Source organism: Pleurodeles waltl, chromosome 2_1 (assembly GCF_031143425.1).
Source record: "Pleurodeles waltl isolate 20211129_DDA chromosome 2_1, aPleWal1.hap1.20221129, whole genome shotgun sequence".
NCBI classification, from domain to species: domain Eukaryota; kingdom Metazoa; phylum Chordata; class Amphibia; order Caudata; family Salamandridae; genus Pleurodeles; species Pleurodeles waltl.
In genome coordinates this window covers 183,587,488-183,875,845 of record NC_090438.1, presented here as the reverse complement: position 1 = coordinate 183,875,845, position 288,358 = coordinate 183,587,488, and the positions used below count along the sequence as shown (strand labels likewise).

The 288,358-nt window shown below is 45.0% G+C and overlaps 1 protein-coding gene across 1 annotated transcript; it reads left to right on the top strand.

The window, feature by feature from the left end:
* Positions 1-53,919: 53,919 nt before the first annotated feature.
* Positions 53,920-286,073, top strand: LOC138262410 (uncharacterized). Its single transcript, XM_069212312.1, has 16 exons — positions 53,920-54,412; positions 78,378-78,459; positions 107,631-107,853; positions 107,938-108,080; positions 123,814-123,985; positions 128,121-128,164; positions 155,537-155,727; positions 168,118-168,234; positions 174,422-174,547; positions 184,482-184,583; positions 199,579-199,695; positions 211,385-211,580; positions 236,178-236,202; positions 245,567-245,754; positions 268,921-269,015; positions 282,862-286,073. Exons 1-16 carry the CDS (start codon positions 54,230-54,232, stop codon positions 282,955-282,957), a joined length of 2,100 nt encoding a protein of 699 aa, XP_069068413.1. The 5' UTR covers positions 53,920-54,229; the 3' UTR covers positions 282,958-286,073.
* Positions 286,074-288,358: the final 2,285 nt, after the last annotated feature.

Below are 288,358 nucleotides of genomic sequence, written 5' to 3'. Positions count from 1 at the left end.
AATTAAGTGAAGAGTAGTCTGGCTTGAGGCTACAGGCTCATGCCTCCACCCAGAATGGCTGACAGCACAAGAAGGTCCAAGGCATAAACATGAAGGGCAGCCACATTTCCCCTGCATGAATGGAGAAGCTCCCAGTCTCCCTTGCTGCAGCGGAGGTAGCGGATGCAGAGAAAAGCCGAGATTACTCAGGAGAAGACCATGAGGTCCCAGATGGCCACCTGCCTTTACTGCAGCACTGAAGAAGTGATGTGCTTCATGATACACCTGCTGTCCTCTGCCCTCAGCGATTGAAGAGCAAGACATACCTTGCGGAACAGCCTGCACTTGTGTCTGAATGGCAAGGCCAGGAGAAGAGAGACTGTGAATCTCCACAAAGAGCCCCAAGAAACCCAAAAACTGCCCCAGCCAAGAAAGCTGCCAAGAATACATCAAAAACCAAGAAGAGTCCTGCCAAGGTAGTAAAACTGAAAAATCCACCCGAGGTAATGGAACGAAAGGCAACCAAGCCCCAAGCAGCAAAGCCGAAGCCAACAAGCTCTGCTAGACAGCTCACAAGCCACGACGAGCACTGTGTGCTGTGCGCATGCACCCCCTAGTGGCTGTCTGCCACCATCCCAATCAGGCAGGGAGCGCCACACGCCCCTGGTGGTGAACAGCCACCCCTGCAGGAAAGAAGAGCAAGCGTGCAAGGCACCAGCAGATTGTACCCCTGAAGAGACTGTTTAGCGGACCAGAGAGCCCTCAGAGGGTGAAAAGTGAAAAGACATGTTACACAAAAGAGACCATGGCAGCCAGCCACCCCAACACCTAATGGCCACAGTTGGCCTGTCAATGAAGCTGTCACATGTAGTGACCAAGCCTGCAAAAACCAAAGCAGGACGAGGTGCTGCGACAGTGCAACCTCGAAGTGCATACACTACTCCCTTAAGTGAAGGTGGAAGGAGGTGATCCAGCAAGCGGAGCACCAAGAAGATCTCCGAGGAAGGGACAAGACCTGCAAGAGGTCCACAAGTAGAAAGTCAAGTCCTACCGACAGGACTGGGCCTGAGAGAGGCCCATGGCGGAAGAAGAGGCACCGCCCTACGTAGAGGATGCAACCAGCGAGAGGTCCATGTGAAGTAAACATATTACCTCTGGCAGGATGCCACAACAGGGAGAAAACGAGAAAAGGATAAGAGAGTAGTGCCCCTGGTCAGAAGCAGCGGCGAGTGTGGCACAATGCCACATCAACGGAGACCCGAGAATGCACCTATCAACAGAAGCCAGCCACCGGGGTGCAGTGACGTAACTGGAGACAGCCCAGCGCGAGTATCAAAAATAAGCTGCCTGCATGCACAAACTGCATATCTCCCCCATGGCTAAATAGTGCAACCATCCAGCCACCTGTCACTGGTTTCTTGAAGCAGATGACATCCCTACTACCAACTGCCCATGCCAAAGGAGAAGAACTGCACCCGCTACACAATGGCTACGTGGCTGCAAAGTCCCTCCAGTCACCCCCACTACAGCAAGACATTACTGTTGTCAAGGTTGTCTAATGGCAAACACACCATCATTGCCATGTGCATCACCTGACCCAACAAAGGAGCATCACATCACCAGAGTGAAGCCTTATGCCTGGGAGACCTCAACACCAGGGGACTGATAAGGCAATACTGGGGCCATGGAGACCAGTCACCCAGAGACTATCTGTTAGGCTTCACGTGCACCGGAGACCTGCTGACAAGAGCACCCATCCTTTGTGTTTGCATGAGTGACTTGACCGTGGCCCTGTTGGCGGTTCCACAGCGACCCCTTTGCACGGTCTATGAGAGGCCCTGCATAGTTCACGTGGTCCCGTGGCAACCCAGTGAAAAAGGACCTCCAGGAAATTCTGGTGTGAGGGATTCTGGCGTGAGAGATGAGTCTGAAGCTGCTCCACTGACAGGTACCACGAGGCACCAAGGCCTCAGAGGAAGACGTCCAAACATCAGACTGTCGTCTCATTCTCTGTGGGTTTGCCATCCACAGAGCCAGGACACCGGCAAAGAAACCTCTGCAGCGGTCTCCACCAATGCTTCTGATGCACCAAGTTTGAACTGTTTGACACCAACTGCATCACCACAAGAGCACACAGGACTGACCAACAGTGCATGAGCGGACATTGACCCAATTGACCAGCTGTCAAAGAATCCGAACTCCATCTACACAGTGTTCATGCCCAGTAGTAGCTGGTTAAATCACGGTTGCAATCAGAGATGGCTGGGTGCACCCAGCTGCACCTGTCCAAAGGCATCTTGCGGACTGCCTCTAGAGGCTGAGAAACTATGTGGGTGCCCTGTGTTTTCGTTTTTCTTTCAGGTTCGACTTGTTTTTATTTTTAATAACGTTTGGAACAAATGTAGTGTCCTGCTGGACACATTCTAGTGTTTGTTACAGATCCACTCCTCGAGGGCTGTACTTACACCCACTCGACACCCATCCAACACAGGCATCACCGGTCAGGTGACCCTGCCTCTAAAAGAGCCATAGTGGGCGTGCTCGTGGAGAGTTACTAGTGCCACCAACGATGGGTCTGCTTGCCTTATTTTGATAGCATGTGGTCCCAGGGCCAACAACATCACAGGCTCCTCACCAGGTGACTGTGTGATAGGAGCCGATATCGTGTGTCACACTGTGGTGCCATGTGACTTGGCAGGTCTGCTAACCATTTGATGGTGGGGATTTGGCAAAGGTATGGTTGACAGTCACCTTTCCCAGTGGGAAAAAACCTGCCATATGCTTCCATTTTAAGACTCTGCATAGGCCTCAACATGCTACGAATTTTACCTAAAATCTCCTGCATTCATTTTCAGCATGTCTTTCTTGCCCTTTGTCAGCTTCCTCAGTCAGAGATTATTAAAACGGTGCTAGAACATATTTCAAACTGCTTTCTTCTAATCTTTACTGTTTGAACTGTGTACTGATAAAAAGAAAAAAATATAAACTTTTGCCAATTTTTGTGCTAATTTTAAAAACGAACAGGTGGCAACCCTATAGCTGGTATTTGCCACTCAGTGTTCCAGCATCATACAATATTGGAAGTGTATTTATTGTGGAGATCCCACCAAACCTACCTAGGGTTACCTTCCCAGTAAAGTGAGTCAGCTCTTAGTTGCTGGAACGAGACCCAGTGTGGTGAGCCGGAAGTTAAACAGTCTTCTATCACCTTTGTTGTGATTCCTGACCTTCGTTATCAACTGGCGGCATTTGGTTAAAGTCATGCTGCAACTTAATTTCGAAGATTCGGCTTTATCGCATTCTGATCAGCAGATGGCGCCATCGTCCTGTTTTTCAGCTTGTCAGGTATTGTAGAATGCGGTTTATCTGTTTTTTGGGCCTGTTTCCCCAGGACCACCCAACGGTTATGCATTTTTTTTATTTTCATATAGCGCGACCTCGACCCAAAGGTTAGCGGAGAGTTTAACAGGAGCTCCTGTTAAATTAGACAAAGTCTATTTTTTTGTAGGCACACGCAGATTAACTCCTTTGCTGCTAGGCCTCTCTCCCCAAGCATTTTTTGGCTATTTGGGATAAGTTTTTTTTTACCAGGTTAGCAAGCCACGCCAAATGTGTGTCCTTTTTTCCAGTATCCTGGGGATTCCAAAGATACATAGGGTTTCTGGATTTCCATGGGGGGGCCGAAAAGTTAACCAAAATGCAGCAACATTTTGTTTTGTTTTTTAAATGGGAAAAACGTGCTGCAGAAGAAAGCACCTGGAATTTCCCCTGCAAATGGCATCGAGAAGGATTTGCAGTGCTAAAATCAGCATCAGAAACAGGCAGACTAGAATCTGAAAAACAAATATTTCAACACAGTTTTGGCGTTTTCCTGAGACATACACCATTTTTCCGATTTGTTGTGCTTTCAAACTCCTCCCGGGTAGTGACAGTAATGGGTGGGGAACTAATGGTGGATCCTGGAAAGCTATACATTTCTGAAAAGTAGACATTTTAAATTCAGAATTGGTTATTTGGGTACACCCTTTAAATTTTTTCTATAGAAAGTAACAGTTGAAATAAAACAAAATTGAAATGGAGTTGAAAAAAACAGCCATTTCTGCCTATGTTTTCACCTGTAATGTTTTCAAGCTATGGCAGATTTTCGAAAGCAATATACCGTTACGTCCGCTGGGCGCTTCTGGTTGTGGGGATCAATTGGCCTTGTAGGTTCCTCAAGAACCCAAGGTACCCAGAGCCAATAAATGAACTGCACCTTGCAATGGCTTTTTATTCTATACCCGGTATACAGCAAATCATTTGGTAAAATATAAAAAGTGAAAAATAGGTATCAAGGAAACCTTTGTATTTCCAAAATGGGCACAAGATATAGAGTTTAGAAGCAGTGTTTATTTGTATGTCTCTGAATTTTGCGTTACCAGTAATACCATTTGAATTAAAAGGCACTTTTCAAATTGACTTCTTTCTTACACACTGTCTTACATTTGGAAGACACAAATGCAGAGAAAGACATTTGGTAATAAAGGTTGTTCTGCTATTCTGTGTTCCCCCAAGGCACCCAATACAAATGGTACCTCCCTTGTGTGGGTAGGCCTAATGCCCGCAACAGGAAATGCCCCAAAACGCAATGTGGACACATCACATTTTTCCACTGAAAACTGACTGGCTTTTTGCAATGTGCCTAGCTGTGGATTTTGGGGTCTAGCTCAGCCAGCACCTAGGGAAACCTAGAAAACCTGTACATTTTTTAAAACTAGACACCTAGAGAAATCCAGGATGGGGTGACTGGTGTGGCTTTTGCCACATGTTTCTACCCAGAATCCCTTGCAAACTTCAAAAGTTGTCTAAAACAACATGTTTTCCTCACATTGCTGTGATGCAAAGTTCTGGAATCTGAGGGGAGCCACAAACTTTCTTCAATCCAGCTTTACCCCAAGTTTCCTGATAAAAATGATACCTCAGCTGCGTGGGTAGGCCTAGTGCCCGCAACAGGAAATGCCCCAAAATGGAATGTGGATACATCACATTTTTTAACTGAAAACTGACAGTTTTTTTTGTAATGTGCCTGGCTGTCGGTTTTGGCCCCTAGCTAAGATGGCACCTAGGGGAACCTAGCAAATTTGACAGTCATTTTGCGATAGATAGGGTTGCGTTTTTGGTCCTGGGCTTGGTGGCCATCTCAGGAAACCTACCAAACCCTGACATTTCTGAAAACTAGATACCCTGCAAATCTTAAATTTAGCGAATAAATTTAGCTAAAAAGGCACGCTTTCCTCACATTTCTGTTCGGAAAGGTTTCCGGATCACCACACCGGCACAAATTTCCTATCACCCAGCGCTCCCCTCAGTCGCCTGATAAAAATGATAACTCACTTGTGTGAGTGGGCCAAGTGCCTGTGACAAAAACTGGTCCAAAGGGCAGTTTTCTTTTCATGTGTTTTTAGGATGACTCTGCTTTGGGTACATACACCAGTGGAGCAGATTTTTTATCAGTACAGATTGGGCAATGCTGGTTGATAGGATTGTTGTGGATTCCTGCGTATTCCGAATGTTTCCATCACAGAAATGTAGGGAAAATGCATGATTTCAGGCAAAGTTGGAGGTTTGCAGGGCATTGTGGGTAAGAAAATGGTGTGGGTGCATGTGAAGCACACCGCTCAGGACTCCTCCAGATGTTTAATGTTCAGAAAATGGAGACCTTATGTGTGAATTTACTGGAAGTCAGGAGAAGAACAGAATGATGGGAACAGAGAAAGAAGAGGTGGCACAGATCAAGGTGGATAAAGATATAGGGAGAGAGCCCAAAGACACACCTTTTGGCCAAATTTTAAGCCCTCAGTTTTAGAACTGTGCCATCTGGGCAAATTTAACACCACGACCAAGGGTCCAGGTTTGGTTGGAGACCTCTTGATGATTCAGGACTCACTCAGGCTGGGTCCAAGTATGGGTTCAAGATGGTGGCAGCCTGTTATGTCCATGTGAGCCTGAACAGGAGGCTAGCAAGCTAGTCATTGAAGTCACTTCTGGAAGTCCTGGATGCAGGTGAAGATGCAGGGCTCAACAACAGGGCTGGCCTCTGAGGGTTTGAAGCAGGCTTCGGGCAGCAAAGCAGTCCTTCCATATACAGCAGCAGTCTGGCGAGTACCCAGCAGGTCACAGCAGCAGGCAGTTCTCTGAGAGTTCTTCCACAGATCAAGTAGCAAACTGAAGAATGGATCTGAGAGCCCTATTTAATACCCTGGGGCTCTGCTCCTAGAAGGTGGCAGAAGTTTCTGGAAAGGTTCTTCGAAGTTCTGGGAATTTCCTGCATCCCTTGTCCTGGCTCTTATCTGGCTGCACTGCCAATGCAGGGTCTTTAAACCTATTGTGAGGAGACAGGGCACAGCCTATTCAGGTGGAAGTGGGACTGTGCTCAGCTCCACCACCTTCCCCCCATCCTGCCAGCGGAAAGGCCATTCAGGCTGTGGTAATCCCACTAATGTGTGACTGTCTGGAGGGAATTCTTAAAGTCCTAATGGTCAGTTACACCCAATCATGTAATCTAAGGCAGACTGCAGGCACAGAGGGCTAAGGGCAGGAAAATGTCAGCTTTCTAAAAGTGGCATTTTTAAACTTGTAATGATAAGTTCAACTTTACCATTAAAGAGGGTTTATCATTACAAGTTCATAGGTACCAAACATTCCATGTCTACCTCCTCTCATGTAGACATTACAGCTTATTGAATGTAATAAGAAATTTCCAATGTTAAACTATGGGAGGGGTAGGCCTCACGGTAGTGAAAAACTAATCTGGGAGTTTTGCACTACTAGGACATGTAAAACTTAAAAGTATATTTGCTAGCTTTTAATTACACAGCACCCTGCCCTATAAGCTACCTAGGACGTACCTTAGGGGGGACATGTGTAATAAAAGGGGCATTTAAGGCTCAGCTAGAGGTTTTAAATGCCAAGTCGACAGCAATAGCAGGCCTGGGACATGTTTTAAAGTGCTACTTAAGTAGGGTGGCACAATAAGTGCTGCAGGCCCACTGGTAGCATTTAATTGACCAGTCCTGGGTATATGGTATGCTACTCTACAAGGGTTTTACACATAAATTAAATATGCCAATCAGGTATAGTCAATGAAACCATGTTTAGGGGATTGAGCACAAGCATTTTAGCCCTGGTTAACTGTGGTAATGTACCTAGGATTCTAAGGCCAACATAGGCAAAAGTCCAGAAAAATGGAAGCAAGCAGGCAAAATGTTTGGGGGAAGACCACCCTATGGCTGACAGTTCTAACACAACGTTTATAAGCCCACATGCCAGCTGAAGCCATGTTACTGGGCAATATGTTTTGTATGGAAGCACCTATGGTTATGAGCAACATTGTGAATCAGACAGTGCCAGCACTTTTGAGCAGGGTTGTTGATGTGACAGTGCCAGTGTTTCAATATATTGTCTATACTTTTAACAAGAGCGTGCCTGCACTTATGAGAGGGATGTTGAGTCGAAAAGTGCCAGTACTTCTGAGCAGGGAATGAGCGCCTATAATGTGACAGCATCAGCAGTTCTCAGCGGGGATGCTTCAGATCTAACAGTGCAGTACCTAGCTGTAATCTATCTTCAGATGAGACAGCCTTGCCTGGGGTATGCGCTTCTTCCTGGTACCTGCTCAGTGTTGGGCTTACCGGCGAGGATGGGTGGGGCTAGATTTCAGCCAAAATCTAGAGCGAGCATCCAGAGGGGTAGAGTAAGGGTCAGGGCTTTAATGTTTTGAATGGCTGGATGAGTGGTAACATCCATATGTTCACTGCTCAGATCGGTTAACTTCCAGGCATGGAACAATACAATGACATGTAGCCTTCATGTAGTTTGGAAGAACATTGGCTGCAGTTTATTAACATTGATTTACTACAATAACACTCTTCTAACTCTTTATTAGTGCCATAAATCATTTGCATCTGTCATAAATCACTTTGACATTTGCAAGACGTAAAGGGCCATAAATCATTGTTGACAGGCCTACCATAAATCATTCTGACATTTATCAATGTAACATGACCATAAATCACCTACCCATAAATCCGATGGTTTGTTTACATTGAGTCTTGGCACTGGCATTTCTCCTTTCCTGTGGGTGGGGTACTCCTTTTTACCTTTTTAGGCTTAACTCGCTACCTTAGGCTAATCGTTGTGTGGACCTGGGCTGCAAGCGCTGTGTTTCGTGTACCCCCTCCACCGACTGTCTTACCCTACCGTAAGGCATCCCAAGGTAAGTAGTCCTGCACCCCGAAATGTTGGATGTGACCTCCCCATCCTTCTTACACTCCTTTAGCCTCTGTCTCCCCAAGCCTGTGACTTCCTGGGTTTCTTTTTGGTGCAGATGTGTGGATTTCTTGCTGACTGCTGCCCAGCCGCCCTGATCAAAGAAGGGGTCCCGGCCATGGAAGCCCCTTTTTATGGCCCCCACGAACCCTGAGGGTGCCATCTACCCACTGTATTGATGTCTACAGCTGGCAAGCCATAGTGGGCCACCGAGGTTGCCGCCCTTATGTGGAATCAGTTTGTGCCAAAGCGGTGTGCTGCCGACTCTGCTTTGGTTAGCGCCATCTTCAGCACTGCTTTAAACTGGAAGATGCTCAAGCATTCTCTGTTGCTGTGCCTAAAAAGCACCCCGTCCCCTGTTGGTTGTAGCAATAAGTATCTCCTGACCCTGCACACCGGGCACAGATTATAATCGCCTAGGCACCTCAGATCCACTTTGACACCTTTACCCATCTGGTCCATCTTGGATCTCCTCAGTAGTACTTGCATTTGCCCTTTGCCTCTCTGTACATCCTGGCTCTGTAGGCATGCCTCATATCCCCCCTGCTTTTAGGGGGCCACCAGCTTGCTCACTCTAAAAGCCTCAAAGAACACTAGTGTGAATGCCGCTTTCAACAGTGCATTCGCAAAACTGTCTGTACACACCACAACCAGTACCCCCACCAGCAAGTTCAGTGTGTGAAATTCGATCAGCAGCCTTGTATCCCGAGGAGGCCCCTCTAGCCTCTGCCACCCTTTTATGGATGCCCTTATGTAATGTGAGCTGAGGGGTCTCACCTGTTGTGATCCTGCTAAAGTGTGCCACCGCTGTTATATGTGCCCGTGCCCAGAACTTTGGCTTCTTCTGGTTGAAAGCCCATTGAGTGAACCTCTCTGTTGCCTTGCTTGTTGCCTTGTGATCTCAAATGTTATTAGCCCTGTTACCCTCTGGACTGTTTGTGCATATGTCACATAGCGTTTGGCTAATGTGTGCTCTAGTAAGTGGGACACTTCACCTTTACCAGTTCCCACAAACTGTTCAGAATCAGCGACTGCACCCCCTTTGCTCGCAAACAGCAATGGCACAAATTACTGTAAGCTTTCTTGTACGATTGTGCAGATTTGCTCACCATTATTCGCCTTTGTCCGCTTGCTAGGTGTTGGTACCCCCATCTCTGTCGCTGCGTCTCCTTATTTTCCCATTTCCTGCCACTTCTGCTCCCATTTTGATGCTGTTTATTTGGTTCCTCTGAGGCATCTGTCTCTTATCTAGTTACCTCTGTGCTGGCCTGGTCGTTGTGCGCTTCATGCTGCGGTCGCTCCCTTGCTCATTCCCTCCTTAGGGGTCACTCCTTACTCTGTGTCGCTATTGCCTCCCTTGCTGCCTTCAGTATCTCTTCTAGATCAGACTGTTGGCTGGTACCTTGGCCCTCAATGCTCAAGCTGACGGGCACAGGTTCTGGTTGCACTGGCAGCTGGGTCGCATCGCCTCGGTGGTCTGTCCCCATTACTGAGTGCTCTCACAGCCGGGTTGCATCACCCATGCGGGCTGTGACAGACTGTGTTTTGCCTCCTTGTTTTATGAGCCTGTTTATTGTCAATTCAGGTCGCGTCACCTTCGCGGTTTGTCCCAGATTGCTTTTTTCATTGCTTCTGCAGCCAGGTCGCTAGTGAGCAGTTTGATATCAAACTCGACCCGGAGGTAATTGAGTGCTTTACAGGATCACCAGTTACAATAACCAAGGAAACATTAGTATTTTTGGTAAGCATGGGTTAAGTGATTTACCCAGGATAACAAGGTGTTATGCCAACGCTGAGTCTCAAACCTGGTTTACCCAATCCAACCCAGACATTTCTGGCCATTACTCCACACCCAACTTGCTGTGGGCACGTCTCACTCCGGTCTCTCTGGCTGGCTAGCATCTGGAGTGTGCTGGCTGGTTCCCGTGCTCCTGTGTTGACGAGTGGGCCCCTATAGCAGCACTTACTTCTTTCTTTGTTGCAGTAACTGATGAAGGGTTAATGCAGTGAGTTGGCGTGGCTGGGTGTTTCCATCTTCTGCGTTACTTCTTTCAGCTCCCTTGCCAACTGACCTGGCTCCATCTGGAACTGCCACTTTATTAGGGCCGCCCGTCATCCCCACACCTGCGATGGTGCTTCCATCATCCTGATTGCCCTGCTGTCCTCCTCCACTCAAACCTGGGTTATGGTGTTGTGTTCGCTCCTTCTATGACTGCAGGCTGCTTCTCCTGCGCTGTGGCGATGACTGCAGGCTGCTTCTCCTGCTTATCCTGGTTGCGGAATGGACAAGGGGCTCTCCTGTGTCCCTGGAAACTGACAGACGCTCCAAGATAAGGCTCCTCTTCTTCGATGGCGATTCCTGGGTCCGTGGTGCGATGTGCCCAGAGTGACGCCCTGGCTTCTTGGGCTGCTGGGCTGTTCACCTTTCTCTTTTCTAGCTGATTGCGGCCCGGCTGTCCCAATGAAAAAAGGGGTCCTGGCCATGGCAGCCTCTTTTTATGACCCTTATGAACCCTGTGGGTGCAGGGGTGAAAATTCACATCAATACAAAGCCTCCTATTGGCCCAGGGGTTTGCCCTTTTTCCTGTTTGTTTGGCACCCCTGTCCTCCCCAAGACCTTCTGCATGGCAACAAAGGGGGTGGGGGGCCGCTTCCTGTTGGCACCTTTCTGCGCACCCATTCTCCTTGTCTTGTAGCGGATTCTCTCAGGCCTTAGTGGGGTTTCTTCTGCGACTCCTCTACCCCCTGCGGGTGCGAGCTTTTACCCTGGGTACAGCCAGGTCAGGAATGCCACTTCTTATCCTGATGTCCCCACTTGACTACATTGTGTGATCTCAGACACATCACTTTAACTTGCTCTTTCCCGGGGTCCTTACCTGAAGAAATCAGGCACACTCAGAATTGGACACTTAAGAACTTTAAAGAAGTGGCAAATTATGTTCAGCAAGTACAAGGAAATGGCTTGTGGAAGCAACAGAAGGGTTAAGATTCACCCTCATCTTCTGTCCTGATTTTCGAGTGACAGTCCAAACTCACTTTCAGGAGAATGATGATATGTTCTGTTGGACTTTTTTCCTTATGCAGGGTCATCCCCAATCTTTTTGCCTCCTGCCTCCTATTTTATCTGACCTGTTTTTGTTGGCTTTAGAACTCTGAGCACTTTACCACTGCTAACCAGTGCTAAAGTGCATATGCTCTCTGTGTAAATTGTATTGTTGGTTGGATCTCCATGCTTGGCATATTTGATTTACTGGTACAGTACAGTGCACTGGAGGTGCCCAGGGCCTGTAAATCAAATGCTACTAGTGGGCCTGCAACACTGGTTGTGCCACCCACATTAGTAGCCCTGTAAACATGGCTCAGACCTGCCACTGCAGTGTCTGTGTGTGCAGATTTTAACTGCCAATTTGACTTGGGAAGTGTACCCACTTGCCAGTCCTAAACCTTCCCTTTTCTTACATGTAAGACACCCCTAAGGTAGGCCCTAGGTAGCCCCATGGGCAGGGTGTAGTGTATGTTTAAGGTAGGACGTATCCTAATGTGTTTTTTATGTCCTAACAGTGAAATACTGCCAAATTTGTTTTTCAGTGTTGCAAGGCCTATCCCTCTCATAGGTTAACATGGGGCTGCCTTTAAATTTGATTAAAGCTTTGATTCCCTTTGGGAGCGCATAGACATGTGGAGTTTTGGGTCTCTGAACTCACAATTTAAAAATACATATTTTAGTAAAGTTGGTTTTGAGATTGTGTGTTTGAAAATGCCACTTTTAGAAAGTGGGCATTTTCTTGCTTAAACCATTCTGTGACTCTGCCTGTTTGTGGATTCCCTGTCCGGGTCAGCTTGACAGTTGGGCTGGTTGCACCTCATACTAGACAGTGACACAAAGGGAGCTGGGGTGTAGCCTGCATATCCTGATGAGCCATCTGTGCTAGGAGGGAGGGGAGGAGTGGTCACTCACACCTGAAAGGGCTGTGCCTGGCCTCACACAATGCAGTCTCCAACCCCCTGGTGTGTGTCTGGCGCCTGGCCTAGGCAGGGCAGGATTTCACAAGCAAGAGGGACTTTCCTTTGAAGTAAGCCTACTTCAAAGGCCAAAATGGGTATAAGAAGGGCACCCAAAACCACAGACTTTAGATCACTTCTGGAGATCAAGAGGAACCTCCGCCTGGAGAAGAGCTGAAGAGCTGAGAAGTGCTGCCCCTGCCTGTGACTGTGCTTTGTGGAACTATCCTGCAGTTGCTGCTTCTGCCTGTGCAAGGGGACAAAAACTTGACTTTGTTGTGCATTCCTGCTTTTGAAGAAATCTCCAAGGGCTTGTCCTGAGCTTGCCTCCTGTTGTTGAAGTTTCAGGGCCATCAAAGACTTCTCCTGCCAGCACCTGGACTCTCTGCTGAGACTCCTGCCCTGCCAAGTGGTGCCCTGTCCAGTTCCTGGGGCCTTGACAGGTGAAGCTGGCAGACCAAGACTGAAAATCCAGGCACAGACCGCTGTGTGGGGAAAATATCGAAGCACCTTCTGAGACGCTGCTGAAAAACAGCACGCCGACGACTTCATGGCAGAAATCGATGCTCCCCCGACATCGCGGCTGGAAGATCGACGCATGCAGCCGGAGAAAATACATGCAACACTGCTGACGGAGGCTGATAACGTTGCAACCCACATTGCACGGTTTTGCTAATACCATGCAGCAGGATTTTCGATGCAAACCTTTCTGGGCGCAGAAAGACTATGCAACGCCTGCCCAGACCCAAGTGCTGCCTGGTTCGATGCATCGCTCTCCTGCAGAGAGGAAAAATGGAGCACTCTGACCCGACCGGAGAAGGAGAAACGATGCATGGTCTCGCTTGCGGGTGAGAAATCGATGCATCGCTAACCTTTTTTGACGCACACTCGCCCGTGCTTGTTATTTTGACACTACCCAGGTACTTTTCAATGCTAACAGTGTTTTTACTGTTCACTAAAGGATTTAAGACTCTTTTTGCTTTTTGATTAATAACTTGACTTCTGTATGTTAGATTTTTGTCGTTTTGGTCTTGTTTTGATTAGATAAATATTTCCTATTGTTCTAAACCTGTGCTGTGTCATTTTGTAGTGTTTTCACTGAGTTACTGTGTGTGTTGGTACAAATACTTTACACCTAGACTCTGAAGTTAAGCCTGTCTGGTTGTGCCAAGCTACCAAGGGGGCAAGCGGGGTTTAACTGAGGGTGATTCTCCCTTACCCTGACTCGAGTGAGGGTCCTTGCTTGGACGGGGTAACCTGACTGCCAATCAAAGACCCCATTTCTAACATGTTCCAAATGGGACATTGTGAGCTGAGGAACCTGGAGTCTCGAGTGCTATCCTCCAGCCTTCATCGCTTGAGCAAACGGTGATCTTTGGGCATGTCACGTTATTGCCATTTGCTCCAATTCCATAAATGCTAAAAATTAGAACACTCACAAATGTGGCAAATGCAGTTAAAACAACCTTCTTAAATGGGTTACCTTTTAATGTAGATTAATTTCTCTTAATTTGCAGATCATCCCATAAAATTCAACACCACGCACCTATACGCGTCCTTCAAAATGTGAGCTGTGACGAATCCTGGGGCTGAATTGTATACCGAGCTGAGAGGGGAGCAATAGGCCACAACAGCAGGCAGCAGTTCTAGGCTTTGTCCGACCGGACAGAGAGTCGCAGTCTACTCTCCTTGCTGTGCACGGGAGTGTTTCACTCTGGCGAGCCGCAGCAGCGCTAAATATAAGAAGGCTTTCTGTGTGAACAACACACACCAGATTATTTTTTGCGCTCTGTGCGGCCACCCGCACCAAACAGAAACTGGAAGAAACACCCACCAACCCTGCTAAGAACCACACATCAGGCGTTAGACTAACGCATTTTTGTGTGATGATCCGCATCACTACACTAAAATGCCCAAGTCACGCATTTATTGCGCTTCCTGACACTGCTGGCACTGAGGCCGACACAAGCGAGAGTGGCGCCCATAGAAGCACTGAAGGAAACAGCACAATGCGCTACACTCACTGCACCCACTGCACAGGGATGCCTGCTACAGTTGTTGAAGTTCACTCATAGCAGTGGGTGGTTGCACCGGCTCGGGGCTCAGCTATGCTAGCAGTGTTCATTATCTGCTGCTGCTGAGACTCACGCAGCCCGGGCCGGCCACGGCGTCATCACGTGACACGGCGTTACGAAACAATAATCACTTGTGTGTCCGTTTGCCGCACCACTGCCTGCGCCACCAGTGTGGCGCGTGTCATGCGCAACTAACAGCAGACCAGAGAGGTCGCACAGTCATCGTTCAGCGGGAGGGGTCCTGTTTAAAAATGATGCGCCTAAGTATGGTGCCCTGCAAGACTCGTTGGCCACTCAGCTCTGCGGAATTCATCACTGACGTTGATGCTGAATTTATATTAGGAACATGAATAAATTATAAATATATAACTTCATTTTAGCAGCAGTGAGCCTGCAAGTAGTGAGGCAGGAGATTATTAGCCCACCTGAGGTAGTGGACCCGGAGGTGGCAGGCGCGTTATAGAAAAGCCCCAGTGTAATCGGCACAAGGCGAATGATTACAGAAATTAGGACTCTGAATCTGTAGTTTGCTTTTTCATCAAAGAAACAGAAGCCGTGACCACGGAGAATAGCTGCCGAGGCCTTCTATAATGTATGTGATCTTTGTACAAAATGGGGGCACAACCCATCGGTGTACTTACCCGATAGTGTGAGCCCCAGGGGTCATCATTCACTGTCTGCTGGCGGCGCGCGCCCCTTCTACTCCTTCCCCGTTGTCCAACCCCTCTCTGTTGCTGCTTATCAGAGCCCCAGTGCTCTGAACAGAGGGTTACGCATGCCATGTGTATCAACTCGACTCATTTCTTCTTTTTAGGCACATTATGTTGTTAGGTTTGAAGTTTTGTTTTAAACAGTGTAATGGGCGATCCGAATGTGTGCAGAGCTCATTATTTATGACTCGCTTCGAGAATCATGATAATCTCAGGGGCACGGCTGGCAAGGTATGAGGTGAGGGTGGTGTTTGGGGACGGCGCAGAATCCCTCAGGCTTGCTCGCTCTGTACCATGCCTAAAAGGAGCCGTGATGGTGTGCAGCATAATGAGACTGATTGGAAGACTATTGAGTAGTCAGTGGGCACTTGGCGCATATAGGTCCATGACCTCATGTCATGTGACACTTTCATTTTAGGACAAAAACAAATTTATTAATCTGTGCTAGGTAGGGTGAGGCACATTTTCCAGCATGTAGTTGGTGAAATTTCAACGGGTTTTCTGCATTTTAAAGATTTTTTTTTAGTTTCTTATTGCTCAAAGTGGGTACTTTCGGATATTTATTTCTTCAGACTAACTTCATTACTTTGTTTTACTCCTGAAAAAGTGTCTCTCTAAGTGTCACACATTTAGCTGTAGAATGTCACTCATAAGTACCCTGAAGCCATGAAAATGTCACACAGAAGCAATCTGTGAACTTGGCAGCTATATATGTTTCCTCACCTTCATTGTTTGATTTTGCTCACTTCTAGTCGTTGAAATGTCATTCATAATGACACTGAAATTATGAAAGTTTTGCAGGCTGCCGCCCCATGTGCAGGATGATCCAGCAGCCACACATGTTTCTGAGAGATGCCGGGCGGTGCTGACAGACGGAGCACAATTGTTTTGCGGCATGGGGAAAAAAAAATGTATCGCACTGTGCTGGGTTTCCATAACAGTGTGTCCTCCAGGCCTGCCAACAGGCTAAATTCCTTCCCAAAGGAGGGAGGACCTGGCTTGGCAGTTCGGGCTGGACTGTTCCCATGTGGAACAGGGTCAAGACTGATTTGCATATGGCTGGGTCCACACTGGGGTGGCATGGTGAGCAAAAGAACGATGGATTAAACCCAGATCTGTGACTAGGGGTGAGTGTTTGCACTGTTCAGCACTCCGTCATCATCTTTTTGTGTTGCTAAAGTTGCCCTATGTGGGAAGGGTATGCCCAGACGTGGGTCCCTTGCTCACTGTGCCACTGGATTCAAGCTAGCCTGGCTGATGGAGGATGATTCCCTGAAACCGGTAATAACGTTCCTGGTGCCAAGCACCACAAAACCATTTGAAATGTTTGTTACCAACGAGGTTTTATACTTGAGATGTCATATTTTAAAATGGTTGACTATAATTCTTTGAACAGCTTATTTACAGACATATTGATGTAAATGTTTTCTTTCTAAAAGGAAAGATGCAGCCAAATATCTGCTGATACACTGTAATTAATTAGCGGTATATAAAAGTATTGCAACATTTGGTAATATTCTAAAGCCCAGCCTGTTGAAACTATATAGTGCTGTGAGCCTCGTAATTAAAGTGTTAATATTCAAAACATAAATTAATTCATGCATTTTTAAGGTTCTATTTTTATCCCAGGATGATTGTTTCCAGTCCAGGCAGGACCTGGCTTGGCAGTTTGGGCTGGACTGTTCCCATGAGGAACAGGGTCAAGACTGATTAGCATGTGGCTGGGTCTAAACTGGGGTGGCATGATGAGTAAAAGAATGATGGATTAAACCCTAATCTGTGGCTGGGGTGTGTGTTTGCATTGTTCAGCACTCCGTCCATTATCCTTTTGTGTTCCTTCCCAGGCAGAACGTCAGTGCAGTCATTACATGCTGAGTAGGCGGCCAACTTTTGGAGCGCATCACGATCTCCAATGCATGTCAGGGAGCTATGTATGTGTGACTAAACGTAATGTTGTTATGTGGACACCAGCTTTAACATGCGTTAGTCTAACCCCTAATGTATGGTACTTGGCAAGGCTGTATGTGAGGTCAGCTCAGAAGATGTGTACCACCATGGGTGCAGGTGGTGTAAAGGAGACAGCTCAAGCCAAACATGTACTCAGCTGTGGGCTGGGACTTGTGGGTGCAGAAATCCTTTATTTTTTCTCTTTTGCGTATACACGCTTGGCCATCAGGTGTGCGCAGTGTGAGATCAAGAAACTGCATCTTAACAACAAATGCCAACCTCAGAGCAGAATAGGACATCCATTTAAAAAGTGAAATACACATCTAATGCATTAAGGCATCAAAATGGAAGAAGGGGTTTAATATAAAATCAATAAAGTTCATAGTCTCCAAGTCTGTCATGCCATATCAACAAAAACACAGTCAGGACAACGCAATGGGCAACAGCACCCTCGGGACATGAGAGTGACTGTGTATATTAGTAATCACTTCCGGTGTAATGGATTGGACAGGAAATGAAAGGAGAAAAAGGGAGTAGTTGAACTCATGCTAGACTGTGAGCTACATAGGGCAGACAAGGTCTACCAGAAGTATAGGAATGAGTACTTGAGAAGGTTTAACATGAATAAAGGTAGCATAGGTCATCATCGATGAGTACGTGTCATCCTTTTAGCAATGCTGTGTTCCTGTCGCTGGTCGATGTAAGAAGATGGAATCTAGCAGGTGATGCAGAAGGTGCACAAGACATGAATGCGCGTTATGAGTAGCCTGCATTACAATTTCCCAGTGACCACCTGCCCGGAATTTAGCCTGCAAAATTACAGTCCGCCGAGCACCACGGGTCAGGGTAACCCAACTTATTACCGCACTGGCAACATATTGTCACGCAATTGTCGCTCTGGACCATTTTTTTGCTTTGTTCTGTTTAAAAAAAAAAAGTTATTAGGAGTTTCTGGTAGCTTTTTAGCCCGAATGGATAACCAGGGGTTATGGAAAGGGCAGAGTTGTTATGGTTAGCTGAAAAGCTGGTGATCTGCTCACGCTGAGAGATGGACTATCCGTGTCTTCTGCAGAATTCTTTAATGAACACCACTATGAGCATCACCTCCTCGGAAGTAGGACACACGCTTCCACTTGCCAGTCAGTGCTTAATTTGAGCCGGTGGTTTCCGGTGCGAGGGCACTGGCACTTATTTTTCTGCCCCATGCATTTACTGCGAGCAAAAGATATTTATGGGAAAAACGGAGGAAGAGAAACACGGAAAAGCGCCACAAAGGGAGAAAGCAGAAAGCTGCAAGAGTGAGCTGAAGGGGCAGGAAGTGGCTGTAAATGGATTAAAAGCCCCGAGATGGCTTCAGGATTACGCCGCCTCATTCTGTGCTCGCACATTTAATTGCAGCAGCCCCATGTTTCAGAGGACAGCATTTATTTACAAATGAAGCACTGCTGCTAGTGCTCACTTTAAAGTGATCGCTGAGGCAAGACCATGCCAGGCAGTGAGTGCACACAGCACTAACAGTACAGAATCCATTTTAGGACAACCTCATTCCTCACTCCTCATCCCTACTTCTCATCCCTGCTTCTCATCCATCATCCCTACTTCTCATCCATCATACATCATCCATACTTCTCATCCATCATCTCTACTTCTCATCCATCATCCCTACTTCTCATCCATCATCCCTACTTCTCTTCCACTTACGTCTCATCCCTGCTTCTCATCCATCATCTCTACGTCTCATCCCTGCTTCTCATCCATCAGCCCTTCTTCTCATCCATCATACATCATCCCTACTTATCACCCATCATCCCTACTTCTCTTCCATCATCCTTACTTCTCATCCCTGCATCTCATCCCTGCTTCTTATCCATCATCTCTACTTCTCATCCCTGCAGCTTATCCATCATCCCTACTTCTCATCCATCATCCATCATCTCTACTTCTCATCCATCATCCCTACTCCTCATCCATCATCCCTACTCCTCATCCATCAACCCTGCTTCTCATCCATCATACCTGCTTCTCATCCATCATACATCATCCCTACTCCTCATCCATCACCCCTACTTCGTATCCATCATCCCTGCTTCTCTTCCATCACCCCTACTTCTCATCCATCATCCCTGCTTCTCATCCATCATACATCATCCCTGCTTCTCATCCATCATCCCTACTTCTCATCCATCATCCCTGCTTCTCTTCCATCATCCCCACTCCTCATCCATCAACCCTGCTTCTCTTCCATCATCCCTACTTCTCATCCATCATACATTATCCCTACTTCTTATCCATCATCCCTGCTTCTCTTCCATCACCCCTACTTCTTATCCATTATCCTTGCTTCTCATCCATCATACATCATCCATGCTTCTCATCCATCATCCCTACTTTTCATCCATCACCCCTGCTTCTCTTCTATCATCCCTACTTCTTATCCATCATCCCTACTTCTTATCCATCATCCCTGCTTCTCTTCCATCATCCCTACTTCTCATCCATAATCCCTGCTTCTCATGCATCATACATCATCCCTACTTCCCATCCATCATCCCTGCTTCTCTTCCATCATCCCTGCTTCTCATCCATCATACATCATCCCTACTCCTCATCCGTCATCCCTGCTTCTCATCCATCATCCATCATCCCTACTTCCCATCCATCATCCCTACTTCTCATCCATCATCCCTGCTTTTCATCCATCATACATCATACATCATCCCTACTCCCTCATTCCTCATCCCTCAGTCATATCAACACATTTTCAGTTTTGTGAAACACACCTTCGGACTGATTGGTTGGTAACAGCCAATCAGAGTTATGAGAAAGAGCTGCTTCTATTTCACTGAAAAACAGCCTTCTCATTGCATGTGCTGGGTGAAGACGGAGGAGAGGAAATGCAAATCTGTGCTTGTTTCCAGTGAATTCAAGGCTGTACAACATTTCATTTTATTTAACTAAGTGTTTTTCTTTTTATACAGGCCTCTGCAGAAATCTCTGCTGGTTTGGGAAATACAAGGAGCCCCAGCTTGGGCCATAAATCAGCTCTTGGAGAAAGGGTTATAGAGGTCATCTACAGTTCAACCAAAAACCTCTCTGGCTTCAGTTTCATATCTATCAGTGTGAAGGTGTGTTTCATAAAACTGAAAATGTGCTGGTATGACTGAAGGATGAGGAATGAGGAATAGGGATGATGGATGAGGAGTAGGGATGATGGCTGAGGCATGAGAAGTAGGAATGATGGAATATGGATGAGAAGCAGGGATGAGGGATGAGAAGTAGGAATGATGGAAGAGAAGTAGGGATGAGAAGCAGAAATGAGGGATAAGAAGCAGGGATGATGGAAGAAAAGCAGGGATGATGGATGAGAAGAAGGGATGATGCATGATGGATAAGAAGCAGGGGTGAGGGATGCGAAGTAGGGAGGATGGAAGAGAAGCAGGGATGATGGATGAGAATTAGGGATGATGGATGAGAAGTAGGGTTGATGGAAGTGAATTAGGGATGACAGTGAGAAGTAGGGAGGATATATGACTGATGAGAAGTAAGGATGATGGATGAGAAGCAGGGATGATGGAGGAGAAGCAGGGATGATGTATGATGGATGAGAAGCAGGGATGATGGAAGAGAAGCAGGGATGATGGATGAGAAGTAGGGATGATGGATGAGAAGTAAGGATGATGGATGAGAAGCAGGGATGAGAAGTAGGGATGATGGATGAGAAGTAGGGATGAGAAGTAGGGATGATGGAGGAGAAGTAGGGATGATGGATGAGAAGTAGGGATGATGTATGATGGAAGAGAAATAGGGATGATGGAAGAGAAGCAGGGATGATGGATGAGAAGTAGGGATGGTGTTTGATGGATGAGAAGTAGAGATGATGGATGAGAAGCGGGATGAGAAGGATGATGGGTGAGAAGTAAGGATGATGGCTGAGGCATGAGAAGTAGGAATGATGGAATATGGATGAGAAGCAGGGATGAGAAGTAGGAATGATGGAAGAGAAGTAGGGATGAGAAGCAGAAATGAGGGATAAGAAGCAGGGATGATGGAAGAAAAGCAGGGATGATGGATGAGAAGAAGGGATGATGCATGATGGATAAGAAGCAGGGGTGAGGGATGCGAAGTGGGGAGGATGGAAGAGAAGCAGGGATGATGGATGAGAATTAGGGATGATGGATGAGAAGCAGGGTTGATGGAAGTGAATTAGGGATGACAGTGAGAAGTAGGGAGGATGTATGACGGATGAGAAGTAAGGATGATGGATGAGAAGCAGGGATGATGGAGGAGAAGCAGGGATGATGTATGATGGATGAGAAGCAGGGATGATGGAAGAGAAGCAGGGATGATGGATGAGAAGTAGGGATGATGGATGACAGATGAGAAGTAAGGATGATGGATGAGAAGCAGGGATGAGAAGTAGGGATGATGGATGAGAAGTAGGGATGAGACGCAGGGATGAGAAGTAGGGATGATGGAGGAGAAGTAGGGATGATGGAGGAGAAGTAGGGATGATGTATGATGGAAGAGAAATAGGGATGATGGAAGAGAAGCAGGGATGATGGATGAGAAGTAGGGATGATGTTTGATGGATGAGAAGTAGAGATGATGGATGAGAAGCGGGATGAGAAGGATGATGGGTGAGAAGTAAGGATGATGAATGAGAAGTAGGGATGATATATGATGGATGAGAAGTAGGGACGATAGATGAGAAGTTGGGATGATGTATGATGGATGAGAAGTAGGGATGATGGATGAGAAGCAGGGATGATGGATGAAAAGTAGGAATGATGGAAGAAAAGTAGGAATGATGGAAAAGAAGCAGGGATGATGGATGAGAAGTAGGGATGATGTATGATGTATGAAAAGTAGGGATGATGGATGAAAAGTAGGGATGATGGATGAGAAGCAGGGATAAGATGCAAGGATGAGAAGTAAGGATGATGGAAGAGAAGTTGGGATGATGGATGAGAAGCAGGGATAAGATGCAAGGATGAGAAGTAAGGATGATGGAAGAGAAGTAGGGATGATGGATGAGAAGTAGGGATGATGGGTGAGAAGCTGGGATGAGAAGTAGAGATGATGGATGAGAAGCAGGGATGAGACTCAGGGATGAGAAGTAGGGATGATATATGATGGATGAGAAGTAGGGATGATGGATGAGAAGCAGGGATGAGAAGAAGGAATGAGAAGTAGGGATGAGGAGTGAGGAATGAGGATGTCCTAAAATGGATGCTGTACACCAGGCTTCATGCAGAGGAGGAACAGAGGTGGGTCCGGCCCCAAAGGTTTGAAGTGTAAATTATGCAACAAACATCTGATAAACTCTCTTCTGAATTAAAAAAAAAAGTAGTTCTTTTAACATCCGGAAGTGCTTCGCCTTAGTACAAGTGATTAGATCACTACGCCGAGTCATTCACCTAGAGACAATCCTGCCCCAGCCTTGACAACAATATTATTAGAGAAATAAGAAAGAAGTCACATTTGAAGGTGCTCTCATATGTCACAAGGCGGAAAAGGAGACTGGAGACGCGAAGTATTTGCCTAGAATCACAACATTTGAAAAAGCTGAGTGGGTAGGTGGTATGTTGTGAGCTGGGATTGATCCAGCGTTTTCTGGTTTTACATTGTTTGGCATCAGGATCTGAGTAGGACACCTGCCTCACCTGCCACTCTTAGTCCCTCCGCAGCATATATCCTGGCAGCTTCTGTTTTGGCTGTTCTCAGCTGTCCCCGACTTCACTTGGTTCTAGACAGACTCTGCCCCGCTTCATAGCCCTAGTCATACGTTCCACATTGTTTGCACAGTACACTCTCAGCACTTGAACTGCTGCGTGTGTCCAGACAGTCAAGGCTGTCCTTCATTGAGCATGAAACAGACCACGCACCTCAGAGTTTAACAACCCCTGTGTTAGTACCCCAAACCCGAGGTTAGACTTTACCCATCTCGCCCAGATTTACTAATGCTTTGCTCCAGGTTTGCATTACTTTTTTAAGGACCGGCACAGACAAGGAAAGGGAAAGTGGAGGAGTCCAAAGGAGGAGAGAGGGAAGTCAGGTGCACACTCCCAGCCACGTTCCAGGAGGGACATGGCTGTCTAAGGTACGGTCCATATTAGGGGGAGGACGTCTGCTAGGTCGTACAGACACACCGTGAGGGAGAGAAAAGGGAGGGGGAAGGAAAGCGGACCAGGAAAGGGGCTGCAAATAAGGGAACCAAGGCAATACCTGCCTCCCTTTATGGATGTAAAAACTGGGGAGCACCAATAAGTCAGATGTCTACATGGGTGAACTCCCTCTGACTTCAATTCTCCCCTCATGAGCACTACACCCCTCCCTAAACCCCAACCCAAAGGAAACACTAACATGATTCTTTTCCTGTGCTGTTTGGCAGAGGTATGAAGGCATCCCACCAGCTGCACCACCTGGAGAGAAAGCAGACAAGTTGTTGAGAAGAAGGAGGAGAGCCTGAGGAGATCACCTACAACCAAAACAGTTATATACCTAACATCCCAAAAGAGCACCAAAGAAATGCAAGAGTAACCCTTCAAGTTTTTCATTTATTCATTTGCATTGCAAACGGATGGCCACCAACCGACTGTTCACAGTGGACTATAAGGGATATTTTTTTAACCTTGGCTCACAAGACAAATAGATCTTTCAAATCCAACGTCACATAAATGACAATATAAAGCCAGTAGTTCAGCACCACAAGTGCCATTCCATCTGTAACAAGGTGTGGAAGAAGAAATCCAAGACCTACTGATAGCTGACATCATCGAGAATTCAAAAGGAGCAACTCAGTGGGTGTGCCCCCCTGATTGTAGTCCCCAAAAGCAAATGTAGAAGGGCAAGGTAAAATTGTGTGTCACCATGTGACAATGAAATATCGCCATTGAGGCAGTGATGCCCGGGACTCCTCCCTTAAGCGAGATGATAATGCTTTTAAATGGTGCAAAAATATTCTGAAAATTAGATGTCAACAAAGGGTACCATCAGCTTGAAATCCAGAGAGTCTCTTCATACATTACAACATTCTACACACAACTAGGCCCATTGTTGCTACAGGAGACTCAGATTTGGGGTGTCTTTTAAGGGGCAGTAAGGAAATTGATCAGAATATTTGCCAGTGTCTGAAACTACTTTGATTACATTCTCTTCTTTGGCCTTAACATGGGTTGGCAGACCCTTACAGGAAACTGACGTAACACTAAAAGGCAACAAATATGAGCTCCACAAAAACCACTTCAGGCTTAGCATCTCAGATAACGGTATGCCCCCAGACCCTCGAAAAATCATGGGAATCAATAATATCCCAGCTCACTGCGACACCATTGGGGTTCTATGCTTTCTTCAGATGGCCATGTCAAGGACCACGCCTTAATCAGAACCCAACTGAGAGAGTAGATAAAGTAAGGCAGAGCTTTTTTACTGGTTGCCCACATGTGGCCAACCATTTGAGACACTCAAGAAAAGAGTCACTGGTGCACAAAACATGGTGTACTTCAATCCAAACCTCTGCACAGAAATCACAGTAGACTCCAGACTTGTAGGCCTCAGGTCATTCTAGCCCAGCATCAGGATGAAGATGAGAGACGTCAGATTGTGTCCTATCACATGAGAAGTCTAACAGATGTTGAAAGAGCACACTTAAAGCCCGAGAAAGAGAGCTTAAGAGTCATCTAGCCAAGCAAATACTACAATCAATTAATCCATAGTTAAAAACACTCTATAGTGAGTGGCCATATACCATTGCTGATAATCTTCAGTAATCGAAAATCTAAAGTGTCATAAGGATTCAACAATATGGGGAACACACTTTACAAGAATACATTTATGGCATTGCTCATAAGCCAGTGGATGAACATAATCCGCACATCTTCACAACATCATGTGGTACCAAGAAAACCACAATCGCCTCCTTCAGATGATTTTCTTTATTTTATGTGATGCAACAAGAGTCACCACTTCCTCTCCTTTTAACACTCCTCGCTGAAGCAGCACTGACTTATCTATCACTGAATGAAGTGAAGAAAATACTAACTCAACAGCAACAGAGACACATTGATGGTCACACCCTTTCTCCTGAATTCGATGTCAAGGAGCTACAGGCAATCAAAAATGTTAGGGAAGAAATGTCAATAGCTGTATGTCACATTTCCCCTGAGGAAGAAGACTCCTCCTTCCAAATAGTTTGTGCCTATAGCTCACTTTGTTGGCTCACCAAGGACACAGGGGCATAATAGCCACAAGAAGAGCTCTGAGGAAGAAGGTATGGTTTCCCATGTTTGACCAATGTGTAGAAGATACCCTGTGAAAAGGCCACAAAAGTGAAATAAACGAAGCAGACACACCTCCTCCATTTACAAATGTCGGTGTTGGTCATATCACAATATCACCATTGGTCTATTTGGCCGTGTAATCAGGAAAACACAGGATAGCTATGAAGGATTAGTAGACGAGGTTTATCTTGGTAAAACAACAGTCCTCAGTCAAAGCAGCTGCAGTGATCTCGACTTGAGAAGAAATGTTTGCATCCCACCGCATTCCTGCAATAGTAAAAACGGACAATGGACATTCATTGAATGGGTACGGAATTGCATACTTTGCAAAACACCTTAATTTCAAGAACCATAAAATAATTCAGGCCAACGAAATGGTGAAAAGGTGTGTGTCCCCGTTGAAGAATTGCATGCAACAAGCTGATCTAGACCATGTGCCATTCCAACGAACATTAAGTGGTGCACTCGGGGCACACCGAACACCCCACACAGCACCATGGGTTCTCCTCTTAGGATACGCGAAGAGAGTGCACCCCCAGTGCTTAATTTCTGAAAGAAAGAGTGCTGGTGCCAAAGCTCTGCTCAGAAGTTGGCAGCCGACGCACATAAAGGTTGGCACGCTGAGTACCAATGCCGGGAGTCTTTAAGCCCCCGCCAGACACTCCCTGCCTCTTTTTTTTCGGGCTTGCAGATTCCTGCTTTATGTTTGTCATGGTGGACTCTGTGCCGGTCAAACAACTACACAGCACAGTCATGGTCCAGAATACAGGCAAAGTATGTAGCAAGTAAACAAAAAGGCCTGTGGATATTTCACTCTGAAACACAATGGCTCTGAGTGTCAAGGTGTGGGATTGGGTAAACGTTTAAATGGTTTTGAATCCTGCTTTGATAAAGATATAGGGATTCCTTAGTTAGCTTTAAAGCTACCATTATATGAAAATTGTGTAATTATTATTATACAACTATCAATGCGCCCCTGAACTTTCCTCTTTAACGTCGAACTAGATGGAATACTTACTTTGACAACACTTTCTGTGTACATGAATTGTCAGTAGCCTAGGATGTGTCTTCGTGATCTATGTGAAGATGCAGCAGCTAAACAAGTCAGAAGCAGATTTAAGAAAAGTGGCGCTGCACTTATCTGCGCCTCTTAGCGCTCCCCTACCACCACCATGTGTGCACCATATTTAAACTAGAGCGCACCATGGCGCAGGGTAAAGGGCAATAGCGCAGTTTTTTTTTTTTACACTATTGTTGTACTCTGCAGGAGTAGCACTGAAATTGTGGCGCTCCTCCTGCAGAGTATATAGGGGCCGATAGTAGATAATGGCATGCCCCCTTTCAACGCCTGCTCCAAGCAGGCGTTAAAAGTGCCAAAAAAAATAACGCAAGGAAATCTTTTAGATTTCCTTGCAGCGTTTTTTCATCCTCCCCTAATGGAGAAAACCCCCCCATACATACATTATGGTTGTCATTACAACCTCAGTGGTCTTTTTGACAGACTGCTGAGGAACCGCCGTGTTGAAGACCGCCAGTGCAGGTGCTTTGCCGCTCGGCAAATTATGACTGCTGGAGCCACCAGCAGCCATACTGGTGGTCGGCGGGGAAGTGGAGGTTGCTCCATCTCCACTGCCCCGTCATCAGAACACCGCCCACCGAATCACGTTCTGTGATTCGGCGTGGCGGTGTTCTGGTGACGGGGTGCTGGCGGCGGAGTAGCCCCCATGGATCCCGTCCCCTCCCGGAAGATCAACAGACAAGGTAAGTTGATCGTCCGTTAGGGGAGGGGGTGGGGGAGTGTTGTGTGTTGTGTGCATGCATGGGTGTGTGTGTGAGTATGTAGAGGGGGTGTGTGAGTGCGTGTATGCATGCGGGGGTGCTGTGTGGTTGAAAATGTGCGCGTCTGTCTGTTTGTCTGTCAGTATGTGTGCATGCATGTCTGCATGTATGTGTGCGTGTATGACTGTGAGTGTGTATGTTGGTATGTGGATTAAATGGCATGTATGCCAGCTGGAGCTGCCAAAGTCCACGGAAGGAGCAGGGTGCCACTCGTGAGGGGGCCCAGTAAGCCTCAACCCGATCAAGAGGAGTGGCACACATTAAAAAAATTGTAAAAAAGCAACTAAAAACAGGAATCAAGGAGACTGGTCCTGGGTGCCAAAATACACCAATGCTTACAAGAAACATGCATTTGGAGAAAAGGAACTAGAAACGTAAGTGAACAGCATTTGCTGAGCCAGATAGAGAAGGGGAAGATTTAGAGTTGCGCCCACCGCTGCAGCAGACACTGTGTAGGCAGGAGACTACACATCACCACCAAGAGAATTACTTACGACAGATACAACCCTGTAACCACAGAAGCTCCAAGTTCAACAGACCATAAGTAACAGGTGCTTAGGGGACATTGACATCAGGACTGGTCCAGACCAGACTGGCATGAGAAGTGAAAAGGAGGGTGTTTCCAGGCATGGCATGTTGGAAGCTGGAGAAGACTGAAAGCAGATGAAGGTTGGAAAGGGGCAAGGAGAGACAGAGAGGAGCAGATGTCAAGGAGAGGGGGGAGTGAGAAAGAGACAGAGACACATGGAAGCAAAGGGGAGACTGAGCAGAGGGGAGACAGGGGCAGTGTGGAGGAGAAATAGAGTGGGGGAGACCGTAGAGATCAGTCAACTGCGCCCAGCTTAAACCATCAAGGGAATGGTGCAGACACAAAGGTGGGTTCAACACTCCAAAAGCCGTAGCATCCAGCCCCAGTAGGTACATGGAGCAGGGCCTGAGTCTGCCTTGCTCACGGTGCCAGAGAGGAACCATGCAAAAAGAACAGGTGATGGACAGAATGTGGAATATATCAAACATTCACCTCCAGTCACAGATCTGGGTTTAATCCATCAGTTCTTTTGCTTGCTATGCCCTTCCAGTTTGGACCCAGCCATATGCAAATCAGTCTTGAGCCTGTTCCCCATGGGAAGAGTCCAGCCCGAACTGCCAGGCCATGTTCTTCCAGGACCAGAAACAAGCATCATGGGACCGGTTTTGTGGTATCAGCCAGGGTAGCTTGAATATGATGGCAAATCAAGCACGGGACCCACGTCCGGGCATGCCCTTCTCACTCAGGGCAACTTTAGCAACACAAAAGGATGTTCGGGCTGGACTGTTGCTATGGGGAACAAGGTCAAGACTGATTTGCTTATGGCTGGGTCTAAACTGGGGTTGCATTGTGAGCAAAAGAACGATGAATTAAACCCAGATCTGTGACTGGGGGTGAGTGTTTGAAACGTTTCAGTACTCCGTCCATCATCCTTTTGTGTTACGGAGAAACCATGGACACAGGCAGGTTCTCAATGCTCTGTTACACCAAGCTGTATATAAAATTGATCAATACAATAACGGAGCACCTCACAATTGGGGTGCAACAAACACAATAATGTGGTGGGCATCAACAGGGTATAACATGAAGTGGGAAAAACAATGATGAATGGTAAACTCCTACCTGAGTGTGCAGTGAAGTTGACACCATTAAGAGGTGACAGGAAGTGGCAAAAGGAAAACAGCGGGCTCCTTCTTCCTGTTTGTTATCAAAGTGGCACAGCTATTAGGTGATGGACAACATCAAAACCTCATTAACAACCCAAGTAGTTTTCATACTGGCCTTGTTCCTTGAGGGGTAGCTTAACTAAAATCGCTCCATATGTACTGAGAATTGAGAGATTAAACTTATGAAGAAGAGAAACTACCCCTCAAGTTATCGTACATGTAACCTATTACCTATCCCGGTTTATGACAATACAAATCACTTTTACCATATGACTACCTTGTCCAAGACTTCCTACACTACTACAGTAGTGTCAGAAATAGGATTTGACAACCTCCAATCCTGGCCAACCTGGTGACATTAGAGAATATATTAAACCAATTAAAAGAAGGACAGGAGCTGTAGCATCCACCCCAGCTTGGGTACTCGTACAGGGCTACACCACACACGGAGTTTGGTCTTATACGTCTTTATTGCTCTGCGTGTAACTGCAAACTCAACATTTTAACATGAAATCTATTCACCACACCCAAACACTTATGTCAAAGTTCTATGGAGTCCATCAGGAACCAAAAGGCTCCCTTTATCGCTAACACACAAGATACTACAGGAGAATCTATAAATATTTTCAAGCGGGCACATCAGGCAAATGCATCATTCCAACAAGAAATCATAACCAGTAACCAGCAAACACAGGATATGGCCATCCTACGACTGAGTGATGTTATGGCCAATTGAAGGGGTTCACGTTGATATTTCCCATGTGGTCTAACAAACAACATCATATGAGGGAGGATACTGATTTTTTATTGACTAATTTTGGGTGGTAACTAATGCAGCAGGGCTGGGGGAGAGATGGAGCAAATATATCACCCCTCTCTTGTCTGGAGAACACCAAGCTAGGTATCAGGAAACCAATCCCTCTGAAATACATACGCCCTTTCTAGACAGAGTGAGGATGTGCTGTGAATTATGTAGTGTTTGCTTATGTAAAGAGAAATGCATCCCTGGAGGTAGCCTTAAAGTCCAATACTGTTGAACCGACAACAGCCAGTGTTGTGGAACAACTGTGGTTAATCCGGGGATGTCCGGGAACCAGAATATTTCATGAATAGAATCATGACATGTCATTGGACTCAATACAGCATCAACCTGCGTCCAGAGTTGAGGTGCCAGAGCTGTTGGAGATCATTGTCCTGTTTGGTGGTGGTGGTGGGCACTTGCAACCAATAAACCTATGCAAGCATGCAGTTGTGAAATACTTTATTTGTCAACTCAACTTCACATTGGCAACAAGAATCCCTTGCAGCGTGCAGTCTTTCACTACCACCCTGGAGATCTCCTCCGGAACAGCTGTTACATGACTGAATCTGTCGGCTAACTTTTACATTTACTCCTCAGCATTTGTGAGTAATTTCATTTGCCGACACTAGTGTCAAACTACAGTCTATGGAAGTTATGGGGCCAGATTTACAACCCTGTCACACAACTCAGCACAGCACCCAAAGCTTCTGCGCTGCATGACAAGGAGAGAGGAGGAAGGTGCCACATCTACAGAGATATGACACTCTCCGCCACTCTCCCTAGTGCCGGCACACAATCAGGCTAGTGAGCACCACACACCTTTGCACCATAGTGCCGAGGAGTCTATGTGAGTCTTGCATTACATTTAGGTAACTTTCCAGCACAAAACAAGTTTTTCACTGGAAGGTAAATGCAACAAAAATGATTTTGTTCAGGTTTGTGTCACTTTTGTGATGCACATTGAGTGTAAAAGGTTTATAAATCTGGCCCTCGGTGTACTGTCAATTCCTTTCAGTGAGCACACTTACCATTTTGTGCGTTGGACTGTTGATTATTTTTGACGTGCACTGGTGTTCATTGCATGAGAAGAGCTCTGGCATCTCTGAGTTCCTCTCTAACCAGTGTTTCATCCTGTGGTGGGCTGCACACGCATGTTAACATTGCACGCGTTGAGTCACACTGGCTGCCATTTTTGTACAGGGGTGTTCATTTCAACAATCCTTGAAGCATGTCTTCCAGCACAGCGTAAGAAGGACCTTTTCTTCCAGTGTTTACATATAGGTGCTGCTGACTGGAAAAGTAGGTACTTTTTTTTCATAATATCACTGTGGTATTCAATTTTGGATGTTAGTAAATTTGGTACTTTTGATGCAGCGATTTTAGATTTGCAACTCCAGAGTCCACGTCGATCTTTATAATATCGTTGGAGTTGTAAAGGAAGAGGATTTTTTCAACAAGATTAATGTTATTATAAGAACATTTTTTCATTGTGTTCGTTTATTATCTCCTGCAACAGCTTGCAAGACGTATTGTTTACAGTAAAGGGCTTGGAGCCTGCTCATTGCTTACCATTTGTTGGCTTCAGTGTCACACTGTTTTTGCTGCCTCCTAATTGGCCAGCGCAGCTTCACTTCTGTTCTTTTCAGTGCCAGATGGGCCAAGCACAGATGGGTTCATCTTAATTAGTGCCCTTCCGCTGCTTGCTTTGTGGTTGAGGTACTATTTATACTGCCCCATGTTTTTTAACTATGCAACATGCTTAAAAAATAAGTGCCATGACACAGCTAATGCTGGCCACATCATAGCGCTTTTTTGTCTTGTTTTTTAAGTTGTTCAGCCAGTTTTCTGCACGCAAGGTATTGCGGCTGTTCAGCGGGTACTGTGGTGTGGTGCTTCACAGGCCCTTCCCTTCTTGAAATTTGCTTCAGGCAACAGCATGCATATCTGGACAAAAGCACGAAGGGTACTCAGAAAATCCTGCTGTCAACATGCTGCACGGACAACAAATGATCGTGTTGCTTAAAAATATGAAATTGAGGTGCAGTAACCTGCCTTTCTTGTTTGACAGAGCGCACCTGTCCATATACCCTCCAGGATGCACGTTTCTTTCAGTTTTCCACTCATGCCAGAGCTCGTGTGTGAAAACCGAAAGTGGTTTGTAGTTCAAAACATCTGATTCTTCCTGGAAAAGATTAAAATATAAGTATGAGTTCTAGGAGCATTAGGTAAGAGTCCAAGGGAAGGCGTGACAAAATACCCGAAGTACATACTTATCTTTACTCTAGTATTTTTTTTTAAAGGACTGATGCTTAGCCCATGTAGTAGTCGATATACAGAAACAAATATTTATTTGGTCAATTGTGTGCAGCTTTTGAGCCTATTTCCTTGAAAATGCATACACATATGTTTATTTTTAACAACTCATTGCGATTCTGAAGAAAGTCCTTACGGTAAGTTTACATTTAATAAATTATCATTAACTGTCTACAGTAGTATAATTTATCAGGATATTTTCTCCATACTTTGCATTTTACTTCATTGTATGTGATTTCATAGAAAAACGACTTAATGGAATACCATTACTGAAAAACTATTTCATCTCAAAGGTTTAATGGGAATTTTCAGGTTCAATGGTATTTACCATTCCATAGAAATCAATTGATAGACTGCCTTTTTTTTTAAATTGCCTTCTGCATACTTATGTTTAAGGTATAAATTAAATGGTGGCAGATCTTACTTTTAGAAACATTTTTGTTGAAGGTATTTATTTCAGTTATTTACACCAGGGAATATTTCATATTTATATATTTTACATTGTCAAACAATTACTTTAGATTCCTTTAGTTTGCCAAGCCCTCACCACCCCTAAACACCACCAATTACTGCCCCCTTAAATGCCTCCCCATCCATAAGCTACACCCATTCCTGACCCCTCCACAGATCTCAGCTCTAAAAACCCTTTCTAGCCGTAAACCCCACCAATCTATGAACCCTAAAAAACCCTATCTACGTCTAAACTCCACCCATCTCTGACCCCTAAATTCCACCCACCCCTGATCTCTTAAAGCCCTTTCTTCTCCTAAACTCTACCAATCAATCATGGATTTGTAGAGCCCGGCTAATCACCCATAGGGTCTCAAGGCGGTTGCCTTAACCTAAAACCCCCTCACTATCCATACAATCAACCCATTCTTGAATCCTAAAATCTCCCTTTCCACTCCTAAACCTCCTGATCCCTTAAAATCTCACACCACCCCTAAACTCCACTCACCAATGAACCCTAAAAAACCCTCATCACCCACGAAAATCACCCATTCATGACTTCTAAATGCCCTTGCCACCTCTAAATTCCCCATCCCTGAACCCTAAAAATCATTGGTACATTTAAACTCCACCTATCCCTGAACCCTTCAAACTACCATACCACCCTAAACTCCACCCAGCCCCAAACACTAAAAAACCATTCCCCACCCAAAACCACTCCAAGACTCTAGCCATGACTGAATCTTAAAAACACTCACCAGCCTGAAACTCCACTTATCTTTAAACCTAAAAAACTGAACACCCATACACACTACCCATCCCTGAACCCTAAACACCATCACACCTCCAAAACTCCACTCATCCATTTGCCACAAAAACCCTCCCCAACCCAACACACACCTAAACTCAACCCATGCAGGATCCCTAAAAAGCTACCACCCCTAATCTCCACTAATTGCTGAACCCTAAAAACCCTTAGCCGCTCTAAAAAGCCCTCAATGCCCATAATTTTCACCCACGTGAGATTTTGAAGGTTTACGTAAAATTATCTTTTCAGTTAAAAGTTTCCAATGATTTTGTATTTATTATGTATTTCCTTAAATTTGTTTTCCCTTAAATTGATTTTCCATGATTTGGTTTTCTCTAATGTGGTTTCTCAGTTTTCGTTTTTCCACTAATTCACATGCATCAGTTTACTTTCTTTGAATAGTTTACAAACTGTTCTTAGTAGCTATGATAGCTATGCGTTAATACCACATCATTGAACAAGACAAGTGTTCCTGTCAGCTCTACCTTTACAGTCATGCTCTCCAACCACACCTGGCTGACAAAGCTAATAGCTCGCCTACAGGTGAGACGTATTGACTTTACCAAATATTGTTGTTTTAACTCTTTATTTTAATACGTTTTGCTATGCCTTATGATTGTGGCAGCATCTAGCATGTCTCAAACTCCCCAATTCTTACATGATGCTGGTGAACCCCTCTTTCCCTGGAAGAGGTGGAGAAAACCTTTTGATTCTCACTCGGTGGCCATTGAGGAGGAAAAAGTGTTGCGTTTCAAGGAATCACAGTGTCTTATTACATAATTTAGGGATAGAGGGAAGAAATGTATATCACATTTTTGAAGACATTCCTGTGGGATGCACAGATGGTGAACTCAGTTATATAACTGAGATGTTGATTAGTATGCTTGAATTGCATTTTGACAGAAACATTAATGTTGTTTTAGACATATATTTTCTCACCAGCAAGTCAAAACTGAGAGGACTGGGTACTATGTAGCATCCTTGATAAATGTGGCCACAGCTTATGGATTTGATGATTTGACTGACCAGTTTATTAGGGACTAGCTAGCACATTGCACAAACACCACAAGAGTGCAAGGGTAGTTACTTACTAGAAATCATGACTTGAAGGAAGCAATTGCTATAGTTGAAGAGATGGAACCTACCACTGCTTGGGTGAAGGAGATGAAGAGTGGTAGTAATGGTAAATCAGGCAAGTATAGAGTAAAAGACAATTCTGGGGAAAAACAAATCTGAGAAACCTTCTGGTGATTATGTTAAATTGAACCTTGGTAAGTTTAAATGTTACAAGTGTGGTAATAGTAATCATGGCTCGAATAGTATAACTTGTATGGCTAGAGATGCATCTTGCAGGGTATGTGGGAAGTGTGGTTACCACACAAGGGTTTGTAGAAGTAGTGATGAAACAGTGAAAAGTGAGAATGCTACAGTCCGTCAGGTAGACAATGTTTCTGATAATGAAAGGCAAAGGGTATCACATTCCACATATGACAGTCTGATGATGGGAGATGTTGTGTGTAATGCAGGTCGTATTTTAAAGTGCCAAGATGTAAGATAACTCTGGGTGACAAAAAGATTGAAGTGGTAGCTGTTTCAGATTCAACATTAACACTTACTGGCCATGAACCTTAGGAAACAGTTTTTTGACGAGACTAAGCACCATTGGATTTGGAGAATTCCCAGAAGTTTTGTGACAAGGTCGCAAGGCACTTTGAGAGTAAAATTCTCCAAATACATGCTACTTTTGTTCCCCATGTGGTTTCTAGGGAACTCCCCTTGGATTTGGTTTCTGATTCTAATGCAAATGGCACATTTTTATCAGAATTCTATGCCCCAACCCATGATAATATTAAAAAAATGATTTGAGAAATAAAGTCAGGTTCCCCTTTGGACCCATGCCCCCCCTCCATTTTCAGATTGGCCCTGACCTGATGGCTCGGGCTTTAGTCCCGATTTTTCAGGAGGTGCTAGACTCTGGTATGTATCCCCCCTCATGGAAGGAGACTATAGTTGTTCCCTTAAAGAAGAAGCCGGATGGAGATAGTCAGGACTTAAACAATTTACGGCCAATAGCCTTTCTGGCTAAAATTTTAGAGAAAGCTCTGAATAAGGAACTAGGGGAATTTTTAGTGGATGGGGGAGGCTTGGACTCCTCACAACACGGTTTCAAAAAGGCGCACAGCACTGAGACTGCCTTGATTTCATCTTCTGATGCGATTCGGAGATTGGTTGATGAAGGTCAAGGGGCCATCTTAGAACTATTGGATCTATCGGCGGCGTTCAATACGATCTCTCCTTACTTATTGACGTCTCGCCTTAGTCAAGCAGGGATTAGAGGACGAGCCCTTAAGCTTTTAGAATCTTTCCTGTCAAATAGATGGACTACTGTGAGTTGTGGCAATTTCACATCATCGTCTTATCTATTACCTTGCAGGATTCCTCAGGGCTCATCTTTAAGCCCTACTCTGTTTAATCTTTACGTTGCCCCATTGGCTGATATCATCCGATCGTTTGGGTTTATCGCAACCTCCTATGCTGATGATACTCAGCTTATTATCCCTATTAAAAAACCCTGGGAGGAGGTTGCGGATCGGTTCAGCAACTGCATGCAAGGTGTCAGCAATTGGATGAAGGCTAATTGGCTGAAAATTAATGCTACTAAGACTGAAATTCTCGGTTTTGGGCTGGCAAAAGAGTTATGGAATACACGTTGCGGCACTCTTCCTACCCCCACCACGGTCAGTAGGAACCTGGGCATTCTTTTTAATGATCACCTTTCTTTTAAAAATCATGTAAATCATACTTTAAAGAAATGCCTTTGGCTGATTAAAATGCTCGGAAAATGTTTCCCTACCTCAAGCAGGAATGGAGAGTCTCTGCTATCTTAGCACATGTTATGACCAAAGTTGACTATTGCAATGCCTTACTCCTTACCGGGGATAAGGCATTGATTAATAAGCTGCAATTGGTCCAAAATGCAGCTGCTAGAGCGATTTTAAATCTCTCACGGTGGACACCAGTCAGAGGGAGCCTTAAGAAACTACATTGGCTTCCGGTGACTCAGCGTATCATTTTTAAATCGCTCTTCCTGACCTACAAAGCAATTCATGGGATTGGCCCTTGTTATCTCAACACTAGGCTCTGCTGCTATGCTCCCAAGAGAAACCTGAGGCCTTCCAAAGCCCACAGAATTCAGGTCCCCCGTACATATAGAGCTAGAGGGGGGGATAAATCTTTCACTGTGGCTGCCGCTAAATGCTGGAATTCGCTTCCTTTGAACATCCGGCAAGAACCAGTTTACTTAAGGTTCAGGAAACTGGCCAAAACTTGGCTCTTTCCTCGATAGCCTTAGTCTTGCCTCTTGGCCTACCTTTTCTTTTTAGTAAGCGTTTCAGATGTGACTGTTTTGCGAGGGTGGGGGGTTTTGGTTTTTCATCTTTTCCCTCTCTTTTGCACCTTCTACCTTAGCGCTTCGATGCTCTTTGTGAGTCGGAATGCGCTTTATAAATACGACATACATACACCTGATTTAAATTTCTCGTGGATGGGTTACTGCGTTACAATGGTAACAGGTAGCCCGTCCGCCGAAATATAAATTCAATTATATCCTGTGGAATTTATATTTTGGCGGACGGGCTATCCGTCACTGTTGTGATGGAGTAACCCGTCAGCCAAAATATAAATCAGGCCCTAAGTCACTTTGAGGGCACCTAACATCAATCCTGTAGGGTACTGTGGTGAAACTCTGTACTTCAAATGAGAATCAATTTCAAGAGGAGAGAAATTTTTGACAAGGTTTATGTGGTTAAAAGAGGTAATAATTTACTTGGCTGGTGCCATCAGCGGGATTTTGGGATCATATTAAACTCAAATGCACCTGATCATGTTAGGATGGTAGCACACGTCTGCGAGGGTGATGATATTGTTGAGAAATGTGCTGATGTCTTTGGGGACAAAAATAGGGTTACTATGCAATTTTGAAGATAAAATTGTTCTTAAAAACAGCGCTAAGCCTGTGGTACATAAGGTTCAAAAAGTGCCTTTTTTATTTTGAAGCTTTTTATTTGTGTATTGGAGAGGCTGAAGCATTTTGGCATTGATGAAGAAATTGAATACTCAGAATGTTTGGCGCCAGTGATTTTAGCACTGAAGAATGGTGGCAAAAGCATCCAAATGTGTGTAGAACTGTGTGACCTGAACAAATGCATATAGGTTGACAGACAGACACTTCCCACAATTTCAGAAGAACGTTCTGTTTTGAATGGTGCACAGGTGTGTTCTGCATGATGGACCTGCTCTCTGCATACCACTAGGTTGCACGGAGCGAAGAGTTAAGGCCTTTCTTGTCATCTGTAACTCCATTAGGTGCTTATCACTTTGCCAGGGTGCCTTTTAGACTCACATCTGTAGCCCCTTGTTTACAGTGCTTTATGAAGATGCCTCACCTGGTGAAATGTCCTGAAGAGGCAGTAAATACTGGCAGTGTTTTCAACAAATATTCTTTTAGCAGTATCAGTGATTTTCAAGGTACTACCTACGTTACTGGTAGAAGGTCTGTCAAAACTAAGGAGACCTCTGGATGGATGAATGAATTTTCTGAATGAGTTTGTTTGATTAGCATTCTCATTTTGGATGGTTTAAGGAATTTGTTGATTTGATTTTTAGAACCCCCTGATCACACAACACCATCAAGTGTTCCTTAAAGAAGCCATTGGACTAGCCAGGTATAACCATAAGGCTTCTGATTTCAAGCCCCTAGACCAAACATCTGTGAATAGTTTTGGAGTACCTCCCCTATCGATAGGAACAGGACTGGCCTTTTCCTTGAGAGGACCGACCCCACTCCCTTTGGTAAGACTATTTTCTTCCTGAAATTCAGTTCCAGTACTGTGGTGCAACTATTGCAGCAGGTGAGGAAATATAGCTAGGCAATGCTCAAGAAAAGAAGGAGGAAGAGAACGCATTAATGATGGATTTGGCCAGAGCCATGTATATTTGTCAGGTAATAGTAGCCCTCCATTTTCACAATGGATTTTTACTAGACAGCAACCCTTGAAGTCTATCACACATATGGGTGTTGCAAGACTGGAATTGAAGGGGTATTTGGATAACACCTGTACATGGAGACAAAGTGTGTTAAGGAAACATAAGGAGGTTGTTGAAGGAAATTTAGGTGTCATATTACCTCTTGTTCTATATGCTCTGTGGTTTCATAAACAAGACCCCACTGGGTATTACTTGTTCAAACTACAGTTTGGTAGACAACCATGCACACATAGTGGCCAAGGAACACAAGGTAGAACCGAAAATGAGGAATGTTACCCACCACTAAGCCTAGAATCCAGGCTGAATTTAGAGAACCTTCACAGTCTGCGAGAAGGTAATTGTGGTTACTTATAGACTGGCTTTACCACAGTCACAGAGACATGAACACATATACCATGTAAATATTTTTGAAAAATGGGAGGAACCTCTTGAAGTTGAGAAACAAAGCAACAGAGTATCCATAATGGTCACTGCACTGTGTCAACAGCCCAATTTAGATGACTTTGTTTCTCCTGTAATCTCTAAAGACCTTCATACAAAATCTCAAAGAAGGGATTTACAGATGCTAGTAGAGAAATGGTCCACATTATTGTCAGAAAAATCAGGGCTTACTCATTGAAGAGAGGGATAAATATATATACCAAAGAGACTACCATACAGTGCCCCAGCACATACCTGGAGCTTGAAGACAATATGTCAAAAGAAAAGTATAAAAGATTTTATAGAAAGTCAAAATTGAATCTTCATGAACCCCTCAAATTCTCCCATAGTCTTAATCCCTAAACCAGATGGGTAGATACAATTTTCCATAGATTTTGTTTTAAATATGTTTGTTGAATTGTATGTATTTTGTGACATACATTTTTGATGATACAATCTAGGATCATAACCGAGTCTGAGCCCACATTATATTGTACTATTCATATTTAATATGTAGTTATATGACGGACACCAAATTGTATTCCAGTCCTTGACATCATATGTCATCACCTTGTTGGAAATAGCAAGTTGACACTTTCCAGATTCAATTTTACTTTAACAACTTAATTCATACAACAAGTTTATGGTTCGGTCTCTGTTGTCAGATAAGATATAGGTGGGCAGCTCTATTGCACTACCTTGTTTAGATCTTGAGTCGCATCCTCAGTGTTACTCTAATGTGGAAGGCATTTAATTCCCGAGACGCTTGATTGACCTCTCGCAAATTCCCTTTTTAAATTACCATGTACTCTGGTTCCTTGCCCATTTGCACACATACTTTCTTCATTATACAACCTGTGATGCTTCACCTGCCCTTCAATAAATTGCTATGCACCTTTTTGCCATGGCCAGTGTCAGGTCTATGAACCTGTTACCATCTTTATTTACCTTGAGTTTGGGAAACAAAACCTATAGGCATGTCTGCATAAGTAAATGTTTTAAATCTCTAGTGTCTTCTTTGGCTGCTCCGTATCTTCTCCAGTATACAGAAATAAGATCACAGCTCCACTCCAAATAGTAGAAATCAGCACTAAGGAGGCCACATCTTGGACAACTTATAGATTCTGCACCAAAGATTACGTTTATCCGTTTGGGGATCATATATATGTTATGTAGGAAAATGAAACTGAGTGTATTTCATGCTCACGTTTCTAGATACCCTCTAAGTGAATTCCAAGACTTTCTCCCATTCACATTGGCAAACTCTTTCCAATATTAACTACCCAATTAGTTATAATCTATTGTAGGTTATACTTGGTCATATGCAGTAATGACTTAAGGAACCAGAACAGTAGTTACATCCACCCCCATAGTAAAAAGCAATTGAAAAGCCTTCTGTGCCTGGACTTCTGACCTTCTCAATCTCTATTTTATCCTCAAAGTCCTCGCTATAGCCCTGTATGACAAGAACTGTGATGTGGCCAACCGATATTCTTCTACATTGTGGTCAGGGGCATCAATTCCCTGCCTAGTAGGACTCTCCTATCCTACTATTGTAATGCCAGCTTCACTTCAAGCCATCAGCTGGGCTGTATGCAGCAATCCATGTGATGTTAACAAGCTATCCAGTGAAATAATGGAGGCACACAGTGGTGCTTGGGCTGCCTTTTTCACACATCTGTAGAGCATCTCATCTTTATTCTCACCATCCTGAACTGTTCAGGTGTTCTTCCGTTCTTTTCTAGCAGCCATGCTATGAAGGCCCCTAGTTTGTCTGAAATTCCCAGTTGACCCGTTTATTGAGGTTGCATCTCATCTAACCATGAAACAATTCACTGTATCTGGGTTTCCAAATAGTAGGAGGTCACTCAATCCTCCTTCAGCGATTGGTAGTTTCACCATATTGAGTGTGACTCTGTGTCTACTGGTTCCCCATATAAAGTCTCAGAGCAGTGCTTCCAGGCCCCTAAACCACTTCGGTCGCACTCACAACTGTACGCTAAGGAAGAAGAACAACAGGCTGCCATTTTAGAAAGGGCTATCCTTCCACTCACAATATCTTGAAAGTCTTCCAAAACATTTTATTTCCACTAATGGGTCTTAATACTGCATGCAGATTCCCATCCTTGAGGTTCTCACCCACACAATACACGCTCACCCCCAGTTATTTACGGCAGTGCATGTTCTGGGACATGTAGGTTTGATTCTCCTAATATGACTATGTGCACGTAAGTGTCAACATGCAACGTCTTGTGGCTAAAAAGCTTAGACCTCTCATTCAACTTAGTTGCTTAGCAAGGATGCCATGGCCCCTGTGCAATTAGGGAAAATGACTGCTGCTGGGGTAGTATTATACAGCAATTGTTAGGGTTGAATGAGCCCTTCAGAGCAATAGGCCATATTTTCACAACAGTGACGACATTTATATCGCTCATTCAAACGTACTGGATTTAAACTCTTTGGCTTGACTTTTACTAATTTAATGGGGACTCTCCCACCCAAGCTGTGTGGGGCTCCAACGTACGTATATCCATAACCAGTGACCAGGTCTTTTCTATGCACAGCTCAAGGTGAATTCCCCAATACTAGGACAAGGCTCTTCATATTTTTCCATGTTTTTGAGGATAGCCCCTGGCCTTGAAGATAGGCCATTCCAAACTGAGGCAGCGGTCCAGCCCTCTCTTCCATCCCTCCAACAAAGGTTTTCAGAGTCTCTCCACGCTCAGCAATGTCCGGTTTGCCGATCATCATGTCCTTCTTCAAAATAGCTTTCATATACCTATTCCTATCAATGTATCAGTGTCATCAGAGATAGAAAGCAGTCCAAGCCTAGCATTTCTGGTGAGATTCCAACCCAAGACCTCCCCCGGGGTCATCAGCACTGAGCAACTCCAAACTGTTTGTAGAAAGTTGTCTATGTGTGCTGAACATCACAGGTAAAATTGTGATCATGTAACCCCCATCTTCAGCAGCATTGCCCTTATGAAGTAAGCCCGGTGGAAATACTTTAGTTGAATAGCTCAAACTGAGTAGCAATGGAGGCTTCTCTAGGAGATGCCAGGACGTTCCACCAGTCATCCTTATCGAGAGGACCCAGGTCTAAGGCCCAGGCCTCTCTCAGTTGGTTAAAGGAGTCTGGTTTGTTAACCACTAGTTATTTATATATAAGGGAAGTTTATGCTTTTTGAGCTTCACCATAAGCACCTTGGCCTCCAGAGGGCTGCATGCCCGAAGAGCGCCCAGGCTGGAGAAATGGGGAGGTAACTTCATGGTCTAATCTTCAGGTAGCGATGACACTGGCTGTGATGGAGATCATTCTCCTCCTGCAGTTCCAAACAGGACCTAAAAATAGCCTGATGGATAAGATCATCTAACTTGGAAATTCCAAATAGATCCCAGGGCCTAAAGCCCAACAGCTCTTCACCAGCTTTGTCCACAAGGAAGTCTCATATGTCAGGCAGCGGGACCAGTGAAGGGAACTGAGGGCATCATCCCAGACCTTAAACACCACTTGTGTGGCTGGAGCGAGTGTCTGTTGGACGATGCCTTTGAAAAGGTGTGAGTCATATTCCCTGCATTGCGCACCCTTCAGATCCATAGGCCAGAGCCCGGAACCCTCCAAACCATCATCCATTTAGGACCATCAAGTGAGAAGTGCTGTAACAGAACACAAACCAGGTAAACATCTCAAAAACACAACCGAAACCATCAAACACCATGGAATCGTCAATAACCATGAAACCCTACTTGGGGATAAATAGTTTAGTCAAGGAAATGGTTCTATACAAAACAAACTTCTGGTCTTCATGAAAAACATTAGAACGACAACAAATGCATTCATGATTTCCTCATAGTCCTTAAAGGGAACCATATTCCACATGGATGCAATTTCCACATCACTAGTTTTGAAAGCCCATATTGTGAACTCTGACTTCATATGACCACCTACAACAATGCCATCTTCATAATTCAGGTGTCTGATATCAACTTACTTAGTTCCTAAAGCATCTTCCAAAACCTGAAGAACTCTCACTAATCCAAGATCAAAAACAACCCACACTCTACAACTGCCCAACACACACTCACTGAATTCAATGCATGCTCTATTACCACAGCCTGGATTACCAACGCCCAGGGGCGTGGCTTGGTCAGCAAGATTGTGGGGGGGGGGCTGTGGGTGTGAGATTCAGATGTTCCAACAATCCCGGTGGGATATAATGTTAAAATACATTATACGACAAGCAGGGCACATGAGAGAGCCTTGAGAGACAGTGGAAAGGAATGCTTAGTGGGGGTAGTAAGTGATAGAAAACAATATTTTGTAAAACAACAAACATTTTTTAAAGATTTTTTTTTTTTTAAAACAGAAGCATGTGTGCGTGTCTTTGTCTGTGTGTATGTAAAAATCCGACAAACATCATACCAGACTGAAATCACCTGTACCCAATTATTTACCAGAATATACCTTTATTAGGGGGGTGTAACACCCCAAACACCCCGTGAAGCTATGCCCCTACTGAGACAATCAAACAGACATAGCACCAACTAGCATCCCTAAAATTAACACAGCAACAAAAGAGTCAGCACACACCACTACTGAGAGCAAGTCCCTGACACATATTACTGACACCTCCCCTCAATCATCTGACCCCACTTATGGCACACTCACTAAAAACCCACATTCCAGTGCCACAGTTATGCACACCGACCCCACCCCACCCGTCCCCCCAGCCCTTCCTATACTGAAGTTAACGAGGAAGTCAGAAGACGAATCTCACTTTACGCCTTCGAGCACCACCACTAGAACTGATAGCCTTCATGCATACTCGCACTCCGGCCCTCCCAACTGGCTTCTCAAAACTGTCCGACAGCTGAGCTATAAAAGCTTGCACCACTAAACTGGACACCACCCCGTATGTTGCCATCATCAAGAAATATTTTGGTATATTTGACTGACATCTAATGCTGAAATCTATCCTAGCAAACACACTACAAGTCTCAAACAGCTAGAGAATATCACAAAATAAAATGATTGGCGGAGTGTTGAAACTTTTCAAACACTCCCCCCAGTCACAGACCTGGGTTTAATCCATCATTATTTTGCTTATCATATCACCCCAGTTCAGACCCAGCTATGGGCAAATCAGTCTGGACTCTGCTCCCAATTGGAGCAGTCCAGCCCGAACTGCCAAGCCAGGTTCAAGCATCCTGGGACCGGTTTCAAAAATTGAAATGCATGCTACTGAACTGCAGGCCATCCTGAACGAAATCTCCAGGTATAGGGATGCAGCGCTCCACCAGGAACCATGCGATAATCATTCACCATTCAGGGAGGAACCAGATGACGTGTCCTCCCTGTCATGTTAAAGCAATGAATGCACAACAAGGAACATGCCTGGCATGTTATTTAAACAAATCACATGAAGAGCTTTAGAGACAGTTCAAAAGTGTAAAGGTGCTCCTGGTGACGGTACATGGTGATAATGATGAGGAAATAATACAGTGCACAGACTATATATATACACTTTGGGGCATATTTATACTCTGCACCAAATTAGTGTCATTTATTTTACTCTAATTCGGTGCAAAACTAACTCCATTTTTATACTTTGGCACTAGACCCGCCTAGCGCCAAATTTATGGAGTTAAAGTAATTTTTTAGAAGTGTAAACCTACCTTGCCTTAATGAGATGCAAGGTAGGCGTTCCCGTGCAAAAAAGACTCTATGGCCTTAACGCCATATTTATACTCCTGTGCAAAAATGGTGCACGGGAGGGGTCAAAAACTGGGGCAAAGCTTGCTTTGCCCCATTTTTTAACACCTGGGTCAGGGCAGGCGCTAGGGGACCTGTGGGCCTATTTCCAGGATGGAACACCATGGAATAAGCCCACAGGTGCCCTCCCCAGGCCCCTAAGGACACCCCCACCAGAGGGACTGCGTAGGATGGGGGACCCCATCCCAGGTAAGTACAGGTAAGTATTACATTTTATTTTTTGAAGTGCCATGGGGGGCCTGAAATGGGCCCCATACATGGCACAGGGTATAGTGGCCATGCCCAGGGGACCCTTGTCCCCTGTGCTGGACATTGGGGTGGTGGGCATGATTCCTGCCTTTTCTAAGGCAGGAGTCATGTGGCATGGTAGGTTTTGTGCCATAAAATGATGCTAATCTGGTTAGTCATTTTTTTTTACTCTAACCAGCCTAGCATAATTTTTTGGTGCTAAAACCCCACCTCTCATACCGCCACCCCCACCCGGATAGCTTCAAATTTTTTGACACTAGCCCACCCTTTGCACCGGCTTGCACCATTCCATAAATATGGTGCCAGGCTGGTGCACAGAAATGGGGCAAACCAGTGCTAACCTTTTTGGTGCAAAACTGCGTTAGTGCAGTTTTGCACCAAAAAGTATAAATCAGGGCCATAGTCCTAACCATGCACTCTGCGTCAGGGGTGCAGCAAAAAATGAAAATACCCACCACTTCAATTCATACCTTGAAAGTCATCGGTGAGTGAAGCGAATAACCTCTAACTGCTCTGGAGGAGGACCCTTGATCCCTCCTTTGCCGATCCATCTCTCCAGCCATTTAGCCCTTCATCCATCCATGTTTTCACACTTCCATCATTCATCATTCAATCCATCCACCCTTTCATCATTACACTGTTCATCCTTGCATCAATTCATCCATCCTTTTAACCATCTGTGCATACTTTTCCATCCATCCATTATTTCACTGTCCATTTATCAATCCATCCATCCATCCTTCCACCCTTCAATCCAGGTTTCCATCCATCCACCCACTCATCTCACATTTCATCAATTCTTTCTTTCACCCACCCATACACATTTTGTTTTACCATTCCATCTGTCAATCCCTTCATCCTTGCACCAATACTTCTATCCTTTTGGCTCTTCCTTCTTGTAACATTTTCTTCCTTCTTTTTATATGTCATTCCTTTCCTGACCTCGCTCTCTCTGTCTCTCTCACACTTTCCCTCTCTTTTGCAGACTTTGTTTCTTTAGGGGTGTTGGTCTGGGTTTCTTGTCAACATCATCCCCCATTTTATTTATTTGTGTTTCCCTGATGCACTTGCAGCAGGTAGGGTGACACTCCTCCGCTCCTAAGGAGGAACACCCCCTCTGAAACCAGATTGCCCGAGATGAACCTCCTAAAACTGCTAAAACAGGGGGTTCATGGCGCCACTGCTCAGCATCTCAGCAGCGCCTTAAACCTAGGACGAACGGTGTGTTTCTTTCTGCAGCGAACCCAGGACGTTTTCATTGGCATCCCGAGCTACACCATCCACAGGAAAGCTACACCCTGCCCTCATCCCAGGTGAAACACAAGGAGACAGAGGCAGGCCCGGCTCGGTCTCTCAAGGCCCCACTCTAAACACGGGAAGGAATTTATTCGGGTGTCGGGACACCTCAAAAACCCCCACTAAGCTATACCTCTGCTCATAAATATATACGTAATTTTGGTAAATCAGTCTTGGCAAATCTTGGCTAATTGACGACCTCAGCTACACAAAAGGATGATGGACGGAGTGCCGAAACCTTTCAAACACTTACCCCCAGTCACAGATCTGAGTTAAATCCATTGTTCTTTTGCTCACCATGCCACCCCAGGTTGATCCCTGCCACATGCAAATCAGTCTTGGACTGTTCCCATGGGGAGCAGGGTCAAGACTGATTTGAATACGGCTGGGTCCGAACTGGAAGAAAGGTGGATTCAACCTAGATCTGTGACTGGGGGTGTGTGTTTGAAAAGTTTCAGCACTCCGTCCATCATCTTTTTGTGTTGCTAATGAACAACCTCAACAGCCGCCCACCACCGGATAAGATTAATCGGATCAGTTAAGAGTTTCATCTGAAACAAGGACCTGAAAGAAGAGCTCTTTAAAACTCAATATGGTATATTCCTATTTTCCGGACTCCTAGTTATTAAGAAAGCCCCTCCAATAGCCTTTCGGAATGCAGTTACAGGTTTGGTGATGAACACCAAAAACATTGATGACATCCCACCTGTATTGATCCAACTAATTGGCTCCTACTGCAAGCCACAGGCACCGTTAGAACATATTCATGGTTCTGAAACAAAGCACACCCTGCCATAATAACCAAACATCCTAGGACTACTTGCAAACTTCTCTGCTCTCAACTGGGTCTGGCACCTTAGAAAGACTTTGGCACATACATTCATTCACAACCTTTCCTCTCCTGCAGGCTATCGGTCAGTAATGGGTTAAATGCCAGCATGTGTGCAGTCCAGTACATGCCATTTGATGAAGCCCTTAATACGTTACAAGCACTGGGTAAAGGGGCTCTTATGACCAAGTCTGACACCTAATCAACATTCAGGCTGTAACCAGTGCATCTGCAAGATTTTCACGATAGATTTCACATTTTAGGGGAAGTTCTACATCTACAAGTGCATGCCCTTGGACTGTGCAGTTTCGTTTGCACACTTTAAGCCTTTTAGTCACTTTCTGGAATGGGCAGTTTGAGATCTGGTTGTGTCAGAGGACATTTTTCATTATCTGAATGACTTCCTCTTCCTGGGTCCACCACGATCCCAAGCTTGCAAGTGTTTCCTGCAAAGTTTCCAAAAACTAAAGTGGTGCGGATCTGACTAGCAGTTGAAAAAACAGAGGACCACTTTACTAGGCTGACATTTCTAAGCATTCAGAGGAAGGAGTATGCAGGCTCCGACAAAGTAAAGTGAAGGAATTCCGAACAACTTTACAGTGGTGGCCTGCAGGACTAATATATGGTGGGGTGAGATGGCGCCATATTTGCAGCTTCCCCCCCAGTGCAGCAGCACTTCTCCCCCCGCGTCCAAAAGCAGGAATAGAAGGACTTCTTTCCTGCTCAGTGGAATGCAAATCCAACTTATCCTGGAGCTGCTCTCATGCTGTTTACAGCGTAAGAGCAGCCCAAGGATTGGTGGGAGACGGCTAACCCAGCACTCCTTTTGAATTTGGGGGGGGCAAGTGCTAGAAATCCCCTGGCTGTTTGACAGCCTGGGATTTCTGGGTCTACAGTGCACGTATGGGGCTGGTTGCAGCTGGAGAGCCGGCCAACCCGACATGCGCACTGAAAGGGGCAGCAGTCATCTTGCAATTGAATGATTCAGCTTGCCCTATGCCCTCACACTTGTGCTGTACACAGTTCGAGCTGGTAGCAAAATAAAATGGCATTTTTATGCCATTTTATTTATTTGTATTTGCCTGATGCACTCGCAGCAGGTTGGGAACACTCCTCCACTCTTAAGGAGGAACCACCCCTGCAACTTTATCAGATTGCCCGAGCTCTAACAAGGTGAATCTCCATCAATTACAGAGGTTGGTGGAGCGGCTTAACTTCCTCTTCCCCAGGATCATCCTCTTTGTGAGGGTCTTTTTCAGAAACATTGCCATTCAGCTTGGGTTATTCCCTGGTCTTCCTTGGAGCATTCAGAATTAGTAACTAGGTCACAGGCTGTCACACAAGCGAGAGGACATGATCATTGGTCTGTGCTCACTGAGCCTTTTAGTCAGGAGATCCAAAACTGATGCTGGGGGCAAGAATATATGAGTACAGCTAGGGGAGGCACCGCTTAGTCATGGCTGGCCACTTCCCCTGGCCAGAGTTTACCTGCGAGCCAGATGGTCAGAGAGACACCCCATTTTCCTGGTGCATGTACACGGACCCCCATGTCACAGAATACTTGGGTCAGCCAGAAGGCCCTTGCATGGTTGGGAGTGCTCACTGTAGAATTTACTTCACACCCATTTAGGATTTGTGCAACTACAACTGCAGCAGGTATCGGAATGTCACCACAAGGGATTAAGCCTATTGGAAGATGGAAATCCTGTTGCTTCGGATGTTACATCCGACCTGATTTGGCATATCGTCAGTGTTAGAAATGGGGTCTCTAGTTGGCAGTGGTTTGCACCCTGTACAAGTAGGGAGCCTCACTCCAATCAGGGTAAGGGTATCACACAGCTAAGATAACCCCTGCTCACCCCATTGGTAGCTTGGCACAAGCAGGTAGACTTATCTCAGAGGCAATGTGTAAAGCATTTGAATACACACACACAGTAACACACTGAAAACACTGCAAAATTACTCCCCACCAGTTTAGAACGATAGCCAATATTTATCTGAGTAAAACAAGACCAAAACGACAAAAATCCAACATACACAAGTGAAAATATCTCTTTTTAAAGGTTTAGGCAAGCAGTAATCCAAAGGAATCAATGGATGTACCTCTTCAGCACAAAATACCTGGGATGCATCAAAAACAAAGGAGTAGTGGGCCACAGGGGAGGTGAGACACTGGAAAAGCAAAGCGATGCATCAGTTCCTTACTGCGTAGGGGCGGTGATACGTTGATCCTTTCCTCACAGGTGAGACAATGCCTCAGTTCCTTACTGGCAGAGGAGGTGATGCATGGATTCTTTCTTCTCAGGAAAGCCAATTTGTCACTTTCTGGGCACACAGCCCTGGTTCTTTACTATGGTGCGGGGTTGATGAAAAATTGGCACCCAGGGACGATGCGCTGTGTTGATATTGCACTGGTGTATCAGGTGCTGTGTTGATTTTGCAGCCATGAGACAGGTGCTGCATTGATTTTTAAGCCGCGAGACAGGCGCTGCATTGATTCTTCCAACACTGCATATTGATGCATGGATTTTCCCCTTCAGATCACCAGCTTCAACTTCCAAGGGCCCAGGGACTGGAGTTGGTACTACTTGGCAAGTTAGGACTCTCAGCAGAAGAGCCCAGGCACTGGCAGATGATGTCTTTAATGTCACTGAGACTTCATAACAGGAGGCAAGCTCACTCCAAGCCCTTGTAGAATCTTTGGAAGCAGAATGTAGAAAGCCAAGTCCAGTCCTTTCACTCCCAGGATAGAAACAGCAAGCAGCAGGCCAGCACAACAAAGTAACAGGCAGAGTGCAAGTCCCTCCTACAGCATCCAGCTCTTCTTCCTGGCAGAATTTCCTCATAATGATTCTAAATATGTGGTGTCAGAGGTCCATTACTTATATCTATTTCTGTCTTTGAAGTAAGCAAACTTCAAAGAGAAGTATTTGTAGTGCACAAGACCCTGCCCTGTCCTCAGACACACTCCAGGGGGTTGAAGACTGCTTTGTATGAGACCAGGCACAGCTCCATTCAGGTACAAGTGTCAGACCCTCCCACCACTCTACCTCAGGAAGACCCATCAGTCTGTTGATGAGCCATCAGGATATTTAGGGCACACCTCAGCTCCCTTTGTGTGATTGTCTAGAGTGAATGCACAAGCAGCCCAACAGTAATCCTACCCAGCCGTGTAGTCAGCAGGCAGGCAGAGGCACCGAATGGTTAAGCAAGAAAATGCCCACTTTCTAAAAGTAGCATTTTCAAACTCACAACTAAAAAAACAACTTTGCCAAAAGATGTATTTTTAAATTGTGAGGTCAGATACCCCAAACTCCATATCTCTATCTGCTCCCAATCAGAAACTACACTTAAAATATAAATAGATTTCAAGGTAATTTCCCATGTTACCTAATGGGAGAGATAGTCCTTGCAATAGTGAAAAACAATTTCAGCAGTATTTCATTTTCTGAACATGTAAAACACACCAGTACATGTCCTACCTTTTAAATACACTGCGCCCTGTCCATAGGGCTGCGTTGGGCCTACTTTGGGGGTGACTTACATGTAGTAGAAGGGAAGGTTTGGGCCTGGCAAGTAGGTGCACTTGCCAAGTCGAAAGGGCAGTTTAAAACTGCACACACAGACACTGCAATGGCAGGCCTGAGACATGTTTGAAAGGCTACTCGTGGGTGGCACAATCAGTGCTGCGGGCCCACTGGTAGCATTTGATTTACAGGCCCTGGGCACACGTAGTGCACTTTATTAGGGAGTTACTAGTAAATTGAATATGCCAATCATGGATAAAGCAATCAGCAATACAATTTAGACAGGGAGTACTTGCACTTTAGCACTGGTCAGCAGCTGTAAAGTGCACAGAGTCCGAAAGCCAACAAAAACAGGTCAGGCAATATAGAAAGAAGGCGGCAAAACGTTTGGGGATAACCCTGCAAAAAGGGCCAGGTCCAAAAGTTAGAGTAGTCAGGGTCCCCCTCCTGACTTCCACCACCCTTTTCTTCGAAGGGCAGTGATTGGCAGCCTCAATTTGTATTTTACATTACAGGGAAAATTGTGAAGATGTGTTGGTTCCGGGATTCAGTAGTTGACAGGGCCGCCGAGAGATTCAATGACAGTGTCTGGGGTGGGAGGCTTCAAACAGAACATCATTGTTTGGGTATTGCTGAGCTTAAGCTACAACACTTGGCAGTACTTTTAAGTGAGGCTCTTGAGGTCGGCTTGCTTCCCAAGATGGCATTCTACTTCTTCATGTCAGGGGGATTGACATGATCCCAATGGGGAGGCGGAGAGTGCTGGAACGGCTCATATCTATGTTTGCCAAACAGTTCCATTTGCTACCAGGTGTTCTGGTATTGTGGTCCGAGGTCATCCCTCAGGGGCGAGGGCCTTGTCGATGCTAACCCTGAGCTTAATAACACGTCAGTGAAAATGCTAAACCATTTGGTGCAGGCTGTTCTGAAGATTGCAACCAGTAACACCATCATGCCTAGGCTACTACACCGGGATAGTTTTGAATTCTTTGATGAAGAGGGCATTCGCCAGTCGGAGGCTGGGATCGAGACTTGGGACAGTTGATCCAAAAAAAAAAAACTGCGCAGGAGAGTGGATTCACCAGTAAGCTCTCTGCCCTGTGGCTTATTGTAGCCAAATAATGGCACTGATCTGTGAGGGCACTAGGTTGTCCAGTTGGTCGCCTCCTTTAGGAGAAGCCTTTCAGGGCTGTGGCTGGTCGGAAGGGGGGCAGACGTGCTCGTGGTCCTACATTCTAGCTGTACATTGGGTATCCTGGAGATTAAGGAGGGCATAAACTAGAGTCACGGGATGCCCTGGCAGGGACCATTGCGCTATTCAGTCTCTAAAGGGGCAGGAATGCAGGCACGGCCCTGGATTTTTGATCTAGGAGTGCCATGAAAAAGCATGGGTGGGCTGCAAAACATGGCAAAAAACAATTTACAACGTTGAATAGTAGAGCTATTTGAATTTCGTTAATGTTTTATAGTGCTTATATCGATGTCATGGAGTTTTTTTTACGTTCAACCACGTTGAACATCAGCTGCGCTACTAAAAAACACAATGACAAACCCAAATAGTGTTGACCATATCATTACTCTTTTTTTTCAGCCGTGACAGCAGCTGGCTCCTTAAACCATGGCTAAAAAACACTGAGAAAAGCCATAGATCTTGCACAGATAGGATCTATTGGTTTTGCCAAACCATGTTAGATTTTGTGCCTTATGTGTTGTAACCCGCTGCAAATATGACTAACATCTTTGAAATCTTTGTTTTTTTTATCTTAAAATAAACATATAATCACTTGTTTTTTTTTATGTAGAACCTGTTTTTGCCCAATTTGCCATTTTGTATAACTGAAAGCAACAACTGTTCCTATTATTTGAGCAAGTGACACCTATTTTACCAGCTTCAGAAGGATGAAACCCTGGGATGGCCCTGCTGAGAATCAAACAGGTGCCCTGCAGGTTGCACATAGGTCCCTGCACCAAAGCACCATTCTATCACAAGGAACCATATACATGCATATGAAGGGTATGTCAATTAATGGAATGATGCATAGAAAGTTCTTTCTTTAATCTAATGATATGATGCAACAATGGGTTTGTTGGCTTTTTCAATAATTTATTTTGCATATTTTGCTCAAAGTTAAGAATAGCCTGCTGCAAGAAGAAAATAAACGTTTTAATTTTTCTTCACTAGGACAGACAACATCACTTGCAGAGAATTCCTTTCGTGTCACTGTTTGCCACTCTTAAGTACCTTGGCTTGGGGGCTGCAGCGACTTTTGTTAAAGTGTTCAGGCGATCAGCTCATTGGTGCAAGATTGCGAGGCTACCATGTCTGCTGACGTCAAACTTTACCTCAAACCTGTCCATACGCCTAAAAGTAGCCCAAGGCAATGATCTAAATAATTAAAATTAAACAGCTAGGCAGAGCTTGTGGAGCTACATCACCGTGAAACAATAGGAAATAAAGAAAAAAAGCTGATTTTCCAGTTCTGAATGGCCTTGAGTAGGCCAGACATTTTGCTTGGGTGGATCTGGCCCAACCTCTGTACCCGGGCCTGCAAGGATGTTTAATGTGTACCTTTATGTCATCTGGACTTTCTGTATTATGTTGCCCCCAAGAGGGATGTAAATAGGATACGTACAATTTTGTGTTCAGGTTTGCTATGTACTTGCTATATTGTGCAGGGTTAATGGTTGCAGTGGTTGTTATGCCACCTTGTTTGGCGGAAAGTAAATTTGCTACGTCCTAACCCAAGAAGTGGAGTCCCTTGCCTCTGTGGGGGAGGGCGGCCCGAGCACCTTGTGAGGATAGACCCCATCGACACTGCACAAGTGAGTGCACTATGCCACTTCATCGAACCACCTAAAAAGCACAGACTGAAACGCACAGGCCCATGGACCCAATGGCTTTATTTTGCCTGTCTCCTGTCTGAAATTATCTTTGCTTCAGTAGACGTCAATGGGGTAAATACTTTCATTCGATTTTTTTTTTTTTTTTTTTTTTTTAAATCTCCCATTTTCCTCTTCTAAAATTTTGCCACGTATGGTTAAAGTTTGAATTGTGCTTGCGACAGGCCAACAGACGGAATGTTAAACATGGCATGGATCCAGTCTTGGATAGAGTGAGTGCAATGTCCTGGTTTGGGTGACTTGGTAACTCAGTGCTGCTGAGAAGTAAGGATGTGCCAGGTTTCAGGAGTAGGATGCCACCTTTCCCAGAAAAAATGCTGGTCACCTGTTCAAGTTTGAAGATTCTGCAAAGACTCAGGCATGTTTCTTAAGTCTGTATTTATTTTTGACCAGGCTTGTCTGTCTTTGTTTATTTTTAGCTATCAGTCAGAGGTCATTAAGGCAGATGTAGAACGCATTTTAAAGTGTTCTCTTCCTACGTTTACTGTTTAAATGATATACTGATAAGGGAAAAAGATTGGCCTTTTAACATATATTTTTTTCTTTTTTTATACCGGTGCAGGCCATACCGGTCTGAAACCAGTCAGGAGGCTGCAGAACTCATGAGTGACACCTCGGCCAGCTCTCCCTTTTCTGTCCACGAAGCATTGCATGCTGGGACTTTTTTTGAACACCTTTGAAGTGTCAATAGTGAAACCGAGTTTGAGAAAACAGTGCAATGCTGGAGGAGAAGCCAGGAAAAGTCCCCAGATGATGTCGTGGCATGTATGACAGGAGCACGGACTGTTTTCTTGGAGACCGCCGCTTGAAGTGCGCCCGTCGTCCTGGTGCCGTCTCACTGGCAGTAACAGATGGTGGTTTGCGTGTCTTGTGCTGTCAGACTGCCTCTGGGCGGAAATAAAACTGTAACACCCCCCGAGCCGGGCTCTTCCACCTCCTCCTCACAGTACTCCGAAGCCAAGGGGCAGAGACCACTGGCAGCATGTCGTGGGGGCACGCTGCCTTCGCCCTTTTCATCCTGGGGCTTGTCTCCATCGGGTGGACCCCAGTCCTGCTGCTGGCCTGGGGCGTCGCGGCGGTGCTGCCTTGGAAGCTGAGAGGCGGGGGCCGGGAGCAGCCGCAGGAAAGCGCCGCGTCTGGACACTCGGTTACACACCTGGGCAGGGTAAGATCATGGACGGGTCAGGGAAGAGGGGGCGGGCAAACTGCACCACAGCGGCATGAAAATATATATAGGTCCTTGCATGGCCGGCCCCCTCGGATAGCGCCCAGGGCGGAAAGAGATTTGGCTCCCTCGCGAAGTTTCAGCTGGTGGATAAAATGAGACAGCAGGGGGGGTTCATTTTGTGTTCGCAGTTCAGTCATACACCAAAGCAGTGGCTGACCCCTGAGCACAAACTTCCCAGCACCGACCTCCCCCATCCCAATTCTCTGATTCACTCACAAGGTAGCTCTGTCATACAAGTGTCAAGTTGGTTGCGGTGTTGGCAGGGGTGAGAGATGCAGCCCTGTCTTGTTTCTCAGGTCCATCTGTGATGTGCTGCCCCAGCGAAGGTTTTTTGCTATTAATTCTGTGACTTGTAATCTTGTTTATTTCATTATAAAACAGGACTACAAGTCCCAGAATTCAAAGGAAAGAAAATCTGGACTGAAGCAGCACTTCACGCAAGGGACCCGGAAAACTTGGCGGCTGTGACAGATCCGTGTTTGCAAGAATGCAGCCCAGGGCGGCCACCCAGACGTCGTCTAACCTCTGCCCCTTAGCTAAGTCCTCAGGTTTCTCAGGCTCACGCGTAAATAGCTTATACAGTCCGGGTTTTTACTTTGCATTCATTTTTTATAATTGAAACTTCAAGTCCCAGAATGCTAAGTTGAAAGCTTTGAATGCATTAACGTCTGACGTACATGAGAGCTGTCAGCACACGCTGCACCCAGAGATATCGGGGTATTACAGGTCGGGTGTGTAGAGATCATCAAGTCAGTTTTTTCCTGTGGATACTGTTACACCTAGTTTTTATTGTGTTGGTGTCATAACAGGACTACAAGTACCAGAATGCAATGAAAACCAGGACTGAATGAGCGAATCGTGCTTCACACGGGCCACTTTCTGTTTTTCACAGAAGTTATTTATTCTTCCGGTCATGTGAATCTACTTTTCAACTTAGGACTCTAGGCTGAAAGGAGTGATCATCAACACCCACATGTTGGATAAATCTGAATTTTCCTTGGATTTTCAACCGCTCAGATTTTCCAGATCCGTACGTTACTAGCTCACCCAGTCCATGTTTTTTCTTTTTTTCTGATACGTGTGGTCCTGCGCTTAGAATGTCAAAAGGGCTATAGGTACCAGGATATAAAAGGGGAGGGGATGTCTGGTTCAGCTACTGAAGCACGGACTTAGAAAACTTCAGTGGCGGCCCGTCCTTTAGGGCGGAGGGGCCACGCCCCCCCCCACCCCATGAAGAGTGTCTGTCAGGCTGAACAAAGGTCAGCCTGACAGACACTCTTTATGTTCAGGTCAGGCAGCCAGGAGCAGACATGCGCGATTTGCGCAGACTCCTAGCTGCCTGAGCTGAACTTTGCTGGGCTGAGGAGATCACGACCCTTATGGGCGTGATCTCCTCGGCCCAGCAAAGGTGCCTCCAGGCCCTCCCCTGGGTGACGAGGAAAGCGTCACCCATTGACACTCTCCCTGGGCGCTTCAGGTTTAAGCCCTGAAGCGCCCAGGGCGAGTGTCAATCAGTGACACTTCGTCACAGAGTGAGGTGGGGTCAGCAGTCTCACTGACCCCATCCCACTCTGTGACGAGGCTGGGACTGCTGCCTTCCCTCATTGGCTGACCTAAGGTCAGCCAATGAAGGAAGGCAGCAGTCCCAACCCTCCTGGGACCTGGAGGCTGAAGGTAAGTGTGTGTGTGTGTGTGTGTATGTGTGTTATGTTTTCCTTTGAATGTTTGGTGCGCGCGTGCATGTTTGAGTGTTATGAGTGTTGTTCATGGATGTGCGTGCGTGTGTGTGTGTGAAAGAATGAATGTGTTTGATCTTGTAAAATGAATGTTTGGTGCGTGCGTGCATGTTTGAATGGAATGAGTGTTGTTACTGGATATGAGTGCGTGCGTGCGTGTGTGTAAGAATGAATGTGTGTGAATTTGTAAAATGAATGGTGCGTGCGTGCATGTTTGAATGGAATGAGTGTTGTTAATGGGTGAGCGTGCGTGCGTGCGTGTCTGGGTGTGAAAGAATGAGTCTGTGTGTGTGCCCCGCCCGCCCTCCTCCCAAAGCTGCCGGCCGCCACTGGAAAACTTTAAGAGCTGCGTCACTAGGGTGACCACCTGGCATTGAGGCAATTTCTGGACAGGACTGTAAAAAAATCAGGACAAAGGGTCAAAATTCATTACAAAAATTCAAGAACAAACGTCAGTTTTACAGACACATGCAAGAGAGGCCATGCCTCACTATATTGTCAGTGCATTTATTTACTCTTTTTTAACATCGCACTATTTATTCACTGTGGACCTTTTGTGATTGCCTCCTGGTGTGCTACATTCAGGTGTCACATTACGTCCTTGTTCAGTAGTAAATTAATGCCCTTCACGGCAAGGCCATCATCCCTACCCAAATTTACCCGATCTTTCCTGAAAAGAAAGTAACAGCAACATTTTGATTATGTTTCTGAACATTTCAAAACCCCTGGCAAACAGTTTGGGAAACATTAAGGTAATTAACCTTATGTTAGTTTAAACAAATTGAAGAAAAACATCTGGCTTACCCCAACCGCCCATGGACTTTCAACCTAATTTTTTTTAAAGAGGCAGGGCAGATGGTGTGGGCGACAGTCTCACACCTAATGACAGGATGTGATGTACCCATAACTTGTCTGTAGTCTCACTGCACTACAGTGTATGTTTGGGACTCTACATTTATCTCAGAAATGGGAGCCCAGACTACCAATCAAAGATAATAAAAGAGTAGGATGAAATCGAGATCAAATGGGAGATCCACGGCAAGTAATTCAAAGGGTTTTTGCTAACAACTGGATAAATAAAGAAGAGAAGAACAAGGTAGGACAATTCCTAAAATCAGACAAGATAGGTCCACCAAGACTATTTGAAGGTATTGGGTACCTGGGAAGTTGTCTGCACACAGAAGCGAAACAGAAGGGGCACTGTCAAGTGGTTGATCAATCAACTATCATCCACCTTGGCAAACTCTTCTGGTGCAATGGTTCGCTGTTAGTGCTTGTGAAGGGTGAGCAGGGGCCAGATCCCTTGCAAGGTTGTGCAAGGCAATTGCCCGCTTAGTCCATGTCTTTATATGGTTTTGAATTGAGCAAAAGCCAAACTAGAGATCTGGGTTATCCCTAAGTGTCAAGTACACATAGAATCTTCAAAATATTTGGGATGTAAATTGCACAAACAAAATTTACAAATTTAAAAATGTAGTTAGTGTTTCTTTAACATATGGCACTGTTTTCGCCTTCATACACAATTAGATCTCAGATTGAACTGGGAACCAGTTACCTTTTGATACCTAGTGATTAATATCTACCATTCTTATACTGATTTCCAGGATGAAAATCTTGGCGGACCGAACGGTCCCTCCAAGCCCAGTTTGCTTTTTGGTCTTCTCTTCTGCTTTCTGTAGAGGCCATGTGGCACTAGCGAAGATGGTGTGCTACCCCAATGATGGTATTATTTTGCAAACCTTCCCCTGCTCGTCCTTCATTCCTTCTTCAGACAGGCCACACATCTGATTTGGTCGCTGCAGCGCCATCGGGAGCTCTTTCCACTCTAAAGCTAACTGTGACTGCGGGTGGATTAGATCTTCTGGACTTAGAATGCTTTTATTCAGCTGCAGATGTCCAATGGGTGGCTCACTGGCTTTCTGCCCACCTCCCTGCATGAGATGGGGTTTACCAGTAAAAGCTTTTAAGGAAGGCTTAATGCACTGCTCATCGTTTCCTACTGACCATTCTATGGATCACCATCCGGGGTGATCATGCATGGCTTTCTCTTGCCTTGCCAGAACCTGTAAACACACTGACACGAAGAAACCCTATGCTCCTGCACTACCTTTGCTAAGCCTTCCCACTCGCACAGGATGGCTGTGCTCAGAGCAACTCCATCAGTGGCATGTTGCAGGTGTCTTACAATTGGGGACTTTGTTTCTGAACAGTGAGCTACTAAATTTCCAAACCCTTGTGGCAGACTACCACCTTCACCCCGGTCAACTCCTTACTTACAACCACCTTAAAAAATCATTAAATGCCCTATTTCAGGTCTGCTACCTAGCACTAACTCTACAAGAGGTGTGCTAGAAGCTCTGTACCATAGGAAATGGTGGCAAACGGATAGAATGGGTGTACAGACCTATCCTGCAACATGGAAACCACTCCAGGTCTTCTTGTCATACTACCTGGGGGATTGATGTAGCCAAACCTCTGCGAGATATGGACTAAAATACTGGACTTTCCTCACAAAGTATCCCACAGCTGTCACTTTAAGTAAATTCATAGTGCTTCCTTGTGAATGCATTCTGCCCATTGCTTGCCATAGCCCTTGTGGTTTGTAACTCACAATTTGTTGCTTTCAATTTGCTGGCTTTATTTGTTTTAGGCTATGCAGCTTGAATTCGTCCCTTCCCTTGCCAAAACCTTATTTACAGTATTCTCCCGAGTGCTCCCTTTCTGTAAACAGGCCTGTAAATCTTGTTCTTATCTTATCATATTTGCTGTGCATTCAAAGAACAAATTCAAATGTCAGGCTCTGTCTTCGGTGGGAACTTAGTGTTTACTTTCCTTTCTCTGACTTCAAAGTGAGAAGATTTATGCAACAATCTTGCTGGATACTGGGGTTAGCAAAGAGTTTTTTCTATCACATGACAACATTTAAATAGACTTCAGAATATATCAGAATTAGAAGTACAAATCGAGCACATTTTTGTTACTTCTGAACAGTGCTGGAAATAAATACCTTTACATGATTAAAACAAATCATTGCATTAGGTGATGCAATTTTCACAAATCATCGTCTGTGCACAATATAGTTTGATTTGAAAAACTGTATATCTGTTCAGATGTAATGGTCATTTCAATAAAAAATGTGTTGTCTGTAATGGCAGTGTCTGTAATGGCATGCTCAACTCCACTCCACTCTGCACCACTCCACTGCACCCTACTCTGTATCACTCCACTTTACGCCACTCCATGCCACTGTTCTCTTCTCCATTCAGAACCACTCCACATTATGCCACTGCTCTCTATGCTACTTCACACTATGCCTGTACTCTACTCTGTACTACTCTACTCTAAGCCACCGCACTTTGCGCCTCTCTACACCACTGCGCTCTGCTTGTCTGCACGCCATACCACTCCAGTCTAGGCAACACCAATCTAATCCGCACAACTCCACTCTCTGCCACTCTGCAACGCTGCACTGTACGCCACTGCACTATAAGCTAATACACTCTGTGCTAATGCACTTTACACTGTAACACTCCACTCTATGCCCCTGCACTCTACATCAATACACTGTACATCATTCTAATCTACTCTGCACCTCTGCACTCTATGCCATGGCATTCTACACTACTTTACTCTATGCCATCACACTCTATGCCACTTTATGCAACTCCACTCTAACCTGCACTTCTCTACTCTAAGCCACCTCACTCTACTGTGAAATAATCTACTTTATGCCACTGCACTCTGTGCCACTGCGTTCTATGCCACTGCACTCTACCCTGCACCTTTCCACTCTATGCAACTGCACTCTACTCTGATACAATCTATTCTACGCCACTGTACTCTATACCACTCTGACCACTGCACTCTAGTTCAATGCACTCTACACCACTGCAAACTGAAACTCTGCAACACTGCTCTGGCCACACTATACTCTACACCACTCTGCTCTGTACTACTGCATTTTGCACCAATATACTCTATTCCACTGCATTCTATGCCACTCTACTCTGCCCAATGCCACTCTATGCAACTGCACTCTACACCAGTGCACTCTAAACAACTGCTCTGCCCTTTACTCTGCACCACTGTACTCTATGCCACTGTTCTCTGTACCACTCTACACCACTGCACTGACACTCTACTCTGTAACTCTGCACCACTTTACTCTATGCCACTGCACTCTAGGAACTATACTCCACTCTGCACCACTCTACACCACTACACTCTATGCCACATGAGTCTACTCTGCACTCTGACACTGCACCACTCTGCATTACTGCACTCTCTGCTACTCTATTGTATGCCACTCTACTCCACTGCACTCTATGTAACTCTACCCCATGCCACTCAATGCCACTGCACTCTGCGCCAATGCACTCTAAACAACTGCACTGTACGCCACTGCCCTCTACTCTGTACCACTGTACTCTACGCCACTGCACTGTGCCACTCTACATCACTGCACTGACACTCTACTCTGCAGTGTTGCACTCTCCACCACCGTACTATACACCAATGTACTATGTACTACTGCATTCTATGCCACTGAACTCTATGCCACTCTGCTCTGCATCACTCCACTCTACAGCACTTTTCCCTGCTCTGCACCACTCTACACTACACCACTGCACTCCCTGCAACGTGAGGCTACTCTGCAATCTATGCCACTGCACCACTCTACACTACTGCTCTCTCTGCTACTCTATTGTATGCCACTCTACTCCACTGCACTCTATGCCACTCTACTCTGTCCCATGCCACTGCACTCTAAACCACTGCACTCTACGCTAACGCACTCTAAACAACTGCACTGTACCCCACTAGACTGTACTTTGCACCACTGGGCTCTACGCTACTGCTCCTATGCTACTCTACTCCACTTCACACCACTATGCCACTAACTTTAAGCCATGCTGAACAGCAGCTACTCTGGTGTATAACATGGCTAATGGCTAAAACACATTAGCAAAGCTAATAACTCTTTCGTAGATGAGACCTATTGGCTTTGCCAATGTTTGTTAGTACTATGAGGTACCGAGGTACCTGAAATAACTGTGAAAAATACAATTACATCATAATAAAGGCTGCTACAAAATGTGCAAATACATTTCGGTTAAATAAAAAAAAAGTGCTTCTCAAATACAGATTTGAATAATATACAGTTTATACCTAGTGATAAAAAATGTTATAACACTCCATTAAAACCACACACTCCACAGCTCACCTTGGAACACCATTACAATACCTCTCTGAAAGAAATATCTTTGCCACCAGAAAACTTCAAGTGACTCCTCTTAGTAAAGTCAATGCAGGTTTTCAAGCCCCTTTGTATTTGCAGATTTACCAGTTGCCCACATTTGCATGTCTTTAGGGAAGGAGACCCCCAGGCAAGAAGGCCTTTTCTTATCTGTCTGCCCCTCCCTCCCTCAGAGCACAGGAGACCCCCTGCCTTCCAGCCCAGCTGGGGAAACTCCTCTGCCCTTAATGTCGCCCTGCCTTCGTTGCCCTTTAGGTGAAAGGCTAAAATTACGGACAAATGCCGTCCGTTAAAGCTTTCATCACGGACAACGGACGGCAGGGCGAAATTACGGACAGTCCGTGAAATTTACGGACGGGTGGTCACCCTATGCGTCACCAGTGGCTTAGCAAGGCTGCCACGGGCACTAAGCCACGCAAGGACAACGGTCCCATCCTCTGGTTTGGCAAAAACAACAATTATATTTGGAGTGCACTGAGCCCCGGCACCACAGCACCTGCTGTACTATTGATAGTTACCTCCCTGGCCTCTACGTTTCCGGGTTTCTCCTGGAGGTGTATCAACCTGGCCTGTTGAAATTGTGTTGTATAATGCTCCAGGAGTAAGTCACATCTGAAAGCAGCTAGAAGGGTAAAATCAAGTGTGTATTTGTGATAACTTTACTCTGCGCCCATAACACCCTGTTTCTCTACCAAACGCATTACGCGTGGGTTACCGCTCCATTTCTTTACACGTTGCGGTAGCCACCGCCAGATATGCGAGCAACCCGAGCCAAATTTGAGCAATCACAAGTTGCGCTCAAGTTTAGGGGCGATGCTGGTGCTGAAGCAGGTACATATATGAGGGATCAGGTCTCAACGACCCCCTTACCAACCTCTTCTACCCAGGCACACTTACACTGAGAGCCTAGGGTGACCAGACGTCCCGGATTTCCCCGGACTGCCCCGGTGTCCCGACACTTCTCTTTATCTTAAATAAATGTCCCGTTTTTTTGCACAAAAGTCAGATTATTAAATAAATGTCCCGGTTTATGGGACAAATGTCAGATCATCTAGGGAAGCAAAAGTTAAAGACGCCTAAAAAGTATGCAATAATTAAAGTAATTTATCCGTTACTGTCAGGCAACACAGTCCCCTGTCTGCTCCCAGCAGAGAGACAAGTGGGGAGCAGAGAGCGGTGGGTGGGGCGGGCTGTGGGTGCAGAGTGGGAGGTCAAGCCATAGCTAATTTTATATGTAGTCTTATAAGTGTGTATGTGTGTGTGTGTGTGTATATATATATGTGTGTATATATATATATATATATATATATATATATATATATATATAATATACACACACACGTACAGGCACACATTCACAAAGCCACGCAGAAAACGGGACAGGCCAGATATAAAAGTGAGAGTAAAGTATTTAGTCCTTCTTTTATATCTGACTTGTCCCGGTTTTTACTCTACAAAATCTGGCCACCCTACCTCAATGCAAGTTGTTCAGTCGTAAAAAAAATGGTACCGCAGAATGTGGTATTGATTTGGTTTACAATCTGCGCATCACTTTGTGTTTTGCACTGCGGGGAAGCAGATGTTATAGCGCTATCATTCATGAATTAATCTCTTCCAATGTGCGCAGACTTTGAATCTGTATAGTTTGCAGCATGAATTGCAGGCAAACTCCGTGGAGTGTTCAACTATCGCTTGCGTTACAGGCCACACTCGGACGCAAATCGGCGTTTGCAGCCAAATCCAGGATTGCACGTTACTGCCATAAGGGTTGAAGTCATCTGCATACTTTCTGAAGTTACCTATGTGGTGTTTGTATAGCGCAAAGACAGCGTGGCTACATGTCGGCAGAATTTGTTAGGTGAGACCCTTGTCATTCTTATGGAAAGTTTTTTTACTTTCGTTTTCTTAATTGTCGTTCCTGTAAAGGGTGTTTTTGATTCTGCCAAGACGGAGACAAGCCGGGCTTAGTCTGTCAGCCACCCCAAACCCACACCCCGCCTGAACCCACAACTTCTGGAAACTAAATTTACTTCCTTAACTTGCTTCTTTAAAATTTTAAATGTTTTGAAATTCAGGATTTCTCCTGCTTTTTATTTTTAGAATGTGTTTTGTCCTTCCTCCTCCCGTGGTTTCGCCCCATTTCATAACAAACCCACAAATGCAGTAGTTTTCACACTGGCCACACCTGTCCCCAAAACATGAACATTGGCAAAGATGCACCTGTCCTACAACTTCAAGAAACTGTTGCTAACCTGATACATACAGCAGTGAAAAGTGTTCACTTTCACTGCCTCCCCACCCCCGTTTTTAGCCTCTAAACCGTAATGTATTCAGTATTATTTACATTTTGTATACTTGTATATTGAGCGCTATCCTACCGTGGCTGTCCACGTTGTACCAGGAATTAGCATCACTAGCCCGAGGCCAACATTGTCATAGGGTGGAAGCTATTGTGTCACGCGGGGGCGAACAATATAGCATGCGTGGGTGCCATGGATACCCACCTTATGTCAAGAAGTACGACCATACTGCCAGAATCACCAGGATGCCATGACTTCACGCAATCTTCCTGAATTACCACCACATTGAGGAGTTTGCCCTTGTTATGCACCATGGATACGCACAATTATCACCGTACTGCCAGGACCAGCAGTGCACCATTGTTGCACTGGACACCACTGTGCAATGGATCCTCACAATAAGTCACCAATGACTACCATTGTCTCAACCAGAATTATTCTAGAGATAGACACCCACATACAATGGATGTCCACCACAAGCCACGAACCACGATATTGCTCGGGCCAACATTTTCTGATGGTGGTGAAAAGTTAGCAAGAACTTCCACCATTATGCGAGGCCAGCATTCTAACATGGGTGGGCAGTGGGTATCCGACCTGCAGGGTCGCACCCACTGTTCTATTTTATTGTGGTGAGTCATTGGCGTGCTGTCTTTACCTCACGAGAGAAATGAAATGTTGAAGGGACTGCATACGTAGGTTCAGAATTTACGCACACAAAACCATAGAAATTCAGCAGTTGTAGTTGGAGTTATCTCAAGTAACTATACCTCGTACCCTAAGGCAACTTTAACTCACGCCCCGCCATGCAAGGCTTTCCCATTAATAATTTTACAGCAAATGTTGCAGTGATTTAATCAATGTTGGCACTGAAGATGTTTTGAGTGGTGTAATATTTGGGGTAATTAGCAGTTCCTGGCGAGTGTGTGAGCTACAATTACACATAAGGAAGGAGTTATAATTACTTGACATAACTCTAACTGCTGAATTTCTATAGTTTTGAGTATGTAAAATCTGAACCTAACTCTGTCTATTTAACCTTTGTTTTTTTGTGTGAATTTCTAAGATTTATTCAATTGTATTTCCTAACTATAACATCTCCGTAATCTTTATTTTTCATCCAATGAATTAGTATGTTTTTTAATGCTATTTCCTAACTATAATTAAGGCTCCCAGTGTTCCATTTTTACCGATTTTCCCAGACAAATACAGACAGAAAACAATGTGTTTTCTGTCTGCATTTATTTTTAGTAGTAGCAAAAATACAGATTCTTTTAAGTAGCTCTCCATGTTGTCTTTCCTGAAGTCCAGGAAAACAGATGAGCAGATAGACAGCACTGGGAGTTAAAAAAAGGATGAAATGTCATTAAATAGTCATTTGTCAACATATACCTGTAAAATAATGCTAATATTTAGCCTTGGGTGTATTGTTAAGTAATATTTGGCTGCTTAATTTGCTAAATACAATATGCATCAAATAGGAGTGTTTGTTTATCAGTTAACTAAACATAGAAATATACCATTTTACAACTTAATGTATCCATAAAACACAAAATAGATACAGAAAAATACTTGTAAGATGGCTAAAAAAATTAATCTGGATAAATACGGACGGAAATGTTAAAAAAAAAAAATACCGTAAAACCAGGAGCCTTAGCTATAATGCCCCTGCAACCTTTTTTTTTTCAGTGAAATTTCTACAGATTTTTAACATAAAGTAATGAAAAATGTCCTAGCTATCGTGAAGGAAACTTTCAATTCTATTAAGGACACGGGGCGAGGATTATGCAGTCCTTTCTTCACTTTATTGATAACAGCAAGTTCAAAGTTCAAACACATTAAACTACAACTCCCATGATGCCCACAAAAAAAACATGACAACGAGTAACCAATCCCAAGTCCATAACAGTGTATATATAAATAACTGGCGGGCGCAGTCCTTCCTCTTCTTCACTGAAGAAAGTTAAGGAACTCGCCTCTTCAATCTCCTTTAGAATCACCTCCTACAAGACAAGGAAGAGATTAGACATAGCAAGAGACCAAACTCAAAGTAGTAAAACTCCAAAGAGAGCTAACAAGTGTTAATTAAAATATATACATAAGTAAATATATATCTCCGAAGTATAGCCATAACAAAGCATAAGAAAATGCGTCCAATATTTAATCAACACCAAGAAAAAATACCATACACCTGCCAAGAGGACTCCTACATCATCAAGCCGGCAGTTCAATCCCGGGTGGGTAATACTAAGAAATAGTATATGGGTGGGATAATCCTCGCCACTGTGTCCTTAATAGAATTGAAAGTTTCCTTCACGATAGCTAGGAAATTTTTCATTCTATAGCAGGACCGGAGGCAAGGATTATGCAGGTTGAAAGCTTACTTACCACCAACGAGGCAGCCTCATGGAATGGTTTAAAATAAAATTTCTTGAAAACCGACTCCGAAGACCAATCAGCCGAACTCATAATATCCTCTAATCGCCCACGACCAAAATGGCCTTGGAAGCCATGGCCCCTCTAATAGAGTGAGCCCCAAAACGTCCAATGTCAATGCCGGATTCTGACATAATCCAACGAACCCACCTAGCAATGGTAGGCGAAGACACTGCCTTAAACGGTTTCTTGACAGCAATCAAAAGCTGCCTCTCCCCGGGAGGTCTAACCTCCTCCGTGACCACTTCATATGTCTGAAGACATCTCACCACGCATAACCTAGGATGAGAATCAAAACTGGGGTAAGATACAAACCTGGTACCTGTTTTCGTCCGTCAAGAAACAGTGCAAGTAACCCCGGTTGGGGTGAAGACCCTGGTGGACACATCCAAAGCCCGCACATCGGAAACACGCTTGCAAGAGACCAGGCACAAGAGCATCGCCAACTCTGGGGAAAGCTGTTTCCTGGATAAGAGACAATTATCCAGCCAAGCAGATAAAAAATTAAGAACTTGGTTCACGTCCCATAACCCCGAATTACGAGGTTCGGGAGGACGAGACAAATGAACCCCTTTCAAGAGTTTACTCACCCAGGGGTGCTCCCCCACTGGAACATCACTGATAGTAGTATGGCCCGCCGAAATCGCTGAACGAAAAGAATTAATAGTACAATAGGACAAACCAGAAGAAAAAAGTTCAGCCAAAAAATTGACTATAAACTCAATGGGGCCCCCCCACGGGATCCACTGCCCTCTCCATACACCAACTGGCCTATTTGTTCCAAGCCGATCTATATCGCTTTATGGTACCTGGGGCCCATGCCTGTCTAGTAAGGGCTGTAGCTTCCCTTGAAAGGCAGCCGTTTTCCCAACGTCCCCTGAAATCCTCCATGCCATGAGATCGATATGACCCTGAAGCACCAGAGGATAATGGTGATCCTGAGGGTCCTGGAAGACTCCCGGAACACAGGGGAGTATGATAGGAGCCATCCAACACAGCTCCAGAAGAGTGGGGAACCACGACTGAGCCCTCCAGATCGGAGAGATCAGTATCCGAGACGCTCGCTGGCGACGCACCTGGGCCACCACTCTGGGGATCAACAGGAACGTAGGGAACGCATAGCCCTGATCGTTCGACCAATCCTGTAAGAAGGCATCCACTGCTCTCTCGCCCCCGGATCGGGTTTCCAACTGAAGTAAGTCGGAAGTTGAGCATTCCATCGGGATGCAAACAAATCCACCGCACAAGGACCCCAACGGTCCATCAGGAATCGAAATATCTCCGGATCCAGACGCCAATCGCTGGAATCCTTGAGGTACCGGGAATTCCAATCCGCCACCTGATTTTGAGTTCCCGGAAGATATTCTGCCGTGACTGAAATCTGCCTCTGAAGACAATAATTCCAGAAATCCTTCGCCAAGTCCGCTAGAACCTTGGAGCGAGTGCCCCCCAGTCTGTTGATATACTGAACAGCTGATATATTCTCCATCCGAAGAAGGACACAACAGGAAACCCTGTCTCGAGTCAAAGAGCGGATCGCAAACGACCCCCCCAGAAGCTCCAAGCAATTGATGCAGAGGTTCAGCTCCTCCTATGGGAATCTGACCACATCTGGCTCCCCAGCCCAACCTGCTGGCATCCGACTCGATCACCAGGTTGGGGAGAGAGCGGAAAATGGCCTTGCCATTCCATGCCTCCATGTGGTCCAACCACCACTGCATCTCCAGACGAGCCCCCGAAGAGAGCTCTACTAGGGCTGAATAAGAATGCCCTTTCCGGCGATGAGAAGCCTTCAGCCGCTGCAGGGCCCTGTAATGAAGAGGACCCGGGAATATAGCCTGGATTGACGACGACAGGAGTCCCATAATCCTGGCGATCTGCCAGAGGGAAGTCCTGTCCCTGCAGAGCACCCTGGCGATCTCCTTTTTTATCTTGGAGATCTTGTGTCCCGGAAGGTGCAGCATTGCTGACGTTGTGTCCACCACAAACCCCAGAAACGTCGTGGATTGGGATTGGCACAGAGATGACTTCTCCGAATTGATCACGAAGTCCAGGTCTTGTAGTAAGGCAATAGTCATGTTCGTGTAAGACAGTAATTGTGCTTTGGACTGGTCCATCAGAAGGATGTCGTCCAAGTAAATAATCAGTCCTGCGCCGTGAGTCCGCAAGAACTCGACCAACGGTCTCAGCAGTTTCGTGAAGCACCAAGGTGCTGATGAAAGACTGAAGGGAAGACACATGAACTCGAAGACCTGACTCCGCTATTGATACTGCAGAAACCTGCGGTGAGGGTGGTAAATGGGGACCGTAAGATACGCGTCCTTGAGATCCAAACGTATCAACCAATCCCCTTGACATAAAAGGTCCCTGAGAAGATGGATACCCTCCATCTTGAAATGACGATAAACCACCCATTCGTTGAACGCTCTGAGATTTATCACTGGGCAAAACCCTTTGTCTTTCTTCTCAACCAGAAAAATATTGCTCAGAAACCCCCTTGGATGAAGAGAGGTCTGAACAATGGCTCCCTTGCCCAGAAGAAGGCAGACTTCCGCATCGATCAGCAGTGAATCCTGTACGCTGAATCGAATGGGAGGAGGACGAACCAGTTGAACAGGTGTCCCATAGAACTCTATGCGAAAACCTGTGACCGTCTGTAGAACCCAAGGGTCGGACGTAAGCCTGGCCCAATTGTTTGCAAAGAGCGCAATCCTGCCTCCCAGCTCTAGAGGGGAAGAAAGAGGGGTGCTCACCTGTACTTCCTCCTTGGGAACTGGAATTTTCCCATTGAAAACGCGAGGAGCGTCCTCGGCCGGAACCCTTGTTGAGGAAGAAGGTCCCCTGACGGCCATCACTCCAGCCGTTGTTGCGCCTGCCTTGGGACCTGGAGGGGCCTGACTGCTGAGAGCGGCCGGAGGAGCGACCCCTTCCTCTTCCGTCCCCGCTGAAAACTTTCCCGGGAAAAATCTTGCGCATCGAGGATTGCGCCTTATCCAAAGCGGAGAAAGTAGAGACGAATCGCCCAAGCTCCTTCACAAAGGGGTCCCCAAAGAGATTGCCCTGGGCTACTGCGCCAGCCTCCGATGTTGCCAGCTCCCCCAACTTAGGGTCGATTTTTATCAGGAGAGAGCATCGTCTCTCCGTGGAAATGGCACAATTGGCGTTGCCTAATAGACAAACAGCCCTTTGCGCCCATCTGGCCACTAGATCTGCCTGCAAGGGTTCCCCCGTAGTCTTGGCTGCATCCGCCAATTCAATAATCTTCGTTAGGGGGCCCAACACATCCAAGACTTTGTCTTGGCATGACCGCCAAGAACGATCTATCCCCTTTTTGGGATCGCGCATGTACTTCGAAAAGAAAGTACATCATTTTGGGTCTAACACAGGTGTCGCAGCCACCTTGTCCCCCAGCGCTGGCCGAGGACACTCCGCTTGTAAGCGGGTCCAGACCCCTTGCTCCAAGGGGTGTCGAATAGTTTTAGCCACATAGGCCGCCACTTTAGAACTGGGGACCCATTCAGAGGACCGAGGATGATAAATGTCCTCAGGGTCGAACATATCAGAATCGCAACCTTCTTCCTCCACACTAGAGGTCGCAGATGGGCGCCAAGTCCTCCCCACAATGCGAACCTCATCCGCTGAGCCCTCATCATCGGAGTCACCCCCCCCCCCCGAATGGGGTGATCCGACGAAGGGATCTAGTGCCAGAGCAGCAGCGCTGCCATGCTCTCCGGGTGGGTCATCCTCCCGGCAGGGTACAGGGTCTAGCGTTCGCGTACAGGGTCTAGCGTTCGCGCACTCTTGGCAAAGGCCTCCCGTAACCGGGCGAAACCCTCCAGGTGCCACGCGTCACGCTTCCTAGAGGAAGAAGGAACTTTAGATGTACTGGCCCTAGGGTCCGAATACCACAAAACGCTCACTGCGTGGGACACCTTCTGCATAAGCCTGTCCACCCTATCCTGCAGAGGCGCTAAGGCTTTCGCCACCGCTTGCGACACAAGTTTGTCCATCCCCTCATGAATGTTACTCTGAGGTGGCCAAATCTCCGACCCCAAAGATGGGGCGTAGGCGTGATCCAAAAAGGAATCCACTGAGGGGGAAGAATAATTCATCGCACACAACGAAACCAACTCAGCGCAAAAATACGGGAAGGACCCAGCGGAACCAGCAGCAAATCGCCACTTACCCCACCAAGGGGCGTCAATAAGAGGGGTGAGAGCACAATAAATAACACCCAACCTAAATACAATGGGTAGCCCCCTTGCCATGCTCCAAGAAAAAACTTGTGACACCACCAAGTAAAATGCGTGCACAAAAAAACAGAATAGTGAGGTCCCCAAAGGGAAATCCGAATGCAGGCTGGCCAGCTCTTACCGCTATGCGGTGTCGGCAAGGGTTGGGGGCCAAAGCGGCAAGCAACCCTGAGGGCGGGTGCTCGCCAGGCCCAGAAAGCAATTGGGGAATCAGCGCGCGAAGCACTGCCTTCCCTCGATCAGGAGCGCGAGGAACGCCCCTAGCGGTGACAGGCCGTCACCGCACCACGCGCTCGGGCAAAAGCCTGCCGCGCAAGATGACAGACCGGGAATGCGAGGAATGCAGCTACCTCGCACCCGGCGGGCAGACGACCAAGCGCTGCAAGTAAACAAAGTTGAACCAGCAAATCTGTCAGCAAAAAGCGCTAAGCACAAGGCAAATCCCCGAACCCCCGAAAGCGAGAAGGAGCGAGCACTTAACTGATGGGCAGCAGTGAAGAAAGAGGAAGGACTGTGCCCGCCAATTATTTATATATACACTGTTATGGACTTGGGATTGGTTACTCGTTGTCATGGTTTTTTGTGGGCATCATGGGAGTTGTAGTTTAATGTGTTTGAACTTTGAACTTGCTGTTATCATTAAAGTGAAGAAAGGACTGCACAATCCTCGCCTCCGGTCCTGCTATAGAATATTTAATTACCATATGCTAACCCAACTGCCGCCACACACTGTCTTTGGCCGTGCGTGGTGAGGGGAGGGCCGCATGCATCTAACCCAATGGCACTCACAGCATTCAGCCAAGCGAAGCAGGGGGGCAACCCCCCAAATGCAGCCAAACTGTAGGCCCCCTCCCAGGGCCTCTTATGGCCCTGGAGGCTCCACCCCTCAGGCCCTGGCACATTTTTTTAGGGGAGGTGGGCATTGGACCTCCAGGCCAGCGTTGGCCCTGGGGGCCCCATCCTCTGACTCCTGGCAACATATTGCAGGGGAAGGGATGCACTAGGCTCCCCTCCCCAGGCCAAATTTGGCTCCAGACACCCATCCTCCGAGGCCCAGCACTATAGTTAATTGGGAGGGAGGTATGCAGCCACCCTACCCAAGCCGATTTCGGCCCTGGGTACCTCCATCTCTGAGGACCTGGCACATTTTGTGGGGTAGGGGCATGCGTCCTTCTCCCTGGTCTGACTTTTGGCATCGGGGACCCCATCCCTGGTGTCTGGTGCATTTTTTAGGGAAGGAGGTGCATGGGCCCCTTCTCTGGGCCATTTTCGGCCCCAGGACCTCATTCCCCAGGGCTCAACACTATATTTATGGGGGATAGGGGAGTGCAGGATCCCTTACCGGGCCTGTTTTGGCCCTGGGGACCTCATCTCCCGGGTCCCAGTAAGATTGTAAAGTGGAAGGGGGCCACGCAGCCCCCCTCCCTGGGATGATTTTGGCACCAGGGACCCCGTTACTCTGGGACCCGCACCTTTTAAAATGGGGAGGTGGGACACAGCCCCCTTTCCCGGGCTGATACAGGCCCGGGGACCACACCACCCAGGGCCCAGCCAATTACTAAAAGGGGAGGTGGACAATGCAGCCTCCATCCCCGGGCTGATATCGGCCCCAGGGACCCCATCTTCTGGGGCCTGTCCAAATACTAAAAGGGAGGGGGGGCTGCGCCAACAAAGGGTGGGTGCCCTAGTGTCCATCCAGGGCACCCTCAATATCCTGGTTGGGGTCTGTGGAGGGAGCCATGATGCCCTAGGGGCCCCAGCTGGCTCCCCCCATCCAGCGGAGCTGGTATTGCTCCTGCTTGCAGAGAACAGCTAAAATGCTGTTTCCCTGCGGGATTAATATTCAGATCTGTTTCCCTGACCACATCGCTGTGGGCAGGGGAACAGATCTGAAGTTTGCTCCCAGCTGGAGGGAGCATTTTTAAAGCTCCCACCAGCTGGGAGCAGATTTAGTGTTTACTCTCGCTTGGTGAAGGCTTTGAAGTTGCTCCCGCCAAGCGAGAGCAAACACAGGTTTCTCTGCCCATGCCAGTGCAGAATTTTGCTGCAGAACCTCTGTTAATTCACAGCAAAATAAAAAAAAAAAAAAAAAAAATTGGGCCCCTTAGAGGGGTTCCACACTACAAGACCTATGGGGTCAGGGTATTCCTACCCTGCCCCCTTGTGTTTTTTAAAAAAAAATTTATGTATTTTTTTTAAATGTTTTTTTCTTGGGACTCGCCCAAGTCCTGAGGCCCAAAATGGCTGGTTGAAGTGGTGGTAACTAATCAGATACCAGTATGAGATGTGTCGGATTAGCAGACACTCTGCATCGCTAGATATACATAAATCTTTTTTTTAATTAGTTAAAAACTACTGAACAGATTTACACCAATTCACAAAAAGAGATCTTTCTGGACCAAGATCTAGGTTTCTGTCAAATTTAGTGTAATTCCATTCAGAAGTTTGGGCTATATTCGTTTCTAAAATCTCTATTGGAATCATATGAGGAAAACCCATTTTGGGACCCTCCTTTTTCTTGGTCCCTGCTTGACGAATTACCCCAAAACGTTCCAGACAGCAGCACACTACGTTTGAAAATGTCTTGAAAATCGTCAAACACCGCCAATGTTATTTACAAATCAAAAAACACTCTTCCTATGGAACAAGGTCCTAACTATACCTACCTACATGTGACTGCCAGTAAGTAATGTGTGTGTGTGTGTGTGTGTATGTATATATGTATAGCGAGGAGAATGGGGTCTTCCCCATAATAAAGGAAATAAAATAATTTAAAAAGACAGTGATCACAAAAAAGGGCGGGTTTTACCGTCTTAAAAGAAAAAATATGATAAAACAATTATATTTTAATAAATACATATGTTGGTTTAAAGGTGTGTGTGTGTGTGTGTGTGTGTGTACCTCTAGCAAAACATCCTAACACACATATGTATTCTGAGACCAATTTCTGCGTCAATTCTCTCACATAAACGGACTCTCAGCTGCCAGCACATGTACACCATACATTTAAAAGTATGTTTTACTTACCAGCTGCGACCCCTAGTGACCTCTAAATGACATCCCTGGAAATGCACTTCCATCATTACTCACCCGAGCCATAGTTGGGACGTCAGGCGACAGAGAAGGAAACCCAATCAATTTTCTTCCAAGTTCAGGTTGGACCAGTTTTTTTTTCTTTTTTTTCTTGCACCTGCGGTATTTGTTTCCTCGCCCTAGATTGTTGAACTTTCTAAGTCAGGTGGTAGATATCCAATCCGTATGTAACTAATTATTTTGGCGTGAGGTGGATAAGGAAATCGGTATGTGCTGGATTATGGGATATTCAATGTCTCTTCACTGTGTAGCAAATGCATGGTCTTTCAGTGAGGCATATCGCCTAAACCGGTCATATAATCTCAAAACAATCCAATGGGGTAAGCTTAGTTGGTTTTACCACTAGAATGCATAGTACTGTAACCCCTGCTGAAGCCCACCTGAACACATCAGCACTCCATCTGGCTGTTAATGGTAGCCTGGTAGATTTCCAAGGCATGGGTGTTATTAGTTTGCCAACAAAATGCTAGGTCAGTTAATTTACTTTTTGTTGGTTTCTGTGTGAGTAGCACCATAAAATACAGATAGCTGGGGCACGTTGTTATAGTTGCCTTTTAGTGTCTTATTAGTCTGGGTCTCTGCCTTTCTCCACTATGCAAATAGGAAAGGACAGCTACACACCTTGTGGACAAATTAGGCATCTGGTGGGGCAGTTGATGGTCCACAAATAGTCTATGGAGCTTGGCAGATGAGGGCTGGAGATCACTGAATTTGATTAGTTAGTTGGTTAGTCTATTGTTTCTTGATACTGGAGGCACTTATTCTGTTGCTTTTCCAATTCTTCATCTCCCAGTTCTCTGCCCACACTAGTCTCCAGTTTTTCATGTAGTTCATTCATAGGTTTGCCCAGGTTACTGTTCAATTGACTGTATATTTGTGATATGATGTTTCATCTGGAACCTCATGTTAGCACAGTCTGTTATCTCTTTGTCAGTGGATCAATATTACTCTAATTCCACAGTGGCCGTACTGTGTCTGTCAGTTTAGTGTATGCTAGTGCCCTACCTGGTGGCATCAGTAGCATAGTTAATGCTAGGCCCGGGAAGGAGGGCTAGGAAGTATGAACATGATAGAATCGGTGGGTTTGATGTAGTGGAGATACTAGTTTGAGAAAGGCGGAAGTGATCATAACTGTAGAACAAAAAAAACAACAACAAAAAACAATACAATACTCCAGGGGAAAAACTGTCTAACGTCTGATGTTGGAGTGCATTCAGGGATAACGCCTTGGTTCTTGATGGACGATATCGAATGTCCTACTAGCTTCTTCAACCATGCTGTGCTTGCATGGTTACCGGAAGTGCCATAGAGAATGCTAACAGCCTCCATAACCTTTAGAAACGGATGGGGGTTCAAATGCATATGGAACCACAACACAGCCTCATTTAAAGCACAAAGATCGGCAGGTTTTACATCTGTTTACATTAGTTTAGTAAATCTAAACATGTAGCCATCCTGCTATGGATGGGGTAGAGGTGAAGAAGATTGTTAGTGTCCAAATTGGGAGATTAATTTTTGTTGAAGGATGTAAAGATGTCATGAGTTCGTGCCTTTTTGTTTAATGTATATGGAATATTAAATATATCTGGACAGTAATAACGGGATTAGTGGCTGATTTAATTAATTTTCCACATTCATATACAATAGTAGGAAAGTTCAGTGTGAAACTAGATTGAATGTTATATCGTCAGCTCACAAATGATACTGGTCAAACGCTCAAGTCTGATATCGCAAACATATTTTAGAGTTAATTACTGTATTTAATTCACTTGATGTCTGGAAAGGATAATCCACAATTCAAGCAATTATCTTTTATTCTAATGTGCTTACAAAATATTAAACTATTGACTTTGTTAACATTGTATTTAAAGCAGGTACGTTACAACAATATGCACCCTCTTCTGGTCATGGCATGTGACGGTCCATCAAAAATTTGCTTTTCCTGTGGGAAAACTGAAAATTCCACAGTGATGTTTTGTAGGGCTTGGTTCCTCAATGTATAATTTAAGTAAAAATTGATGAATGGAGTTCAAGCTTACGATAAACTCAATGTGGGGAGTACCAACATTGCTGTAACCGGGATAACTTTAAATGGCAGTACTAGAAATTTGTGCATGATTAAATACTGGTTGGAGACAGGCAATTCAATTTAGAAAAAAATGAGCAGAGATACACTCTCAGCATTTATTAACTCGTAGGATATATATATGCCCAGATGAAGTGAGTTTCACGCATATTAGGACACGTTCATGGCTACTTTTAACTAGATCGTACAAGTAAAACATGAACTGAAGGATGATGGTGATTAGTGAACCAAGGAGTGAGACTGTGATTATAGATCTAAATCTTACTAAGTTAGCACATATGTAGGCAAACTATTACCTTTACAGAGAAAGGAGCTGTCTGCCTGCAATTACATGAAAACAATCAAAAGTGAATAGTTTCAACCAGAGAGTGTAGAGGTCAGTAATATATTTGGTAGATTCTTTAGAAATCTGTGTACTGGTGATTTTAAACCCTTACTGCAGAGATATGGCCAGATTTGAAACAATTTAAGTTAGCTAGAAGTTTGGAATCTCGACAACAAATTCTGATTTGATTTCTTACAAAGTGCAGTGAATACCACAAAGCTTTCTTGGCAGACTCTCATGCAAACCTTTCTAAGTGCAAGAATTAGAAAAGGTTATCAGTCTGTCACTGAATGACAACACCTGCAGAGAAAATGAGATTTTAGCTGAGTTCTTTAGAACGTTTGTTATCAAATTAGGGCAACTGTTTCTTAAAATAGTATCACATGGCTTTAGAATCTATAGCCTCATGAAATAGTGGTACTATTTTAAACTTTTTAAATATGGGCAATGACTCAAAGTTCTGCTCTTCATAGCAACTCATTGTGCAAGCTTCTGGCAAATAGAGAAACCCCAAAATTTCAATTCAGTAGTCACAAACCAGTTACGTGGATTTAGACCACACAGAAATACCACCCGCCACATTAACATGGTAGTCCCATTGCTTGCCAAGTGCCTAGACTAAACTATGGAGTGTTTGATAAAGTCTGTCCATCAGGTACCAGCTGTCAGACATTTTAAGGTAGCAGAATTATATGTTGTTATAATTTTCAGTGAAGATGTTCCAGTTCTAATGGAATACATAACTCATGCATTCAAAACCATCTATTTATGAACAGCTGAATTTGGAAACCTATGCTGGCTTAATTAAACATGAATAAAACTCAGGTGGTAGCAGTTAATCTGTTTAAATTCATGTCACCAGCCTGGTAAGTATCTGTCACGTATTTGGAGGTAGAACTGTGTCAAAATCCACAAGAGCTTGGCACATTAATTTTAAACCACTTTTGTAAAACAATATGTGCTAACTAAAGAAATATCATAACTACCTTCTTTCTAGCTTTATACACTGAAACAAATGAACAGACCTTCAACCTTAATGTATTTTGTTTCAGGCCATTCTGTGCTACACCCTCTATCCTTTTAAATAAATTACCTACTTTTCTTTCAGGATTCCTCTAAAACCAAAATTGCTAAATGGACACAAATAAATGGTTCAGTCTTCAATATTTACAGGGAAAAAAGATTTTTCAGATTGTACTACTGGGCATCATTTTGCTGATGTTTAGTAAACATTAAGAACTCCGATGCACAGACATATCCACCAAACAACATCACTCTATTTTTTATGACACTCCATTCAGTTATTACCATTTGCAAAATTCATTGAGCCGGCATAATAAAAGAAAGTTAGGTTTAAGACCAAACAAACATTTTTAGGAGTCTAGAGTGATTGTAGTAGATACTGAGACTATGGGCCTGATTTAGAACTTGGCGGATGGAATCCTCTGTCACAAATGTGACGGATATCCCGTCTGCCACATTACGATCCCCATAGGATAAAATGGGATCATAATACTGCAGAGAGGATATCCGTCACGTTTGTGACTAAGTATTCCATCCGCCAAGTTCTAAATCAGGCCCTATGTCTCACCAATTTGGAATGAAAATTACTTTCTGAAATGTATACAATTGCAAGAGACAGAGCATTGCAGCTAATAGATAATTTATTCAAAAAAGGCAATGTTTCCTGCTTTGAGAATATCCAACAGCAATATAATATTTCAAAGACAATGTTTTTAAAGTATCTAGTGATATGTTCATGTTTAAATTAACACTGACAAGATCATACGAGGTAAAGCATTAAGAAGGAATGTTCTTAAGTAAAATGTCCATTTTGGGTTACTATTTGCTGTTACAAGACAGCTCTTGAGGTATCATGCAGAATGCTACCACATAGCGCCAGACAGGAGCGAAATGACAGTTTTCATCGCTGTTCTTGGTTTAAGGAGTTGGCGTGGATTATGTTTAAGAAGCTCTATATATTAAACACACAAAAGGTGATGGGAGGAATGCTTTATCAGGCCGAAACGATTCTAGGTTGCTTGTCTTCTGTTTCGGTGAATACCTGGACTGTTCCCAAGAGGACGAGGATCAATGCTAATTTGCGTATGGCTGGGTCCAAGCTGAGTTTGCAGGGTGAGCAAAAGAACGATAGGTTGGGATTCTACCCCGAGTTGTTGCCAGTGATTAGTCAAATTGCAAGCACTCCTCCCATCACCTTTTGTGTGTAAGAACGTTTGTATATTCAATTGTGCCTTTCTAAAAGGAAGCCACTTTCAAGGGATTATGATGTTAACCTTGGTGCATCCTTCCTGTTCGAAATCATTAAGTACAGAAAGAATTAAGCTGTCGTAGGTTGTCCATGAATGCGACAAAGCGTGCTTCATTGCTTCATTGTGCTTGATCTTTCTTTTAGGTATCACAAAGGTACTTTGAAAATGAGCCTGATGGCCCTGAACATTGTGAGAAAACAGGAGTCCACAAAGCACTTGAAAAAGGTATTGCATTGAAAGAAGCATTACCTATATACTGCACAGCATTGTAGTAGGCTTTGGATGTCTTGTACCCCTTTTGAAGTATATGCATGTAGGTTTAGTGTTTTAATGCTAAAGTGATATCTGGAAGCAAGTCTAAAGTCAAGTATGGTCAAAGTTATTTGTGATAATGCTTAGGATAATGGGTATAGATGAGTTGAGTCTGACTGCAAGCGATCTCAAGTTTAGGGGCTCAGAGTGCAGGCATTTCTTCGTGTGCTTAAGGCAGTTGATTTGAGTGTATTGCAATCGAATGTACAGCTTTCATTGGGATAATGCCTGTGTTTGATTAAATGAACTGTGCACGAACGTAGGAACCTCTGATAAGAACATTTGGATTGAGGCTAGCTCAGTGACTTCAGAGAGTCAAGAAAAGCAAGAGAGCGGATGGTGTTGTGTTTGAAACGAGGATCATGGGGTGTCACATGGACTGCAATGGATGCGAATGGCAACAGAGCGACTCGGAGGACAGTGCTCCCCACCACTTATGCAAAACCTGTCTGACGTGACAGAGGAGAACCTAGAGAATCTTGCAGTGTTGGCTGACAAGTGGTTAGTTACCAAGGTTGACAAAAGCATGGACCAGAATAGTTCATAGTCAAGAGGGAACAAAGAACTCTCAACCAACTGGCTCCAAACTCGTGGGTAGGAGCCTTGACAAGTCCAATGCGTGTAAGGCTGAACACAGAACAAAAGGAAATTGGAATCATAGCCAGGAACAGTTGAACAAAGGAGAACTCCTCCATGACCTCGGTGGTCACTTGGTGCAGGTACCACAAGGAGGGACATTAAATAGAGATTATCAGGTCAATGATCCTATACCCTCTGTACTCATCATAGGCAGTCTGTTAAGTGTGTGTGAAGGGAACCAAAAGTGACCAATGAGACTCAGCCTAGTTGCCATAAACATTTGGGAAAGTGAACGATATGCAATGAACAACATTCATCCAAAATACCATCGAGTTTGTGTTGGAAGTAGGTATTCATAGCCTTTGGAAGCAAGTATTTCAGTTAATTAAAACCATACATTCCCAAACCAACAGATTACAAACATTCACAGAAATATAAAACAGTAACTTCTTTCAGGGGAGCAATATCACCCCATATCCCCTTGTTCCACATTGTCTCCCATCTTATGTTGCACTACCTCTTCCATGAAACCAGATATATAGTGCAAATGTGACAGTGCAAGGTATGCTTAGGGCTGGCTCTTGGGCGGTGCGAGTGGTGCGACTGCACCGGGCGCTGACCTCAGGGGGGCGCTGTGTTTAGCAATAACTTTCGAAACTTCCGACTTAAAAGCACCTGCTGAAAGGTTCCTTGTGCGTTTAGCCTCCAAGAAACAATTAAAATGTCAAGATACCTCTTGTGATTAATGTTCCTGCTCGAGAGAGAGAGAGAGAGAGAGGAGTTTTGCCTAGTGGCAGCTTTGACTCAACCTAAAGTAGCGTAGAGGGTTAATATGCCTGCTGCAAAAAACAGAACTATGGGACATATTTAAGAAACGTGGCGCTGCACACAGTGCGGCACCACTTTTCTTGCACCCCTTAGCGCCCCCCTCACGCCACCATGTGTGCGTCATATTTAAAATACGGCGCACCATGGTGGTAGTTAGCAAAGCACCCAGAGGCCTATTGTAACCAATGGAAGCCTCCTTTTAATGCCTGCTCTGAGCAGGCGTTAAAAGTGCAGGAAAAAAATTACACAAAGAAATCTGACCGCTTTCTTAGCGTAATTTTTTTGGCCCCTCTAACGGAGGGATGCCCCCTTTGCATACAATATGCCTGGCGCAGGCATAATGTAGTGCAAAGGGTTACAAAGTGGCACAATGCTTGCATTGCGCCTCTTTGTAAATATGGCGCAGCATTTTTGGCCTTCTAAAGCCACATTAGTGTAAAAAAATGACACTAATGTGGTGTTAGAATGGCACTAGGGGCTCTTAAATATGCCCCTACGGCAGTGTTTATTTTGTGCTTGTTGTTTCCGGTGCAGAGCACCAGCACTTATTTTTGAGGGCCAGCACTTATTTTTTTGCCTCAAGCATTTACTGGAAAAGACACATATGGGAAGAGAAAAACGAAAAAGCGTCACAATGGGAAAAGGTAGAAATCTGCAAGAGTGAGCTGAGATTTAATTGCAGCAGCCACTTGTTAAAAGGGAGGGATTTGGGCACTGGCACCTTTTTATTTACAAATTAAGCACTGTCCTATGAGGCATATTTGAAAAAAGTGGCACTGCACACAGTGCTGCGCCACTTTCCTTGCGCCCCTTAGCTCCCCCCCTAACGCCACCATTTGTGCGTCATATTTAAAATACGGCGCACCATGGCGGTAGTTAGGGACTAGCGTCAGAATTTTTTATGCTAGTCCGGTGCTTTGCAGGATTAGCATAAAAAATGTTGACGCTAATCCTGCATAGCACCCAGAGGCCCATTGTAACCAAAGGAAGCCTCCTTTTAATGCCTGCTCTGAGCAGGTGTTAAAAGTTCTGGAAAAAAATGACGCAAAGAAATCTGTCAGATTTCTTTGCGCCATTTTTTGCCCCCCCTAACGGGGGGATGCCCCTTTTGCATACATTATGCATGCTGCAGACATGTAGCGCAAAGGGTTACAAAGTGGCGCAATGCATGCATTGCGCCGCTTTGTAAATATGGCGCAATGTTTTTGGCCTTCTAACACCACATTAGTTAAAAAAAAATTACACTAATGTGGTGTTAGAATGGCACTAGGGGCTCTTAAATATGTCCTATGGGGCATATTTGAAAAAAGTGGCGCTGCTCACTGTGCTGCACTACTTTTCTTGTGCCCCTTAGCGCTCCCTAATGCCACCATGTGTGCGCTGTATTTAAAATACGGTGCAACATAGAGGTAGTTAGGGGACTAGTGTCAGAAGTTTTGACACTTGTCTGGCGCTTTGCAGGATTAGCATTAAAAAATTGGATGCTAATCCTGCAAAGCACCCAGAGGCCCATTGCAACCAACAGACGCCTCCTTTTAATGCCTACTCCGAGCAGGCGTTAAAAATGCCGGAAAAAAGTGGCACAAAGAAATCTGCGCCATGTTTTTGCCCCACCCCCCAACAGAGGAATGCCATCTTTGCATACAGTATGCCTGGCACAGGCATAATGTAGTGCAAAGGGATACAAAGTGGCGCAATGCACGCATTGCGCCACTTTGTTAATATGGCACAGCGTTTTTGGCCTTCTAACTTCACACTAGTGTAAAAAATGACGCTAATGTGGCGTTAGAATGGGGCTAGGGGGGTCTTAAATATGCCCCTATATTTTATGTGGCTAGCTGAGTGGATTAGTAAAGCTAGCCTTTACAAGTGCTTTAAAACAAATGAATGTGTGTGAATGGGGGGCTATGGAGAGATGAGGGGCACATTTGCTGGGTGGTAGTGAGGGAAACCGAGGAGGAGGTCATGTGGTGTGGGGTGCCAAAATAAACTGTCGCACAGGGCGCCACCAGTCCTAAAGCTGGCCCTGGGTATGCTAATAGTGCAAGGGTAGCATAAAGGAAAAACAAACACAACGTGAACTCCTTCATGGACAGCAGTTTCGCCCCATGTTCTCTTGTTCCACATTGACTCCCATGTCGTGCACTGCCTCGTCCAAAAAAACCAAATATAAAGTGTGGGTATGAGAAGGTAAAATTTACTAAAATAAGCAAAAATGGCATTAAACATCATTTAGTCAAACCTCCCTCATACGGCAACAGCTGCAATTGGGTTTTATCTAGCAGTGACCTGTCCACTTTTTCCAGTTAGTGCAAACTTCGCTATAAAGTGCAAAAGGTGATATTAAGTAGCATGAGACCGAAACATTTGCCTCATAATTTCTTCATTTTCCTTTCCTCCCTAAGGTTCCACATCATATCCTATAGTGCCGCTTCCACATCACCTAGTATAAAGTGCAGGAGTAAGGCACTATAAAGTGCAACGGTGACATTGAAACATGAAGGGCATCAGTCTAGAGCTTTACCTGTGCTTCCTTGGAATTACTGCATCCAAACTTTGTCTGACGACAACCTGTCCGCTTTTGAAATAAATGTTATGAAAGCCCCGACCACTTGGGGGCAGTCACCTTTTAGAGAAAAGTGTAAGGCATGACAGCGTCTTCTGATGCCGTTCTGATTAAAAGAAAAAAATGTTTTGCAGCAAAGCCTTACGTTCAGTCAAAAGCTTGGAGCAAATTGATACGGTGTGAGTTAAACTTTCCATATATTGATGACAGAGCCTGCACTGAGAACACAGAGGTTTTATTGGAGCGACTTCTGACCTGCCTTAGGTCTAGAGCTCGCCCCCCACGGCCACAGCACCACCCTGCTGTCTCCTGCCCCTGCCCCCGCCCACGCTGCTGTTAGCGTGTTCGAGGCCCTCCTCCACCCGCAGGCATCCTCCTGCGCCTCATCCCTGGTGTCTAGTGGGCTCTTGTAAGCTTCACTTGACCCGTGTGCCGCTTTTCGCCGTCCTGTAAGTTGTTTTTTCTAATTTCAGCGCCTTGCCCCCTTGCGCGTCTGCCCCCGTTGTGCCCCTTCTGATTGTGCCGCTTTTCGCCATCCTATAAGTGTTTTTTTCCAATTTTCAGCGCCTTGCCTCCTTGCGCTTCTGCCCCCGTTGTGCCCCTCTGATTGCTGTACCCCGATTGTAACTGGTGCCATAATTGTATTTTGTGCCTGTTTTAAAACTTTTTCCTTACTGTTTTGTGCCTTTTTCCCTGTTTTTTTTCGCCCCTTGGGCGCTCCCCCTTGCTGATCTCCCCTTGCCGCTGCCTCCCTGCGGCCCCGCCCCCCTCGCACCCCCATTCGCCGCTCCCTCCCGCCTCCCAGCTGCTCCTCCCTTCTTAATGGCTGGCGCTGCGCGTCCGCGCCGCTGGCGTGCCAGAGGCAAGCCCTTCTGCGCCCGTCCGCGCCTGGACCGCGCCCAGCGCCACCCCCCCTGGTCATCACGCCCCCCGCACACCCAGCCTCCGCTACTCGCCCAGCGAACTCCTCGCCCTCAACCCTGGCTCCTCCACAGAATGCTTCCAGGCCACTCCGAAGCACACCAAAGGACCTTTTTCCTGCCGCACCTGCAACTTCACCTGCAACAGAACAACGAAGCCAGCAACAACCAACTTAAACCACTTGCACTGCATCCTCCTCAACACACGCTCCGCACGAAAGCACGCCATTGAGCTCTGGGACCTGCTCGACAGCGCCACCCCAGACGTAGCCTTCCTAACCGAAACCTGGTGGAACGACTCCTCGGCCCCAGACATCGCCATCGCCATCCCTGACGGCTACAAGATCACCAGAAGAGATCGCACCAACGGAATCGGCGGAGGAATAGCTATCGCCCACAAATCTACCCTCAAGATCCACACCCACACGGACGACACCCTCAAGACAGCCGAACACCCTACTAAATCGCCTCCACGAAGCCGGCATCCAAGACAAAGCCCTCAACTGGATCTCCTCTTTTCTCTCCGGCAGAACCCAGAGAGTCCGACTCGCACCCTTCCGCTCCGAAGCCACCAACCTCATCTGCGGCGTCCCCCAAGGCTCCTCACTAAGCCCAACGCTGTTCAACGTCTACATGGCCCCCCTCGCACAACTGGCCCGCCAACACAACCTCAGCATCCTCTCCTATGCCGACGACACCCAGCTCGTCCTCTCCCTGACCAAAGATCCTCTCACCGCCAAAGCCAACCTCCACGAGGGACTGAAATCCATCGCCGAATGGATGAGCAACAGCCGCCTGAAACTTAACTCCGACAAGACGAAAGTCCTCATCCTCGGTCGCACCCCCTCGGCCTGGAACGACTCTTGGTGGCCCACCGCCCTGGGCCCCCCACCCACCCCAGCCTGCCACGCACGAAATCTCGGCTTCATCCTCGACTCTGCTCTCACCATGTCCAAACAGGTCAGAATCTATGAGGGTAGTCTGTTTAGCTCCACAAGCACCTAATGCACTTTTCAACAAAGTGGTGATTTTCTTCAAGTTCTGTTTAGCCCAATGGTTTATCCTCCTCCATTAATTTTCATTTGTAGTCCTCAGCTAATAGCACAACTGGGTACTTCTCCTCGGGCAAGAATGATATTGTTATTCCCCATTCAGAAAAAACTCTGTTTTGAGAGTACCAATTCTGCATTTGCAGCTGAAGACCAGGTGACCAACATGGCCTGATAGGGATCCACTGGTTTAAATTCGGCTGCCTCAATGCTCAAGGAGGAGCGATGCCTCATATCTTCCTGTGTGGCTAAAAGTCTCAAAATGTTACGTCAATATAAGATCTCACTGCTGCCCCGGGATTTGTATTGAGGTTGAAATACAGTCTTAGTTTTTCCACTTATGTTTTTTTACCTCATTTGGAATCTAGAGAGGCTTGTGTGAGATGGAGGTTTGTCTTCCTTGGACATGGATATTTGCGAACCCATTCAGGAGCCTGAGAGGATCCACTGAGTGAGAACACTTTTGGTATATTCATGGTGCAATTGTGGTCAAACCGTTTCTCATTTGGCGTCTGACTGTTTGCTGGTGACTTCTGATGATGCCAGCAGTTAATTCTTTACAATCCAGTCTGAACATCTGGTGACTCCCAGAGTTGGTTCGCCCCTTGAGCGTACTTTGCAAAGGAGGTTACAAGTTTGTAAATGTAGGTATAGGGCGTGTCAAACTTTCAGATGGATTAAATTTTAACCTTTTGTGATCTGGAGAAGCGGTTGTAGTAGTGATAGAGTGATTCCCGTCTTGTGATTGTTTGTGGCACTGATCAGTAGGTGCCCCCTCTTGTGCCCTTGAGATGTGTGTAGTTTCCTGAGCTTTGTTATTAGCAGCTGCTACTTTCATTTGTTAAAAAATTGAGAAATATTTGGCAGTAATTTCTCTTTGTTTCAGAGCTTTTGCGTTTTGTTATTTTCTTTTATTTTGTTTTCTTAATTGTTTCCGTTTACTCCTCGAGGCACAGGAATCTTTCATGGGAGAATTTGATGAAGGGTTCTTGTTACTAAAAGTTTCAGAAAACGATGAAGTTCTTGTGTCAGACGCAGGCTCCTTGGAGTTGGCAATTCGTATCCATTATTTTCCTCATGGTCCTGACTTTCGTGTATTTCTGTTCTCACACGCAATTTAGTTGGAGCCTAAAGGTCAATTAGAGATGGTTGAAGAGGGAGTTATTGTGCTAGTCCTGATGTTTCAAAACAATGAGACACCCCCAGATAGAGTAACCATTGTAGAGGGGTGAAAAGGTTTTCCCACAATGGGACTACGTGTGCATTTTGGAGTCAGTCTCTGATTAACAGTAGAGTGAGGATTACTAGACTCACTAAGCAGCTCTTTTACTGTCAAGTGCAAGTTCTCAAAGCATGATTCTCTAGCAGCAGTGTATTGTGCCAGAGTCGCCAGCAGAGAGAATTGTATATCAAATGTATTCGATTGAAACTCAATCGCTTTTGATGTAGCATCCAATGTTTGAAACAGACCAAACCAAACCTCTTGTTCCGAGACCCTGCTGTGCTCGCAGGATGGTTGCAAACCATCCGCTGAGTTTTGCGTGCAGTAACATGGTTCCAGCACTCCGTCATACTGTCATCTTTTAGCCGTTCATGTGAAGAACCTCCCAAAGATGATTCCTTTCCCTGGTTAAACCAAGCATGTGACGTACTAGGAGGCAGTAGCATGTCTAACAAGGACAGAGTGTTTGCTTGCAGCCTTTAAAAAAAAAGATAGAGGTCGTTCGTTTGCAGGCTTCGTTAATGAAGGAACAAGAGAAGATACACTCTTCATAGGGGATAGAGGAAGAATCAATTCTGCTGCCATCAAGGCCTCCTTATTGTTTGCAGACCAGGATCTGGTTTTTATTGAAGGGGATTTTAAAGGAAATGTGGGTCTGGGTGCCAAGGAATTGGTCTTTCCTTTTTTGTTTGCCTTATTGGTTTTGAAATCCATAGCTCCCCCCTCAAGGGGGACTTAGAAGACCGAGCTCTGGAGGGGTCTCAAATCCAAACTAGAAGTGGGATCAGGAGCTGTTGCTTCTTTACCTCTTTACCTGGGCAAAGCCGCTCAGTTCACCACAGTTCAGCAACTTCTTTGGCAATTCCTGAACCCTGTGTTTGCAATGGAGAGGGGGTGCAGAGTCGCAGGCACCACACCTGGATAGGGGGAAGCAAGACAAGATGGAGCAAGAAGAAAAGGGGGGAAAGGAGCTCCCCGGGTCCTCAAACCACACCCGGACTTAGCAGGTCCACCTCCGCAGGCACAGGGCTCAACTGCAAGATGAGAGTAACTAAACCACCGCTTCCCTATTTGTGATGCCTCCAATTGCTCACCGGGCACTCCGTGCACCTCTTTGCCCACTCCAGCCACTTCAGCAGAATGCCAATAATATGCCCGCAGCAGATCTTGCCTTGCCAACTTTTAAACAGTCCCAGAAACAAGGTTGATGCAGATGCTGGTGCGCTGATGCGCTGATGCGCTGATATAATTGATAGTGGTGATAATGCCTGTAATTGCAGCAATTGAGGCTTCTCGAGCCTGTAAATAAGACTAGTAAGGGCCAAGTGGGTGCAAAAGGTGCTCCTGCTCTTTGTTCCTGTGCTTCGTTTCTCTTTTCAGTTCTGGGCCACCGGGCCGCCCGTGCCTGCACCCACGGACTTCTGTCCGCCACAGAGAATGTGCAGATGTGTAATGATCCCCAGGCAAGGCAGGGCGAAAGCCTGAGGCCTGGGGCCAGGACTGAAGAAACCTGGAGGAGGCTGTGCAGGCGGGTAGCGCCACAGCGACGGGTATGTAATGGGGATGTGCTGAGGCTCTGCAGCGGCCAGCAGCCGGATAGCGAGGTGTGTGATGGCATCTTCTCTGAAACCAGAAACCGAACACCAGCTAGTATTACTGTAATGAAGGCTCCTGCCCTGAGAGGTACAGGTGCTTTCAGGAACATGGTTGAGAGGAAATATCTCAAACCTGAAGAGACTGTTCCTGGTGCCAGTGGCGTAGGCCTGGTACCCATTGGGGTCCATCTGAAAGTACATGATTGCCACAGTAGAGGCAGTAGTCACGGTAAGACAGCCATGATGAATGTAGGGGACGATCTTTTGGGTAATGATTTGATTGCACCTGATACCAGGGCCAGAAGCCTACATGGCTTTGATCATATCGGAAGTTTTGACCAGCACACAGATTCCAAGTCCATCTCGGAAGGAATCTGTGACTAGCCCAGATTTGCAGAGATTAGAAAAGGGTAGCATAAGAAATCAGGTTATTGGTTGAGGGGTGAAATGTAATAAGGTAACTCCAATGTTATTCTATGGGAGAGGCAGGCCCTGCAGTAGTGAAAAATGAACATAGGAGTTTTCACTACCATGACATGTAAAACTTGAAAGTATATGTCAACTTTTTAAATACACTGTATCCTGCCCTGTGGCCTGTTCAGGGCCTACCCTAGGGGCGACCTATATGTATTAAAAAAAAGAAGGTTTGGGCCTGGTAAGAGATTTATCTTGCCAGGTCAAAATTGTAATTTAACACTGCCCACACAGGCTACAGTCTCTGAGGCATGTTCAAAGGGCTGCTCTACGTGGGTAGCACAATCAGTGTTGCAGGTCCACTAGCAGCATTTAATTTACAGGCCCTGGGTACATGTAGCACCACTTTACTATGGACTTACAAGTAAATTAAAAAGTCAATTGGGTGTAAGCTAATTTTACCATGTTTAAAGGAGAGAGCACAATCATTTTGTCACTGGTTGGCAGTGGAGAGCCCTAAAGCCAGCAAAAGGAATTCAGCAAAACAGCAGGGCTGAAGAGCAAAAGGGGAGAAGCAAGCCAAAGATGCTAGGTAGTAAATGGGTCTGGGCAGACCCGGAGATGGCACAGGCTGTGGCAATTGTTGACCCTGCTTCAGATGGAGGGGAGGTTGAGGCACCAATCAATCAATCAATCAATCACTGCATTTGTAAAGCGCGCTACATACCCGCGAGGGTCTCAAGGCGCTGGGGAGGGGGGGTGCTACTGGTCGAAGAGCCAGGTCTTGAGGAGTCTTCTGAAGGCCAGCAGGTCCTGGGTCTGTCGTAGGATGGTGGGGAGAGTGTTCCAGGTCTTGGCGGCGAGGTAGGAGAAGGATCTGCCGCCGGCGGTGGTTTTTCGGATGTGGGGGACTGTGGCTAGGGCAAGGTTGGCTGAGCGGAGGCTTCGGGTGGGGGTGTGGAAGCTTGAGGTAGGTGGGTCCGGTGTTGTGCAGTGCTTTGTGTGCGTGGATCAGGAGCTTGAAGGTGATCCTTTTGTTGACGGGGAGCCAGTGCAGGCCTCTCAGGTGGAGTGTGATGTGGCTGCGGCGGGGGACATCGAGGATGAGTCGGGCCGAGGCGTTCTGGATGCGTTGGAGTTGTCTCAGGAGCTTGTTTGTAATTCCTGAGTAGAGGGCGTTCCCGTAGTCGAGTCTGTTGGTGATGAGGGCCTGGGTAACGTTTTTTCTCGTGTCAAGGGGGATCCATTTTAAGATCCTGCGGAGCATACAGAGGGTGTTGAAGCAGGACGCGGAGACGGCGTTGACTTGCCTGGTCATGGAGAGAGTGGAGTCGAGGATGACCCCCAGGTTGCGTGCGTGGTCTGTGGGTTCCGGGGCTGTGCCTAGTGACGTGGGCCACCAAGAGTCATCCCAGGCTGATGGGGTGGGTCCGAGAATGAGGACCTCCATCTTGTCTGAGTTCAGCTTCAGTCTGCTGTCCTTCATCCAGTCGGCTATGGCCTTTATTCCTCTGTGGAGGTTAGCTTTGGCGGTGTGGGGATCTTCGGTGAGGGATATGATCAGCTGGGTGTCGTCGGCGTAGGAGATGATGTTGAGGTTGTGTTGTCGTGCGACGTAGGCGAGGGGGGCCATGTAGATATTGAACAGTGTCGGGCTGAGGGAGGATCCCTGTGGGATGCCGCAGATGATCTCAGTGGTTTTGGAGCGGAAGGGTGGGAGGCGGACGCTCTGGGTTCTGCCGGAGAGGAAGGATGTGGTCCAGGCCAGGGCCTTCTCTTGGATACCGGCGTCATGGAGGCGTGCTGATAGGGTGCGGTGGCAGACCGTGTCAAAGGCTGCTGATAGGTCCAGGAGGATGAGGGCGGCTGTTTCTCCTTTGTCCATCAGGGTCCGGATGTCTTCAGTGGCGGCGATGAGGGCGGTCTCGGTGCTGTGGTTACTGCGAAAACCCGATTGGGAAGGGTCCAGGATGTTGTTGACTTCGAGGTAGCGGGTCAGCTGTTTGTTGACAATCTTCTCGGTCACTTTTGCCGGGAAAGGGAGCAGGGAGATGGGCCGGAAGTTCTTGAGGTCCTTGGGGACCGCCTTGGGCTTCTTCAGAAGGGCGTTGATCTCTGCATGCTTCCAGCTTTCTGGGAAGGTTGCTGTCTCGAAGGAACAGTTGATTGTTTTCCGGAGGTGGGGCGCGATGGCTGCGCTGGCTTTGTTGAAGACGTGGTGAGGGCAGGGGTCCGATGGGGATCTGGAGTGGATGGAGTTCATGGTTTTGATGGTGTCTTCGTCGCTGACGCTGGACCAGACGGTCAGGCGACTGGTGCGAGTGGTAGTCGCAGGGGTGGTGGACTCGGTGGTGGGTGGGGGGGTCGGGGTTGAAGCTGTCGTGGATGTCGGTGATCTTGTGGTGGAAGAAGGTGGCCAGGGAGTCGCACAGGTCTTGAGATGGCGGGATGTCGTTGGTGATGGAGCTGGGGTTGGAGAGTGCTTCACGATGCTGAAGAGCTCTTTGGTGTTGTGTGCGTTGTTGTCTAGGCGGTCCTTGAAGGCGGTCTTCTTGGCGGTCCTGATGAGTTGGTGATGTCTGCGGGTGGCGCTCTTGAGGGCTGTGTGGTTGTCTGGTGTTCGGTCGTGGAGCCATTTCTTCTCCAGCTTCCGACAGGTGTGCTTGGAGATCCGGAGGTCCTCGGTGAACCAGGCGGCTTTCTTGTTGGTGTGGTTGGTTGTAAAGGTCTTGAGAGGGGCGAGGGTGTTGGCGCAGTCGTTGATCCACTGTGTGAGGTTGGTCGCTGCGGTGTCTGGGTCGGTGGGGTTGGTGGGTGGTCTCAGGGCAAGGGCGGTAGTCAGTTGGTCCTCGGTGACCTTGCCCCAGCAGCGGCGTGGTAGCTGTTGGGTGCGGTTGTGTGTGGTGGGTTTTCTGAAGGTGAAGTGGACGCATCTGTGGTCGGTCCAGTGTGGTTCGGTGGTGTGGTTGAAGGAGACGTGGGGGCTTGCGGAGAAGATGGGGTCGAGCGTGTGTCCAGCGGCGTGAGTGGGTGTCGTTACGAGCTGTTTGAGTCCGAGGTTGTCGATCAGGGCGGTGGAGTTAGCGTCGTTGTTGTTCTCGAGGTGGAAGTTCAGGTCCCCGAGGAGGATGTAGTCCGTGGAAGCGAGGGCGTGGGTGCTGATGAGGTCGTCAATGGTGTCGCTGAACTGTGGGCGGGGTCCGGGAGGTCTGTAGATGAGAGTTCCTCTGAGGGCAGTGTTGGGGTCGGTGTGGATCTGGAAGTGCATGTGCTCGGCGGTGGTGAGGGTGTCTTCGGTGTTCGTTGAGATTTTGATGGAGTCTTTGTGGATGATGGCGATTCCTCCTCCCACTCCGTTGGTGCGGTCTCTGCGGGAGATCTTGTAGCCCTGTGGGATGGCTATGGCGATGTCTGGTGCTGAGGTGGCGTTCAGCCAGGTCTCCTTCAGGAAGGCGACGTCGGGGCGGTGGAGTCTAGGAGGTTCCAAAGTTCGATGGCGTGCTTACGAGCGGAGCGGGTGTTGAGGAGGATGCAGCGGAGGTGGTTGGGTTCTCTGGCTGGTGGTGCGGAGGGTTGGATGCTGGTGAATCTGCAGTTCCGGCAGGTGAAAGGCCCCTAGGTGCGTTTCGGGGTGGCCCGGTAGCAGGGGTGGTCTCGTCTGGTGTTGAGTGCGTGGAGGGTGCTTGCGTCGTAGTGCAGTCTGGCATTGCAGGGGGGGTGGGTTCCAGGGGTTCTGGTGCTGGGTGCGGTCCAGGCGCGGACGGGCGCAGACGGGCTTGCCTTAGGCGCGCCTTTGGCGCGCCAGCGGCGCGTGCATCCGCTGCGCGCCCACTTTGCGGCCTCCATATGAGGGCAGAGGGAGGGAGGAGCAGCTGGGAGGTGGGAGCGGGGCGGCCAATGGGAGTGAAGGGGGCGGGGCAGCAGGGGCTCAGCAGCAAGGGAAAAACCCGGGGGAAAACCCGGGGGAAAAACGGCGAGAAAAGACGGCGGGAGAGGGACAACAGAGCACAGGGGTACAGAAAGCAAAACACAGGGGCACAGAATGGAAAAACGAAGTGGCACAGAAGCCAAGCGCAGGGGTACAGAAATAGGGAGCGAGTAGTCAGGCGGCAAAAGCGGCAGCGGAGGTTCAACCCACAGGGGGCTGCGTGGCAGATGGGGGGAGCGACCTGCCTGGTGACCAAAGCAGACCATGTGTTGGCACGAGTCACTGCCAGAGCTGCAGGGTTTATTAGATGTTGGACGACATGCCTGGGAGGAATTCCACCAGGCACAAGGTGAGTGCCCAGCACTTGTGGGGCTTCAGAGCAAGCCCAGGGAATAGTCCATGAGGGAGTGGCTTAATCGCATCACACTGAATGGGAGGACGGACTACTTTAGAGTGAGCTTGTGAATCCTAAGCAAAGAGCTAAAAAAAAAGCTAATAGGAAGTTCCTGTGGGCTATGGAAACTATTATCACTGGTTCATGAGGTTCTGTTAGCAGGACACTTTGGGATTATAAAGACTCAGAATAAATTGAACTCTTTGCTTTACTGGCCAGAGATGTGCTTGGACACAGAGAGGTTCTGCAGGACCTGTCCTACATACTAACTGAATGCTAGGTCAGGAAGTAAGACTACAGATAGATTGGTGCTGCTGCTGATAGATGTGTCATTTACCTGTGTGGGCATTAATCTTGTTAGTCCATTTGATCCCTCTTCGGCATCAGACAAGAACATCTTGGTTGAGGTGGATCATGCCACTAAGTGCCCAGCGACAGGACCTCTGAGGAGCACAACCGCTGAGGTAGTTGCAGTCATAGGGACCTTTTTTAAGGGTTGGATTTCCTATGACAGTGATTTCCAACCAGAGAACAAACTTGATCCCATAAGAGCAAGCTGATGTCAGTTTAGTCAGAGAAGGTTTTGAAGGATCTATAGAGTTACCTTAATAGGTTGTGGGGGACTTTGTGATTAGCGTCAGAGTGTTGATAGAACACAATACATAAGTCAAATTATGAAAGACCTTGAGGCAAGCCAAGAAATGATGGCGTGGTATGACCAGAAAGCCACACTAACTGGGTATGGGGAGGGTCATGATGTGTTGGTGCTGAAGCCTATTTGTCTCAGAACTTTAGAGGATAAGCGGTGTGGGACATTCAAAGTGGTATAGAAGATATTAGATGTGAGCTACCTAGTGGACCCACAGTTGTCACACTGGAACACAGGAGGGCATTCACATGACGGGCTGAAGCCATGCCTCCACCTTTAGGTGAACATCCTGGCAGTGGCTGAGGAAGCTGGGAGAACAGTGAGACCCTTCCATACCTGCTGAACAGTGATGAGAAGAACGGCTGCATAGAAGGAGTACAACTTGACCCTGAGCTGACTCCTTAACAGGAAGGCTGTAGAGAGGTGCTGGAATGCTTTTCCTATCTCTTTCTACTAACCCCATGGTTGACAACAATCTGTGTACATGACATAGACACAGGGATATTGTGCTAGTAATGAAGAACATGTATAGTATATTGCACCTGGTCCAAGAGTGCATTAAGGTAGAGGTTGCTAAGAGGTTGGGCCTGGGTGTGATTAAGAACTCCTGTAGTCCCTGGGCTAGCCATTTGGTGTTCATTCCCAAGCAGAGATTCACTGACCTATGCTTTTGCATGATATTGGGCACTCAATAAAGTAAAAAAAACTGACACACACCTGGTTCTCTCAAGCTGATGGATCAGCTGAATGCTGCCTGCTACCTGAGTACCCGTGAGAACCAGAAGCAAACATGGTCTGTAGAACTTTTAGACCTTTATCAGTGTAGGGGTTTGCCACCTGGCAACAAGCCTCTGCCACTTTTCAGCTTATGATGAACCATGTTCTTTGAGGGCTTTACTAGTTCTGTGTGACCTACCTTGTCAGTATTGTCAACTTTAGCAATTCTTGGGGACCACCTGGAGCTCTTAGAATAGTTGTTCATCAAGATACAGAGAATAAAACTGACCTTCAAGGTAACCAAGTGCCAAGAGGCATGCCATGGGCATCCAGTGAGATATGGGAAAATGTACCTGTTGGATACCAAGATTAAGTCTTTGTTGAATTGGGAAAGCTCCACTATACAGCCCGAGGTGAGTGTTTTTTCTAGGATTCTCAAAATATTACAGAAACATTGTGGCCAAACATGGGTCCATAACACCCCTTAAAAACAACACCATAAGAGGGTGATCTGGCCTGAAGAGCATCATAAGACCTTCAAGAACCTGAATCCTGTGTAATGCTCTTGTATTGAGTGCAGCTGACTACTGTCAACCATTGTCCACACTGGTGTCTCAGGCAAGAGAGTTGGAGCAGTACTGGCTTTACTTGATGAGAAGAGTAGAGCGTGCCTGGGGGCATTTATCTGCCACAGACTGCTTACTAGGGAACAAAATTTGGTTGCCATTGAAAAGTAATGCTCCTGAGCAGAGTCCAGCCTTAGTTGTTTGGTATCAACCTTGTTGTCCTGACTTATCACAAACCACTCAAGTGGTTGATTGCAAGGAAGGGTGAGATTCCCAAGTTGTTAAGATGGTCTGTCTCATTACAAGGCCTACATTTAATTGTAAGACACACAGCCGAAATGCACATAGACTTTCCTGTTGGATTTGCTGATCCAAAAACTGGACTTCTCCAAAAGTGGAGTGAGTTTTCTAGTCTGATCTGGGAGGAGCATCTTTTAGAAAAGCAATATCCTCTGCATGGTAGACAAGCATGGACCCTTGCTCTGATAGCCTCAACCGCATGGATTTTGACAGAAAGTGGTGGTGGCAGCGTATGGGTTTTTGTGGATTAAACTACTGAACAGACCTTTTTCCTTACTCATGCAGAGTGTTGTGCCTGCCTGCCCCATTTATATAAAAGTCCACTCACATGTGACACCTAGGCCCGTGTGCTGCTATTCCATGTACATTTCCTGTATTTACAAATGTGTGTGTATGCGCTTGTGTGGATGTAAAGTCTAATTAGTGTCAAGAAACTTTGTTGTGGTGAGAGTATGGTTGCTTGGACCAGTATGATGCATTTTAGACTACCCCTGATTTGACAAGACACAAGGCAAAGGATGGAGTAAAGCTTCCTCATGAGGGAACTATATTTCCTGCATTCTGTTGAAGGTAGGAGCCCCAGACACTGAAGCGTAGGACAATGGATGCTGGGATACTCTAAGAAATTCCATGAGAAAGAAATGCCATGAGGGCTATTAAGAAGGGGATTACTGATTAGTTCTTCCTCAGCACTGCTATTTGGTTGATGTACGTGAATTGGGGTGAGTCAGCAGATTCTTTTCGGAGTGAGGTTTTAGGCAAGGCCTGCCTTTCTGTCCTGCATTGGTTACTGCTTCAAGTAAGCTAATGACAGCTAGGTTTCACATTTGTTTTGGATAATCCTGTTTGGAGCCAGCATTGTTGCCACCTGCAGTAACAGTAGTTTCCTTACACAAAGCCTCTGGGCCTGATTTATATCTCAGTAGATAGAATACTCCATCGCAAACGTGACAGATTTCTCGTCTGCTGTATTATGAGTCCCATAGGATATAATGGAATCGCAGTACAGTGGATGGGATATCCATCACTTTGTGATGGGGTATTCCCCTCTGCTGAGATCTAAATAAGGTCCTATGTCCGTACTGCATTCATAAAATGACATTTTAAAAATTAACCATTCCAAATTGATTCCTGGACTTTTGACAGAGGATCATTCCCCTGTCTGGATAAACAGTATAAAGATGGGGCCCAAAGCATCCCACTTTATTCCAGTTCTAAGTTCTTTTTGTCCAAGGAAGGGCATGCTAGCCAAAGTACCTGATGAGCAACTGCAATCCACGGTTGGTGTATAACTGACAGCCAGTCTCCCAGAGGTGAGACATTACCAAAAGTCTGCACAACTTGCTGGAGAGCTGGGAGTCTGACTAGTGTCTAAAAGCCTGTCTGTCTGCTCCGGGAATGAAGGAGTGTGCGTAGCCCTGCTGGAGGAGATTGTCCAGGCAGAGAAATCCAGCCATGGTCACAGAGTAGGGAGCACCCAGAAGCATGGCCATGTTGCAGGGTGTGTCACTGGTGCCAGCCCAAGCTCTGAGGGTTCACCTGACTTTCTTGTATGGTTCATGTCTCAAACTGCGGGCGAGAAATCATAAACTCCCAAGTGGAAGCATACTGTACTGCACCCCCACAAACTGTTCTGCCACTGCACTCATTTTCTGTGAGTCATGTGAGGCCTGACAATGCTGGCTTAGCAAAGCATCCACATAGCAGCCTGGAGGCATAGTAAATAGTCTACGTGTTAGCGAGCCTGTCGCCCCCATACTGAAAAAGCCACTATAATGGGAAAAAGCTCCAAGATGGTTATGTTTTTGGTTGTCCCATACTTCAGCCAGGTGGTAAGCCAGCAAGCCGCCGTCCTGGCCGTGCCCATGACTGCTCCAAACCTTTCATCCTCAGCTGCTTCGGTAAATAGCTCCAACTGTTCTGCTGATACCCAGGATTCACGCCATATGATTGTTCCATTGAAGTCGACCAGGAGGTTGAGCCAATGCCTTAGGTCCTCTCTGACCCCTTGTGTGATTTTCACCCTGTGGTGTTTCTCAGAAAGACCCCTGAATAACCATGCCAACCTCCTTGCGAATGGCCTGTCTGTCAGTATTACCCTTCCTGCAAGGCTGAGCTGGCCAAGGAGTTGCTGCAGTTCACCCAGCGTTGTCTTTTCTTTTAAAGCAGGGACTCAATGACCAGCTTCAGCTCGGAGACCTTGGTTTCTGGCAGCCTGCACACCCCATTTACCATGTCCAGTCCTATCCCTAGGAGCAACAGGCGTGTCGTTTGATCCTCAGTTTGTCCCCTTCTAATGGCACCCCCAGATCTTCTGCTAGTGCCCGGAAGCCTTGTAGTAAGGTCTGCGCACTCCGTGGTGCCCCGTGACCCAATGACCAGAAAGTCATCCAAGTAGTGAGTGACCCAGCTCCGCCTACAATGCTCACTCAATGCCCATTCCAAGAATGTATTAAAGGCTTTAAAGTACGCACAGGAGATGGCGCAATCCATTTACAGACATTTTTCGAAACAGAATGCCCCATCTAAATGAAAGACCACCAGTTTAGTAGCTGTCCGGGTGCACCGGTAGTAGGCGAAAAGTAGATTCTATGCCTGTTTTTTGCTAACAAAGCCCAGTTCCCCGCTGCCTTGATGCGATCCACTGCATCACAAATGCTCATGTAAGATACCCAGCAGCTGTCTTGTTCAGGGCCATTGATGACCGACACGCCAAAGGGGTATGATATGTGATGGATCAACCGAAACTTGTCTTCCTCCTTTTTGGGAACCACCCCCAAAAGGAGACACTAAAAATGTGTCCATTAGTGGTTGGGGAAAAGGACCTAGTGTGAGCTCCTCGCTACTTTATGCCTGGCAATTGCTTTATTGTCCCCTGCTGACTTTAGATTTTTGGACCTTTGGAACTCTCGGGGGCCTTCTTAAGGGATGTTGAAACCGTAACTGAATCCTTCTGCTATAACTGCTTTTCTTTCTTCTTGGGGTACCTAGCCAAGATGCTTAGTAGTCAACTTAATTTAGTAGGAGTGGAGAGGGCTGTGGTATGGGCCTGGATCTCTCCGATACTGACTTGACTTGCATGCACATCACTTTCTGTTGTTGTCATCTTTCCCCTGGAAAGCCACCTTAGCTTTCTTACATTTGATTGTCATGTGGGATTCCCCACAGTTGCCACAGCTATGCCTGAATTTGCAAGATTGCCCCCACTTGCGCTCGTCCTTGTCGTATTCCCAACATGCAGGAGTTCTGGGCTTGCCTTGTCTGCTCCCCACCTGTGCTTTTGACTTGTTGGCATGTGGGAACTCTTCAGCCTTTCGTTTCCCTCCTGGTGAACGAATGCTATAGTCTCATCCACCCACACCTTCTCTGGTGGCCACCATGTGATTGGTGAAGCCTTCGACATCCTGTTGATCCCACTCAATGACCTGCCGCCAGGTCAAGCATTACCCTGGTATTTTAGCTGTGTGGCGTGGACTCTTTGTAACAACAATGCCGCTGCGCTTTCTGGAAATTTCTCTACGAATACGCTGGCCAAAGTGTGAAATGCCTTGAGCCAGTTTTCTATGGACCTCTCCATCCTTGGCCGGAGCTAGTCTCTTCTATCCACATCTTTCTTATCTTGTGCGGTCAGGTCCAAACCTGCCTGTTGCACCTTGAGCAAGGAAAATATGTTGATAAATTCCTTTCGCTAAATTATTTCTTTAACTGCCAGAGGGATCAGGCTAGCGAGGCATGTTTCCCTTGCCATTATGGGGGGTGAAGAGGTCACCCGGCGATTGCCTGATAAACTCACTTGGTGTCGTGCCTACTCCTCCTTTCTGTGTTACCCCTCCTATCCAAACCTTTGTAGGATCAAGCCCTCCTTCCAGGGCACTGACGTTTGCCACTGCCTGCTCCTTTCCCCTGATGCCCCTTCTGGGGCATTGTCCTTCACCCCATCTTGCTCTCCTTCCTCAACACCATCTGCCTCATCCCTACCTACTGGCTGTCTCTGAGTCCTGACCTCTTTGGGTGGGTCCCACAGGTGTTTTGTCAACTTGTGCTCCCCTCACCACCGGAAAATGCCAAGGTGTCAAGCTAGGCCATGGAATTGGCGGGTAACCTGTGGCGAGGGGGTCACTGAGCTTGGCCACGACCTCCAGGGTTTAGCTGTAAATGAGGGTAAGGTGGGATGCTGGGTCCAGAAACCCCTCCCCCGAACCAGTGATGCCCTTGCTGTTGCTGTGATGGATTGGGCCCTCTCAATAACCCTGCGGTGTCCTGCTGTGTCGAGTTAACCACCCCCACCTGGTTCCCAAAGTTGGTAATGCTACCATTGGTGCCCCCCGTCGTGCAGCCCCCATCCCTCACGTGTACTTGTGTCTCACCCTCTTGCGCTGTAGCTTGTCTTTGGCTGGGGCCAGAGGTTGCTGCTGTGGTGGCTTCAGACACTCCTCAGGTTTGCTCCCACTGTCCTCTTTCATGGCCTTTTGACCAGGATTCCTCGTCCTGACTGCCAAACACCTTGCTCCCTATCACATAGCAATTTGGTGGCCTCCCTCCGTGCTGTGGAGGTATTTTTCCTTGCACTTTGCCCCCAGGCTCCCGGACCATTGGAGGGAGCTGCCTTTCTGGCCCCACATGCCCTTTGGTCGGGGCTCTGATGTAGGGTATTTGGCTGCATATTAGTTACAATACTTTTCACTGTTTTACCCCCTTGCAAGTTGTCCTTAGCTCCCAGCTTGCTCCCTAGTGCCAATCCTTGCACCTTTCTCTGTTGAGCAAGTAGTTCCCATGCCTTCGCTAGTAGCTCTTCCAAATCCACGTCCAGCTCGGGCCCTGAGTTGGTTGTGACCAATGCCTGCGTTCTTGGAAGTGGTGTGCATGCTACATCATCTCTGAAGCGGGCAGGGCGTTTCCTCTCCCTGCCATGCCCGCATAGCTCTTTTACTGCTCCATTCCATGCTGAGTGATGGATTCAGTTTTGTTTGCCGTCTTCAACTATTCCTTTTGGGCTGCTGAGAATCCTGCCAGATCTTGTTGAATCCTGAGCAAATGCACCCAAGTGCACAGTTAAGGCATGTGATTGAATCCGCAATACCAAATACCTCTGCAGCCCGATCATAGCTCCTTCCCTGCTTGGCCGCATCGCCCACGTCATAGGCAAGTGGCTAACTGCAGGAACTAGGCTGATGGCAGCTCGCTCGCGCTGAGCCTGCACAGCCTGCGCTGCCACTCACCTTGCTGGAGGGTTGTTCTGGGTCCTGCGGTGTCCCTTATCTGCCTGAGGCGGGCCTCCTGCCTTTTGCCTCTGTCTTCGGTATGGGTGTTGATTCCTCTGGTCCGCGTGATGACTCCAAGGGTGCTGCTTCTCCGATGAACAGCCTGAACCCTATGGGCACGACTCCAGGGGAGTGAGTCCTTCCAGGGGCAACAAAAAAAGCTGCAGACAAATGAGATGTGGGATCCCTGCAGCATACCCTCTTTTAATCCTGCAAGGTGCTCCCAGAATGGCCGGTTTAGAAGTCCCCACCCAATCCAGAGCGCACCTTTTTTAGGGTCGAGCCTGCGTTGCATGCGTTTGCGCATGCGTATCGCAGCAAGACTCTTTTGTATTTAGAAAAGGGCTCGGAGCCCTGTCAACTTCACGTCAGTGTTTTTTATTGGTTCGTGGGATTCCCTAATAAAATCTCCTTGCTTTCATTAGTTGAAGGCACATATACGTCATGCCTTTTCCGGTGGCTAGCCCTCCTCGAGCGCAGCGACCAAGTACAGAAAATATGCGAGGTTCGCTGTTTTCCATCGGGCTCGTGGACTTTTTTTTCTCTAATTTACGAGCGCGATCTCGCTTGGCAGAAGTCGAGTGCTTTACATACTTGATTTCACTTTTTTCGGGTTATGTACATAAATGCACTTTTGCCCGATAGGTGAAAAGTCGGGTTAAGAGTTTACAATGCAATCAGCTCTAACATGAGCAAACACGAGACCCGATGCATTGTAAATGCTTGTTGGGGGCTTGCTGCCCCCCCAAGGCTTCCGTCCCCACCTTAGGAAGGCATTGTGTGCAGGCCCCCATCTGGTCCGCCTTGCAGATCGACCTGCTCCTAGATAAGTGACTCCAGACAAGGTCTGTCTTTCTGTTTGTCCACCGCAGTGAGATGCGGGGCTCCTGCCCTTGATCCCACACCTGCTCGCTGACTGAGGCACTGACTGTGTGGCCATGAAGAGGGCAGCCCCAACCTCCACGCGAGCCGCATTACTTGCAAACAGATAATGGGGCCTGGAATAAAAGACTGGGAAACTGTGTCTTGAACTCCATAACGATAGCCCTGAATGTTAGGGAGAGTGCTAATTGCCAGAATGAACCGAAGTGGTGCAGTGAACATACGTGAACAAAACCAAACTTTGCAGTTGCTCACACAGCCAGATCTAAAGTCTCAACTGTGCCTGATCCTGCCTATCCTAAAGAAAATGTGGGTGGGGCCATGCAAAGTGGGAAATTAGACTGGACCACAATTACAATCTTTATAAACAATGGTGCATAACCTGCTATGCCTTTTAGTCACACAGCATGCAATATGTATCAAACTGTTAGATCCTGTAGAAAAATCAACAAGCAAATTTCATTATTTTGCAAATATTTAGCAATCATGACATTTGTACACGAGAGAGCACAGGTAATATTCACAGGCATGCATTTTATAAATGCGCAAAATTGTCATTAACAATGACCGTGTTTAGTGCTCCGAAAAGATACCCATGAGGTTTGTCTTAAGTGAGTAACTTCCCACATTTGCAAATAGGGAGTAAGAAAGAAAAAAAGGAATTAAGAGATACACAAAAGGTCCATAGGCCCATTAATTCATGTGTTAAATATACAAAGTCCTAATTACGGACAAAGGTGCACAATTACTTACCCAAGAGAAGGAAAAGGAGGGTATGCAGTTATTTAGAAACATCAGTTCTTGAAGTGGTGTGGGGAACTGTTTCCATATTATTGTACACCCTATTGTGAATGTCCTTCCACAAGGCGGTGGGTGCTGCTAGGTCTAAACCCTCCCTGGCTGGACCAATAAATGGCCTGGGTTTTCTCAGGGTATAAATGGTGGCACTTCCCTTGGTTTGTTTTGCTGATGCATTGCGACCGTCTGTATTTCTGAGGTCTCCTCAGGCTGCGGACTGGTGGCTAAAAGAGCAACATGTTTGTGGTCCTCAGCAAACTATGGTGGAATTTTATTCTAACTTACTCATTGTAATATTTTAAGTGTTCTGCATATAATGTTTTTGAACTTAATGTTTTTTAGAGGACCCTGCAGGAGGGTTCTAAACGAGGCAGAGTGCACGTTTAAGCGGTGTGAGGTTGTTTAGTCTGTCTCGAGGCACTGTATCCCGTCCCACCCTGGAGGCAATGTGTGTGGGCTTTAGAAGCAAGTGCACTGTATCACTTTTGTTTGCACACTCTGTGCCGCACTGTTGTTTGATAACAGCTCTTTAATAAAACAAAATGTAATATAAATGAAGCAATTAGGTGTAGTTACCTATTTGATTGCTGTCTGCTAGCGCCCATTGCCTTATCCCCAGTCAGTTGTGGCTGCTACCAAAAAGTGGTAGGTGGCAGGGGCAGGGCGCGGGGTGCAAGGGCAGTTGACTTAAAAAAAACAAAAAAACGTACCTGTCCTTCCGTGATGCGCCCCTCCGTTCCAGCCGCCTCGTCTTATCCGCTCAACCAATCACAGCACTTCTCTCATGCTGTTAAGTTAGGGGGAGAGTGGGGCACTGCGCTTGGTCTCCACCTGGCTGTAAAATACAGCAGAGTGGAGAGTTTCTAAGTGCACATGTCAGTTTGGCCGGCCTTGGACTGCCAGCCAAACTGACATGCGCACTTAGATCCATACATACCACTCCTCCTCCACTTGACATGGGGGAGGCTGGCTCCGCCCTAAGAAGGCGTAAAATAAAGTGATAAGAAAATACTTTTATTATCCCTTTATTTGTCTGCTTTTTGTCAGTGGGGCAATGCTCCTCTGCCATAGCGGAGGAGGTGCCCCTGTCCCCAATGCTGCTGTTCCTTTCAATAACCTGAGGACACTGGTGGTCAGCTGGCACATTACAGAGAAAACGCAAGAGGAAAATCACAACCCTCTAGTTCACTCTCTACATTGATAAAGTGATTTTCAGTCCTTTTACCTGATCTTTGCACAATATATGTCCTTAAAAAATGCACTTCCCTGGCACAGTTTGCTTGGGGAATAGATCGTTGCTTTACCAACCAGTGTTTGAAAGCGTTACCGCCTTATTCTGTGACTCCTTGAGTTCAGTTGTGGACCACGATAGACTCCAAATAGGCATGTTTCTGTTTGTCCTACTGCCTGTGATCCCACATCTGATGCATTATGCGTCTCATGTACTAAGCTTTTACTTCCTTTTCGTGGAACAGGGTATCCAGGTACGTGCCACACACAAATCTCAGTTCCCCACTACTTGCTATTTTCTGCCCTCATTTCAGCAAGGCCAGATAGGGAGGAGGAGCATTTACCATGCAAGGATTTGCTCCTCTAATTGAAGCTTAAACCTGATTTTAAAATTAAAAGGATGGTCTAAACTTGTCTGGCTGGTAAGGACAAATGTTTTGCATCTCCATCTTCTTTGCGCTATAGGGCCCAGGAATCTTTATGAGGGTGAATGTTGTCCTTGAGCAGATAGACAGAATGATAGATAGATACACAGACCCCTATGCCCAGATGGTGGCAAAGTCTGTAGGTTTCTAATCCTAGTTAACCAATGTCTGGATATATTTCTTTGGAAAAATGAATTTCTTTTCTTTTCTTTTTTTTTACGTCTGGCCTAGAGACCTCTTTAGCATTTTCACCTGCCTCAAGTTTTCCATAAAAACATAGATAAATAAAGGGACTTTCATTCAGCCCTCTTCATTCATGGGTCTGTTCCAGTGCCATTCACATTTTTCTTCAGCCTGCTACAGCATGCAGCATGGGGCGGCCCACTGCAGTCAGTAGCATTCTTCAGTGTGAGTAATAGCCACCTAAAAAGGATCTCACTTCCTTGCCAGAGCTAGTAGGCCAATTTCAGCTTTCTTTTCATGTTATTTAGATCTGGACTTTAAGATGTATAATATAGATGAATACTGGAGATTTTGGTCAGTGGGCTCATTTATTGTACACTTAAATTGTCCCTCACATTTTTAATTCCGCCCACTATAGCATAGGGCAGTGGATCAGCCCACTTTACTCATTGGCTCCCTTCACTTTGAGTGACTGCACAAAGTCTATCCAAGCTGTTCACATCTGGCTACCAGATATACTAAGACCCCTTTTGTTCACATCTGTATAACAGATATACTTAGACCCACCATGCATTTTAACATTCAGTTTTCCCATCTCAGCTGTTCAGGTGTCACAGATTAAATAATGCAGTGAAGCCAATTGGAATGATGTCCAGTAGTGTTCCATATGTGGTAATTTTAAGCTTCCACTATTCGTACTAGCATAGAGTTTGTGCATACTTAACCTAGGTTTTCTCCCCCCCCCACACTAATTGTTTCACCATCATGAATAATTCCAACAACAGTTCCTTAAGTATGCAAAGGGGCAACATTATATATATATATAGTTAGGGGTTCAGTTTGTCTTCTACATGCTTACAAGACCTGGATTCAAGCATAGTCCCAGATATTTAAGCTTGGATGGTGTCCAACGAAAAGAATTAGAGCCCAGAGAGGCCACCATAGTCCGTCTCATTAGGGGCATCACTTCACATTTTCCCCAATAGATACAATACTGAAAATACAGAGAACCTGGAAATAAAGTATGTGAGGTGTATGAGAGAAGTTTCTGGACTGGACAAAGTGAGAAGGATATAGAACAATGTCTACGATTCTCTGGCCCGGATGGGGGGCAACCAAACTATCTTTGTTTTACCCAGTGGCAATCACCAGGGTTCAAGGGCCATTCTAAAAAGCAATGGGGAAAGTTGGCACCCTGGTCTGGTTCCCCTACCAAAGGAGAAAAGGTGTGTCCATTGCAAGCCACTGCTGCCATTGGGTTTATATGCAGCCATTTGACTTTGGCTTGCATGGGTCTAAGTCGCAGTGCTAGATCCAAAGTTATAAATAGGTAGCCCCATTCCTCTCGGTCAAATGCTTTTCTGTGGACCACACAGAAAATATACTGCATGAGTTTGTCCTATTATGTTGAGCTGTGGAAATTTGAATTTGATGTTGTAAAGCTTTTTGGGTGGTGAGAGCATGCTGTTTTCAAAAAGCAGAATCCCACATCAACTCACCCCTCATGTATGCTTTCACCACTTCCCAGAGAATGTGATGTGTGTTGGAAAGTAGTCTTTATGCAGGTCCCCCCTCATTTTTTGTCCCCGTTTGGATTGCTAGCTGCTGGTTTATGATTCAGAAAGTGGATTGGAGCCTGCTAACCAGACCCCAATGCCAGTGCTCTCTCCCTGAATATGATGAATGTGTATTGGTATCCCTAATTGGCACGGACCTCCACCCACTTATAAGTGGTTCCAGTGGTAGCCAGGGCATGGGAGCTTGAGAGTGCACAGGGCCTGAAGCACTGATTGTGCCATTCTGAGTGACCCAAGTGAACAGATGACATCAGTCCTGCCATTGGAGACTACAGACACAGTGCTAACTGCTTCAGCTCGACTACTAAGCACTACTTTTTATATATCCAAGTCACTCCTAAGGTAGGACTTCTGAGCTCAAGAGGCAGGGTGTATTATATTAAAGGTGTGGACATAAAAGTGCAAGCTTATATGTCCCTATACTAGCCTCTTTCCATTAAGGGCTAATATAAATGTTCATGGGGCCACGGGCTGGCATCTGGGCATCCCGAGGTCGCCAACTCCATTATGACCCCACTGAAATCTTTCATGTTTGGTATCAAATGACTTGTGTCATTAAACCTGACTTTATTCCAAAGTCAGATTTAATGTGACATGCACCGAGGTGGCTACCTGAGAGGTTGCCCACCTAGTTGCCCCAGCCCTTCTTCTGCACTGGCTTTCAGCCTGCAGCTGATGTGGCCACAACAGGAATTCAACTCTCTGCCAAGAGGTGTCAACACTCCCCTGAGTCGGAAAAAAGGCCTGCCTGAGCTTGAGGGTGCTACGGTCCTCCCTGACAGAATGGCCAGTGAAGTGGCACATCAAGATGGTGATCTTCAAAGCCCACACCGCCTCTGATATACAATCAGGCTGACTCCCAAAGGAGGACAATGCCATCCCTACGCCCCCAGGCATATTTTCACCTGGGCATGTGGAAAACTAAGGTAGTTGGGAGTCATACTTCCCCAGAAGGCTTGACACACCGCTAGAGTGGGCTACCTGCTAAGTACAGCTGAGGATGGGTCCTGCCATTTTTAAAAGTATTAGAATAGAGAGTTCTGGATAGAAAAGGTGGCACCCACCCACGGATGCAGCCACCTCAGGGGGGTGATTAGCCACTCATGCTAGTTGCCCATTGGCTACTTGCACCCACACTCCAAACACTCCTAAATCTTGGGTTTAAGGGGCACCTCTGCACAAGAACCTCAGATCTGATTAGACTTGCAATGAAGGACAAAGACTAGCCCCGCATCGACAAATTCAGGAGCTGCACAAAGCAAAGGCATGATATTATGCACCTGTGGCAACCATCTTGCAACTTCATGACTGCAACTCGTCCTGGACTAGAGACCAGTTCTAAAAGCAAAAGGAACTTCTCTGAGCACCAAAGGCAACTCCAGAATTCCCTTGGACTAGAGTCCATTGCAGCCCCCAGGCACCGAAAGCTCCCAGAACCAAAGAGTCACCGGCCATTGGGCCCGCTAAGGTAGCTCAAAAGTAAATGGTCCAGTGCGTTGTGAGAAATGTAGTCCTGACCTCAAGCAAATTTCAGGTAGCTACCATTTTACCCAGACTCCAGGACATCAAAGTCACTCAAAGCTGAGCTCACTGCTGCCAAGGCTTGTTGGTGGCCAGTCTGGCTACCACTACCTTTGTTAGACACTGCACTTCAAGGGAACCCTGCATCACCTTCAGCTCCACTTCAGTGGCCCTGTTGTCAAGCTTTTGTATCCGTTTCCTCACCAGCACTGTCTAAGTGGTAAAATCAGCATGCCCGTGGGTCCCCCCTTCAGCACCAAGGTAAGCCAGGACAGCTCTACACCCGGGCCCCACGAGCCAGGTAAAACTGAACTGACTATCGAGGCTTGGTCCTGGGACCCACATCAGCTTAACCCCCAGTTGTGTTCACTGGACTCGACCTGCAAGTGACTGATTGTCACTAGCTGTTTTATCCAGTGACTACAACGTAAAGTTTGACAGCTGTGAATTACACTGATTTATTCTTCCTTCAAAAATCCATAACTCCAGTTATACTTATCTGATTATATTTATTTTGTTGTCTACATTTATATAAAACTCTACCCTATTTTTATAAATTGGTTTTGGATTTTTTTCGAGTTGTCATTTTCCATGTTGGTGCTCTGAAACGCTTACCACATTTTCCTCTAGTAAAGCCTGACTGCTCTGTGCCACGCTACCAGGATGAGCTAGGGATTTATTAGTGTGAACCCAAAGGACCTAACGTGGGTTAACCTAAGAGTATTGCATAATGAGACCTAACCAACCTCACTGCATAGTACTCCACTTTCCTACAATGAGGTAACTTATTCTGTTTTACTTTAAGTTAGAGGAGAGGAGCCACCCATAGCACGCACTCCCAAATATTCAACAACAATCATCGACAAGTACTCTAGGGCATAAAATAGTTAAAGGGGTATGTATATGTGTTGTATCCCTAAAGTATTGGATGAAAACAAAATTATCTTACAAACAACAAAAACTCCCACCCTCTCTCAGGGTGGCGTGCTTCATCATGGGCTCCTTCTCATACTCCTCACGTAGTGTACCAGTGTGGACTGCTACTCTGAATGAAGGGCAGCTCTTGATGTCCCTACGTTTGTATGACCCTGTTACAGGGTTGAAATATCCCCCTGTAAATTTTAACTCTACACAAAGGGGACATGACTAAAACTGTTTTGTCCCTCAGGATGTAGCTCACATATTTGCCCTCTCTGTTCCCTTCTACTATAGGACACCTTAACTGTAGGGAATACACAAAAAATAATAGTAAAATACATGCACAACTTGAAAAGCGTGTTGTCTAACATCACTAGTAAATCGGTTGCATTAGCAAATGTTTTTTAAATGTAAATCTTTTATTGAATAAGGGAACCATGTTTAGGTTGTGGCATATTTTTCTCCTTTTTATATTTGTATTTTATGCTTACAAATCAAATGTAAATAACCTTCCCATCAGCTTGCCAAGGTCAGACTTATTTGCTTGTTTTTTTGGTTCAAGTGTTTGCCTGCATTTATGACCAGTGCATTTTCGTGTGGATTGATGCCCCTGAGCCTGCACAGGAGCAGCCGCTCTACAAGGCCCTGCAGAAGAAACTATTTGAGGCCATTGAAGAAATAAAATTGAAAACTGTACATCTCAACAGAACCAAGATCATGGTTGGCCTTATCAACACTTTGACAAGTCACTTGCACAGATGTAAGAACAATAAGGAGATCCCGAGGTATGTACACTAAACAATAATTTTCCCACCATACCTGGTCTTTTTGTTAAAGTTTGATTATGTGTATCAATGTTCTGTTAACAGGAAGACAATACTGGAAACCAATGGGAAGAAAATAGCCTTTTTCAGGCGATACACAGAAGAGCTCATCACTCATCTGTTACCTCCATCACTGTCCCATTCGCAACACACAAAGATTCTTTTGAATGAGATCCTAGCTCTGAAAGGTAATTTATTTTATTATTCATTTTTAGGTTGTGTTTTTATATAGCAGAGCTCATATCTGTGAGGTTATCGACACACTTTATTTGAAATACAATTAGTTAACTGGAGTATACTTTGCAGACAAAGATATTAAGGCAAAGTTTGGGTAAACTACAGGGGTAGTTTGAGGGATACAGAAAGAGTACAGCTTTGTGGCACTCTTCAAATAGCGAAAGCCACTACAAATTTGAAACTATATGCTTAAAGCTTTAAATATTAATGAGAGAGGTTCTGACTGGGCAGACTTGAATGATATCTCTTTCAAAAGCAGTACTTGAAGACATATGGCCTGATTTAGAGTCTGGTTGACAAATGCTACTGTGGTGGACAAATGGTGGGCAAAAACGAAAGAGTGCCTTGAAAACCAAACCCTTGGGCCACTCTCCTGATCTAGTGTTGAGGAGACCACAAATATTCCCTTTACAGAGACACAGTGGGCTCCATCACTGGAATGCTTCCTCCCCCGGCCATCAGAGGAAGGAATTTGCACCTGTTTAGGGGCACGATGTAAGTTTTTTTTTTTTGTTTGTTTGTTTAACCTGTCTGCTGCTGCCAAGAAAAACCTGGTAGTAAGGGACCGGGGAACAATAACAACAATACCCCCCACACCTTGGGGACAAAGCTCCCAGGGTGCAGGTAAGGCATTTTTTTTTTCTATCAAAAACTAATTCCCACTTTGGGAGCTTGTTTATAAAAAAACAAAAATCTTCTAAAAAGTTTGCCAGCCAGCCATCCTGGCTGACCCTATCATCTGTCAAAATGTTCCTGTATTGTCCAGAACCTCTATGACCGCATTTCCTACCAATGTTGAGAGTTGTCTGCACGGCTGGTAGAGTTCTGTTAATTTGGCAGGCGGGGTTCCCACAGAATGGAAGTGGTATTGTCCTCTACATCCCAACCCACCCTCCAATCCATAAATGAGGCCCACTATGTTGTGACGAACCAGGCATCAAAGAAGAGGCCAGGGGGTGTGAAGCCTGCAAGACTCTGAGGTGAACACTGGTTTCCAAAGCTCTGGTGCAACTCCCTTTTAACAGCTGCATTTGATGCCTTGTCCCAAAGCCTGAGCTGTCACGACTTTGAAGAGGGTGTGGGAAGCAAACAAGTAACTCAGAAAGTCAGTAACTTTGGGCCATATGTACGAACACATTTTCCCATAGACACAGAATGGGCAAAACAGCTTGCTACATCTGGCCCTAAGTCCTCTAAGCAGTTTAGGAGAAACCATAGAAGTTGAGCCCTTTTTGAATATCGTTGAGACATCTATCAAATTGGTGCCCCCAACTGTTGATGGTGCAACAAGTGGGACTGACTGGTTTGGTGACTTTTGTACTCTGCCACTGACCTCCACTTTGTATACTGAGATTACCAAACTCCTGGAGCCGGACCACAAACACAAGCATTCACAACATTACTGGTACTCCATGTCGAGCAAGGCAAATGGCATGGTGTAGCATGGTTTACAGTGAGGTGTCCTGAAAGAGGAAATGAAGGGTGCATAAAAAGCTTGACAAATGGGATCCCTTTTTACAGTCTCTGATCCTGGAATGGAGGTGATGTAGAGCAGAATGCTGTAATAGGCTGTGTCACTCACCAGGAGATTTGTGAAGCCAAGAAACGTAGGAAGCAACAAAAGGCAAGAGAGTGGTTATTCACCACCAGAGATGAAGAACCACATGGTTTGAGGGGGCCTCTCCTTTCCACCCTTCACATGGATGGTGTGGGGCTGAGAGTACTGTGATACACTCCCATTTATCCTCAGTGGCGCAGTTCATGTTGGCGGGTGGTAGATATGGCATTATGAAGGCATATACTCGTGTCCTGGGGGCCCAGAGGTGGAGTCGGCAGACACTAATGGGCGTGTTGAGTGAAGGCCTGAAAAGGCACGGTGTACTTCCCCAACTCTGGCTAGCAGAATTACTGCTCTTATGCAGTCAATTACAAAAGAGTCAATCACTACTTGTCTACTACCCCAGACATCTGGGATGCTCTCATCACAGTAATTCCTGAGACTGACCATCCAGCAGATGAATGTGCCTTCAATAGGCAGATTTCATTGATTTGATGTGGCAGCAAAGATCTTTTCCAGAGCTCTGACCAATCCACTACTTGGGAGATTTGTCCTGTGATTCACACAGATTAGTGTTTTAAGCCAGGAAGATTAACTCACTATATATATTGATGGCTCATAACCCGGATAGCCCCCCCAAAATTAATTTTGGCCCAATATTTTTGACATATATGAAACTCCTATAAAAGAAACGCTAACACAGCGAAGGTGAACAGTGCCATTTTGGATCAATTCTCCATTGGTTGGATACACAGCAAGGGTGTCGATTATCATACTTCGTATTCACGGTACTAACAAAGCCAGTTGCTAGAAGATTTAAATAGGTACTTTTATGCAAGTTTTTGATGGGCCCCAGATGTGGATGTTCCAATATCCTTAAATTCAGATACTTTACTTAAATAATTATAACTGAGTCGCAGTCAGGAAGCGTATAGACGTTGCATGCCTCTGAGAGACGCGAAGAAATGCAGAGTCTGCAAGGACCCCTGACCCTGCTACCACTGCCGTTCAAGGCCGTTGGAGGCGGCCGAGCACTGGGGCAGGACAGGGTGCCCGCAGATCCCCTTTTGCGCGACATGCAATATTTTGCTGGGCAGCCCACCTGAGGCCCGCGGTTGCCAGGTGCGCGGTTGCCGGCAGCAATTAACGAGGCCTGTGACCAGCAGTGACAGGTGCACCAAGAGTGCAGTGAGAGAGGCAGGGAGAGTGGGAAGGGGGCAGGAAGGCAGGTTCAGGGACACAGACTCTGTCGGGAGAGGAGCAAAAGCGGTTGGCATTAGGCCAGTGCAACTTGCTCCCATGGCAGGCCAGCCCTACACACCGCCTCTCCCCTTGCCTCTTTTTTTCTTCAAGGCTTTCCTTCCTTGACCTCTAATTTTAGGCTCCTGTAGAAGCACCTGTTCCACCTCCACTCCTGCAGTTATTTCCCCCCCCCCCCTCCAGACGGTATCTGTGAGACATCTGCAAGACATCTGCACTGGTGTGGTGCACGTGTGTCGCGCACGGCATCATTGCTGCATCACTTCCTGGCTCAGGCAACATTCAACTGATATAGTCAACTGACTCTGGCAATCCTCAATTGACGCTTTGAGCCAGAAGACCTCAAAGATCCGAAATCCTGTTAAGAGCCTTAAAGGCTATTAAAAGCCCTCACACAAATCCACCTCTCCCAAGTCTTTGAGTCCTTAAGGGCCACCAAGCAGAGCGTGCTCGTGCTCCCCTAGACCAAAGGACTACAGGACGACACAAGGGGTGTGGCGGCACTCATTGAGCTCATATTGGAGTAATGCGAAGTAGTTCGGTGCCGCCATTCCTCCCACGGCTTCAAAAATCAGCTCAATAATCAGCTGGCCTGACTAGGGGGCCCACTAATCTACCAAGCAACAAGCAGTACAGAATGGACCAATAATCATCAGTACAGCAGACCTGGTGGCAGAGTGTAGGGTGGCTAGTAGTGTCCCCACATTGGGTCGTGCCCAGCAATACGGAGACAGACCAACTAGGCTGGGGTGCAGTTTGTATTGCTGGTACAAGCTCCCCCCATCTCTCTTCACCAACAGCACAAATAGCATTAACGTTAATTACCTCTTTACCTTTTGACGATGCCTCGTGAAGACGCAAGGGCAGGCATTGCTCGGTGAGGCGTTGAGGGACGTACAGTGAAATTAATGTTACTATTACTAAAACAAGCACAACTGAGAATAGAGTATAGGGAAAGCACAGGCTGAACCGAGAATCAAGGAAATGAGATCCAGTAGGATAAGGCAGTAGCCTGGACAGAAATGGACAAACGAGAAGAGGGATCCCAGAAAATTAAAAACGGGTAAATATGTCCCCTGATATCCACAATACTTAACTTTTTGGGAAATCCGAACCCTAGTGCTAAGTTCACATTCTTATAAGCCTAAGCCCCTGGATCCGCAGTATACTCAGTGCCTGGTAATCTAACTGACCTTTCTAACCCCTCAAAAAACAGATCCACTGGTAAAACAACCTGAACCATCAGTGAGTCAAGATCACAGAGAATATCTTGATCAAGACATGAAGGATATAGGGAATTACCCCCCTAAAAAACCCGGATGTCAAACCACTCCATGAAGGGAATAATTCAAATCTAATTACAACTTATGCACAGATTCATGCCATAGATCGCTCTTTTGAGTATGGAGATATCGAGGCTCCAGTGATGGAGGCGACAATTACCTCCCCCAAAACACACATCTCAGGTCAATCACCCTGACAAAATGCCAGAATTATTAGTTCTGACAACAAACACCCATTACCCCACCACAATTTACCCTCATTCAACCCCCAGACGTATCCTAAGCACAGAAGTCCTACAGGGGGTCAATAGCATCTTGAAGGAATACCTGGACACCCAGGACAACTCCTGGCTGAGATCCATTTCTATTTCAAGCAATGTAGACCTTATACAGGCCATGGAAGTAAAAACCTAGTAGATGTGGGCAGGGACCAAGGAAAAATAAAAGACCACATAATAGTAAATACAACCACACCCATAATACCCTACCCATCTGCACAGGATGATAGCCCTAAATACCTGCATCCAAGCCTTCGGAAACCTTGCAACAGCCCTATGAGGAAGTATCTGTGGCAAACCCTTCGTATAGTGGCCAAACAAATAGAAATAGTCCAGCATGTAGCTCGGCAGAAACAATGAATCGGCAGTATGATGACTTAGGCCCGTCGGGAATTTGTTTAATTGTTAAACACTTTACAAGCTTCAACTGAAGCGCTCAACATACAGTCGGACAAGTTAGACATCCACTTAGACCTAATGGATGTAATGGCCTCCCAAATCACAGGTATAAATATAAAATTGGAAAAATTAACCAATTTAATCACCAGAGTTCAAGCATTCCATTCACCCTTACGACCAACTTGTGCACGTGGTTCCATCATAGATAAATTAAGCACCTTGCCAATGGTTTTAGCAAGCATCATGGACATAAAAAAGCAAAACCTGGTCTACGAATTTCCTAATAACCATCAATTGTAAGATAATATCAAACATCATTCAAACCACTGAGGGGGAGTCAAGTGAGTCCTTACAACACACCAAGTTGCCAAAGGAGGCGCCTGAACATCCGACAAGCCAAGAGCCCAGGATGGCAACATCGCTAGATAAGCAGCAGTTACAAACTGATGGAGCAAGCTCGAATGAACTTAGTGCTGGTAAGCAAACAAAGAGGCAGAAAAAAATGATCCAGAAAAGGAAAGAACAAAATCATGCCAGCAACAACAGAGAAACCACCTAGTATACACCCAATGTTTAGAACAAAACAAGAGATATGGGGATATTGCTGAAGCAAAGGAAGAGCTACAGGCCATAGTGAATATAATGAAAGACAAATTTAATGCTTCACCTAATGAAACAGTACCTAATCCTTCAGAGGTATTTTTCACTTTCCCTAAAGTGTAATTGTAGGAGGCTGGCCAGGCTTGTAGTGGGTACCAAAGGTACTTACACCTTGTGCCAGGTCCAGTTATCCCTTATTAGTGTAGAAGAGGTGTTTCTAGCAGCTTAGGCTGATGGAAGGTAGCTATGGCAAAGCAGCCTAGGCTGAACTAGGAGACATGCAAAGCTCCTACTATACCACTTATATCATATGCACAATATCTTAAGAAAACACAATACACAGAGTTACTAAAAATAAAGGTACTTTATTTTTATGACAATATGCCACAAGTATCTCAGTGAGTACCCTCAGTAAGAAGGTAAGTACTATACACAAGTTATATGTACACAAACCACAATTGGGTAAGTAATAGCAAGAAAAGTAATGCAAACAGTGTAGAATTACAATAGGTTGCAATAGGAGCACATAGGTATAGGGGCAACACAAACCATATACTCCATAAGTGGAATGCGAACCACGAATGGACCCCAGACCTATGTGAGCTTGTAGAGGGTCACTGGGACTGTAAGAAAACAGTGAGGGTTAGAAAAATACCCCACCCCAAGACCCTGAAAAGTAGGAGTAAAGTGCACCTACTACCCCCAGAGAGCACAGAAGTCGTGATAGGGGGATTCTGCAGGAAGAACACACACCAGCAGTGCACTGACAATGGACTTCCAGACCTGAGTACCTGTAAGACAAGGGGACCAAGTCCAATAGTCGCGACAGATGAAGGTGCAAGGAAGCTGCCACCGGTTGGAAGAAGCTTGGAGTTCTGCAAGAAAGAAAAGGACTAGGAACTTCTCCTTTGGAAGACGGATGTCCCACGTCGCGATGAAGCTTGCAGAGGTGTTCCCACGCAGAAAGACCGCAAACAAGCCTTGCTAGCTGCAAGGGTTGCAGTAGAGGTTTTTGGGTGCTGCAGAGGACCAGGAAGGACCAGGGTGTCGCCTTTTGGAGGAGGAGACAGAGGGGGCACTCAGCAACTCAGAGAACCCTCACAGAAGCAGGCAGCACCCGCAGAAGTACCCCAACAGGCACTTAAATGAAAAGTGAACCGGAGTCTACGTGAAGTCACAAAAGGGAGTCCCATGACGCCGGAGGACAACTCAGAAGATTGTTCACTGCAGGACGGAGTGCTGGGGACCCAGGCTAGGCTGTGCATGAAGGAAATCCTGGATGAGTGCACAGAAGCCGGAGCAGCTGCAAATCGCGCGGTACCCAGCAATGCAGTCTAGCGTGGGGAGGCAAGGACTTACCTCCACCAAACTTGGACTGCAGAGTCACTGGACTGTGGGAGTCACTTGGACAGAGTTGCTGTGTTCCAGGGACCACACTCGTCAGGATGAGAGGGGACCCAGAGGACCAGTGATGCAGTCTGCTGGTGCCTGCGTTATCAGGGGGAAGATTCTGTCGACCCACAAGATATTTCTTCAGAGCTTCTGGTGCAGGGTGAAGGCAGGCTACCCCCAGAGCATGCACCACCTGGAAACAGTCGAGAAAGCCGGCAGGATTAGGCGCTACAATGTTGCTGGTAGTCGTCTTGCTACTTTGTTGCGGTTTTGCAGGCGTCCTGGAGCAGTCAGTGGTCGATCCTTTGGTAGAAGGTGAAGAGGGAGATGCAGAGGAACTCTGGTGAGCTCTTGCATTCGTTATCTAAAGAATTCCCCAAAGCAGAGACCCTAAATAGCCATAAAAGGAGGTTTGGCTACCAAGGAAGGAGGATTGGCTACCAAGAGAGGTAAGAGCCTATCAGAAGGAGCCTCTGACGTCACCTGCTGGCACTGGCCACTCAGAGCAGTCCAGTGTGCCCCCAACACCTCTGTTTCCAAGATGGCAGAGGTCTGGGACACACTGGAGGAGCTCTGGGCACCTCCCCTGGGAGGTACTGGTCAGGGGAGTGGTCACTCCCCTTTCCATTGTCCAGTTTCGCGCCAGAGCAGGGCTGGGGGATCCCTGAACCGGTGTAGACTGGCTTATGCAGAGATGGGCACCATCTGTGCCCATCAAAGCATTTCCAGAGGCTGGGGGAGGCTACTCTTCCCCAGCCCTTCACACCTATTTCCAAAGGGAGAGGGTGTAACACCCTCTCTCAGAGGAAATCCTTTGTTCTGCCTTCCTGGGCCAGGGCTGCCTGGACCCCAGGAGGGCAGAAACCTGTCTGAGGGGTTGGCAGCAGCTGCAGTGGAGACCCCGGAAAGGCAGTTTGGCAGTACCCAGGTTCTGTGCTAGAGACCCGGGGGATCATGGAATTGTCCCCCCAATACCAGAATGGTATTGGGGTGACAATTTCATGATCTTAGACATGTTACATGGCCATGTTCGGAGTTACCATTGTGACACTATACATAGGTAGTGACCTATGTATAGTGCACACGTGTAATGGTGTCCCCGCACTCACAAAGTCTGGGGAATTTGCCCTGAACGATGTGGGGGCACCTTGGCTAGTGCCAGGGTGCCACACACTAAGTAACTTTGCACCCAACCTTCACCAGGTGAAGGTTAGACATATAGGTGACTTATAAGTTACTTATGTGCAGTGGTAAATGGCTGTGAAATAACGTGGACGTTATTTCACGCAGGCTGCCGTATCAGGCTTGTGTAAGAATTGTCAGAGCTCCCTATGGGTGGCAAAAGAAATGCTGCAGCCCATAGGGATCTCCTGGAACCCCAATACCCTGGGTACCTCAGTACCATATACAAGGGAATTATATGGGTGTACCAGTATGCCAATATGAATTGGTAAATTTAGTCACTAGCCTGTAGTGACAAATTTGGAAAGCAGAGACAGCATAGCCACTGAGGTTCTGGTTAGCAGAGCCTCAGTGAGACAGTTAGGCACCACACAGGGAACACATATAGGCCACAAACTTATGAGCACTGGGGTCCTGGCTAGCAGGATCTCCATTGCAAATAACAAACACACTGACTACATAGGGTTTTCACTATGAGCACTGAGCCCTGGCTAGCAGGATCCCAGTGAGACAGTGAAAACACCCTGACACATACTCACAAACATGCCAAAAGTGGGGGTAACAAGGCTAGAAAGAGGCTACATTCCTACAGCAATACAAGTGGCAAAATATTCACACAAAAAGAAAAGGTGCTCCCTCCCTTACTTGTCACCATGGCCAAAAAGCACAAGCTTGCATACCCAACGATCAAGAAGCAATGACAATCTTTAATGGCCAGGAAAGTCATTTAAATCAAGCCACTAAGGAGATTATGAGACCTTTGGCTAACACTAACACAAGCACAGCTACCACCTCGTCTGAACACGGCCACCTTACACAATATGCAAATAATGTCAGGGGGTCCTTGCTGGACCAAATGATGCCATCAGCATTGGACACAAGGTCACACCAACCTGCAACATTGGTAAAGGCTCCCATTGCTTGGGTAGTAACAATACCTCTTAATGGTCAGGAACTTATAGTAAAACCACCTTTGTTGGCAGGAACGCAAATTGACCCTGCACAAGTAGATATGAAAGGTGGAAGTCTAACGGTGAACATAACAACGTACAGCACTACTTCACCACCAGGACAAGCAGATACTCAACAAGAACATAAGGAAAATTCACTGGAAAACTTCTGATGTTCCCAGTCACAGAAGACCACCACCCCTATGAAGGATAAAACAATCGTGCAAATCATTTTAACACCTGAATATGATTGACAAGGTCTGCACAACATCCTCAACAGAGGTAACATACTGAAATCCTCTGTGGAAATAACAGGCTTGAACGTTCAGAATCCTCACATCTCCTGTCAGTCGAGTTCATCCCTAAAGAATAACACAATTTGATGGAACAAACCTTAACCACATGGGAATCAGAGGAAATTACGCATCTTATCTGGAGCTTCAATTTGAAGCATGGGGCATAAAAATATCAACGCAAGTAAAGCTTCCCTATCCTCTACCCCTATTATCAAAACCATCGCCAAGACGTAGTCTGAAAATTGACTCCGTATACTCTTTCTTGAGGAGTGCTCTGGGTAGAAGGCAGAGTATGGTCCCGTGGAGCATGGATTCAACTAGTGACACAAGTCTGAAGCAACCCTAAACACTCCTAGAAATGACTGGCACCGGCCAACAGGAGTGCCCGGGGGAACGAACTATACATCCTCTCATGGAATATACCAGGGGCCAAATCGTTGCATCAAAAGGGTACACCACCACGGAACTGAGAGGTGTGTGACATCATAGCTCTCCAGGAGACCTGAGCAGTGGATGCTTTACCACTGGATGGCTACACCCACTACTATTGAAAGGCTGAAAAAACGGAGCTGTATGGGAAACCAAAGGGCGGCCTAGCATTTTACGTATTATTATCCTTGAATATCAAAACAGGACAACTGACGGTTCCGGACCACGGACTGCAAATAATTAAGTTTAGCCAATTAAATAAATACGAACGAAACCCGGAACTGATACTCAATGTCTATGTACACCCAAACTCAAAGAAAAAACACGCACTCAAAGCATTGATAATTTCAATGATAACCAAATTAAGATTTGCTCATGCCACTTGGGATGTAATTCTAACAGGGGACTTTAATGCTAACTTAATCTACGCTCCAGATGAAGACGATAAACTAATGTCAGAAAATATACTTTGGAATGCGCAGCCTCAGTTTCACCTTCCATCAAGTCGATCTGATTGTTTGGGACAAAATTTAGTAACCGCTTTAGAGTACTTAGGTATGAGGATCATTAACGGTAAGCAAGTGACAACACTCCTCCAAAATGTACTTATCATGGTGCACATACACAGTCTATACTCAGCGATACAATTCTACCTCCTTCGTTAATCCTGCACCTAGTGCAGTATTCAATTGAATATACCACACTTAGTGACCATTGTTATCAACAGATAAAATCCGGGATAAGCCCTATAAACCATATTACTGCTGTTGTAGGTCCTGGGATCTTAGAATCTACAAATCTAAACTGCTTGAGATGGTCAAATACCATCATACCGGCTCTGCATGATGAGGCAAAAAAACTAGTGGAGACCAGTAGACTCACAGTAAATAACCCAATAGACGCCTGGACAAACTTCACGCCTCACCAATGATCAGTAATAAGTGTGTAGCTTGCATGAGTTCCAGCAGACTCTCACGAAAAAGCCAACTTTTGAAAAGGGAGTTAAAACAGGCCGTCCGAAGATTAGAATCCACAGATATCCTTCTTGCCTAGTAGGAAAATGTACAGGGTCCGAGGAAAGAATATAAAAGCAGTTATGAAAAGACAAGAACATAAAGAAGTGTTTTGCACAAAACTAATCTTTATTTCTGAGGAGATCAAGTCTAGGTCATTCTGGGAGATTATGAACAGCCTGGGCGGGCCAGTAAAGGTAATAAATAACTCAAACATCCAGGAGTCAGTCTGGGTTGATTACTTGACCAGAATGCTTGAGGGGGGTCCCATGTCTGAACTGTCGATTGTAAGGTTAGTATCAACATGCCTGACTAACGAACAGGGCATCAACAGTTCCCTACATGGGGCAAGGGGACACAGGACACAGGAAAGGAAATAAGCACAAGCTCAGACAACCAAACTCATCCATTCTAATCACCTGATACAGTCAAAAAAATAATAACCAAACGCAGAAGAGACAGAGTACCAGAACCCAATGGAATCCCACAGGCCATCTTTAAATGGGACCCTGAATACTGGGCAAATCCACTATCCATCTTATATAAAGTGGTGGAGTCAAAAGGCAGTATTCCATCGAGCTGTCGCGGCTCTATTAACAACCCCATCTTCAAAGGTGCAGACTGTACGAGTCAAGCAAATTACAGGTTAATCGCATTATTAGACAAGGAACAAAATACTATGCATCACTGACCCTAGAGGACCTCACAGAGTGGTCTGATAAGAACAACCTAATGCCACTTAACCAGACTGGATTTCGAAGACAGATCGGCACAACTACAAACATCTAAGTCGTCTCCCTAATAGCAGATAAATGCAAGCAAAAAGAACAAAAACTATATCTCTGGTTCGTACTGTTTCGACGTAAAAGCAGCATTTGATTGCGTTTGATCGTTGCACACTGCAAAGGAAATTACGGGTTTGGAACATCCCCAAAAGGACACTGTGAGGAAATGAACAACTCCACACACTTGGATTAGTGTCAAATTGGGGGATGGCTCCAGGATTTCAAGAACGATCTCCACAAATAAGGGTCTGAAGCGGGGTGTGTGTTGGCTCCACACCTTTTTAACTTGTTCATGGCAGACTTAACACCACAGCTTGACAATTTATGGCAATTCGTTTTGGCCGACCCTGGCCGACCAACCATCTTGGAAATATAATGGCGTAACATCATGTAGGCTCTGTGGTTATGAGAAAGAGAACTTAATACATCTGATATTCACGTCCCTACCTACACACATCCCATGTTACTGTGTTAAAAAGATGCTTTATTGCTGGAGGCATCCACTGATGTAGGGCAGCAATAATAAAATGTCTAGATCTGTCTGATCCCAACTGAATACTAGAGTGATGACATTTTAATCACCACACAATCAAGTGATTAACAATCACAGCTAGGGGGAAAGCTAAAGTGAGCCTGGTATAGTTTAGTTGAAGGGAGGCCACATATTGCATTGTTCCAGTAGGATGTCACGTTGATTTTGTTTATTTTGTAAATGGTATTATCTCTTTTAGGGCGATCAGTATTCAACAATCAATGTGAACTGGTGTATCTTCCTAATTTTGTAGACCATTATACTGCTTTTATCATAGCTGATTGAATTAATTATTGTAGATAAAAACTTGTGCTGACGGTCATATTAACACAAAATATTGATATTATTAAGTGCACTGTGGATATATTACTATTAGTATGCACACAATTAATATTGTTATGGTTTTAATTAACTAAACAATAAAGAATTTCGATTTGATTTACTTAAATATTTGAGCCACACTTGACTCAGTGATCTAAATGCTGAACATATTTGGGAACATGTTTGGGTTCAGAGTAAATAGGCTGAACTCAATACTGTACTTGGTACAGTGTGAGACAGCCACTACTGACTGGGCCGCCGAGCTAAAAGTATAGCATTTGCACTTCATATAGTATGCCATTTTTAGGTCGAGGGCACAAGCGCTTTGACCTATTGTAAGTATTGTGGGCTTTTAACCACACCCACCTCACATCCATCACTTTCATTCATTCTTAGGCTTTCCTTTCGAAAATCCCTTGATTTCATTGGTAATTGCTTTACGTTTGCCCCGCCTTGGGGCAGTTTTGTTACCGCCTTGCAGACTGACCCTGATAGACCCTGACAGATGGATAATTGCACGATTGCGGATATACCTCAGTGTAGGGGAACAATTTTTATCTTTTGTATCTCCCCTTTGTGCTCCATGGCAGCCATTGCCCTCACAGCACAAACAGCTCAAACTCCATCGGCGGTTGGAGTGCTGATCACATTGTTCACACCTTTACCTAATCAGAGTCCTTTCTTTAAACTCTCCCCTTCACGCTCAATAGATTTCCCAAAAACACTTATAATTGATAAATGCTTTACTAAAATACACAGAAATCTGCAACACAACTCTCTTGGCACAGCGGGAGAGCCAATACTATAATTTTCAGTGCACTCGAAAAACTCGCCCCATAATGCTTTGCAACATTATTTCAATACTTTTTTTTGTCCTAGGACAATGGGACCACCACCAAAACGTTGAGCATGACACAGTATTTCTGTTTAGGTCATCTCTGGATCCCCACACTAAGTTAGTGGGGACCCCAATATGATAACCCCTCCCATCATTCGGTCCCTCTTTTATGGCTGGAACGTTTGTATTACAGCTTGAATAGTTTGTGTTCTAACAGGCTTAGTATTGCAGTAGGCCTGCTAGGCCTGAAAATGTGTAAGGCACTATGCCCTCTAGGGGCTAAATATATGGTTGTACTACATTACTTCGTGCCATTCTATTTTCATGTGGTTATGGAGTCTAGGGACTAATTATATAGTACATGACCATGTTTCTTAAAAATTATATTTTTATTGTGGTGTCGTCTAGGGGTTGTTGTTCCGAGCATTACAGTCTGCATACTACAATAATTGCTGCACTCAGTCGTCCCATAGTGCTTTGCAGGGCGTTCTTTTACAAAACACTTTTGCTCACAACGCAGCCTTTGGCGGTCCTGGGACAATGGGACCACTTTTAAAACATTCACTTCAAACTGCTTGTTTTGTCTAGATCATCTCCAGGTTAGTGGGACCCCATAATAATAATCCCTCCACTCTCATGGCTGTAACTTTTTTTTTTTTTTTACAGCTGAGAGTAGTTTGTGTTTTAAGGATCTTGTTTGCACTATCGTTGCAGTAGGCCTGCTAGCCCTGAAAATGTGTAATGTACTACACCTACTAGGGGCTAAATATATGGTTACACTGCAGTACGTTCAGTCATTTTCTTTTCATGTGGTTGTGCCCTCTAGGGTCTAACTATATGGTTACATGACCATGTTTCTTACAAATACTATTTTCATTGTGGTGTTCTCTAGGGCCTGTTCTGAGCATTACAGTCTAATGCCTATCATTTATTTCTGATAAAGGTTTTTATTGAGTTTATATGGTAATTGTATATGTTTTATTAATCTCTCCTTATTGCAGTTATGACCATGATTCAGGCCAACTTAACAAACTTATTACACTATGGCTGTTTGAAAATCCTTGATATGTTTGTGTGACCCTTCTAGTTTATTTCTCGTGTTACTCCTCTGTGGCTCTCTTGTTTTGGGCCTTTTTTAGCCAGCCAGCAACTCTGATGGTGGGGTGGTGAAAGTGGTATTCTATTGGAATTAGCATAGTAGATTTAAATTGGGATGCTGAATGGCAACATTTTCATTTTTGGCTGCAGATAGAAGAAGGTAAAAGGAAGTGGTTTAGGTATATGCAGGGCCACTGGAATTATGTGGCAAGAGAAGACCAAATTATGAGGTAGGGTTGACCAATTTATGTGGCAAGAAAAGTCCAGTTATGAATTTACAACGCCAGTAGCTCTAACTCAAGCAATTGTGAGACCCTTGTTATTACAAGGAACAAACTAGTGAGTTGAATACAGAATAGGTCTTCAGAAATTGATTCCCTGAAAGGTGACCTCACTTGCTGGTGGCCTTGCCCTATTACTCTAATACGTAGGGTGGGCCTTTTTAAGAGGGCGTGGCTCCACAGATTTCTCTGTGTGCTACAAAATTAGCCATACAGATCTTGAGGGAGTCATTCCAAGGTTTTTTTGTGGACTGGTAATGGCTGAAAGAAACCATCTTTTTTGGACTGAAGGCATGGCTATTTGGTTATTTGGCAGACTAAGGCTTTGACTGGCTTCCTAGGTGTTGAGTATATTCTATAATGAATCAAGAGGAGCCCTGGCATCAATTTACAAACCAGCCCCGTGTTGCGTCGAGTGATCCTGGTGTGCGAGCCTGATCCTCTTTAGGGCCATTAGTGACGTATGATCTCCCACCAATTCACCTACCTCCCCCCATTCTGGGTTCACTCTGCTTGCCCCGGTACGCAAACAAACACTGTTCTATCCAAATGTTGTAAAACTCGGATAAGGCTAGTGAATGTTGATCACCCTTCAACGTTTCATATTTAATTGTGTGTGTTAAGCGTCTTTTCCCACGGGGGGTGGGCTGTTGAAAGCCTACTGATGCACAATGCATTTGTCTGGGGGGAAACTGAAGGACTGGCATTGTTTAATGGGGGAATTACACCTCTCCTCTGCGGCAATGTGGTACTTCTAATAGGGGCGGGGGTGGCACCGACATAGTTGTGCAGCATCGCCAACTTTCCTTTTTTTATTGAAACAGTTGCGGCACTTCATTGCAGAAGTGAATATTTAGTGACTGATGCACATGTCTCCTACTAGAATCATTTAGTGTACTCTGTCAGAGTCTGACCAATCTTTGCCGTTCTTTCAGGTGGAGACGGTAAGCCTGCTGAACTAGACCTGCTTGGCTCTGGTAACTCAGTCACCAGAGCCCGCAGCGAGGAGCGCTTCACTACCAATCTTACTAATTTGGTTATTGAACATCTATTTCTGACTGACTTGGCAAAGCACATATAGTGTGTAGAATTAGCCTCCACCATATAGTTTTTATACTTATTATACAAAAACATTTTTGCGAACTGTGCTCAGATCCTATAAACCACTAATCATTTTGGATTTTTTCAGTGTTCAAGCCCGCGATGGAAACTGTGTCTGACCCGGATTTCCTAAATAAATTGTTGAGCATGATGAAATACCCATCCACAGCGCAGCTATTGCCACACAAGCCTTCCCCAACAGAGATAACCCAAGAAGTACCTTCACAATCTCCTGAGGATGCGCTGACTGCACATCCAAAGTAAGACTCAATGTATCACTGATATTTCCTCTCATAATTACTAAAGTTACCACATGGGTTTGTATCTACTCAGCATTGAACACCAACATTGCCACAGTTATCTCAAGTAATATGACGTTGAAGGTAGCATAAATCTGATTGGCCCTTAGCTGGCTGCAAACCATGATTCAGTTGGAGTGGCTTAGGGACATTTTTGAGCATTGACGCTGGTAGCGGTGGTGGTAATTTGTGGTTGGTGGGGGTAAGGCTTATTGGAAGAAGGTCCGTAGTTATGGGTGGTAGAGAGTTTACATCTCACCGCCACTCCGTGGTCATCCAGGAAAAGTAATGCAGAGCCCAAGCTACCCAGGCAGAGGTTCAGTATGAGTCTGGCGTCTTGACCTGTGCAGCATTATTATACTATTGCGGTTGTTCATACAATAATAAGAGTTGTGGCATAGACCACACGATAGAAGGTACTTCTTCTTTTATAGGTCACAAGTGGACACATTTGGCATTTGCAGAGAACATTCTTAATCCATAAAATGAGTATGTTGTATTTAGGGTTACAACAAACGACACATGTCCATCATTTGACGGTGATGGATGGGGCGGGGGATTAACAAACAAGGAATCGGAGAGTGGAAGGTGGTCCATGCCACTCTACCTAAAAACAAAGTGTGCTGCAGGCAAAATTATCTTGACAAGCAACCTGACCTGTGAGCAAGCAACCTATCAGGTGTCTTCACGGAGATCAGTGGCACCTCATCCAGGGAAGCTATTGTTTTTGGTGGCACTGCACCTAGCACTGCCTGATGCCACAAAATTACTGGCCTGCTGCCCAAGGAACATGCCCAGGTGCACATCCACATTGCCGGTGGGAATGCTTTGTTTTATGATTAACTTTGTGTTCTTGAAAGTTGAGTTATTTTACTGTACAGCGAGTATTGCGTATCAGTGTTTTTAATTGTATACTTTTAGTTATATGCATTTTAATTCAAAGAGTTTGGGCACAATTACTACCTGCAGTTTGAGGATTGATCCACAGAAATAAAAACACATGGGAGACTGTTTATAAACAAGCAATAGGTCTGGCTAATGTATGCAAACACACAAATGCGACACTGTTTGCGTTCATTGGCACAATAAAGTTTGCCATGCCAAATGAACACAGACTTCTTGCATGTCAAACAAACCGACAAATAGAGGTAAACCAGGTACTTTTCTCAAGTTAAGAAAGATGCTATGATTAACGTTACTGGTTGCTTTCTTGAAAGTAGTCTCATATTCGCAGGCAGGTATGGGGTGTATTGGAGTTTAAGTTTTCAAAGGCATTGCTTCAATAACTGTTAGTCCTCCGTTCCTCCTGACAAGCTGCAATGAAATGTTTAAAAAAGTCACTCCATCTTACCTACTAGCATTGCTAGAAACATTACTAATACATCGCCTTGGCAGTCTGTTCCTAAAGTTCCATACATATTGTATTCGTCACTGGAGCATCATAGTACTTCGTAGTATGGGCTGGAAGGGGCTGAATAGGTTGCTCAATTTTACCTTAATGATCCCTATTGTTCCATGTGGTTATGTTACTCTGGCTGTAGTTCAGCACATTGCTGTTACTGTAAGAGCACAACCCATTGTCCAGTATGAATCTATGGTTCTTGTCAGATCTCAGTTGGATGTGTGCTGTGTTAGGCAAGTTATCATGCTTCCTCCCTGCAAACAGCAACTCTGGTGTTTCATGTAGCTCAGCCATGGGTCCAAGCACTCAGCATCTTTGTAGCATGTTTTCCATCATTGCCCTCTTGGCAGCCATTGTCCATGGTTTAGTTATGCATGATCACCTCAGTGCAGCACTGACAGTTGTGGTGTGCATCAAACATCCACGCCTAGGTGCACACCATACTTGTGCATGGCATTCACAAGCCGAAGTACTTGTCCTGCAGGACATGGTCTCTACCAGTCAATTTCCTGCACAGCTTTGTTCCTATCAACTGTTCATGGTGAAACAGAGCAGGTGAACAAGCCCTTCCTCCTGTTGTGTGTGTGTGTGTGTGCTGAGAAACTCAGGCTGGACCCCTCGGGTCTTGGGCAGTAGCTTGGTGGGCAGACACAGCAAAGCTGCGCCCCTGACATGCACCAATTGGGTATTATGTTACGTACCATGCTTTCCAGATGGACTTGTTCAGCTGCACGCCCTTTCCCATAAATGTTCAGTGAGTACCAAACTGTGCCTGGCCCATGTCAGGGAGAGGCTTTGCCTTTCCCATGCCAGGGAATGCCAAGATGGGTGTCAGGAGCAAACAGTTGCATTTGCTCATGCCCAGGACCTTGATTGGTTCATTGTTGCCACTCCTGCAAGATGGATGGTCAGCACCACTCACACCCAGCAGCACATGGTGGGCACCATGTCTGGTTCAATGACTTTTTGAATACCTGAGCCTCCCACCACTATTAGCACTGGCTGCACTCAATGCACTCAAGGTTGATTGAGGCTATAGCTGTGGAGCATAAGAGCTGTTTTTGGCATTTGGGGTCCAGGCACCTGTCCAAAAACATGCACTAGTCCTCCCACTTGCTGCTCAGCTCGGTCATATTTGCTAATGTGCTCTGGTGAGTACCCTCACGCTCTTGTGCCCTGTTCCTGGCTTTTGTTTTGATTCTCTCTGCATTCAACCCAAAAGGGCCTCTTGTAACCCGGTGTATCCATTATAAGACATTACCCTCTGGCTGCATCAATGTAACTGTGCACTGCTGAGCAGTCTTTTGGGGAGGTAGATGTTTCTTGCAGTTGGCATCTGTTGACTGTTCAGCAGGGAAGCATTATAGACTCCATGAACTAATGTGCAGCTGTGTGAGAATGTTTAGTTCACATTGCATTCTCAGACTTGTGCTTCTATGAATTATCATCCAGAAAGTAGTCTAGATGATGGGCACATCTACATAAAGGATTAGAGGGACACAGTTACAGCAATCCTCTTCTGAAAGTCTGCCATTTTGAAAATTTCTGAACATTATACAGCTCCATTCAGTACCTCTTAATGTGTACCACTCAAAGGATCAGGAGTGGACACTTATGCCCTTACCCACCCCTAAACCCCCCAAAATACCATTACCACCCTATGGCCCTCTCCACCCCTAAACCTAAAAAATACTCCTAAGACCCTATGCCCTTACCCACCCCAACCTTGAAAAGAAAAATATATATATATATATATATATATATATATATATATATATATATAGAGATATATATAGAGATATATATAGAGATATATATAGATACATATCTCTCGCTCTCTCTCTCTCTCATACATGTATATATATATATATCCCAATATGATCTCCAAAACCAGTGAGCTCGCCAGTTGGTCATACATAGGGGCAGAGCGTTAACCCCAAAGACCAATTTCATCATAAAGGGAAGCGCTGCACTCCATGATCTATAAAACTGCTTTAATTAAAAAAAAAACAATCGCACTGACTCACTCGTTTCAATCACCTTGGTCTTTATCATGGTAGGTGAATCCATTGTCTCTTTTACTTTATATACACTAACATCAGGTCTGCCAGCAATGAATAATTCTGGGTGCTGCAGTCATGAGAAAACAATATTCTGCAACAAAACATTAACAAAAAGGAAGCCAAAGTTTCTCATTAGAAATGACCAACCAATCAAAATCAAACATAAAATCACATGCAACTCTTTTTGTAATATACATGTTTGAATGCAACTGTGGGCTCCAGTATGTCAGCAGTACTTCTTGCATGTTGAAAAAAATAATATTGGAACATATGAGAGCGCTGAAAAACAAAGATCAAACTTATGCAGTCTCAAAACATCAAGCTCTATGCCACTGAAGTAATTGGAGAACACGCGGATATTATGGTATTGACATTGTGCCGAACTATGAACGTGGCAGTGATCGCACTAAGAAATTATGACAATCAGAGCCCAAGTATATAATCCTACTAAAAACCATGTCTCCTTCTGGCTTGAACAACGATGAAGAACTTTGTGTACAGATGTAATAAATACGAGAATATGCTACTGCATTAGTTTGTTTTGAATGAGTACTTTAAATTTTATAAGTATCGCTAAGATAATAATCGTCTCATATATTGACATTTATAGCAGGATGTTTTGTTTTTAAAGCACTGACGACGAGAATAAAGCAGCTGCCAAAACTAAGAAGAAAGGTAAGCAAAGACATACACAATGTAATCTACGATGGCCACTTTCAGTGAAAGTAATACTCGTTCTTGTTCTCAAAGTTCTAGTAACTAGTTAATACAGTATAAATAAATGTGACAGGAAAAAGGGCTTTCCTGATAACCAGCATGGTATGAATTGATATAGCATCAGCTTCATCCACCATTAAAGCCTTTTCAAGCTGCTGACCAGACATGTTCACCCACTTCGAAACTAGGCCTATCCTTTTTGTGGAGAGCAGCCAATTTTCCCATTGGTGAGAAAGTAGAATGTGTTTCACATTGCAGATCGGCAAGTCAGTTGAATTCGTTTCATGGGTGCATAGGCCCTCATTATGACCCTTGCGGTCCATGGACCACCTGGGCCGCGGTGGCGGTCTCACTGCCGCGGGACAGGCAGTGCAGGCCGCCATATTACGACCGTCACATCCCCGCCAGTCCCGTCGCTTTACCGTGGCCTGCCAGGCTGGAGGTTTCCACCTGCAGCCCAGCGGGAGTCAAATAACCGGTGAGGTTATTCCAACTTGGGACAATGCCAGGCTCTTCCTGGCAGTCTCACCGCCATGAAAATGCTGGCGGAAAGGTATCCCGACGACAGGAAATTATGATCCTGTCCAATCACCCCCCCCAAACACCTCGCATGCATACACCCACACACACCCCCACTCAAACCCCACTCACACACACACACTCACAAAATTCACCCCCATTGACACACGTACTTATCCATACACATCACACATGCACGCATGCACTCTCCATCCCAACCCCCTGCCCCTCCCTTCAACTACATGCATACATCCGTACACAACCCCCACTGCGACTCATCTTCACACAACCACACCCACCACTCTCCAAATTGTACCTCACCGCACACACACCATATACACATACAAACATCAGCACACACTCACTTACACCCCCTTACTCATTCACTCATTCCCCCATGCACACATCCCCACCCTCCGTCCACATGCAAATACACACGCAACACCACATTTACACACAGGCATACACACATGCACAACCACTCCCCCTCCCTCCCCACCACATTCATGACACGCATACATGCACTCACACACTCATACACACACCCATTTACCCCCACCTCCCCTCCTCTTGCGGTTGACACTTACCTCGTCCAAAGAGGTGCTCCTCCGTGCGGGGACGGGACCCTGTGCTCCCACCGCCGGCACCACCACGCCAGAGAAAGACTGCCACACAGAATTACTGGCCATAATTCTGTGGGTGGTCTTTTTCTGGCGTGGCGGTGCCAGCTGTGGAACCGCCTAAGCACCGCTGACCACCGTAGTGAATGCCGCCAGATATCCGATCGCACTTGCATTCAGTGTGGCCCACACCCAAATGGTGACAGCACATTTTACATCAGATCAAGATGCACAAATAACTGCAAAAAACTAATAAGAAAGAATATCTAATTAATAGCAATTGTATCATAATAACATATTGTATACAAGTGGGCATAGAAGATTATCTACAATTCCTACAATACTTTTGTGTATGTGACGTATTGGTTCATTAGTGATATCTAAAGTGGGAAACAAACTGCAGGACTGCCAGTCCAGCATGGAAGTGGTCACACCATAGGTGTTTATAATTTAATTTAAAGATTGAATGAAAACTATAACAGATTGATTGGATTTTGAAGGTCTTCAGATTACATCTTCAGTCATCTAATGTAAAAGTTGTCAATGTTTTTTTTTTTTTTTTTTTTTTTTTAAATGGTTGACGTTAGACTGACTCATGTTTGGACCTTTTATTAACTTACACCTAAGTGCAGATTATTTTTTGCAGCATGCGGGCATACAATAGTTGTGGTTTAAAAATAAAAAACTACCAATGTTAAGGTTTCATTTCTGGGATCCTACTATTCTAGTTCCTGTAGTTCCAGAGATAAACAAAGAAGCATTGGGAATCCATCCTTCACAGAGTCATTTTTAACAAATCTATGGCCCACATTGAGAACCATTTTAAAGTTTGCTGTATGAAGGAGCAATCCAGTAATTCCTGCGTGTACATGATCAGGTGAGGACCTGAGCCAAGACATGGCTGGAAGCCACCTGTGACACTTGGGTGGATGTGCCTAGATACACCTAGACTCTGGCTCTGGTGTGTCAAAGTAAGTTGCTTGCAAAAAACTAAATTTTCTAGTAGTCATTAGAGTTACAGGGTCATTAAGTTAGGTTAAGACAAACATTTTTTGTTGTTGCGAAAGTAGCATAGTCTCAAAATAAGACTGTGCATTTAGCCCACAGATTATGTCAGAAGAGATAAATGTGAACAACACAATCTCAAGCTGGCTGCCGCTTTTGTACTTGTACTGTAATGGGCCAGTATTATGAAACCAACGGGCTTCATGAAGGCTGAGGAGATTAGTTTTCCCAAGTCTATCTCATTGTCCCTACCCAATAGCATGTAGTATTGGTACATGTAAATGCTTTGCTTTCAGATTGCAGCTTTGCCTCTGAAGTGAGATCACAGCCCAACTCTTAGATAACAATAGATCAAGTGGCAGTGTGATGACCAATATCCAATAAATCTCTATAATGAAAAGTATACTTTCTAATGTAGCTCTGGATTTGCACAAATTAACTCAACAATTGTGAGATACCATAGGAGCTGAGTCAACAAGAAGAAATTAAGAATGTTACAAAGTAGTTTCCAAAAGGGAAAGCTTTTGGCCCTAGTGATTTGTGTGACAAACATTTCCAGTATATTAATGTTTAAAATTGCTAGTTTTTTCTGTGCGCCTTTGGAGCCTGACCTTTGCTCCTTCTGGAAACCTCTTTACAGCCCATACTGTGCTGGAAAGAGAGATGTCACAGTATTGATATAGAATGATCCCATTTAGAGCTATCAAGAGCCAGACTCCTGAAAATAAATTGGGTGTATTCAAGGAGTTTTTAAATGTATTTCCACCTATGTTCCACAGTGTGATATTCCTATTTTTCTGCGACCTAAACACACATATGATTATCATTGTAAGATAAAGTATTGTATATTTGAGCAATTATGCATGTTCACTTACGAAGAAGCACGTACATACAAGTTATGCTAAGCTACAAATGTTTGTAAAGCAGGTCAAATACCACTCAGTAATTGTACAGTAAGGGCGGAGTGCAGGTTTTAAACCTGGGGAAACACCAATATTTTAGTAAGCGATGGAACAATGGAAAGACTTTGTGATGGATCAAGATTTTTTTTCACTTTGTTTTTATTGGTTTTACACATTTAAGCATTACGATTTACATACTTTCTAATTGTGACAGAATCCCACAGAGTATCTAAGACAGTCTCAATCATTTCTCAGCATTGTAACAAAAACATTTTTATATAACAAACAACCTGACACATTTCACAGGAGAAACACTACACTTCTGCCCGGATGTGAGAATTGATAATGCAGATGACTCTGACTCAGAAAGCATTTGCCCAAACTATGAACGATTTTGTGTGCTATTGGTATTGGTATTTGCTTTAATTGTATCTGCCTGGGATTGGACTTGTTTTTCACCTTCAGACTTTGACCCAGGCCAATATAAATAAACCTAGAAAACGAAAAAGGGAGAAGAGAAATCCAGGAAAACAGTGGCAAAGGGAGAAAGCAGGGTTGAAAAAGAACCTGAAAGACAAACATAAAGAGACAGGACGTGTAAGTAGTGAAAGAAAGTGGCATGAGGTAGAATCAAAACTAAGAAGGCGTGGTGTTTGGATTACCCAACATTTGGCAACTCCAGCAGTGCCATTGCTGGGCTTCTAAGAAAAACCCCGGGCCCCTGCATTATCTCTTTACAAAGCAAGCATTGTTTCTGCCTCTCTATGGTGGCCAGTGAGACCAGTGCTTAATTTGTGCTTGTTTTTACCGGTGCTGAGCACCAGCACTTATTTTTGAGGGCCGGGGCTTACTCTTCTGCCTCAAGCATTTGCTGCGAGCAAAAGACACATATGGGAAAGATGGAGGAAGGGAAAAACAAAAAAGCGTCACAATGGGAGAAAGTAGAAAGATGCAAGAGTGAGCTGAAGGTGCAGGGAGTGGCTTTATATGGATTGAAGAGGCCCGAGATGGCTTCAGGATTACGCTGCCTCAGTATTCCGTGATCCCACATTTAATTGCAGCAGCTGCATAATTAAGAGGAGGGTTTTGGGCACCGGCACCTTTTTATTTACAAATTAAGCACTGATGAGACGAAGTAGAAACAAGAGAATCTGATTCTGGATAGTGCATACTGAAACCTTTGATGAGATAGGCTGCTGAATTCTGAGCTCTTAGTAGCCCACAGATTAGATAGAGAGGCTTTTCAAAGTGAATGCTATTGCAGACCACTAGCATGAAAGTGTTGGTAGCTAATGGAACATATGCTGTCGGAAGCAGAGGGTAGATTTCTAAAATACTGTTTAGGGACATTTTGTTAACCCATTAGAATGCCAGGTTGTCTATGCACCCCAGCACCAACTCTCTCTATGCCACTTTCCTCTAGTTAATATCAGAGGCGGCTTCTCCAGCAGCAGCAGCTGCAAACCTTTTACTACAAAACGATAATAAATCAAGTTTATTATCGTTTTTTAGTAAAAGAGGCAGGGCCACGGAGGTGACAAGCAGTGAGGGGGAGCGCTCAGCACTCCCTCTCAGAGCGCATGTGTGTTTGGCTGGCCGTCTCGGCCAATCACACATACGCACAGCTGGAGATAGCCGGCACAGGCTCCCAGTCTGCCTGGGAGCGTCCTGGCTGGACTCTCCCAGCCAATCCTGACACTGTTCTGAGCAGCGTCCGGATTGGCCGCTTGGCAGGCTGGGAGTCTGTGCCTGCCTGCAGCCAGCAGAGCAGAGGAGAGGAGCGGGGCGACGCAGCGAGAAGGTAAGTGTTTATTTTTTGTAATTAATTTAATTTTTATTTCCTCCTCCCGTGCGGCGCCCCACCCCTTCAGCGCACCGTGAGCCACCACTGGTTAATATATTCAATTCTATCAGGCACTAATACACTGTATTCCACTACTGCACTCTATGGTACTCCACTGTACGCTACTCTATGCCACTCAGCTGTACAAGAGTCTACCTTAATGTACTACACTCTACTTTACTCCAATCCACTGTACAACACTTTTATCCACTCTTTGGCACTCTACTTCACCTAACTCTATGGCACTCCACAACACAGCAGCCCAGTCCACTGTACCACACACCATGCCACTCTTCAACACTTTACTCCATTGAATACTAAGCCACTCCAATCTACTTGATTCCATATCACTGTACTCTAGAACACCCTACCCCAATCTATCCTATGCCACTCCACTGGACTACACTACACTCTACTCCACTGCATGACACTGTGGCACTGTACAACACTCCACTCTACATTGCCCCACTGTAACACATTGCACTCCACTCTATGCAGCTCCACTCTACAAAACTCTACTATGCTCTGTGCCACTATACAACACTGTTCTCCACTCTATTTCTGTACACTACACCATACAACCCTCTACTCCATTCTATGCCCCCACATCCCCATGTACGCTTTCCAACACTCTACGAGGCACAATTCCATTGTACAAGAAGCCACTCCAACTTATAACAATTTACTAAACTCTACACTACGCCTGTCTACTCTGATGCACTTCACATCATTGTACTATACAACATGCCACTTCACTATGTAAGAATTTACTCCACTGTACGCTATACCACTCCACTCTACCCCATGCCACTCCACTGTACACCATTTCACTATATGTTATTCCACTGTATGGCACTCCACTATACCACATTCCACTCTACCGCACTACAATATACTCTACAACAGTACACTTTACAATACTCTCCAACACTTTATTGAAAAAAAAAAAGAAATTTAATGAAAAAAACCCTTTGTTTTAGTTAAGAAAACTTTATTTAATCTTTCTATACAAACCAAACTTGAAATGCATATTAGAAATTCTTAAGTTATAGTTATATCTTAAATTTATAATTTACGCACACATTTAAATTAATATACCTTCATTCTTTATCTACAAACAACAGTTAAATTACACAAAAATATACATTTCTAAACTTATACTTATATATTAATATTAACACAACACCTTCAAATGATTATAACCCGCAAACCTTTATACACATTGTATTCAGCTCGGTACCCACACTAAATTACCTATAACTCACCCCTCTACTCTGGAATAAAGTTTTCTTCACTATAACAAAGGATAACCTTTATTTTTTCAGTGAAGATTTATATATTATAAGGTCTTTCTCCCAATAATTTATACCATGTATATATGTTTGCCAAAAGGGCAGTTGGAGTGTAAAGAAAATAAAGGAAGGTCATAGTTGTTGCACTAACCTGCTGAAAAACGATACAGTGTTGACTAAATCAGGTGTATAGTGCCGACAGGATGATCAGAAAAAAGGCGTACACTTACGGCCCTCATCTTGAGTCTGGCGGTCCTTGGACGGTAAAGACCGCCATATTACAACTTTGGCGGTTTGGCTTCAGCTGTCCGTATCTCCAGGGTGGTCGGACCGCCAGGCCGGAGGGGACTTTCCTCTGGCCCGGCGGTAGCCATCTTAACGCCATCAGAATTACGACTCAGTAGACCACCAGCATTTTCGTGGCGGTCGCACTGCCACAAAAATGCTGCCGGTCATGCACCCGGTGACAGTAATCTCCATTTCTGTCACTGGCAGACACCCCTCCACACACACAACCACACACCTACATTCACGCATGCATTCACTTACATACACCCCACACACTCCCACCCATACATGCACTCAGATACACCCATTCACTCACACACACACCCATTCACTTGCACACACGCACTCAAACAGACACATACACTCACATGCACGCACTCAGACACCCCCTTCCCCTCTTCCGCATTCACATAAACATACACTAACCCACACACACACACAACACCCTCCTTGGCATACACCCACTCAACACACAACACCCCCCTCGGCATACACGCATTCCCACACACACGCACACTCCCCTCGGCATACACACAATCACACAGAGACATCGCCTCCCCCCTCCATTCATACACACATGCAGACACCACACACATTCACACAACACCCAGCACCCCCCCCCCCCAATTTGGATGATGACATCTGGTTCAGAGAGGTGGCCGCCTGGGAGGGGATGTGTAGGAGGCTGGACTGGCTTGTAGTGAGTACCAAGGGGTACTTGCACCTTGCACCAGGCCCAGTTATCCCTTACTAGTGTATAGGGTGTCTAGCAGCTTAGGCTGATAGATAATGGTAGCTTAGCAGAGCAGCTTAGGCTGAACTAGGAGACGTGTGAAGCTACTACAGTACCACTTAGTGTCATATGCACAATGTCATAAGAAAACACAATACACAGTTATACTAAAAATAAAGGTACTTTATTTTTATGACAATATGCCAAAGTATCTTAGAGTGTACCCTCAGTGAGAGGATAGGAAATATACACAAGAGATATATACACAATAGCAAAAATATGCAGTATAGTCTTAGAAAACAGTGCAAACAATGTATAGTTACAATAGGATGCAATGGGGAAACATAGGGATAGGGGCAACACAAACCATATACTCCAAAAGTGGAATGCGAACCACGAATGGACCCCAAACCTATGTGACCTTGTAGAGGGTCGCTGGGACTATTAGAAAATAGTGAGAGTTAGAAAAATAACCCTCCCCAAGACCCTGAAAAGTGAGTGCAAAGTGCACTAAAGTTCCCCTAAGGACAAAATAGTCGTGTTAGAGGGAAAATGCAAGGAAAACACAAATCAGCAATGCAACAACGATGGATTCCTGACTGAGGGTACCTGTGGAACAAGGGGACCAAGTCCAAAAGTCACAAGCAGCTCGGAGATGGGCAGATGCCCAAGAAATGCCAGCGGTTGGTGCAAAGAAGCTCTTACTAGGCTGAAGAACTGTGAATACTGCAGGAACGACAAGGGCTAGAGACTTCCCCTTTGGAGGATGGATCCCCCACGCCTTGGAGAGTCGTGCAGAAGTGTTTTCCCGCCGGATGGACGCCAACAAGCCTTGCTACACGCAAATCGTGCGTTTGGCGTTTTTGGACGCTGCTGGGGCCCAGGAGGTCGCAAATTGGACCTGCAGAGAGAGGGGACGTCGAGCAAGACAAAGAGCCCTCACTGAAGCAGGTAGCACCCGGAGAAGTGCCAGAAACAGGCACTACGAGGATGCGTGAAACGGTGCTCGCCGAAGTTGCACAAAGGAGTCCCACGTCGCCGGAGACCAACTTAGAAAGTCGTGCAATGCAGGTTAGAGTGCCGTGGACCCAGGCTTGGCTGTGCACGAAGGATTTCCGCCGGAAGTGCACAGGGGCCGGAGTAGCTTGCAAAGTCGCGGTTCCCAGCAATGCAGCCCAGCGAGGTGAGGCAAGGACTTACCTCCACCAAACTTGGGGTGAAGAGTCACTGGACTGTGGGGGTCACTTGGACGGTGTCGCTGGATTCGAGGGACCTCGCTCGTCGTGCTGAGAGGAGACCCAAGGGACCGGTAATGCAGCTTTTTGGTGCCTGCGGTTGCAGGGGGAAGATTCCGTCGACCCACGGGAGATTTCTTCGGAGCTTCTGGTGCAGAGAGGAGGCAGACTACCCCCACAGCATGCACAAGCAGGAAAACAGTCGAGAAGGCGGCAGGATCAGCGTTACAGAGTTGCAGTAGTCGTCTTTGCTACTATGTTGCAGGTTTGCAGGCTTCCAGCGCGGTCAGCGGTCGATTCCTTATCAGAAGGTGAAGAGGGAGATGCAGAGGAACTCGGCTGAGCTCATGCATTCGTTATCTAAAGTTTCCCCAGAAACAGAGACCCTAAATAGCCAGAAAAGAGGGTTTGGCTACCTAGGAGAGAGGAAAGGCTACTAACACCTGAAGGAGCCTATCAGCAGGAGTCTCTGACGTCACCTGGTGGCACTGGCCACTCAGAGCAGTCCAGTGTGCCAGCAGCACCTCTGTTTCCAAGATGGCAGAGGTCTGGAGCACACTGGAGGAGCTCTGGACACCTCCCAGGGGAGGTGCAGGTCAGGGGAGTGGTCACTCCCCTTTCCTTTGTCCAGTTTCGCGCCAGAGCAGGGGCTAAGGGGTCCCTGAACCGGTGTAGACTGGCTTATGCAGAATTGGGCACCTCTGTGCCCAACAAAGCATTTCCAGAGGCTGGGGGAGGCTACTCCTCCCCTGCCTTCACACCATTTTCCAAAGGGAGAGGGTGTCACACCCTCTCTCAGAGGAAGTTCTTTGTTCTGCCATCCTGGGCCAGGCCTGGCTGGACCCCAGGAGGGCAGATGCCTGTCTGAGGGGTTGGCAGCAGCAGCAGCTGCAGTGAAACCCCAGGAAGGGCAGTTTGGCAGTACCAGGGTCTGTGCTACAGACCACTGGGATCATGGAATTGTACCAATAATGCCAGGATGGCATAGAGGGGGCAATTCCATGATCATAGACATGTTACATGGCCATATTCGGAGTTACCATGGTGAAGCTACATATAGGTAGTGACCTATATGTAGTGCACGCGTGTAATGGTGTCCCCGCACTCACAAAGTTCAGTGAATTGGCTCTGAACAATGTGGGGGCACCTTGGCTAGTGCCAGGGTGCCCTCACACTAAGTAACTTTGCACCTAACCTTTACCAGGTAAAGGTTAGACATATAGGTGACTTATAAGTTACTTAAGTGCAGTGTAAAATGGCTGTGAAATAACGTGGACGTTATTTCACTCAGGCTGCAGTGGCAGGCCTGTGTAAGATTTGTCAGAGCTCCCTATGGGTGGCAAAAGAAATGCTGCAGCCCATAGGGATCTCCTGGAACCCCAATACCCTGGGTACCTCAGTACCATATACTAGGGAATTATAAGGGTGTTCCAGTAAGCCAATGTAAATTGGTAAAATTGGTCACTAGCCTGTTAGTGACAATTTGAAAGTAATGAGAGAGCATAACCACTGAGGTTCTGGTTAGCAGAGCCTCAGTGAGACAGTTAGGCACCACACAGGGAACATATACATGCACATCTACAGGGAGTGCAGAATTATTAGGCAAATGAGTATTTTGACCACATCATCCTCTTTATGCATGTTGTCTTACTCCAAGCTGTATAGGCTCGAAAGCCTACTACCAATTAAGCATATTAGGTGATGTGCATCTCTGTAATGAGAAGGGGTGTGGTCTAATGACATCAACACCCTATATCAGGTGTGCATAATTATTAGGCAACTTCCTTTCCTTTGGCAAAATGGGTCAAAAGAAGGACTTGACAGGCTCAGAAAAGTCAAAAATAGTGAGATATCTTGCAGAGGGATCCAGCACTCTTAAAATTGCAAAGCTTCTGAAGCGTGATCATCGAACAATCAAGCGTTTCATTCAAAATAGTCAACAGGGTCGCAAGAAGCGTGTGGAAAAACCAAGGCGCAAAATAACTGCCCATGAACTGAGAAAAGTCAAGCGTGCAGCTGCCACGATGCCACTTGCCACCAGTTTGGCCATATTTCGGAGCTGCAACATCACTGGAGTGCCCAAAAGCACAAGGTGTGCAATACTCAGAGACATGGCCAAGGTAAGAAAGGCTGAAAGACGACCACCACTGAACAAGACACAAGCTGAAACGTCAAGACTGGGCCAATAAATATCTCAAGACTGATTTTTCTAAGGTTTTATGGACTGATGAAATGAGAGTGAGTCTTGATGGGCCAGATGGATGGGCCCGTGGCTGGATTGGTAAAGGGCAGAGAGCTCCAGTCCGACTCAGACGACAGCAAGGTGGAGGTGGAGTACTGGTTTGGGCTGGTATCATCAAAGATGAGCTTGTGGGGCCTTTTCGGGTTGAGGATGGAGTCAAGCTCAACTCCCAGTCCTACTGCCAGTTCCTGGAAGACACCTTCTTCAAGCAGTGGTACAGGAAGAAGTCTGCATCCTTCAAGAAAAACATGATTTTCATGCAGGACAATGCTCCATCACACGCGTCCAAGTAATCCACAGCGTGGCTGGCAAGAAAGGGTATAAAAGAAGGAAATCTAATGACATGGCCTCCTTGTTCACCTGATCTGAACCCCATTGAGAACCTGTGGTCCATCATCAAATGTGAGATTTACAAGGAGGGAAAACAGTACACCTCTCTGAACAGTGTCTGGGAGGCTGTGGTTGCTGCTGCACGCAATGTTGATGGTGAACAGATCAAAACACTGACAGAATCCATGGATGGCAGGCTTTTGAGTGTCCTTGCAAAGAAAGGTGGCTATATTGGTCACTGATTTGTTTTTGTTTTGTTTTTGAATGTCAGAAATGTATATTTGTGAATGTTGAGATGTTATATTGGTTTCACTGGTAATAATAAATAATTGAAATGGGTATATATTTTTTTTTTGTTAAGTTGCCTAATAATTATGCACAGTAATAGTCACCTGCACACACAGATATCCCCCTAACATAGCTAAAACTAAAAACAAACTAAAAACTACTTCCAAAAATATTCAGCTTTGATATTAATGAGTTTTTTGGGTTCATTGAGAACATGGTTGTTGTTCAATAATAAAATTAATCCTCAAAAATACAACTTGCCTAATAATTCTGCACTCCCTGTATGAGCACTGGGGCCCTGTGTGACAGGGTCCTAGTGACACATACATATAGGCCACAAACCTATGAGCACTGGGGTCCTGACTAGCAGGATCCCAGTGACACATAACAACCATACTGAAAACATGGTGTTTTCACTATGAGCACTGAGGCCTGGCTATCAGGATCCCAGTGAGACAGTGAAAACAGTGACAAACACCCTGACATACACTCACAAACAGGCCAAAAGTGGGGGTAACAAGGCTAGAAAGAGGCTACCTTCTCACACAACCCCCCCCCAAACGAAGGACAATAAGGCTAACCTTGGCCAGTTGAGACTTTATTGTCTAAGTGGTGATAAGTAGAGAGTAGCTCTGCAATAGACTGGTTACTCCCTTTATCATCCACTATATGGTTACTTCCCTGTGGGGATGTAAACCACCCTGTTTGAAGTTTTTTAGCTAAGCAACAATGTGAAGATGTATTTTCAGAGTTTCTATCAGTAAGTTTTAGTTTAGAGCAGTGGGAATTGTCCACTGAACCTATTTGTAGTGATGGAAATGCCAGACAGGGATGCTGTCTCAGAAAAGCCATAGCTGGGCAAAAACTTTGTCCATTTGGCTGGAAGAGAGAACAGGGATGCTGTTTCTCTTGAGTTGGAGCAGGGCAGGGATGCTGTCCTATGAGCTCCACACTAGGGCAGGGATGCTGTCCTAAGTGTTGTGAGGTAGTGCAGGGTTTCTGCACTAAAGTTTCTCTGGGAGGGTTGGAGGGATGCTCCATGTTAACTAAAATGGTGCTGTTTTTCTCACCAATGTTAGTTATCCCACAGAGAGGTACTTCCACCTCAGGGAGTCCAGCTTTGCCAGCTGATGATTCCCTTGGAACAGGTGCCACCCCAGGAGAGGTTTCTCCCACCACAGGAATAGTATCCTGAATGGTAGGGTGGTTAGGGGAAACTGTGATACCCTTTTTACCTGTTGATGGAGAGGGATCCTGAGTTTTCAGGCCTTCTCTCCTTTGCTTTTTCATTTCACTTGAAATGAGAGGGAACAATTCCTCAGGGATGCCCAGCATGGCTGCATGGGCATAAAACTCTACATCAGCCCAACCTGAGGCCTCTAGGTCATTACCTAAGAGACAGTCTACAGGTAAGCTAGGTGATACCACCACCTGCTTAGGGCCAGTAACTCCACCCCAACTAAACTGAATTATAGCTAAGGGAAGAAACTTAGTGGAGTTATGGACATCAATAATCTTATACTGTTGTCCAATGATGTGTTGTTCAGGAGGCACTAGGTTTTCAGTCACCAAAGTGAAACTGGCACCTGTGTCCCTGTAGGCCAAGGCCTCAACACCATTTATTGAAACTGTCTGCCTGTACTTATCCATTGTAAGGGGACAAGCAGCCAGTGTGGCAAGGCCAATGCCACTAGGTGTGACAGAAACTGTCTTGGGACTGATTACATCAGTTTCCACTATGGACCCATAAGTGAACCCAACTACACCCTTTGCTTGACTGTTGCCAGCAGTCCCACCACTAGTACCACTACTGCTAGGGGCACTAGAGCTTGATGTATTAGTGGTGGTAGGCTCAGGGGGTTTACCTGGACAGGACTTATCCCCTGGCCTATGGCCTCTGTTTTTACACACAAAGCACCAAGGCTTTTTAATGTGTGCAGGTTGGGAAGAAGAGGAAGAATTTGTTTTATCCCCACCCTCTGAAGAGTGTTTAAGATTCGAAGTGGGATCTTTGGTTTTACCCTTATCCCCATGCTTATCTTGAGATTTTTCACCATCTTTCTTCTTATTGCCATCTTTGTCACCCCCTGTATGAACTTTTCTGTTCACCCTTGTTCTGACCCATTTGTCTGCCTTCTTTCCCAATTCTTGGGGAGAGGTCAGATCAGAGTCTACCAGGTACTGGTGCAACAAATCAGACACACAATTATTAAGTATATGCTCTCTCAGGATTGTGTTATACAGGCTTTCATAATCAGTAACTTTACTGCCATGTAACCACCCCTCCAAGGCCTTCACTGAATGGTCAATGAAATCAACCCAGTCTTGTGAAGACTCCTTTTTGGTCTCTCTGAACTTTATCCTGTACTGTTCAGTGGTTAAGCCATAACCATCCAGGAGTGCATTCTTAAGAACTGTAAAGTTATTGGCATCATTTTCTTTCACAGTAAGGAGCCTATCCCTACCTTTTCCACTAAATGATAGCCATAGGATAGCAGCCCACTGCCTTTGAGGGACATCCTGTACAACACAGGCCCTCTCAAGTGCAGCAAACCACTTGTTAATGTCATCCCCCTCCTTATAAGGGGGAACTATCTTGTGCAGATTCCTGGAATCATGCTCTTTTGCAGGATGACTATGGGGAATACTGCTGCTGCCACCATGGGTTTCTAAACCCAACTTCTGTCTTTCCCTCTCTACTTCTAAGGACTGTCTATCCAAATCCAGCTGTTGCTTCTTGAGCTTCAGTCTGGTTTGTTCCACTCTCAATCTATTGAGCTCCCTTTCTAACAATCTGTCATCAGGGTGGGTGGGAGGGACATTTCTAGATACAGAGGTGTGATGGGAATGAACAGAAGGAGACCTGTCCCTTACAGAGGGCACCCTAACAGCTTGGCTACCAGTATAATGTGAGAGCACACCATTAGTATGGTGTGATTCAACCTCTGTACCAACTATGCTAGACTGTCTAGTAATGGGCAGGCTGAGAAGTTTCTTTCCTGAACCTTTTCCTGGGGGAGTCCCTGGATCAGATTGAGAACCAATAGCTACTTTTTCTACAGATTGGGTACTTATGGCCTTATCCTGTACTCTAAGCATATTAATTAACAGTTCTAAGGAAGGATTCTTCCCTACACTCAAACCTCTCTCTATGCAGAGACTCCTTGCTCCTTTCCAGCTAAGGTGATCATATGCAAGTTTGGACAGTTCAACATTTTTTCCTGTGCCAGACATTTTTTAGAGAGAGTTAAAGTGATAGAAAAAGAGAAAAAAGTTTTCAGAACTTTTTGGAAAGACAGAAAAAACTTTTTAAACTTTTAGGAACTTTTTGAAAGTTTAGAAGCACTTTTCAGCACTTTAGAAAAGAGTGAAAAGAGGAAATGCAAAACTTTTTGGCTATGTGTATATACACTGACCTTGTTTTGTATATTTTTCTCTCATGAAAAGTACAATGACAAGAGTGGTAAGTAGTCTCAAGCACTTATCCCACCACTGCACAACCAATGTAGGAGGCTGGACTGGCTTGTAGTGAGTACCAAGGGGTACTTGCACCTTGCACCAGGCCCAGTTATCCCTTATTAGTGTATAGGGTGTCTAGCAGCTTAGGCTGATGGATAATGGTAGCTTAGCAGAGCAGCTTAGGCTGAACTAGGAGACGTGTGAAGCTACTACAGTACCACTTAGTGTCATATGCACAATGTCATAAGAAAACACAATACACAGTTATACTAAAAATAAAGGTACTTTATTTTTATGACAATATGCCAAAGTATCTTAGAGTGTACCCTCAGTGAGAGGATAGGAAATATACACAAGATATATATACACAATAGCAAAAATATGCAGTATAGTCTTAGAAAACAGTGCAAACAATGTATAGTTACAATAGGATGCAATGGGGAAACATAGGGATAGGGGCAACACAAACCATATACTCCAAAAGTGGAATGCGAACCACGAATGGACCCCAAACCTATGTGACCTTGTAGAGGGTTGCTGGGACTATTAGAAAATAGTGAGAGTTAGAAAAATAACCCTCCCCAAGACCCTGAAAAGTGAGTGCAAAGTGCACTAAAGTTCCCCTAAGGACAAAATAGTCGTGTTAGAGGGAAAATGCAAGGAAAACACAAATCAGCAATGCAACAACGATGGATTCCTGACTGAGGGTACCTGTGGAACAAGGGGACCAAGTCCAAAAGTCACAAGCAGCTCGGAGATGGGCAGATGCCCAAGAAATGCCAGCGGTTGGTGCAAAGAAGCTCTTACTAGGCTGAAGAACTGTGAATACTGCAGGAACGACAAGGGCTAGAGACTTCCCCTTTGGAGGATGGATCCCCCACGCCTTGGAGAGTCGTGCAGAAGTGTTTTCCCACCGGATGGACGCCAACAAGCCTTGCTACACGCAAATCGTGCGTTTGGCGTTTTTGGACGCTGCTGGGGCCCAGGAGGGACCAGGAGGTCGCAAATTGGACCTGCAGAGAGAGGGGACGTCGAGCAAGACAAAGAGCCCTCACTGAAGCAGGTAGCACCCGGAGAAGTGCCAGAAACAGGCTCTACGAGGATGCGTGAAACGGTGCTCGCCGAAGTTGCACAAAGGAGTCCCACGTCGCCGGAGACCAACTTAGAAAGTCGTGCAATGCAGGTTAGAGTGCCGTGGACCCAGGCTTGGCTGTGCACGAAGGATTTCCGCCGGAAGTGCACAGGGGCCGGAGTAGCTTGCAAAGTCGCGGTTCCCAGCAATGCAGCCCAGCGAGGTGAGGCAAGGACTTACCTCCACCAAACTTGGGCTGAAGAGTCACTGGACTGTGGGGGTCACTTGGACGGTGTCGCTGGATTCGAGGGACCTCGCTCGTCGTGCTGAGAGGAGACCCAAGGGACTGGTAATGCAGCTTTTTGGTGCCTGCGGTTGCAGGGGGAAGATTCCGTCGACCCACGGGAGATTTCTTCGGAGCTTCTGGTGCAGAGAGGAGGCAGACTACCCCCACAGCATGCACAAGCAGGAAAACAGTCGAGAAGGCGGCAGGATCAGCGTTACAGAGTTGCAGTAGTCGTCTTTGCTACTATGTTGCAGGTTTGCAGGCTTCCAGCGCGGTCAGCGGTCGATTCCTTATCAGAAGGTGAAGAGGGAGATGCAGAGGAACTCGGCTGAGCTCATGCATTCGTTATCTAAAGTTTCCCCAGAGACAGAGACCCTAAATAGCCAGAAAAGAGGGTTTGGCTACCTAGGAGAGAGGAAAGGCTACTAACACCTGAAGGAGCCTATCAGCAGGAGTCTCTGACGTCACCTGGTGGCACTGGCCACTCAGAGCAGTCCAGTGTGCCAGCAGCACCTCTGTTTCCAAGATGGCAGAGGTCTGGAGCACACTGGAGGAGCTCTGGACACCTCCCAGGGGAGGTGCAGGTCAGGGGAGTGGTCACTCCCCTTTCCTTTGTCCAGTTTCGCGCCAGAGCAGGGGCTAAGGGGTCCCTGAACCGGTGTAGACTGGCTTATGCAGAATTGGGCACCTCTGTGCCCAACAAAGCATTTCCAGAGGCTGGGGGAGGCTACTCCTCCCCTGCCTTCACACCATTTTCCAAAGGGAGAGGGTGTCACACCCTCTCTCAGAGGAAGTTCTTTGTTCTGCCATCCTGGGCCAGGCCTGGCTGGACCCCAGGAGGGCAGATGCCTGTCTGAGGGGTTGGCATCAGCAGCAGCTGCAGTGAAACCCCAGGAAGGGCAGTTTGGCAGTACCAGGGTCTGTGCTACAGACCACTGGGATCATGGAATTGTACCAATAATGCCAGGATGGCATAGAGGGGGCAATTCCATGATCATAGACATGTTACATGGCCATATTCGGAGTTACCATGGTGAAGCTACATATAGGTAGTGACCTATATGTAGTGCACGCGTGTAAAGGTGTCCCCGCACTCACAAAGTTCAGTGAATTGGCTCTGAACAATGTGGGGGCACCTTGGCTAGTGCCAGGGTGCCCTCACACTAAGTAACTTTGCACCTAACCTTTACCAGGTAAAGGTTAGACATATAGGTGACTTATAAGTTACTTAAGTGCAGTGTAAAATGGCTGTGAAATAACGTGGACGTTATTTCACTCAGGCTGCAGTGGCAGGCCTGTGTAAGATTTGTCAGAGCTCCCTATGGGTGGCAAAAGAAATGCTGCAGCCCATAGGGATCTCCTGGAACCCCAATACCCTGGGTACCTCAGTACCATATACTAGGGAATTATAAGGGTGTTCCAGTAAGCCAATGTAAATTGGTAAAATTGGTCACTAGCCTGTTAGTGACAATTTGAAAGTAATGAGAGAGCATAACCACTGAGGTTCTGGTTAGCAGAGCCTCAGTGAGACAGTTAGGCACCACACAGGGAACATATACATGCACACCTATGAGCACTGGGGCCCTGTGTGACAGGGTCCTAGTGACACATACATATAGGTCACAAACCTATGAGCACTGGGGTCCTGACTAGCAGGATCCCAGTGACACATAACAACCATACTGAAAACATGGTGTTTTCACTATGAGCACTGAGGCCTGGCTATCAGGATCCCAGTGAGACAGTGAAAACAGTGACAAACACCCTGACATACACTCACAAACAGGCCAAAAGTGGGGGTAACAAGGCTAGAAAGAGGCTACCTTCTCACAGGATGGGTCTCTGTGCATTCCACCGCCAGCACTGCACCGCCATACAGGAAACCGCTGCGCCGTATTACGGATCGTAATACAGCAGGCAGCGTCCTGTTGGCGTGGTGGTGCCGGCAGTGGAAACCACCTCTATTATGACGTCGGGCCAGGCCGACGGTGTCAGATTTCTGCTCGAAATTGGGTGGAAATTGGCATAACGTTGTAATATGGCGTTCTTTTGGCACCCGCGGCTTTGTCGGTCTTTCGAAAAGACCACCGAAGTTGAAATGAGCACCTTAGTGATTTTTGACTCCAAGCATTTCAGTGTCATCCCTGTTTTGCTAACGTTTACCTGCAGCAGTGAGATGGGAGCAGGGACATGAAGCAGATCCAGTAAAATGTGATTGCTGTTTACATATGAAAATACTTTGGATGCCTCAATGACCAAATGATATTCAGAAACATTTACGTCACATATGTCACTTTTTTATGTGCAGAGGGAAAAATAGCAGTTTGTCAGGAACACACACTTAAGTCAAGTGGAATGTCTGTGTGTTAAAATTATTCTGCCAATATTTATGAAGTATATATAGTTTCATTGAAAAAAACAAATGTTACAGGGGTGTTATAGTTAGGAAATAGAATTAAAAAAAACTTAGAAATGCATTAAAAAAACAAAAGATACAGGGAAGTTATAGTTAGGCTCACATTTTAAAATGTTCAAAATCATTGAAATTCAGCAGTTACAGTTATTTCAAGTAGCTATAACTCGTGTCCTAAGGTAACTATAACTGCGCCCCTGCCATGCAGTTTTAGCCTCAATAGTTTTACTGCAAATATTACATTGATATGATGTTATCAAAGATGTCATGAGTGTTGCTATATGTGATATAATTAGCAGTGTTTGGCGAGGGAGCGAGTTATAATAACCTTAGGGCACAAGTTATAGTTACTTGAAATAACTCCAACTATAACTGCTGAATTTATATGGTTCTGTGCGTTTAAAATGTGAGCCTAACTGTAATATGTCTGTAACCTTTGTTTTTCTAAGTGAATTTCTTTGTTTTTTTTTAAATTCTATTTCCTAACTATAACGTCACTTTTGGGTTTTTTTCAGTGAATTTCTATGATTTTTAACATTCAGTAATTTTAATTACTATATGGTAATCCAACCACCCCAGGCATGTCCTTTGGCCGTGCACAGCAGAGGTTGGCTGTAGGGTCTGGCCTGTGGCCAACCCTCTATAGCCACCCAACACCGGGCCATGCACGGCCAGCCACCACCCCTTTAAGTTCCATACCCTGCGCTACACATGGCCGAAGGGGTTTGGAGCTTTAAAGGGGCAACGTATTTTTTATATATATTTATATATATACATATATATATATATATATATATATATATATATATATATATATATATGTTGGATGTCATGTGTAGCTGCAGATACACATGCTTTGCACATCCCGCCATCTAGTGTTGGGCTCGGAGTGTTACAAGTTGTTTTTCTTCGAAGAAGTCTTTTCGAGTCACGAGATCGAGGGACTCCCCCACTTTCGGCTCCATTGCGCATGGGCGTCAACTCCATCTTAGATTGTTTTCTTTCCGCCATCGGGTTCGGACGTGTTCCTTTTCGCTCCGCGTTTCGGTTCGGAAAGTTAGTGAAAATCTCGGAAATTTCGACGGTTTGTTTACGTTCGGTATCGGGTTAGTTACAACAGATGGAGACCGAATTTTGAAGAGCTCCGGCGGCCCTTCGGGGTTTTCGATTTCCCCGGCGGGGCCTGGTCGGCCCGAGCACGTGCGTCTTCAAGGCTAATTGAACGGACCCCATTCCGCTTCTGCCACGAATGTCACAACAAGTATCCTTCTACAGATCAGCATCTGGTCTGTAATTTGTGTTTGTCTCCAGAACACAAGGAGGATACTTGTGAGGCCTGTCGAGCATTTCGGTCCAGAAAGACCTTAAGGGACCGAAGAGCAAGAAGACTACAGATGGCGTCGGTGCCGACAGGACAAAAACACATGGAGGAAGAAGAGGAAGCCTTCTCCATCGAGGATTCGGACTCGGAAGAGGTCGATCCTGAACAGACGCCGAAAACCATTAGTAAGACGTCGATACACAAAACTCACGCAAAGACCACAAAGGCCCAGGGGACGCCACCGCCGGCAGGCCATGGCTTAACCCGAAAAATAGGTGACCGAGCATCGGCACCGAAAAAGGGCATGCATGTGTCGAAGTCATCCGACTCCGGTTGAGATACCGGCACAGAGCAGACTCGACCCCGAGACACCAGGTCAGAGCAATCTCGGCACCGAAGCAAGTCGGCACCGAGAGATCACTACGCCGAAGAGCAAAAAAGTGTCGTCGGTACCGAAACATCCAGCCTCGGAACCGAAAACAAGTTCCTACACAGAGGAACAAGGCCTGTCCTCACAAATGCAAATACATAGATTTGGACAGGAGCTAGAGACAATGGAGCCAGATTACACACAAAGAAGGCTCCACATTCAAAAGGAGACAGGGAAGATCAGTACTCTCCCTCCAATAAGAGTGAAACGGAAACTTGCCTTCCAAGAAAAAGACAAGCAGCCACAGGCAAAAGTGGCATGACAAGTAACCCCACCACCATCTCCACAACGCTCACCACAACCATCACCGGTAGCCACTCCACCAATGATGCAGTCCCCAACTCATACAGGGATGAGTCAGGATGATCCAGACGCGTGGGATCTTTATGATGCACCAGTGTCAGATAACAGTCCCGACTGTTATCCAGCTAGACCGTCACCACCTGAGGACTCTACCGCCTACACACAGGTGGTGTCAAGAGCAGCGGCGTTTCATAATGTCAGCCTGCATGCAGAGCCAATTGAAGACGACTTTCTATTTAACACACTGTCGTCCACACTTAGCCAGTACCAGAGCCTCCCCATGCTACCTGGAATGCTAAAACACTCCAAACAAGTGTTTGAAGAGCCTGTCAAAGGAAGGGCCATAACTCCAAGGGTGGAGAAAAAATATAAACCACCACCAACAGACCCTGTGTACATCACACAACAGTTAACACCAGACTCAGTGGTAGTAGGTGCAGCACGCAAGAGGGCGAACTCACACACCTCTGGAGATGCACCACCTCCAGACAAAGAGAGTCGTAAGTTTGACGCGGCTGGGAAAAGAGTGGCGGCACAAGCAGCCAACCAATGGCGCATTGCCAACTCACAGGCATTGTTGGCAAGATATGACAGGGCTCATTGGGACGAAATGCAACATTTTATAGAACATTTGCCCAAGGAGTTCCAAAAACGAGCACAACATGTGGTGGAGGAAGGACAGAGTATCTCGAACAATCAGATACGGTCAGCAATGGATGCAGCAGACACAGCTGCTAGGACTGTCAATACAGCAGTAACAATACGGAGACATGCATGGCTGCGTACATCTGGATTCAAGCCGGAAATACAACAAGCCATGCTGAATATGCCATTTAACGGACAGCAGTTGTTTGGGCCGGAGGTGGACACTGCTATCGAAAAACTTAAAAAAGACACTGATACGGCCAAAGCCATGGGCGCACTCTACTCCCCACAGAGCAGAGGCACATTTCAAAAATCACAGTTTCGAGGGGGGTTTCGAGGACAAAGCACTGAACCCACAACCTCACAAACAAAGCCCACTTATCAGAGCCAATACCAGCGGGGAACTTTTCGGGGGCAATATAGAGGGGGACAGTTCCCAAAGAGTAGAGGGAAGTTCCAAAGTCCCAAAACTCCACAAAATAAACAGTGACTTCCATGTCACAAATCCCCAACACATAACACCAGTGGGGGAGGAGACTAACCAAGTTCTACAAAAACTGGGAGGAAATAACAACAGACACGTGTGTCCTAGCCATTATCCAGCATGGTTATTGCATAGAATTTCTAGAATTCCCTCCAAATGTCCCACCGAAAACACATATGTCAAAACAACACATAGATCTTCTACAACTAGAAGTTCAAGCATTGTTGCAAAAAGATGCAATAGAGTTGGTACCAATTCATCAAAGAGGAAGAGGAGTTTACTCACTGTACTTTCTCATACCCAAAAAAGACAAAACTCTAAGACCTATATTAGATCTCAGAACATTAAATATCTACATCAAATCAGATCACTTTCACATGGTGACACTGCAGGACGTAATCCCATTGCTCAAACAACAAGACTACATGACAACACTAGACCTAAAGGATGCGTACTTCCATATACCGATACATCCTTCACACAGAAAGTACTTAAGGTTTGTATTCCAAGGGGTACATTACCAATTCAAAGTGTTGCCATTTGGGATAACAACTGCGCCAAGAGTTTTTACAAAATGCCTGGCAGTAGTGGCTGCTCATATCAGAAGACAGCAAATACATGTGTTCCCATACCTAGACGATTGGTTAATAAAAACCAACACGCAGGAACGGTGCTCGCAACACACAAAGTATGTCATAGAAACCCTTCACAAACTAGGTTTCTCACTCAACTACAACAAGTCACACCTTCAGCCGTGTCAAATACAACAATACTTAGGAGCGACAATCAACACAACAAAAGGGATTGCCACTCCAAGTCCACAAAGGGTACAGGCATTTCACAATGTAATACAGGCCATGCACCCAAAACAAAAGATACAAGTCAAAATAGTGATGAAACTACTAGGCATGATGTCCTCATGCATAGCCATTGTCCCAAACGCAAGATTGCACATGCGGCCCTTACAACAGTGCCTAGCATCACAATGGTCACAGGCACAGGGTCAACTTCAAGATCTAGTGTTGATAGACCGCCAAACATACACCTCGCTTCAATGGTGGAACACTATAAATTTAAACAAAGGGCGGCCTTTCCAAGACCCAGTGCCTCAATACGTAATAACAACGGATGCCTCCATGATAGGGTGGGGAGCACACCTCAACCAACACAGCATCCAAGGACAATGGGACACTCAGCAGAGACAGTTTCACATAAATCACTTAGAATTACTGGCAGTATTTCTAGCGTTGAAAGCTTTTCAACCTATAATAATCCACAAACACATTCTTGTCAAAACAGACAACATGACAACGATGTATTATCTGAACAAACAGGGAGGAACACACTCAACACAGTTGTATCTCCTGGCACAGAAAATTTGGCATTGGGCGATTCACAACCACATTCGCCTAATAGCGCAGTTCATTCCAGGAATTCAGAACCAATTAGCAGACAATCTCTCTCGGGATCACCAACAGATCCACGAATGGGAGATTCAACCCCAAATACTAAACACTTACTTCCAAAGATGGGGAACACCACAAATAGATCTATTTGCAACAAAAGAAAATGCAAAATGCCAAAATTTCGCATCCAGGTACCCACAGGATCAGTCTCAGGGCAATGCGTTATGGATAAGTTTGTCAGGGATATTTGCATACGCTTTTCCCCCTCTCCCACTCCTTCCATATCTAGTAAACAAATTGAGTCAAAACAAACTCAAACTCATACTAATAGCACCAACTTGGGCAAGACAACCTTGGTACACAACACTACTAGACCTTTCAGTAGTGCCTCATGTCAAACTACCGAACAGACCAGATCTGTTAACTCAACACAAACAACAGATCAGACATCCAAATCCAGCATCGCTGAATCTAGCAATTTGGCTCCTGAAGTCTTAGAATTCGGACATCTAGACCTTACACAGGAATGTATGGAGGTCATAAAACAAGCTAGAAAACCAACCACAAGACATTGCTATGCAAATAAGTGGAAAAGATTTGTTTATTACTGCCATAATACACAAATTCAACCCTTACACGCATCTGCTAAAGAAATCGTCAGCTACCTACTTCAGTTACAAAAGTCAAAGCTAGCTTTCTCATCCATTAAAATACATCTCACAGCAATTTCAGCTTATCTGCAAATTACGCATTCAACTTCACTATTTAGGATACCAGTCATAAAGGCTTTTATGGAGGGACTGAAAAGAATTATCCCACCAAGAACACCACCCGTTCCTTCGTGGAACCTCAACATTGTCTTAACACGGCTCATGGGTCCACCGTTTGAACCCATGCACTCATGTGAGATACAATATTTAACATGGAAAGTAGCATTTCTAATTGCCATCACATCTCTAAGAAGAGTAAGTGAAATACAGGCATTTACCATACAAGAACCCTTTATTCAGATACACAAGAATAAAGTAGTCTTACGAACAAATCCAAAGTTCCTACCAAAAGTCATATCACTGTTCCACTTAAATCAAACAGTAGAACTACCAGTGTTCTTTCCTGAACCAGATTCTGTAGCTGAAAGAGCACTACATACATTAGACATCAAAAGAGCATTAATGTACTACATTGACAGAACAAAACATATTCGAAAAACAAAACAACTATTCGTTGCTTTCCAAAAACCTCATACAGGGAATCCAATATCCAAACAAGGCATTGCCAGATGGATAGTTAAATGCATTCAAACCTGTTATCTCAAAGCAAAAAGAGAACTGCCTATCACACCAGAGGCACACTCAACTAGGAAGAAAGGTGCTACCATGGCCTTTCTAGGAAATATTCCAATGAATGAAATATGTAAGGCTGCCACATGGTCTACGCCTCATACGTTCACCAAGCATTACTGTGTGGATGTGTTAACAACACAACAAGCCACAGTAGGACAAGCAGTGCTACGAACTTTATTTCAAACAACTCCAACTCCTACAGGCTGAGCCACCGCTTTTGGGGAGATAACTGCTTACTAGTCTATGCAAAGCATGTGTATCTGCAGCTACAAATGCCATCAAACTGAAAATGTCACTTACCCAGTGTACATCTGTTCGTGGCATGATACGCTGCAGATTCACATGGGCCCACCCGCCTCCCCGTGAGCCTGTAGCCGTTTGAAGTTGATCTTGAACATTTGTAAATTTGTAAATATATAGCTTTAAACCACATTATGTACATACATTTTTACTCCATTGCATGGGCACTATTACTATAATACACAACTCCTACCTCACTCTCTGCGGGGAAAACAATCTAAGATGGAGTCGACGCCCATGCGCAATGGAGCCGAAAGGGGAGGAGTCCCTCGATCTCGTGACTCGAAAAGACTTCTTCGAAGAAAAACAACTTGTAACACTCCGAGCCCAACACTAGATGGCGGGATGTGCAAAGCATGTGAATCTGCAGCGTATCATGCCACGAACAGATGTACACTGGGTAAGTGACATTTTCCATATATATATATATATATATACATAATGTGTGTGTTTGTTGAGGGGGGGGCGCATAGGTCCCTCCCGGGGACCACCACCTGCCCAGGACTAAATAGTAAAAAAAAAAAAAAAAAAATTAGGGGGACTGCGCAGACTCCCCTGGGGGCCACCACCTCCCCAGGACAACATAAAAAAATATATGGGGTGGTCTGTATGGACCCCATTATGATTAGGGACCCACCACCTGCCCGGGGCGACATTTTAAAACTATGGGGTGGGCCGCGCAAACCCCACCCCAATGTCCCAGGGACTACCACCACCCCAGGAGAACATAAAGAAAATATGGGGGTGCGCACTGCCCCCCACCCATGCACTGGGGACCACCACCTCCCCAGGGTAAGTTCTTAAAAATATGGGGGGGTGGGTCGTGCAGACCCTGGGGATTCCCTGGGGCTAATGTAAAAAATTTTAAGGGGGGGCCGCATGGACCCCTGGGGGAACACCACCCACCACCTCCCCGGGGCAAACACATAATTGAAACGTGGCCCCCCTTCCTACTCTGTTTTCAGCCCCAGGGACCACCAACTCCACAGGCCTACATAAAAAAAAAAAATAGGGGGAGCTACGCAGACTTCCCGAGACCCCAGGGACCGCCACCTCTCCAAAGCTCAGCATGGATGGCACTGTGCCAATCCTATGCTTAAAAACTTTGCTAGAAAAAATACATTTGAGGTGAGCAAACCTAGAGTGTCGCTGGTGTTGCAGGGTGTTCCTTACAGGAGCTGCTCTCCACCTAGGCTTGGGAACCAACCAGAGTTCTCTCTTCTGTTTTTCATAACTTATGTGTCACTCTAACCCTGAAAGGGTTTTCATATATCCTCTTTCCTGAGAATGCCTGCCCCAATGAACAATCCATTCGCCAGGGCAGAGACAGCACAAGCCGGTACGAGCTATTTGCTTTTTTAAAAAGGATTCGCTACAAACAAACTGGCCTATGCATTTCAGCAAAAAAAGCCTTCGACTGGGCCATCACGTGATGCAGTGCAAAATCCCTTTTTAAAGGAACATTCTCCTTATGTCAACACCTATTCATTTAAAAGATATACACACAGACCACAGAAAATATTTTTTTTTATTATAAGTACAATCTTTGGAGTCAAGCTGTGTTTCTAACATCAAATAAAAAGAATATATTTGTAATATATTTCATCAAATATTTACTCAGTCGTCACATTTATATTCTCTAAGTTCAAAGAGAAAAAAGGGTGGAGGATGCCGCAACGCTCGCACATCAACACAGGTTTCAGATTAAAGTCCTTATAGTAAATCTTAAAGAAAATGCAATATCGAAGTCCAGTGGGTGCCAACCAACCGGGCACCTCCCACCACAGGTGTCCAGAATCGCTGACTGCAAGGTAGTCAATGATGATATCAAATATATGAACAGCAAGCCAGGGCACACCAAAACAAATTCCAAGTAGTTGATCCGAGTGATCAATCAATAGGAGTCAGGGTCCAATGAGTAAGTAACAGCCGGACATTTATTGATGTTTGCACCAGTGTGGTCAGTATTCAGGTCAAAGACCACATGTAAAACAAATAATCCAACACGAACTGCCGACACGTGTTTCGTCTCCTAGACTTTGTCAAGGCTGTGGAATAAATATACAATATGTACAGATTATATTATCTAAATTATTGATGTATATTTCAAAATTCAACATAGTAAAGTACTTTTTGAAGTATATTTAAATATTTCAACTCAGTAAAGTACTAGAGACTATTTTCTACTTCCTAAATTACCAAAGACTCAAACAACAATTACAGTAAAGTACTCATGCCTACTAAAGTCCAATATCAAATATACACAAAAGTTAATGTGCTTCATGTGCAATAGTCTATCTATAAAGTGCTAAATAAAGCTAAAAAAAAGAAAATACACATATGTTTTGTATGCACATGTTAATATAACCATAAATGTGTGTGTATACATATATATATATATATTGATATATAAAACACACAAGCATATAAAAAAAAATGCAATTGATTCATGAGTTTGGGATCACAAGAATTATCATGCATATCTGGAGGGACTAAAAGTGTGTTTTAAATTGCATCACCTAGAAAAAACTGCTTTCACGTGTTTCAGTTGACCATTGTTATGTTTATCAGGTGTTCGATATACATTGAAAAAAATTACAAAGAAATTGAAACCATCAAGTCACAACAAAAGCCTGGAAGCTGACTGTCCTGATGGTGGCATTGAGATCTCCTATAGAAGTAACTGGGATGACAGCGCTGAAGAGGAAGGCCAAGATGGTTTAGAGGCAGATGGCATATATTCAGATACAAGTGACACAGAGGTTGGTTTCATTGAATACGAATATTGTAAAGACGATCAAAATTATTTTTTGGGAAAAGCACATTTATTACATTTCATCTATAAATACACACGTGAAGTATAGAGGATGTAACAAGGGGAGAGGCAGAAGAGTTTGCATGAAGTCTTTTGACATGAAGAACTTGACGCTTTTCCTAAATACTATGGCATAATGATGGTTGCAGATAATCATGATTGTGTGATGATGTTTGACGATGATCTTTTGCATCAAAGTGTTTCTCTTAGAAATGTGTGGACTACTGTGTTACTAATTAAGCCCTTTTGTATACAATGATCTAAGGAATTTCATTCGCAAAATGAGTTACAAAGGATACAATAGGAAGAAGTGGAACTGCACATCTAAATTTCTGGGATATCTTTAACACTCCTTCATTTGTGGATTTCCTTTGCCATTTCACAATATAATAGTAGTTAGAATGAGATGCTAACTTTTGCTGATTAATTTCCTTGCATAAAATGTTCAGTGAGCGCGTCGGTGAGCTTCCCTTCCTGGCTTACTCTTCATAGTAGAATACTGCATCACAAAAGGTTCATCAAAGACTGATCATTGTGTGTAAAGCTAAACTTTTTAATGCCTCCTCCCCGTATAAATCTTCAATGTACCCCCATGATGATGAGCATACGTGCACATAATTATTCAATGAAATTTTCAACTCAGTCTGAACATATTTGCCATTTCAAACATTGCAGTTCTTTTTCGTTACCCCTTTGATTGCCAAAATGCTGGTGGGAGCCTGGACTCCACGAAAATGTAAAAATATCCGCAGTGTGATTCTTTCTCAAACATGGGTAAGGATACCCTCCCACTTTGCCACCTACTTCCAGCCAGGACATAAGCGAGAAAAATACATTTTTGCTGGCCCACTCCAAGGTGGCTCACTGCTAGTCTGCATGTTTGTCTCTGCTCCTTAGCAGCAGAATAACTACTCCTCTTGGCCAAAGGCTGTATACACCCTGCCTCCCCTGCTGAGATCACTTCAGGCCACCCAGTATGGTTTGTCTGCCGGCTTGAAGACCTCTGGTCTAAAGATATTCTCCAACAAAAACCAATAAGAACTATTCTGTATGTGTTAAGAGTCATTTATTTGATAGGAACTGTATGGGCTAATAGCAAGTGCTTCCATTTGATAAGGTATTCAACCTTCTAATATTTAGGTGGTCATTGTGACTTTGGCGGAAACTGAACCACCACACCTTTGGCGGTCTTTTGGCCATAATCCTGTTGCTACCGGCAGGGCGGCTGGACCCACAGGGCTGGAGATAAGCATCTCTGACCCGGCCGGCCACCCAATACCGCCAGCGGAATTCCGAGTCCCCGTTCCGCAAGGGATTCCGTTGCAGGAGCACCACCACGAAATCCCTGGTGGAAAGGCTACTGGCAATAGGAATTTGCAGATTACCCCACCCCGATCCCCATACTGAACCCTGCCCCCCAAATACAAACACAAGCACAAACACACAACACCCTAACCCACACGCGCACACACATGCATCACCACAGTTACACACACACAAACAGTCCCCTCCCACCCCCCCATGCATTACGCGCATACACACACTCACAAACACCCATTCACACACCCCGGCCACCTCCCCTTGCGGAGGACACTTACCTCGTCTGACGAGGTGCTCCTCCCTGAGGGGACGGGTCCCAGCTCTCCCACTGCTGGCCCCGCACTGCCATCAGGACACTGCCAGGCCATATTACAGGTTGTAATACGGCTGGCGGTGTCCTTTTGGCGGGGCCGGCGGTGGGCCCGCCTCTGCACCGTCGACCACCAGCACGAATACTGGAAGATTTCCATCCAAATTGAGGCGGAAGTACTTCAGTACTCGGAATATGGCGCTCGGAGGACCTCCAGCACTGGCGGTCCTCTGGCATCTGCGACTTCGGCGGTCTCACCAGAAGAATGCCGAAGTCGGAATGCGCACCTTAGTGTCTCTCTTTATTTTCATACAGTGTTAAATGCCCCGCTTATTTCAATCAGGAGAAAGATGGTACACGTTAACACCCTTGTTTCTTCTCTTTATACAGATTACAGGTTGTTCATATTATGAACAAACAAAAACAAGATTAAACATTCAGGAATTTTCTTCAGTTGAAGAGCAGTGAAACAGGATAGCCTCACTGAGGTTGGGTGCCTTCCATCTAACTTTAAATGATGAGCCATCTCCCTGTTACAAATGGCAAGTGACTGCCATTGTGACATTGTATAATATTTAACATTTCCCCTAGATTGGTTATGCTGTTTTCTCTTAATCTAGGTGGGTTTTACCACGGCAGCATGTTATCTTTGAAATTGCAGTAAACTACTAATCCCAGAGCAATGTCTGTTTCCTTTCTGTAAACCTTCATGTTCCTATGATGTAGGTGACATTTAAGATTTAATGGAATTCTTTCAAACATGTTCCCATCTACATTAAAATCCTGAACATTTTGGCGTGGTCCGGCCGTCGAAGAAAATGGCCGCCTGAGAAAAGATCTTGCGCGCCAGGCAGGCCAAGCTGGCAAACAGAGGGTCTTCCCCCTGCGATCCTGACCCCTAGTGAGGCCTCCCGGCTGGCGGAGGGAGGGGGCCTCCGGAGGGGCAAAGTTGTGGGACCAGAGCGACGGCAGACACGCCCGGAGACGCGAGAGCAAATGCGGCCTCCGAGCTTCCGCGGAGCCGCGGACTAAGGTGCGGTGCCACACAGGCCCGGAACGCGTCGCGAGGGAGGCGCCCGGATCGGCCCTCTTCCGCCTCGGCTCCCCGGGTGCTGGAGCGCCGCACTGCCCCCTCATGCGGATGGAGGGAGAGGGGACCCCGAGGAGGATGGATCACTGAGGAACCTAGGCCTGAGGATGACCACGACGACCACGGCGGAAAGGAAAAGAAGCAATATCACACAAGGACTAAATAGTGCCTGAAGGAGACCGCACGCTAAGATGGTGAGACCCCCTCAAACAACATTATCTAGCGACACCACCAGCAGCAAATAAAGGACATACTCCCCCACCCCTCGTTTATGACCTAGCGCGCAAAGAATAAGAATCTCCATGACACCCAGAGGGGAGGCAGAGGAAAAGGGGGAAGGAAGACAAAAGGGAGACAGAGAAAGGATCTCAAAGAGCAACAGAGGGACAAAGATTTCTCACATAAGGAACGATAAAGAAGCAAAGAAGGGGGTGGAAAACCGGAATAGGAAGAAGAAAGAAGAGTAGAACAACACGTGTCGCACTACGCAACATGACCCTCCAACTAAACAATAAGAGACTGATCTAAAATAAAAGATAGACAAGATACCCCCCCCTATTGCACGCTGCATCACACTCAAAATTCATTGATCTCTCTTTAGCTTTATATCAATGGACCTCTATCAGAAACTGAGCATATTCTAATCCTCTATAGATCACGCTCTAAAGCTTAGCAGACCACAGCAGATCCTATATTCCAAGGTCTGACCCATCCTTGGAAGTCGAGGAAACTTTCTGTGGACCTACAAGTGCTAGCTCTTAAAATAATATCTCCTAATTGATTTCCACCCCTTGAGAACAATGCTCAAGGACAAGACCGCAAGTAAACATTCTCGTCAACTGCTATTCTCGGAAGCCATTGCTCAACCCAAAGCTATGACGGCACAAACGGCATCACAGGGGCATACATCTCCCCCGGTAGATCAACCCGCACTAGACGCCACAGACCGTATACTGCAAGAGATTGCCTCAGTTGGACGACGCTTGGAGGCAATGGACTTAAAAATAACAGACTTAACTTTAGCATCCTCCTCAATCCGCGCTGATATAGCAGGCTTCAGAGAAACAGCAAATAACCTAGATCAGCGCCTGTCGGCAGTAGAAGACCATATAGCGACAACCCCTGATCAGGAAGAAGAACTAGAGTCGCTCAGAGCTAAACTTACTGAACTGGAGGACCGAAGTCGTAGAGACAATGCACGCTTTTTCGGTATACCGGAACAAAAAGAAGGATCTGATATCAAAACCTTTCTTAGCTCACTGCTGACAAACCACTTCGGCATAGAGTTTTCACCACCTCCAGAATTTCAGAGGGTGCACAGAATTGGTCCTTCACACAAAGCGTCTGCAAATAAACCGCGCCCTATCATCGCATGCTTCCTGCGCCATGAACAAGCCCGCCAGGTCATCTCAACAGCTAAAGCACGACAACCGATATCACTGGATGGACACGAAATCAGAGTGGCAGCAGACTTCTCGAGGTTAACGAATGACAGAAGAAGAGCATTTCTTGCCCTACGTCCGCAACTAAGATCTCTAGACATCAAGTATGGTCTTTTTGAACCAGCACGTATGTAGATCACACACCACGGCACATCCAGAGACTTCACTGACCCCGAGGACCTCAGCGCTTATCTACATAGTGTGACCCCGCAATCTATGGACACCGCCCCCGGCCGTCCGGACTCCCCAGCGGCGCATACAGAAACTGCTATTAGTCTGTCAACTCCATGGCCCCAGACTCACCGTCCCCCTTCGCAAAAAAGAGGGCGAGGATATGATCGGTCACCAAAGACACAGGAATCCAGGGAGCACATCCTACAAGCAGTGATTGATCACACTCAAGACACGGGCAGAGACAAATCCCGCTCCCCTTTGAAACCAACATCAGAAGATCAGCATGCTGAACACTAAACCCACAGTAGGACAGCTGCCCTGGAGATCCAGACCCGCTTCTAGAACATCTACTCTTCACCTTGGGACAGATAAGTGACATACCAATTCACCACATCTGCTGCTCACCCAATAGGGGAGTGGGGACCTACTAAAAACACATTTATCAAATACTGATTGCCACAATGTAACACATAGGCATACTTGTAGAACAGCACAGTTAACTCTCAGGCATATAACAATCGCACTGAAGAGAGTAATCAGACTAACACAACTCGGGGTCATGGCGGCTCCAAGACTACCACAAGGGGCATGCTCCCGGACGAACACTCAAAATGCAACACCGCAGGCCATCATAAGATACTAAGAATTCTCATATTCTAAGATGTCTTAACAGATGATAAGCACAGAACGTGTAGCGGGAGGTCCTGTGGCACATGGCCCCGGGCCTGTCCCTCTCCCCCTCCCTCCTCGTTCTTGGACCATAACATCTACTCCGGGCCCGTGCCCAGCCCATCCCGGCACTTCATGCACCCATTTATGCACCCACACGACTGAGGCCCTCCCCCCCGCCCCCCCCCACCTCACCCCCCTGGGAGGTCCCATGATACCAGGAACGAAGCATCTATCCCCTTATCATGCCCCATTGATATAATACCCTACCGGCACGCGGGCCTTACAGGTTAGACCCGCAGATTAGAAGGTTTTAGACAGTAGTGAGTGTTTTCATCCTCTGACCAATTTCCATTTGCTATTCCTTTTTCCTTTTCCTATTTATTCTTTATCACTTTTATCAATTATTCTTAATCGTTGTCCATCTCTCTCTGCACATTCCACGCTATTCCTCTCCATCCCCCTCCCTCCCTCCCTTTCTTTTCTTTTCCCCTCTCTTCTATATTTTTCATATTGTGACCAAGGGGAACTCTCCCAACCTCCCAAGGCCTAACTGAACAAGAAATCCATATTCCTTGCCTCTCAGCCCAGTCCTTACTTACTTCCTGGTCCCACCACACGGACCATAACATATTCAATACACCATAAACCATGACACACCCGGCGCCCTCGGGATCGACAACCCCACTCACGGCACTGTCCTGGAATGTACATGGCATGACCCATTATATTAAACGACAGAAGATACTGTCCTATCTCCGCTCCAAACATACCGACATTGCTCTACTACAGGAAACACACCTCTCCTCGACGGAATCAGAGAAATTAGGTAGAGATTGGGTGGGAAAAGTAATATACAGCGGAACACCACCCATGTTGGCAGGTACACAAGGAACGGGAAGAAAATGTGGAGTGGCAATACTCCTGCGTCGCTCCCTGCAATTCTGACTAATTAAAACATGGCATGACCCAGAGGGACGCTACGTACTGGCTAAGCTAGTGGTGGGATCCTCCACAATATGCATAGGCTCCATACACGCCCCCACCGGCTCGAAGCGCACCTTTTTCCTCTCCCTCAACCGTCTTCTGACTCAGATAGGTGCCTCACAATATATTCTTGGGGGGGACTGGAACATAGTCCAAGATGCCATTCTAGACCGATCAATTGGTCTTGACGCGGGTAACAATGCAGATAGAGCCGTTTTCAAAGACATCCTCTCAGATCATGGCCTAATAGATTGTTGGCGTCTCTCCCACCCTTCCAATAGGGAATATACTTTTGTCTCTTCGGTCCAGGGGACCCAGTCACGGCTAGACTATTTCTTACTTAATCATAGAATACTACAAGCGGTTAAGTCAATAGAAATACTGGTAGCCGCACTATCAGACCATTCTCCGGTAGTAATAACCCTGGAACTCGGAATGATTACACCCGGCTGTAAACCCTGGTGCCTCCCTAACACTAGATACCGATCCCCGACTGGGAAGGAACAACTAAAGACCCATATGGCCACATACTTGAAGGACAATAAAGGCTCAGTGACCTCACCACAACTTCTCTGGGCTGCGGCGAAAGCAACTATCAGAGGGCAATTAATGAGAGATGCAGCTATCTCCAATGCCCATAGACGGGCCCGACAACACACGCTAGAAGACACAATAACACAGGCCATGAGGAAATACACACAACAACCCACCCCCTCCAATCGCCGCTCCCTATGACAGGCTAAAATGGAGCTTAACACCCTCTACACCTCACAGGCAGAATATGCCCTACAACGGCTGAAGGGACGCCACTATGAGCACGGAGAGAAAGCGGGCCGCTTACTGGCTGCCCAACTATGCCAACGGGAAACAGCACTTGCTATACCGGCAATACGCACCCAGGATAACTTACTCATTACACACCCCCAGGCGATTGCAGAAGAATTCGGCCGGTACTACCAAACTTTATATTCCTCAGAAACATCGGAAGACACTGCCCGCTAAGACGCATTCCTGCAGAGGACGCACATCCCCCATCTTTCAGATGAAGGCAGGGCTCTTCTAGAAGGGGATATTAGTAAGGAAGAGATACAACAAGCAATAGCTAATCTATCATATCACAAAGCACCGGGGGAGGATGGGTTTACATCTGAATTCTATAAATGGACGGGAACCGACACTGTAGATGTCTTATACAAAGCATTTCAAGGGGCCGAAAGGGAAGGCTCCATACATCCTATGTCTAATAAAGCCATTATCACAGTCTTGCCGAAACCCGGAAAAGACCCACTTCTTAGCGCAAGCTATCGCCCTATCTCCTTATTGAATGGAGATATAAAAATATTAGCGGGAATACTGGCCACTCGCCTTAAAAAAGTTATCCCCTCGTTAATACATCACTCCCAAGTAGGCTTTGCACCGGGCCGCTCCTCCAGGAATCACCTCCGCACACTTTTCCATGCCATTTGGGCCGCCCGCGATACACGAGAAGAAGCTCTAGCCCTCTCGTTGGATGCCGAGAAAGCGTTCGACCAAATAGAATGGCGGTACCTCTTCGAAATCTTGAAACGATTCGGGTTAGGAGAAGGCTTCATTAACAAGGTGCACCTCCTATATGGCTCCCCGACAGCACAGGTAAACTGTGGGGGGTTCCTGTCGGACACTTTTGAGATTCGGAGAGGGACACGTCAAGGATGCCCACTATCACCCCTCCTATTTCTACTCGCGGTGGAGCCTCTGGCGGCAGCCATCCGTAGTTCCAACCTCATATCAGGAATCCCGCTACCAGGCGGAAAATCTGACATATACTTATACGCAGACGATATCTTACTTACCTTCACTGACCTGCCCACCTCCATCACAGCCCTGAGGGAGATTCTAACGGAATTTTAATGCATATCAGGATATCGAATCAATTGGGACAAGTGCGAAGCTCTACCACTTTCCCCAGTCACAGTGAGTGCCTCCATACAAGGCTTACCGATTAAATGGAAACACTCCCGACTAGGATATCTAGGAATTGACGTAAATACAGGGTTAGTCAATGTGGTGTCAGACAATATAGACCCACTGATCAATACCATGAAACGGGACTTTGAGAAATGGGGCCAACTGAACCTCTCCATGTGGGGCAGAGTACAGGCGGTGCGGATGGTAACCATGCCGAGGTTCCTATATGTCCTAGGCATGCTCCCCTTACAGATCCCCTTACCTGTATTAAGAGAGATAGACCGCTGTATCCGCTCCTTTGCTTGGGGATCCATGCGCCCACGACTACCCAAAACCACCCTGATAGCCCGTCGGGAATGCGGTGGACTAAGCCTTCCCTCGATCGAACACTATTCGTACGCGTTACATCTTTCACAAATGGCCCTCCTACTCCCGACTGTAATAACCCCGCCGCTATGGGTGGACGTAGAATGAGCCCTTACAGGGGCCCCCTACGGCCTCCAGCTATTATACGATACGAGCCAAAAATGCCCCCGACCCACCAATCCTATGATAGGAGCCAGGAAGAAAACCTGGCAGCGGGTACATCGGCTCCTTAATATAGACCCCCACTTACATGACAGGGCTCCGTTATGGGGCAACAAAGGGTTCCAAATCGGAGGGAAAACTATTACTTGGAAGGATTGGGGTCAACGAGGCATCAGACGAGTGGACCAACTTATATCAGGGGAAACCTGGAAAACTTTTAGGGACCTACAGGTGGAATTCAACCTCCCGGAATACCACTCATGGCGTTACCTCCAACTCAGACATTGTCTTAAACAGAGACTAGGTGCCCTTTCCCGACAGCTCCCACGCTCTCCTATACTACCCTATCTAGAGACATGGGGGAAGATGAAGGGTGCGATATCGGGACTCCAGGCATTGCTGAATCGCCACCTCTTCTCACTCCCACTCCTGACTTCCCTCAAAAACAAATGGCAGACGCACCTACAAACTGAATATGACCTGGAGGACTGGACTGACCTGATCGAAGCCAGGGACCGCGGAGCACGCGAGGCTCGTCTGAAATTCTGCCTCTTTAAGACACTACATGATTGGTACTGGACCCCACAAAAATTACATATGGCAAGACTTCTCCCCCATGCAAACTGCTGGAGGTGCCCACACACACACTGCAACTTACTCCATATCCTACACGATTGCGCAGCCGTACAACCTTTTTGGAGAACAGTGGGAAACACCCTCCGAGAATCCCTACCCCTCCCACCACTCCTCACCCCATCTCTTCTATTGCTACACGACATGGGAGAACTCCATAAGATCACACAAACTCAAAGTAGACTCCTACACACCGCGCTAGCAACAGCTAAATTATGCATCCTTAGACACTGGCGTGCACCGACCGTCTCCTCCCATGATGAATGGTTGACAGCAATGTACCAAGCAGCCACACACGAACGACTTATCTACAGTTTACAGGACAGAACGGAGGTGTTTCTCCAGACCTGGTCACCCTTCATCTCCGGACAGTAGGACCAGATTACCCCTAGAGAACTCCACAAAATACCACGTAGTGGGAATATACCATTCCTGCTATCATACCCATGCAGGTACATCCACCCACACCTAACAAACCATCCCTCCCCTCCTGGACTCAGATGACCCCCTCCACCCCCCCGGTAGAAAGGTAGAAAGCTACCGTATAACCTATGATAAAAACCGCTGCTCACCATCCACTATTCATTGACCTTTTTGGCATAACCTATTCTGTTATTCATATCCCAATCCTTATACATACTATTGATGTTCATATCACCGTGTCATTCCCCAATCCATTCCCCCCCACCACACCCCCCTGCCCCAAAACATCTTATAACACTTTATAGTCTGGCTCTATTTTTCTCTTCATATGGAAGCAGCCACTATAATGATTTGCCTTTTGAATTCACACGGCCCCCTCCCCTTGGTCACTATCGCTATCACTATCACTACTAATATCACTACTAATGTTAACATCATTATTATTACAGTGATTTGTATTGTTACTATCGTTGCCACTTCCTTATTCTTCTTCTGCCTATTAGACACCATTGACACTAATACAATCCATATATACGCCATCTCTCCCCTTACCCCTTCCATACCATCCCTCCCTACTCTACATTTTCTATACACTTAGAATCCTACCCAGACACCTCTCCCCCTCACCCGCCACCCCCCCTTCCTTCCCCCGTTCTCATAACCCACACTAATCACTACTTTTCATTATATCCCTCAATACACTTCTAATGGTCCCCCACTACCCTTGACCGTATCCCACCCTTATCACAAAACATTATGACTCACACTCTTTAAATGGACTAGCAGCATATTCCAGGGAGACTCAAGGAGATGAAAAATGGGACACCTGGTTAGTATTGACCACGACTGTTATTACAGTAGAATTGTATAACGAGGACATCATGGAGCAAATGGATCCTTGTTTTTTTGTGTTTTTTTTTTTGTTCTCTCCCTCTTCCTTTATAAGTTGGTTTCATTGAATCGTTTACCATATCTCTGATTGTATATGCATTATTATAAGAAAAAAGCCACAACTATGGCAAATGACATAGCAATAGACAAGAGAGATATAAAATAACAATTGTACATGTATGATGCCTAGAAAAAACAGACATGTGTATTGATAATGACTCATAGAATGTAAAACTGTACTTGTTATCTTCCCTATGAGAAAACCTGATTGGAAACAGAAATGGCTTAGGTTAACAGACTGTTCACTATACTATGTAATATGATGCAATTAACAATAAAAAAAAATACAACACAAAAAAAAAAAATCCTGAACATTTGTGGATAATCTGCCATTGAGAATTCATCTATTTTTTTGCTAAATCTGTAAACACAAAACAATATGAATACAGCAAAACCAGAACGTGCTGTTTCACCTCTGATACCATCATTTGTTCAGGTATTTGGTGACTAATTCTGTAATCTCTGTAATACTGATTTTGTTAGAGAAGTTGTAATATAACTATTTTCAAGAAATAAAGCCAAATCATGTCATGATCTGGCTCCTTCCCAGAGCTGCAGGGGTCTGAATTCTAACTCCCTGGACTTAGTTCAATACACCAACATGAATTAGAAGTCCAGTTGGACTACAACCCGTACTCCGCTCACTAAGCAATACTGTGTGTGTAGCGTTTTCTGGTCATTAATAGTCCCTCCAGATGACGTCAGGGACAGAGAGGAACTCCAAATTCTATTTTGTAAATGACTAACACTCTCAAAATAGCATTAAGAAACACTGAATAAGTCTTTAAACTGTTTATTTTCTAAAACGCTACTCTAGTGCATAAAGACTGAAGGGTAACCACACATGATGGGCAATTAAATGCAGCAGACCATGGCATGGTCGACCAATACAATATGAAAGGACCTAACATGGTTTATATGTTCCCAGCATCCTAACACCCTATTGTTACTTCTAAGAACTATACTAAAATTTAGCAAGAACAGAAAATAGCAGTGTTATAAATCTAGTTTGTTAAGCTGGATTGCTCAGCATACATTCCTTAGTGAGAAATAGCTGTTCAGCTATTATCCATCATAGCCTTTTCCCAGGAATGATAAACAGTTCCAGGCCAAAGGCCACTCTAAGAATCATGGAGCAAGCCCTGATTGAAGCAAGCAAACCAGCTTTGCCTGGGACTAGTTCGATTATGAAGCATTTCCAGACTATGGCCAAATACAAGAACAGGGTGGGTTGTTTTCAGCACTTAATTGCCAATTTTATCTCATGTTTATACGTTTGGCAACACTAAATTCCCAATAAGATAAAATAAGTATGGGAATAAATGTGTCGGGTCAATTCATATATTGATATTATAGCATCTGCTGTAAGCATCTATGTTAACATGGCAGTGACCAGAATATAAACAACAAAAACATGTCCGCTTATATAGGAGGCAGATATGACAATAACACTTCTGTGCATGTCTAAAACTTCACACACTCTAATATAAAGAGATTAAGAGTTTGCAAGCCAGTGTGTGATCAAACAAAAGAAGTTAAAACAGGCACGTCACAATGTTCATACATTTGGGAGAACAAGTTGAACAGACATATTTATTTCACTGATGAAATGTGCCCCCTCTTCTTCAGCAAAACATTTAGGGCCAGATGTATCAAACCGTTTTACCCATTCTGTGTCTATGGGGAAATGTGTTCGTACATATGGCCCTTAGTCAACTTAGTTTGCGGTGCTGAACTGTACTTGGGAATGGGGGTGCTTTAATTCAGTCAGCCATGCTAGTTTTCTATTCCATGATGTCTGTTTCTGTTAAAAAATACACAGGTCAGATACTAAAATGTGTTTAACTTAATTTATTTTTTAAGGAAAGTAGCAATATCAATAACCACATGCCTGGCTCTGATCTGTGGTCTTCAGTGATAAAAATGCTGTGCGACGAATGGAACCATGGCAGCTGGACTGCAACAATCTCCAATCTACAGGTGAACAATATTTATATTTTAATATATTTCGTTATTTATGTGGTATATTTCACACTAGGATGGTTAATATGTGTTGGATAGTGGCAGGTCAGAAGGGCTGGTAGCCAATTCGATTCGGTGTCTGGTAATTTTATTGGTAGATTGCAGGGGATCAAACCAGGTTATCCTTAAGTTAAGATACTGCAGATCATTCTTTTGTGCAGTCAAGGCCTCATTTTTATATAGACCTTTGCCCTGAATATAGTGCTGTGATGCACAGGTCTCCACTGTATGAGCTGAGGGTATGCCCTGTCCAGCACATTTTCATGCCATTTGCCACTATACAACAAAGCGCTTCTTGGAGAAGAGTAGGGTATGTGAGGCAGAGAATGAAGGAATTGTTCACACCTTTGTTGAAAAGAGGATGGCTCCCATCTTGTCAGTAATTGTACTATTAATTTAGGAGGGATGAGTACCAACTTAATAAATAGTCTGGTTTGGCCAAAAAACAGTTGTTCGAGAGCTCAGCTCGACCCTTTTTAGGATTGGCACATGCAGCAAGCAATCTCCAAAGAAGTGTGTTTTAGTTTCAAGCAGTACCAACCATAATAAAGCCACAGCAATGGTGTCTTTAATGTGGTTAAGGGAACCCAGAGATGATTTTTCCAAGTTTTGAGACCAAAAGCACCTAGAAAAAGTAATGCACCATTTAATAGCAGTTCACAGTTGATCAAAAGGTGTTGCCATTTCAAACTGACTGCAGTGGAATAGAGGTTTGATCTATAAAGTGGGCCATCCCAGTCAACTATTTTATCTGTGGACTTAGTCCCTGCAACAGCAGTCAAAACGCTTCCAGGGGAAGGTCCATGGCTGAGGCCAGTGAGGCTTCCTTGACATTAGAAATAACAAGTTACTGAAGAGTAACCAGCGCAGACAAAAATGGTGAGTGCAAAATACCTGGATTTCTTCTCCATCTTGGGTACAACTTCCCTGGGCAAGCCTCAGCACCTCTTCCTGATCCTCCGCGGGTGGAAAAAATAACTAAGCCCCACTTTTCTCCAACTCCTAGGAAATTTCTTACCAGTAACTCTGACTGCACCCAGTTCCTCAGGGAAGGATTGTAGGCACCAGTTTTACCCAGCAAGGGCTCCTGCAGGGTCCAGTCCTCTGTGATCAGCTGGGTTCTTTTTGTGTACCTGCTTTGTGTTCCTGGAGCAGGCAAACAGGTCAGCCACCTGTCTCTTCAATGGCAGTTCCAGCTCCTGGGTGCCAGCAGGGGTCATAGGTCCTTGAGTCCTGTTCTTCCAGCAGGAGTCGGGGGTCAAGAATCCTCTTTCAAGATTCCTCTTTCTTCTAGCACAGCCTTCTTCAGGTGTAGTCTTCCTAGGTCTGGCAGCCCTACATTCAAGATGTTTGAACCCTCTTTCCCTCTGGAAGAGTTCCAGGAAGGCACTAACTTCTTTGGATTAGCTGGTCCTCCCTTTAGCTGGAGTTGGGTGGTCAGCTGGAAGCTGATCTTTTCAGCCCCATTTGAGATCAGCAAGTCAAAAGAAGTGTTAAGGCTGTCCTTTTTTTCCAGCTTTCTCATGCCCATCTCAGATGGCTAATCACTGCCAAGAGACCAGTTATTGAAAACACCTCTCTCTCCCTGGGTCCAGATGCCAGATTATGGTTCTCTGGTAGGCAGAGGTATTAACTCCAGCCAGAAATTTGTATTGGCCTCGGGGGAGGGGGGGATAAGTAGCTCTAATGCAGTTATTTTACAGTTTTATAAAGTACACTTTCATAAAGTTACTTTTTCACTAATGTTATTAAAAAAACAGTTTTGACATCAAATTAGATAATTTAGATCTTTAAAAGTAAGTGGGAAATACCATGTCTATGAAATATCTACCCTAAATCACCACAGTAGAAATGGCTTTTAGGCCATCAGACACTATGAGGGCACTCATCTCAAATATATATTGTGCCATTGTTATGTATATTGGGAACCATGACCTGCAAGCTTACTTTGGTAGAGTTTAGGGTGGCCTAATAATATATAAAATAGGATTTCTTACGGGCACAACACACGTTTCCCTGCAATGAGTTACTGCAGTACCTTCAAACTGAAGCCCAGGCAGAGCCCAGTGGTGCTTTCTGCAGCCATAAATTTGTATGTGTGTGTGGTGTAAATACACACTGTACTCTATACATAAAATATAACTCTGATGTAATTAGTGCATTTTTCGCAACATTTACTATAGCCTTACAGGAAAGCTGTACAGGTGAAATGGTTGGAACCAGGTTTGCCAACACCATTTTATGGTCCGAGCACAAAAACTCCTGAACTGAATAGCAATGTCGCAGTACACAGAAAAGCAAAATTGTGGTGCATAAAAATACAAAAATCAGAGGTGACCAGGTAGAAAAGGCAGATTTCCTCCTTTTTGCTACACACCTGTTATTGTGGAGAAAGTCATACTGTATCTCATTGTCAACACTGCCAGATAGACACCCACCTGTGAAACACAATTTGAAAACAGTGATATTTGAAGGCAGAGATTTGTACCCTCTCGGAATTTCCAAAATACATTTAAACATTAAACTCTCGCTTAGTACTGTTTATGCCCCAGTGGAATATGTGTGAATATGCTGAAGTAAACTGATTTATAAACAGAAGACAGTTGTTCATAATAAATACAAAGATGCAATTTGGAAATGTGAGCAACAGTTGTTGAATATAGGCCGCACCGTCAGTTATTCCCTTTTGCTCCAAATCAACAGAAGGCATAGGCACTAATATTAATGCCAGTATGTTGAATAGCCAACTCTTTGTGAGAAAGTGCAGTGAGTGGCATCTGTAATAATTCAAGGGGAGTTTCAGTCCTGGGCTCAGGACGCTCCTTACAGCATTCTGCAGTGTTAACCGGTACAGTAAGGCTTATGTCATGATCTCAAAAAGATTTCCTCAGGAGGCAGGAATGGGCCAATAGTCTATATTCTCTTCAATGGCATGAGGCTGAGAGAGGTTGGGGATGTCATTCCTAAAACAGGGTCATAACCTCAAGCATTCAAGAATAGAAAAACTCTGGTGCCCTATGGCATCTTTGCACAATGTGATCCATAGAAATGCATTTCCTTATTACATATTGCATTAATGTATATATGGGTATTTGCAGAGGGCAGACCTACCTAGAGAGCTGCAGTACACTGAACATGGGTGGAAGCTCTGAAATATGATTCAGGATCATATTGTGCTGCATACAGGAAGTTGGGCAAATATTTAACACGAAGAGGAAATGCACAGAATCCTAGGAATTGCGCTCTGCCCACCCTTAAGCAAAATGCCAGGCATTCTGCCTTACTATTCTATGCCTGCCTCATACATATGAATCATGTAAGTGCAGTTTTCACCAAAGGATGGGGCAATCAAGTATCCTTAGATATGCTTGAAATACACGCAGAACACCTGTCATATGGCTGATTGCCTTTTGATGGGTTAATAGTAAAAAGGCCTAGCTCTGCCAGTTTATGAGATTGGAAGACATTATTTCACACCAATCAATCAATCAAATATTTGTAGAGCGTGACTTATCATGGGGGGGTCTCAAGGCACTCAAGGGGGATGCGGGTCAGTGAAAGAGCCAGGCCTTGAGGTCCTTCCTGAACTGAGCCAATCAATCATTAGGTGTTTGCAAAGCGCAGCATCTCACCCAAGGGGGTATCCAGGCTATGAGGGTTGTCGCTGCAAACTGGTAGCCTCTCATCAAGCAGCCCTGTCTTTAGTTCTGTCCTCAAGTTGAGGAGGGTGTGAGTGGTATACAGGTGTGTGTGTGTGTGTGTGTGTGGGGGGCGGTCATTTCAGATCTTGGCTGCGAGGTAGGAGAAGGATCATACACCACAGCGACTGCAGTGTACTCTTGGGACCTGAGTGAAGGCGCGGGTGGCAGAACGGAGCTACCTGGTGGGCTGGTGAAAGGAGAGCCTGTGGTTGATGAAATTGTGTCGGATGTTGTGGAGGGCTTTGTACACGAGGGTGATAACCAGGAATTGGCACCTTTTGTGAACGGGCAGCCAGTGGAGACCTGTGAGGTGGGAGTGATGCAGGTCTGCCAGGGAAGGTCCAGGACAAGAATCGCTGCTGGATTCTGGATGGTTTGGAGGCGGTGGAGGAGCTGGGTGGGGAGTCTGACATAAAGGGCATTTCAGTAGTCCAGTCTGTTGGCGATGATTGCTCGGGTTACGTTTTTTCTGGATTCAATGAAAATCCATCTGAAAATCTTCCATAGCATGCGGAGGCCGTGGAAGCAGGAGGAAGCCACTGCGTTTAGCTGTCACTTAAAGTAGAGTTTGCTGTCGATGATGATGCTGCGGTTGCGGGCGTGGTCAGTTGGGATCTGGGGTTGTCCGGGCATAGAGGGCCACCAGAGTTCGTCCCACGGGAAGGTGTTGTTTTTGAAAATGATCAACTCAGTCTTATCCGTGTTCAGTTTCAAGCAGTTGGACCCAGTACTTAATTTGTAAATAAAAAGGTGCCGGTGCCCAAAGCCCTCCTCTTAAACACGCGGCTGCTGCAATTGAATGTTCAAACACGAAACACTGAGGCTGTGTAATCCTGAAGCCATCTCAGGCCTCTTCAGTCCATATAAAGCCACTCCCTGCCCCTTCAGCTCACTCTTTCAGCTTTCTACTTCCTCCCTTTGTGACGCTTTTTCGTTTTTCCCTTCCTCCGTCTTTCCCATATGTGTCTTTTGGTTGCAGCAAATGCTTGAGGCCGAAGAAGCAGCCCCGGCCCTCAAAAATAAGTGCTGGTGCTCAGCACCGGAAACAACCAGCACAAATTAAGCACTGGTTGGACCTCATCCATTCGGCAATTTGGGTCATGGTGTTGCTGAAGTTGGCTCTAGTGGTAGCGTGGGCTTCAGAGAAGGAGCGCATGAGTTGAGTGTCATCGGCGTAAGAGGTGATGTTGAGACCATGAGAACCTACAATCTCACCCAACGACATCATGTAGGTGTTGAAAAGGGTGGGGCTAAGTGAGGTCCCCTGGAGGACACCGCATATGGTGCTCTTTGGTTCCGAGGTAAAAGGTGGGAGGCAGACTCTCTGGGTGCGTCCTGTGAGAAAGGCAGGAATCCATTTAAGGGCGTCACTTCAGATCCCGACGTGGTGGAGTCTGGAGGTGAGGGTGTAGTGGGAGACGGTGTTGAATGCGGCGGAGAGGTCGAGGAGGATCAGGGCAGCCCTATCTCTGCGGTCGAGGAGGGACCTGATGTCATCCGTTGCAGCGTTCAGGACAGTCTCGTGCTGTGGTTGGTACGGAAACTACATTGGGAGGTGCCCAGTAGATTGTGTGTTCGGAGAGCTGTTGGTTGATGGCTCTTTCCAGAACCTTAACTGGGAAGGAGAGCAGTGATATAAGGTGGTAATATTTGAGTTCGCCGAGGTTGGTGGATGGTTTCTTCAAGAACGACTTGATCTCTGCTTGCTTCCATGCTTCAGGGATGGTGGCAGTTCGGATAGAGGTGTTGAGGATAGGAGCTAGGATGCTGCTGATTTCCCTCTGGCTCAGGTTGAAGATGTAGTAGGGGCATGGGTCGTTAAGTGAACCAGAGTGGGTCGATCTCATGACAGCTGCTGTTTCCTGGATGGATAGAGGCTTCCAGTTGGTGATCAGGTGGCTGGGGGAGTCACCTGAAGGGGCCAGAAGGTGGTCGATGCTGGTGGGTTGGGGGTGAAGGTTGCTGTAAATGGCTGTGATTTTGTCATGGAAGTAGTTGATTAGTGTGTCACAAATGGTTTGGAAGGGTTGGATTGGGTTTTTTTCAGTGGCTGCTGGGCAGGAGAACTCTTTGACTATTTTGAAAAGTTCAGTTGGTAAGTTAGTGCTTTCCTCGATGCGACGGAGTAGGGCATAGATTTTGAAAGACTTTAATTACTTACGTCACATTACTATCCGTTGTTTTTTGTTTTATTTATTCTTCCTCTGTCCTCCTCGATATAAAAAAAAAAAAAAGAAAAGAAAACGCTGGCCTAATTTATCCCTGTGGTGATAATGGTTATCATCAAATGTGGCCCTAATAAGATGCAATAACATTACCTTAGGAACCAGAACTAAGGCCGGTGCTTACTCTTAATTTAAAATGATAATATCGTTAATTGATGAAGTTATTTTTACCTTTAAAAAGTGATGCAGATTTCTTAAACACACTTTTCTCATCCCCAGGTTTTAGACGATCAGATGCTTACGTGTTCAATTCACATAGAAGATCAAAAGTGTCCTGCAGTAAAACACTGGGACATTGAAAGAAATATACTGACATTTCTATGGATCCAGAATATACTGAGTGAGGTAAAGGTATTACATCTCCAAAGATATCATAGGAAAATGTACTCCATATATTTTTTCTTTACACCTTTACTTGCAAATCTGTAGATATGTTGCTATATAGATAATAAGTATAAAACCTAATGGCAGTCGATCAGTAGGTAGTTATAGTCAGGGTCATGTTTCCATGGAAAAAGCATTTTTTGACTTCCCTATATCTTTTGCGCCATTTGAGGAACCTTCACAAACTTTTCCAAAAAAAAGTAAGTTAATGATTCTTGTTGCGCATGAAATGTTTTGGGGTGATCCGTCAAGCGGGGGTTGAGTAAGAGGAAGGTCAAAAAAGGTGTGTTTCCCATGTCAATTCCCCTAGGAGTTTTGAACATGACTGCAGCCCGAACCACTGGACGGAATTTCACATAATTTGGCAGAAAGCTAGATTTTGTTCCACAGATTGTGATATTTTTCATTTGGTTTAAATCCATTCAGCAGTTGTTGAGAAATGTAAGGAAATCCAAATATGTATATCTAGGGCTGCGGTTCCTCCCTGATGACTTCGCAAATAATAATGAGCTCAAACCAGGAAGTGTTAGCAGCCATCTTGGGACTCTGCTTCAGCCTAGTCACTAAAAAAATGTAAAAAGAAAAAGGACCAGGGTAGGGACACCCTGACCACTTATCTCTGGTGTTGGGGTCCTACAGGTACCCCGCCGGGGCAAAAAGCACTTTAAAAAAAAGATGATTACTGCAAATTCATGACAACGTTGCAAATTTGCAGCAAAATAAAAAGCACTGTCTCCTGATAGGTTTAGTAAAGGCCCCGGTTGGGCCAGGTTCCAGGGGCATATATAAAATAAAGGATGGGGGTACACAGGTGCGCCCCCCTCTGGGCTTATTTATGCCCTGGAGACCGCCACCTCCCGGGGGCTGTTTTGATTATATGTGTTGGGGCCTCCTGTCACTCCCCCTCCGCAGTCCCTGGGTCTGCCACCTCTCTGTGGCAACAAAATAAGGGGCCTGTAATGAAAGAAGAAAGAGGGTCCATCGCGGACCACCACTTCCCCGGAGCTGTTTAAACATTTGAGAGGGACTGCACTGCCCCCCTCATGGAGACAATAGTGGCCCTGGGGACCACCACCCCTTCCCTCCCACCCCCAACTGGCCAGCTCCTGCTATGTCTCAGTGTGCTCACCACCGGGACATATATTTTTGCTCTGACTTGGCAGGAGCTTTGATGGCTCCCTCGAAGTCAGAACAAACACAACTCCGCTCCCAGGAAGGAAGAGCTGTCAAACAGTTATCACTTTCTGGTAGCAGAGGTTTCATCTCTTTCCCTGCCCACAGAAATGCAGGCAGGGAAACCGACAAAAGGATTGCTATTACAGACAGGGAGCTGCATGTTTAGCGGCTCCCTATCTGTGACAGCAATGCCCGCTCCTGCAGGAGGCTAAGAGTCAGCTGGGACTGCAGGGACATTCAGGCTTTCCCCGCTCTTCCCAATGGTGGTGACTGGGTGTCCTGGGGGGCGCCCAGGTGACACGGCTGGGCCCCGGGTGGATGAGATACCGGGGCCGAAAATGGCCCAGGGAGGGGGGTTGCATGGCCCCCTTCCTTTACATAACATAGTTCTCCCTTTAAATTGCTAAGAGTATGCAATTGTGCAAATCACCTGGAAGCTGCGCCCACTTGGCCCCGCACCGTCTACCTTAGTAGTATGCATATGACTTTCCCAATTTTGCCAGGATGATGTACAGCTTCCCAAAGGGCCTCCCAGTGTGTTTCCCACCGATTCTGTTCGTATGTTTTTGATGCAGAGGAATATGAGGACATTGCCACAAAACAAACAAGCATTTACAATGCAACGGGTCTCTCGTTTGCTCATGTTAGAGCTGATCGCGTTGTAAACTCCTAACCCGACTTTTCACCTATCGGGCAAAAGTGCATTTATGTACATAACCCGAAAAAGTTAAATTAACTATGTAAAGCGCTCGACTTCTGCCAAGCGAGATCGCGCTCGTAAATTAGAGAAAAAGAAGTCCATGAGCCTGATGGAAAACAGTGAGCCTTGCATATTTTCTGTACTTGGTCGTGCGGCGCTCGAGGAGGGCTAGCCACCGGAAAAGGCATGACGTATGCGTGCCTTCGACTAATGAAAGCCAGCGGATTTTATTAGGCAAGCCCACGAACCAATAAAAGACACTGACGTGAAGTTGACAGGGCGCCGAGCCCTTTTCTAAATACAAAAGCGTCTCGCTGCGATACGCATGTGCGAGCGCATGCAACGCAGGCTCGACCCTAAAAAGCACTTGCATCATATAGATAATAGAAAGGACCCTGGTTTTGTGAAGATTTACGTCATTGCACTCTTTGGCCTTTCTATAGGAGGATTTGTGTTATCACAGAATTCTTGAGAAATAGACAACAAGAACAATCATCATCAATGCACTGCTAATTATCCCAGATATTACAGCACTCATGACAACTTTTATAACCTCAATAAAAATATAAATGAAACATTAGCAGTCAAATTATTGAAGAAAAAACTGTGCATGGCAGGGGCGTAAGTTATAGTAACTATAACTGCTGAATTTCTCTTGTTTTTTGTGAGTGAATTAAAAACATAAATATAACGTCCTTGCAACCTTTGTTTTTTTTGTTTTTTTGTTTTTTTTTAAAGTGAAAATATATTACCTACTGGCAGTCGCCCTTAGGTAGTTATAGTGAGGATCATGTTTCCATAGAAAAAGCGTTTTTTGACTTGCCTATATCTTCGGCACCATTTGACGAATCTTCATAAAATTTTCGCAAAAATTGGCCCAGTGATTCTTATTGCGCACTGGAAGTTTTGCGGTGATCCGCCCAAGTGGGGGAAGAGAAAAAGGGGCTAAAAAAACGTTGCATTTCCCATGTTAGATCTCATAGGACCTGTCAACATGTATACAGCCAGAGTGAAAATCCAAAATGAAAGTGGCATAAGGGGTCAGGGTAAAGGTACCCTGACCCCAGGGGTGTGATATAGGGGTGTTTTAGGGGAAAATTATAGGTCTAATATAATTTTCAGTCCGGTGCATGCTGTTCACAAAAAATCATGAATATCTGCAATTTATTGCAAAATATTCACAATTAAGGAAAAATTTGAAAGAAAAACCACAGACTGATTCATACAGTAATTGATTCGCTCATACATGCACTAAGAGGCTCAGGCCTCCACCCACACATCCACACAGACACTCATGCACCCACTCAGACCCACTCATAGACTCACACACCCACTTTTAGACCCACTCAGACACTCACGCAATCACTCACACATCCACTGACAGAGATGGGCCCTGTGGTCAACCTAGACTGTGCAAGGCCAAAGGCCATGCGCGGCACGGGTAGATAGTTATAAGGGCTTGGCTGCAAGGCCTGTGGTGGGGGGTTGGAATAATGTATAGTAATTAAAATTACTTTACGTTAAAAAAACCATAGAAATTCACTGAGAAAAACCAAAGGTTACAGGGACGTTATAGTTGGGTTCTGAATTTACTCGTACAAAACCATTGAATTTCAGAAGTTAGAGTTCTTTGAAGTAACTATGACTCGCGTCTTTAGGTAACTGTAGGAAAGTACCCTCTTTTTAGCATGGTTACCGCCACTTTGCCTGCTCCCGCCAAGTCAGAACAAAAACGATTGCTCTTGCACACAGGGAGCTGCATGTTTAGCAGCTCCTTTTGTGCAATAGCAATGCCGGCTCCCGCAGGAGAAAAGGAGCAGCTGGGACCGCAGGGGCCTTTAGGCTCCCCCCCCCCACAGTTCCCATGTGCACACTGGGTGCCCAGGGCACCCAGGTGACATGGCTGGGCCCTGGGGGATGGGGTCCCCGATGACGAAATACGCCCGGGGAGGGGGCCGCAAGGTCCCCTTCCTCCATTTGTTTTTGACCAGGCCTCAGGGGATGGGGTCCCCAGGGCCATTTTGGCCCTGATGCTCATTTCACAGAAATAAAACCTCACCAGGAAGCACTTAGAAATATAAACAAAGCAGTTGCTGCAGCTTAAGCTCCACTTCTGTAAAGGACAAATAATTCTAATTCCTGGTTTGGTGAAGGCAAAGCAAGTGTGTTTTCTTGGCTATTCCATATTGAAAACTGATCTGAAATCCTTCATGGAGGTGAATGCATTGTTGATCTATTGGAGTGCAGTCTGTATGTGACTTTGACAAGTGGAATCTTTCTTATCCTGTCCTGGTGAGAGCAGAGTCCATGGTTCACACTTTAAATTGCTACGAGTATGCAAATGTGCAAATCACCTGGAAGCTCTGCCCACTTGGCCCCGCCCTGTCCATCTTTATTAGTATGCAAACGTTTTCTCCATTTGCCAGGGTGATGGACAGCTCACCAAAGGGCCCCCCAGTGCATTTCCCTCCAATTTTGGTGGCACCTTCTTAAATCCATCTCCACAAAACTAAGAAGCACTTGCATCATATAGATAACAGGAAGGACCCTGGCTTGGTGGATATTTATGTATTTGAAGTCTCATTGGTCTTTCTGTAGGAGGATTCATGTTGTCACATATTTCTGGATAAAAACGTACCAGGAACTTATTACCAAAACACACTCAAGGTCACTAGTGACATTTCCTTGTGCTCCATTACGAAGCTGTAGTGTAGAATACATACTGGACATTTACCCAAGAAGGCAAAAAGAACTCCACTGAGGTAAATATTTTGCCCAGAACTGTAGAATCTTGTTGGATAAAAGGGCAGGCGAGGTTCCTTTGTGGCCAAGTCACTCACACAGGTACTGACACACCCACTCACAGATTCACCCACCCATTCGCAGACCCACTCAGAGACTCACACACGTACTGAAAGACCCACTCAGATACTCTCACACCCGCTCATAAACTACAGAGACACTTATGCACTCACACACACTCACTGTCAAAGATTAGTGTATACAGTTATGAAATTAAATTTAAAAAACCTTAGATATTCACTTTAAAAAAAACAAAGGCTACAGACACATTATAGAATAAAAAAACCATTGAAATTCACAGAAAAAACAAGGGTTACAGGGATGTTATAATTAGGCTCACAGTGAAATTGTTGTTACCTGAGCTAACCATAACTTACGCCCCCACAATGCACTGCTTGTTACCTCACATACTAAATAACTCATATTGCTATCACACCAGCTTTTAGTGTCCCACAGTAAGGACATGTGGGTGGAGGAGAGTCTATTATGTCTAGGAAACATTTGTATCGGATACATCTGATCACCATCTCATTAATTTCCAAGGGGGAAGTACCCAGAGATTACAACAACCAAGATGGTATTGGTCCTTAAGGATAGACATAGGAGGCTATTTAACACCAGTGCAGCAGATGTTGCCAATTTTAATCCATATAGACACAGTGATGAGACTATGGATCCCTTATACCAATTAAATGATAAGCTCATACTATTAGTGGACATTCATTCCCCAGAGTCACATTTGCTCTTCTCAGCTTAGATCTAAAATAAAAAATTATGCCTGCGTGTCGTAAAAGCAGAATCCCTTTCCTTCCACTTCTTCTGAGAATCTGTTCCACAGACATTTGAAGATTGGCCAATCCTTCATGCCTCTTGAATGCTCGGGGTCAGTATTCACTCTAATGTTAACGCTTTGAGAAGACTTGGCCTTCTTTTTTTTTTCTCAAATAAAATCAGTTACATCTATGATCAAATCCAATTGTATAGTCCCACTGACTCATCGACCATGTCTATCCACTCCGACTCATATGTCACCAATATCGTTAAGCTCCCTCAAATGTGTCAAGATGTAGTTAAAGGTGTGCTACTTCTAAAGACTTATGTCCGGCTCCCCCAAAAAACTTTAACTTTTGACTGCAAACCATTCTGTACTCTCTGCCTCTTACACCTCTTCTATGTGATTTGATGAATTCTTCTTTTTGCACTGACACTGCTGGATTTCTGCAATAAAGGTGTCATAACCCCTGTTGAAAAGGCCGATATTGGTTGAGCAGACCTGTAAAACTACAGGCCTATTACCTTACTTGCACTGAAATCATCTGGTTAAGTACTTTGATAATACTCTTGAGACCTTGGGATGCTGAACTGGACACTCCTGTTATAGATTAGTAGCTTTTCCCAATTTGGTACTCATGGTGATTCTGTGCACCTTGATTAATATATTACTGTAGGCCTTTATCACTATATTACTGTAGTCTATTTGCTGGTGAGAACTACCTTACTCTTGTGATGAGCAAGATAGCCAGTGAAAATATTGTCATGAAGAGTTTGTTTAAAAAATAGATTCCAAAAAATACATTGAACAAAAAATACTTATCTTGAAGTAACGGTTCAGGGAGGATCGGGTTTTGGCAGTTCGGACTGGACTGGTGCCATGAGGAACATGGTCAAGATTGATTTGCATATGGCTGGGTTCAAACTGAGTCATGGTGGGTGAAAAATGATAGTTTGAGATACAGCCACAAGCGATGGCCATCACCTTGTTGCTTTAGCACCAAGAGCAGAGCCAGGTGGCCACACACAATGCATGTAGCAAAAAGAGTCAGTAGTTCATAGAAGCAAAGGTTCAATATTCCAAGGTACAGTAAGTTGACAAGTTCTTTAGGAATTCAATAAATCCAGTGTAGCAAGAGTCCAAAGAGGGAAAGAGTTTAGAAAAATATTGCTTGAAAGAGTTCAGTGAGAACTCATTACATTTCCCTCTTAACTCACGTACATGTCTGAGTACATACTCTACAGACCTGTGTCCCCCTTCTGCACCCTCCTGAGCTCCCAACTTTGCTGGACCTGATCTAGCAAAACCATGTAGCAAATTAGAGGTAGAAGTACTCATGAGGCTGGTGGTATACTCGGTCAGAAAAGTTCAGAAGGTCATTTATGGTCATTGTTGCAGACTGTGAGAAGAATCACCATAACCCCTTAGATAACAAATTAACATAATGGACCTAAATACAAGTGACTGTGTGTTTGGGCCGATATTTGTTGAACCTGACAACATCTGACTCCGCTGGGTCGGAATTTATCAGATCCAATAATTAACTCCCAATTAGGAGATTGCCCCCCCCCCCCTTCAAAAAAAGGGGAATAACATGCAGATTGTGATCAAAAGCTGAAAGTCCTAATAATTATTGGGTATTTTTCACTGATAAATTTCAGCAGGTTTGACAAGCTGAAATTTATCGTAGGTGGATACTGCAAAAGTGTTATTGCCTGCTGAACTCCTAAATGTGATCTCTACAGTAACAGGAGTTGCCTCATATATCACAATTAACCGGGCTGTAAAGAGAGTCATTCACTTTAATTTTTGAAAAACAGTAGTAGCTCTGACATGGTGAATATTTTATACAAATGTAAGGATTCAGTCTTTTGACTGCAAGAGTCATAGCCAAGGCCACTGGAATTATTCTCAAGGCCACTTGAACTATGCCATTCTGAGGCTGTGTTTTTCACATAATTATGGATCTGCCACTTTTAACACAATCCATCATCTGTTGCATAATCCGCAGATGTTAACAAAATTGTGCAGCAGAGGAAAATCAAATTATGTAGCAGGGCTGACTAAATGTGTCAAGAAAAGGCAATTTATGTGGCCTAATGTGGCACAGTTTGTAATAATATGGCCTCACTTCTTTGTCATATTTACGTTACCACTGTCTAGACAAAGCTTTCACCTCATTAGTGTCAGTTTAACACCTAACTACAGCAATGAGCAGTTGAAATCAGCCCGGCTCGCGGGTCGCCGAGGGGGCGTGCGGCGTGCGCGAGGGGGGATGGAGGGGACGACAACACAGAACATTAAAAAAAAGATTTAAAAACCACTTACCTCCGCTCTCGCGACGCTCCGTTCCTCTGCTCTTCCGTCTCCTCCAGCACAGGCTCCCAGCCTGCCCTGCGACCAATCCTGATGCTGCTCTGAGCAGCGTCAGGATTGGCTGGAAGCACCCCGCCAGGGGGCTGGAGAGACCCTTCTGCGTACGTGTGTTTGGCTGGTCTGAGACGACTGGCCAAACATGCATGCGCAGTGAGGGGGGAGTGCTGAACACTCCCCCTCATTGCTCGTCACCGCCGTGGCCCTGCCCGTTTTCTCCAAATACTATAATAAATATAGTTTATTATAGTTTTTGGGGAAAAGGTTTGCCGCTGCTGGCGGAGGGGCAACGCTCCTTCACTCTAATGGAGGAGACGCCCCTGATTGCGTGTAGCCAGTGAACCTTATGAAGGGCATTCCCCGTCATGGAAGACCATGCTAGTGTATTTTTTAGTAACATTTGAGCCACTGGAGCTAGAAACACATTATTTTGTAAAATCTGCAAACTATGCAGCAAATGTTACTCGATGTGGGTAAGTGCTGCAAATTCATACCAATATGGAAAACAACACGGCTGCAGAATGACATAATTCCAGTGGCCCTAGACATGGCACATCAAATTGGTACACTGATTCTCATCGCTATAAAAATCACATCATGCCTAGACAAAGCATCCTTTGAGCCCTCACAATAAATTTAACAGAGGTTATAGTGTACCAAAGGACAGTGTTGAGGGCCACTGCGGATTTCATCTGCTCTTCCTTAAAATTATGAACCACATTTCATTCTCAAAATTTGACCAACCCGCCTGGAGAAATGCTGACATCATTGATACCGTGCTAGGGTGACTGTGGGGGGGGGTCTTGTAAGTAACAATGGGAGCATGAGACCACTACTTTCCTCATCTTGTGTTCCTATTATGTTATTAATTCTTTAGAAAAATAAGCTAATGTTATACTGCCAATAGATTAGTACCAGCACAAGATAGCAACAATCCATTTCGGGCTCAGCCTGATTTTGGGCCTGATTGCGACCTTGGCGGATGGGATACTCTGTCATAAACGTGACGGATATCCCATCCGCCATATTACACGTTCCATTATATCCTATGGAACTTTTAAAACAGCGGGCGAGATGTCCGTCACGTTTGTGAGGTAGTGTCCCATACTCCAAGGTCCTAATCAGGCCCTTTGTCTGATACATTCTGTATTTACTGGGGTAAAAGGGTGCAAAGGTGGAGGTCCGCTTCCGGAGTCCACCATTAGCAGTGCAGTTCATAGCAGTGTTATTCAGTGTCCTAAACAGTGCTTAAGTTCTGTAGGTGGTGCTCACCGGCATATATTTTTCAGGACGAGGACTATATTTTTCATCACTAGACTTCAATCCGGAGTAAGAGAGAGAAATTCAGCCAAGGCAGAATGAAAAAGGAGGTGGAAAAAGGAAAACTGTGACAACGGGAGACACCATGGGTAGAAGAGGAACCTCCAAGTGTGAGATGAAGGAACAGGACGTGTACAGTGGTGGAAGAAAAAGGCATGACGAGGAATCGAGAATAGGTAGACTTGGTATTTGGCACTCAACAGCACCTACAGCAGGCTGTCAAGAAAACGTTGAGTCCCTGCACTTATTTATTACAAATTAAGCAATTGTTATAGAGATCAATTTTACACAAACTTTCATAGAGACCATCCACAAGTATGTGGCACCACCATGACGTCATTGAAACAGGCACCGCAAACAAGGCAGCAAGTTATTGATGACAGTCATTACTTTATACATAATAATGGGCTACACGTGCAGCCCCGAAGATGTGCTCTGTAATAGATGAGCATGTTTAGTTAGGGGCTGGATCGTCATGGTTGCCAGGAGATGGAGCTAACGAAGAGAAGGCCTCAGCTGGACACACATGTGCTAAGGAAAGATTGAGGGGCCCAGGGCGGCATTTAGTGGGTGAGAGAGAGCCAGGGAGGAGGTAAGGTGAAGGCCACAGCTTGCTGAGCCAGTGTGGTGAGGTCAGATGACCTGACTCAGTGCAAGAGATGGTAGCTTCAAGAATAGGAATATTTGCTGGTGCATAGAACTTATTTTCTTATACGAAATTTCTGAAATAGTTGTATGTGTTTCTTCTATAGGACTTCCCTGAACTTAATCAATTCAACATTGGCTCTCTTTTAAATGAATCGCCTACGATGGAAAATAATATTGCTAAAGACACACTAAACAACTTTCTCCAGGTAAGCGAAAATTCAACATCATATGAACATTACAAAGATTCACATGGTTTATTTTTAAAACTTCAGACCAGGGATACTGTGACATTTGAAGAGAATTTCTGACTTGTTTGGAATTCACAAAAATTCCATGAGCAATCTCTGGAAACTGCAACAGTAGCAGATTTCCAGCAGTGGCCATAAGTATGAACAATTATGTATTCGTAAATGTATCAGTTTCAGATTTTTAAATTCATAAGCAGGTATATTGCCGTTTGTTAACTTGTTTCTTTTTTTTTTTCTCAATGGTGAGAAAACGCCACACGAAAAACATTAAAATTAACGTTAACAGCAAATTTATTGCACTACTATAACTTCAACAGAGTAAGTTCAAAGTCGACTTTCATGTGCACTCAGTGTGAGCTCCGTTTGTATTTAAGATGATTGTGCAAATGCTAAACATGAATTGGTTAAAAAAAGTTTGCAGAGGAAATTTTGAGTGAAGATAACATCAACATTTTCATTTATTCTAGAAGACATTTTGATAGTTCTTACTTACTGAACTAGGAACTTACTAAACTTACTTTGTTAAAAAAATAACTGATGTTTAGCCTGACTTTATGCCAGTGAAAAATGGCTACGTTCAAACGGTTGCAGCCTAACAGATGTTAGTCCTGTAATTTGTCATTTGGGCCCTCATTATGACCCTAGCAGTCTGAAGACTGCCAGGGTCACAGTGGCGGTCCGACCTCCGCCGATGCAGCGGTCCCACTGCCACATTATGACATTGGTGAAAGCGCCATGGTCCGACCGCCGGCACCGCCACGTTGCTGCCATCCGACGGCGTGCCTGGGCTGGCAATCTTGATCCACCAGTGCAGCACTGCCCAGGGATTACGACTCCCGTGTCCGTCAGCTTTTGCATGGCGCTTCCACTGGCATGCAAAGGCTGGCGGAGGCGGGGCGCTGGGGGCTCCATGGCCTTGGAATGCACTTGGAGTGGGCAGTGCAGGGTCCCCCATGGCCAGCCCTGTTGCGCTTTTTACTGCTGCGCCTGGTGCACCGCAACATCTCCGCCAGCTCGGTTACAAGCTGGCGTCAGTGTTGTGGGTAGTGTCCCGCTGGCCCAGCGGGAAACTCATAATGGGGCCAGCGGGTGAAAAACCGAACTGGTGGTTTTCCGTCCTCGAAATGAGGGCCTTAGTATTGAAGTTTGTACCATTTGGTTCTGCCGCAGGGTTTCAGCACATTGACTATAGGTTTTGACACAATTGTGCTGGATCAGAATCAGAAAGTTCAGTAATCTTCTTTTTTAGCTGTTTTGCAAGATTTAAAAAAAAATGGTTTTATCATGTTTTGCAGGAATGTTGTTATCCAGAGATTTTGCAGTAGCTATGAAACAGGCATTGGTTTACCAACTCCCATACTCATGTGGCGGTTAAAGTGCGCAATGCTGGAAGAGAAAACATACATGGACAAATACATACATACACAAAGGGTGACAAAGCTAGCAGGCCATTGGTGAGTCTGATAAATCCGTGACATATGGATTCTACAATAACGGTCACCAATGATAGGTTGGATCCCATACTGCATTTGCAGGAAATGAACAATGAATGATAATTGTAGGACGCTGGCTCAATATATACTATATCAAAATGAGATATAGTGTGCACAGAGTCCAGGGGTTCCCCAGAGGCTTAACAGAGGCTAAAGTAGTTAATACTAATGTTCTCTTTTGTGATAGTGTGGTTAGGCTTATCAGAGGCATTTGTTGTGCATACACAGACAATCGAAGAAGCACACACTCAATGACTGAACTCCAGACCAATGGTTTTTATATAACAAAATATATTTTCTTAATTTATTTCTAGAACCACAAGGTTCAAGTTGAAGGTAAGTACTTCAGTAGATTCGAATTTCACACATATATCAATAGTACTTTGTTTGAAATTGATAAGCTATACAGTTTTTGAAATATTGGCAATTATCTGTTTTAAAAGTTGACCGTGCAATATTCAAAAACCTGGGGAGGAAGAAAAGTTACTATGATTTACAGGTAAGTACTCAACGTATAGTTCCAGTCTCCGGGGATAAGGAAGTCCACAGGATGGGGTTCAAGTTAACCCCAAACACCCACCACCAGCAACATGGGGCCCACTGGGTGCAGAGGTCAAAGTGCAGGCAAAATTAACATGGGCTCCTATGGAGACTGGGGGCACTCTGAATCAGGCCTTGCCTGCAGGTAAGTACCCGTGACTTTGGAGGGCAGACCTGTGGTGTTTAGAGGACCACTGGGGGGCCACCCATACGCACCAAACATACACCCTCAGCGGCACTGGGCGGCCGGGTGCAGGGTGCAAACAAGGCGTCAGGTTTCCAATGATTCTCTAGGAGGGGACCCCGGGGGGTCACTCAGATGCTGCACGCAAAGTCCAGGGGGTTGACTGGGACAAACCACAGGATGAATAGGGAGGTAGGCTGCCTGCTGACCGTAGCTGCACTGGAGATCGGGTTCTCTAAGGCCTGGGGGCTGCAGGTGCAGTGTGTATTTAGGCATCAGATATCTTCGTCCGACGCTTTCGTGGTCAGGGAGGTCCTCAGGATTCCCTCTGCAGGCATCGTCGTGGAGTGGTGGAGAGGACAACCCTGGGTGGACACTTATTCAGAATCACCTGGGTGTCCTCTCTAGTTGGTTGGACCACTTGGACACGGGCCGTGGGCGTCTGGTGCAGAGTGGTCAGGACTCACGGATTCAGAGTGAGGTTGGAGTCCTTGGTTGTTGTTTCTTCTTGGACAGGGCCGCTGACCATGGGAGTTCTTGGTCCTTTTGGGTGCAGGGCAGTCCTCTGGAGCTTGGCAGAGGTCGCTGGACCCTATGGAAGCGTCACTGTTCTCGTGCAGGTTCTTTGAAGCAGGGGACAGGCCGGTAGGGCTGGGGCCAAGTCAGCTGCCATCTTCCTTCTTCTCTACCGGGGGGGTCGGCTTAGCAGTCCTTCTTCTTTCTTGTCCGGTCACCAGGAATCTGGTGAGTTGGGTTTAGGGAGGCCCTTAAATCCTATATTTAGGGGCGTTTCAGGGGTCAGAGGGCAGTAGCCAATGGCTACTGTCCCTGAGGGTGGCTGCACCCTTCTTGTGTCCACTCCCTTTGGGGAGGGGGGACACAAACCTAACCCTATTGGTCCCTGTCCTCCAAGCCAAGATTGAGGATTCTGCAGGGAGGGAGTCACCCCAGCTCTGGACACCTTAAGGGTGGTCCTAGCTGGGGTGGTCACTCATCCCTGTTTTCCCGCCAGACTTGCTTCCAAAAGTGGGACTTTGTTCGGGGTGGGCAAATCCACTAGCTGGAGTGCCCTGGGGCACTGTAACCCGAGGCTTGAGCCTTTGAGGCTCACCACCAGGTGTTACAGTTCCTGCAGGAGGTAGGTTTGAAGCTCCTCCACCCAGGTCAGGCTTTGTTTCTGGCCACAGAGAGCACAAAGGCTCTCACCCCATGTGGTCAGAAACTTGTCTGATAGTGGCAAAGACCGGTCAGTCCTGCACTAGCAGTTTGGCTAACATATCCCATATATATCTCTAAGATGCCCTCTGGGTGCATTTTTCAATAAATCCCATACTGGCATCAGTGTGGGTTTATTGTACTGAGAAGCTTGATATCAAATTTCCCATTATTCATGAAGCCTTTATGGAGCTGTGGAGTTCGTAATGACAGACTCCCAGACCATATTCTCAATATGGCTACACTGCACTTAGAATGTCTAAGAATGGACTTAGACACGGTAGGGGTATATTGCTCATGCAGCTATGTCCTCACCTGTGGTATAGTACACCCTGCCTTAGGGCTGTAAGGCCTGCTAAAGGGGTGTCTAACCTATGCAACAGGCAGTTGTTTGTAGGCATTGCACGCTGAAGGGGTGCCATGTCGACTTTACCTTTTTCTCCCTACCAGCACACACAAGCTGCAAAGGCAGTGTGCATCTTCTTGGTGAGGGGTCCCCCAGGGTGGCATAATACATGCTGCAGCCCTTGGGGACCTTCCCTGGCCTCAGGGCCCTTGGTACCATGGGTATCTTTTACAAGGGACTTAACTGTGTGCCATAGGTGTGCCAATTGTGAACACAAAGGTACAGATTTGGGGGAAAGAACACTGGTGCTGGGGCCTGGTTAGCAGGTTCCCACCACACTTTCAATCAAAGTTGGCATCAATATCAGGAAAAAAGGGGGGGGGTAACCATGCCAACAGTGGCACTTTCTTACAATAAGTGAACAGTGAACAAGAGCATTACGATGTCACTATCTAAACCAGGGAAACATACAGACACCTACTTGTCTATTTTAAATAATGCTTATAAGATTCTCAGTACATTATTAGTGAAGAATTTACTCCCAGGTCCACCGGCATTAATACACATACAGCGAAACGAGTTAATACCTGGGCGTTGCACATCCTTGAACATCAGGAGATTATTTGGTATACTTGGGCTGCTCCACACCATTGGCTACACTCTGCTTGATTTAGAAAAGGCCTTTGATATCTAATATTCGAATTATATGAACAAGGACTTCAGGATTGGGAGACAAATTATACAGTGGCTTATATTACTTTATGCTAGACCAACAACTAAGATCAGAACAGGTTTTAACTTAATCCGCATTATTCCAAGTTTGCACAGGACTTGAAGGGGTTGTCCACTGTTGCCCTGCTCCTTGACCTACCTATTGAATCACTAGCATGGAGGAGGAAGGCAGAGCGTGGAATATCGAAATAGGCAGGGCCATCTACACAATTTAAGTTTACACTGACATGTTGTATCAGGAAGACTTTGATGCAGGCCAGACATTGATAGCACAGACCTTGTGTACATTCTGTGAAATATTAGGTTGGCATTCAATTGGAGTAAGTTCTAGGAGGGAAAACGGTTGAATTTCCAGATATGGGAGGAAAAAAAGGGCTACATTGTGGTAAGTTCTTAATGCATGGGACAATACTAAAAGCTATTAAGGGACATTGGTAACACAGCCAAGCTGAGCTTCAAATTCATGTGATGATACAAATCTTCCACAAGTGGGGTGATGGAAAGACATTACTAAGCTCTATTGGAGCATGCAGAAGAATCCTCAGATTCACTTAAGGATAAGTGGGAAACCAAGATCAAAAGGGTATTCAGTGTTAAGGAGAGACAAACGGCTCTAAATCAGTGGTTCCCAACCTTTTGACTTCTGTGGACCCCCACTTTATCATTACTGGAACTCGGGGACCCACACTAACTCATTACTGGGATCTGGGGACCCCCGCCTGAGTCATTACTGAAAGCTGCGGACCTAATCTGTTAATATTTTTTAATTTTATAAGCATTCGCGGACCCGCTGAGAAGGCTTTGCGGACCCCCAGGGATCTCAGGACCACAGGTCGGGAACCACTACTCTAAACTATCCACCCAGAGTTTAAATGTAGCTTAAATATCCACAATATAACGTGTTACATAGGGCGTATGCCCAAGTTGTCATGACCCAAAGTGGGGTTTAGACATATGATGTGGTATTGCCCAGAGATAGTGAATTTCTGGCAGGGAGTAACAGGGGTGCTTGGCAAGATGACAGGAAGCATAGATCTCCTCGACATTGGAAGGTATGCATTGGGTCTACTTACACGCCCTAAAAGGTACAAAGCAGTGATGAAATTCAGTAACTTGGCTTTGCTACTGGAAACAAAGAGCCATTGCTCCGTCATGGAAAGGCCCTCGGTCTCCCCAAGGGACCAGGTGGAAAATCACTGTGATTCATTGCCCAGAAAAAGACAACAATGTAGTGCACTTTTGAGTGACTTACAATAGCTCAGCAGTGGGTGAACATGGTCCTGTCCCTTTCAAACAGCAACACAGACGACAGCAAGACATCCTGAGATCCTGCCTCCTTTTCAACAGAAGTTTGTGAAGTACATAATGTTCACCCTCTTCTGTTCTTGGTTATTAGTTACTATTGGCTCAGTTTAGCCATTTTGAATCACATTGGAATGATGCACCACTTGATCTTCGTCAGTGATGTAACTCATTGTTAAATGTGACTCTAATAATTTGTTTGTGAAAAAACAAGCATTGCAAAGCTAATTGGCCTCTGTTCTAAATTGTTGAGCAATTGGAATTGCCAATGCTTTTTGTCATTCACATGCAAACACACACCTCATGAAGCATGCAAGCTTACGATCAGTAATTAAAAAGAATTAACTTGAGCAGTGGCATTAGTAGTATGATGGGGCCTGGGGCAGAGAATACTGTGGAACAGTGGAAGGAGGCAGTCAAAAGAGAATGGGCGGGGGGAAAGAGTCCCCTCAGGTCTGCAATGGAAGGATACATTTCATCCGATCAGAACACCGTCATCAGAGCCACAGGACTGGACTATTCCAAGCCATCCAGTCTTAAACAAGAGACTGACCTAAAGCCCATTCCAAATATATGTACTGTGTCAGAAACTATAGGTCTGCCACAAGATGGGTATAGTTGTCTGTAGCCAAGACCTATGGCAACGCTGATAGGCCTAGATTTACCGTGCTAATCCATGACATCATTCGTGTTGCTTGTTTTTACATGTGGTAGCTCATTAAGGCCAGACCTGTTGTTTTTGGTAATTTTAATATGAAAACGTACAAGGAAGAGAAATGTATACAAGACAGATGGAGGAAACACCGAATAATTCACAGGGGAAAGCAATGGAAAATTAGCATAAAAGAAAAGTCAACAAGAAAGGCACAGCGAGGAATAACAATGGGGAAGACTAACAGGGAATCACCCACATACATTCTGACTAAAACATCTTAAAGGCATGCTGCAGTGAAAGAGGCAAAACAGAAATTATTGTTTTATATGTACAATACATATATAAGATAAATAATTTGATGTGTGATGATTTAATGTACTTTCGCAAAATAGTCCCTTGTACACTGCAATGCAAGGACTCTAAAGGAAGGGAAGTTATACACCCAAATGACAGGAGGCGAGAGGCAATCCCAACACAAGTCTTTAGAAAAACGAAAAGGACATTAGCTTTTTGTGTTGAAGATGAACTCTGCTTTGTACATACCAGAAAATCATATATAAATAAGCAGTAGTCGCAAACATTTATATAAAGAGAGTTAGTAGAACATATTATATTAATTGTACTTGAAATGTTGTTGCTGTTTAAGAGCCTAACAGTTTTTCTTCTTCATTTTGCCTGGGTTTCCCCAGTGGTGTTGTTATGCTGGCCAAGTATAGGTACTGAAGGCTACTCCTCCTTGTTAGATTGCTGGTAGCTTGAAATGTATTTATCGGCGCTTACAAAATAATGTTACATTTATTGTCCACTTATTGTAAAAAAAAAAAAAAAACTTTTAAGTACCAAAAAAGAAATGGTTAATTGGGCAGGGTGCTGGTGATGCTCAGCTTTAAGGCGGCAGGCAGTAGGACTAATGGCACTGCAAATGCACCATGCGTGCCCGTTTTAACACATAGGCCCCCATTACGAGTCTGGCAGTCACTAGACCTCCAGACTGACGGTGGCAGTCAGACCACCACCAATGCAGTGGTCCAAGCGCCATAATATGACCACGGCGGTCGTGCCCTGGTCGGGTTGCCAGAAGTAGCAGCGGGCCTAATCTGCCAGGGCAGCGCTGCTTGCGACCTCGTTCTCTGCCAGCGATTTCATGGTGATAGCACCGTCATGAAAACGTTGGTGGAGAATGGGTGCAGGGGATTCCAGGGGGGGGCCTGCACTGCCATGCACTTGGCATGGGCAGTGCAGGGATCCCCCTGGCCATCACCCTCGCAATGTTCACTGTCTGCTGCGGATACAATGCTATAGGGTGTTTCCCGCTAGTCCAGAGGGCGGAAACCCAGATTTCCACCTGCTTACCTAGCGGGAAACTCTTAATGGGCTCAGCGTGGAGGTAGCCAATATGGCAGCAACCTCCTTGTTGGCAGTTCAGCAGACGGCCTAAACCGCATGCCAAACTCATAATGATGCCCATAGTTTTCCACCTCTCAACTATAAACTATGCACTTGACAATTTTTACAGTTAGATCTATATTTGAAACCATTTAGTTCTAGTAAGCAGTGAAGCTCTATGCTGCGCAACAGTTAAAGTATTTTTCAGCCCTCTGTGGCATGACCTTGCCACGTAGATTACGCTGTTTGTATGCTCTCAGGCACACCAAGGCCATCAGTGGCTAATTCCTGGTCAGCCATGTTGCTCTTAATTGAACTTTTTTGTCCTCACTCTTGTCAATGCGAGTTGTGCACAACATCACTCCAGTATCTCTTTCTTCTGCCTATGTGATGAAGGTGGAGTTTATCCCTTTATAAACAGTGTTTCCTTATCAACAATGATCCCCAGGCACTGGGACCTCTGTGCAAAAATCTAAATGGGCAACCACTTTGAAGTATCAACAGCCTCTCCCATCGGAGAAGTCCTGTGATCACACGCTGCTCTGAAATCATCAATGGCAGCTTTGTTTTCATGAGATAGACTGGTGCTCTGAGTGAACACCTACACCCTCCCTCCAGTGGTAGGTGCTGTTGGACACGTAGTTCTCTGCCCTCCTCCCATAATCCTAACTTTATACTTTGCATGCCGCCAAGTTTTGAGCCTGCCCCTATTTTACTACATGGGCCCTTATTCTAAGGGGCACATATCCTTCCTTGTCCTCTAGTGTTGATGTTTTGAGAACTTCACTAAAGGTTTATGTTAAAGGACCACAGAGTCTGAAGGCTTTTACCTATGCTGTGTATAGAAAAATGTGTTGATACAGGCTACTTTTTTTTTAAATTACATTTAGTTCGTTTTTGTTACAATCAAAACTGTTTATTGCTCTTTTGGAGTGGTTCCCACTTCTCTCCAGCGATCATTGTCTGTTCCTACTTAGCATCACTTAATTTTTGCATTCCTATAAAACCCATTTAAACTTTTTATCTAAGGGCCAGATGTACAAACATCTGGCTGCAGAATGATCAGCACAATTTGGAACCAGTATTTTTCGACCATTAAAGATTGTTAAAAAAACAACATATGTATTAATATAGCAGTTCGTGGGTGCATCCAGAACTACCCCATTGGTATTAATAAGGTAAGTCACAAATTCTGACTGACTAGTCCTCCACAGGGATGATGGCCTGCTGTGGCCAGCAGACTACGGCTGTGATTCCTTTTAAATAAGTTGTGTGTTGTAGAGTAGACTGACTTGTCTTTGAATGGAGTGTCATGCTGTACAAAGAAGTGGAGTGGTATTTTGTATAGTGGAGTTTCATGTCTATAATGGAGTGGAGCGGCTGTGTTGTGTCACAGAGTCTATTTTAAAGTGACCAAGTGCGAAAATGACTCAATTAATGTACCTGAAATCTTGCAGGAATGTAGAATATTGTGTTGAGAGTAACGCAAGGCAGCGACTTGCAGTGCCTTGCGTTTCTCCAGATTTACTAAGCAACACAGGGTGGTGCATGGAGGGCTTGTGTTGCTTGGTGAATCTGGCTTAAATGTTGCGTTGTCCTTGCAACACCATGCGTGACGCATGGGGAATGCAATACAATGATAAGTCTGTCCCTTAGTGATGCATTGTGCCATAGAATACTGTGGTAACTTCACAATACATGCCGATGACAAGGCAGTATATGATTGGCTAATGTCTGCCTTTACAAAATTTAAAGGCAGCCATATTCTTTTTACTACTCATTAGCTGTGTTCAGGGCAGTGCTTAATTTGTGCTTGTGGATTCCGGTGCGGAGCACCAGCACTTATTTTTGAGGGCCGGCGCTTATATATCTGCCTCAAGCGTTTACTGCGAGCAAATGACACACACGGGAAAGACGGAGGACGAGAAAAACAAAAAAGAGCCACAATGGGAGAAAGCTGCAAGAGTGAGCTGAAGGGGCAGGTGGTGACTTTAAATGGATTGAAGAAGCTTCAGGATTACACTGCCTTAGTATTCTGTGCTTGCACATTTAGTTGCAGTAGCCGCATGTTTAAGAGAAGGGCTTTGAGCACAGCACCTTTTTATTCACACATTAAGCACTTGTTCTGGGTTAGGTCCTTAAATACACGTAAGTACGTTTTATTGATGTTTCTTAACTATTACCACTTTATTAAAGTGTTATTGGGTACGGAAATGTTGATATTTTTCTGTATTTGTTTTAAACAGTTTACAGAGTACTGTGCTAGTAACTTGCAAATACCATGTTTTTTAAAATGTTTATTTTTTAAAGAAAAAATGTTAAGCATGGTAATTTGTAAGCATTATAGCGGTACTGTGCAGACTATTTAAAAATAATTAAATATGTAAAAAAGTGTAAACACACTGTAGTACACTATGGGGCTGATTCTAACCTTGGCTGACGGCGGAGGCTCCGCCGTCAGAACACCGCTCCGCGGTCGAAAGACCGCGGCGGTGATTCTGAGATTTGCCCTGGGCTGGCGGGCGGCCGCCAAAAGGCCGCCCGCCAGCCCAGGGCAAATCAACCTTCCCACTAGGATGCCGGCTCAGAATTGAGCCGGCGGAGTGGGAAGGTGCGACGGGTGCAGTTGCACCCGTCGCGTATTTCAGTGTCTGCTGGGCAGACACTGAAATACTTTGTGGGGCCCCAGGGGCCCCACGGCACCCCTTACCGCCATCCTGTTCCTGGCGGGCGAACCGCCAGGAACAGGATGGCGGTAGGGGGTGTCAGAATCCCCCATGGCGGCGCAGCAAGCTGCGCCGCCATGGGGGATTCTAAGGGCAGCGGTAAACCGCCGGTTTGCCTCTTCTGACCGCGGCCGAACCGCCGCGGTCAGAATGCCCTGCGGGGCACCGCCGGCCTGTCGGCGGTGCTCCCGCCGACCCTGGCCCCGGCGGTCTTAGACCGCCGGGGTCAGAATGACCCCCTATATTTGTTAAATATAGTGTGTTACAGTGTTTATCATTTTTTTGTACATATTTCTGTTTTCTAAATTTGTTTTCATTCTCACGTACTTTCTAGGTAGGACCCCGGTAATCTGTAATTTTGTTTTTTAAATATGTATACACATATAAATATTTTCTCCACCCACTATTACTTTGCTAAATTGGTAATGGGTAGGAAAAACATATAAAATCTACTACTTACCTAGCTCTGAGCCCCTAACCCAGAACACAGCCGAAATGTGATTAAAACAACAAGGCTGCCTTTAACTTTTGTAAAGGCAATCATTAGCCAATCACGTAATGACTTGTCATTGCCATGTACCTGGGTAATTTCACAAAAAGTTTGCAGAACTATTGCGGCCATGGATATCACTAAGTTTAAATGTCTTATAACATTAAATATACTTACTTGTCTTATTATACAGGGAGTGCAGAATTATTAGGCAAGTTGTATTTTTGAGGATTCATTTTATTATTGAACAACAACCATGTTCTCAATGAACCCAAAAAACTCATTAATATCAAAGCTGAATATTTTTGGAAGTAGTTTTTAGTTTGTTTTTAGTTTTAGCTATGTTAGGGGGATATCTGTGTGTGCAGGTGACTATTACTGTGCATAATTATTAGGCAACTTAACAAAAAAAAATATATACCCATTTCAATTATTTATTATTACCAGTGAAACCAATATAACATCTCAACATTCACAAATATACATTTCTGACATTCAAAAACAAAACAAAAACAAATCAGTGACCAATATAGCCACCTTTCTTTGCAAGGACACTCAAAAGCCTGCCATCCATGGATTCTGTCAGTGTTTTGATCTGTTCACCATCAACATTGCGTGCAGCAGCAACCACAGCCTCCCAGACACTGTTCAGAGAAGTGTACTGTTTTCCCTCCTTGTAAATCTCACATTTGATGATGGACCACAGGTTCTCAATGGGGTTCAGATCAGGTGAACAAGGAGGCCATGTCATTAGATTTCCTTCTTTTATACCCTTTCTTGCCAGCCACGCTGTGGAGTACTTGGACGCGTGTGATGGAGCATTGTCCTGCATGAAAATCATGTTTTTCTTGAAGGATGCAGACTTCTTCCTGTACCACTGCTTGAAGAAGGTGTCTTCCAGGAACTGGCAGTAGGACTGGGAGTTGAGCTTGACTCCATCCTCAACCGGAAAAGGCCCCACAAGCTCATCTTTGATGATACCAGCCCAAACCAGTACTCCACCTCCACCTTGCTGGCGTTTGAGTTGGACTGGAGCTCTCTGCCCTTTACCAATCCAGCCACGGGCCCATCCATCTGGCCCTCCAGACTCACTCTCATTTCATCAGTCCATAAAACCTTAGAAAAATCAGTCTTGAGATATTTCTTGGCCCAGTCTTGACGTTTCAGCTTGTGTGTCTTGTTCAGTGGTGGTCGTCTTTCAGCCTTTCTTACCTTGGCCATGTCTCTGAGTATTGCACACCTTGTGCTTTTGGGCACTCCAGTGATGTTGCAGCTCTGAAATATGGCCAAACTGGTGGCAAGTGGCATCGTGGCAGCTGCACGCTTGACTTTTCTCAGTTCATGGGCAGTTATTTTGCGCCTTGGTTTTTCCACACGCTTCTTGCGACCCTGTTGACTATTTTGAATGAAACGCTTGATTGTTCGATGATCACGCTTCAGAAGCTTTGCAATTTTAAGAGTGCTGCATCCCTCTGCAAGATATCTCACTATTTTTGACTTTTCTGAGCCTGTCAAGTCCTTCTTTTGACCCATTTTGCCAAAGGAAAGGAAGTTGCCTAATAATTATGCACACCTGATATAGGGTGTTGATGTCATTAGACCACACCCCTTCTCATTACAGAGATGCACATCACCTAATATGCTTAATTGGTAGTAGGCTTTTGAGCCTATACAGCTTGGAGTAAGACAACATGCATAAAGAGGATGATGTGGTCAAAATACTCATTTGCCTAATAATTCTGCACTCCCTGTAATTCCAAAACGGATCATCTGCACACCATAATCTGAGTAATTCCCATCTCTGGCAACCCTAACTATAACTAAAGAGTGGCAAATGTAGATATATATAAATCTCAAATCTGAGTGGTGGGTGTCACTGAGTCCAGGGGACATTCCCATACACTTCATAGTCAGAAAGGCTGAAGTTGCAAAGCAAGTCTTTGCGTTTATTGGGCTTTTCATCATTGGTATGAGGCTTTTTATTGTAGAGTGGGGCAGGTGATGGAAGGGTTAACACACATGTGCATGTCGGATGCTCCAGATTTGGTTATATAGGGCTGAAGCTACATTACTAGTATTTAGATTAAGGCTATTTATTCATCAGAGCAATAGCAGGACATTTGTTTGAGTGTTTGTTGGCCAACAAAGTGAATTTCAGGGTGCTTGTTGTATTCCAGACAAGCAGGCAAATGGTCTGTTTTTGTTTCTAGAGCCAGACGTTCTGCAGTGTGACATGATGTTCTTCGGCCAGTTTTAGTCTTAGACTCAGTTCTCTCAACTGGACAAAGAATACCTCCAACTCGTTTGTCTTCCCATCAAGCTCCTGGTTTTATAACTCCTTTAGGCTCTCTTGTTGGATCCTTTCCAGCGGCGGCTGCTCCGTTAACTAAACTGTGTTTATTATCGTTTTCTTGTAAAGGGGAGGGGCCATGGGCTCTGACAAGCACTGAGGGGGAGTGCTGCACTCCCCCTCAGTGCGCCTTTATGTTTGGGCGGCTGTCTCGGGCCGGCCAAACACACACGCGCAAAGGGCTCTCTTCAGCCCGGCACTGTGTTGCCAGGCTGAAGAGAGCATGCACAGGCTCCCAGTCTGTCTGGGCGCTCCCAGCCAATCCTGACACTACTCTGAGCAGCATGAGGGTTGCCCGCAGGGCAGACTGGGAGCCTGTGTCTGCACCAGAGGAGCGGCACGGTGGTGTCGGCGGCGACGATCCAGGTAAGTAGTTTTTTTAAAAACAATTATTTAATGTTTATTCCACCCGCGCACCGCCCCACCCCTTCAGTGCGCCGCAAGCTGTGACTAATCCTTTCACTCACATTTTCAAGGCCTGAAAGACGTGGTTTGCAAAATCTGTAGTGTAGAACATACTTATAGCATATTTGTAATGGGAAACAGCATCAAAACGTAGGAGGATAGTACAAGATGTCTTTTCCTACTTATCAACTGTCTTTTAGAAAAACATCCTTTTGAAGATTGTAGAGCTTCTGAAAAAGACTAATGGCCTGACTTAGAACTCGGGGCCAGGCTACTCCATCACGACGGTGATGGATATTCCGTCTGCTGAAATGTAAATCCCATAGGATAGAATGGGATTTAGATTTCAGCGCACTGTATATCCTTCACCGTTGCAATGGAGTTACACGTCCACTGAGTTCTAAATCGGGCCCTAGGCAAAATGTTTACATCAGTGCCGTACATTACATGAAGTGGGAGTGGGAATTGTCAGGATTTGCAAATGTTAACCTGCGAGCTCTAATGACAATATGCCTCACTCCTCAAAGTATGTCTCTATCCGCGCCAAGGTGGACATACCAGACAGACTCTAGAAATAAAGGGGAATGGATTCGAGAAGGAAAGAGAGACCGGCAAACTTGACCTGGCCTTCCTTAGTGCATCTCTCTTTGGTGTTACGTCTCTGGTTGCAGTCCAGGTGTGCACGGAAACTCTCTGGCGATAGAACGACCCACACTTCCCACCCTTGATCCAGTATGACTTGCTACTCACACAGTGTCCCAGCTGCCATAGGACGGTCTGCCACAGCAGGAACAGTTTTTTTTGTTTATAATCACTGGATAGCCCATTTAAGGAACCAAAGATTTGGGCCCGAGTCTTCCACTTTAAAGGCTAGAGCCTCCCGAGTGTGTGAATTGTTTACAGTGGGCACTGAGGTGGTTTCAACTGCATTTCATTATCAGAGGTTTTATGTAGTGCCAACACACCACCATTACAAGCGATGTCAGGCATTGTGTGCATACAAGTAGAAGGGAAGGTAGTTGATAATTGTATAATTAATTTATAATTGTATTGTCATGTAATCAGTCATGCGTTCTTTAAAGCATGTTAATGAAACTCTTGAACAATGGTCTTTCGTTTCTGATTTCAGAGTCTCATATCAATTGTACAAAGAAGTCAGAATGGTGAAGCACTGTTTTTCTTACTCCCCATTGAAGTTTCTCCTGAAGAAGAGTTTCTTGCCATGGGACTTTGTGACGAGTTGGTGGTATGTTGGCAAATCAATGAGAAATGTAATCTGTTGGTTACCTTCCTTCTCCCAGTTTACAAACTCATGCTCTGTATGTGAGTTGTAGTTGCACACCACTGGTTAATCGGGAGTTCATTTGTCTGCACAAGTTCTCATTTTGATGGTGAAGCTTTGGAATTCAGTAGCGTGACTGGGATCTGTTGCTTTTGGCAGTGGGTAGAGTGAACCCTACATAGTACAGACTGTTTTTTTTTTTTTTTTTAAACTTCTTTATTTAAAAGCAGTCGCAGACATGGTGGTCTGCTGTTTTCAGCAGGCCACCATCCCTGTGAGGGCGGCCATTCCCAATAGGGTTGCAAATTGCGACCTACCTCATGAATATTCATGAGGTAGGTCATTTGCGACCCCATTGCGAATCGCAAACAGTGTAAAGTAAACTGTTGTACATAAGGTTTTGCGGCACACAATTTGCGACTCGCAAAGGATTCACAAATTGTCGCAAAACTCTGGGTCGTACATCTGGCCCCAAGTCTCTTTTAGGTTAGAGATTAGGTTTACATTATTAGGGTATTAGTACATATTTCATATCTCATGTCATTGCAAGATGGTGGGGGTCTTTGGATCAATGATTCTTGTCTTTACCATTCTGTTTCTTGCATTATTCATTATCCTAATCATTGCAGCCAATGCAACTTATCGTAGATTGCAGTTTTGTTAAAATAAAACCTAATTAAATCTTACAGCATCTTCTTTATTGTCTGTGTTTAATTGAGACATGTTGTTCATGTGAGAAAGGGGTTGTCTTTAACCACAACACTCCGAGATGTCATACTTTTGAGTCCATGCGTGAAGGCTGCCACAAATCACCTTTTACTGCTTGGGTTTTTGGTGAGGTGCTGCTTGTGAGCTGGGAGGGTTGGGACGACAGTTGCGATTTGGTGTAGGATTGGTCTAGTCGCCTACAAACATCAGTACTGTCATCCTTAAACCAGCAGTCTTGCCTAGAGCAAGTGTCAAACTACGCCAGAGATGGACATGCTACTCTCTGTGTTCTCTGAGGCTGCCTGCATAGATCCTTGCAGATTGGTATGTTGTATGCAGCTAAGCAAGGAGAGTCTTAGGTGGCACCCTGGGAGGCTGAGGCTTTCGTTTGGGGGAGTTCCTACTATTCACCAACAATCAACAACTATTCCAACTCTGGCTCCATGACAAGAACCCGGATTGATTCGAACCCCTGGACACCAACATCACCCTTAAGAAAGTTATTGGTAAGAAAACAAAGATGTTGTGGTATCAGTGCTCTTTATTAAAGAAAGTGAAAGTTTCTCCAAGAAAGCAACTTTATTACTGCCATTTGGGATGATGGCAACACCCTGCTCCAAGGCCTCCAAAACTCCAAACTTGCACCGCCTTTAAAAACATTAGTCATGACCCAGGTTCCCCATATCTATCTAAATGCCAACCAGCGGACGCATCAGAGTCTAGCCAGGCTCTCCTAATTGCAAAAAATACCTTTGGAGGAAACAAATCGTAGGTACATGTTTCCCTGTTCTTGCCGCAAACCTGGGGACATCTCTGTCCCACCTACATACAACACAGGCCCACTTGGCATTAAGAAGTGTTTAAAACCCTGGCTGTTCAGCCCACTATCCTGAAATATACATACGAATACCAACTCCCTATGTATTGACATTTCATACCAAATGACCCCTGCATTCTGCTACAGGCAACCCAGCCAACAACCAGATATCACACGTCCACTTACAAGTGTATCATACACAACTGGCACACCACTCAGCTTCACATTATTAAACCTTAACTCTAACACTATGTAACTCATACTGTGAACCCCAGTATCACATTGAACACCGGACACCTCTTTTCACCTCCAGCAAACTCAAACACATATAGACAAGTAAAGCTCAACAGGCAACCTGTTGAAACCTAAAGATCACTTCACCAATGACCCTTCATTTACCACTTCCTACATCCATGACCCAACATCCAACACAGATGAAGTTGAAAAACTCTTAAGAATCTCGACCCTAGCCTCCATCACAAGACACCACCCCAGGGGGTATAGTCAAAAACCATTTTCATCTATTCAAAGAATAAAAGGCACTAATGATCTACACTCTGACCCGGCCTGTTTAAAAGTAGGAGAAATCACACCAAACCTAAAGAAACTCACTCACCTTCTCAGCCATCTCTAAATTCAGACAGATGAGAAAATTAGCCTGGTTTAAAAATAAAATTGAGGAATACATCTCCACTATTAGTAGCCCATATTAAAAAAGAGCTTTTGCTGCCAGAATACCAGGATTTAGCACCAGAACCGCAACTTTTCCAAAACTAGATAAAGTAAACTGAATGTTGTTTATTTTGTTTAAAGAGCATATAGAGGAAACTGGCTGACGAAGTAGCAGGAAGTAGTCTCTGGGAGCACACCGATAAGTCTCCTCAGCAAATCTTTAAAGGGGGAGAAGAGACACCCCCATCTGTCAGGAACCAGGCAAGATGACACCATGATGAAAAGGTCCTCGCCCATATCAGAGCCAGCAGATGGAGGGATGGCATGAAGATGCCGGTTCCACAGTCCAGTGGAGGTAGGAGGGAAACCCCTGATTTTAAGCTAGAGTGGAGGTAAAGACAAAGTAAATAACTGGGGAAACCAAGCAGCAGAGGTAGAGCATAGAGAGTGCCACACTCTGAAGCCCAGAAAACCTGGAAGACAAAACATACCTGAAGACAGAAAGAATCACTACTCCCATGCTCACTGTAGGGAGCCGAAAGTTGTGGGTGGGCAGCACTTAAAACACAAGATTTCGGGCAATCTTGAATTTTGGTATCCACTAAGGATAGCATGTCACACCTACATTAATGCTGCAGAACTACCACTGCATGTCACCTGGGCTGCCTGGAAATAAAGGCGAAGCACGTAGGACGGGTATTTGCGTCTCACTGAAGGGAAAGGAGAGGACCGTTAAAGAACACAAGATGTTATATTGTTAAATCGCAATGAGAGCATAGAATCTGACAAAACTGCTATTTAAGATGATGAAGAAGCAAACAGGTCATCTGGCAAAATCTATGAGCTCAGGGGTAGGGGCAGAAGATGATAAACTTGGTGCATAAAAAGAGGAAGAAGACCAGTTGAGCCCACAGTCGCAGGGGCCGGCAAACCATAAGCAAGGACCCTGGGAAGCCAACACATGAACCAGGAAATATGGAAACATGGACCCTAGAACTAGGTTGAACATAGAAGTGCCCCAGATGACAACAAACATCACGATGGAAGTAGGAGCTCAGACCTAGATGGACACCAAATTGAATGCCTGTATTGTAAGAAGAAAACAGGCCGCCTGTCTGTCATTTCAAATTTGACACTCAGTCAATTGTACGGGCACCTGAGCAGCCAGCCACATTCACTGGACTCCTGCACAGTCACTCATCAGTCGCCAAGGAAACGCCAATACCCACATTCACTGCACTACAGGATCCTGCACAGTCACTCATCCGTCGCCAAGGAAAGGCCAATCCCCACTCTATGTAACGACAAGGGATGGCTTCGACGGTCAGAAGACCAGACCCTCACAGAGACAACCCATAGGCACATTAAACCCACAAAGGTTTGGGGAGTAGGTTGCAAGACTCAAACTCACCGCACTTGTGAGGCAGGAGAACTGTAAAGAAAGCGCAAAGATCCACGTCACTGCATGCTCACTGAATTGGGCCAGGGCTTGATGAGAACCCCCACCCCCACGGAAGATCACTATGGGGAAACTAGGGTGACCACCCGTCCGAAAATTTCACGGACTGTCCGTAATTTCGCCCTGCCGTCCGTTGTTCGTGATGAAAGCCTTAACGGATGGCATTTGTCCGTAATTTTAGCCTTTCACCTAAAGGGCAACGGAGGCAGGGCGAAATTACGGACAGATCAGTTTCCCCAGCTGGACTGAAAGGCTGGGAGTCTCCTGTGCTCTGAGGGAGGGGCAGACAGATAAGAATCAGACCTTCTTGACAGGGGGTCTCCTTCCCTAAAGACATTCAAATGTGCCCAACTGGTAAATCTGCAAATACAAAGGGGCTTGAAAACCTGCATTGACTTTACTAAAAGGAGTCACTTGAAGTTTTCTGGTGGCAAAGATATTTCTTTTAGAAAGGTATTGTAATGGTGTTCCAAGGTGAGGTGTGGAGTGTGTGGTTTTAATGGAGTGTTATAAAAAGGTTTAGTACTAAGTATAAACTGTATATTATTCAAATCTGTATTTGAGAAGTCTTTTTTTTTGTATTTAATCGAAATGTATTTGTGCATTTTGTAGCAGCCTTTATTATGATGTAATTGTATTTTTCACAGTTCTTTCGGGTACCTCGGTACCTCATAGTACTATCAAACATTGGCAAAGTCAATAGGTCTCATCTACGAAAGAGTTATTGGCTTTGCTAATGTGTTTTAGCCATTAGCCATGTTATACACCAGAGTAGCTGCTGTTCAGCATGGCTTAAAGTTAGTGGCATAATTGTGTGGAGTGGAGTAGAGTGGCATAGGAGCAGTGGCGTAGAGCCCAGTGGTGCAAAGTACAGTGCAGTGGGGTACAGTGCAGTTGTTTAGAGTGTGTTAGCGTAGAGTGCAGTGGTTTAGAGTGCAGTGGCATGGAGTGGCGTGAGACAGAGTAGAGTGGCATAGAGTGCAGTGGAGTAGAGTGGCATACAATGGAGTAGCAGAGAGAGCAGTAGTGTAGAGTGGTGCAGTGGCATAGATTGCAGAGTAGACTCATGTTGCAGGGAGTGCAGTGGCGTAGTGTAGAGTGGTGCAGAGTAGAGCAAAGTGCTGTAGAGTTGAGTGATGTAGAGTGGCATAGAGTGCAGTAGTACATAGTACATTGGTGTATGGTACAGTGGTGGAGAGTGCAACGCTGCAGAGTAGAGTGTCAGTGCAGTGATGTAGAGTGGAGTACAGTGGCACAGAGAGCAGTGGAGTAGAGTACAGTGGTACAGAGTAGAGGGCAGTGACGTACAGTGCAGTTGTTTAGAGTGCATTGGTGCAGAGTGCAGTGGCATAGAGTGGCACGGGGTAGAGTTACATAGAGTGCAGTGGAGTAGTGTGGCATACAATATAGTGTCAGAGAGTGCAGTAATGCAGAGTGATGCAGTGTCAGAGTGCAGAGTAGACTTGTGTGGCATAGAGTGCAGTGGTGTAGAGTGGTGCAGAGTGGAGTATTGTAGAGTGGTGTAGAGTAGAGTATAGTGCATAGAGTGCAGTGGCATAGAGTAGAGTGGTGTAGAGTGCAGAGTTGCAGAGTAGAGTGTCAGTGCAGTGGTGTAGAGTGGTACAGAGAACAGTGCCATAGAGTACAGTGGTGCAGAGTAAAGGGCAGTGGCATACAGTGCAGCTTGAGTGCCCTGGTGTAGAGTGCAGTTGCATAGAGTGGCATTGGGCAGAGTAGAGTGGCATAGAATGCAGTGGAATAGAGTATATTGGTGCAGAGTGCAGTAGTATAGAGCAGAGTGGTGTAGAGTATAGTGGCGGCCAGTGCAGTGTTGCAGAGTGTCAGCTTGCAGTGGTGTAGAGTGCATTGAACTAGAGTGCAGTGGTCAGAGTGGTATAGAGTACAGTGGCGTAGAATAGATTGTTTCACAGTAGAGTGCAGTGGCATAGAGTAGAGAGGTGCAGGGTAGAGTGCAGTGGCATAGAATGCAGTGGCACAGAGTGCAGTGGCATAAAGTAGATTATTTCACAGTAGAGTGAGGTGGCCTAGAGTGGAGAGGTACAGGGTAGAGTGGAGTTGCATAAAGTGGCATAGAGTGTGATGGCATAGAGTAAAGTAGTGTAGAGTGCCGTGGCATAGAGTGCAGAGGTGCAGAGTAGATTATAGTGATGCACAGTGTATTGATGTAGAGTGCACGGTCATAGAGTTGAGTGTTACAGAGTAAAGTGCATCAGCATAGAGTGTATTAGCTTAGAGTGCAGTGGCGTATAGTGCAGTGTTGCAGAGTGGTAGAGAGTGAAGTTGTGCAGATTAGATTGGTGTTGCCTAGACTGGAGTGGTATGGCGTGCAGACGAGCAGAGAGCAGTGGTGTAGAGAGGCGTAAAGTGCAGTGACATAGAGTAGAGTGGTACAGAGTAGAGTAGAGAGGCATAGAGTGCAGTGGCATAATGTAGAGTGGTTCTGAATGGAGAAGAGTGCAGTGGCATGGAGTGGAGTAAAGTAGAGTGATACAGAGTAGGGTGCAGTGGCGTGTAGTGTTGCGGAGCAGAGTGGAGTGCAGTATGGATGGTATGCCAACACACTGCCATTACAGACACATTTTTGATTGAAATGACCATTACATTTGCACAGATATACAGTTTTTCAAATCAAACTATACTGTGCACAGACGATGATGTGTGGAAATTGCATCACCTAATGCAATGATTTGTTTTAATCATGTAAAGGTATTACATGATTAGAATTAACAAAAATTTGCTTGATTTGTACTTCTAATTCTGATATATTCTGAGGTTTATTTAAATGTTGTCATGTGATAGAAAGAACTCTTTCCTAACCCCAGTATCCAGCAAGATTGTCGCATAAATCCTCTCACTTTGAAGTCAGAGAAAGGAAAGTAAACACTAAGTTCCCACTGAAGACAGAGCCTGACATTTGACTTTGTTCTTTGAATGCACATCAAATATGATAAGATAAGAACAAGATTTACAGGCCTTTTTACAGAAAGGGAGCACTCTGCAGGATACTGTCACTAAGGTTTTGACAAGGGAAGGGATGAATTCAAGCTGCATAGCCTAAAACAAATAAAGCCAGCAAATTGAAAGCAACAAATTGTGAGTTACAAACCACAAGGCCAATGGCAAGCAACGGGAAGAATGCATTCACAAGGAAGCACTATGAATTTACTTAAAGTGACAGCTGTGGGATACTTTGTGGGGAAAGTCCAGTATTTTAGTCCATATCTTGCAGAGGTTTGGCCACATCAATCACCCAGGTAGTATGACGAGAAGACCTGGAGTGGTTTCCATGTTGCAGGATAGGTCTGTACACCCATTCTATCAGTTTGCCACCATTTCCTATGATACAGAGCTTCTGGCACACCTCTTGTGGGGTTAGTGCTAGGTGGCAGACATGAAATAAGGCATTTAATGATTATTTAAGGTGGTTGTAAGTAAGGAGTTGACCGGGGTGAAGATGGTAGTCTGCCACAAGGGTTTGGAAATTTAGTAGCTCACTGTTCAGAAACAAAGTCCCCAATTCTAAGACACCTGCAACATGCCATTGATGGAGTTGCTCTGAGCACAGCCATCCTGTGCGAGTGGGAAGGCTTAGCAAAGGTAGTGCAGGAGCATAGGGTTTCTTTGTGTCAGTGAGTTTACAGGTTCTGGCAAGGCAAGAGAAAGCAATGCATGATAACCCCGGATGGTGATCCGTAGAATGGTCAGTAGGAAACAATGAGCAGTGCATGAAGCCTTTCTTAAAAGTCTTTACTGGTAAACCCCATCTCATGCAGGGAGGTGGGCAGAAAGCCAGCGAGACACCCATTGGACCTGTGCAGCTGAATAATAGCATTCTAAGTCCAGAAGACCTAATCCACCCGCAGTCACAGTTAGCTTTAGAGGGTAAAGAGCTACCCGACGGTGCCGCAGTGACCAAATCAGATGTGTGGCCTGTCTGAAGAAAGAATGAAGGATGTCCAGGGGAAGATTTGCAAAAAAATACTATCATTGGGGTAGCACACAATCTTCACTAGTGCCACATGGCCTCTACAGAAAGCAGAAGAGAAGACCAAAAAGCAAACTGGGCTTAGAGGGACCATTCGCTCTGCCGAGATTTTCATCCTGGAAATCAGTGTAAGAATGGTAGATATTAATCATTAGGTATCAAAAGGTAACTGGTTCCCAGTTCAGTCTGAGATCTAATTGTACATAAAGGCAAAAACAGTGCCATATGTTAAACAAACACCAATTAAAATTTGTAAATTTTGTTTGTGCAATTTACATTCCAAATATTTTGAAGATTCTATGTGTACTTGACACTTAGGGATAACCCATATCTCTAGTTTGGCTTTTGCTCAATTTCAAAACCTTATAAAGACATGGACAAAGCAGGCAATTGACTTGCACAACCTTGCAAGGGGTCTGGCCCCTGCTCACCCTTCAAAAGCACTAACTGCGGACCATTGCACCAGAAGAGTTTGCCAAGGTGGATGGGTGTTGCTTGTTCAACCACTTGACAGTGCCCCTTCTGTTTCGCTCTTGTTGGCAGAGACAACTCCCCAGGTACCCAATACCTTCGAATAGTCTTGGTGGACCCATCTTGTCTGGTTTTAGGAATTGTCCCTCCTTGTTCTTCTCTTCTTTATTTATCCAGTTTTTAGCAACAACCCTTTGAATTACTTGCCGTGGATCTCCCATTTGCTCTCAATTTCATCCTCCTCTTTTATTATCTTTGATTGGTAGTCCGGGCTCCCATTTCTGAGATAAATGTAGAGTCCCAGGTATACACTCTAGTGCAGTGAGACTACAGACAAGTTATGGGTACATCACATCCTGACATTAGGTGTGAGACTGTCGCCCACACCATCTGCCCTGCCTCTTTAAAAAAAAAATAAGGTTGAAAGTCCATGAGCGGTTGGGGTAAGCCAGATGTTTTTGTTCAATTTGTTTAAACTAGCATAAGGTTAATTACCTTAATGTTTCCCAAACTGTTTGCCAGGGGTTTTAAAATGTTCAGAAACATAATAAAAATGTTGCTGTTACTTTCTCTTCAGGAAAGATTGGGCAGATTTGGGTAGGGGTGATGGGCTTGCTGCAGTACTGAAGGGCACTAATTTGCTACTGAACAAGGACGTAATGTGACACCTGAATCTAGCACACCAGGAGACAATCACAAAAGGTCCACAGTGAATAAATAGTGCTATGTTAAAAAAAGACTGAATAAATGCACTGACAACATAGTGGGGCATGGCCTCTCTTGCGTGTGTCTGTAAAACTGATGTTTGTTCTTGAATTTCTGTCCTGAATTTTGACCCTTTGTCCTGAATTTTTGTCCTGAATTGTGACCCTTTGTCCTGAATTTTTTAGAGTCCTGTCCAGAATTTGCCTCCATGCCAGGTGGTCACCCTAGGGGAAACGCAGATTAGCCCACAAGTGCTTTTCCTCACAAGAACAAAGAGGCCAAGAAATTGGTGAACGCGCACTATTTAAACCCCATAACTCAATATAACATATTTTAAGTTTGCATAACCAATTGACTGCGCAAAGGTTATCAGTGTGTTACATTTTTGAGTGGAGTATATGACTAAAGCATGTATTATAATGCCTCTAAAAGACGTGAAAAGCATTGAAATTCAAAAAAACAATTCGTATCTCAAACATACCTGCAGCCTCATTTCCAGGCTTCCAGTTCAGCTACACAGGTCATGCTTGTCAGAACAGTATTCAAAGGATGAGACAGCGGAATGTTAACAAATAACTATTTTTTCCGGACATTAGTTGATGTAATTTCATATGTTAATTAGATCTACAGAGATTGCCTATGTAGCCATTGCATGTACGTCACGTTAACGTATTTTTTTTCAAAACGGCAACAGATTTATCAGAGGAGTTAAACCGCTTTAACATTTGAAAGCTAAAGACCCCAACGCGGGTGGCCTGGGAGCCCCCGACTTTGAGGCATACTATTTGGCATCCCAATTACAGTGGATACCTGGCTGGCTTGCGGGCCAGGGCCAACTGTATTTAGATACAGCCCAAGGAGCAATAGACACGGCGTGGATTGCGACATGCATGACAAACAGAAAGATAACCCCCCCTGGGAACAATATAATGATAAAAGTGGCGCTGGCATGCTGGAAAAGATGCATGAAGAGGGCGGGAGTGGGCCCTCCATATTCCCCAGCTTTGCCACTGGCGGTGCTTGCCATAGAACCCAGGGGGAGAGGGCCGGGAAACACCGGACTTGGCCCCTGGTTGTCAGCTGGAATAGAAGTAGTGGGAGGACTCTTCAAGGAGGGAGTGCTGAGGGGATTTGCTGAATTAACGGAAGAGGGGGTTCCCGGGGGGCAGTTCCTGCTTTATGGGAGGCTAGTACATACTCTTAAGACCCACTGGGGCATGGTGAACGCGGAGCCTACCATACACGAGGTCCTGCACTCGCTGTTGACATTAGGGGAGGAATCACATCTGATCACTAAAATATATCGGGCCCAAGTTGAGGCAGCCTTGGATCCATTACGGTCGCTGAGAGGAAGGTGGGAGGGCACAATTGGGCGGGAACTAACTGACTCAGAATGGAGGAGAACACTGGCCTACCCCCGGAAAATATCACGTAATACACGGCTAAGATACATTCAGTATAATTATTTGCACAGAACCTACCTCACGCCTCACAGACTGTTCCATATATATGGAGGGGCTTTGGGGAATTGCCTGAGATGTGGAGGAGGAGGGGCAGATTTTGACCACATGGTTTGGACTTGCCCAGCGATCCAGACGGGCTGGAGGGAAATATTGCCCACACTGTCTGAATTGTTTGAGACTGAGTTGAGACCCACCCCTGAGCTGTGCCTGCTGGGCCTCAGACCAGCTGTGCTCTGCGGAAAAGTGAAGGGGCGCTTTTTGGACCTTTCCTTGGCCCTTTATAAGAGACTAATCTCGAGGGGCTGGAAGACCACAGATCACCCTCCACTGTCTGACTGGAAAAGGGATATATCAACATGGTCTAGAGCTGAACTACAGGTCCTAAAAGCAGAAGAAGCCAGAAATATTCACCAGGTTCCTATAGCCCCGGAGTGGGAGAATTTAATGATGAACTGGGAGAGTATAAATAAGAGGCTGGCAAGCCCAGTAGGAGAAACCAGTGCAACTCAATCCACACCGAGGATGGAACCAAATGGTGGAAGCACATAGACAGGCACCCAAAATCAGACCCAAACCACACATAGATCGCACCAAGAGTAAAGGTGGGAGGACAGTTGGATCCCTGACCCACTGACAATAATATTAAGCAACGTGAGTGACCCGCCACCTTCACGGTGCGCCGGTGCATCTTCCCTCACCCAAAAATGGGCACATTATAGTACCTTCAAGCCAGCAACTACAAAAGCCATTCGCACGAAGCCGTAAAGTTGACCGTTTGTGGTCCTTTGATTTTCTTTTTTCTCGCCTTCCTCCTTTCCCTACCTCCAACTAGCTCAATACGATTGTCAACAGAAATTGTACATCGCACACCTCGGGTTTCCCTTCCCCTCACCTTCCTCTTCCCCTCCCACCACCCTTACCTTCCTGTATCTAGCCCCGAGCACCACTCTCCCAAGTTACAAGGAAGAAGAGATCCAAGTTTGTTGTTTGATTGTTGATTACACAGCACAGCGAATTACAGAAAGAAAATATACTTTAACAAAGTAAATGTGCACAATTTATGGAATAAAAATCATTAAGACCAACGATAATAAAGAGTGCAAACAATGAGCAAAAAGAAGAATATAACAATATAAGCAAAAAATGCATGTAAAATGAACAAATATGAAACCGTGTAAAAACAAAATGTTAATAAAAATATATTAAAAAAAAAAAAAAAAAACATTTGAAAGCTAAAGACAAATGAAATTTTCTTTCAAGAAAGCACGCTTGTCATAAAGAAACCGCTCAGCACCAGTGTTCATAGATGTTTAACTAAAATCACATTTTGCGCAAATATTCCTGTTTTGTAGGCAGATGGGGCTACAAGTTCGTCATTTCGCGCCTTCTCAGGAAAGCCACATGAAACTCGAAAAGTGCGAAGGGCCGTGCCCCCTGGCCAGGATATTTTACCACGCGAAATTCGCAAAGAAATACCGATTCTGGAAAATCCATGCGAGGGGACTCTGAAAAGAGCACTGAATCAACTGCTGTCAGAAGCACTTGGCTGTAAGTGGAGAGATGTCATAGACATGTCTGTTTATTAAGAATGCCGCCCCCGCACCTCCCCCCCCCGTCCCACTTAGGGGTCAATTCTATCCTTGGCTGATAGATGAATCTTGGATTGTTACAAGTACTGAATGTTGGAGCAGAGTTCTCCTAACTCTATTATGCTGCCTGAAAACCTGTGTGCGCGCATCAAAATAATTTTTAAGCAGTAACAAATATAAATATTTAAATACTTTTTTTTTCCAATAAAGGGATTTCACTGTAATGATTTTTTGGAAATAAGATTAGTAAAGCAGTGGATAAAAGTTAAAAAAAAATAGTGACATCCAGTACAAATTAAATGAAACACTTTCACACCATACAATAGTTGGACGTGGTATTGGAAATCTTGGCGATAAGGCAATCACCATATGGCCTATTAACAAAAACCAAGTGTTACATCTGCACCTGTAAATTTACATCTTCATGCAGGTGCAGGTGTACTGACTTTTCGTAATCGCCTACATTCCCAATAGCATGCCTGGAAGGTTGGGCCCAAGTACTGGTTTGCAGGTGTATTGGTGGCCAGGGCAGATTTTTTGTTTAAATATCTTTTTATCATCATCAAGCAGATACAGTTTTCAATAGTCGGTAAGTCGTACACAGTTATGTGGTAAAGCATACAATAGTAAGATTTGCTATTATTTATCAATAATGTAATATCCCAAATTGAACTCCCACCGCCCCACTTGTGATAACTCCCCATCCTATCCACCCATTACCCCTTGCCCCAACTTGTTCCTTCTAACTTTGTGTATTTGAACAGGCAGCCTCTGTGTTAGGTGTACGATTGGTGACTTACGAGTCAAGTGACTCAAGTCAAATATTCAAGCTCTGCCATAAGGTACTCTACCTAAAATATTGACTATGCTCATATCTGTTTCCATTAGGGGCAGTGTGAGTATAGTGGGATGCTCAGGCTGGATGCCTATTATCTTTACTAGTTTAAGAGAACATCTCCTCAAGGAATCCCCGTCCTGAGCAATTTGATAATTCTATGTCTGCCCTCTCTTCCTTATGGAGGTGGACACTTTCGGATGCTAACCAGGGGGTGGTCAGCTCCCCCAGGACTGTATTTATGCTGGTACAGGGTTTTTCAACTTCATTGGAAAAACCCTGACTCGCCAACGGTATGGTCAGGTTCAGGGATTTAGTTGAGGCTCTGTCCAAGTGTTAGCAAGGGAAAAGGCCTATCCGAAGCTCCTCTAAGAAATTATTTAATCAACGTCCTGTAATTTAGTAGAGTATGGTAATGATTCCAGTCCAATCACTGGTTAGGGACCTACACAACCTTAGTATATGAGGGAGGTTTGTGTTGGCAGAGCAGCAGTAGGAGCAAAGTGAGGGAGCCCCTCAGTGAATCCTGGAGATGCGGACCGGGCTGAGATATTTTTTTTGGGAGTTTAGGATGGCCTGCGACCCCTGTTCCAAATAAACTCAATTAATATTGCATCCCACTTGGGGGGGGGGAGGAACAAGGGAGTAATAAGGGAAGATTGATTAAAAAATATAGAAGGCGGGGAAGTGCTATCATTTTAATCAAAGCTATCCAATCCGTGACTGATGATGGCAATGTTGTCTAAAAGGTAAATTGTGTCTTCAGTGACTGAAGTGCTCTACCTAAGTTATACTGCAAATCCTCTGGTGCATGTTATATATTAATCCTGAGGTATTTAAATATGACCAGTTCTTGATTAAGTCAAGAATCTAGTGGGAGAGAAGCTGGAAGTCTGTAAACAGCGCAGAGAGGGAAAATGCTGGATTTAGATCAATTGAATTTGAGTCCAGAAATCTCTTTGAAATCAGTCAGGAGACAAGCTATGGGAGCAAGGTCTAATTGGGCATCCCCATCATAAAGAAGTATGTGCATCCAGTGTCACTGGTTGTGGCGAGGGGACTTTCTCGAGGGAGGGATCTGGTGAAGCCATGACTGTGGTGGTGTTGTGAGACCTGAACTGACTGTTGGCTGCTGTATGCACTTCCCTGTGCCAGGTGTCATCAGCATATAGTGACACTGCATGGAAAGTGGTTCTAAAAGGTATACCCAGCCCACAGCCTGTTGTCGCAATTGAATTGCCAGTGGCTCCATTGCTATTGCAAAAGGCAGTGGCAAGAGAGGGCATCCTTGATGGATGCCTCTACCTATGGACAAGGAGTGTGAGATACTTTGGCCTGCCTGGACCTTAGCAGTCGGAACCACATATATGAGGTGGATCCATTTACATCAATTGGGGCCAGGGCCTATCCACTTAAGACCCTCCAGCATAGAGTCCCAGAGGACAGAGTTGAAGGCCTTCGCCACATCTAGGGCGATACACGCAGCTCTCAGAAAGTTTTCCAAGGAACGAGCCATGACATGCCAAAGTCTTCTTAGGTTATGTGAGATGCTACGACCCTGAATAAAGCCAGCTTGTCAGAGTGTATCAAGGAGGGAAGGTTCGGAAGCATTTGAATAGCCATCAATTCAGTGGGGATCTGAAAATCAGCATTGAAAATCAATAATAGATAGTAAGAAGTCCTTGTGGGGTTTGAGCATCATAGAAATGCTAGCTTTGTTTGAGGAATCTGGGATCTGTTCCCATTTCAAAGAGGTGGTATAAAGCTAAGCAGCAGGGGTACCAGCTGGGGAGAAAAGAGGGTATGGAACTCAGATAGTAGTCCACATGCTTCAGGAGTTTCTCCCCCTCCCCCCCCCCCCCCGGACAGATCATGTAAAACCGCTTTGAGTTCTTGTAGTGACAATGGAAAATAGAGGTCTTGTTTGGCTGCTGGAGTCAGCCGAGGTAATGGAAGCTGGTTAAGGAAGGCAACAAACGCTGAAGTGGTGGGAACTACTGGGTGTGTATAAACAGCCTTATAGTAGGTGCAAAATACATTGTTATTGGTTGACTTGGTAGTCAGATTGTCTCTCCCCTTGGTAAAATACTAAGTGAGGTGGATGTTGATGGCCTCAGTCTGGCGAGGTGCACCAAAAGCCGATCTGCTCTGTCAACCTCATTGTGGGACCTGGCTTGGTAGGCATTATAATCAAAGCAGCTTAGCTTTTATAAGACGCCAAAAACGGAGCTTTTAATGGGCTTAATGCCTGCTGCCCTTTCTGGGTTGGACAGCAGTGACTGTTCGAGAGAGCGTAGTGATGTTTCTAGGGTGAGCTCTTCCTCTAATACCTTCCATACTCGATACCAATTTAATGCAGAAACTAAGGATCAATATAGTCATGTAGGGATTGGTGAAATATCTTGTCAAAAAGTAATGACGTCTGTAAATGTCAGGTCAGAACCACGGCCAGGTGCTGCTTCAGGTTAAATTGACCTGTAGAGGGTTATAGTCTGACAGCATCTTGGCATAGTAAGAGGTAGCCACAATACATAGGTGAATGTCTGGGGTGGCTACAAATCTATCTATTCTGGACTGGCAGAGGTGAACTGGAGAATAATAGGAGTAATCTCTCCAGAGTGGAAATTTTAAGTGCCAAATGTCTTCTAGTTGCCAGCCTTCGAGCCATGCCCAGAGGGCTTTCAATGAGGGGATGGCCGAGGATTGTAGAAGCAGGAGCATAGAGCGATCTAGAGTCATAGCCAGTATGCATTTAAAGTCCCCTTCCAGCACCTGAGGAATCCCAGTCCTGTCAACCAAACGGTTCGACAAAGCAGTGCAAAAACTAGTTTGGTCAGCTTGTGAGGTGTAAATGCCTCAGAGCACCAAGGGGGACCCATCTAGTTGTTCCCGGAATAACACATAATGGCCATCTACATCAATTTTAGTGGCTTCAGTATCAAACAGAACTCTGGCTCTGATACATAGTACCACTCCTCTAGCATAAGCAGAAAAGCAAGTCCCAAGTACTTGGCCTTGCCATGTATTAGAGTTTGGAGATCCCAGGGGCCAGTAAGTGAGTTTCTTGTAGGGTAGCTATATGTACTTTCCATCTGATCAAGATGAAGTGGATTGTGTGGCTTTTATGAGGGAACTTCATCCCCTTACATTCCACATCAGTAATTTTTGCTGCCTCATGAATGTTACATGTGAGGGAACCGAGGGGTCACATGGTGAGTGCTGATCAGACTGAAATAGGATTGGTTAGGGTGAGGAAATCGGTCCTAATAGGGTAGTTCTGACATCTTAAAAGCGTAAATCATCTGTATGAAAGGAACCTCCAACAAAACACACCCTAACAACAAAACCAATATCGAAGGCCTACACAGAACCCCACAAAAAGTAGGTCTGTGGCAAACCAAGCAGGGGAACATGGCAGAGAGGGAAAGTCTGACAGCCGAGACACCAGCGGGCTCGCTCAATAGTCCGGTTGAGGAGCAAAGTGAACAACATCCATGTGGCAGTAGTGGTTCGGTTTGTTGGACAAAAGGAGTAGGTCTCACAGAGGCCCGAGAGTATGTATCCATGGGTTGATATTGTACAAGTATCGGCCACAAGAAGGGAGGGAGCTCCCAAATCCAGGAATATATCTGAAGGGAGTGGGATTTAGGGGGGGCCTAAAGCAAGACTTCTGCTTTTTGTGCTGTGATCTCTGGTGTGTCCATTGTATGAGTCGAGCAACCTCAAGGAAGCGTTGTCGCAGGAAGCCCTGGAACCTGATGTTGAGAGTTGGGGGTGGCGGATAAGTCCTTCAGTGATGCCAGCACTTCAACCTCACATTGTTGGTTTTGGCGGACCTGGAGGGATTTGGGGTGGCGCCTGGGGCATTGCCTTTGGGGCATAGTCTCCAAATTGTCACAGGGTCTTTGTTCATGAAGGGCTTGATAAAGGATGATGGAATCAGGGAAGAGGGAGACACCAGGCTTGCCTGAGCCTCTAACCAGTCCCAGGCCGATTCTGGTTCTGGGGTGAAATGTGTTTGCTGGTCGGCCATGACTCATACCCTAGTTGTAAAGAGTAATGTGTATTTGTAGCCCAAGAAGCACAGCCTCCTTGACCTGCTTAAAAGAAAAGCATTTGCATTGGACGGAAAGTGTATACTCAGAGAAGATCATAACTTTCGCATTATTGATTTGGTTGTTTTCCCAGGCTTCGGACAGTATCAAATCATGGTCTTTGAAATTAAATAGCTGTGCTATTACAGACTCCAGGGCTGTTCCGGGCAGTGGCCACGACCCTATGCACTCTTTCAGCTACAAGACAGGTGGACAAGGAGGCCAGGGTCACCAACCTCCGCAGGCAATCTTTCAAGAAAGTAGGGGGGGTCCACCTCCTCCGTCCCCTCTGGAAGACCAATAAGACAAATATTCCTGTGGTGGGACCACCCCTCTGCATTTTCAAGTCTGTCTTACAAGTTCTTAAGGATTTCCAGGACATAATGGGTGTGTTGTAATTGGTCCTGGGACTGAGGATTAAGAGTAACAATTGCCATAGAAGTCGTAGACATTTTCTCTGCCAGTTTCTTTTGATTTGTCTCAAAGTAAAGTAAAGTCAAAAAGCATCTACCTTGGCTTCCGGTGCAGTGTAGGAATCTGTGATCACCGCCAGGAGGGCATCCTGTGTCACTAGTTGTGGCGAGGGGACTTTCTCGAGGGAGGGACCCGGTGAAGCTGTGACTGTGGTGCCCATTGTGAGAGGTGAACTGGCTGTTGGCTGCTGTACATGCTTCCCTGTGCCTAAAGGGTGGGTGCATGGTATGCACAATGTAATACAGTTTGCAGTTTTATGTAGCACGAACTCAACACAAAGTTATTGGAGTGCTTTATTTACTTATTCTTTTGTAGTTTTATACAGCTCCAACTCGATACAAAGGCATTATAGTGCTTTACATGAGCACCAGTTACATTACTCAAGAACAGTCATTTTTATTAGCAACGGGAGATTAAGTGATTGTCCCAAAATCACAGGGGCCCTCAATACAACCTTGGTGGGCGGCTGAAGCCAGGAGCCCGCAACTCCCCTTTCTGCCAGCCTTTTCATGGTGGTTCAAACTGCCATGAAAAGGCTGGCGGGAGGGGGACTCGTAATCCCCTGGGCAGCGCTGCAAGCAGCGCTGCCCTGGAGGATTACTCTCGCCGGGACAAAAGTGGCGGAAAACCGCCGGGACAAAAGTGGCGGAAAACCGCCGGTCCCGGCGGTGCGACCACAGCGCTTCCGCCGCGGTCGTAATCCCACATGGAAGCACCGCCAGCCTGTTGGCGGTGCTTCCTCCAAAACAGCCCTGGCGGTCGAAGACCACCAGGGTTGTAATGACCCCCAGGATGTTGACCTGAGGCCGAGACTCGTAAGGTGTTTCCCCAGCTCCAAAGTTGGCAGCTCTGGCCATTACATCACATCCCGTGCTAGGGCCGTCTGGCAATAATTTGTTAATTTTTTTTATATAGCGCTTGGTAATACAGGTTTTGCCATTTCATAGCACGTCAACGCAGGTTCCATTCTTAACAAAACTGCTATAATACATTTATATCGACCATGAAGAGATGAAGTGGGGAAAAAGTTATGCCAGGATTGTAATCTGTGACATTCTCATTCTGTCAAGACCTCTGCAGCGGATGCATTAACCACCTGACTTGAGTAGAGCTTAACACTAGGTGATAGCATGTGCTCTTGATAATCTCCGGGGGGCCACCAACCAAGCACATAGGTTAGCTATAGGCAAGAAGATGGCAAAAGGTTTTGTCTCCAAAATGGTGGAAAAGGAGTTGTGACTCCAGACCCAAGCACTTCACAGCCTCAAGCTTGATAGCAAAAGACATTTAGCCTTTGGTTGTAAATTGGGCCTCTTGAAACAGAGTTCAGTTACTGTGAACCCGCTACAAAGGTTGTGCAGCGCTTTACGTGAGCACTGGTTACATTACACAAGAACACATTCATTTTTGGTAGCAAGGGGAGATTAAGTGATTTGCCCAGAATCACAGGATGTGGAGCCGGCGCCAAACCGTGTTCACCAGCTCTAAAGTCGGCAGCTCTAACCCTTATCCCGCATCCTCTCCCCTAGGGTTCTTTGTCTGGAGCATGTTGGGGTAGTCTGAGAATAACTCATTTTTTTATGTAGCGCTTGATAATTCAGGTTCTGCCATTTCATAGCACTACAAAGCAAGTGCCATTCTTAACAAAATCTCTAGAATTCATCTGTAATACCTTTGTATAGTGTTTGCGCTACATAAAACTGCACTACATAAAACTGAAAAATATAAAGCACTCCAATACCTTTGTGTCGAGTTTGTGCTACACAAAGCTGCAAAAAAGATAAAAAAATAATCCTGACATAGCTTTTCACCTATTCATCTCTGCAAGATCGATGCAAATGAATTATAGCGAATTTGTTAAGAATGGCAGAACCTGTATTACCCAGCTTTACACCTGTTCATCTCTGCAAGGTCGGTGCAAATGAATTATAGCAATTTTGTTAAGAATCACACCTGCTTTGGAGTGCTATGAAGTGGCAAAACCTGTATTACTTACTGAGCGTTAGATAGAAAAAAACGAGTTATACCCAGACTGCCCCAACACTCACCAGACAAAGAGCCCTAGGGGAGAGGATGTGGCGTAAGGGCCAGAGCTGCCGACTTTGGAGCTTGGGAACATGGTTCGAGTCTAGGTGCCAGCTAAACATCCTGTGATTTTGGGCAAGTCACTTGCTACGAAAGATGAATGTGTTCTTGTGTAATGTAAACAGTGCTTATGTAAAGCACTGTAATACCTTTGTATAGCGTTTGCGTTATATAAAACTGCAAAAAAAAAAAAATAAGTGCTCCATTACCTTCGTTTCAAGTTCCACTACATAAAACTGCAAAACAAATAATAATAAAAAAGCCCCCGCAGACACTGGAAAGAAACAGCAAGATGCACAGAACCAAGGAAGACGAAGAAACAACATACTGCCATGAGCAAAGCAGCAAGGCAAAATTAAAAATTGTGAACCACACTAAGGTACCTTCCCAATTGTGCAATCATCCATGTAACTGGGTCAGTCTCCAAGGCGGTAACAAAACAGCCTCAAGGTGGGACAAACGTAGAGCATTTACCAACTACATCAAGGGATTTTTGAAAGGCAGGCCCAGGAACGGAAGAAAGCGATGGGTGTGTTTAAAGCCCGCAGAATAGATTACAACATGTCAAGAGCAGTGCTTGCGCGTTGCTATGCGCAACCTAAAAAGGTACATTGGGTTTATGTCCAGATGCACCTTTATTAATAGGTCCCTATGTCCTTATGTCGCTATAGTAATAGTGTACCTGATCTCTTTGTTGATCAGCCAAAATGTCAGCATTTTCTTTGTAAGAACAAGGTGGGAAGGGTGTTTGTACTTTGAATTTGCATTGCTCTGGCTAGCAAATTTCAGTATCCATTTTCTATAGGCAGTTTTAGATTCATTCGCTTAAGCACTCTTATACTGTGACATTATTTTCTGTTAGACCTGACAGCCTTACTGTGGTCACCCCTAAGTATTTGCCTGCCTCCCCCACTTTTTGGACACTGTTTTTGCTGGTTTTAGGACTCTGTGCACTTTATCACTGCTAACCAGTGCTAAAGTGCATATGCTCTCTCCCTTAAAACATGATGACATTGGTTCGAACTCAATTGGCTTATTTAATCTACTTGTAACTCACTAGTAAAGTGCACTACATGTGCCCAGGGCCTATAGATTAAATGCTACTAGTGGGCCTGCAGCACTGATTGTGCCACCCACCTAAGAAGCCACTTAACCATGCCTCAGGTTTGCCATTGCAAGGCCTGTGTGTGCAGTTTCACTGGCACTTCGACTTGGCCTTTAAAAGTACTTGCCAAGCCTTAAACTCCCCCTTTTCTACATATAAGTTACCCCTAAGGTAGGCCCTAGGTAACCCCTAAGGCAGGGTGCTATGTAGGTAAAAGGCAGGAAATGTACCTGTGTAGTTTACACTGCTGTGAGGCCTGCTCCTTTCATAGGCTAACATTAGGGCTACCCTCATATAATGTTTGAGTGGTAGATTCTGGTCTGAAAGGAGTAGCAAGGTCATATTTAGTATGGCCAGAACGGTAATACATAATCCTGCTGACTGGTGAACTTGGCTTTAATATTACTATTTCAGAAATGCCACTTTTAGAAAGTGAGCATTTCTCTGCACTTAAATCCTTCTCTGCCTTACACTCCACACCTGCTAGGTTAGTTGACAGCTCCCTTGTGCATTCCACTCAGACAACCCCAAACACAGGATGCTCAGTTACACCTGCACACATCTGCATACTGAATGGGTCTTCCTGGGCTGGGAGGGTGGAGGGCATGACACTTACATGTCAAAGGACAGTGGCCTGCCCTTACACAATGGACTGCCACACCCCCTACTGGGACCCTGGCAGACAGGTTGGAACTGAAAGGGGACCTTGTGCACTTCTAAGCCACTCTTTGAAGTCTCCCCCACTGCAAAGGCACATTTGGGTATTTAAACGTGGGCCTCTGACCCTACCAACTCAGACACTTCCTGGGAAAGAAACTCTGCACCTGAACCTGCAACCTGCCAAGAGAAGCTGCCTGGCTGCCCAAAGGACTCACCTGACTGCTTTGCTGAGAATGACTGCTGCCTTGCTGCTCTCTGGTTCTGCTGAAGAAGCGCTTTCCAAGGACTTGGATAGAGCTTGCCTCCTGTTCCTTGAAGTCTCAGGACCAAAAAGACTTCATCCTGCAAAAGAACTCCTTGTGTGGCGGAAATTTGACACACAGCCTGCATCGCAGTGGGCAATTCACTGCACGCCGAACCGGAACGACACAGCCCAGCTCCTCGAGTGGAGATCGGCGCAGCGCCACCACTGCGACTGGAAATTCGACACACGGCCCACTGGATCGGTGCACAGCTGAGCCGGATCGATGCAGCCCGACTTCCTGAGAGGAAGAATCGACGCAGCGCCTGCCGTGCAACACATTTTTCCACGCATCGCCTACCGGATCGACGCAGCACCTGTCACTTCGTCCTGCACGCCCAGGATTTCAACGCATCGCCCCCGGAGTGTCCGAAAACCCCGCAACCCGAACAGGATCCAAGTCCGCTTGCTGGAAATCGACCCAAACCTTTCCCTGTGTGAAAAATAATGATGCATCATCTGTGTGCGCGAAACCGACGCACACCTCCCCGTTTTCCACGCATCTCCTCCTCTGCAGTCCTTTGAGGAGATTTTGAATACAAACCAGGTACTTTGTGCTTGCAAGAGACACTTGTTGCTTTTTAAAGACTAAAGACACTTTATATCATTTCTACAGTGATATTTCAACGTATACTTATTGAATCGTGATCGTTTTGACCTGCATTTAACCAGATAGATATTATATATTTTTCTAAACACTGTGTGGTGTATTTGTGTGGTGTTATACTGTGTTATTGCATGATTTATTGCACAAATACTTTACACATTGCCTTTGAAGTTAAGCCTGGCTGCTCAGTGCCAAACTACCAGAGGGTGGGCAGAGGATAATTTGGATTGTGTGTGACTTACCCTGACTAGAGTGGGGATCCTTGTTTGGACAGGGACCTGACTGCCAACCAAAGACCCCATTTCTAACACTTTCCATTTCTAAATATGTAACATTTTGTTTCTATCCATATTTCACAGATGTGCACTAGCTAGCAGAATAGTAACAAGGACAGTGCAAGCATGCCCACTTCAAGTTAATTTTTGCAACATTAACTACTTTAACACCAGTGCTTGTTTTCCACTCTTTAAAATAGCAGTTTCACTTTGTTTTATTTGCCATCGCTCCTTTCCTCGGCCTACTATGCTTGGGTTATCTTTTATTGAGGAATACAGACTGGTATTTTTTTCTGATCTGGTGCCATGTGTGTGGAACTTTACACACATTTAAGTCCCCTTTCTTTCGGCACAAATGCTCAACAAATTACATTTTTGGGGGAGAGAAAAAGCAATAGGTTTTAATGGTGTTAATAACTATTTCACCTACATTCAATTATATTAAAAGTGCAGCTACACTAAAATACATTTTGTGTCCGCAGTTCCACTTGCTGTCATTGTTTTCAGAATATTTCCAGTTTTGGTAAGCTGCAAGAAGCTTAGATGTTGCTGTGATTTCAGTTGATATTACTACAAGGATTTAGTCAATTTCATTGATTAGTATATGTCACATAAGTCACTATTGCTTGGTTTGTTCAAAATATACATTGCAATCAATTTGCTGTTTTATCAGAAAAGTGCTGAATAAAATGTCCTCCATACATATAATCCCAGAACGGAGGGAGAAAGATGGAGCAAAACAATAAATGGACAAACATGGAGGGGTTGGAGCAGGACTGTTGACATTCGACAAGGCTGGGTGTCTGGAGGTTACTGCTTTATCCCTCTCTCTGGCTCATTGATAGCCCATTGGGTGTCAGTGTGGGGCTATCAATTGTCCTGACATGTACTAAATATTGCACTCAAATCCTATAGAAATGTTTGTACGGCTTCACTCCAGTGATGTTATTCAAAACATCAACTGAATTTCAGTTGGACAGGCTACATTAACCCAATTGAAGTGGTTTCTGCAATTCTCTCAAAGGAAATGGTTATGGCATAGATTTGCAACCTTTTTCATTGAAGGGGTAGCTGTCTGATGTTCAAAAAAGGCTTCACTTTCCTGAAGGGCAAGAGGATGCTGATCAGCACAGAATTCCACAGAATTTCTTACCCAAATGAGCAATGGAGACCAACCATTTCTAGTCAATAACTAGGAATGGGGCCTGAAGGCACAGGTGGGTGTTTTGGGTCTTTGACATTGAAGAACAAACTGGGACAGTCAGTTGAGCAAGAAAACAAGTGCCACTACCAAAGGGAGTGCTAGGTGAGGTCAAGGAGACTCTTATCCAAACCTCAAGAGTTCAGAGCTGGAACCAGTGATAACAAGGACCACGGAGTTGCTGCATTGGTTACAATAGTTTGAGCATACACACAGGGAGGCATGCAGATTTCAGAAATGGAGGTATACTACTTGGCTGCTTAGCTGCAGTTCACATCCCACTGGTTCAGTACTGATGACAGTAAGGATGGAGGGCTGTTGAGCGGCCTGTGCTGGTGGGTGTCATTGCGCACACTAAAGGGAGCCCCTTCCATGATGCAAGACGCATCGTCTCTATGGAAGAGATACTCTGAGCGTGCCATATGTCGCTGAATTATCATTGTGGTGTGTGATGGAGGTCGCCCGATTGGAACGTACTATAGACATCAGAAAGAAAGCCGTGGGGCTGCCTCACACTGGTGGGTATCTGGGACTTATACTCAATGACCACTTTTAACACAGCCCGTTTACACATTCAGATCCCTCACAGCCAATACATATAATACCATTCTATTAAGGGGGGTAATGAGCAACCTTTGTGGGGGGGCACCTGAACAACCTCAGCATGTTCTGCCCCCCCTAGACCTGTTGGTCGATGCGGACTGTGGGTAGGGGTCATCATGCAGCTAAACAAGTAGCTGAAACGCATAAACACCCATTATATTCACGAACAAAATGGGAGGTGGACTTCCTTCTCGGAAGCACAATGGAAAGAGCTTTGACATAGGTACGCTGAGTCATTCATCTAGAAAGCGGAAACGCTAAGCTGTCGAACTGTAGTGTAATATGCAGCATCATTTACATCAGCAACTGTTTATTCTCTAGAGCAGCGGGCTTCAAACATTTTAATGCCGCACCTCCTCCAGTGGAAAATAAAATCATCGCTCTCCCCGCCCCCCTCAGAATTCTTCAACTACCCTATGAAATTGGCAATGTTTAAATATGTCTAGACTTATTTAAACATTGTAGTTAGGTTCTGTTACCTTTTTAAAAATGAAATCAAATACATGATTGCAAAACATACCATTCTAGTCAGCCAGGCCTTGCTAATGTGTAATATTATCCATGGTGTGATTATTAGAAATTACACCTTCTCCCAGCCAGGATATAAATGACAAAATATGTTAGTGGTGCCCCAAAACAGAGTGGTTTACTGCTGCTCATTTATTTCTGTTTAAAACAAAGCACTGTTATCAGCAGTATGCTTCCTTTGGCCAGAACGTGCCCCCTAACCCCTGCAAGTTCACTTGAGGCCCCCCTAGGGCAGCCCACTCCCCAGTTTGAAAACCCCTGCCCTAGAATCTTGCAGGATAAATTACATTGCCAGCAGCAGTTGCTCCTTTTCTTGACTCATGCAATGACAATTACATTGTCAGTAGCAGTTCCTCATACTCTAGAGGCTTTGCAGGGTCAGTTACATTGTTGTGTATGGTTGTGACTAGTAGCCATTAGCATCAATGCCGGATTCTAAAACTGGTTACTGATGGCTATGGCACAGACGATATGTCATATGCCACATCATAAAGGAATACTCCCTGATGGACTAACTACACAGCACTGACTCTCTGCTCTTATGGAAAGACAGAAAGGGATGTGATGACATAGAGGGCCGGAGGCCAGTTATTTTATTATTTCTGAAAGATAGGACAAGGAGGAGAAGCCAAATTATTTATGAATTCCCATTACTTCTCTGCCCTGGTGTGGCAGTTGAAAGTAGGCTATATGGGGGGCCATATAGTGCATAAAATGGTTACAAATGAATAATAGGGATGTTTTTCACCTGAGTGACCTCATAGAGCACTTGAGCTTTGCTCTTGTGTTCTTGTTCTTACTCAAAAGTCCTCGGTGAAAAACAGCCCTGTTATTCACTTTTAGCCATCCATAATTCTATATGGAATGGATGCCTCTCACTGAGTGTAGCTGGTGTGAATACCGGAGGCTGTATTCTAGAAAGTGCCCTGGGGTGCAACTGGCATGTGCGTCCTCTTTGTGTGTCCCCGGGGCTCTTTGGTATTACAGAAGAAGCTGCAGACGCTTGTGCGGCCCCTCCTGTAATATATGTGCACCAGTCTATCTCAAGAGAATGTTCTCTCATTTGCATGGGGGTGTGGCCCCATGCAAATGAGGGAATCTCTTTACCTCTGCGCCCAAGCTGTATTATGGACTCATGCACAGAGGTAAAGAAGCTGCCAGAAGGTACACTGAAAGTGCGCCACAAAGATGTAGCGTACTCTCAGGGAGAAGGTCATATGGACCCCCAAGATGTCCCTTACAGACAGGTGCAGTCACTCACTGCACCCGCCTGTAAGGGAATCTTTAATCCCTCTTGAAAGAGCAGCGGGTTGCTGCCTGCACTGTGAAACATAGTGGCTTTGAAGCAGTTGCACGTATTTCACTTGAATGTGTTGCCCCCATGGCAGCACACGCTTGCAGCTGCCCTGAGAGAAGCAAGTGGCATAACGAAACTTGAGGGGCATACTTGCAAAGTATATGGAGAGTCCCTCCTCCCCGGACCCATTCAGGATTTCTCGGGCCAGGGGCCAGACCCAGTCAGCGTACTGTACTGAGGGGGGGCAGTGGAGCTCAGGGGCTACAGGGGGAAATGTTAGGCCACAGATAGGGGCCCCGATTCTACATTTTGGTATTCACTGCTATGATTTAGCAACAGTGGGTATCATGAGTTGTTACCCACTCTCTGAGAGCCTGTCAGTGCATCGCTGAGGATACAGCTTCTGAAGGAGATGTAGGTGGGATGACACACAGTTTTTATTTTATTTTTTTAATTTAGGATAGGGAGCAGAAGCCATGTAATGTATGACATATTATGTGTGGTTGGGGGGGCATACATAATATACAGTTACACATAGGTAAAACGTGAATAATGGATGTTTTTCACCTCAGGGTTATGAGTGACTTCATAGACAACTCGAGCTTACCTGTCATTGTCTATTCGATGTCACTTATAACCCCTTAGTGAAAAACAGCCCCATTATTCACACATACCCATCTACAATTCTATTTGTCAATAGCAATCATTAATTCCTGGGAGTCTGGTAGCTACCTATGAAGGACAACGAATGATGACGGCGATGTGATAAAAGGTTGGAGTGTAAAATTACTGCAGTCTGACTTGCTTTAGGGTTAAATAAGCTTTTTAATATTTTCCCCTAATTTACCATTCAAAGATCTCCGCCTCAAATGCAGAGTCTCCCTCAAAAAAATATTTCCAGCAAAAGCAAAAAATATATATTTTTCAATTATGCAATGAATGTTAAAACTGATGTATATAATTAATTACAATGAAGAGCCTGAATTTAAATCTTGCCAGTCCCCTCAGGCGGTGGACCAGTGAACACCGCCAAGTCGACCACCAAGTTGAGGGTGTTCCGCCCGCTGTACTTAGATGTATTGCGGCCGAGCTGCACCACCTGACCGTCAGGCTGGCAGTTTCCCGCTGACCATACTTGGATGTTACAGTCCTGCAGAGGATGTCCTGTCGGCGGCTTGCTGACAGAGTGAGGTAGTCGCTGGATCCAATGGATATTGTACAATGGCAATGACTATAAGAATAGAGGTAAGTCACACACACTGTACCTTAGTCATATGTGTCCACCTACACAAAACACCACACCACATACACAATGTTATTCATTGCCATTCCAACACCACAAGCACATTCCAAACATACATACATCCATGACACAACTTACACACAACATTGCTACTTCACACACACGACACAATCACAACTGACACAACTACACACTAACCTACCCAAACACACTCACACAAAAGCACAACTACATACATCACAACATCGACTGCCACACAACAACACTCACCTGAATGTTGTACACAGCAGCACAACACACACAACATCACACCCATATGCAAATGGCACACATTCCGACACTACCACATCACCCACTTCAGCTTCATCCACCTCAACCAGCCAATCCAGTCTCACACACACATACTGACTCACACACACAACTGGCAGCACAACATGGCAGGTACAGGTCCTCTTGTAATGTGCATACATGGACATAGTTGACAAGTGTGATTGTAACGCCATTGTAGTGCCACCATTAATTTGTCAATGAATACTGACACCTTAACAACAGTTGTGCATGTGTGCGATATGTGTCTTGTACTAGTGTGTCCCCATCTATGTCGGACACCATAATTTCCCTGAAATATGCATGCCACACTCATTTAAAAAAAAATACTGTGACATGTATATGAAAGCAGTGGTCCCGAGCTCATGTGCAGTGGCCACACAACGGATCCAGGCAATGCAGGTTACCTACCTTCAAGTCGGCGATGGGGGAGGTTGTGTTTTCTCCGTGGTCCAGTGGCTGCAGCAATGGAAGGTCTTGTCCAGTCGACAATGGAAGTGCAATCAGGAAATAAGCTAAGTTTTTACCTTGTTCCCCTACCCTCTTATTCTACCAACTCAGATGTGGAGGTTGGACCGCCACAGTTGGCCTGAGGGTAAGGCACATTGAAACCTGCATGGCGGTAAGGGTTACTAGAGTTCCACCGCCAGCCACTATTTCCGAATGGTGCCATCGACGCAGATGGGAATCCTTGGCTGAGTTAGTGGGACTCAGGTATTCTGTCAACCATGGGACCGGCAAAATTTAAATCGGGTGGTCAGAGTTTTCCTTTGAAAAAGTGGCCGTGGACCCGTTACCGCCAAGATCTAAATCAGGCCCTCATTCTGTTAAAAAGTTATAGAAATTATTGTTACATTACATATACTTTTTACTATTTAACATAATTTAATTTAACATTATTTCCAATGGAGTTTTATTTTAAATCCCTACCTCCATTATTGTCTTTGGGAAAGTGTTGCACTACTAGTGGTTGACCAGGTGTGGTTCTGGACTTTTTATTTTGTATGGAGTAACTGGCACTCAGATTTTGTATATAACCAAAAGTTGTAAACCTACTCAAAAAGGTAAGTTGCCTCTTACCTATAGTTTATCAGAGGGAGACTCTGCTGCTGAGGCAAAGAGCTCCTTATGGTAAAGTATAGAAAAAAATAAAAAGTTTGTTTTAACTTTGAAAAAAATATAAAAAATATATTTGTTTAATATTAATGTAAATTAATCGTATGTATTTATTTAAAATCTAGAATAACAAAAATGCTACAGCACTATTATTTTTATTTTGAATTATTTAATTTACATATATTCAAATAAAAATGTTATCTATACTTTAAAATAAATACATTTGGTATAAAATGTTTTACAAAACATCTTTTAATAACTATTAAAAATAGGGTATAGAAATAATGATAAGTAATGCAATTATACATCTTAAAATTAGATTTTTACATTAAAAAGTGGTTGTTACGATATTTAAAAATTAAATAATGCATATGTATTTTAATATATTTTAACATATTAAATATATTTATATTTTTGATTTTTTAAATACATTATTTTAACATTATTTTCTACGGGGTTTTATTTAAATTCCCTATCTACATAATGTCTATGGGATGGTGTTGCAGTGCCATTGGTTGGCAATGTGTAGTGCTGGACTTACTACTTCTTTGGCAGTAGTAACTTACACCCGTAAAGCTGGTTTCCACCGTTTTTCAGGGGGTGGAGACATGAAAGTTACACTTTTTGAGTGAAGCCAAAAAGCAGTAAGCCTGCTCAAGTGTGTAAGTTACCTTTGGGAGTCACCCCCTTAGCTTCGGAGTTTACTTTGGTTTATACCCTTCAAAATAATTTTGGGGCTTCATTAATTCCTATCCAGTGTACACTACCAACTTGGACCTCAGTTGTGCCTGTCCATCACCTCCATTCAAACAGAAACTAACTTTGGTCTCCTTTTGTTATTTGTTTGATAGGAACACCTCCTCCATGACCAAAGGAATAATGATAATCCACCATGCAGAAAAGACTGTATCCGTAATGTGCAGGAGATCAGTGCTCACTTACTTGCTTCTTCAATAATTTATTATATTTATTGTATTTATTATTATAGAAACATCCCTTCTGTGCTTTTAAATGAAAGAAGTGACAAGTGAATTAACTCCATGTATGCTGCCTCTATCAATGTTCAGAATGGAGTACCTTAAAGTCAGGGCCGCTGAAATTATGCGATTGTGCAGCTGCTGCAATTTTCACATAATCATAGATTTGCAGAGTTTGCCTCATAATCCATCATCTGCTGGATAATCTGCATATTTTACCAAAAAAATTAATTATTTGGTCATCCGTTTCAAATGTTACTAAAAACACAGTGACGTGTGTTGTCGTGCAGTGAGAGGCCTTTGCAAAGGTTGACTGGTCACCCTTCTGTAGGTTAGTGGTAAATTTGAGGGTAAAACTGGTCCTAATGAGGTGCAACTAGCACCCATAAACTGTTAACAAGTTTAAAAAAAAGTAACAAAAAAAAAAAGTAACACTATCACAAAATATGCTGCATAATTTGGTCCCCCTCTGCCGCATAATTCCAGTGGCCGTGCCTAAAGTGTGCATGTGTGAGTCTTGAGCTCTGGAATCTGATTGTATGCCTTGACCTTTCGGCCTGTCTTTCGCCTCCTTGTATATGTAGCTCCCTACTATCAACACAAGTCAGTATAGTACTAAACTCAGGATTCGTTTGTAAAGGCCTGCCCTTCGCAGGTGCCACCTTACCAAAGGCAAACACTGCCACTTCAGAGAAAAGGAGCTGTTGGTCTCTTACTGAGCTTGTATGTTCGCTGCTGACCATTTGCAGCTCACGGGAGGGAAAAGGGGTGGGGCTATGCGGCGCGTGGCGGGGTGGAACAGCAAAAGAAAAAATCTAATAATAAAAAAGCATACCTTTCTCGCTGCTCCGATCCACTCCAGTCCTCCACTGCAGGCACAGGCTCCCAGCCTGCTCCAAGGCAGACTGAGAGTCTCTGCCTGATCTCACCAACCAGGTTTATTATGGTTGTACTGCAAAGGTTTTGCAGCAGCTGCTGCTGGCGGGGGGGGGGGCGGGGGAGGGGGTGGCGCTCCTCCGCCATAGTGGAGGAGCTGCCCCTGCTGCTGACATTAAACGAAAGGCACCATAAAAATATGAACTAAGAATCATTACTTTTCCGAGCATCGTTTCTCCTACTGCTATGGCCCATTTTATCCAGAAAGGCTTTAAAAACGTCCTTACTCTTAATCTGTGTGCAAGCGTTGATCTGTTTTCTGTCTGCTTCCTCTTTGTATATATTTTGGCTACGTTTATGCACAGGTAAGTGTGGTTGTTGATTTAGGTTTAGTGGAGGATAATAAGGCTAAATGAGCTTTCTTTTTGCAAAGGAGGTTAACAAAGAAGGTGGCATGTATTACTGAGCTTGCAGTTTCATCAATGACCACACCAAAACAAGGACACTGCTTTTGCTGAAATTTGACAAGGATGGCTATTTCTCTGAGCTTTCTTTTTCACATTAATCTCTCACAACTATGTACATTTTACTGTATCTTAGACATGTACATAGCCCTAGTGTGCAAGGGCAAATAAATCATTATACCTCTGGATGGTAACATTTGGAAAGCCCAGAATCATAAACTGAATAGGTTGGAACCTGAACCTGCTATAAAATCCCAAGTAATTTATCTTTACTGGGAACAACGTAAAATAATTTACTAGCATTACTCTATATGTAATCTTAATGTATTCGACAAACTAAATAACTCCTAAGCTCCCCAGGTAGATGAGAATTTCCAATTACTCTTGCGTATCTCGCACAGGCCTAGAAATCCTTCAGGCAACAGCCCAAGCCAGAGAACCTGGGACATTCTCCATAGTCTTGGCTTTTTCCCGGTACCCTGCCAGATGCTTGGCCAGAAGCCTGATTAAACCAAGCTATTCATAGCTGGCCCAGTGCATGTCATGGATACCCATGATTTGTTGATGAAACAGGGCAGGCCTCTCTTAGTGCCACTCAAATTGATTATCTCAGGAGATATTTCTCTACTCTTTGACTTCAGAGGAGGAGGTAATGTTTCTCTATTCTCTGTTACATTTCAATTTAAAATCAGCTGTTACCTTAAAGATATGTAGAGCCGCAAGCTTTAGTTTAATGATTCTTCAAGATGAGGCCACTCATTCTCTACTCCGCCCTCGCCCTCCACTCCCTCAACCTAGGACCTCACCCCACCTGCACCCAATCCAGCCCCACACGCACACAGGGCCCCTTCACCTGCTACACCTACCATTTCTTCAGCTCCACATCCCACACCAACCCCAGCGCCCCCGCCAAAAACAAAAACCCCAATGCAATAAACACCCGCACAGCCCCTGCACTCACACCCGGGCCCCACCACATAACACCTCACAACCTGAACACACCCTACAACACCACCACTACCCACAGCAACAACATCCTACGACACATCAACCACACCCACCACAACCATCTCAACTGCCTGCTCCTTAACACCTGCTCCCTTCACAAACATGCCATTGAACCCTGGGATCTCATCACATCACATACACTTGACATCGTCTTCCTCACAGAAACCTGGACGAACCACTCCTCAGAGCCCAACATAGCCACAGCCATCCCCATGGGATACAAACTCCAATGCAAAGACTGCCTTAACAAGCCAGGAGGTGGTATCGCCATCCTACACAAAGACACCATTAAAGTCACCACTAACTCCCAAGACACCATCGACAGCGCAGAACACATGCACTTCCTAATCCACATTAACAACAACAACACCCTCAGAGGCACACTCATCTAGAGCCCCACAGGACCACGCCCCACCTTCTGTGACGCCATCGCCGACACCATCAGCACATACGCCCTCACATCCACAAACGACATCCTCCTCGGCGACTTCAACTTTCACTTGGAGAACCCTCAAGACCACAACTCCTCCTCCCTCCTAGACAACCTCGCCAACCTAGGACTCAAACAACTGGTCACAGCACCCACCCACTCAGCAGGACACACACTTGACGCAATCTTCACCTCAAGCCAACACATAACCTACACCTACACCCACACCACTGAACGGACCACCAGTGCTTCCACTTCTCCTTTGCCAAACACCCCACTCACCACCACCAACACACCACACCATACCGCATGTGGGACAAGATCCCCGCAGAATGCCTGAACTCCCAACTGTCGCACAACACCCTCCCACACCGACGACCCCAACACCGTGGCCAACAACCTCTCAAAATGGATCACTACCTGCATAAACACACTAGCCCGACCCTGAGAAAAAACATCACCGCCCGCAACATCAAATACGTCCCATGGTTCACCACTGAACTCCAAGACTCCAAGCGCATATGCCGCCAAGCGAAGAAAGCCTGGCGACAAGAACCCTCTACAACCAACTTCTCCACCCTCAAAAAATCCATTTGCAACCACCACCAACTCATACACACCACCAAACAAGCACACTACAAGGAACGCATTGACAACAGCTCCCAAAACAGCAAAGAACTCTTCATCATCATTAAAGAGCTATCCAAACCCAAAGCCAGCAACATAGACCCTACACACACACAAACCCTCTGCAACTCCCTCTCCAACCATTTCCACCATAAAATCCTGGACATACACAACAGCTTCACACCACACACACCCACCACACACGCCTCTCACCCACCCAACTCATACCCCCCCACACACCCCCAAACCTACTCACCACCTGGGCCCCAACCACCAATGAAGAAACTGAAAAAAACATGAATTCCATCCACTCTGGATCCCCCTCTGACCCCTGCCCCCATCGCATCTTCAACAAAGCCAGCCCTACCATTGCCCCCAAGCTCCGCAACATAATCAACACCTCATTCGACACCGCCACCTTTCCAGACCCCTGGAAGCACGCAGAAATCACTGCACTCCTAAAAAAGCCCAAAGCCGGTATCACCATCCTCTCCTACGCAGATGACACCCAACTCATCATCTCCCTCACCCGCAACCCCACCACTGCCAAATCCAACCTCCACGCCACACTCCTTGACACCGCCACCTGGATGACAACTAACCACCTCAAGCTCAACTCCAACAAGACAGAAATCATCACCTTCGGCCCCAACAAAACCATATGGGACGACTTCTGGTGGCCCACCGTCCAAGGCCCCGCCCCCACCCCCGCACGCAACCTCGGCATCATCCTAGACCCCTCCCTCTCCATGACCCAGCAAATCAATGCAGTCACCTCATCCTGCTTCCACACACTCCGCACGCTGAAAAAAAACCTTCAAATGAATTCCCACAGAAACCAGGAAGACCGTCACACTCGCACTCATCAGCAGCAGGCTAGACTACGGTAACGCCCTCTATGCCGGCACCACTCTCAAACTCAAACGCATACTCCAGAGAATCCAGAACACAGCTGCACGCCTCATTTTGAACCTGCCCTGCCATGAACATATCACACCACACCTCAAATCCCTTCACTGCCTCCCCATAGACAAGAGGATTACCTTCAAAATCCTCATCCACGCACACAAATCCTTCCACAACAAAGGCCCAACCTACCTCAACGAAAGACTGAACTTCCACACGCCACCTCCGATCTGCTGACCTCGCACTAGCCACAATCCCCTGCATCCAACGCACCACCACTGGAGGCAAGTCCTTCTCCTACCTCGCCCCCAAGACCTGGAACTCCCTCCCCACCAACCTTCGCAAAACCCAGGACCGCCTACTTTTCAGAAAAAACCTCAAGACATGGCTTTTTGAACAGTAGCCCATCCGACAATGAAATAGAGGTGATGTAGTGGCAGGAGATGTAGTAATGTCCAACATAAATATACACGCTTTTCACAGAAAATAAGCATTGGCAAGCAAAGTTTGTGGCTTTGAAACTTATTGCCTTTGGTAATGGCACGTGACAACAAAACGCCACAGGTTTTTTTTTTTAGTAATCAATCAGCGTGGGGTCAGTACCTGAAAATAAAATGCATGAGGGGCAGAGAAGCACATAGCAAGATAAAGCAAAATGGAGGGGACACAAACACACAGAGAGACAAAGCAAAACAGAGAAGGGGTGGGTGAGGTGGCAGAGGGAACAGAAACAGCACAAGAGGAGCAGAGAAGCACATGACCAGTCAGAGAAACACTGAGACAGGGTGCAAGAAAAGTACGGAAGCACACAGCGAGACAGAGCAACACACAGACAAAGGTGGGGGCAGAGAAGCCACAAGAGTAACAGCTGGATCTCACACTAACTCTTGCAGTGTGCTTAACTAAAAAGAAAAAAGTAGCATAAAAAACGAGCAGTGAAAGGACACAGTAATGCATCCATTCTCCAGGGGAGGGACACATTCTTGAAGGGGAATGAAACCCCATGCAAGCCATCATGAGAAGCAAGCAAATGACAGTAACAATAAGGCCAACCAGTGGTGAGCACCAGGCTGGCTCTAAGCTGATTCCAAGGGAACATGTCTCAGAACAGAATGTGCATGCAGTGTCTTAGGTGAAACTTAAAAAACAGGGATGTAACGGGTCAACAGAAAATGTATGGAAACAGAAGAGTGGTGGAACAAATGGGTGGGAAAGGGAGAAGAGAGGGAGTTGAAAGGAGAGATACATTAAGAGAGGGAATGGAGCGAATGAGAGAAAGGAATGAAGAAGCAAGAGGGCAAGAGAGAGCGAGTTAGGAGCAATGTAAGTAAAAACAAATGAGAGCATTCAAGCAGAGACAGTGAGGGGAGACCGAATAGTGAGTAGCTGAGTGGGAATGAAAGACTAAGAGGGAGGCAGAGTGTTGTCCTGAAGGGCGGATGGACAAAGAGGAGATAGGAGAAAACTGGTAGGAGACCGAAAGAAGGGAGACGCAAGCAGAAGGAGGCAAGATACACAAATCTGAAGCGCTCCTGGTTCAGGCGAGTGGAACCTATATAATCCTGTTTTTTCCTTACATTTTGCCATCTGTAGTTTTGAATTTCACATTATAGAGGCAGGATTACAAGACCAAGAATGACAAGGTGTTACAGAGATGCATGAGTTATAGACTACTGATGAGGGGAAACTTCAGATCTCTGAGGGAGGGAGAGGGAAGGGAGGAAGAGAGGGTGAGACACATGAATGGTAGAGAGCAGGTGGGGGGTGGGTCTGGGTGATGAATAGGGAGGGAGATAATAAGATGTATGACTAAAGGGTGGAGGTGGGAAGTTAATGGAAGAGAGAAGGGTGAACAGTGTGGGAAAACCAGGAGGTGAAAAGGGGGAAGAAAAGCGAGGGGATGTGGTGCAAGACAGAGGAGGCAGGGCAAACGTTTAAACTTTGTTTTCCTTTCTGCCACCCATTGGACCCCAACTTACTCCAGCCTTGGATTACCAGCATCCATGTACACCTCCCAATAAAAGTGCCCTCCACAATGTATACACTCTCTACCTCCCTTGTTCCAGTCTCCACAATACATCTCTAACCTACAAGTACCTATGCTCTATTACTAGTCTCCAGAATTACCAACCTCTAGTACCTGTCACCATCAACAGCCACATCTGGGGGGGGGGGGGAGGTGGGGAAGGCAACGCTCCTCCATTATAGCGGAGGAGCCACCCCTGATTGAGACTGAACTGACACCAGTAATATCAGGCCTGTTTGTTATGGCACCAGAAAGCTAAAATGTTATGGAAAGTTTGCCCGAGAAATTTTTGTAGTTTAGATCAGTGGGGTTAAATAGTGGGATATTAAATCTGTAAATCTATGTTACAAAACAGAAAATGAAACACACACTTTATTTTAGTTTGAATACATTGTATTGAACAGCAATTCGCTGCTGTTGTACTTTACACAAAGAACATGCAAGGTATTATTTAAGTTGCAATATTTAAAAGTCTGTTTCTTCTGTTGCAGGGTCTCTCTCACTTTTTCTAAACTGGTAAGTGTCAAAGTGATTTCCAATTTGCATTGTCTTTAAAAGTAATTTTAAACCCAGTGATTGACATTTATTTTATGATCTTCAGTTCAAGAATCCAGTCGAACGTCAAGGATTCCCAGCCTTTTGTACAGAAGAAATTCTGCACATTTGTTAAAAAAGGTCCTTCCTGCACGTGTCGTGGGCTGGTGGCTGGTCAGCAGCGTAGATCTCAAAATTATGATTGTTAAATAGTTCTACTAAAACAACATCAAAGAAGTGAACACAGATTATTTATGGAGATGAAAAGTACTTCATTTTGTGATCTGCATTACTGATAGACCAACTCCTTCTTACTTCTGAAACTGACACTTCCGTAAATTCTGCAATGGAAATGACCTAGACAGCCATTATTCTCAGGGGCGTAGCTTCGGGGGGTTGGGATGTTTGGGGTATTAACGCCCCCCCCTCCCCTTGGTACCCCAATACACATTCCTGTCTGTTTCCTCTGCCCCTTAAGCCCCTCCTGTGCTCCCATCATGACCTATGATCTATTCTAACATTGTGCCAGCGTGATTGTTGAGAAATCTGAAGCTCCCACCCCTCAGTCTTACTAACCAAGCTACGCCCCTGATTATCCTCACCCAGTCCTTATCATTGCAGTGTCATCAGGCGATAGACCCTGTTATTAAGTGGTGCCCAGGTTAAGTGACGCTTGCATGAGCAGGGTCCTGCATGCCTCAAGTGTTTTTGCACATATTGCAACTATTTACTAATCTGTAGCATCAGGGGATTCGAAATTGGACTCCCCGCCTAACAATTCACAATGAAATGTATCAATGGTTTGTGACATCAATTTCAGTGGCATACCATTGAATAGATAACCACGGCTGAAATCTGGTTAAGTTGATGGATGCAGAATGCATTAGAGCTAGTTTAGGCAGATTATTCCTTATATGTCAAGCACCATGTTTTATCATCTTAGGCGTTGATTTACCGAACCAGTGTGAACTTTGGTTATTTCAGTTGAACTCATTTGACTAACACACCTGACAAAAGTGTTTTGTGAAAGGATAATCCCGGATATTTTATAAGTTGTCCAGTCTATATAGAGTGATCAGGCAACCTTATTTGTGTCAAATAATAATACGATTGAGAGTCATGCGTTCTGTTGCGGTGCTAGATAAGTAGGAAGATAGCAAACCGAGCAGGTAAGGGATAGGCATACAGAGTGTTCTTGTAGTGTTACCCTTAGGTGGGTAAGGTTAGGATGAGCACGGACACTGAAGTATTCCATCTCCCAGCAATAGTGAAGCATACCAGGAGGGGTCAAGGATTACATGGATGATGGTACTTCACTCCTCCCTCAACTTCTTAATTTCATCCAATTTTTTTTTCATCTCCCCAGTATTAATGATGTATTCATCCATCTTTCCAACTAACTTTCTTTTAGTTCCTCTGAACATTTTTTGTGTGTGTGTGTTTATCCAAATGCGTGCACACCTCTTCATATGCCCATAATTGCTGTATCTGTCCTAATAGTTACCTGTAAGTCTCTTAGATAATGTGTATACATGTCAGTCAGTCTGTCTACACGGGTGCCTTTGCGTCTGTTGTTCGGTGGTTAGCATAGGGTGAGAATTGAATGGCCACTCCTTTCTCATAATCCTGGCTCCATGATATACCTCCGTAAAAAAAATTGTCCAGAGATTTTCTTTTTTGATTTGTGTTTTTGGATCATTGGAGAAGTAATTTAGCTTGGGTAGACATTGCTGATCAAGGCCAAATTTTTCTGAATTACATTTTTAAAAATGGTGGATGTTTTGCAGTGAAGAGGTAAGGTTTCAGGAACCATGAGACCTATATACTTCATTTTGCTGTCAAAACATAGGCTTGGGATGTCAAGTAGTCTTATAGAGGCAGAAAACGACTCCTCAGAGCAACCCATCCACCATTTTCCAAAATGGCAGCTATAATAGAGGAAGAATGTGTAGAAATGAAACAAATAATAATGGTTTAAAATCCTTTTGTGTATACACCAAACAATGTTTATGATTTGAATATGAAAAAAATAATGTTTATCACCCCGGTTTTAGACACATTTTCACAGTCCACCTAATTTATTTGTTTCAGCAATCACTCGTACATTTGCAAAATGTTGAATATTTGAGAAGAACATATCGACAGGGACATCTTGTTTGTAGCACAGGTTTTGCAAGTACATGTACGTGTAAGTTCTATGGGTAGAGGTTTTAGACATTTTGTAGGTTTAAGCACCCCATCAATCTCTTCCTAACCAAATTCACAAGGATCTTTCTCCACATATGCATGATCCAAGATATTTCCACATCTTCTAATCAAGTAGAACGCTCTTTTAATGTGTCCAAACACAGAATGTGATGTCGTTGGATGGTCACTTAGCAGGACTGATCTTTTGAACTCACTGCACAGAAGATCGTCAAATGTGTTACAGCCAGAATTCATTTTCCACACATGCAGAATGTATTTTTCTTCATCAAAGTCACATTCTTCTTCTTCTGTCTCAGCAAATCCTCATAGAAACTGCATAGGTTTAGCAGTTCATGGTCTATGTTTTGTTCCAGTTTTGCTCATAGTGTCATCACCCGTAAGGATATGTGCCTTCATAAAAACACTGGACATCTTTGGGTCAAGTTTCTTGTACAGAATATGAAGCGGGATTAAGTGTCTTTTCTCGCCTATTCCATAACGTATCCATAATTCTGACAGTCCTTGACATATGAACATTGCAACAAATCTAAGTAGCGCAAAAATTACATCTGTGTCATTTGACAGTACAATGACTCGATTGGAACCATTTTGAACAACCCACTCAACATGTGGCACAACATGAAGGTCAGCTTCCTCCAATTTGCTGTTAAGTTCTTGAACAATATGACCCGTACTTTTTGAATATATCTCTGCAGGCACCAATTCCTTACTGACAATCATGCCACTTGCAATAATTGGAAATGCGGTGTTCACTGAAGCATCAGCAATGTTTTGATAAGTTACCAGCTCCAAATTCATCTCAGTCGATGTTGATGACCAAAATTTATCACGTTGTACAGGTAAAGGTGTCGAGTGTTTGATGCAGGCAAGGTCATTTGTTCCACTTGTAGATATTCATCTGATTCTCTCACATTCTATGACAGATAGTTCAAGATAACTGTCAAAGACAGTGTGCAGTTCTTACAAGGTACACATTGACTTTGATATCTGTAGAACAGTCAGAACGACCTCTCCGAAGTTTTGCATGGATGAAATCTTGACCATTCGCAATTGTGACTTATAGTCCACTGGATCAGCAGTTTTCAATGAGGACACCTTTTCGAATTGAGATTCAGTGAACGTTTTTTTGAGCTCTTCTATGAGTTTGTGCTTCACTGGCTTGGTTTCAGCATCTCCATCAAATTATGAGTTTGTTGGAAGAAGATCATGGGACAGAATGTTCTTGATAAATTCACCCTTTCTTTTGCTACATCCATCTCTCTATGTGCTTGCGAAAGTTGTTTTCTGTTACCTGTTTTTTAGTGGCTGGTTGGATTAGACTCCTACTATGGCAATTAATGCATAGAAGTTTAGCTTTAGTGATTATGTCAAACAGATTTTCCTCTTTCAATACAAATCTCTTCTGCTTCAGTTCTGCGTACAGTTTTGATCCATGTTCCAGGACATCTAATAGATGTGTCTTTGTAACCTTATCCACATGTTGTTTGGTCATGAAGTTGTGTAGTCGCATAGGCTCAGTCATTTTAAAGGGGTTTCCTGGCTGTTGCATGAAATGGAGAAGGGTGTCAACATCTTTATTAAAAAGTTCCCTTCTCTTTCCCACAAGTTTGTGGTGAAGAACAGTTTAACAATAGCCCATCAATTTTTTATTTGTCATCTCTTAAAACAACATTGCAAATAGAAAGGCCTTCACAGTAAACTAGCTGCCTTTGAGAAACATATTCACTTTTACTTGTCTGACCATCAGTACCCTTGGAGCTTTTCTGTGATCTCTGGATTGTCTGTTCCGGTTTCATATCTGGATCCACAGCATTGAACCTTCCCTCTCTGTCTTTCACTTCAAAATGTTTTTGGATGAAATTTCTGCATAGGTATGGTGTTTGCACTAGTTTCTTCACTCTTTCCAAATACCAGGACCCATATCTCAGGTAATTTCTGCTATCAAATTCACAAAACACAGTAATCAGTGACTCCACAGTATTCAGGTGCAACTCCCAATCACCTTCCGGATCAGCATGTACCAAGTGTTTCACTAGAGCGATCATGTGTAAAACATTTCCCTAGTACTTGCAAACTTCTGATTTTTTTCTTCACATTCTTTGACAAACTCTACGAACTTGGTTTTCTGATTTTGAACTGAGTATATTGAACATTGCCTGGCTTTGCATTATGTCTTTTGAATGAAGTGCACCCTGTGCCCTGTTCGCTTCTGAGATAAGATATGCAAAACCTAATTTGTCATTCTTGCTCTAGAAAGCATTCCAACGCAGTGTCTCTGTAGCCTCAGATATGATGAGCATACCTTGTAATGAACCGAACATAATGAGTTCCGCTCAATCCTGACTGGACAGTTTTGTTTCCAAAGATTTCAACCTCAGTGAGTGCAATGTGTATGCTACATCCACTGAGATAACTTCCTGCACACCACAATGCAAATCTTGTAATGTGGAAAACACCCATCATTGGATAAGGATCATCAGATTTTACTGGATTGCTCATAGAAATGTTGGTTACTATACAGAACAAACCTTCACCACGGAAAATTGACAGGGTTGGCTGGTCTTCAAGCTGAGCATGCACATTTTGGAAACTTTTTAGAGCTGTGTATACTGTTGCGTAGTTTGTGACTGAAGATGTTATTACTGGTAAAAACCCAACATTCTTCAGTGGGATGGTATTCTAAGAGATTAGAGCATGAATTCCAGCCCACGGACGAACTGGCTTTTCTTCATCTTTCAGTCCACACTGAAAAAGCAATGTGATAAATTCAGTTAAATCAACTTTGCGGACCACAGCATCGGGTAGAAGAAGATCCAGGTCCTCTGCCACTTTTAAACTTTCTGGTAGACTGGGATCTGTCGAGGACTTGTAGTGATTTTTCTCACATTGACAAGGCAGTTGGGTTATAAGTTTGCAGCTTCATTTGTTTATACCTACAGCTGACACAGCTTGTTTTCCAGCAGCTACTTCATTGGTACCGTTTTGAAAAAGCACCATGACAGTATCATATGTGCTAGATATTCCAAAGAAGACATGTCTTCAAAATCAGAATTATCAAAAGCAGCAATTGCAAATCCTTTCCTAGTAATGTGACTTGGAAGTAGTGTGATGTCGGATTCACAAGATTTTACAGCATGAGCTGGTAACAAGTTCCTGCTCTGTACTATGTCATAATAACTTGTTGATACACTAATCCTATTAATTGAAGTGATTATCTCTCTACTTTTGCACTTGTCATAGATTGCGTGGGCAGTCATCATGTGTAGCAGTGGTTTCTTTTTGCCATGATGTAATTCATAAAACATGTTGTGGAAAAGACAGTACATTTGCACAGCATAAGCCTGTTAGTTCATGGGATTGTATCCCCTTCTTCGGTTATATCTTAAAAGCTGTCATCAATGCTGTTGGCTTCCGTTCCGAACTCAAGAACTTTAGTTTGTAACAGTTTTGCTTTGCTGATATTAAATCATTTAAAACATGTTAAGACAACATCAAGCATTCTTGTTGACTCCCATGATTTGCAGAGCACTGTGGCATCACAGCATTTGTCATTAAGTTTAAAAACTAAGGGGGTCATTCTGACCGCGGCGGACGGCGGTCGCCGCCCGCCAAGCGGTTCCCGCCGAAAGACCGCGGCGGTCATTCTGGCTTTCCCACTGGGCTGGCGGGCGACCGCCGAAAGTCCGCCCGCCAGCCCAGCGGGAAACACCCTTCCCACGAGGACGCCGGCTCAGAATGGAGCCGGCGGAGTGGGAAGGTGCGACGGGTGCAGTTGCACCCATCGCGAATTTCAGTGCCTGCAAAGCAGACACTGAAATTCTTCGTGGGGCCCTCTTACGGGGGCCCCTGCAGCACTGCAGGGGCCCCCAGGGGCCCGCGGCACCCCCTACCGCCATCCTGTTCCTGGCGGGAGAACCGCCAGGAACCGGATGGCGGTAGGGGGTGTCAGAATCCCCATGGCGGCGGAGCGCGCTCTGCCGCCATGGAGGATTCTCAAGGGCAGCGGGAAGTCGGCGGTACACCGCCGACTTTCCGTTTCTGGCCGCGGCTGAACCGCCGCGGTCAGAATGCCCAGCGGTGCACCGCTAGCCTGTTGGCGGTGCTACCGCCGACCTCCGCCATGGCGGTAATTACCGCCAGGGTCAGAATGACCCCCTAAATCTTTCAGGATGTTTCTTAAAATGGTTCCTGCTGATTTTACTGCATTTTGTGATCTTATTTTGGCAGCAAGTACTTCAGGAGGCAGATCAGCTGAGAACACCGTAAGTGGCTCGTTCTTTTTGTTAGACTGACAAAAATGAATTCTGTCATTGTACATTATCACCAGAAAATCTTAATTTCATTATTATGGATCAATACAGTTTCATCAATGTTGACCATTATTTCTCTGATCTCACTGAGTGTGAACCCTTAGCCAGCATTTAAGAGTGGTTTTAAAACGTCATTTGCTTCTTCAAAGAGTGCAAACTTAACTGAAGGGTGGTGGTTACCATTAATTTTTCATTCATATTTTCGAATGTATGAACGCATGCAGTTCGGGTGGGCATAGAAATAGGCTGCAAATACATTCACCTCGTTGTTTAGATCAGTTTCTCAACTGAAAACGTCATCCTGGAAAAAAAGTAGCTGCAGATAAAAAACACATGTTTGCCCTGTGAGACTCACATACTCTGTACTTTGTTCTTTCATCAATCCCTTATCAATCAATCCGTTTTTGTAGAGTGCAACTACTAACCCGTGAGGGTCTCAAGGCACTGAAGGGTTGGGGCAGACAGAGCCTCATTCGAAGAGCCACATCTTGAGGTTCTTCCTGAACATGGTGAGCGATGTGCTTTGTCTGAGGTGCAGAGGGAGTTTGTTCCAGCTCTTTGCTGTGAGGTAGGTAAAGGACCTTGCTCTGGCAGTGGTTTTCCGTATGCGTGGCATGATGGCCAGTGCTTGCTGGGCGGTGTGGAAGGCGAGGCTGTGGTTCAGGTAGGCCGGTCCGACGTTGTGTATGGCTTTGTAAGTGTGGGTGAGTAGCTTGAAGTTGATTTGTTTTTCTTTTGGGAGCCAGTGGAGGGTCCTCAGGTGCTGGGAGATATGTCCTTGGTGTGGGAGGTTGAGGAGAAGTCTGGCGGCGGCGTTCTGGATGAGTTGCAGCTTTTTGATGTTTCTCGTCGTGGTGCCGGCATAGAGAGCGTTGCCGTAGTCAAGCTTGCTTGTGACTAAGGCGTGGGTTTGCTGGGATCCATTTGAAAAGCTTCCAGAGATTGCAGAGGGCGTGCCAGCAGGAAGCGGGGACTGAGTTTACCTGACGGGTCATAGATAGGGAGGAGTCAACGATGATGCCTAGATTGTGGGCATGCTCAGTTGGTGAGGGCGGGGTGCTGAGAGATGTGGGCCACCAGGAGTCGTCCCATGCTCAGGTGGCATTTCCAAAAATGATGAGTTCAGTCTTTTCCGAGTTGAGCTTGAGGCAGCTTTCTCTCCTCCACCATTAGGCCCTTGTTATGGCTAAACACAGATTAACACACTGAAGATCATTTGCTTTCCGATCAGTTGTTGGAGGTGGACAAGGAGTAACCATCAATCTTCTAAGTGGATGGCCATTGGGTTTGGTTATTGCTTTCTCAAAAAACTTGGATTCTTGTTGTGATTCACTGGTGCTGCTAGTTTTTGACAATTTGTTTCCAGGCTTTTTTCCATTGCATATGACATGTAGCACTTGTTGTTACAATGATAAAGTATTTGATCCTCTTCACCCATCAGTTTCAATCTATTTTGTGAACTTCATTTTGCCATATTTCTGCAGCATCTCGGACTCTCTTCTGTCCGACCGCAGTTGATGTTAGCTTTTCTTTCAAATTAGTTTGGCATATGACACAATTTTCTTTGTTGAAGGAGTCCTCAGATTTTGTTAGCAACACTCAGTTGTGAGGAGGTGAAGATTCTCTGCTACCACCTGCTTCCCTCATGTTTACAAATTTGAATCAACAGAATACCTGAAACAAAGACAATATTAAAATAAATTACTAATATAATGGCTAAAATACATCAATATAGAGCCGCCATTTTGGAAAATGGCAGAGGGGTTGGTCCGAGGAGTTATTTTTTGTCTCTATAAGCCTACTAGACCCCCAAAACCTATATTTTGACATCAACATGGAGTATATAGGTCTCATGGTTCCTGAAATATTACATCATCACCGCAACACATCCACCAGTTTTAAAAATGTCGTCCGGAAAAACATCGGCCCAGATTAGCAATGTCTACCTAAGCTAAATTACGTCTCTAATTATATAAAACACAAATCAAAAATACAAATCTCTAGACAACAATTTTTTACAAAGGTATATCAAGAGGTATATAACAAGGTATATAACAAGTGGGATTTCCTCCACAGAGGGCGTACAGCTTAATCTTGGATCTTCCCATCACCCCTCATGCACCCATTTCCCCTTCCAGGACTCGTTGATGTGGCCATCATTCTTTCCATCACTGTCATTTTACCCAGTCCACCATCCAGGTGTCTTTGAAGGGGACTGTATGTTTGTCTAAATATATACATTTAGGGACTGTTTTTTGTGTGTTTTTCTTTGCACATGGTCTATGTATGTGTTTTGTAATTGTGAAACAGTGTACGGCCATGAATGCCAGTGGGTCTAGTGTTCTGTGTCTGATGCTTTCCGCTTTTGTGCTATTGTCTGTTAGCCTGTGCACATGAGTGCCACTGTGTCTGTTGTATGCGCCAGTATCTTTGTTTCTCTTGTGTGAGAATGTACTTGTCCAACTGTTTGTGTTCTTCAATGCCTTTGCACATTTATTGATATGTATAAATGTTGATTTCTGTGCTTAGGTGTCTATAGATATGTTCTTTGCTGTTCCTGAGTGTCTTTTGTTATTTCCAGTCACATATGCACACATACAATGTGTGACTGTATGTATGCTATGGCCTTCTAGAGGCATGCGCTACACAAAAAACAAACCTGCCTTTTACAATGGTTATTATTATATCAGTTCATAAAGATTCAGTTATCAAAATTGTAGCAGATCTTAAATCAGTGAGAAAATATTTTGATTCCAGAATGTGAAAAATGCAAACTGCATCATGGATGCATGCAACTGATTTTTGAGTTTTAATAACATTTTTTTCAGCACTAACATAAAGGATGACCTGCTTGCTATGATAGATGAAATGATCAGTGAAGGGCAGCTGATCGCCTATATAGATATTCTGAGGGAGATACTGTGGCCCAATGGAAAGCCTGCACAAATTCCCACCCGATCCTCAGAAGAGAAGCAGGAAACCAGATCAAAAGCAAAGGATCTGCTTCTGAATTTCTGTAAGTACTACATTGTTGTGACTGCTTTGTTTCCATATTTTTGTTTGCATACAACAATGGTGATTATCTTTGTTCCACAGTGCATTCATGAGCAGATATTGTTCTGGTAGGGTTAGTGGTTGTGAGAAATTCAGTTGTTGGTTGGAGGTGGGTGTGTATCCTTTTCATGCAATAGCCAATAAATTAACCTGTGCTTAACCTTCTGGCAGCTTGACACAAAAGCTGTCAGGCTTAAGTTAAAGGCAATCTGCAAAATGTTTATGCAGCACACAAACAGTAATAAAGTGAAAACACAAGAATAATCCTACACCAATTTAGAAAAATAAAGTACATTTTAATAAATTATTTGACACCAAAACAACAACCATCCAATTAGTAGAACTAGAGATATGCAATCTTGAAAGCTTGGGTTACCTTAGTGCTTAAAAGCACAAAGCACTAATTGTGGTTACCTGGTTGTGTCAGAAAGTCACAAGTTCAGGCCGACTGCGATGAATCGCATGCTGGACATAGGGACCAAGTTAGTCCTCCTCAGAAATGTACCTTCAATGTACCTTCAATCCTAGTTGCTGAGTGTTGCAGTGGTTGCAAGAAGCTTGAGGACTGTGATGTAGGCTCACGCTGAGGCTGCGTTGATTTCGAGAGCCTGCATGGTCTGCATCAAGGAGGCATCACACATCTGTGGATCCAATGAGTTATGCAGGCTGCTATTAGGTGTTGTCGCAGCTGTGTCGGTTCCGATGAGATGCTGCAACAAGCAGTGGTGGGTTTGCGTTATGATGCATGGGTTCTGGTGAGATCACAGCTGGGCTGGTAGAGCATCTTTAACCCAACTTCCAAGGGGCCAGGATGGGGCACCACTTAAGGGTTAGGACTCTCATCAGACAAAGTTTAGGAGAAGAGTTCAAGATAGCTGGATTCTCTTCTGTCCCTGAGGTTCTGATCAGGAGTGAAGCCAACTCACCCTTGGAGTCACTTTGGTGGTTCTGGGTTCAACATGCAGGTTCAGTCCTTCCTACTCAGGCAGCAGAGCAGTCCTTCTTGCAGCAGAGCAGCACAGCATCCCTTATACATCTTCCACATGTTCAGAAGTGTGCTGAAGAGTTGGGTCTGAAGGTTCACTACTTATAGTTGGTACCCACTTTGAAGTGAAAGAAGCTTCTAGAGTCCTTCCCTTTACAGAGGTGTCTTCGATTTACTGCCTACCTACCCTGGCTCCAGCTTGTCGGGGGTCACAAAAGACTAGTGCAAAATCCTTTGTGAGTGTGCTGAGACAGAGCTGGGTGAGCGTGGTAGTTTACAGCTTCACTAGCCCCTATCAAGTCAGAGATGGCCAACACCTGTTCCCCCTCTGTCTCTCTGTCTCAGAGTAATAGACAAACACCAACTGCCAGCTACACCTAGTCATGGGAACCGGGATACAGGCTGCAGGCATCAAATGGCTGGGGCATGAAAATTAACTTTCTAAAAGTGGCATTTTCAGAATTATGACTTAAAATCAGACTTTACTATTAAAGAAGGTTATAAATTACCATTCTTTAGAGACTGAAATCAACTTTCATACCTGCCTCCAATTGAAAGTTATCACTTATTAAATGTAGTAAGGTCAGATGCAGGCCGTTCAGTAGTGAAAAATGAATGTAAGGGTTTTTCACTACTCCAGCATGTAAAAGTAAAAAGTACAGATCCCACTTTTTAAATACACTGCGCACTGTCGTATGGGTTTTTTAGGTCCTCGCCTAGGGGTGACTTATGTGTTTTAAAAAGGAAGGTAGGTTTAGGCCTGACAAAAGGTTTATTTTGCCAGGTTGACATGGCAGTTTAAAACTGCACACACAGGCTGCAATTGCAGGCCTATGACAGGTTTAAAGGGCTACATAAGTGGGTGGCACACTCCTTGTTGCAGGCCCACTCGTAGCATTTCTTTTAAAGGCCCTAGGTTCACGGGTACTACTTTGCTAGGGACTTACAAGTAAATTAAATGTACTAGTTGGGTGTACGCCAGTTTTACCATGTTTACAGCACATTACCACTAGTGAGCATGGTAAAGTGTACCGAGCCCTAATGCCAACAAAAACAAAATCAGCAAAAAGAGGAGGATGGAGGCAAAATGTTTGGAGGAAGACCACCTTAAAGTTGACAAACAGTGGTCCAATGCACGTTTTGTTTTGCATACATGCAATGGCTAACTAGATGCCTAAAGTCAGCATCCCACTGCTGTCTGATGATATGCCTTATGAGGTACAAACATTTTGGGGCAGGTCTTCAGATAGTCCCTCTGGAAGTCTAACCCTTTCTACCTTGAGGTGGACCTACAAATAATCTGCAAATATCTGAAGACTTCCCTTTTATGATACACTTATACATGTAGCTCCTTCTCCCAAGGCCCTCGTCCATTAAAAGCTTTGACACATTTGTTGTTGTGCCAGAGCTTTACTAAATAAATAAATTAAAAAATAAAATATATATGGGAACAAAAGACCACATTTAGAAGTCAAAAGCATGTTTGGATAAGTTCAGCATTATTCTTTCATATTCTTCTTCTAATGGTTGCATCAACCCCATGAGGGCTTTCCACTTATTCTGCACCTGTACGTGCAGGGTCTATTTCTGTTCATGTCCGATTGTATTGAAAATAAGTATTAATTTCTTTGTGCCTTTGCCTGTGCAGAACTGCGTAATCCCCAGGGAATGATACCTTTGTACTTATAGTTCTAAGTAAATATACCTGTAAACAAACCTATTTTTATTTGCACATTGGGGCTTATGTCTGTATCCCTGTTCAATGTCAGTTTGGCAGTATTTTCATAGTGTATACCATACACATTTATGAGTCACAACAATCTAGGTGGTTTGTTGGTAGGTTGTTATTCAAAAGTTGTTCTTCCTTACTCGTTCAATTTTCATTGTGTTTCTGTAATGGTTTCTGAAATCAAATGTTTAAGGTTGCAAGTGCAGTCTTAGGCAATTTCAAATCTGAACCTACAGATGATAACATTGAGGTAAGGGCAGGCTTAAAGGAACAAGATTTATACAAATCTTTGACACTGTGATAAATGGACAGAATGGGGCAGAAGAACTAAACAGTCTGCTACTATGAGTAATCAGTTAAAACAAGTACCCATAGCATGTTCTGTCACAACCAAGAGCGATACATTCTTACAACAATAAATAACAAAGTGTAAGCACTTTTAGACTACAAAGTCTAAATAATGAGCACTATAAATATAATTCCACATTGCCAAATGATCATGTGCTAACACAGTAACTTCAATATGATGCAGATGATACACAACTCTGCTTGAAAGTCTACTCTAATTCAGACTTCCAGTTCCTCAAACACTGCCTGTACATCCTCCAGACCAGGGTGTCCAGCGCCTAGCTGATGCTCAACTCAACCAAGACAGAATTCCTGTTATTTCCCAAGAATAATAAACAAGAAACAATACATGCCTGGCTCAATGCCATGAACCTTGATAGCTTCGAACCACAACTTTCACTGAATGCCAAGTCACTTGGGTTCACCATGGGCACCTCTTACACATTGCCAAAAAACAATGAACGCCTGGTGCAGGCTCTTTCTTCTAAAGAAAATGAAGCTGTTTCTTCCAGAATATGACTTCAGTATTGCAGTTCAAACCCTTGTGGTGGTAATGCCATGCTCCATGGCCTTATGGACTCCACACTGGCACTGCTTGAGAGCATCTTAAATACCGCAGCACATCTCATCCAGGCCCAGATGAAATATGACCACATCACACCATCCTGATGGACTTCCATTTGCTCCCCTTGCCAACCTGCACCATCTTCAAAAACAGCTGTTTCATTTACAAAGCCATCAAGACCAAGACATCTGCTTGTCTTACATACAAGCTCACCATATCAGGTGGTCACAGGCTCACACACAGGAGGACACCATCAGCTACAGACTAATAAGTGTAAAAAAAAAAAAAGACAAAGCTGCAGACCTTTTCCAACTATGTTACCAGTATTTGAAACATCCTCACAAATTGACTGACACATTTCAGATAGCCACCTTTCCGAAACGAGGCCAAGAAACAGGTATGCAGAGTCCCTCAGGGTTCATCACTCAGCCGAACTGTGTTCAACATTTACATCGCTCCATTCACCATTATCATCAGATCTCAAGGCATTACCATCATCTCCTACGCAAAGGACACCCAACACCCTGACTGAGATGACACCCATCATGAGAACCAACTTCACCAACTACATGAACCTGGTAGCAGAATAAATTAGAACCAACTGATTGAAAATGAACTCCGACAGGACTGAAGTACCTTCCTTTGGAAACCAGAGCTCCCCTTGGGAGGCTGAAAGAACTGGGACCCCCACAAACACCCACTGACCACACCAGAAATCTGGGAATAATCCTGACGACAAGCTCAACATGACAACATAAGTCAACTCCCGGAGCTCTGCTTTCTTCCACATCCTATGAACGTTATGAGAAATCTTCAAGTTGCTTTCACAGAACAGACAAACTATCACGCAAGCACTCATAACAAGCTGACTCATTTACAGCAACGTACTCTACGCCGGGATTTCTCAGCAACTCCTGAACAGACGTCACACCATCCAGAACACTGCCGCAAGACTCCTATTCAACCTTTCTCATCGCACCCACATCTCACCTCACATCCGGGAGCTCCACTGGCTCCCCATTCACAGGCGCATCCAGTTCAGGTCTTTGGGCACTGGTCATATCTGCATCCCTGTGGAGTCGAGTCTGGTCAGGTAGTTCCTATATACAACGAAAATCACTGGGTCATTTACAACATGTTAGTACCATCTCCTGCTGTTATTTATCTGTAACCTTCTCTTTGTAAATGCAGGCCATTGTTGAATTGTCAACGTACTTTTAAATAGTCCCATGCAGTCGTGTGTATCCTGCACTGGATGCAAGTAAGAAACGATTTACACTAATCTATACTTTGAAAACATTTCATAATTTCTGATCAAACAGAACTCTTACAGCCTTTCTACCTATTTCCAGAATACATATTATGGAAAATAACTAACATACGGTCTCCAATAAGGGACAAGGCATAGGGTCTTGGTTCTAGAATGCAAGTGAGGGACAGTCCAAAACATCTGTACCCCCAAATTTCAGATCCTGCATTTAATGCTAACATTGTGTTTTCCAAGGTTAGGTCCTCTATGGTGCACACTGTGTGTGTACTGGAGAGTAGAATGAAAATCGTGTAATTTTGGGTGCCCACTTCTTCATGCAACCAGTAGATTTCGATTTTCCTTGACCTCACCCAAAAGGTTTCAGCCTGTGGATCTAGGTGTAAACAATACAAGTACTTCTTTCTTTAAAAGGGAGCTATCAGGGAAATTCATGGCACATGTAAGTACCAAGTTCATTGTATTGCTCCCCAACAATCTGGATCAATGCACATCTACTCTACATCATGTGTGTTCATTTAACATTTCGAATGATAGTTTGAGATGTAGCTAAATTACAAATGACTTGTTTGAGTCTGTAAAACGGGAAGGTATAGCGGACTTCTTCACCTTTTGCACATATGTTCACTTTACAGTTGTACCGTGTCTTTTCCCTTCATCTGATAGAAAAGAGCATACATAGCACACTTTGGTAGTGCCTATGAGGAGTGTTTATTTAAGTGCAGCATGAGTGGTGTGTAACCTAACCACAGTGGGGCTTTGTAGGATGTTAACATCAAATAGGTTTTCACATTGAGCAGGGTTTGTGATGTCACAGTGCTCAATGGGGGTTGCTGTCAGTTACCCAGAGCATGCAAGGTGAGCTCTAGGTACCCTGCTAGTAGCTGAATAAAGAGAAGCATTTCTTACTTGTTTTGTTTGGTGACACATTGTCTGCCTGAAACTGTCTCACCAGCTGCTGTACAGCTGGACACATGTTGTGCCCATCAGTCTTTCTTACGCCATGATTTTGGACTAGCCCAGAACTTACAACCAGATCCTCACCAGTGAGGGTTGAGTTTAATGAAGGTCATGTATATTAAATTTTATGCTGACCGAAGGAATGATCATTTAGGCATCTGTTTTTGTTGCCCACCGCCCCTGCATCAGCTACCCACTGCGCTCGTGTCAACATGGAGCAGCCTGGGACTCGCTGTGTGGGTCCCAGCATGCATTGCGTGAGGCCGCATATTCATGGTTTGTCACTTCCTGGGTCATTGGTGCACCTTTGAAGACCCACACATCATACTTGATGACCCTCTTTGTGATCAGTGCTCTGAAGGGATAGTGTGTCAGAAGCGGTACAACATTGTTCACATTTCGACGAAGAGGAAGCACTGCAAAGAGAAACACAGAGATAGGCACAAGACTTACCTAAACAAACCAGAGAACACTAAACTAGAAAGAGGACTAAACTGAAACAGCTATGTCACCTAGCCACAGTGGGGTTCGTAGAAAGTATATACTCAGCAGGTTGCCATAGTGATCAGGGTTTGTGAGCTCAGGGTGTTTCAGTGCGGCCGGTGTCAGCTATGCTAGGGCAGGCAGCGGAGCTCCATGTATGCTTCAGGTATCTCAATAAAGATAAGTGTTTTTGACTTGTTTTTGTCTCCCATACTCACTTCAATTAGTCTAATCCATCACTACATTATACAATATTCCTTTATCATACAGTCATATATGCACGCTTCTCATAGATAGTTATGTGTACATGCATTAAACACCCAGCATCACTACATTAGCACTATTTCTTTTTGCTGATCATCTAACTTCACTCTATGTTCGTTAACGCAAAACTGTCTTTCAATATCCTTTTAATGCTGTCTAGATATCAGAAAGTGAAACTTCTACTGCGTGCTCACTAAACTACAATTTAGTCACCTAATGTACTTTGCCCCTCTGCACCAACACTGAAGCTGCTTTACCTAAATAGAGAAAACGTCATCCAGTATGTAGTAGGTTTTGTCACTTCCAATATTCTTTCACACTTTAACTTAACAATTATCACTTATGTTGTGTAACTGCTGGATTAGATTTCCCTCACAACATGGCCTTTTGTGTAGAGTTCCACAAATCTAGGGTGGTATGAGTTCTTGTCTAAAGACCATCACTTTGTTTATTCACATTTGCCATTTTAGCATTTGCTGTCCAGCATATTTGAGCAGATAATGTGGTTGCTACCTGCAAAGTCATTTCACATTATCTGTAAAGATCATTACCTAATTTTCAAGGGTTCTCCTGGACCTTCAAGTAACCAATCACCATAATCTCCTTGTGGAAAGAAGATTCGTAATCCAAGGTAGGTTGTAAAGGTGCTTTATTAGAGAGCAGGTAGTTCCTAGCTGCTTCTGACTTCTTCCAACCGCCGTTTCCCAGTGATCTTACCATTCCAGAATGCCAACTGTCATCACAGCACGCATGGGCTGCGCGCCACGCTCTAGTTAGATACCACAAATCCCGCCACTTTAACAATGTTACAACTACAACATACTAATAACGGCTAATGAATACAACCATTCTTAAACATGTTTATAGGTTACTTAACATTAATACTCCTATCAAAGAAAATATACATAATGCCTATAAGAGCGATTAGGAAGGTACAAAATAGACTCTAATTACTCAACAGAAAATCTTTATATTTCTTTGGTTGTGCAATAAGTCTAGCGCTATGGGTAGCCACCAGTCGAAGTTCATTTTTTTTGCCAATGCAGGTAGCCACCAAAGGAGTTCTATATTGTTTATTAAAGAGACTCACCTATTCTAACACAACTTGGTTATTTTTACCTTTATCGTGTACCCCTTTATTACCCACAACCTCTGGCCATAACCAATCAAAGCCAGTTTTCGACTCTCCATACACTTCCCTCTCAGATTTCCGCTTTAAATTTGTATTTAGATTTTATTCCCATGAGCCACATTTTCCCATCACTTAACTTGGATTGGAATACTTGCTGTTTCCTTTTTGTGTTTTACAACCCAACTTTACCTTCACCCAATAACCAGCTTAACATCTCTCACACTGTAGCTTTGATCATAATGTTCCTTATAACCTTTTTGCACCTTTAAAATATTGCTTTTGACCATTACAGGGAACACTTACTCTGAATCCTTAAATTCATCCAAGCTCTATTATCTTTGGTGAACGGTTCTCTTCCTCGGAGTATTTTGAAAGGACTATACCCAGTGAGAGTAGGGGTTATTCTGGAGGCCCACACCATACTAGCTAACTCCTTTTCCCAGTCAACACCTGCACTAATGGCTGCCTGTATAGATCCCATAATGACTTGGTTGAAACGCTCCACAGCACCATTACCTGCAGGATGGTGTACTGGCATATGTTTTTTTAATGCCATTCCTTAACAAGACATTCTTCTACTTATCCAATACAAATTGAAGCCCATTGTCACTCTGGATCGATCTTGGAATGTCTTCCCTTAAAAACACTCCAGACACAAATGAAATTATCAGAGATGTGTCAATTTTTTCACACACTTTATATTCAGGCCACTTTGAATAAAGGTCCAACAGGAGTATTACATACTTGGAATCACCTAACAAATTCAATACTGGACCCCAAATATCAACAGCTAACTCTTCCCAAGGACCTTCAGGACAAACACCTTCACCTAAAGCAGATCTAAAAACCTTTAAAGACTTGTCTGCGTTGGCACACATCTCACAAACATGCGCAGTTCTTTCAATGTCACCATCCAACCCAGGCCACCAATACAACATTTTCACTCTTTTTATTTTTTTATTTTACAATGCCAAGATGGCTTTCATGTGTTCCATTAAGAAATGTATCCCTAAGAACTGTAGAGGGGACAATCTTTTCACCTCTCATGAGGAAATCACAGTCATTTATAAGCAACTCATCTTTAATTTCCCACCACTTAAGATATTCCTTGGACAATTTGTTTTTGCTTGGCCAGCCTAACCAAACATATTCCATTACTGCACATAAAACTTCATCATTGCTATTAGCTGTTAACCACTCCTCCTTACTTATAACATTGTTCTCTGAATCAGTAAACCCTACTTCTGCGTCATCTGCTAGGGCTACACTATATTCATCCCACTCACATGCACTACAATCCTTCATGGGTAATGGTGACCGTCTTAAATAATCCGCCACCTTATTTCTAAGACCTGGCAGATACACAACCTCATAGACGAAGTCCAATAATCTTAACAACATCTTAACAATACGGGGAGTAGCCTTCACCACTCCCTGTGACGTTAAAACCATAACTAAGGGCTTATGGTCAGTCCACAGTATGAACTTAGAACCCCATAGGTAATGTCTACATTTTTCCATTCCGCAAACGGCTGCCAGCATCTCCTTTTTAATGACAGATAATTTATCTTCCGTGGGAGATGAGGCACGTGAAGCAAATGCTATCATTCATTCTATACCCTCAGATTTTTGTGTCAGTACAGCACCCAGACTTTTGCCACTAGCATCAACAGTTAGGATGCTATGCTCTAGGCTGTCAAATCCTTGTAAAGGAATAGCAGTGCAAATTTCTTGTTTAATCTGTTCAAATTCATTCAATTCTGTGTTCCACTTAAACTCTTGTTTGTCCTTAAGCAGTTGCCTTTAATTCATAAGTTTTAGTGGAAAAGTGTTTTACAAATTTTGCATAGAACTCTGCTAACCCTAAAAAGGACCCCACTTCATCCTTAGTTACAGGAGTGAAGCATCCTGGATAGCAGACAAAATACTTTCTTTTGGAAGGATGTCATGCCTACCAACTTCATGCCCCAAATACGTAACAGACTTCCTGGCAAATTTGCATTTTTTGAGTTCAGCAGTCAACCCATTAGTAGCAAGCCTTTCCATTAATAGCATTAATCTTGCATCATGTTCTTCCTTGTCTTTCCCCATAATGAGTATATCATCTGGAAATAAGTAACACCTTCAATGTCGCACAATATTTTGTGCATTAACCTTTGAAAAACAGCAGCAGCGGAACCAAACGGTTTCGAACAAATCTGTAACACCCAAAAGGTGTTATAAATGATATTAATTTCTTACTTGAATTGTGTAAAGGAATCTAATGGTATGCCGACTTCAGATAAATTGGAGAAAACCACTGACTACCTTTAGTCAATAACTCATCTATCTTGGGAAGTGGAAATGTATCCACTACTATAGTCTTGTTCAGCTCTTTTAAATCAACACAGAGCTTAATTTGTCCATTAGATTTACAGGCTACTACCAAGGGTGCTAACCATTCAGCACTTTCAATGGGTTCTGTTATACCACTACTTTCTAATATGTCTAGTTCAGTGTTTTTTAACCACTGTTCCGCGGCACACTAGTGTGCCGCGAGATGTTGCCTGGTGTGCCGTGGGAAAAATTCGAAAGATTTAAAAAAAAAAAAAAAAAACTCAAATTTTCGCCCACTAGGGCGGCGGGCGCCGGACTGTAGGACATTGTGAACGGGTCGTTACGACCACGTCCACGCCAGCGCCAACCGGCTTCTCGCCAGGAAAGCCCGACGAGTCAGTTGCGCGTTCCCATGTCTCCATGGGAACGCTCCGGGTGTCGATGACGCGTTTCCCTGTATCCAGGGAAACGCTTGAGGACTTCCGGGGCAGCGACGGTGAAAAGGGGCCAGAGCCGAAAGACGCGGAGAGGGAGAGCGCGATGAGGTCAGGACGAGGTGAAGGAGGTCAAGTCAGGAAGAACTGGAGTCGAGGAGCGGGACGAGGAGGACGAGAGAGCGGCGGTAACGAGAGACAAGGAGAAGGAGGTCTACCACGGAGAAGAGCCGGAGCAGAACAGCCGAGGAGCCAGCCACGACCCAGGAGGGTCGTGGCTTGCAAAGGTACGGTCCCTCCTGGGGACGCGGGAACCTAGATACAACAAAGCGCTGGCTCAACAGTGGAGGTACTGAGTGATATCTCTTGAGCCACACTGAATGTGAGTCTTTAAGCCCACAACCCTTCTGGATTAAGCCTGACTGTCCACCCTCACTACTCTGAAAGTCAAGTGCCTGAACTAAAGGGATTGAATTTTCTGGCTATCCAGTTTGGAGTGCACCAGTACTGTGATCCTGTGACACCAGTGGTAAGTGACATGAGCCACACAGGGTAATATCCATTAATCTCTGACTGTCCCAGGGCCCTAAGAGAAAGGCCTTAAAGTGGGCCCATTGTATTTAATCTCTTGCCTCTTCTCAACTGTGAACACAGGAATGTGTGTACTGTATGTATGCTTCATAAGCCCTGCAACTAATGGTACAGCTGGTCCTGCTTGTGGTTGAGGCAGTATTGTTTTAAAGATGATTAAGGAATCATTATGTTGAAGAATAGCTTCAATGTTCCATGTAATCACTGCCCAGTTGTTGACCTCCCTGAATGTTACTATAACTTCCCCCATGTAAATCTGGTTTCGAAGCATGTGTGAAGTTTTAGGGAAATATGTATACCCAACCGAAGTCAGACATTGTCTAGCATTTACCAAGGAGGAACAGCCGAAGTCGTATGTCGCGGCCATTATTTTGCTGGTTTTGTCTGAGGCAAGAACCCTTGGGGCTTTTCCCACTAGTCTGTTTCTGTATGGGATGCTCTGCTTGGGTCTGTGTTCTACGGGATGCTCCTGTCTGGGGAAGTTCTCCTTTCAGCAACCATTTTAGTGTCTCTGTGCCCAAGCCTGTCACACCTTTGTATTGTGCATTGTGAAAGAAATGGAATTACAAGTGATGGAAGGTTACACATATGTGTGGTCTAGTCACAGTGTGTGGCTTCCAGGGACCCCGATGCTGCATAAACTTGCTGCAGAGGTGCTGAACCAATTTGATGTCTACGTAACCAGATGCTTCTAAACCAGCGTCTCCGAGGTTTCAGATTGAACTCAGTCTCCAAAACCTGATACTTGACCCTTGAAACTGCGCCATTGGTGTTAAAAACACCATGCTATCTTAATCCTTCTGGCGTGTGCATTGACAGTAGATGGAGACTGGGCTCCATGCAGACGACTGTATGTTGAAATATTGTGGGGCAAAACATTTGAGGCCTAAATATCGAGAACCAAAATATTGTGGTTCGGTACACATAATAAGTACAGTTTTGCTATGATAGAGTCCACACAGTTTAAATAGCGGCTCTGATCAAAGCAGGTCCCTACTTCAATCTAGATAGCCACAGAAAGCACACTTCATGTCCTAGATGTGGAGAACCATTATTGGAGACTGACAGGCCTTTCATGACGTGTGTGAGTTACCTTACATCTCCCTCCCTGAGAGTCATTTGACAGCTATTAGACTAGAGACCCCTCACCATTACCCGTTATTGCTTGCACCGGGTAACTCCACTATGTACCTGTCACCCCACAACCCCTTCCCCTCTTCTACGGTAATAGAAACCCCAGAGAAACCCCGTCACTTACCTTGGTATTATTTCTGTTTTTCTTGCCGGTAATGCTGGAGCCACCAGAGCCCACCAGAGCCTCCAACCTAACTATAAATAGCTCCGGTGTCACTGTTACACTAACAGGAGGAGGACAGGAGGAGACATCGCAGTAGATCGCCGATGAGCAGAAGAGCACCAATGGATCTGGATTTGGAGGAAACATGAGCAGAAGAGCGCTGACTGATGGATCTGGATGGAGACATGCGCAGAAGAGTGCTGAGTGTGACGGACAGCGGCTATCTGGAGGAGACAAGCGCAGTAAGTACTGAGTGACAGTGAGATACTGCAGTGATGGACAAGTTTTTGAAAAGGAAAGAACTGGACTCTGAACAAAATTTGGAGCCAGATGAGAGCCCAAGTATGAGTGTGGATCAAAAGAAAGCAAAGATGGTTAGCTCAAGCAAATTCTCTGGCACAAGGCAATATAGCGAAAGCTATATTTCATTTGGATTTACTTTCACCGGAGATGCAAACAAACCAACTCCACTGTGCGTGGTGTGTGGTGAAAGGCTAGCTAACAGTGCTATGGTCCCAAGCAAACTTAAACGCCATCTCCAAACGAAACACCCTTCGCTTCAAAACAAGAATGCAGACTATTTTGTTCGCCTGCGTGAAAACACGGAGAAAGAGGCAACTTTCATGAGAAAAACCACAAAGGTAAATGAAAGAGCTCTTAAAGCTAGCTATCAAGTTGCTGAACTTATAGCCAAGTCAAAAAAGTCGCACACTGTGGCAGAGACATTAATACTTCCCGCCTGCAAAGCTATTGTAGAGGAGATGCTCGGACCTGAAGCAGCTAAGGAAATAGCCAAAGTCCCTCTCTCAGACAACACAATTTCCAGACGTATTAATGACATGTCTGCAGACATCGAAAGTGTGGTTTTGGAAAAGATCCGTATCAGTGAGAAATTTGCATTGCAACTTGACGAGTCTACTGATATCAGTGGACATGCTCAACTCTTGGCCAATATGCGTTTTGTTGATGGTGATGCAATTAGAGAAACTTCTTTTTTTGCAAGGCATTGCCAGAAAAAACAACAGGAGAAGAAATTTTTCGGGTCACATCAGAATACCTTGAACAAGGAGGACTTAAGTGGGAAAACTGCACAAGTGTCTGCACCGATGGAGCTGCAGCCATGGTCGGGCGCACCAAAGGCTTTGTAAGCAGAGTGAAGGAAAGAAATCCAGATGTTATTGTTACGCATTGTTTTTTACACCGTGAGGCCCTCGTAGCCAAGACTTTACCAGCAGACCTAGTTCATGTGTTGGATGATGTTGTGCGCATGGTAAACTTTGTAAAGTCACGACCCGTGAAAACTCGCATATTTGCAGCTTTGTGTGAGGAGCGAAGCATAAAACCTTGCTGTTTCATACGGAGGTCCGGTGGTTGTCGCGTGGCAAGGTCTTGGTTCGTGTGTATGAGCTGCGGGAGGAACTTAAAGTGTTTCTGACAAATGAGAGGTCAGATTACGCAAAGCTGCTTGCAAGTAATGAGTGGTGTGCAAGGCTGGCATACCTGGCAGATATATTTCATCATCTGAATGAACTGAACACACGAATGCAAGGCCGAAATGAAAACCTGCTTACAAGTACAGATAAAATAAATGGATTCCGTTCAAAGGTGTAACTCTGGCATCAACACGTGGAAAGTGGCAATCTTGAAATGTTCACACTCACCAAGCAATGGCAAGGTGTTCACACTGCTGCACTGTGTGAGATAATAGTTAAACATTTAAAAACTCTTGAGGAGAAGTTGTCATTTTATTTCTCTTCAGTCTCCACTGAATGCCTTGACTGGGTTAGGGACCCTTATAGCTCAGCATCAGTTGGTGGAAAGGACATGACTTTACAGGAGCAGGAGGAACTAACTGAACTGAGACAAAATCGTGGTTTCAAGCTAAGATTTGCTGATCTACCTTTGGACAGTTTTTGGTTGGATACTGCCAAGGAGTTCCCCCTTCTGGCAAACAAAGCTATTTTGACATTGCTCCCATTTTCCACTACATATCTGTGTGAGATGAGCTTTTCAAGCATGATTGCTATAAAAACTAAATACAGAGAGAGACTGAGAGCTGTTGACGAAGAGCTACGTGTGTGTCTTTCTTCGATTCCAGCCAGAATATCAGCTTTGTGTTCAGCCAAACAGGCCCAGGTTGCGCACTGAATAAAGTATTTTATAATTTTTCATATTTCTGTTTACTTACTATTTCATAATAAAGTAATTATAAAATACTTTCTTTGTGTTTATTTGATTCCTATTCAAGAGAATTACTTTATATATAGTCAATATAGGCACAGAGTTAAATTTTTTAACATTTTCTAATGGTGGTGTGCCTCGTGATTTTTTTCATGAAACAAGTGTGCCTTTGTCCAAAAAAGGTTGAAAAACACTGGTCTAGTTCATGCATTACAGCTTCCTTCACTTTCATGGGAATGTTCCTCACTTGGTGGCATACTGGGGTAGCTCCTTCCTTAACTACAATTTTATGTTTAAATTTGGATAGTTTGCCCACATTACCCGAAAATACTAGGGAGAATTTCTTTAATAACTCATCTTCTAATAGTTTACGAGGTTCCTCTAGAGATAATACTTGTGTATCACTACTAGGATTTAGTATGGCTCCTAATGCTCCTTAATCTATCCACCCTAACATAGATGGTCCTTTTGCCTGCAACAATCACAGTACTTTGTGCCTCCCTGCCTATAAATTCAAACGTTAAACTCTTACATCCCACTATAGGAATCCTCTCACCCGTAAATGTAACTGGGTGAACACTGGAAGGTGATAATTCACCTCCTAGTAATTTTGAGAATTTTTCCTCCCAGGTGTCTTTACAAATGATAGTATAAGGTGATCATGAATCAGCTACCATAAGTATCTGTACACCTCCAATTTTCATATCACACAAATCTTTCTTTTTCATCACGTTGATTCCTAACACAGTGTTTCAATACTTAAGATACAATCTTCGTCCTCTGATTCAGAACCCTCAACAGGACATTCCTGCCCATCCCCATCACACCTAACCACTGAATTATTAACTTTTTTCCTACAAACCTTCGCAAAATGCCCCATAATGCCACAATAGGCACATTTAGATTTAGTTGCAGGGCAACTCTTGTCTCTCGAAAATGTCCTTTGTTCCCACATCTGTAAAACACAGCACTTTTCTCCTGCAAATATTTCCTCGGTCCAGGTTTTTGCATAGCACTCCTTATATTAACAAACATCTTCTCCTCATTCATAACTTTATTGCTCAGAGCAGCTTAGGCACAATGCTTTGATAATTCTGCTTTCTTTACTATGGCAAGAATTTCGTTCATGGAAGCATCTCCACATACCCATAGCTTTTCTTGCACCCCTACATTATTAGAATGCATTAGAATTTGATCATGAATAAGTTCATCGTGTAGTTGTCCAAACTTGCAAATGATTGCCAACTTTTTAAGAGCAGACAAATACTCATCAACTCTTTTAACCTTGCCTTGTTTGCGTTAAAAGAAATTAAATCTGTCCATAGCTGCACAAACAATAGGTTGGTAATGTGCGTCTAAATCTCCCAAGGCGTGTTTGAACACATCAGGATCATCACTAGCTCTTGTTTTCTTTTACATTTGGGTAAAAACTCTTTGACCTTCTGTTCCCAAACTATGCAAAAGTATACGTTTTCTTCTGACACTCAAATTCTTCCCTGCTCTCATCTTCAATGGCAGCAATATAGTTTAGGAAATAATCTTTCTAATCCGTCCACTTCATTGCAGGTTCACCTGCTCTGGGAAGAAATGGTACAGGAGGTGTAAGAGAAAATGCTTGCGCGCACATGTTTTTCTTTTTTTTTTTCCCTGAAAAAATTTAATAAGAAGATTCCCTAGACCACAATAGGTATGCTCCACTTACGCCCTATGAATCACTATGAAAATACACACACACAGTACTGTCAATCTAACAATAGCTGAACAGTGTTGAAAAAGGTGTCCGCAGCATCGGGGTAACCCCTTGAAATTATTATCTCGGGTGTTTTATGTGATACGTACAGGCATTTGTTACCCTTAAAAAAGGCATTTTGCCTTACCTTAAAATGATGTCCTTCTAGGCACGGATACGGAGTGGCATGCCAATGCCTGACTTCAAAATGGTGGCCCTCTCTTTACGTGCGTCGACGTGCCAATGCCAGACTTAAAAATGACTGCACGCTCCTTATGTGCGTCAAGGAGGACTGCATGCATGCGTCCAGTGCATGCACGCTCCAGGAGCCGATCCCCTTTCCAGACAACGCAGCACCACTTCCACAGTCCTGCAGTTCCTCTTATCCACCAGCGAACCGAGATGAACCATGCAGCACATCCAGAACACCTCCAGGAAATTGACCACAACCAGCGAGCTATACGTCAATGTCCGGCAGCTAATTGTCATAACTTGCTCTCCAGTAGCCGCCAGTAGACCGTTTTGAAGGCAGCACGATGGAGAAACTTGTCGCCAGTTTGTGGAAAGAAGATTCGTAATCCAAGGTAAGTTGTAACAATGCTTTTTTGGAGAGCAGGTAGTTCCTAGCTGCTTCTGACTTCCTCCAACTGCTGTTTCACAGTCACCTTACCATTCCAGAATGCTGACTGTCATAACAGCATAAACGGGCTGCGTGGCACACTCTAGTTAGATACCACACTCCTGTGTTCCCCTAGTGTACATCTCTTCTTTTCTCATGTCATCTCCTTCTGTAGTCCCAGTGTTACATAATGTTGGTTTGTATGGCGTCTTTTTTTTCTAATTGTTTTTTAAGATTTCTTAGCATAATCCTTCCTCTGTTTCATTGTGTTGCTGCATAGCATGTCGTCAGTCAAAAACAACATAAGAAGCCCTGAGACACTCTTTTCATACTGGCAGGATACTTAAGCATGTATTTCCTTTACACTTCATGAAGCCACTTCTTGACTGCTCTTTCCTTTTGTATCACCCAGGTGTAGAGTGGGTAGATATGGACTTCTGTGTTCTGACATTTGAATGGGACTCCTTTGTTTTAATTGCTCTGCCTTTGAAGTTTAGAGGTGTGGAAGTGTTATTATAGTCTGAAACTTGCTTCTGGCTGTCACCTTTTCTGCCTCTGGGAAACCCACCTTTGGAAAATATTACCCCTACAACAAAATTGTACACCTTGAGACCTTAATTTCAGGACATGCATTTTTGTGGGTGCCCGTTAGAAATGGGGTCTCTAGTTGGCAGTCGGATTACACCCTGTCCACGTAGGGACCCTCACTCTAGTTAGGGTAAGGGAGATACACAGCTCAGATAACTCCTGTTCACCCCCTTGGTAGCTTGGCACAAGCAGTCAGGCCTATCTCAGAAGCAATGTGTAAAGAATTTTCACATGATGCATAGTAATACAGTGAAAACATTGCAAAAGGACAACACACCAATTTTAGAAAAATAGCCGATATTTATCTGTGTAAAACAAGACCAAAACTAAAGAAATCCAACATACAGTAATAAATATATGAATTTTGCAAGAACTACTTAATAATACAGTTCCTTGAAGTCAATAGCACTGTCTGGGGCTATCACAGCGTCATGAACAACAAATCCAACAGTTCAGGCCGACTGCAGGTTCGAGGGCCAGCTACGGTGTCAGGAAGACCCGCAAACAGTACCTTAAAAATGTAGGGCGTCTTGTTCCTCGCAATGAGATCAGGGAAGCGACGTCGCTGGCGTCGGCAGGTGTTAGTTCTAGAGGTCGGTGCAGGAGTCGTCAGGCCCTTCAAGTCCCACACATTGCATATTGAACTCCCGGCAATGACGAAGTCAGGAGCGCTGGCATTGATGGTGTTGTGACAGCAGTACAAAGTGGGATGATGCGACGTGCTTTGCCCACAGGTCATGGTGCAGGCAGCAGCTCGGGAACGGCATCCAGGGCTGCGTTGTGAAGTGGGGCGGTGCGACATGCAGTGTCTCCAGGTCTCGGTGCAGGCAGCGGTGCGTCATTGTTGAAGCGCTGACATCGGGAGGCCCATGGCAGTGGTACGATGCAGGGCGGGCTCTGTGCTGCGCCCACAGGTTGTGGTGCAGGCAGGGGCATCTGTTGACGAAGCTGCAGTCGATGGTGCTGGCGTCGGTGGACCGGGGTTGTGGTGCAGGATGGGACGGTGCTTTGTGTACCTCGCAAACGGTGTCCTCAGGCCACTGTGCAGGCAGCAGCTTCGGTGTCACCGTAGAGCATTGTCAGGGATGCTAAGGCTGCAGTGTGAGCAAGGTGATGCGGAGTGCAGAGCCCGCAGGTCATGGTTCAAGCAGCGGCTGGGTGACGGCATCAGGTGGTGTCGGTGAGACCAGGGTTACGATGCGAAGTGGGGCATGACTCCGTGCGGCATCATCAGGTCATGGTACAGGCAGTGGCATCGTTGATGGCGCCATTGTGGTTTTTCTTCTGTTGCAGCACCAAACACACAGTTCCCAGTGTTGTGGGCCGATAAAGTCTTTGATCTCCCTGAGACTTCCAACAGAAGGCAAGCTCTACTTCAAGCCCTTAGAGAAACTTTACAAGTAACTTCAAAGTCCAGTCTTTGTCCTCTTTAAGGCAGAAGCAGTAACTGCAGGCCAAACCAGCAGAGCGCACACAGCAATGGGGCAGTACCCCTCCTCCAGCTCTTCAGCTCTTCTCCATGGCAGACTCTTGATTCAGAAGTGTTCTAAAAGTCAGGGCTTTTGGGTTCATTACTTATACCCATTTCTGCCTTTGAAGTAGGCAAACTTCAAAGGAAAGTCTCCGCTGTGGACAAGCTCCTGCCTTGCCCAGACCTTGCCCCAGACACACACCAGGGGGTTGGGGGTGGCATTGCGTAAGGAAAGGCACAGCCCTTTCAGGTGCAGTTGTCAGCTCCTCCCTCGCCACTCGAGCCCAGGAAGCTCATCAGGATATGCAGGACCCTCTCCTGTTCCCTTTGTGTCACTGTCCAGAGGGAATTTACAATCAGCCCTACTGTCAGTCTGACCCAGACGTGGATTCCACAAGAAGGCAGAGCCACAGAATAGGTAAGCAAGAAAATGCCCACTTTCTAAAAATGCAATTTTCCAACTGACAATCTAAAAACCAACTTTACCAAAAGATGTATTTTTAAATTGTTAGTTCAGAGATCCCGACTCCATATCTCTATTTCCTCCGAATGGGAAACTGCACTTAAAATATATTTAAAGACAGGTCCTTATGTTACCCTATGTGAGACATAAGCCTTGCAACAGTGAAAAACAAATTTGTTAGTATTTCACTATCAGGACATATAAAACACACCATGTCCTACCTTTTAAATACAATGCACCTGCCTATAGGGCTACCTAGGGCCTACCTTAGGGGTGACTTACGTGTAGTAAAAGGGAAGGTTTGGGCCTGGCAAGTGGGTACACTTGCAAGGTTGAACTGGCAGTGCAAGACTGCACACACTGACACTGCAGTAGTAGGCCTGAGGCATGTTTACAGGCTACTTATGTGGGTGGCACACTCAGTGCTCCAGGCCCACATAAGTAGCATTTGATTTACAGGCTCTCTGCACACATAGTGAACTGTACTAGGGACTTACTAGTAAATCAGATATGCCAATCATGGATAAACTAATCACCAATACAATTTACACAGGGAACACTTGCACTTTAGCACTGATCTGCAGTGGTAAAGTGCACAGAGGCAATAAACCTACAAAAACAGATCAGAAAAAATAGGAAGAAGGCAAAATGTTTGGGGATAACCCTGCAAAAAGGGACATTTTCAACAGTGCCTTAACCGCAGACTGGAGGGTCCTGACCATATCTTTGGTACCCAAGACAGTGCATTCCCATGGATATTTTGAGCCATCGCATTCCCTATTTGGACTTCCACAGAGTTTTACTATGGTTTTACTAGTCATTAGACCAGGGATCAAGTTGACGGGTATAATACAGTTAGGTTTATTTCCAGTTACTAAGGCTCCTTGTGAGACAGTAGGAGAACTAGTGTTCTTTCTGGTTGCCTCTATAATAATGACAGACCACCAGGTAAGTTCAAGTCCTTTATTTAGAACAACTTCATAGGATGCAAGTAAATACATAAAGGTATAATGTCCTTTCCCTACTCTCCAATTGCCAGAACATTTCAACACCACGCCTTAAATACAGAGAACATACCTGACATTCTACACTCTAAATTCCTGTTCCATTCTCTGCCCTCTACAACATAAACCCATTACCACACATCCCCTCCCTTGAGTGAAAACAAAACAACAAAATACTAATATTCAGCAATTAAAATTTTATAAATTCACATACTGCAATCATAATCTTCTAAATTCTTAGGTTTCTTTTCTACTAAAGGTGCTTGCCCTCATGTTACCTTTCTCTTCACCCATCAATGCACTATTAGCAACACCCTCCTCAGACACCGCAACTTTTTGACTTCTCTGACTTCCACAACTTTCATCCTCTTCCAAATAAACACTCCCATTCTCACACTCACAACAACATCCCATTTCAGTGATGCTCTTCTCACCTGCCACTTCAGGTAAGAAACTCAGTCACCAAAACTTGTCTACAGAATCATTCCCAATTCTGTTCTTCATGTCCTTAATCTTACCATTACCATTTCTTGCCAATGCTATAGACTGGTAGGACAAATACTGTCATCATCCAATTCAACAGTGTTGTTCATGACTTCACAATCTGTTTTGGAGTACTAAATGTACTACTTTCTTTAGCAACCTTCCAAACTGACTTGACTCAGACCCACTGGCCCACCTTTAAGTTCACCTCACGTACTCCATGTTTGGAATCAAAATGTGTCTTGTTCTTCTACTGGGATGCTAGAATGCACTTCCTCTCTTCCTTCGCATACCATGCTTTTTTCCCCTCTTTTCATGCAACCAAGGTTCACTTTGGAATGCTATATTTGTTCTTTCATCAACCCAAATGGACTCTCACCCACTGAAAAATGAAGAGTCACCCTATAAGTCCATAACATTTTTCTCAATTCCACATCCCACTCTTTTCTTCCCTGACCATTGTAAAACACCTTTAACTGTTCTGTTCACTCTCCCCCCAACACCCTTTCCCCTAGGATGATAAAGTACTGTGGATCTCTGCTCAATACCCACAAATGTTCTTCATTTCCAGGCTTAAACTGCTCCCCATTATCTGTTAAGATGGATGACGTAAAACCCTCTCCCAAGAAAATGTTTACCAGAAGTTTGATCACTGTACCAGTGTACACTCTACCAACTACGACCAATTCCATTCATCTTGAAAACATATTCACTAGTACCACAGCGTACTTACAAGAACCATTACTCCATTTAATAGGTCCCATGATGTCTATTGCTACCACTTCCCATGGTGAATTGGGACACCCTAAACACAGGAGGTTTCAAAGTTTTTTTAGATTTATCAGCACTTTCACACTCCATGCAGAATTGTACAAACCTTTCCGTTTCTATATCCACTCTAGTCCACCAGCATAAAGTCTTCATATTACGTTTTGTACATGCTTTACCTCAAAGTCCTTCATGGCAAATTGAAACAATTTTCCCTCTGATAACACTAGGTGGTATAATCTACCCTCATAACAAATACATAATCAACACTTTTTTCATCAAAATCGTCATAATATGCTTTCATTTCACCCAAGAGTTCCGATTTCACAAATTTCAAGATTAATTCTTTGACCATTGAAGAGTGAAAAGATGATAAGATGATTGGGATGAGAAGAAAGAGTGAGAGGAGTATATGAGTACGAAGCAATGAGGAGGCTAGTATGATAGGAGAAATAGAAAGCACTCAGGTTCAAAGATGTTGGATTGGTTTGCTGGGGGGTACTATAGAGTTGATAGAATAGGATAGGGCTGCTGTTGGGGATGGGGTCTGGAGTAAGATAAAATAAATCTTGAAAGCACCGTTGGAAGTCAATGTGAATATATTAAGAGCCTTCATATGGTCCCCACGAATGCTTTGGTGTATGTGTTTTCATCTGTTAGTGAAAAGGGGCTGGGGGGGAGGGCAACTGGGGTGAAAGTCTTAAGGGATAATAAGAGTTAAGGGCAGATTTAAATGTGCCATGGAATGATACATAAGGTATAGTCGAGAGGTGCAGCCAGGCCATTGAGAATTAGGCCCAGATTTGTAAGGAACTGTTTTTGTTGTTTAGATATGGGAGCTCTGGTTAGTGAGGCTTGAAGAGGCATGGCATGGTCTGATGAGAAATGTCACTGATGGGAGTGGAATAATTCTGTAAGGCTTAAATTAGTAAGTTGTTTAGTGGTTCGCTGTTTAAGTGAGTGAAAGCGTGGTGTTTGTCAGGGAGTGATCCAAGAAGAGCTTGGCAAATATGTTTCAGTTTTAAATGCAGTTCCTTTTAGATTTTGAAAGGTGCGAAGAATGGCTGAGGACCAACAATGACATCAAGATGCTTTGAGAATGATTTGCTCATTCAAGGGAACGCAGTATAACCACAGAGACTATTTCACCTTCTTTAAGGGATGTTCACAAGTCCACAAGTGAAGTTAGCACCGATGGTGTGGAGAGCTTTGGGTGGTGCTGCATCTCTTAATCCAGAAGAGAAGGCCTGCAGGAGCCAAAATTATCAGTGATGGAGGACATGTTACTAATGTACCAGATAGTCCCTAATTCCAGCAACATGGTTTGGAAGGCAGTTCCATGTTTATTAATGTATGAGTTAGTATGTGGTGTGTCCATTACATATTTTACAAATGAATAAAACAATGAAGACTTGTTAATGTAAATAGTAACTGTTCTTATATTGCCACAGGCACAACAATAGTGATTCGTGATTGCTGGAAAACAGAAGCAAGAAAACTTTTTGAAATCTTCCAAGATCAAAATTGGAATGAAGAACTAATTTATGTAAGTTTATCTACAGACCAATGTGTGCCCCTTAAAAATTTTTTTTTTTACATCAAAATTATCAGCCTTTTTGTCTGGACTAAATGTTTTGTTCTCTGGATAAACCAAAATTTGAAGGTGTTGCATTTTTTTTGTATTTTGTACAAAAAACAGGCAATCGGTTACAATACAATCCTGGCACAGTTACCACTGGCTCCTAATCAATCTAGTTGAAGCACAGGGAAGAACTGCTATGTTCCTCTCCTGTCTAAGGGCAGTGGTCCTGGGCTATGAATATATAATTTCAAATGTGACTATTAATAAAGAAGAAATTGATTGCCTGCACCAGTATGGATGCAAGCTCACAGTAATACTTTCCTCCCATACCTGAGAAAATCTACCTCATGGTGAGAAGATCCCAAAGTCCGGAAGAGTGACCCACCACCTGTCACACTGTTCCTGCAAAAGCCCCCGTTTCATTTTTGCAATATTTTCAGCTACACAACTCCTATTGCTTTCTCCTTCATGATCTTTTTCATAGTGTTTTATGCTGCTCCACTATTCCCATACGTACTTCCACCAATGCTAGTGACTGCTCCACTCATTTCAGTCTTTCCTGAAAGGACTCTTGTTTCAGTTCATCCTCATTCACTTCCTTTTCAATGGAGTTACATTTGATATCCATGGCATTGTGCAAGGTTTTCATAGAGTCAATCTGAGGTATTGTTTTCCTGAGTCATAGCGTAGTCACTGTCCCAGCCTTCCTCTTCTGGTCAGTGCCCTTTGCACTGTAAAGAAAGTTTTCTTTTGAAAAATTCTCCTTATTGCCCTTTTGGGACTTTTATTCCACAAGTTGCTAGAGCAGTTATCAGCAGTTCAAATCACAGTTTCCTGAGGGTCTGGCAATATTTCCATGGGGAGCAGGGTCAAGACTGATTTGCATATGGCTGGGTCCAAACTGGGGTGGCATGGTGGGCAAAAAAATGGCGCATTAAACCCAGATCTCTATGAATGTGGGTGAATGTTTGCTTTGTTCAGCATTCCGTCCATCGTCTGTACTTTTTGCTTTTGTTGCACCAAGTGGGAAGGGTATGCCGATACGTGGGTCCCGTGCTCACTGTGCCACTGGATTCACGCTAGCCTGGCTGATGAGGGGTGATATCCTGAAAGAAGTCCCAGGATGCTTGTTTTCAGTCCAGAGAGGACCTGGCCAGGCAGTTCAGGCTGGACAGCTCCCATAGAGGGCAGGGTCAAGACTGATTTGCATATAGCTGGGTCCAAATTGGGGTGGCGCGGTGGGCAAAAAAACAATGGATTAAACCCAGATCTCTGTGACTGGGGATGAACGTTTGCATTTTTCAGCATTCCGTCCATCTTCTGTTCTTTTTGCACACGAAGTACAGGAGTCATTTACGGAAAAGGATGCTCAGTCAGGTGCCATGATGTCATAGACCCTCTCGTTGGCCGGAATTTCTTCCCACCACTGATTTTCTTCAGGTAGGACCTCTGCACCTCCCTCTGGTGGCTAGTCTGTATCTCATAGCTATGGCACCCTCGGCGCGTCATAGCCGAAAGCCAATGAGTCTCCAGTCATGTCACAAGAGATCTGGTTAGTGTCCCAGGTTCTCACCATCTTCCACACTCGCCACTTCTACTCCCATGTTACCCGCCACACCCCTGTGCTGGTCAGTAAGAGTGAGGCCCATCATCACCGGAACACTCATGAGGAGAAGTCTTCTGCACAGCAGTGGTGAGGGCATACAGCTGTTTAGTGAGTTCCTTTCAGAAGTTATCTATCTCAGTACCAAATCCCTATTGTCCTTCTTTCTCCCTCTTAGGGGGCTACCTGAGTACTTACTACTCAGCCTTAAGGAGGCCTTTTGATTCATGGCTCAGGACTCCGTTGAAGAGTGCCTATCTTGGGTGTCCCAGCTTGCTACACCACCACACCCAATGATCTTGCCACCGTAAAGATGCTGGTCTCTGAGATTTGTCAAGCTGTCACTTGAGCTTTCATAAACACTTTTGCAAGTATTACTTCTTTAATTTGGATGCAACATAGCAGGGTCAATTTTATAAAACAATTCTAAAACCACTGTTGGGTTACAATCTGTGATACTCCTCAGACACTGCTACTGGATGGTCGCTGTTTTGGGAGTTTTTTCCAGATAATAACCTGCAGAAAGGCTCACCCACTAAAAGTAAAATGTAATTACATTTAGTAATGCTCTTTCTGATGGATATCCTACTGATTTTTCATTGCTCTCCCCCCTTCCTTCCTTTGAAGAGGTAATTGGTAATATTATTTTTGTTTGTTTTGGTACATCATTTTGTTATGGCTTTTATTGTGTGGGGATACAATGTCCCGAACTGCATCACTGATGTGGGGGAGACACCTCTATGAAGTCACTACATTCATTCCAATGCTGGAGCCACCTGGGGAAGATGTGAAGTATGTGGCAAGATCATGTCCATCAGGAAAAATGTTACCAAAGGTGAATAACTTTTCCTTTAGCCAGATGTTTGTGCTTGGCAAAGGTCCATCAGGAAATCGGGGAAGGAGAGCCAAATAATCATGGCAAGGTGTCAGTGTATTGTAATGTATTTATTAATAGATCTATTTTCAAACCTACCTATTTAGAGAGGGGTGCAAGGCAGTTTGCAGTGGTGATGCAACACATGACGGGAAAAGTCTGCAGCAACGAAGGGATGTGCATTGGAGGAATTGAGTGGAAAATGTGTTCTTTAGCTGATGATGTCCTCCCTGCTCTGGATAACCCTGAAGGTTACATCCCAGGGTTAAGATTGGGTTGCTACACCTATCATTTCAGTGTTTAGGTGAATATTCTAAACTCAGAGTTTCTCAACTTGACACTAACCAGCAAGAACACAGAGGAAGCTCTGAAGTGCTGCAGTTTAATGACACTTTATCTAATGAGGGTTGAAAGTGAAATCTTACTCTTAAGGTAGATCTACCTCAGAAGATCATCAGTGCCGATCATCTCCAAATGCTTGCGGAAGTCTGTGTTCAGTGTCCAGTTTCTCAATATCAATGCAAAATGTAGAGACTTTGCTTTAAGATATATGGAGCAAAGCTCCGAGTCAAATGCTCTTTTGACTAGTTCTGCAGGTGTTTTTCTTTAGAATGCCAATATCCAGCTCCACCGGCATCTATACCCGTTTTACAAATAGTCATTTTTAAACCAAAAGGTTCCGGGACAAGAATCATCTTAGACATGATAATGTAGTGTTTTGCAGGACTTTTCCTCTTGACAGAAAAATCATACAAAAGATGTACAAAATACACATATCCATCAACACAGGTTGCGATAGCGCTGAAACAAAGCAGCTCAGAGGTCTGTGCTTTCAGTAAAGTCCCACAGCACTGTGGTAGATGAAGGCCCTGCCTCTTTCATTTAGTTTTCTGTTCTTTATTTAGCAGTAAAGTACTGTTCAGGTTTTGATGAGATATTCTGTTTTCATTTAAACAGTACACTTCAGCTTTCAGAGATAAGCTGCTGACATCATGATATTTCACAAACCGATGTGTACGAGGCAAATTGCGTTTACAGGATTCTACCTATTCCCCTCACTCATTAAATGGGAAAGGAATTCTGTTCCTTCTGTAAGTAAGCTACAATACACTATACATTATTTTAGAAGTACTACATTGAGCCAGAAGAGTCCTAAGTTGAGGATCAAGAGCAAACCAGACGACAAATTTGGGTGAATGCTTTGAGAAAAGCTAGGGTATTTGGAGCCTCCTTCCATGTCTATATGTCATGCTCCTAAGAGCAATGCCTTAGCAGGGAAGGGACATCCTCCAATGCAAGCACGTCAGAAACTAGGTATGACTAATAGTGCGGAAGTGGAGGAATAACGCAGGCAAGGGGATACATAGTACTTAAATTTGTTCCTTGAAGTAAACAGGCTAGGGCATTGTAATGCTCTGAATACCACACAAAGAGATTTAAAAATCCAGCCACCTGCTTCACGTGTCCACTCTCTTGTTCTGGACATCCCTCCCAGCAGACAATGCCCTACTAATTTTAAATGCCGTCCCAACCTCCCGTTTGGCCACTCTGAGCCTACGAGCAATTATAAACTCATCAGTGATGCTGAAAATGTACTTCTGGCAGTGTCCTGCTCTTAAGAAAACGTGGACCAGATAGGGGTAGCCAGTAGTTCATCTTCTAGGTCAATGTACAGCAGCAGGATTTCACTGGACTGTTTTCCTAGAACACCCATAAAATTGGGATGCATGTAGCTTAGAGGCAGTTTTGCTGGATGCCACATCACCTTTTCTGCTTTGCGGAAGCAGGCATGTGGCATTAAACTTGTTCCACGGTGCTGTAAATTTAGGTTACAATTATAGTGCACATGAAAATACCTCCAATATTGGGTAAATAATTGTGTTATGGTCTTTAAAAAGGCATATATCAGATGGCTGGTACATGTTATGGGTGAGCAAGTGTACAGTGGAAAGGATTTGACACTGTATTACTCAGATGCTAAAAACACATTTAACACAGTATCGTGGAAGTATCACATTAATGTCCTGAAGCTTCAGAAATTTGGGCCAAAAGCTGTAGGATAGATAGCCCTTATGCCCAGCCTACCTCATGTGTGGAGGCTAATGAGACTATGTTAGACAAAGCACAGTTGGAAAGGTTACCCAGCAGGGATTCCCTTTTGCTTTTTCGAAACAGCCATCATATTATGGTCTTGCCAACCCTGAACTTCCTTGACAGGAAATGGAATAATGACAGGCACAATGGCGCATATAGTCTAGCTATATGCAGATGACATGCTCATGGACCCAGCGACAAAGTTAGACTCCCTATTATTGATAGAAGACAGATTCCGATATATATCTGGATTGAAGATTTATCCAGACATGTCAGCATGATTCCCTTTGAGGCTGGCTCAAACTGTATCACAAATTGAATTCCCAGACCTTTCCTTACATTGGGGAACGTAGAACATTTAGAAGGAACCTATTGAACAAAAGTGAGACACAGTCATTATGATCAAATTGATAGATTCCATAAATCTGTAACTTTTTTGCAGAATCTGCCTTTGTCCCTAACTGGAAGAGTGACATTGGCAAGAATGATGGTGTTGCCATGTTGCCTGCACTCATGCCCAGACACTGTACACATTGAAACTGCCATATAGGAAGGGTGGTCTACAATTGCCAGGTATGAGAATATACAATCTGGCCACAGAGGCTTTGTGGCAGGATGGCTTACAGATGGTAGGGAATTGCTTATAGACTATAACCTCATCCCCCTTTCTGGAACTGATGAGGGCACGTATAGTAGCATGAGATGAGGCACAGGGTTGGGGACACCAAATGCAGTGCAGTGATCACTGAGGAAAAGGTTGACAAGTAGACCACCACTAAATGGAAAGTTCAAGGAGGATGGAGGGAGAATGTAATGAAATGGGAAGCAAGGACAATATATTGGTTGGGAAAGGGTGAGTTTATACAGGACAGTAAGGTACCCGTATGAAAGCATCCTTTTTGACATTGTTAGCCCACACGTTTTGCCCGCTTTCTGATGTGGCTTTGACTGTTAGTGCACTGGGTCCCTGCTAAATAGGTCCCCAGTGCCAGATCTCTTCCCCAAAACTGCACAGTTGTTTTGCACAATTGGCAAACTCTTTAGCTACCACTGTAAGTCCCAAGTAAATGGTACCCCTAGAATCTAGTGCCTGGGGTACTAAGGAAGGTCTTTGAAGGCTGCAGCACCAATTGTGCCACCCAGAGGGATCCCTCACCTAACCCACATAGTGCTGCCATTGCAGACTGAGTGTGTTGGTGCAGGCTGAATTGAAAACATGGTCTGTCACTCACCCCTGTGTGCCAGGTCCCATATCACTGCATGTGCCAGGTGTAAGTCACCCCTAAAGCTGGGTGCATCCAGGCACATGTGGGGCAGATATGCCACTGCCGTGACTCTGTCGATTCTGAGACATAGTAAGTGCACTTGGAAGCCATTTTAAATGTATATGGTGGGTATTGGTCATTACGAGTTCCCCAGCTACATGATGGCTTCTCTGAATGCTGGGATGTTAGGTATCAAAGATCTCAGAATAATAAACCTTCACTGACCCCAGTGATGGATTTGTTAATAAATTCACACAGCTTGCACCTTAGAGGTGCCCCCTGAAAAGCTACCCAGCTACTGGTGTGTTCACTGACTGGTACAAACCAGTGCAGTCACCCTAGACCACGTTCTGAGCCCCTAAGGCGAGGGCTAACAACAAAGAAGAGTCAATTCCACAGAAAAAGAGTAAGAAGAAGCAGCTAACCCGGTACTAGCCCTTCCGGCATGCATGCTATCCTCACTGGACTGTGCACAAAAAGACTCGTCCTGCAGTTTCAAGATACCCAGGAAGCCTGTCTGCCTTCTAAAAAGATTCAGACTCCTGTGAGTAGTGGACCTGCTCAGCAACAAAGTATCCAACAAGGACTCTGCAACCTGGAAACCTGGCACCTTAAGTGACCTCTGCACCCGATGACCTTGACCCGGTAAGAAGCCTACCAACAGTGCCAGCAGGGCTCCCCAATCTGTCCTGAGCCCGAGTCCACCCGACTATCACCCTTCCTGGACTCATCCAAGTCGCCCGCAGTCCCTGCATGCAGGCCCCCTCTCCCTCAGCCTGGTGGTGAGACAATACCCAGTCCCTACAGCAACCACTACACCCGATGTCCCCAACGCCAACTGAGGAGGGCCACTGTTGCCAGCTACGTCCACCTTTGTTGACCACCTGCTGGACTCCTCGACGACGCCTGCAGCCTCAACACTCAGGATCCCCGAACCGCGAGTACTTCCGGACAGTGAAACCCAACGCCAAAGGACATCTCTGCATTCGTCACCCCTGGGCCCTGGAGACAAGGACCAATGGTGCACATACCTATCTGGACATCTCAAGTCTTCGACCTACCTGCTTCTTGTCCCTGACTGGCTTCCTAGCCAGAGCATGCAGCCTATCTTCACGAGGACCAAACTCCAATAGGAAACCATTAGGCGCCCAACGCCTTACTACACCTCTGCACCAGGCTGCCCCAGTGCCACCCAGTGTGACATGCTGGTGTGGTTCTGATCAGTGCCAAGTACTTACCTTAACTCCCTGAGATTGGCTTCATAAGTTGTTGTTAACCCTGTGTTTGCTGAAAATTGTTTTTCCTCCATAGGATAACATTGAAAGAACTCTGGAAATTGCACTGTGTTGATTTTTGAGGTCTCCGATTTATTCTTTGAGTGTGTGTGTCATTTATTGCCTCTGTGAGTGCGACAAGTGCTTAGCACTATGCTCTGATAAGCCTAACTGCTCGCCCAAACTACCACAAATAGATCATTAGTTCTACCTACTTTTGTCTCTGCAAAACCAATAGAGGATCCACTGTTCTCTCTGCCCAGTGTACTACATTTTAGTGCATTATGTAGAGAGCCAGCTTCCTTAAGTACCTACAGCAGTAATGGATGTGTGGTAAACCTTCCCACATGCCCCAGAGATCTTAAACATGCTTGCGGCCATGTTAGATTCATTAATATCAGAGTTTGATCACAAGGCATTATAAGATGCTACGAAAGGATATGTCCAAAAAAGATGGTATTGAGAGAAATGTTGAGAATGGATTGTGGAGGGTAGTATTTGGCCAAAGAATGGATAAGAGCCCTAACACATCATGAATGCATAAGTGATGCCTTCTCCTTATGCACTTTATTATATTGCATCATACATACGTTGGCCCCAATATCCTCGGCAAGATTGACCCAGAGAAAGTAGATAGATACCTGAAATGTGTGGTCATGCTCCCACATTTAGAAGTATTTGTTGGAAGTCTCTGGGGGGCACCTGAAAAACATAGGCTTATGTACCACATAGACACCAAATTCTTGTTGTGGATATCGCCATTTAAAAGTAGTACAACATTACTACTACTAGTTAAAAGGAACAAAGCTATGCATTCCCTGATTCATGAACTACCAATACTTAAGAGATAGATCAAATATGTAGCTGTTAGGCTAGTGCAGAGGAATACAAATTAAATTGGTTTGTACGGATAATAGAGAAGAGGGTCTATACGATTGGACTGCACATGTCAAGAATGTCTTATATTCAGCAGACTTGGTGCCCCCTTCGGATTGGTTTATAAATTTAGCAATGTAAGCAAATGTAGTGGAAATAATTCTGGGATGAAGTATTAATAAAATGCTAATGAACGGTATCTGGTATGTTCAGACATAATCCGTTGGTAATGGGGATTGGCTTGATGGAAACACTAAAATATATAGAAGATAAATGGCCACACACTAGAAAGTTGGGCTTTAATCGACCCTACAATTATCCTGAAAGGGATTATCACCATTTCCTACAGGGATGTTATATTGTGTTTGTTTGACTAAGCTGATGCCTCTAACATCATGGTTCCTTTTAGGTAAATTGCCCATGTTAATTGGACTTGGACTTCCTCTGGCCTGTCTGTGGAACCATGATACAAATAAATGGTTTAAAACACGCTGAAGCAAGGCCGACCAGAATTTGAGACTTGCACTAAACCAATGTCCTAGAAACCAGGAGGATGTTAAGATTTGTAGATTAGTGTATACAAATGCTGCCACAGGACATAGACCTATTTTATAGGAAAAGTCATGGGAAAATCAAAATGTGACCTGTGATGCAAAAGAGACAGCAGTTTTCTGGAAGGTAATTATTGCTAGGTGTTTTACTGGGGATAATGTAGAAATTAAGCTGCAAACATATAAAAAAGCTGAATCATGCATTGATTATTTTAATCAGTTTAAAACCTTATAATTTCTGATGGCTCCAATTGAGAGAGTTTGAGGAGAACCAAGACAGTTTGCATATTACTTCTGATGGAGTTATTGCAGCCTTGAAGAATAGTACCTTAGGCTATCTACTTGGTCCCGGTGGGATCTTAGTGGATATGTACAATCACATCCCTGAATTTTGAGGCCCTTTTCTAACAAAGGTTATAAATTAACCTTCTGCTAACAATGCTAGCTCTTGGTCACATTATTGTACCGATCTTAAAACAAAGTCATGAGGGTGATTCAAGGTGACTGCTTCAACTGTAAAAGTGCTTGGTAGCATCTTGATGGCCAGAATCCAGGCATGGGCAGCTTCCAGTAATATCTTAGCTGATTCGACAGGCATTACAGATTTAGAGCTAGTTTGGGCACTGTGCAGCAGGCCTTTACCTGCACCTGCTAATAAGTATGTATGTTTCAGAGGACTCCTGACACCTAGCTTTTATGGCCCTCACTTCATTTAACAAGGCCTTGTCAAATGACAGCTTCTCTGTTTTTCTGAATTACAAGTACATGTAATTATTCAACCAAAACCAAATATTGATTATGAAAACAGAGTTGCATGGGCACAAGATCGCCTTCCAGCCTTAGAATCAGCTGGATGCCGTCCGTGTATGCATATATACTGAGATCAAAACAGTGATTCAGAGTGTTGAGAAGCACCACATAAATGTTAACTAGAGTGGGGGAAAGGGGAGAGCCATGTGGAATGACAGAAGCTATAGGTTTGAATGAAATTCAAGAGGGAAGGAGAAATACTACCCAAAACCTTCCAATAAAAGATCGGGTAAACCAATCAATGCAGTCGTGCAGATTCCTTCAATGGCCAACTGATCCATCACGATTGAGTGAGGGACAGTATCAAATGCAGTAAATATTGGCCCACTGTAATGAAAGGAACATACTTCAGACTGGTGAGGGTTAGGGTGTTAAGAACCCCAATAAAGGCAGAGATCTAGTTATTATAATATTATCTATGATAGATGGGGTTTTAATTGGCTATCAATCATAGGATTTGTAAAGCTCGGCTTGTCACCCCAGGGGAGCACCCAGGCGCTTAGGGTTGTCGCTGTGCGTCAGAGTTACTCCTCAAAGAGCCATGTTGTGAGCTTTTTCATGAAGTCAAGGAGGGTGTGCGAGGTGCAAAGTTGGGGGGTGGGGGTCATTCCAGGTTTAGGCAGCGAGGTAGGAGAAGGAGCACCCTCTGCTGCGGCTGCGTTGGACTCTCGGTATAAGTGCAAGAGTTGTTGAACGGAGTTCCCTGGTTGGCTGGTGGAAGGAGAGTCTGAGGTTGATTAGTTTAGGTCTGATGTTGTGGAGGGCTTTCTATGCGATGGTGAGAGCCTTGAATTTGCACTTCTTGTGCACAGGTAGCCAGTGTTGACCTCTGAGGTGGGGGGTGATGTGGGCCCTTCTCGAGAGGTCTAGAACAAGTCTTGCTGCTGTGTTCTGGATGGTCTGGGGGCGGTGGAGGAGCTGGGCAGGGAGTCCGGCGTTAAGGGCGTTTCTGTAGTCTGGATGACTGTCTTTCTGGTTTCGATGGGGATCCATTTGAAGGTCTGTCATAGCATGCAGAGGTTGTGGAAGCTGGAGGAGGCCACTGTGTTTATCTGCTGTTTGAAGGTGAGTTTGCGGTCTGTGATAATGCTGAGGTTGTCGGTCGGGGTTGTCCAAGAGTGGCGGCCCATCAGGAGCCTTCCCAAGGGGAGGGATTGTTTTCGAAGCTGATCACCTCTGTCTTGTCCATGTTTAGTTTTAAGCAGTTGGATTCCATCAATTCAGCGACGTGAGGCATGGTATTGCTGAAGTTGTCTCTGTGGGGTGGCGTGGTCTTCGGAAAGATCTAGTATTAGTTGGGTGTCATTGGTGTAAAAGATGATGTTGAGTCCATGGGAACGAACCATCTCAGCCAGCGGTGTCACATAGACATTGAAAAGGGTGGGGTTGAGAGAGGATCCCTGGGGGATGCTACATATGTTACTCTTAGGTTCTGTGGTGAAAAGTGGGAAGCAGAACCTCTGACTGCGGCCTGTGAGGAAGGCGTGAATCCATTTGAGGGCATTGCTTTGGATCCCGATGTGGTGGAGTCTGGCGGTGAGCGAGAAGAGGGAGATGGTGTTGAACGCTATGGAGAGGTCTAGGAGGATCAGGGCCGCTTTCTAACTTCCCATGGTCAAGGAGGGACCTGATGTCATCTGTTGCGGCGATAAGGGCGGTCTCAGTGCTGGAGTTGAAGCAGAAACCGCATTGGAAGGGGTCATGTAGATTGTGTCTTTCCAGGTGTTCGGAGAGCTGCTTGTTGATGGCTTATTTCCAGGACCTTGGCTGGGAAGGGGAGCAGAGAGATGTGGCGGTAATTTTTGAGTTTGCTAGGGTCGGCGGAGGGTTTCTTCTGGCACGGCTTGACCTCAGCTCATTTCCATTCTTCGGGGATGGTGGCAGTCCTGATTGAGGTGTTGAAAATGGGAGAGAAGATGCTGCTGATTTCCTTCAGGCAAAGGTTGAAGATGTAATGTGGGCATGGTTCAATGGGTGAGATGGAGTGGTTTGAAGTCATGAGGGCGGCTGTTTCCTGGATGGATAATAGCTTCCAGTCCATGATGAGGTGGCTGGAGGAGTCCCCAGGTTGGGTCAGTAGGTGTTCGATGCTGGTGGTTTGGGGGTATAAGTTTCTGTAGATAGCTGTAATTTTGTTCTGGAAGTAGTTGGCTAGTGAATTGCAGAGGGTCTGAGTGGGTTTGATTGTGTTTTCGGTGGGTGCTGGGAAGAAGAACTCTTTGACTATGTTGAAGAATTCCTTCGGGTGGTTGGTGCTCTCCTCGTGCAGCTGAGTAGGGTGACCTTTTTTGCTTCTCTGAGGCAGAGATGATATTTGTTCAGTGCATCTTTGAAGGTTGTGCGGTCTGCCAAGTCCCTGATACAATGCCACCGCCTTTCTAGCCTTCTGCAGTCTCTCTTGTGTGTGCGTGGTTCAGGGGTGAACCACCTTGCGGGCTTGCAGGATCTTCAGATTGCCGGTGTCTTGCTCGAGGTTGCCAAAGAGGATGAGTTTGCTGGACTGGAGGGCGATGATCCATTGGGTCTCTGTGACTTTTCCCCATCTGCGGAGAGGGGGAGTTGCGGTTGTGGTGAACTGCTCCAGTTTGGCGAAGTGTACAAGGTGGTGGTCAGTCCATGGGAGCTCTGTTGTACAGGTGAACTTGATTTTTTCGCTGGCTGTGAAGATGGAATCCAGGGTGTGGCCCGCGGTGTATGTGGGGCTGGTGACTAGTTGTTTGAGTCCAATGTTGCTTAGGTTGTCCAGGAGATTGGCGGTGTGGTCGCTGGAGAAGTCTAGATGGAAGTTCAGGTCTCCTAGGAATATGTAGCTTGACTAGTCAATGGCGTGGGGGGCAATGAAGTCAGCAAAGGCCTTGCAGAATGCCCGCCACCAGAGGTCTGTATGCAAGAGTTCCCCTGATGGTTGTGCTGGCATCGGTTTGGACTAGGAGGTTTAGGTGTTCCATGAGGTGGGACGCCTCTTCTTCTAAGGTGGTGCACAAGAGGTTGTCCTTATGTATGATGGCGATGCCTCCTCCGTGATTGTTGCGGTGATCTTTGTGGATCATTTTGTATCCTTGGGGGTTGACACAGGCGATTTTGGGGGCTGAGGGGGGTGAGCCAGGTCTAGGTAATGAACATGATGTCCAGTCTGAGTGTGGATACGGTGTCCCAGATTCCTGTGGCATGTTAGCAGAGGGATCGTGCGTTGAGCAATAGGCTTTGGAGTTGCTTCTTGGGCTTGGAGGGCAGCGGTGCAGGTCTCGGTATTGCAGGTGAAGTGGCACTGGGGGCATGTGAAGGGTCCAACTGTGATCTGGGAGGAGGAGATGCAGCAGTTGTTGTCCCGGTTCCTGGGGGCCAAGGGCCAGAGTTTGGCAGCAGATTATCCACAGTTGGTGGGAGCGACAGGCTTCCTGGCGCTGGGCGTGGTCCAGACATTGATGGGTGTAGACCGGCTTGCCTTTGGCATGCCAGTGGCACACCCGCTGTACGCACCTGCTGCCATTAAGCAGGTCCTAGAGAGGAAGAGGTGTGGGGAGCACAGAGAAAAAACTGCGGGATGGCAGGGGGCACAGGGGCATTGGTCAAGATGAGAGGCATAGCAAGGAGCAGAAAAAGCAGCAAAATGCCCTGCAGCACCCTGCACCTACTCAGCAGAGTGGGCAGAGGCGCACAAAGGCAACAGGCAGCAGGGGGAGCTGGCACAGGACCTCCTCAGTGGGGTCACACTGTGACCACCATTAAGCAGGTCCTGGGGTGGGAGGGGCAGGGGGGAGCATTGAAAAAACTATGCGATGGCAGCAGGGGTGGGGCAGGCGGCACAGGGGCATAGGCCAGGAAGAGAGGCTTGGCAAGGAGCAGCAAAATGCCTAGCAGCACCCTGCCCCTACTCAGCAGAGTGGGCAGAGGCAGGCAGCAGGGGGAGCTGGCACCAGACCTAGCACAAGAGGCAATGATACATTAAGTACTAAACCCTTTTTTCAAGAAGAGGAAACTCATCCAGTGGTAAGAAACACATTTGTAAAGTGTCTTCAAGGGGTTAGTAGTACTGAGACAAGCGGTTTCACAATCTTCAGGAGAACCAGAAAAATAGATCCTTTGCTGCACTGCATCAGCTCCTGAAACTAGGGTAACCGTTTCCAAAAGCCTATTCCCTGCTTCCTGTAGCCCAGAGGGGAAGCAAGTAGAGTATTTACTGCCAAGAGGCAAATACTAAAGAATGTTTTAGGTTTGGGTGAACAAGACACAGCATCAGTCCTTTCTATCACAGCTGAGTGAGGAAAGATTCATACTAAGTTCACAGACCCCCGGCATCAGGAAAAGTGGGTTTGGGGGATGGGGGAGGTTGATAAGTATGTGTAATAGGAGATACATTGGGGACTAAGAAGGATGTATTTTTGCTGTGGATTGTGACTGCTAATGTTATTGTTTTCATGAAGTACATTCTTGATTGTGCTATTTTGTTTCTGTTTTTGCAGAGGTGGTTACTCTTACTGCTGGATAATGTTATTCCTAGGGAAGATGGGTCCTGGACCATTGATAACATTCTGACAGACATTCGGACTGTACCATGAGGAACACAGGACATTTAAAGGAGAGAAGTTATTTCAGCCAGACAACTCCTCCAAAAAGCAATGTTTCTGAACAGCACAATTGAATGGGTTTACCTGCAAGAATTATAGACCACTAAAATCTGATCTTGTGATCCCCTAGGCACAGACAAACATCCAGTTACTGATGTGTCTACCTCAGAATGTTAATTGCCAGCATCTCAAACTGAAGGACTTCGGGAATGCACTGTTCATTTATTCATTTTCACTGAAGTTTTTGTTAAGGCACGGAGCTAGCCACAGGGTCAATGTAGCATTTTAAAATGAACATGAATTACATTGAATGAAAAGGTACTGAAGAAGGAGGAAACAAGAGAGACAACTAATCAGGAAGATTCAGTTTGAAAAAGAGAGGCTGTAGATACATTCTGAATGTAAAGAATTCTGAATCCAGTCTTGTATCATCTGCAATTATGTTGCCATCTGGGAGCTAGGCAGGACATTCCAGTTTTTCTTCTTATGGCTTTAAGAAGTTCCTGGTGTCTAACTGGTCCAGCATTTAGTTGTAAAAACGGCCTTTCCCTTTCTTCATGAACACAAAACCAATAAGAGACAATACTATAGAACAAAAGTAGGCCTACTAATTTTATTTTAAATATAATAATATTACTTAAATATATCCTCCAGCCTAACACATAGTACCAGGATGAACATGGCAGCATTAAACTACAAACTTAGAGTATAACTAGGGAGTAAAGTCTTCCTGTGACATTGAGTTCCCTCAGTGTGGGAGGTACTGTTTCATAAATGTATTTTAGGGTATGTTAAGGAAAACAAATTAAAGGGAGGCCACTCCACTACTATAGCTTCATAAGTGACATTTCTTCAAAGTGGCCATTTTTTTTGCAGTTTACTCCTGCTGTATTAGTCTCTTATTCTGTCAGTAAACTGACAGAAGCATTCACCTCTTCATTCAGAGAAGGTTCAATAGAGATATAAAATAGCTGATGGCACATTGAGTAGGCTCAATGGCAAACAACAAGAGGAAATCTCAATACTCTGTTTGACTATGAATACTTCATTTATGGAAGGCGAAAATAAATATGAGGAATATGGAAGAAAGAACAAGTTCAGTGTAAAGGGTAACGCCATGGGAAAACTGGTCTCCATTTCATTTTCCTACCTCACTTGAGATTTGGTGCTTGATTTATGAATCCAAATTGGCTGAAGTATTTCTGTCACCAAGCATTTCTCTTTTTCACACTATATGCAGATGAGGTGGTCTATGTCTGAGGCCCTGGGGCACAGTGAATGTTTGGTGACTAAAGTATTAGGGGCTGATTTAGGAAAACTGGCTCTGCACCCAATGCAGCTCCACTTTCCTTGCGACCCTTAGCCCCCCCCCCCACCGCCATCATGTGTGCACCTTATTTAAAATACAGGGCACCATGGCACAGGGTAGGGGGCAATAGTGTCAAAATTCCTGACGTTATTGATGTACTCTACAAGAGTAGACCACTCCTGCAAAGTACATAGGGGCCCAAAGTATCCAATGGCATGCCCCCCTTTTAATGCCTGCTCTGAGCAGGCGATAACAATGCTGAAAAGAATGGCACAAGGAAATCTCTTAGATTGGCTTGCAGCGTCGGTGAGACCAGGGCTTCGGTGTGAAGCGGGGCGGTGCAATGTGCGGTGTCCACAGGTCACAGTGCAGGCAGCGGCGGCGTCATTGCGGAACCGCTGTCGTCGGTAGGCCCAAGCCAGGTCTGCAAGCAGTGCTTAATTTAAGCCGGTGGTTTCCTGTGGGGTGAACCAGCACTTATTTTTAGCCATCAGGCATTATTTACTACAAGCAAAAGACACACATGGAAAAGCTGAAGGAATAGAAAAACGAAAAAACGTCAGAAAGGAAAAAAGCAGAAAGCTGCAGGTGTGCGCTAAAGGGGCGGGGAATGGCTGTAAATTGATTAAAGGGGCCTGAGATGGCTTTCGGATTACGCTGCCTCAGTATTCTGTACTCGTACATTTAATTACAGCAGCTGTTTGTTTTCAAAGGAGAGCTTTGGGCACTGGCACATTTTTATTTACAAATTCACCACCATCTACAATACCAAGGCCTACTAATCTCCCTGCTGGATGAGGGGACATCACTTGGGAAACCAAGACCACCTGCTCTGTGGAGATGGCTGCTGCACTGACCACATTTGATGTCAGGAAAAGGGCTATAAAAAGTGAAGCCTGAGACCCCAAAAACAATTCATCTGCACATTGAAGTCGGCAACCCCAGTATGCCAAGAGAAGACAGCAGTGAAGACAGGCATTGTACGAGTGCCGTTGTGGCAACTCCATGTGCCAGGAGGGGAACCCATGGAAGAAGCTGCCAGTTAAATAGGGCTGAAGGCTGTGTGGGACTGTAGCAGTGAACACATATGCATAGAGGGGCTGCCGTGATGCAGACTTGCATGCAGTATGGGCTGGCACCTTGGGTAGTAATGGTGTGGCAATCCAATATGCCAGGAGGGACTGCCGCAAGCAGCTGTACCTTGCAGATTGTTTTAGAGCCTGAGAACTGTGAGCAGGGGGTCATTAGGAACAAACAAGGCTTACAAATCACCGTACTCTGTGGACTGAGTGAGGACACTGTGGACTCATCACCCATCTATGGGATCGAGATCAGGTGCATTGGCATGATATATAAGTATAAAGATAGTAATATTTGCCTCTAGTTATGATAACGCATGTTGGAAAATTCTTATGCTAAAATTGTGATATTTAAAGTCTTAAAGGCAAATTAAGTACACAGTTCCTCTCACTAGTTATACCACTTTGCTGCATCGAGTGAATTCACATTCTGAGCTTTAACTATCATGGGAACTCCACTCAGATTAGTTATAAAAAGGGAGGGTTGTGGCCTGGTGGCCCCAGATGTCTCATTGACCAATGCAGGTATTAATCAGTTAGTTGTGTGTTGCCGTTCACTGGGTTTATTCATTTTCATTTACTTTGCTTTTCTATTGCTCCAGTTGGTCTTACAGAGGTTTACATGTAACATTAACTTCTTAAACATGATACATTTATTTTAAGATTTTGTTTATATATTTGTCTGTAATAACAAAATTAAAAGATACACAGAGTGACACAAGAAACATTACAGTATAAAGCATGATCATTACAACGTGTATATATACATTTACATTGTTCATTCAGATATGGTACCAGTCCTCTGACCTCACCTCCTCAGTCACCATCATCAATTCACTAATCACAGCATACCAAATTTCTAGGTCATCAGACAGTTTACCGTCTTTGTGGACCATTTTCATTCCGATTTCTTCAGAAATAGCCTACTTTGAGAGATCTCGCTCACAGGAGGCCCCCACTGGGCCACACTGAGCCACCAAATGGCTTTCGTCTTTTTGCCAACACTAGTCCCAATAATGCAAATTTATATCTAATTATCATTTTCTTACGTAGAGGTAGAACACTGACAAAGCAATGTCTGACACCCGTATAGCCAAACCAGTGACTGCACAATTTTTTTTATATTTGATAACAGCTCCAAGTTATCTGTAAAAAAAAAAAAACATCCTGACCCTCTTCACATCTAGGTCCTTCCAAAGATCTGGGGCAATATACAAAATGCGGTAGGTGGGCAGCTGGCATGGGTGCCCGCTTTCCGCACCCCCTAGAGCACTTTGGTATTGCAGAAGGGACCACAGACGCTTGTGCAGCCCCTTCTGTAATACTGAAAGCGCTGTCGCACAAGTGCACTACTGCTACCGTGGGAGGGCATTCCCTCATTTGCACATGAGGGAATCTCTTTGCCTCTGTGCCCACACCATATTTTGGATGTGGGCAGAAAGGCAAAGAAACCCTCAGGAGGCGCACTTAGAGTGTGCCACAAAAAGGTGGCAGACTGTCAGTGCACCCCCAGAGGGCAACCCTCAGGAGGGGGGAAATGGGTGTCCATGGACCTCCCAGACGCCTCCCTGTAGGTGGGTGTAATCACTCTTGCACCCACCTGCAAGGGGAACTCTCTTCCATCTTGAATTTGCAGACAGGTTGCTGCCAGCACAGTGAAAGACTGTGCGACTTGTAAACAACTGCTCTGTATTTCTCTTGTATGCACTGCCCCTAAGGCAGACGTGAGTTTGTAGCTGCCCTGAGAGCAGCGCATTCACCATAATAGAATGTAACTTCCGTGTTTGCACCCGACTCACCTGTTAAATGGTACACTGTGGCGCAAACAGGGAACATGCACCCTGTGAGTAAAACGGTCCCCAGTCGGGTAACTTCTGGCCAACCACAAAGTGGTAAGGTATGTTCGGTGTAGAAAAATGAAGTGTGGAAACTGAAATTAGGTTTTGCTAGAATTGATTTCACATGCTCACAGGTTTGTTTCCACTCACTTTTTGTTAATGATGTTACTAAGGTTCCGATTTAGAGTTTGGCATGCAGAGTACTCTGTTGCAAAGGCGACAGAGTACCGACAGAGTACCCTCTGCCAAAGTGAAGGTCCACCTCCTCATTTAGAGCCAGACATACTTCAATATGTATAAATACAAAAGACAGTGGCTATGTAAGAAGTTCGCACCTCTTATACATAGGTATATTGTGGTATAGCAAACAATATCAGTACGTTCATATATAGTAACATAGAGGATGCCAAACTGGTAAGCATCCAGCCACTAAGGATGCAATAGTATCATTTGAAAACTCAAATGATACTTGAAAGTTCCATATTGTTGTAGCAAGGCACGCCATAAGGGTCCAATTCTTCTTCTTGTATCAGTAAAAATTCTGATTCAATAGAGGTATATGGTAGTGTTTTTATTCATCCAAGTGTTCCATATGGTAACATCCATCATGAATCCAAAGATACAACAGCCGACACATGTTTCGTCAACATGACTTCCTCAAGGCACAAAGCTAAGTACAAATCCAAGTCGCCAAATATTTGTTAATGCATTTCTAAGCACAGAGAAATCCTAATGGTGTAGTACTCAAACCATGTATATTGAACCTGATTTTTAAGCAACCGACATGACCATGATAAGCCTGTCAGACATTGTAGAGGTGTTAGTACGATAAGTATTGGCTTGCTTAAAAATCAGGGGGGCAGAAGGCTCTCTATGTGCTAGTACCTTTGTGAGACCACTGTACTAGCTGGGGCACAGAGTGGCAACTTCATAAAAGTTGCCTATTTTCAAAAGTGACATTCATTTCGACTTGCCCATCAAGTCACATTTAATGCCACTATTAATTTGATACCTTACATGACCCAGTTTGGTTGTCCCAGTCAAAAGTAAGCCGGGTTGGGATACCACCAGTTGCTGCTAAGACATATTGAAAAACATAAATGCCTCAACAAAATACAGCTCCCTGCCATGGGACTACATAGGCCTTCCTTAGTGCAGACTTGTAT

What these genes read in the sequence shown, in the direction of transcription:
- LOC138262410 (XM_069212312.1), top strand. Translation starts at nt 54,230, where the DNA reads ATGTCGTGGGGGCACGCTGCCTTCGCCCTTTTCATCCTGGGGCTTGTC. An exon ending in CAGATACAAGTGACACAGAG is followed by an intron (nt 155,728 to 168,117) that starts GTTGGTTTCATT and finishes TTATTTTTTAAG; the next exon opens with GAAAGTAGCAATATCAATAA. An exon ending in GACTTTGTGACGAGTTGGTG is followed by an intron (nt 199,696 to 211,384) that starts GTATGTTGGCAA and finishes CCTGTTTTGTAG; the next exon opens with GCAGATGGGGCTACAAGTTC.